Here is a 276,413-nt window from a genome sequence, read left to right as displayed (position 1 = left end):
CAACTCAAATTCTGACTACTTTGTTCCACCGGATTTATATAAGTTCGTAGAAATATTGAAATTTTTGGTACACAACACTTTATAAGGGTAACATAGCTTAGACTTATTTGAAATAGATGTGCAACAGAGATTCAATGAGAACGTTTTAGCGACTGTATAACATTATACTCTAATTCTAAATAATTGACCCCTGCCTTACTTTGATTTGGAACACCAATTTATGAAAGATAGTCACCAATCGAACAGCATTGGTACAACTTTCTTTTTGCAGATGCTAATATTCAGTTTTCCTCCTTGACGAAATCACCATAGATTTTAGATTTAGATAACAATATTTATAGAGCGCCTAGTATCCATCAGGGATGCTCACTGGCGCTTAACATTATTAATCACAATAAGCTAGACGAATATCGTGAAGTCCAAGGCCTATGACGCAGCAAAATGAGAACAACGCATAAAGGCCCTACAGCAGTAATCTTTACCCCAAAAACAATGTCCTATGTTTTTATCAAGACGGTTTAAGATGTGGATATTTGTTGAGTTCATTTAAATACAGATCGTTTCCTCTTTACAGTGATCAATGCCAATGCTAACGACCGTGCACACTTTACAACGTGTGCCATCATTCATACGAAATCGACAGAGAGCGTAATTTTTCCCTTTCGATCACACTGCTTGAATTCAAACTGGAAAAGCACCCTCATACGAGATTTATGTTATCTGAAAATAGCACGTGGCGCAGAATAGCTAGGTCGGTCCGCCTATGTCACCGTATAGGCGTCTCCGAAATACACGGTACTACACAATGTTTATATCATAAATGCTGGCAAAAACGCAGGACATGCTCACAAACATATGCAATATATACGCTGTAGTAAGCAGCGCCACAAGGGAATATGAGGAAATCAGATTTCTCAGTTCGATGATTTCACTACATTAATGAACATATTTTCCTTATGTCTGTTTAACAACTTTTTTTCTTAAGGCATTACAGGATTAAATTATTTTTTCTCCTTCACCTGCCGACAATCCCCGAAAAATCCTCCACTCCCCAGAAATCAAATGGTTTTCTAATGGAAAACACATTCTTCGTAGTTTATCTATAACGAGTAGTCGTCATTTTTAAGGGGGTCATTATTCAATATTTTGTGTTACTGTGAGAAACCGACGAAAATGGCCGCAAAATCAATTGTTAATCACTATACTGCGCCATTGCCTTGTATAAACTAGTAAAGAAAACAGCCACGCCTTGGACAAAGGCCGCAGTTGATCAACTTAAGTTGTCGATCGAGCAGTAGTGTATTTAACGGCCATCAATTAACAGTTTACGTTCTTATCATTCACGCAATCGTTGGACAGAAAAACAGATACATGTTTTCATGTATTTTTAGGTCACAATTCTCATTCGCGTTTTAAGGTAACAATATTCATTAAGGTCACAATTCTCACTCTGCAGTGAATACCTCGACGATGGTTGATTCAAAGGAGAGTTTAGAGAAACTGTCTACGTATTACGTCTCACCAGTGTGTGGTTATCTGTTGTCAAGTCCAAGGGTAGGTGTGACAACTTAAACCTGTTAAACCCCGGCTCGCAAAGGCCCGGGATCGGGATTAACTAAGGTGTAAAGAAGGTTGTGAGGTGTTTTTGTTGTTTTGTTTTCCTTCGAAATTGCAATTGTTATATAAATATGTAGCTAGATTTTTGGATTAAGTCATAACGGGCCGTGTAACCTCCACAAATGTAATAATCTCCACAAATGTAATATCAACCACAATTGTAATAAAATGCACCCATAAATGTAATATCGCCCATAAATGTAACAAAAATCAACCATAAATGTAATAAAAACACCAACCACAAAAGTAATAAATGGTAACCATAAATGTAATAAAAAAATCACCCATAAATGTAATATTTGTCAACCATAAATGTAATAAATCTATTTTGTCGTTGCAATTGAGGAATTAGCCCTTAAATATTGATCAATGTAATAAGGAAAGCAACTCCACACATTATTCATTTCTTAATTGTTTGCGTTTAGTGTGTTTTGCATATTTGAAAGTGTATTTTACGTTTCCCTGTTTTGTGTACAGAACTGATTGGCCATGGCTAGACACAGCTGTAATCTGAACGTCAGTGCAGTCTCTACTGCAGAGTGGGGAAGACTATAACACTACGATCCTTTAACGCCGTTTTTTCGAAAATTGCTGTACTTTCTTAATCAATCGCCTCAAATTCGTCTTCAGTGGATAAATTGTGTGGAATAATCGATAGAATGTCTGTATTCCTATGTTGTCCCACTTGAAGTTTGTTCCTTCACTAGGGATGCCAGGGTGTCTAATTTTGTTCTACTGTGTTCATGGTAGTGTTCGTATTGTTTTTTACTAGATTGAAATATATGTTCTCGTCAACATGTTTCATGTCGTAAGTTTCTGTTATAAGGTTTCATATTTCTCTGTTATTCGTTCTGAGTCATCTGTCATAAACTTTGTGTGGTATCACTGGTTGACCCTTTCTGAGCAAAGGCGCAAAGTTCAGTGGCCAGATTTTTATCATCAGCTGCGACAGCAACACCAAGGACATGTTCGGTCGGAAACACAAACATAAGGGACCGTTCAGTTATTACGGCCGGGGATGGCCGGCAAAATCCACGGGGAGGGGGGGGGGTTGTCACCTTAAATTTGAAAACTGCAAGGGGGTTCATGAATTTTTCAAACAGCACAGAGTATGGTCACCTAATTTTCATAAGTATCCGTTCCATCAAAAAGCAGTTTCCGTTTTCAAAAATATTCTTGGAAATAAAAATGATTCGCCGCATGATTTCATTCTCTGACATCATTTAACAGTAATTCTGAATAAAAGTATAATTATCTATTACATTAACATCTTGCCTTGGCAACTCTGAGGCTTGTCTTATTGTAAATCAAGCTCACTGAAGGCAATGAACAATTAAATTTGAAAACTGCAAGGGGGGGTCATGAATTTTTCAAACAGCACAGAGTATGGTCACCTAATTTTCATAAGTATCCGTTCCGTCAAAAAGCAGGTGTTTGTTTTTGCAGTTTTACTCAAGTATTGTGGGGGTCATGTTTTGTCATCTTAAAAGGGGGGGTCATCAAATTTTTGGTGCTATGGGTAGCAGGGTTCACTTATTTTGACTGGTGCGCAGGAAGAATTTGCCGGCCCACCCCCGGCCATAATAATTGAACGCTCCCTTAGTGCTCATCTGCAGCAACCAGTTGAAGTCTTTAAGGGACTGGTCAGTTTCATTGGCCTGGAGGTGGTGGATTCATGGGCTGGGGTCACCCTGTTTTTGACTTAGGTGATGGGGGCCACCATGTTTTTGAAATGTCCAATAGGGGGTCAGTGTGTTTTTTAATTTTGACACGGGCTCATACTTGCCCAAAATACATCGTGTCAGACACAAATTTCATCATTCAGTTGCATTTTTCCGCCCTATGGCTGGACGTACTGTCAAATCGGAAAGTATCTTTCAAACTCTTGCTGAAATAATTATACAGATACCGTCACGTGACAATTTGGATGCGAATCAATTTGGTAAACTTGTGAAGGGTCGAGAAGACCCTCTTTATCATTAATGTTGAACATCAGCCTGAAAGTACTCGTGAAATTAATAATCTAATGCAAGCTAATTCTAGTGATAAAAGTCGACTTGAATCGCAAATTAAACATTGTTTTAAATAGCGTTATTTGACCCATGGCATTGAAAGGTCAATCTTTTTATGTTGAAATCAACGACAAGAAATCGACCTGAAAATGCTATGGATTTTTTATGGTTCAAAGCGGCACGTCAGTCCAACTACAAATATTGAAGTCTTCAGTGGAAGATGGGAGCACACAAATACAAGGAACATGACAAAAATGGCAGACGATAAAGATATGGTCGATTTGACCATTAGAGTTCCTGTCTTTAAGAAAATTATTGTTATTCATACAAACTAACGTTTTCTCATCGTGTTCTACACACTGTAAATTACTCACCAAAGTGTAATCTGGAGAAGGCGGGTAGTGCACTGCCAAAACGTTGGTTTACATGAATACGAGATGGTCGAACACATTTTTATCACAATCATTTGCCGCGTACCGGTTTGACGACATCAAATATATGTGATGACATGTATGACGACATCCAACACAAATTCTGACCTCTTGGTTCAATCAGATTTATATAATTTGGTAGAAATATTCAACTTTCTTGCACACAAGACTTATGGGTATAAATGTGTCACGGAGATGGGACGAGAACATTTTATCAACTGTATAACATCTACTTTTAAATAATTGACCCCTGCCTTACCTCTGATTTGGAACACTTTCAATTTATGAAAGATAGTCACCAATCGAACAGCATAGGTACAACCTTCTTTTTGCTGATACTGGTATTAACAGTTTTCCTCCTTGACGAAATCGCCGTAGGCGAATATCTTGAAGTCCAAGGACCATGACGCATCGAAATGAGAACAACACATAAGGGCCCTACAGTGGTAATCTAATATAATCTAGTAATAAAGTAATCTAGTATATAAGATGTGGATATTTGTTGGGTTTATTTAAGTACAGATAGTTCCCTCTTTACAGTGATCACTGCCAATGCTAACGACCGTGCACACTTTACTTCGTGTGCCATTATTCTTCCGAAATAGACAGAGAGCGTGATTTTCCCTTTCCAAACTGGGAAAGCGCCCTCATACAAGATTTTTTGTTATCTGATCGTAGCAAGTAGCGTAGAAAAGCTAGGTCTATTCGCCTATGTCACGTAGACGTAGAAATATAGAGTACTATTGTTGCTCTCGTAACCAACCTTCATACGCATTGGGCGCGTGAAGGACGCTTCGAGAAAAAATATTTACAATTGAGGGCGTTACACTACATAATGAACGCAAAGCTATAGGACATATGAAAAAATCAGCCTTGGTCACCAGTTGAACTTCCCCTTGTTTAAAGTAAAGAAAACATAGCCGCACAGGACAAGGGGCAGTGGATGAATTTGAGTGGCCGATCAAACAGTGGTGTATTAAAGGCACATCAATCAATAGATTACGTTTTTATCATTCAACATTCACGAAATCGTTAAACAGAAAAACAGATTCATGTATATATATTTTTCCGTCGTCATCAAAGAATTATGAGCTGACATGTATAGCTCTCCCAACATCCCTTTAGAAATGCGACCATATTATTAACCGGAAGACCTGAATCATAGGAAGAAAATTAAACTGCTTCCTAACTATTTGTAAACGTATGTCTTTTCAATCGAACCCCTATGTGCCCTATGTTAAATGAGAATTCGAAGTGCATCTTGGGTAGGCTTCCGGGCAGGTTTGTTAGAAGGCAAATATTCAATGTCATGATCCCTGCCGTTTTAAGGTCATCATTCCCAATCGCGATGTCGGACCCTGCGGTAAATACCATGATAAAAGTTGATTCACAAGAAAGTTTGGAGGAGAAACTGTCTACATATCACGTCTCACCAGTGTGTGGTTATCTGTTGTCAAGTCCAAGGGTAGGTGTGACCGCTTAAGAGCATTACCATTCTACGATAGCAGGGAGGGTGACAAATGTAAAATGGATGTTTCTGGTATAGTTCTTTTCATAGAGGGTGTGTAGGCCGGCGGGTTTTTATTTTTCTTTCTCGACAGAAAGAGAATAGCCACTTGCCTTAAAGCCTTCGGATTTTGCTGTAGATCTCGGCACGGTGACAATGATGACATTTTTCGTACGTTACGAGAATACTCACGGTCAACATGAAAGTAGCAACTTACGAGCAAGTATAGATAGCATGGCGTTCATGATATTAGTTGGGGTATCTTGACTTTTCCAACATATCACTGAGTTTTGCGGGAGAAAAAGGCGAAATTACTGTCCGCCCATTTTGACCTCGGCAGGTCGGTTTTCCGGAAAAGATTTCTACCCCAGCCTTACCCTCTGCTGACGCTCTGCCTCTCTAACTAGATTTCACTTATCAGTTCAAGCCCAATTAGTTGTATCCTTTTGCATTTTTGACGATTAAAGATGGTTTGAAATCAAATTCAACTTGTGTTAAAATGCTAACAAATGTCGCGGTCACGCCACAGTTAACGTTCTTGACCTTTTGTGAAGCAAGCGTGCCGAAGTGCGACCCCAGACCATTCAAATATAAACGAATGTTTTGTTTTATGAACTTCATACAGGAAACTCTATCTGACGATAGCGTGTATGCGTGAAACTCGAGTAATAGGTACCAAACATACGTGATGTGTTCTCATCTCTCTCTCTCTCTCTCTCTCTCTCTCTCTCTCTCTCTCTCTCTCTCTCTCTCTCTCTCTCTCTCTCTCTATATATATATATATATATATATATATATATATATATATATATATATATATATATATATATATATATAAATCTATATATATATATATATATATATATATATATATATATATATATATATATATATATATATATATATTTTCACAGCCTTCCAAGAAAAGTTTACGCATTTTCTTCTTTGCTAAAATACTTGCTTATCCACAATGAGTGCTTTGTGTCAATTTATCACACAGATTGAGAAAAATATAACACTTTATATAAATATTCAAATATGGCAATTTGCTTTCTTCAATTTTAATATTACATAATGCTTTTTTCATTTGGGGGACACTCACATAACAATTACGACTTTCATACTTTTCTCAATTTTATACAACAGCTTCTCGTTTGTGTTTCATCCAGGATGGTACATTATGAAAGATTGTGGCCCTTCTGCCAACTTTATGATGGATTTGAAGTAATTTTGGATGAAAAATACTGACGTCACATTGTATCATTGGAAATGGGGGGATTTACTCTTCAGTAATACCTAATTGTACAAAGCCAGCAATTATACAGACTATGTAAAACATACTTTGCCATGAGAACAAAATATTAGTTTTATTCCAGAACAAAAAGGCTGCTTGGTGTTTCTACTGACTCTGTATGCCCAAGACATCACGTGATGGCCACACAAAATCATATGTACAAACGTACGAGGAAAATCACACTTTTCTATGCGTGTCTATTTTTTTGGTTTTCTTTGCACCATGGTCTATTCAAATTCATGGCTTCATTTATTTGCTTGATAGTTATACAAAGCGTTTGTGAGATAAAAATTTTAACTTCGTGGGGAGCAATTTCAAACGGTTGAAACTATAAGATTTCTGTTTGCACTAATTTGTGTTGAGCTTTGTATGTATATTGCATTCATGCTGTAAACGAACGCACACATGGTGAGAGATTAAATAGTTGCTTAAATGAAATGAAATGCACATGTGAGAATATGTACATCTAGTGGGCAATGGGGGAATAGGCCAAACCCGGAATTCGAATCGACCACGGTACAAACAAAGCCATGTGCGCAAACGCGCATAGACGTACCTATATTTCCATACGCGTTAGTACACATGTGGGCTTGTTTGTACCGGCATCAAGTGATTATTTAGAGGTTATAAACGGCAAGCGAGGGTTTTTGGTTACGGATATTTCACCCAAATATGCTAATTTTCACCCAAGAGGTCTTATATCCGCAACCAAATACCCGAGCGCACCGTTTATAACCTCATTATAATATGCTTAAGTTAAAAACAAGTGGACAATGTCGTTATTTAGGGCCGAAGTTGGAACGAGAGTTCAGGAGCGCCCAGCCGCATACAAACTCTAAAAAAGAACGTTTCAGAACGCGCGCGCGTGCACAGTTGAATTCATAAAATACGGTTACGCAACGCATCGATATCGCGATTAGACATCGAACTTGAAGAATTTTACTTCAAAAAACGCTCAAAAAAACTTTAAAAATTATGTTGTTGTGTAACATAACCTCCACTGCTTACAGAAACTCTTCATTTGTTGGTTCGTCAAGCTGCACTAGACTAAAATTTAACAATCAAAATCAATCTGAAGCCATAGACTTGTTCGACATTAGGGACTGGACACAAATTACAGGGGGGGGTGAGCCGGTGTTTTTTGGGGGTGGGTCGCCATTTTTCGCGCAAGCATTTTTGAAGGGTCATAAAATTTTGTGCAAGCCTATGGGGGAGGGTCACCTTTTTTCATGCATCAAAGCTGAAATTGCATGTGCACGTTATGGAATACTGAAAAAAGAAAAAATACCTCCTGGCACTTTCATTTTCTGCCATTACCATTTTCGGCGCGCCCCTTCGGGCGCAAATTTCAGGTAGGCCTATAATAAATAATGTATTGATGATCCAAGCAGCCACATTGATTTAAGTTGTCATGATTTCTACTTATTCAACACTATTGTGCATAACTGTCCCCTATAATGACTCTTTCAATAACAATTTGGGAGATTACTTATTTGACATCATTCTCCCATTGACAATACATTGGGTATAGGTCGGTGTCAAATGTTCATGTCGCTGTATGTACATTTTTTAATTTTTTGAGGACATTGACAGAATACAAACTGTTCAGAATAGTGCATAGTGTCATCAATAACAACTGGAAGCTTCAGGTCGAACAACTTTTGAATAAAAATTTAGGATCAGATAACCTATGAGTTATTTGTAGTTTCCTCATAGCCTACAATGTATAGTGAATCAACATTTTGGTGAAATTCCAAAATCAAATTTCTTGCACAACCATGGACTTGAAACCACTCTAGTCTAATCATGAACATTAATACTAATAATTAGGTGTACATAAATGCACAGATTTACCAAGTTTTGTATTTGAAAAAAATTATTCATAGTTTCATCATAGAAGGCCATGTATAGTGAATGGACATTTCAGTGAAATTCCAAAATCAAATTTCTTGCACACCCATTGACTTGAAACTACTCTAGTCTAATCATGAACATTAATACCAATAGTCAAGTGTACATAAATGCACAGATTTTCCTATTTTTGTATTGGAAAAAAAATTATTCATAGTTTCATCATAGACTGCCATGTATAGTAAATCGACATTTAAGTGATATGCCAAAATCAAATTTCTTGCACAACCATTGACTTGAAACCACTCTAGTCTAATCATGAACATTAGTACCAATAATTGAGTGTACATAAATGCACAGATTTACCTATTTTTGTATTGGAAAAAAATTATTCATAGGGTTTCACCATAGACTGCCATGTATAGTGAATCAACATTTCGGTGAAATACCAAAATCAAATTTCTTGCACACACATGGACTTGTAACCACTCTAGTCTAATCAAGAACATAAATATCAATAGTCAAGCATACATAAATACACAGATTTGCCATGTTTTGTATTTAAAAAAAATTATTCATAGTTTCTTCATAGACTACAATGTATAATGGATCCACATTTCATGCGAAATTCCAAAAACAAAGTTATTGTACACAGATGCACGTGTTACCACCCTCTTCTAATCAAGCACAATTATGTCAATTATTCAGGGTCATATATGCACAAATAGTGCATATTTTTAATTCTGAAAATTTTTTTTACAGTTTTGTCATAGACTCCCATGTATAGTGGATCAACATTTTATGCAAAATTCCAAAAACAAAGTTATTGTACACAGATGCACATTTTACCACCCTCTTCTAATCAAGCACAATTATGTCAATTATTCAGGGTCCATATATGCACAAATAGTGCAAATTTTTAATTCTGAAAATTTTTTGACAGTTTTGTCATAGACTCCCATGTATAGTTTTGTCATAGACTCCCATGTATAGTGGATCAACATTTTGACAGAAATTCCAAAATCAAATATCTTGTTCACATGTGCACTTGTAAACAACCCATGCTAATCAACTATATCTATATCAGTTATTAAACATCTGTATATGAACAGATATAGCTAGTTTTATACTGGAAAATACACGTTCGTAGTTTTCTTATAGTCGACTACATGTATAGTGAATCAACATTATCGATAAAATCTAAAAATTACATTTTTTGTACAGGCATGCACTTTTTACCTGCCACTTCAAGCAAAGTACATTTACATGAATAACACACATATGATTTGATATTTTTTGGACAACGCGTTATATCGGCCACATTTTGCCTTCCTTTCGGGAGGGCGACTTAAAAAGTATAGCAAGTCAGAAGGGGGTCTTTAACACATTGTGGGTTTTTTTTTTGGGGGGGGGTATTGAGTAACAGGGGAGGGTCACTTATTTTCATGCACGGATAAGGGGCAGGGTCACTAAGTTTTATGCATGAACTTTTGAAGGGTCACTATTTTTTACGCAGCGGTTTTTCGAAAAACACCGCCCCCCCCCTGTAATTTATGTCCAGTCCCTTACGGCGCGTTGAGCTCTCAAGTTGACGATCGAAATTTGCGCGAGCTCGAAATGTTACGCGGCGCGCAGGTCTTCTTGTTGAGAATATAAACCCCGGCTCCAGCCAATCAGATTGCCGGATTCCAGCAAAGCATATTATAATTGGGCGTACTGAGTCTGTAGAACGCATCGCGTCCTTTTTATTCCGGAGCAGAACCATTCCAGTGGTGGGGAGAGGGCGCGCGTTGGGGAGCTTGAACTGTTGTGGGGAGTGGCGGGTTGACAGACCATAGATACTGGAGGGGAGTTGGCATCATTATTTAGTGGGAGGGCATACTTTCTGCATATGCCAGTGGGAGGGTAGTTACGAACAACTCTACTTTCCCCTCTAAATATTTAGGTCAAGGTCAAGAATAAGGTATAGTCAGTGTATCAGCCTTCGAAAAATGATTTTGTAAAGTTGAAGAAATCTACCAGTTGGTGGCACTTGAAATGTACATTAGTTGGCGAAAAAAGTGCGACAACGGCATAAGGCCCGGTGGCGAGTGTATAGGAAGCGGATGTTTATGTGTAGTATGACAATTTTGAACAAAATACCGCTTTTCTACTCTTAGGTGCAATCTTAAGAAAATAATGGCTGAAAATATTTCCTGTTTTTCAAGACAAGCAAACGAGAGTACTCAATTCCGTACATGTCAAAATTAAAACATTAAAAGTAATTCTGAGAGTCGGTAACTCTGATATGTTCAAACAAAACATTGCTTTTTGGTCAATGTCAAACATTAGGCCACATCAGGCCACAATTCAGACTTATATTTCATAACATAAGAGCCACTCCATTTTGACTTATGCCAAATTTGACAACTCGCCGATACGCAATAGATATCTTTTCCCTGTTATTCTACAGTGATCGCCGTGTCTGTATCAAACATCGTGTATACACTCAAAACAACAACAAGAATGACACAAATTTGCAATGCCAAAAAAAGTCGTATCGTTAATTTTTCATTCATCGGCGACGAAAATGTAGGTCAGAGTGTAACCTGCCATTATAGTATCCTATGAGTAACATACACTGCGTTTACCCTCCGGTTAAAAAGGTCTATGAGTAACGTATGCTTTGTATACCTAGCGCGCACTGCATCATAGAACCGATTAAAGAACTATTGACAACCCAAGAGTCTTTTTTCTTTTTGCTTCGCCGCCAAATTTGACAACTCACCGGTACAGATCCTAACAACACTGCGCATATACAAAGAGATGAACTCTGTTTCCCGATGTTGAGTCTAATTACTGGCCACGCAAAAGTTGAAAAGATACCTTATTATTTTACCAGAGATCGTGTATATTTTGAACAGACGGAAACGCCTATTTTAGGGGCTGCGGGTCGCGTTGCAATGCTTAATAAAAAGCTGAAAATGCATATAGAAATGCCATTACGCAGTATGTACTATTCATGGACGTGTGTAATTTTGCTGACTATGTATTTCGATGACCTTCGCATGTGACGTCAAACTGATTTAGAATCCTATTGAGACACCAAGCTATCGCATGCAAAATTCTTAGCTAATGAAAAACGGCACTCAACAATTTCACAATCTTTCACGACACTGGTACAGCCACCCGTACAGACGTATGGACATTTTCGATCGTTAACTTAGAGGGTTCGGCTTGAGACCAGGCCTGGGTTTTTGAGTTGCCCTACAGCCGTAACATTGTTTCGTAGTTCTTTTCAGCAATTCTCTGTCTAACAACCTCACCCCAACCCCGCCGCAAATAAAAACTTCATTAAGGATTGGACAAAAACCGAGTTCGACCAAAGCTGTATACAAATTTGGATTTGATCCAGGAGTGGATCACTTCCTTTTACGGCGTACAATATCTCTTGTTTGTTTTTTCCATATTTTTATGCATACTTTTTTGTTTTGTATAGTCTATGCTACCAGGCTATTTTGATGATTGGAACGAAATCGCCCTGCACCTTACGGACTTCATCGAAGAGGGAAACATCCGTCAAAAAGTTGAAAAGGTGAACATGAAAAAATAAGAATACTCCAGTCACCCTGTACGTCATGTCAATAAAACGAAGCTTCATTCTAGTAATATTCATGGAGCTCTTAGAAAAGGAAGGTCCACAGGATATGAATGGATTAATTCCAATTCTCTTTTGACTGGATATACACTCATTATCATTATAATCTTGCCTTTGATAACAACATACGTTCCTCATATTTGCAGTGCGGGAAGAAAAATCATTAGACTACAATTAAAACATATTATACTATTATTGTCATAAACCAAATGCGCCAATTATAGATAAGCAGTTTTTTCCTTCGAAATATGGGTCCGTCAATGCGTTTTACTACCGGAGACAGACCACAAGCTCTTAAAGGTCGGTACATAAAAGTTTTTGGTGAGATTTTTCTAATATTAGCACTGCTCTTGACAATCTTCCGTAAACGTTTTCTCACCATGCTGCATCTATTATCTGAAGAGTTTGATTGCCTAATGTGCCAAAGTAAGCAAGGATAAATTACTAATCTGTTGTGTCTTCTCTTATACCTTGCATTCGTTGACTTTGTCCAAGTTAATCCGGTGATAATCTGGTGACAGCGTCCACAGATTAGTAATTTACCCTTGCTTGTTTTGGCGCATTAGGCAATCAAACGCATCAGATAACGACGCAATACACTGTCAAAACTTCGCGTAAGATTGTCAGGGGAGAAATAGTGACACGAAAGAGAAAAAGAAATTGTTACAAAACCAGTGCTAACATAAGACCAAGACACCAACGGTTGGCAGTATTCTTTATTGGCAATACATATCATAGTCAAATGTATTGAAATAAAATAAACCATAGCAAGAAGAACCCTGCGCTGAGCTCGAGTTTTCAGCCATCATGTAGACCCTCGGAAATAAACATGTAACGCATACTAAAACCCTTCTTTTTTATTTTCCGGTGGCGTTCGTGTTTGCAGATGTCTGTACTTGACCATGAACAACTGACGTCACACCGTGAACTTCGCTTGGCGCACCTCATGTTGACAGGAATAGCTGCTGCTTATGTGTGGACCGATGGAGTGAAAGGTATACCTAAGGTAAACAGATATTTTACTCGCCAATGACGATTTTAACCAATGTTATGTTTAATGTAATGAGGAATCTTCCTTGACTGTAGATGTCACGTTACTCCGCTGCATGTATCTATGTAAGGCGTTCATGTATTTTGTGGTGGGCTAGTGGTCAACTTTTCAGATGTTTACTCCCAAGGGGTAATTTTCTTTAGACCCCTTTAAACGGGCTAGACCGATTCTTCAGATTAAAGGTATACAGTCATCTGTAATCTAAATATGCCCATATATGGTCAAAGGGGCGTTCCTTGGTATTCAAAATGCCCATTTGAGGCGCTGTTTTTAAAAGGCGGCCACCCGCTTAAAATCTGTGATTGGTTAGATTTTCTCTTTCCATGGTAACTGTGGCATAATTGGAACAGATGACAGTATATACCTTTAATTAAGCAGCGTCAAATTCACTCTGGGATTTGAGGTTAGAGTGACCCAAGTTTTGGAAGTACTTTGTATGTATTTAAGGTAAAATGCGCCTTGGAGACAGGCATTCGTATTCTCATGTGTTTTCCATTCTTTTCTGATCTACCATTGTAGGGGCTAATTTTAAGGCTCCTTGCGCAAGAAAAGCTTTGAATGTCTTACTTTTCCGAAAATTGAAATATTTATTTTCCCCAATAAAGTTAACACGGGGATGGCGGCCATTTTTAGCTTGAAATGTGTAAGGAAATGACAAGAACTTTCAATGTTTCTCCAGCACCAAACTTTGCACGTGACCCCCGTTTTTTTTTCTTGATTTGATAAGAGCATCGTTGAAAGTTTCATTTTGGAGGAGAATTTCAGTAAATGTTGAAGTATTTCACTTTCGAGGCGCGTACTTCCTTAACAGATCGCATGCATTAAATAATACAAGTCTAGAGTTTAAAATTCAAAAAGATGAAATTACAATGGTGTAAAAAACTTTTATTTTCAATAACAAACGTTAACACCACGATGTAATCTCCTACGCGCGAAATAAACTACAGCAAGGGAAATACTTGATGGTAGATAAGTAGCTAAGTATTGAACAACAACAAGAAAAAATTGATACGCTTTTCAAAACTGTCTCAGTTAAAGTTACTGTATTGGAATCTAGTAAGGAAAAGCAACTCAACATATCGTTCATATCTGAGTTGTTTGCGTTTTGTGTATTGTGTACATGTATATTGTGCATATTGGAAGGTTATATTATGTTTGGCTGTTTTATGTAAAGTATTGCTTAGGCCATGGCGAGAAGTACCCGTAAATCTGCGTGTTTTGATGTTAACCCGCATGTCATCAAGAGCACTATCAGAGAACGATGAGATACCAATCAAACCGTTAGATACAAAGGATGTAAAAATGCAAAGGAAGCGGAACGACATTCTATACACTAATGGTTAAATAAAGGTAACTCGTCAACCAGTGATTTCAAACAAAGATCACAACTGAAAACTCAAAACACAGAAAAAATACAACATTTTGACAGAAACAGAAACATGTTGACGACCACATATATCTATCTCTCAATCTAGTAAACACAATACGAACACGACCTTTAACACAATAGAACAAAATTAGACATACTATATAGCTTCCAGAATGAAAGAACAAACTTCCAGTGAGACAACATAGAAATACATACAATCTGCCAATTACTCCACAAAATTTATCCACTGAAGATAAACTTGTGGCGACTGCTGCAAAAAATCTGGCAAACTTTCGAAACATAGCGTTAGTGTATATACGCAATCTCTCCACTGAGATCTCTTCACTGACGGGCAGATACAAGCTTCAAAATGAACCCTACAAGTGGGAGACAAAAATGAATATTGTAAAAGTTTGAGCTAAATAGCACATCACTTTGAGACTTAAGGGTGTCAGCACACTACATTTGAAACTTAAAGATATATGCACATCCATTCGAAACTAAGAGATATCTGTACATTAGTTTGAAACTAGACGCAGTTCCATCCATCTTTACAGTTTTTGCCCAGCTGTGTCGCAGTTCCGCTGTGGCGAGTGTCGGAAAGATTAGGTGTTCAGCCAATCATGTCACACTGCAGCTGGTCGCTTGCCAACTGGAAAATAATCGACCAATCAAAACCAGCCACTGACTTGAAGTAAGTGATGATTCACAGTTCACGCGATTCTTAGGGTTTATATGAAGTATTCGATACACGTCACTGTTATATATATATATATATATATATATATATATATATATATATATATATATTATATTATATTATATTATATTATATTATATATATATATATATATATATATATATATATGTGTGTGTGTGTGTGTGTGTGTGTGTGAGTGTGTGTGTGTCGGTCTCTGTGTGTGTGTCGGTCTGTTCGTCTGTGTGTATACATACATATACATATATGTGTGTGTGTGTTTGTGTGTGTGTGTGTATATATATGTGTGTGTGTGTATATATATATATTTATATATATATATATATATATATATATATATATATATGTGTGTGTATATACATATATGTATATATACTCTGTATATGTAATGATGGCGCAATCCCCTAACAACGATCACTAATATCAATAGCCATAGGTACTGATACGTATGTATACCATGCTTAGAAACCAATCTCAAGACCAAGTATAGTCTCTGTTGATATTATTTCTGTCTGTTTAAATTCATAGAAATCGGGAACTCATCGTGAATCTCCCTGGTGGTGACACAGCTAAATGGTTCTTTCTCATGCAGCAGCAAACTGATCTCATCAGCGGGCCAGGAATTGCATATGCCATAGGAATGAAAAAGGTAAGAACATTAACACTATCCCTTATTGTTGTGATATTTCCATTGCTTCTACAGATTATTATCGTCGCATTTTCTATGACACTTATACAATCGCAACCATACCAGCTTTGTCCTGAATATAGCCGAAAATGGTGCTTATCAGCCACATTACATCATGGCAGAGGACATGGTAGTTATAACTTTCTATACTTTCTATTTGACTTTTTGTCTTTGTCTCAGCTTTATAGCTATTTTTAGCCATCTTGTCTGTCTACTTTTATTACCATTTCTCTCATTGTCCCTCCCCCCCTCTCTCTCTCTCTCTCTCTCTCTCTCTCTCTCTCTCTCTCTCTCTCTCTCTCTCTCCTCTCTCTCTCTCTCTCTCTCTCTCTCTCTCTCCAAATCCTGACCACGCACACAAGTGAAAACAATAATACCCGAGATTTACCGTCCGCATGCACATCCTATTTACGTTTACAGGCTGTTCTGGATGGCGACGAAGTACGCTTAGTTCAAAATTTAGGCTTACTAAAGTCAACAGTTAAGAAGATGGAAGTGTGCATTAAACAAATCCACGGTGAGGGGAGATTTTGCTAAGTCTTGTTGTATGACATGTGTGAACAAAACAGACACTGGCGATGGCTTTTCTTTATTCATTTTCAACGTGTGTGGTCGCAAAAGATGTGTTGATATCATTTCAATGTTCTTTGACAGTCGCCAACAATGATCGTCTTTGATGTGACCAGAGTAACCAGAATTAAAAACGTCAAGTTCAAGTTTTATAAAGTTATTGTGCTGGATTTAGCGATATTTGAAAGTACATGGAAAGCACTTTGGCGAAAGTCAAATTCATTCGATAAGCTGCTCTTGAATGAAGTGATATTCTAATGAAAACACTTTTTCAGCTTAATTCCACCGACACAGAATTCGTAATTTATGATGATTATTTCATTGCATTTTCCGCTCACGAGAGCAAATCTGCCAGCAGTAGATGTAGTCTTATTGTCAAAACATCTTCCATCTAACAGTCTGCCATGTGGTTGATTACGAAAACAACGTGAACAGATATAAAGCAATATTAGGGAATATCCAAAAATCCACTTCAACACCAGAAGACCTGAAAGACCGACACTTTATTTTGCTTCAAACCCTGTCGTGTACACGACATTGATTACGTTAGTAGGAAGGAAGTTCGACAAGTGAAATTTGTTTTCTAGCAATATTTAGAGACTTACCAAGAACGTCTACCTAACTGGTACGACTTATCCATAGTAACTAATTATACTTTCTCTAGAAGATAAAGATTGTATTTCTTAGTAACGTTAAAATTACTGTAGAGTGGTTTATTCTTAGATTAACGATCCGAATCGCATCAACCATTATCATGTGTCTTGTTTAGGAAATGATTTACATGACGTGCATCTTTGTCACCACCTAAAACTCTGGATTCTCGGATAACACCTTGGGGATTGTAAGCCCTCAACCCCAACCCTACCCTGAAGAGGAAATTCGGACAAATTCGCGGTCTACAGTCACCCATCGTAAAATTCTATCACAAGGTTCCTGATATACTTGATGAAATGCCTTTTGGAAAATGCTTGCAATTTATTTATATTGACGTAGCCAAACCTATTACCATGCGAACAAAATTGTTCCCAGAGAATGTCTCATATTCTTCTATGACACAGCATTCCCGATCATCGTTTCCAAATTCATCTCTACTCGTTTTTCTATCCAGGGCTGTGCGACCCCGATACATTCTTTCACGTACTTCGTCCGTTCATGATGGGGTGAGTATCATCATTTCCTAAAGCGGCAAGATATAACTCGCCAGGGGCACAATATTACCATTGTTCCTGCTTCCCTATCCTAAAAAGTGTACACAAAAAGCCAACGTCCCGTCAGTTAGCCAATGCTAACTGAAAACTTATCTCTTCTGCACAGGTGTTGATTTGTCCATTGACAATAGAGAATCTGTACTGTCTATGATTTGTCGATGTCCTTCTTTAGGTAGTATGCGCCTCGAAAGTGAAAGACTTAAACTTTTGCTCAAACTCTGCTCAATTAAATTTTCAACAGTTCTCTACCAAACCAAGAATACAATTTTTGGAACTAGTGAAACAAATTACCCCATATTTTGCGATATTTGAAATTAAAAATGGCCGCTATTCCTGTGTGGGGATAACTGCAACTTAGGAGTGGATAAATTGCGGATATTCGGAAAACTAAGGCGGTGAAACTTTTTCTTATTCTAAGAGCTTTAAAATGAGCCCCCACAAGTGATAGATAAGTACAGAAACGAATTGTAAAAATTTGAAAGTCCGAATATCTGTCCCCGAGGCGCATTCTACGTTAGCAGTAACTTTGATCATGTTTAAATTCTCGTTGTATGAAACAGGTGTGCTGCCTTTTCACCGACGGTACTATGAAAGAGAAAATAATAAACAATATGCATAACATCCAGTGTGATTTGTAACAAATGAATCAATTGTAGTTTGGTCTGACAATTCAGATTATTGTAAGCGCTTAATGAGGTTAGTGTGATGGATGTCAATCATCAGCTGACCGTTTACTATTCTACTCATTAACTATGACACAAAAACTATCAGCACACGTGGCAGGGTTAGGGAATAACTGCAACTTAGTCTTTCTCTCGAGGAGTATCAAGGAAAACACAGCGCTCTTTTCACGTACTTAACATCGATTTACAGCTTTGGATCGCAACCTTTTACCGCAGCTGGATACGGAGGCTTGGTTTTCCAAGGCATAAGTGATGTGCCACAACAGGTAAATACAAACAGGCACAGACAGACACATACATACAAACAAACAAAAAAACATGCATACATACACATAACACCATATATATAATAGAAACTCACCCACTGAACGCATTTGACGCTTGCAGCAGGGTTGTGTAGGAACCGAAGATTGTGGGGATCCTTACGACTTTGACATTTTAATCTAAACCATCTTGTCTAGCAACGAAGTTGACCCTAAACACTTTTCTACCCTGGTCAAACCTCAGCACGACGGAACACGATATTCTCACGGCAGACAAATGAATATATCACGCTTGAAACCAAATACCGAATGCATATTATCATTTAACTAAAACCACATTTCCGATTCATGTTATACATGGCTACATGCGTACATTGGTGTCAAACAGAAGGAATGAAAAACAATGACCGCTTTATGTAATTTATAGTTAAGGAATGGAATGGTTACAGTTTGTAAAAGTGTGTCGTTGTGACCTAAGGGGAGAACCATTTAATTTCAGAAGGGGGGAGTGAGGGCAGTGGGTATGCCTGCAATGTTTTACCGTCACTGTGACAGCATTTGTTTTCTATCGTCAGTCCTGCATTGAAGCATTTCTTCCACATGCAGAAGTGATGCAATTTTTTCAGTGTTCTGTGTAAGTAGCAATAAAGAGTAGTTTGCGATACATGCTTCTGCTATTTAAACTTTATGTACAAGAGGTAACTAGTAAAAAATCCATTCGTAGTTGACTGACCTGGGAAGTGCTGTAACCCTGAACCCTCTAAGTTCCTTTCCTTCAGGCCGTCACAATAGTATCAGGAGCTTGATGGAAATATGCATGTGTAGTGTGATCAATTCCAATGTGTTGTTGTCCAACACCTGGACGTCGTCTTTTCGGTCAATACTCCGGATGAATGCCGAAAGACAGGTGCTTGACAAACTATGTTGCAGCATTCAGTAGAAATTACTGCCATGACGTTCTTTGTAGATTGACGGTGACTTTTGTAGTCTAGTGGTAGTTAATTTTGATAGTGCAGTAGTCTAATAGAAGTGCGGTTGTAAAACTTCTTGTATAGCTGTTGAGTTTCAGAAATGTGCTCCCTCAAAAATAGAAACGAGTTAGTATCGACCTGCAGACACAGGAGAAAATTTGTCCTGTGCAGTCACTAATATATGCAACTTTTCGCACCAAACAAACAGGTGCCAACAACAAAAACAAAAGAAATTGTTCGCCGCCTAACAACATATGCAATCAGCAGCCCAAACGTTTGGGCTAATGTGCAGCATTGAATAAGCTGTTATCCAATTAGGTAGGTGAATCTTACCAATATAATTAAAACAATACAAATAGACTCCCTAAGTCTCTGTGAATAGTGACAATGGACCAATCAGAGAAAGAGTTTGTTCAATGCTGCACATCAGCAGAAACGTTTCAGTCGAACACGGCCACCCGATGAGTGTAGGCGGCTCTGTCGCCTATACGAAACAAATTTGTAGTGGAAATGTAATTTAGATTATCCTGATCAACTCAGTTGTGTATTTAGCTCTACTCTAATATTGAGCACTCTACTCCAGCTGATCTTGAACTAAATATATATATATATATATATATATATATATATATATATATATATATATATATATATATATATATATATATATATATATATATATATATATAATTTTTCAGGAAGTACTTGTTTGTTTGTCTCTCTGAACATATGCATTGCTTTTAAAACTTTTTTTTTCAATTTTTTTTTATTTCCATATTAAACAAAGCAACAAAAGAAAAACAAAAGAGTGCACACGAATCTAGTGAAGCTTACTTAATTTACAAGAAGTGAGAATCTTTACATATCAATCAATGGGTTTAAGCTATCCCATTTTCTGTAGTGAAAATTGAGTTTGTTTTTCTTTTCAGCAATATAGAACTCTATCTGCCGGTTTTGTTTTACATAGAACTTCATACCGGCAAAGGAGGGTTGTTTATTCTGAACCTTACATATGTAGATATATCGTTTAAATAGCAAAATCAAATGATTCAGTGGCTGATTACAATTATCTAAAAAGCCAATAATGATATTTTTCTCGTTACATGGTACGTCTTTCAATACCTCGCAGTGAGTTTGCAGACTTGTCCAAATATCCTGAGCCTTCACACAATAAACGAAAAGATGAGAAATTGTCTCTTCGTGCTCGCCACATAAAGTACAATTTGGGGAATCTGCTATTTTCCACTTGGAGAGTTTGTCATTTGTGGCCAAATAGTTGTGGAGGATTTTAAACTGGAAAGCACGCAGATTTGAAGAGAGTGAACATCTAAAGGCCAATGAATAGACCAATTTGCAGTCTTCCTCTGTCAAATTATATTTAGCCATAATTTTGGGTTTGGAAGAAGGTGGCCGAGATATTTTATTGACAAGCCTGCAGTACAATTTTTTAGACGTTAAAGAATTCAGAGACACACAAGTGTTATCTATATATACCTTGTCCCTCTCTAATCCCAAGTATTTAGCATTGAACGCAAGATAAAGTGATAGCGCTGATGAATTCCATAAATGTTTTTCCAGTAGTCCCAAGTGTGGAAATTTCCTTGGTTATCTAATAAATCTATAACTCTGTGAATTCCTTTGTCAACAAGTGCTTTACAGTATATGGGTTTTTGACCAATAAGAATGTGCCGGTTGTTCCAAATAACCTGGTTGGCAATTTGTTCAGGAGACGGCTCAAAATTGGTGAGATTTGACCATTGTAGAAAGATCTCCCTGTAAAAAGGGTGTATCTTAAGAGTATTGATACAACACGCATCAAAATTACAATACATTAGGTAATTCCCTCCTACTTCACTCATAAAATGTGACAATATCTCCTTCCAACCGGAAGTTTGAATAGAGCAAAATCTTTTGATCCATTTGAATTTCTGGGCCAAAATAAATGACTCAATGTGGATCATATTTAGTCCACAACTGTCTATGTCTAAGATGAGAGCATCCCGTTTAACCCTATCTTTACCTTTCCAAATAAAATTAAATACAATCTCTTTTATTTCTTTGATAATATTCCTTGGAGTCGGTATCATTGTTGCGATATAAATGAATTGTGACAGACCAAATGTTTTCAAAATTTGAATTTTACCAATGATGGAAAGCCCTCTTTGGGACCAAAGTGTGCAAAGTTGCTTTAGCTAATCTAGAGGTGAAGTTTTCTTGTGTAGCTTTGGTGTAATATATGACATAAATACCCCAAGTATTTTAACACCATCTAAAAAATTTATATCAGCTCTTTCCATCGTAGAATTGCAAATACTACCTATCCAAAGCGCTTCTGTTTTTGCCCGATTCAAAACCAGACTAGAGCATTTGCTGAACCTATCTATTGTATATAGAAGATGATCAACTGAATTCAAAGAACTTAAGACAACTGACATATCGTCAGCAAACATAGCAAGCTTGATAGGTCAACCATGATACCTTATATATCTGGGTTGTTCCGTATTGAGATTGCTAGAAGCTCCAGAGTTATTATAAATAAGTAGGGGGATAGGGGGTCACCCTGTCTGACTCCCCTTGTAACCGGAAAATAACCTGTTGTTGACCCAAAGTTCATGACACTGGCTGAAATATTATTGTAAAACATTTTGACCCAATTTATAATATCAGTACCGAAATTGAATGTTTCTAGGGCCTTAAACATGAAGTTGTGGTCTATAGAATCAAATGCCTTTTGGAAGTCGAGGGCTAAAATAATCCCTGGGATGTTTTTAACTTTAGTATAGTGCATAATATCGGCAATTGTACGGACAGCATCACCAATATAGCGGCCTTTCACAAATGCACATTGGTCTGTGTGAATTATTGACGGCAATACTTTAGAATTGCTTTTAAAACTAGTTCATTGAAACCTGTCATGCTGGCAAAAAGAATTTGCTGGTAAGTCTATTGCAAATATCAACATAACCGTAGAGGGCGCTCTCTACGCTCCCCAAAGGAGGAGGGGGGCGTAGAGCGCGCTCTCGAGCGACGGATCTTTCAGTCTACCGTTGACGGTACACTTTCAGCAGAGAGTTTCAGAATCAGATTTCGCAGTGAGCTGATTTCAGCACTTTGATGAGAAGTCTTTTCAGTTCTGCATGTTGGATCAAGTTTTTTTAACCCATCACCTGCCTGCCATTTTACTCATCCACCTGCCGATATTCCCCAAATATCCTCCACCCTAAAAATCAAATGGTTTTCCCCAACTAGGTAAACAGGAAAATAACCCAATGTTAGCAATCGCTCAATACATATACAGAATATGAGTTTTATCGATGAGAATTAAATTGAAAGATTTGTTGTTTTGATGTTACAAGTCATTTTCCCGATTGATACAGAATGCTTGCAACAGTTCGTAAAATGTGTACCAACATTTTTCGATATTTTTTAACATTGCTTGTTTCTCATAATTATTCAGCATCTTGGAGCTTCTGCAGCACAGAGCCCGGCTATACCAATATTTGATGCTGCTCTTGGTATCATACATGACACCAGTAATGGTATGTGTTACGGACATGATACTTTGACTCTACTGTGAGTCAGCGCACATACATACTCACATTCATACGCCCCCCCCCCCCCACGCACACACACACGGAGTAATATCCATGAATGAACCACATTTCTCTGATTATGATCGATCGTTTACAATGTACATAGTTCAAAACCAACTGTCGTTATAGCTACTACAACATATGTTGAGAATTTCCTGCAGCAATCGATACGATCATTTGCAACTTTTAGTTTCTCATTTTGATTACCTCTTTCATTTCAGAGAACTTTCACGAAACCATGAGACGGTATATGTTGCCGGCTCACAGAAAACTCATCGAAGATCTAAGAAAAGGGCCGTCTACTAAAACATTTGGTAAGCACAGCAATGAAGTGCCCTATTGATGTGACACTTGCAAGCTCAAGTCTTGCAACATTTGGTGTACCTATATTCCGGTTATTTTGACCCTTGCTTGTCTCCGTTGAATTTGATTTCACGCTTTAATTTGCCCTCGTCCACGCTTCAACAATGCGATCTGTGTTACTCTCTTTTTGTGTTTTAGGGAATGTTCAGAATGCTTGCACTTTCCAATTTATATCAAATGTCAGGAGAATTTTTAAATGTGCTCCCTCGTTATGAATATCATTATGTAAAGGCTCCCTAATGAAGCTGAAGCGGCTATTGTTGTTGCATCATATCATGTCTTTTTACTAAATTCTTTGAGTAACAGGGGAGGGTCACTTATTTTCATGCACGGATAAGGGGGAGGATCACTAATTTTTGTGCAAGAACTTTGAAGGGTCACTATTTTTGATGCAGCGGTGTTTCGAAAAACACCGCCCCCCCCCCCCCCCCCCCCCCCGGTAATTTCTGTCCAGTTCATAATCAGATTGAAGTCGTTGCTGTGGTGAGTTACTGACAGTTTTGAAATGCTCCTGGAAAAAAAACACTTGCACTTCTTATGGCCTTCATTACTGACCTAGTGTTCTGACTAAATCCCGAGGATGAATATATAAATTTTGCAGGGAGTCGAAATCTCAATCTCGGATACGTCAAAGGACTTCACCTCAGGCGCAAGCAAAATCATACCATTTTTCGTGAAAACCAACCTGATTATCACGATGAAAACCGGAAAATCGGGATAAAAATTGGGTTAAAAAACACCAGAATCGATGGATTTTCGTGTGACCAGGTTTTTCCGTTATTCCATGACAGCTTCGGGTGGAAGCTGGCGCATTCCAAGAAAGGATTGTGCTCGTAATTTACTGTCGTTCGCATGATACCTGTCGTGACGAAATCTTCCAAAAGCTAGGGTTCAAAATATTATTTCTTTTCTCTTGTCACGTGCAAAGTAAACTCCATGGTACCGAGCCCATGCCAGTCAAAAAACCTCACAGTAATATAGTCGTAGTACATATAGCTTGCGCTTAAACCAAGGAACTACTGGACGCATCACACATAGAACGATCCAAGTTCAAACAAGATCACGTGAATCTTGTCTATTATCACATGACGCATTTTCACATCAGCGGACAAGCCGTCAGCGATGCATTGTACTGGTAGAAAAACATTTGATCAAAAATGTGGAAATTGTCTTGTAGTGCAGCCATCCTGCGCGACAAGACCCCATTTTGTGCAGCAGTTCAATACGGTAGATGTGTGGAACATTGCTGAGAAACTGGATGATCTAGACGAAAATTGCATTTCACGGCAATTTATAAGTTCGTTTTGTTCTCTAGAATAATATATCTTGTTCACATTTGACAGTTGACAAGTGTTCTAACGAGAAAACTACGAAGGCATATGATGACTGTCTACAAGCTGTGGCGGATTTTAGATCCTCTCATCTCAAAATAGTTGCGAGGTAAGTTAAAAGAGTGTTCCAAAATATGCCTTAATTGTCTATTACATTTCGGGCGAAATGCATTGTCTCCCACAAGAATATCAATAACATTTCACCTATCTATACTGCCTGTACAACCTACACCTATCTGCCTGCCTACCCACCAACCTATCTATACTGCCTGTACAACCTATACCTATCTGCCTGCCTACCCACCAATACTTACTAATTCTGACCCACACAATATCTTCACGACTTCTCCGTCCGCCCAACCATTCACTCAAACACCATCCATATATAGCTCCATCCATCACCACATACTGCACCCAATTGTGTATCAGTATCTCTGAATGCATCATTAAACACTGTAACCGTTTAGGGAGCCGTCATTATTTACGGCCTGGGGGGGTCGGAGGAATTGCTTTCGAAACTCCAAAATTTCGAGTAACCCCCCTGCCAACCATGACGTGTTTGAGTAACCCCCCCCCCTCTCTGCTACAGAAAATTTGAGTGACCCCCCTCCCCCCAAAAAAATTGGGAAAGTTAAATATCTATACAGTAAAATGGATTGCTGCTGCGACAGGCCCTGTACAGACCCTGATTAAACCCTGTGGTATAGGTCTTTGTCGGAAGGAGGTTCCAATTGCTGTGGCAGGGGCTGATGTACAGGTCTGTATCCAGTGCTCTGGTGACATGCAGTTATTCTGTAGGATTTTTTTTCAAGAGGGGGAAGATGTGGTGCGAAAGCACCACAAGAGACCGCATAAGCGGTCGCGGGGGAGGTCAGGAGGGGGGTGTCCCCCCTCCTGCCATTGGAGCTTTTGAAAAATAGAGATTAAAATGGTGTTATTTGGTGGCACTTGGGGAGTATTTTTTTCGTGTAAAAAACTCAAAGGAAAATAAATCTGAGACAGTATTCCAAAACTTATATTTCAGTTCACTGATTTCAACTATATTTTTTGAAACCGAAAAAATAGCGACAGACATACATTTATTCACATTTATTTTTTATTATTATTTTCCTGCAATAAAAGATGGGTTTGTTGTCAAGGCATTCAACTGGTTTTAAACTTTATAGCATCAGAATGAGCTTGCTTTACACATTCTCCCCTATCGGTAACCTATATAATGTAGAATATAGAAAGCAGACGTTTCTCATTAATGATCAGGCAAGTATATCAATCTTTAATCAGGAAATACTGAAAAAGGTACTCAGTACTAGCCTCTAACATAAGGCTTGCCACGTCGAATAGCTGATCATTCTCGTCTGAAGATCACAATAACGTGAAACACATAGTGTAATGAGATTTTAGTTTCTACTTGAAACCACCTGTATTATGATATATATATATATATATATATATATATATATATATATATATATTATGTTGTGTGTGTGTGTGTACACAAATACCGGGTATGAATATACATATCTTTACTATTATTGTTGTATTAATTCGTAACTCCACTAAATGCTTCAATACATGTCAACAAAATTGAGTAGCCCCTCCCCCTTTCTTGTTCTCCACTTTTGAGCAACCCCCCCTTGTAGCTTTCGATTTTTTGAGTGACCCCCCCCTTCAGATTCCTCCGACCCCCCAGGCCATAAATAATGACGGCTCCCTTATACGCCACGGATGCTACGTCTATTTGACTATCTTGTTTTCAGATTCATAACGATTCCGTTACGAAAAGACGAAAGGAAAACCGAGGATGCAGTCGCTAAGGGTACTGGCGGCTCAGGTACGACGTATTTTGTAAATCGTCTAACATGCGCATTATCTTGTCATACCTACTCGCTAATATGGGCGTATACAAAATGTATGTACTCTAAGAGTTTTCACTGATGTTGTGCTGTGGTCGGCAGTGTAGCTGCCACAGCCAAATCTTATATTCAGGCACACCAGTCCCAGCGTGTTGCACACCCTGTATCCTCTATAGAATTTCAAAAAAAAAAAACCGGAAAAGACGTGCGTGAGTGTTTTGGACCGTATGTTTAGGTTTAATACCACAGTCTTCGATAAGTCAGTGATATTTATATTGCGTGTCTGTAATACTCATTCACCGGAGAAAACTGAAGACAAATGTTTTACACCATTCTAAAAATCTTCTAAGCTCTGGACGGACAACGTCCATTTATTTCTATGATCAGTATTAGATACTTATCATTCAGATATTAGATACCGATGTTTATGGTTTGTTTCTGCAGATGTTTTAAAATATCTGAAATCGACCAGGTCAGCCACAACAGACACAATGTTTAAGACCAAGACGAACAGTACCTGAGGGAGAGAAGCTGTTTTTGGAATGAAATTAAGTCCAAATTTCAAATGTCGCATTTCAAATGTCAAATATACTTTCGGAGTACGCGAAGCCGGAATATTTTTTCCAAGAATTCCACATTCCAATGTCACTTCATTCGATATTGTTTTGCGTAACAATGGGGAGGCTTCAAATTTGATCACAGTGGTTGCTCAACCAATTTTTGTGACCGCACTTTAGTGATGGACTTTACGGTAATCTTTATCGTCACGACGCCCCTTAATGTTAGCTTTTGCGAATGTAAACATTTATTAGAAATAATGTATCTGAAGCGATCACTATTAATATGCAAGTAATCTTCACGTTCTCTATGACCCGACCTGACTTGACCTGACCTGAAAGACGCATCGTTCTCCATCAGAGTTGAAATCTCAATTACTACATATAAAGCTTACAGTTTCAAAGCGTTAATGACTTCAAGAAGGACTCCCTCTACAATATTCTTGAGTATGATTTCTATGATATACCATTAAAAATTCATTTCATGTATGTTAAAAAACTGTAGAAATAATTCAAGAATAAATAACTACAATCCTACTGTGCTGCCATCAACGTTTCAGTTTGTGAACATAGCTAATGACTGTCATGACCAATATGACAAAGTGGATTTTCGGTAATAAAGTAAATAAAATCTAAGTTGTATTGTTTATATTTTTGTAAGGTGACAAAAAACCAAGGTCAAAGTGCGGCGTGGGAAGGACTACCTATTACTAACAAACCCACTTTCCTCGGACCTCGGCTTCTTACCTGTTGTATTCATTCCGTATATGAACCATCATGCTAGGGGTAAAAATCTTCCTGCGGTGAGAATTCTAGGCTCTCTGCCAAGTTGTAAATTTTGTCATTTCACAGTCAACGCTTCAAAATACTCGCCAGTTCTCGACAGTAGTTTTTAGTAATAAATGTTGAATATTTTCCTGTCGTCCAAGTTGATATTTGTGGTCACTTATACCGATAAATTTCCGAAATCGTACAGACACTAACAAAAACGACTTTTTATCAAAATTTGAATGATAATTGGCAGGCTATGTCGAGTGCTTGATCCCGCCAATCTTTTAACGACCTCATGGAAATAAACACCCCTTTGAAGGTGTCCTAGTACTGCTTTGTTTTCACGGTCCCATGCCCTTAAGCACAACAATAGCGGAACTTAGGGCGTGCCCTGACTTGTTTATTCAAGCTCTAGATGGCGTCCCAAGAGCTTCTAATATCAGACGGAATTATCGAATGAACTCAGTGAGAGCGAGCACTAGGTTTTCCGAAATACTTACACTTATGCATGTGAAGCAATGAATAAACAGTTGCTGACTCCGGCCTTGTTAGTTGCTCCGGACTCACCGTATATATGAACATAACACCGAGCGAAAAACTTAAGTTAGCAACCGCTACTGTTTACTCAGTCAGCAATATTCGTTGACAACAAATCTTGCGCAAACACCAACCCTTCATAACATTTAGACAGAGTGGTTGCATTGTTGAATGTTTTTTTCAGCATTGTCACATCTAGGGCGAATGTCAAACAGCAGTTCTTCAGCTCCGACTTAACATTTTTGTGCCAGTATCATGAAGATTTTCTTTGAGCTGCTAATCGATTGAATGCACCCACAGTGCAGACAGACACTGTATTCTCAGATCTACCGGCACTGATGTTACGTATATTTGTCATTTTGTTTTAAATTGATAATTCGTAATGTGTTTTGTGGCAATGAAATATAAAGTCGAGTTTCATGGCTTTACATTTAGCACCTAGGGCTTGTATATTTTCTTCCCCTTTAACTTTCACTAAGAAATTCACTCTGAAGTACGTCTGGTAAAAAATACCATGTCAACAACGTCAGTGCTTGTTATAAGCTGTGTTGTCGATATTCCAGTCCTTTACAAGTAAAATCATGCACTTAGGACGGGTGCCGGATGGATGGATGGATGAATGAATAAACGAATGAATGAATGAATGAATGAATGATTGAATACATAAGTTTATATTTCCAGGCTCTTTTTGCATGTAAGCATCACGTTGGTCATGTAAAGATGCGTGTACACAGCTGCTCGGGATAGTTTTGCCGTGACTTCTTCAAATTGTGACGAAAAAAGTAATAATAATTCATGATATTAAAGTAATGTTTTGTCACAAATATCGGTAAATGTCAGGTAATTTGCTTTCCTATTACCAAAATCTGCACGATGATCCCCAATTTTTATTATTTATTTGGTATTAGAATGGTTGAAAGTTTCACCGAGGAAAGTTTGAGCAAAAGTTTGAGTCTTTCACTTTTGAGGCGTGTACTACCTTTGTCGGAACCATTTGAAACATTTGAAATATTTATTTATTTCACATTACCCATTTACATGCTCAAATCGAGGTATAATTATCCAATAAGGCTGTAATTTCCCACTGGGTTTTACTTATATACACGAAATTAAAATCAAATAAGATGGTAAAATATCAATGAATTTAAAAGCCAACAAAACATAACAAAATAACAAAGCATAAAAGAATCAAACTTCATATTATCCCTAAATGTCTGTATTATCCGTAATAAAATACTTCAGTCGAGCTTTAAAAATTTCAAGATTATGGCTACAAGGAACATCATTGGGTAGCGAATTACAGAAACTTGAAGCACGCATAGAAAACGTCTTCTGGCCTGTTTGTGTACGGAGTAGAGGGAGTAGCACTTTACGTGTAGAGGCAGAGCGTGTCTGGTATCCATGAACATTATTTAACGGTATACTGTCACCTGTTCCAATTTTGCCACAATTACCATGGAAAGAGAAAATCTAACCAATCACAGATTTTAAGCGGGTGGCCGCTTTTTGAAACAGCACCCTCACATGGGTATTTTGAATACCAAGGAACGCTCCCTTGACCATATATGGGCATATTTAGATTACAGGTGACTGTATACCTTTAATGGTACAATTTTCTCAGAGAGCTACGTTTGCGTAGTATTCAGAAGACATCTGTAGACTAAAATACATGTGAAATAAAAAATGCGGATAACAGAAAAAACACTGGCTGCTTCAATGAGTGAATTGGTCGAGGTAGATCAACATTGAGAAGAACTCATTGCTCCGTCTTGTACTCTCTCATATTTTTTTACAATTGTATTTCCCAAAACTACACAACAGTAATCAATAGCTGACTGAATTAAACCGTAATACAGAACTTTTATGAGGTGACATGGAATGAATCTAAAAAATCTTACTCAAAGTAAGACATAAATTGTCAAAATGTTTGTCCAAACCAATAATATTGCCTCATGTAACACCTAAAATCTACTCAAATGAAACACTACAGATATTACTCAAATCAATGGCAATGTCAAGTCTATAGCCCATAGTGTCAGCATATTTTAGTTTTTGACGACACCCAACCAACATGGCTTTCGATTTGCCTTCATTGATGACCATGCCATTGTTAATTACCCAATCGTTAACTGAAGTGGCGTCGTTTTGGAGCGACTGATTAACATTGACAAGTGAAATACCAGACGTATTAAAGGAGAGTCTCGTCATCAGCATACATGTCATGGTTCAGGCAATTTTAACTCACTTGCACAAAAAGGTATGCACTCTCAACATTTTGATGCTGATTTTGAAGCAAAAATTAAGAGGAGACTATTTAGTAGTTTTGAGTTCTATAGTAATGAACTTCTTGACTCTAAAATTTCTACCAGTGAAGTGTTAACTGCTATTAGATCCTTGAAATCAGACAAATCCTGTGCTGATGATGGAATTTTAAATGAAATGATTAAGAGCGTCTCAGCTATTTTAATCCAAGCTCTACTCATCTTTAATGCTGTTTTGAGTTGTGAGTTATTTCCAACTTTGTGGGCCGAAGGGTATATAGCGCCTGTCTACAAATCTTGACCAGAAGATGACCTCTCATACAAATTACAGAGGTATTACTATCCGTAGCAGCAGTGCAGGAAAACTTTTTTTAACGAGAGCTAACAGTTTTATTCAAAGCAAAATTTGCATCAGCGAATAAATTGGTTGTCAAAAAGGATGTCGTAAATCAGATCACATTTTTGTTTTAAAATCTGTGATTGTTACAAACGTCAAGGTAGCTTCAAGCATTTGTTTACATGCTTTGTAGATTTACAGAAAGCTTTTGACAGTGTCTGGCATTTAGAGTTGTTTTATAAATTATTAAAACAAGGTAAGTTTTTGAATATTGTAAAGTGCATGTATGATAATGTCAAGTCATTTATCAAGTTATCATCTGGTTATACCAATTCATTTCGTTCACATGTTGGTACTAGGCAAGGTTGTAATCTCAGTCCCACTTTATTTAATTTATTTTTTAAATGATTTGCCAACTTTATTTCATAACAAATGTATTGATACTCCTGTTTTGCTTGATAAAAACTGCCAATTCTTATGTTTGTAGATGATATTGTATTGTTATCAATCTCACAGCATGGTTTGCAGCACTCACTCAAGTTGCTTGAATCCGTTTGCAATAAGTGACCTTTATCATTAAGTTTCAAGAAAACAAAAAAGATTATGGTCTTCAATGCAAACTTTAATCCACATAAATATAATGTTTACATTTACGATAAGAGACTAGATATTGTTTCCTCGTATACTTACTTGGGTATCACTTTTATCCCATCTGGAAATTTTAAAAAAGGAAGGCTTTCTGCGTTCTTTATTTGCTTTTATGTAAACCTTTAAACTCTCAAAGTGGGACACCAGTGGCGGTACAACTGCCTCTTTTTGACCCTCTCTAGTCAAACCAGTGTTATTGTATGGATCAGAGGTTTTAGAGGGGGGATGCTTATTTAGAAAGGTAAGTTAAAAAAGGTTTGGTCATTACTTTCTGAACCCTGAAGGTGAATTTTAGATTGTGTAGATGAAGGCATGAAGACACATTCTTAGTGTCAATAAACGTGCATACAGCCATGCCTGTTTAGGAAAACGTGGGCGTCTTCCACTTTTGCTGTGCACTATCGTTAACGTGATTAAATATTGGGTTGTTTAGAAAGCCTTAAAAATAATAGTTTCCTTGCTGCAGCGTTTGAACTTGAAAACACAAATTGCATGAGATGGTCTATCTACATTTTTTGACTTTGTTAAATCAGTGTTTGCATTCTGTGGTCGTTCGCACTTAATGGGAATAAAGAATTATAAATTGTCTACTGAGTTACTAGGGAGTAAAAATCCCTTGAAAGCAAGGTTGTTGATCTCTGGAAGAAAGCCGTAGAAAGTAATGAAAAACTAAATATTTATTGTAAGATTAAAACCGTTTTCAAATATGAGAAGTATCTGTCTCTTGTTAAAAAATCCCTTTGATCGAAGAGTAGCATACAAGAACAAGAATTTCAAATCATATTTTCTTAGTTGAAGTCGATCGTTATAAGAATATTCTTAGACACCATAGACTTCGTACTTTATGCAAAAGTGATGTTGGAGATGAATTTCATTGTATTATGATTTGTCAAAGCACACCAGCACAAGGTCTGATACCTACTGTCATTCTGTTTTTGATATTCAGGCTCATTTAAAACATTTTGACAAGATGTCCTTCTTCAAATACATGTCTTGTTCCGATGATTATTTTGTGCATTTCACTGCAAAGTTCTTTAATGAGCTGTAGAAAGTCTATAAAAAGTAATTTTGAGATGACTTATTTCATCTTTCTTGTGAATTTTTTCAAGCTTTTAATTCAAGTTTGTTCTGTATTCCATTTTATGCCAATGTCATGCATGTGTACACGGCTAAATAAATAAATAAATAAATAAATATATAAATAAATTAATTAATTAATTAATAAATTAATAAATTAATAAATAAATAAATAGTTTCTTGGTTAGAATTACACAAAGTCAGTGGTAAATCATTAATACAGATCCCTGAGGCACACCAACAGTTACTTTTTCAACGTCAGATATATATCTTATTCATATCTTACTTATGTGACAAACGACTTGAGAACGAGAGTAACAATGTATGTGTATCAAAATGAGTGCTTATTGGATTTTAATTTTGTGCTGCCAGTTTAGCTGCTTTATATAAACACTTGGTACTTGAATGAGATTTCCAGTCATTCAAATATCAGTAGTTACATCAATAGTGGACGTGATAATGACAAAGATTATCATGAGTTTCATTCACTTAACGCATCATGCTTGGATTCAATATGAAATCAAATAAATTTTTAGGCTGAATGGGCAATTTGGGAGGACCTTCAATTTTTCTTACCATGCAGGAAGATTTCAAGTTCAGGATGGGGTGCTCGAAGGGGACCCTAAAATTTTTATGTCAGTTTTTTTTATTTTATGAAATGGTACGAAATAATAATACAATAATAATAATAATACAGTCGCCAGTTGTCGTTGTCAACTTTATTTGCGATTTACAAGTGCGCCCTCTATTTCAGAAGAAAGGGGATGTACACGCGTATATTTTTCTCCAAGTTTCGGGTGATTGTAAACACTTCTTTAACAAATCACGAAACTGATAGTTCATCATTAAATTCTCATTATAAACTTCAAAAGTACACCAATGATGTCTGAAGATCGAGGTCAACGGGCACAGGGCTGCATCAATAATGGCTTTCCTAGGGAGTCAAAGGGTCAAAGTTGAGGCACTCGCAGAGCGAACGATCCAAAGATGTCGGAGGTGGAGATCTGCAAGTTAGCGTACGATGGCCATTTCGAAATCTTTAAGCGGAAAATCGAAGCAGACAAGAATCTTGCAACAAAGAAAGATCAGGTAGCGTACATAAAGAGCGAAATTATGCATGCAACGTGTACTTGCATAGTGTGAAACTTCCTTCATAAACACTGAACAAGATGACTCTGCAGAATTTGAACAGTGCACATCAAACACACGTGTCTTTGTTTACAATTATTCTTCGCAATCAGTTTCTCGAAAATATCATCTCTGTAACTTTCTTTGATTCTATTCATCATTTTATATTGTAATTCACACTTTACGTGTTCACAAATGTTTGTACCCCTTTTTCGCTATTGGTTCAGTCACAGGTGCACAGTTCCTCATTGTGAGTAAACTGCCAATGACTGACTGTCTTCGGCAGTGGAATTTTAGCTATTGTCAAAGTTCTGTAAACTTTGTTTGGGGATAAATGTTGGGAAAAGCATGTATCTGTGTTACTGTACATATGGATTCAAAGCAAAGCGGTCTAAACTTGAATAACGATAAAACAAGCAAATGTTTGAACTTAAACTTCAGCAACAAATGTATCCTGAATATAAATGAATATGTAGTGAAAAAATTAATCTCTGAAGTTTCTTGGCGCAAAGGTGTACTTTCATCATTGTTTTATGTCTGTCTGTATTTCAGAGCAGTCGTATGCCATTGCATTGGGCGGCTGCAGCAGGACACAAAGAAATCGTAGACTATCTGCTAAATTTAGGAGTACCTGTGAACGAAGGGGATGATGTAAGTCCATGAAAACTTGTGCATATAGTTGTAATATCAAAGTGCCTACTTAAACTGTAGGCAAGGTATTTGTGATGATGGAAAGTTCTCTTAACTTCCCCGGATTGACTCCAATATGATTTATATATGTAAAGTAGCATGTGTAAAAGAGTAATTTATTCAGATGATGTGGAGGCCTGCATGGACAGATCTGGTTATTGGGTGTTCAGAACAAGCACATGATATTGTTTTCAAAGATTTGATCTATATCCAGGAGTAAGTATACCATTTATTTATTTATTTTTACCCAGAATTATACTTTTTACTGTCTAGTCTTGCACACAGTATCCAACCAAAGCATGTCAAATTTTTTTGAAGAGATTTTTTTTGTATATTCTTTTTTCTGTTTTTGTCTAAATCCCTCCCATGTCATAATGGTCCATCCCTGAGAGGGCGCACCATATGATGTCCAATTTTGCTCATATATACACACAGGCACAGTCCCTGGTTGAAAATAGTCCAGCAGTCTATGGTGACTTATTATTAGAGCAGTTGAATTGATTACAGTAATGGTAAGATATCTTTTTCACAATGTCTCTTTTCACAGTCTGAGTGGACACCCCTCCACATTGCAGCATCAGCAGGGAGACAGGAGATAGTTATAGCTCTGCTCGGCAAGAATGCTCTCGTGAATGTCACCAACCAAACTGGACAGACACCACTGCATTATGCTGCATCAAGGAACAGAATTGAGGTAAGTGAAGAGCGTCATTGACATCATCATGTTTGTCAGTCGTGTATTTGAAGAGTTAGTAAATGGATCAGAATTTAGGATATGATGATATTGCCACTGGTCAACAGCCATAATCTTCAGCAACTGCCATGGATAGAACAGATGACAAAATATGACAGTGCATCTGACAGAATAGAAATACATGCTAATATCTATAGCCGTCAAAAACTGTTCGTCTCATTCTTGGCCCATATGGTAGATGCAGGTATGTGTGCTTGTACAATACACATGATGCTTTTAATGTCAACAACACTATTTAATATTACAAGTACAATGACAGCACTTGGTGTTTTCAAAGGTTGGATCAGGAATAGAATACTTAATATCAAAGCAATTTATGTGATTCTGACAGAGTTTGATGTGTGCTGTAATTGAAGGTGACAGAAACGTTACTGGGACATGGAGCAGACGTCCACTGCTATGACCGGCTGAGTGCCACACCGCTACACAGGGCAGCATCACAGGGCAATCGTAAGATAGTACAGCTGTTGTTAGAGCAACACGCACCAGTGGAGGCACAAGACATTGAGGGAAACACCCCACTGTGAGTCCATTCTTCAAGTTTGATCAGTAATTTTATAGGAACTGCAGTGTAAGCTGTAGGGATTTTGTCAAAACCTGCCAAGTGTCGTTCATAACAACATGAAAAATCACCTTGTTTCAATTTGTTTAATCCCTTCATTACCTTGAACTCTTGGGTGCCAAGAAGGCTTTACCACATTGCAAAGGTCACCTAAAGGAGACAATAATTGTCACTTTGTTTCTCCACTATTTTGAAAGTGAAATCTAAATATGCAATACCTCTTTCGACAAGTCCATGCAAAAAAGAGTTTTTACTCAAAACAGACAAGAAGACAGATTCTGGTTGAGGATCATGCATAGGAAGACTGTGTAAGTCCACAGGTCCACGGAACGTTTCGTAGATCGTCGTCGGATGGAAAGTGACTGACACTGTGAGGCCGAAGGCCGAACCTCGGTACTGTATAAGAATACCAAGGTATGTCAAGGAAAAATCAACCGGTGGCCCGAAACAAACGAAATAAAGCATCTACCTCAAAAAAAATTACATCGACCGGTCGGAAATACCTTCAAACTTTCAAATCTTTACTCTGGTTACAGAATTCTTTCAAATCTGCCAGTTATGGGCGATAATTGACTGTCCGGCGAATACTCGCACTTGCATTGCCACTCCGCCATTTTGAATAGCTTTTTTACTCCCAAAAGCCTTTGCGAGTGGACGAGTGACCCCGTGAAGAGTTTGTTTACAAATGTCAGATGGCGGGATTTGAACATCACGCTGCCGAGGCAATGGTTTGCGTTGATTGCCTTGTTGCCAGATAGCTGAAGTTGTATTCACTGACAGTATGAAATTTACCTAACGGTTAACGGTTGAATTTAGCGGTTGTGGGGTCACGGGGTCACTCGTCCACTCGCAAAGGCTATTCAAAATGGTGGAGTGGCAATGCAAGTGCGAGCCGGACAGTCAATTATCGCTCATAACTGGCAGATTTGAAAGAATTCTGTAACCAGAGTAAAGATTTGAAAGTTTGAAGGTATTTCCGACCGGTCGATGTAATTTTTTTGAGGTAGATGCTTTATTTCGTTTGTTTCGGGCCACCGGTCGATTTTTCCGTGACATACCTTGTATTCTTATACAGTACCGAGGTTCGGCCTTCGGCCTCACAGTGTCAGTCACTTTCCATCCGACGACGATCTACGAAACGTTCCGTGGACCTGTGTATAAGTCGGTTGTAAAATTTTGGTTGGCAGTGTGTACAATCAAGTACCTCTAATTTAACACTGAAATAGTTTAACAGGTACATGCAAGTGAATTAATAGACAGAATCAATTTGAAAAAAAAAATGATTATGAGAAGAAGATACGCTTATCATAAAGTCCACTTCATGTATGTTTTCACTGGTGCAGACATTTGGCGTGTGATGAAAATAGAACAGAGGTTGTCAAACTGCTTCTGGGAGCTGATGCAAGTTTACACACAATGAACAAGGTGAGTTTTCAGTGTTCTAGGTGCTTAGATTCCAATGGTGAGTGCTTGGCCCAATCATTTTCCTGCTCTGCTGCAACAAGAAGCACCCCTTCACATGAGGCGCCCTTCCTGATCAGGTGTGGCTGGCAAATTGCATCTCATTAAAGATTGAATTTTCAGATAGCTTTATGATTTTTAGCACAATGATTTCCATGTACAATACTTTTAAAAAGCAAAGTTATTTTGGCAAATTTCTGTGAGTTTCACTGTTTATTTACAGCAGCAGAATCAGACTGGGCATAGGTACTTTCCTCTGACCAGCAGTGTGATTCCATCAATACCTGGGATTAGTTTTAAATAGCGCCCTCAACGTTCACAGTACACGGTGATCCTACCTATTAAAATTCTTAATAATTTATCAATCTGGATGTTTTATCCAAAACTTTAAATCATTGAATAATATGTCGAATGCCCTTACTGAATTACATTTAACTTTCCAAGGTACAGATTACTTCTGAATCGTGGCTGTACCTTTTCCCCGAAAATTTAATTTTACAGCCGCAGTTACAGGACAAATCATTGATTAGTCCTCAGACATAACATAGCCAGAGTTGGATCATGGTGATGTCTATTTCTGTCTGTTTTCACAGGATGACAAAACACCTCTCGACCTTGCACCTGATGACCTGCGGAAAATGCTGATGAAGTTCATCCAAGGTTGAGAAGACCACTATCAAGGACATGAGTGCAAACCTACGGAAGAGCTATCAATATGGATGTGGAAAAACTGTGTGTGTGAACAACTGTTGCAGAACAATGTAAATTTGTGCTGATATGAAGCATTTTCATTGTAAGGCTATACTGCTGTCAAAGCACAGAAAGAACATAGTGACAGTCATGTGTAAAATTATATCATATTAGAGGATCAATATCTCTGTACTTGCCCATTGATGTCTGCCTGCCATTATTCAGAGTATTTCGTATATTTTCAAGTATTTTTCAAGACATCAAAGTTCAATCCAGACAAATCTCCTGGGTTCATACCTTAGTATCAGTGTCAGCCAAAATTAATTTCCTAGGGTAGAAAGTGTCTGCAGCTACTTGACACAATTAGCAATAGGCACTCTGTGATAGTTTGTATTAATTCACCATAGTTAGGGTTGAGAAGTGAGATGAATTTATACAGTCAAAAAACCAAGTTGCCATGCAAGGAAACTGGAAACACAATCCGATTCTGCTGAACCCTTTTTCAGATTTAGCAAATGTTTCGTTTCAAATAAAAATCTGATTTTGTAAAATATATTGTCATCACCTGCTCAGGATGAAATAGAATTTGTCAGCTACCAAAGTTGATCTGCCCCATATAAGATCAGTGATTCCTGTTCATCCAGCTTGTTTTACAAGATAATGCTGATGTCTGCATGGAACAATGTGATGATGAGTGATAAGCCATATGTGTTGATAACAAATTTCTCTCATACTGCTAGGCTTTTCCAATATAAAATCTTTATTTTTTCACATTTTCTCTTTAAAACATCACTTGTTTACATAATGCAGACATGAAGACATTACTACAGCGTACAGTACATCTACACAAATGCATTTCACACCGTTTATACTGGATATTGTGAACATTGCAGTTTTTCAGTCTCTCTATGTCATGGAGGTTACAGTTACCGGTATAATTCAAACTCTAAAACATATGTGTCAACCTTTTCATCATCAAATATTAGTAAAAACCTATTGTTTTCTGCAGCAAAGTTTGAAACACTGTATTGGGGAATGGGTGTTAGGGAATTCAAGTCGTAGATGTAAGTCGTAGTAGCTACATCGTTACATCATTCCTCTTAAAATATCATTCAAATTTGAGCCTGGTTTTTAAACACCTGCAGACCACCAGCTGTTTCAGTGTTGCTATGTCTTCTCCGAGGGATACATCACCACACACATGATCTTAAATTTGAACTTTAAAGGACCAGAAGCTGTAACTTCGGATAATTTTTTTCACTGGTTCCATTTTGTATGCCCATGACAAATTCTTGTTCTACTCCCAAAGGCATGCTGTAACATCTACTATTTAACTTGTCAACACAGCGTCTGTGCATGTAAAATGCATTGTTATTGTTTACATTTGAATTGTAGTCCAGATCAGAATTCACTTGTTGACAATAACAATTCAGTCTACACATATGTACATGCTGAGTTGACAAGCTGAATACTGTGTATATCAACATGCTTTGGGGAGTCATAGACCCTCAAGAAAAACAAGGGTCTATGGGGGAGTAGAACAAGAAACTGTAGTTGACATTAAAACCAAAAATAGTGAAAAATCTAAGTTAAAGCTACTGGCTCTGTAATTTTGTGACGGCAGAAGCATGTGAGTTAGTTGCTTTGTAACATTCAAAACAGTAAACTTTGCTGCATTGTCGTTTTCACTAAGCATACATGGTACCTGCTTTATAAATGAAACCCTACATTAATAGCCATGATTTGAGATACACACCCACAATAATTGTTCAATGAAATTTATTGCTATAGCTCTTGTATGATTTGAATGACAAGCAGACAAACATCTTTAAAGATGTTTGTCTGCACAATAAAGTTATAAAAGCCAATTTTCTTTTGTTAAAAAACTAAAAATTGAAAACATAATTGTGAAAAAAATACAGCTAAAGAAAATTTTCGGTAAATGGCAGTTGACACAGTTTTAAAAATGTTTCTGAAATAACCTTAAATTTACACTTAGGAAATCATTCTGTCAAATGACAAATCATAAGTAAGCCTGGACTGCCACCTTGTGAAGTTTGTATTGCCAACTCCTTTGTATAGAATAAGTCTTGTTCACACAGAAATAGCTTCATTTTGAAGTGTCAAGGTTCTCATGATATAACACAGACCATTCAGGAATCTTACTCCAGAGTCTATTATATTAAGAGCTAAACCTAAGATTTTTTCATTATCTACACACACAAATATATACATGACAAGTACAATCTTCAGCTTCTCTGTCTCTCTAGAGCACTCCTGATGGTTGATGATGGCAAGAGATGTGAAATTCTATCATTATACAAGTTATGACAAGATTTCTTAAGTACAACTGCTATAAAAGAAACCTATCTTATGAAATTGACAATGCTAATCTTGGAGACCTCCCACCCTCTACCACCCCTACATGTATCTTAATGTTTATATGCAAATGAGTTATACAATGGTATTTGTAACATACTGGAGAAAGAAAGAACATTATTGCAAAACATCTGACACACTGTTGCAATTTTCAATTGCCCTACGATCTAGATACAAACATATGTGTATGCAGCAGCACTCTTGGCTATCAAAGAATCAACACTTCCAACACTGGTATTTCTCTTCGGCCGCCATGTCTATAGAGCTAACTGTAGCGCACACAACTAAACCTAAACACTAACACAGATAGGCACTTAAATTCTGTCCATAGGTACAACTAAAAGTAATGCCATCATATCTAAAACATTGAGTTGGGCTGTAAAAATTAAAAAATATAAAAATTCCTTTTAAACTCTCACATCAAAGTTCTTCATGTCTGGGTTCTTCTGTGTCATTTTCACCTTTCCTGTTCTTCTTCTTAGATTTTGATTTCTTCTTTTTCTTCTTCTCCTCTTCATCGTCTTTATCAGAAGAATTGCCATCAACTCTCTCCATCCCAGTCCACACTTCTAACAGACACTCTGTGTGGGAAGGTGATAAATTATAACAAGGGTTTCTCTGATGTTGTAGAACCTGAGCTGTCAAATTCTTTGTACACTTGCTATAGAGTGACATGTGAAAAAATCAGCAATGTTTCATTGTACTATCTGGTTATGCTGGATGTAGCTACTCTGTGGCCCATCAATGACAGCCATGTTGCATTGTACACAGTGACATCATAGTGTACCACATGCTAGAGACACTCAAGAATTTTCTATGCACCAACAAAGCTATTTTGACACCAGACAACAGCACTTTAAAGAAATAAGAAAACAAAAGAGGTTGATTGGAAAGCTTCCAGGAGGTGTGGACTGACCAGAAAACAACTCTTTATTTTGGCTCTATCTATGGTTATGAGGACAATGGCTACTTTCAACCTAGCTTTCATCACAAAGGTTGTCCAGCTATGCAGGGAGATATTGAATATAGGCAATGAATGAATGCAAAAACACCTCATTATTGCCAAAGCTGCCAAAAATAGATGAATAATTAAGAAAAGGGTTTTCAAACTCAAGAGAATAATCCTTTTAATTAAATAATCTCTTGCCACTGTTTATTGCCATTCTTTAAAGTAACTTGGCAAAATTGTTAACACAGGTGTACAATCCAGTGCAGTATTGCAGCCACTATTGAATCTTCTATTTCATGAGCAAATTTCAAAACAAATGATAGAAAATCCCAAACGGTCAGTTTTTGAAATAACGTTTACAGTTTATAACACAAAAAACAATGAGATACCTTGTTCATCTTTCTTGAGAGCTCGATCTTCACAGATGTATTTCAAGAGAGGAGTGTCGTCTTGGTGATGGTAGTACCACTCCTCCAAGTCCTCTTCATGGTTTTCCATCAGTTGCTCACACTTTGAATGAAAGAGGCAGATAGAGACAACAGGAGATGCAGTGAGATAACAGTGTGCAGGGTGAGAGGAGGTACAATGGAAAAAAGTTGTGGTCTGGAATCAAATCGTGCAATATCATGATACACACAGGGTTCTTAGTTAATTACTTGCGAACTCCAAGCAACAACACAGCAACATTTCATTTTTTATAAGTACATGCCAAACAAGTGGTATAATTCTTGTTATACCACTCTCCGCCTCGTGCCCATTGTTCTAACCATGCTCTCTAATTTCCATAACTGAATATTTTATTATATCCACCTGGCTTTCTTTTGTTTAAAAAGTGTCCGATTTACAAGTTCTTTTGTTTAAAAGTGTCCGATTTACTAGTAAATCGGACAGTTCTTTTGTTAAAAACTGTCCGGTTTACTAGTAAATCGGACACTTTTAGACAAAAGTATTTGTAAAATTGACACTTTTAAACAAAATAAAGTCACGTGGCGACGAGTAAAAAAAAAACAATTGCGAGACATTATACCAGAAGAATTTATTTCACCAATAAGTACAGAGTAAAGACACTTTAAAAGAATCACCGGACTGAATTAATTTGCACGACTGTACATCTCAAAATCAATTCCAGGCAGGTCACCTTGAAATAACGGTATTGATTGCAAATATCACTTCTGTGTTAAGGTTATTGTTATCACGATCATTCGAAGCTGAAATTTAAGACTTCAAAGTCAGTTATCAACACTGAATGTAGAGGTTTCAGTCGCCCTTGGTAAAGTTAAATCTAGCGACAGGCAAACGCACACGCAGTACCACAGTCATTGTGGATCTACACGTATTTTTTGCACTTGCAGTTTCTGTTGCGCCTTTCTCTGACGTGGCTGTGTAGCTGGGTCTTCCAATTGTGGCCGTTAGCACTGGCGTGACAGGGGACTTTTCTTTTCCATCTTTGGCTTTGGTAGTTGAAGTGCACCGGATACAGCTTTCATTTGTACTTCATCCGCCATATCGATATACGTAGAGCGACTCGGCAATTGCGTGTATGCTGCTCAAAGTTTTCGACCCAAATGAGCAAAGCGTGACTCTTACGTCGATCTGCAAACACCTTTTCACTTCATTCAACCAACCAATCAATCAAACACAGTTCATACAATTCAAATCAAACCAGGTGCTCAACAACGTCATCGCACTACAATAGCAACACATGTCAACTTTGTTTTATCCAATCATGGGTTATTTTTTTAAACTTTCGTTCAACAAGGTGTTAAAACGCGTCAATGTTTTCCTGCCAAAGTATCAACTTGCACTGCACTAAAATTACAAATAAAAACTTTCGGCGTGCAAACAAGGCTCTAAAACTCGGCAAATTCGTGGTATAACACGGTCAGCGAACTCGTAGTCGGCGGTTTACGGAATTTAACAGTACAGTTTGCCATAAAACTCCTCGGCACTGCGGGCCTCGGAGTTTTCTGCGGGCCTCGGAGTTTTACTGGCAAACTTTACCGTTATATTCCGTAAACCGCCTCCTACTCGTCCGCTTACCTATAGTAAATGACCTTATCACCGCTGTTTTTTGTACATGGAGGAAGTTTAGAGTGAAGAGAATCTAAAGCAACTGTGTAGAATTGAACTCCTTGGCTTCAACTGGTCAATTTACTGTATCAGTCCTCAGTTTGAAGAAATTAAAATGAGTAATCAACATAATTCTTTTTTACCAATAACAGTAATATTCATACAAAACTTTTTTTTACTTTCCAATATTAAGACCTGAAAAATTTTCAAATCTCAGAAGCGTCTCAAAACTTACATATTTCTTCATGACTGTAATTTCTGCTGAAGGTAAATCCCACATATCGTATGGTATTCCAAGATCCACCTTAACTCCTTTATCAACCAATCCATGCAAAGTCTGGAAAGTTTCACTCATTCCCTTGGCAAATCTGGAAGCAATATTCCATAGAATTCACCCATTAGGATAAATGTGGATAAACCAATAAAATACATCAAGTACAAATGAAATTAATTCTTCAAGGCCAGATTTTTGTTTATGTTTCATATATAAAAGGGCAAGTAGCTGTGTTTTTTGATAATGTTTTTAACTATTTTTGTTTTTAATGTCAACTACAGCTTCTCCTCCTACTCTGTAAAGTATGTCTAAATAAACACCATTCAGCTTTACACCTCAGACTGTTCAAATGTAAATTGCATTGTTACTAGTATTGTTGACAAATGAGTACTGGTCTGGACAAGAATTCAAATATACCATAAACAATAACACTGTATTTTACATGCATAGACACTGACTTGACAAGCTTTAGTTGGTGTCTGGATGTGCTTTAAGGAGTAGAACAAGAACTTGTGATTAACAAAAAACAAAAACCGTGAAAAAATCACCAATGTTACAGCTATAGGATCTTAAGGTAGTATGCCCCTCGAAAGTTAAAAGACTGGAACTTTCACTCTAGGAATCTTTCAACTATTCACTTTCAAAATCAAGAACGGTCACCTTGCAAATGTTGGAACTAGACAAACAAATTACCCAAGATTTAATGAAATTTGAAATTCAAAATGGCTGCCATCCCTATATTAACTATATGGAGAAAAATAAGATTTTCGATTTTCAAAAAACAAAAATGGTGAAAATTTTCCTAGCTCAAAAGGGTTTCAAAATGAACCCCAAACAAGTGATAGATCAGAAAAGAATTGAAAAAGTTTGGGAGTCCAAATATCTATTCCCGAGGTGCGTTATATGATTGCGAATTTTCAAAAATTTTCAAGTTTCTTCCAGAAACACGACTGGATAAATAGTCGTTCCCATCACTAATCCCACTCTATTTACTGAAAGTAATTCCTTTAAAACATTGAGTAGGTTTAACTTTTGCAAACTTAACTTTTATATTTTTGCTCACTGCAGTAACTACAATATGGAAAATTTGGGAAATACCATTTTCAGATATTGCTTATGAATGGTATGATTGATAGCTGTACATGAAGGCAGGCTAGATTCCAAAGAAAACCTTATAATGTCTATGCTAAAGGGCTCAATGAAAATGGATGACCATGGGAAAGTAATGAATTGTCAAAAAAAGGACAAACTTCTAGTTTCATGAAATTTTCTTCATTTGGAGAGAGGGACAAGAACTGTGACTTCTAATAATTGCATCATTAATTTTGTGCTGTATGACAAATACACTTTCTTGTCATTTTCCCTATATATACTGAAAGTATACTGAAATACAAGTACATTTCTATATCAACACATAGCAATCTGTGTGATATGCAGTGTACTATTTGACAAATGAATTCTTATCCAGATTAAAATCCAGTCATCAACAATGACATTCCACATTTACACATAGGAGATTGTATTGAATAGTTGAATACTAGGTAATGTGATGAGCTGGGACAGAACAAAACATGAAGTCATTGAGCAGACAAAAAATAGCCTTGAGGACACTGTCTTGCTACCATTGATAAAAATGATATAAGAATCCATAATGTTCGAACAACAAACGGCACATACTAAAAAACAGGTTGTACATATCAGATTTCAAAAGTATCAGTTTAGTGATTTCACGGTGGATTTTTTACCAAAATTGCTTCAAATATAACACAAGTAATTTCGTGACAAAAATTATCCAAAAATATCATCATACTGCTTAACACGGATATCAAGTTAATAGGTGCAACAGTTATCAAGCTATCAACATTAACAGAGTTCAAAAACTTGAAGCACAACAACTTAATGACAAGCTGATAATGGAGAGTTCATGATATACTTTATGAAGCTGGCTGCTATCTGGTGAGCAATATTTGAGCAGCAGATTTATGTAATTGTTGCATTTTTGAACAACAACTGCATACATTTATGCAAACAAAATATGAAAAGTAAAAATTTCTCCATACTTCTTTACACAAAATATAAAACTAATAGGAACCAACAATTTCCAAGTTATCACAACACATTATATGATAGACAGAATCTCATCCTAATTGCTTCAATTGCCATAAGAAAAGTAAGAGCTCAAAAATTGACTTAGTACAACAATTTATAATAACAGTGACCACGCTGATAATGGAGATTATCCAGTCCCATGGGGGTTTCCATTTACACTGGTATCTCCACTAATGAACTTGATATGGTTTGTATTAAATGTGTCCTTCAGATTGACCGCTTTGCCTCGGTGTAGCACTGGAGCTGGGCCTGGGCTGATGTAAAATAACCAATGTGGACACGCTGCGTCGGCCTAGGGCCGGCGTAGTTTGGTCCCGGCAAGAACGAGGTTCAGGGCTGACACAAATTCAGGTGTGTGGAAACGTTGCATTGGCCCTGGTCCCAGTTGACCAGGCCTCCACCATGGATCGAAGTTGAACTAGTCACCCTATTCACACAAAACAAATGGCATCTGAAGCTAAAGTTTACACTTATGGAAAGTTTTCAATCCAGGCTTTATCATCCCATGTACGCAGAACTATATCTTCCCACCAACGTTTGCATCGCAAGGGACACCATGTCATTTGATTCACAGTGCAGTTTTAAAAGTGACGCATTTAAAGATGCCCATTGGTTATAAATACAGGATTACATGAAAGGACGCTCATTATGCAAAGGACGCCCTACGAGTAGCTTGAACTGAGAGCTCCATACATTGCGCTGTTTTGCGTGTTTTTTATGAAAACTTATGAAATGGGAATGTAGTAAATACCTTATCAATGCATAACGACTCCATATTTTTCGAACCGATAAGTTTTCGGGCCAATTTTAGTGAGTATTGTGTGTGGCCAGTGAGAACGTCGACCAAGGGGACGCCGATGGGGATTTGAATATGACTGCCAATCAAACCTTGTGCAAAGTAAGACACGAGTCAGCTGGATGTGTACCTAATGTCGATTAGCATTCGCCTTATCTGCTAACGGTGACTAAAGTAAAAAATGCCACACACTGGTTATTTCTCCACCGCCGTCGTATATGCCCTACGCTCATCCAATAAATAGTGAAGATCTCACTGATGATTAAAAGGGCAAGTGGTGGTCGGTCATATTTGCCCTTCTTGAGCATAAAAAACGCATGGAAAATCATGAACAGTAGAAACAGCCTGCCATTATTCAAATGCGCCATTTTGAACTTTGACAGGTCAGAGGTCACAAAAGGACGGTAAATTTATATGGGTCCTAATTCTGGTACTGGTAAGTGTGGATAAGTGCGGACGCGACCCAAATCTATTCCAAAAAGAACAATTGTTTTGTGTTGGCCAAAACTTCAGTTGGATTGCAAATGTGAACGAAGTAAAAGTTTGGGTGAATCTAGCCATCTGGTGTTCAGCTTTATTGGAAATCCTTCCTGAACAGATATTTTGATTAGTCCCTGATATACTTTCTAAAGATGGGACGATATGTCAAAAACCCCTGAGATTTGTTTTCTGGACAGATTTTCAAAGAAATTGATACAAAATATAGTACTGTATGGTACATTATGTTCAAAGCCTTTGATACTGTCTTAGCTTACATAGTGTTATAAGTCATTTAAGGTCACAGACAAACAAAATTTGTTCTGAGATTAAAAAATTGCAAGATTCCACAGAAATAATTCACATAGGTCATCCCTAGGGATTTGTGTACCAATTTGGATTTAGTATTAGATGAGCAGTTTTTGAGAAAAAGATTTTTCGACCAGAACTTTTCAAGAAGAAAGACTACGACCAAAAATGACAAAAATGCTTCAAAATTACAAATTTACATATTTCATCACAATTTTAACAAATATCACTAAAGTAATGCCTTTGGACACGTATACCAAATATCAAAGCTTTCTGATCAGCATTTTCAAATAAATGAAATTTTAAAGCCATAACAAAATTTGCATATTTCATCACAATTTCAAGAAATCTAATTGAGGAATTCCTTACGGACATGTGTATTAAATATCAAAGCTTTCTGGCAAACACTTTTGAAGAACATGATGATTAAAGCTCTTTTTGACCAAAAAATGACAAAAATTGCCTTCAAAATACAAACTTGCATACTTAATCATACCAGTAGTTTGAACAATCCTTAGTAAGGGTATCGTTGGGGACTTATGTACCAAAGATTAAAGCTGTCAGACCAGTGGTTATGGAGAAGATTTTTTACCATAAATGTTTTGTGCAACCTAATTTGCATATTTTACATAATTTGCATATTTTGCTCATATGGCAATAAAGTGTTATTATTATATCATACCTTCGACTTCCTCTTCTCTCTGCATGTAAATTATACTTGAGGACTTCTTCACAAATATTTTCAGTTGCTTCAATAAATCTCATTTCTCTGTGGTGGGAAAACAGAAAAACATGAACATGGCTTGGATGGGAAAACTTTTTGTTTGTTGAAAGATTTAAAGGATATTGAGAAGCAGCCTATCTCCAATGCAACCTATATGGAAAGGATACTAGAGCCAATTATTACATGCCTCATATGATGATCAGCGTGTGCTGATTAACACAACAATGATGTTGTGGGCCACATAGTCATCATTTGACTGAAAGTAAACCGGAACTACTTTCAACTTGGCAAGTTTGCGATGAAGAGGTTCATATTAAAATTACATGGTTTACATAGGAAATCCAGTCTTTAGAAATTATGCATGAAAAATCAATGACTGCATAACAGTGACTTAAAATATATCAATACGTCTTTCATCAATGAAATCTACTTGTTAGTGGCTTAGGCTTTTTGTCTGACATGGAATAAAACATTTGATTGTCATTTGCAAAAAAAAACCTAAATATTTTGAGTGAAAACTATAATGAATCATTACAGTCCAAACAAGGGACGATGTCCCTTGAGGCCGTAGACCAATTGCCCTACTGATGTTGGGCAAATGTCACCTACCCTAAGGCACGCTATATCCTTGTTTGGGCTATAATATATATTATTATACACCTGTGTCTGTAACCTATGGAGTTTTGTCGTACAGAAAGTTTCATTAACAGAGGACACGGAGTCCAATCACTTTGACTTGTGGTACAATAACGTTAGGCGTTATTGGACGCCATTTCATTTTTGACCTCATAACACCTTTATGTCAGGGGGAAAATGAGCGATTTTACGCTTTTCACAAAAATATACTTTAACATTCAGTACTTCACGCAGAGACTAACAGTCATATAAACTTGTGAATTGGAGTGAAATTATACTGCTGTCAGCTTCAATTATTACCACCTACACTACACTGCCCTGGTTGAAATTTTGTTCTGTGCACTTGGTGGACGCTGACGGCATTCCCAGTCTGCTCGCAATCGTTCAGTGCAGTGTGTAGTGGGCATACTAAAAATGCCTTACCGTAAAAACCCGATCAATTCGACCAGAAAAAAATAATTACGATTTCAAAATCGTCGATTTATTAGGAATTAAAACTGCCGAAATAATTTAGTGGTCGAATTAATTGGAATGACGAGGATGAAATTTACGCGAGACATGTTTGCCATGTTGAGACTGCTTCAAAGCATGGACTGTGAAATTTTGTGAGGTCGACAAATTAGGTAACAAAAAACCTCAAACGCACCTAGGTGTCACATCAAAATCAAAGTGGCCGCGATTACAGACGGAGCGATCTGTGACACTGCCACCGGCCGCTCGAAGGACGACGCGTAAGTTGACATCGTGTGCCAGCCATTGGAAATATATTGTAACTCCCAGACAGGCAGATGAGATAGTCTAATGGCGTTTGATGCATTGAAAGTTTGTAAAAATAGTAAAAATGACATCACCGATCATAAGAAACGTGGTGTTGAAGATAATATTTTTTAAGAGAAGACTATGACGACCATATTTCTGTAAGTGTAAGTGTTGTCTAACTTTGGAAAACCAACATCTGAAGATTTACTTCAACTAACACTTTTATATTTATTCTACTCTTATTATAAGATTATTCGAATTTCTGGAAAGTAGGTGTACATTTCGATGTCTGTGTATCGTCTATACCGAAATCATATCCGAAACAGTATTAATCAGATCGCGTCAGCGTAAACCTCTCTCTCTCCCTCTCTCTCTCTCCGGCATTTCGATATTTTATATTGTCGACATTTATATATAAGTCTGAAGTTTCAGGTCACTGCTCAGTGCAAGTAGTTGATGTCAATTTTCCATATCGGGCATGGTCTCTATCGTCACTCAAATCGTTAGTTTTTTTCCTGTTATATTCGATATCAGACTCAAAACACAACGTGAACAATGTTGATAATATATTGCATATTTCGTATCGAAAACCGGTAAAGTTCGTAACTGGTGACATGTCGCGGCCTGGAGAAAGTTCATCACCATCGATCGAATGTCCGTGACGCTTTTGCTGCCAAATAGACATATTGACATAAGACATATTGCACAGGGAACTTCGCGGTATGGCAATTATATGAATTTTACCGTGAAGAAAATCTGTGACTTTAAACTGGCTGTACAACAAACAGTAAACATGGCGGAGCAATGATACCGACTTCAGAGACTTTGATTTTTTTTTTCATTGCGATCGCTGGTGAGAGCGAGTCGTCCGGTCGAATTTTTTCCCACTGGCTATTTGGCTTTGAATTTTCAATTGCCCTCATGTGCTAAAAACAAGACGGGCGTTCTCTGTGAATCAATAAGTCTTTTGAATATGAAAAATCGGACATCTGAACCTCAACTCGCAGCTTGAAAGTTTTCTCAGAATCAGGACAGGGACATCGGTGAGGCCGGATTTCACGTAGTAGCTATGGAAACCGACGGCTCGTTCGTTGTGAGAAAGCATGCGATGTACGTCTACGTTATTTTTACTGGTTTTGAGAACTTCTAAAATAACTTGTAATCTGTATATCTTCGCACATCGAGCCGATATTGTATACCTATCACCGTCGAAGTTTATGTCTTTCACTGTAGAGTTCTTTTTATCCAAAACACATATCCAGAAGAGTCCCACAGAGCAGTCAAATGAAAGGATAATTGCTTCAAACGAATGACATTGCACGAAAGAATGAAAATCAACAGCACATCCTGGACGTGATTTAAAACAATAGCGCTTGTGAATAGGACTATTCTATTTGAGTAACGGGGATGGAAAGCACAGAACTGTAAAAGTACTGGAAAAACATGCCGTTTTTCTCGCAATTTTAGCAACTGTAACGACCCTTTATTCTTTACTAATACCTTTCCATAATTGAATTAAACTAGGTTTAGGGCTTATACACACAGTGTACACTGATTTACAGAACTTTAAAAAGTACTCTGCTGGGAACGAGCAGGGTTTACACGCTATGGGCGCAGTAAAACAATGGTCACGTCCATAGGTTCAAGGACATTCATCGATCACGGGGAGACACGGTGGCAAAGAACATACAATATCTGGTCATCGGTGTACTGCTACCTGTGAATCGAAACGACAAGTGTAGGCCTATAGCTTCGAAATTTTATGGGAGAGACACCACGACTGAGACCGGCAGTAGCACAACAAACTATTCCGAATTCTGGTCCGTGTTTAATACAGACATCTCTGTAGGTGATTCTGGTTTCTCAATCGAATCAAAAGTCCGACATTGACAACATTGACATAAAATATGTCCGAAAAATTTTGTTTTATTCAACCAACTGATTCAATTCCTTTGATATCCCCTATGCAACATGTAAACAGTCCGGAAAGACTGACATCGATGTCTCCCGGGCCCTCATGCATACAGTATGGCCGTACGAGTTCAAATATTTCAGTGTTATACATTTTCTTGTCCTTCTCTTTCTTTCTGAGCCGGCCCCGTGTCATTATTGTGAACACGGCTAATAAATAAATAATAATATTTCTTCACCGTTTTGCAAAATATCTCGTCAACCGGGCGCATGGGCAACATCTTTGTACGTTGGTCAAAACTAATGACACTGTCGGTCAGGATAAAACATCGGTCAAAGTAAGATTGAATAAGGAAGCTAGACGAAAATGCTTTCATCGATTGACAAAAATGAGAAGGAAACGAGTCAGTAAATATCGAACCATAAAGGGGAGATCGAGACTGCCATCCCCCATGATTAATCAAATGGGAACAAAATATATATTTCGATCTACAGACTTACACAACCAGAGACAGCATTTTATTCAGCTTTAAAATAAGTCACCGCCTTTCCTATAATAACACCCCGTTTGCGTTTCGATCTACTCTGCTCTGTCCCCAATCGGTATGGCCGTCCGGGTTTCGCCTGCCGTCGGTACTGACTGATACATGGTTGTTTCTCTAGCTATCTTTTCATCGTTTGGCATAAAATACAGCATCTCTTTTGGTGCACAAGGCAAATCAACGTTTAGAAGGAAAGTCACAGGAGGTTAGGATATTATATAGGTGAAATTGAAATGGAATATTGAAGATGAAAAGACTTTTATCGGTCGACAAAAATTGCCACAAAACCGAGAATTGAGATTGTGTATGATTTATTAATTGGGTACAAAAATATTCGATTGAGTCATTAAAACAGCCAGAAAGAGCATTTTCTTCAGCTTGAAAAAATAAGTCGTCGTCTTACTCTTTCCTTGACACTGTCCCCATTTGCGTTTGAAAATATTAGTCTGTTCCCAGTTGGTAAGAACGCACGCTGCGCAGCGGCCGTATTTACCGACATGTAACATCGATTTTTCCTCAGCAATTTTTTCAGCGTTCGCAAAAGATTTCGCAAACTCATTCTTTTAGTGCACGGGGCACATCTGTCTATGTGTTTTAGGAACAAGCAACGTGTGGTTTAGAACATAATATCTGTCAAATTAGGAAGGGATATTGATTCACACACAGAAAGAGTCTGTAAATTTCAATCGACACGGGATTGTAAGAATTCGGAAAAGACAATGAGAAAGGGAGAAAGTAGGTAATTTATTCTTACTTTCTTCGATATTAAGGTGAGAAAATAGTTACAAAACCAGAGACTAGAGGGCTGGTACTTCACACACGCTGAAACTTCACGCATATTTCGAAAGCGGCGACTGAGATCCAGCTCACTAAATCACTGAGGTTTCCCACTCAGCGAAAATAATCATGTGACCCAATGAAAACCAATCTGAAAGCCGTTTACAAAGCCCTTTGTTGTTCTCATTTCTGCCTTTTTGTCTGACCCGCGGTTCATCGTATTCGTAACGGTGGTTTTCGATGTCTTTAAATATCGTTCATTTACCAACTGAAGGAAGTTTTTGAAGGGTATGTAATTCGGTCGAATTAATAGATATCGAGAAAGTCCCAATTTTAGTCGGTGGTCGATTTGAAAGGGCCCAAATAAATTATGTTTTGTGAAAAAAATAGGGTGGTCGAATTAATAGGGTGGTCGAATTGATCGGGTTTTTACGGTATTATAATTTCGACAATTTTTTCTGGTAAAATTGGACTGAAACCGTATATAATAATAAGGTATTTACAAAAGTTCTTGTACATCGTACTCTTTGGTATTGTCCTCAGATCTCAGACAATACTTCCACTGCAAGATGTACTCAGACATGAATCCCGGTATTTTGTGGATAACCTTATATTATATCATACCTGTATATCGATGGCGCAAATACAGCAATCTGATTGGTAGAGATGTGAACAGAGCAGTGCTATATTTTCAAATATCAGTTGGCACATACATGTGAACTCTTGGCAAGAGTAAAAATCCTTTTTTGATGTTTCATGCCGGAAATTCAATATACTTTTATGATTTAATAGCAATAAACCACCCCAGCAATAGTAGTTCACTTAATGTATGCACTGAGCTTGCATATACATCATGAACTGGTCAAAATCTTATGGTACGTATACCATTGCTGTATGTGATTTATTGCTTAAATATCACAGCAATATTAGTCTCCATGATAAACCGCTGCAAAGGTCCTGCTTGTGATTAAATGATCTTTCATTTCCCTAAAATTAAGAGAACATGACCCAAAAATGATCCATGAGCTATGTACTCTGTAAACGACATTTTGTATCTTCCCTGGGTGATACTGGTGTCGTGTGTTGTGCATTTGAATCCTATCTAGAATTACTGACTTGAACAACTTCAAAACAAAAATATATCTGTGGAAAGCACAAGTTTTGAAGTCAAGGTAAAGTGATATTTTCCTCATTAGCATAATAGCAGATACGTGCTACCAAATGCTATTTCACAGATTTCTTATCTGTTCAAAACAGTCAATATGTTCCGTCAACCATTCTTTCAGGATGATCAAAGATTCCATGTAACAACTTCACAAAGTAGAAATAACCATTGAAGAATGTTGTTACATAAACTGACAAGCCATTGATTCACATGTCGCTCATCCTCGTCACTGTCATCGTCACATGGTACATGCTGAGTTTCACTTACACATATTCAGTGTTCCATCCTCGATGGCATCAACGCGGGGATTTCCCCCTTTACCAGAAAATTTAGGGGGGATTTCACCTGAGTTCATGTGTTCTACTGGTATCTCTAAGGTGTGGCTTGCACAATTTTATGGGGGGCTGGTCCCCCCTTGACAATTTACTAGGGGGTGCCAACATGTCCACAGAGGGGGATTCCCCCCGTCCCTCTGTCCAGATGAAACACTGCATATACTGATGACGATGATGACAATGATGATGACAGTGGATGCAAGTTTCATTCACACATGATGACAATAATAATAATGATTCTGATGATAATGATGACTTACGATGTGTGGTAATCGACCCTTTTCAGTCTGTCTCCCTTAGCGTCCAGTTGGTGCCCCACCTCAATCTTGGCTCTTGACTTTTTGGACTTATCAAACTGACCCTGGAGTTCGATTGAAAATATCTTACACACTGGAAAAATAAACGAAATCAATTAATTGGGATTAATGTATGCAGAGCGAAATAAGACAGTTATTTCTCGAGTAAGCTGACTGTTTAACCATCGAAATGAGGATGAATGCCATGGAAAATGGTGTAAAAGTGGAAGTTGAATAAACGGAAATCTGTAGGTTCGAAACCAGAGGCAGCTACTTCAACGTTTAACTCAGTGCCCCAGTGCTGCATGCATCGTATCGAAAGTCATGGTTATGCAGCCTAGTTGCTTTATTTTGTGTATTCGTTTTCCACTCTCCAACTCAGTATCATGGTAATATAATTCTATCATAAATGCAATTTTCAATTTGTTAATGAAATCGTACTTTTCAGGAACACGTGAAATGAATCGATTGTGCGATTTGATCGTTGCCTTTGATGATAACGCTTATACAGACTTCCGCATACGGCGATGCGGTTGTGAAACTGTGCGGACTGAAAGGCGAGGTACATGCACAACATTATGGCGTCACGTAAAAACGCTGGAAAACATACACTATACAATATCAGCATAAAATGAAAAGTAGTACATCGTGATACCCGTGCATTTGGTGCATGCATAATCACAACACGAGAGTGTACATTTGGAATCCATCTCAATCTCATCACTTCCGGGTTTCACAACAGTGCCTCACCATGTGTACGTACCTTCACATCTTGTCGGTTCCCTGTGTGGATCTTCCCTTTCAACTTCATTTTCATTGTCACCGTGTACGCAGAAAAGTAGAAACAGAATAAAGATGACCACCGACCCAACTCTCATTTCGTCGAGCTTGAGCCTCGCAAGGCAGCGCATAGGATGCAGTGCAGACTCCAAACTGCTGGACTGGGACAAGTCGCCGGGTTGTGTTTTGCTACGTAACACGTGTGTTGTCGTGAATGGCTGCTGGTTTGAGACCCCCTAAGTTTACTGAAAATAATATATAACGGAAAAGGTTAGTTCGCTTGTCATGTTTTGTAGTGATTGTATCTCTTTATTAATCAATCGCAATTCGCAACCCTCTTTAACCAGGGACTTACTACAACCCGAACAGGAGCAACAAATTACACAATACACTGATAATAAAATTAAGGTAGAATGTGCCACAGAGATAGATGTTTGGGCTCTCAAATTGTTAAAATTCTTTACATTTGTGGTCTACCGCTTGTTGGGGTTATTATTATTATTAATCTTTATTTAAACTCGATAACTTCATAGGTGAAACACTTCTTTTCATAGAGGTCGAATAGATAAAAGAAAATTATATTACAGTACAAACTTGAAAACACAAAAACACAGAAGTACAAATAGCAGAAAAAAAAACTACGAAGAGGCATCAGACAAGCAAATAGAATACAGAAAGTTATTACAAGATTTCTTGAAACTAGTCAGTGACTCGGAGTCCCTGATGGCTTTGGGGAGATTGTTAAATTCATCCACACCCGCAACAGACAAAGTGTTTTGATCAACAATTGTACGTGCTTTGGGAACTTTAAATTGGAAGAACGCAGTGATCTGGAAGGGATATAATTATTGAACATACTGGTTATATAATCAGGGGTTAGATTGTGAGTTTAAAGTTAATCGGCAGCCAATGAAGCTGAGTATACATTTGATGAGTGGAAAGAGGCGGAAAAGTGTCAAGAATAAGTCTCACTGCACGTCTCTGTAGACGCTCCAATATGCATAGATATTGCTATTTAAAGCTCAAATCATAAGAACAGTTATTGATGTGTGGTGAGATGAAACAGTTACTGTAATAGAATAGCTTGCCTGAGTGGAGAGGGAGAAATGTTTGATGCGTGCCAAAAGAAACAATTTTGAGTTGATTTTGCTTTCAATGGTTGAAATGTGTTCACACCAGTCTTGGTTATCAGAAATGGTGACCCCTTGTAACTTCTCTGATGTGACGTAGTCAATAGTTTTATCAGCCAAAGTGAGGTTGAAGTTTTCATTGTCAATATGCCGTCTCTTCTGGGTTCATTTTGAAGTTCTTGGAGTAAGGAAAAACATGCCTTCTTAGTTTTTTGAAAATCGAAAGTTTTTCCCCATACGGATGGCGGCCATTTCAAATTCCAAATATCGATAAATGTTGGGAAACCAGTTTCTCTAGTATCACGCTTTGCACGGTAACCTTGATTTTGAAGAGAAAAGTTCAAAGTTGTATAGTGGAAAGCTGAGAAAAAGTTTAAGTCTTCCACTTTCGAGACGCCTGTCACTTTAAAAGGCACAGATGACCCCGTCCAAAATCCAGGTACGCCGTTACTGGAAGATCTAAAGATACCTTTAGTATAAAGTGATACTTACTATGCTATGATAAAATAAACAGTTAGTTTACAAGCTTATTTCTATTTTCTGTTTCATTGTTTGAAAAGTGTTTCTATCTGTTTAGATACTTTGATCTTGTATTGGAATCACCAAGGAAAAAACACATTAACTCCTTTGTATTCCTGAAGTCCTTAGGTAAGTTCAGTTTCAATTATTTTCAGCACGTCTTAGGTCTCCTTCATTAATTTTTGTCTTTCTCTTGCAAAATACCCACACTTGAAAAGGAAATGCTCATTGCAAACGTCTCATCTTCTTTTCCACAACAAGGTCAGATACAATCATCATCATCATCATCATCATCATCACCATCATCATCATCATCATCATCATCATCATCATCATCATCATCATCAACAACATCATCATCATCATCATCATCATCATCATCATCATCATCATCATCATCATCACTCTTCCACCTTCTCTTTTCATACCGTAAACCTATATACCCGTATATACAACTACTTAAAACTTTAATCTTGAACCGTTGAATCATTGATAGACTTTAGATAATCTTCACATTGTAGTTTGTTTTTACATCTTTGATAGTTGGCTAGGGCGACATATTGGTCATATTTTCTCTCAATAGATTTTCACTAATAATGTCTGTGATATTGTATGGTTGTCATTATGTCTTAGGTAGATTTTGTCCATTTTAAAAACATTGTTTTTATAATTTTGTTCTTTCTATCATTTATAATATTCACATCATATTGTCGCTCACAAAAGATCTTGATGAGTGGCATGGTGTAAACACACAATACATGGCGGTACGCCTTAAGGGAGCCGTCATTATTTACGGGAGGGGTCGGAGAAATTTCATCGGAAGCTCTGAAATTTCGAGTAAACCGGCCAAACATGATGAATTTGAGTACCCCCTCTCAAACACAAAAATTTTGACTGATAACCCCCCGCCACTTAAAAAGGTTAAATAACAATACTTGTATTGGAAGAGTTTACAAATATACAGCTATACCGGCAGTCAAGACCTTTCAAATCCTGGTGTATCCTGTTAGGTTATCATTGATTATTCCATGACGGTTGAAAAAGGTGAAACCAACAAAATGAAAATCAAAGTCACAACAAAATATAGATGTCAAAGCTCACGCTGTAACCAACATCCAACCATATAGTATTGTTTACTTTGGATGGGTATCATGTCAGAGTTTCACTAAGATCTGTATCTGACAGGGCGGGATTTGTAAGCACAGGGGAAAACACGTGGGAAGCTGACGGGGAAAGTCTCCCCTCTCTTGCGTGGAAATTTATGAGAAAATGATATATGCAATTGTGAATGAAGTCTGGTGCAATCTGAGAGGTTTTATCAATTTGTAGAACGCCCAAGGAGGAGAGCACGAGAGGGTTTTCCGCTCTCTCTGGCATTGAAGATTTTTGAGAAATTGATGTGTAAAATGGTGCAATCTGAGAGGTCTTTTTTTCAATCCATTTTGCACCAAAAATCGAGTTCCCCTTCTTTCTCTCCACATTCTGAGCAACCCCCTTGTAGTTTTCAACTTTTTGAGTAACCCCCTCACATTCCTCCGATCCCAAGACCGTAAATAATGACGGCTCCCTTATTTAACACGTAACAAACACAAAAGAACTTTCTTCGGTTTTATCGGGTTCACCAGGGCCGACCGCTATCAGCTCGTCTGTTTCAAGCGTTAAACGGTGTAAGAAATGAACTCTTTGTCCGGTCTTCTCAGTTTTATTTTAACTAAACAGCTGCTGATAGCCGTTCGGTTTCCGAACTTGAAGGGATTTGATATTTAGAGGCAGTTTAACACACGCTGCCCGTGGCAACGGTAGGGGACGACCGAAAATTTCGTCCGGTATTAATTGAAGTGATCCGGTTTTTTCAGGGTTCGGTTTCGGTGCTTGTACTGTATTTAGGCCACCAATGGTCGTGTTCCATCGTATCTCGCGATCTTTTTGAATTTTCTATTCTCAACGTTTTATATCAAGAGTCAGAAATAACTTTTTACTTGCAGGAAATCAGTGACAAAGTAGATCATTATGAATCTGAACGAATAATCATGCATGGATGGTAAATGATAAAAATGATAATAGTACAAGGGCGATTATAAGTAAGATGAGTAAATGGTGGTGATTTTGGTGGTTTATGGCCAATGGTAGTCCCATAGAAACGTGTGTACGGGTATATGTGTCGCCCGATTTTGCCTTTTTTCACGAAAAGAACCTAAAAATGTCCCCAAATGTCCCCGAGTAGCCTTTCATCGTTGAGTATTCTATCATGCTATATTTAGCCTACGAAGCCAAGAAACGTTAAAACCCCACTAAATATCAAGTTTTTTTCAATATTATTGTTCTATAACGATCAGACAGGTTTGAATTTAATAAGCAACTCATTCCTCGCCTTGAAACTATAACCTAGCGTTCATCACATGCATCCGTTCTGCAAAGCCAAACTACACGCATAGGGTGTACTTATCACACTACAAACAGATTCAATGTATCTACAGAGTCTAACGTAACGTTCCCTTGTTGAATTAAAGCACAATTAAAGTTCCACTTTGTTAATTCATTTCATAATTTCTAGTTGTCTAAGACATATCCCTCGCAATATTTTAGCCCATGCGTTGTCACCCGTTGGATCGTTCTCGTCATCTTCTCTCAGCTATTCATGGTTTGATGTCATCTATGTACTTGTTGTCTTGCTTATCGTTGAAAAGACCTTAAGTGTCAGTGGAAGTGTCCAAATGCATCTCGCGTCCTCGAGCTCTGGGACAGATAACTTATTTGGACTCCCTTAATTTTTTTCCGATGCCCTTCTCATCCACGACCTGTTTCCATTTTGCAGCTGGTGAAGTAAATTAAGTCTCACCGTCTTTTCTTTTCTTTTTTTGTAAAAATAAAATATGTATTTCCCCCATATAGTATATACAAGGTTAGCGGCATTTTTGAATATTTGGACAAATTTCAATTATCATTAAATGTGATGTGATGTGATGTGATGTTAAATTTTTCCATTGGTACCGAAATTTGAAAAGTTTCCGCGGAGTTTCTATCCTTGATTTTCAAACAGGATAGGTTAATGGGATACTGCTGTCGGAACTGTCGATTTGTCCGCCACTGCAACCCAAATACTTGCAGTGGCGGGCATATCGTCTTCGGGATCGATAGATCATGGATGTAACTATTTTTTACATCCATGGATAGATCGAGAAGAAAACCGATCGATCTAGCAGACTACCCAGCCCACTCTGTATCCCAGGTATTATAAAGTTAAAACATGTCTGTCATAATCTATATCGTATAATTTAAATGTTGCAGCTATGATGATGAGGGGAATCTAGATATCGTGCACGAAATACATTGTTTGTAAACAAGAAACTCGCACAGGCGCAGTTCTGATAACCGTCTGAAAAAGTGTGAAGGTCCCCTGGAGGTTCATACTGTGGGAACAGAGGGAATGTTCCCAGCAATCAGAGCGTCCCTTCACGTGTGCGTCACGTCGGGCACGACCATGTGAACCATATGCGTGTGACCAAAAGACAAAAAGTTGTGTGGGTATGTACGCAGATGAAAAGAATTGGCGTCAAATAGAGGTGTATAGAAGTTTCTTTTCTGATATAGAGATGTTTTTAGAAGCTCAACATGTAGAGTTACTTTCGATTGCTCGCCAGATAATCCTTATCAAGAGAAAGCGATATGATGTGTCCCTCTTATCACACCTCCTCGATATAGAGATGGAATCGTCTAGGAAAAGCCCCACAGCTCAGTATCCCGGATGTAAGGTTACCTAAAAATAGATTTACATGTAACGTCACTTTCCTCCCAGCCACCGTATATCGCACCGGCTCGGCGACCATGATGATTCTTGTACGTGATCGTCAATGTCCAACGAGCTGAGCTGGGAGGGCCGAGGTGGTAAAAGTAGAGAATACTATAAAAACAGTGCAGCCATGGCTGCAGACCCGACCGGAGAGGTCCCAAGATTAGAAGATTTCCATGTGTCTGAGAAACTTGGATTTGTCCTGCAATACCCACTGGTAAGAAATTTTACAAATGCTCGCCGCTTGTCGCGTCGCTTCGTTACCCGATCATGAGTAATGAACACAAATATCCAAGCCGTCATAGTAAATTGTGATGACTCGACATTTACAACCCAGTGCTAGAGAGCGGTTACTTTCGCCAAAAACGAAAACACTGGTTTACTTTTGCACAGTGCCGCGATCGATTCACATGTACGTACGCATCTACCCAATCGATCATGCACAGAGCGCATGGCCGTTTAGTTACGCCGGTACTTGCATCGCATAGATCAGCACGGTTAGAAATTATCGTACTTTTAAACTGAGAGTAAATGGTAACCACGGTCCATGTGTAAAGTTGTTTTAACCATGGTACACAGTGTAAATACGATTTGAATCGTGGTAAGCCAGGACACAAAAGACTCATTTACACATACAAATTTTTTAGTAGTATTCTTTTGAATACATACATGTTTTATAACACATGTACATACTGGATCACGATACTTGTACATAACTTACGAGGAAGCGAAGTTTTCAAATTTATGATGGACAAACACTTCCTAACGTAAATGATGGCGTAAGTTACTCGTCTAACCATGTGCTATAGTTACAAGGGTTTCCAAATATTTAGTTGTTCAAATAGATCACAACTTCCCCTGTGTTTGCTTCCTTGTTGTTTCGTTTTCACGGCTCGTTCAGATTGATCAAACGTGTCTATGACCGGGTGTATCATCATTGTTGGGTCATTCGGTCACATCAAGCATCTCGTAATGAATGGACAGTTGTTTAGGAAACACGCTGGTACCCTGCTACTACCTCCAAGCCTGTTCCAACCCATGGCAGGCTGGCAGCTTCAGTACGTCTGATGCGTAGAGATTTACCTTTACACCGCACACTCAGGAACGACCTGCGAATGAGACCTCACGCGACAGAGTAGATATCACTTCAGTTTCTAAAGCGTCAATATCTAGTGTGTTAACCTTGGACGTACCGCCAAAACGTGATATGTTTGATTTGACCCCTACTCATGTTTTACCTTAGCCTTGTGTGGAACATTCCAGAACATAGCATAAAATTCGGTTGTATAACGGTATAGCCTGTAATCGCTGAATTTGAACTGGAAAAGTGCACAGTGGAGAATTGAGCTTACCTTAGGTTTTGTAGTTTTCATCCTTCCTGTACAGTTTTGTTTGGTTGGGATTGAAAATGAACAAGGAAAATAAAAACTTTCATAAACACTATGGTAATATGTTGTACGCGAAATTTCCAAGATATATTTGAAACATCACATATATACAAAGATTGTGATCCTTTGGTGATACATTCCATGTTCAGTACCTTTATAGTAAGTACACTTCAGGTGCCGCCAACTGGTAAATTTCATTAATTTCGCAAAATCATCACAAAACATGTTTTGAAGGCTGATATACTGATTTTTCTTATTTTTGACCCTGACCTAAAATTTGGAGGGGAAAGTGAGAGCTGATCGTATCTGCCCTCCCACTGGCATACACTGAAAATATGCCCTCCCACTGAATTTTGATGCCCACTGCCCTCCGGTATCTACAGTCTGCCCGCTCCCCACTCCCCACAACAATTCAAGCTCCCCGCTGCCCTCTCCCCACTACTGAAATTTTCCATTGCCAACTAGATGCCCACTAGGCACCCCAGAACAACGCAAAACCGTGCGAGCAGTTAGCAGTATACTTGGAACATTGCTCCCCTCTAAGTTAGGCGCTTAATTTCTCCTCAAGTTCTATCAAGCACGCCGCTTTCCCCTCCCTCTACGTATTTTCCGGTGCCCACTGTCAAAAATTTTCTCCCCGCCCGCCCGCTGAAAGTATTGAAATTTCTTCCCCGCCCACAGTAAATATCGATATTTTCTCCCCGCCCGCTGATTAGTTTTAAAATTTGCCCGCCCGCTGAAGAACTTCGCACGAACACCTTTTTGCACGAACAGCTTAGTTGGCGGCACCTGACACTTACCAGTACTTGAATGGTAGGTTTTTATGAAGATCATTTTACAAGTCCATGACATAAGGCTCTGTGCCATGTGTAGTAAAGGTCAAAGGTCAGCACATGCAAAGCGCCATCAGGCATTAGCTAAAACAAAATTGAAAACAAATTATGTCACTAACGTGATGATGATTAATTATGATTATGAATATTGTTGATAAAATGTAATATTTTTGTCATTATTGTATACTTACAAAAGTACCCAAATGCACTCGAATCCTGAATGATGATCAGTATTTATGCCAAATTCACCCAGTAGTAGTATGGACCCTCGGAAATAAGGAAGGGTCTACAGTGGTAGTTGTAGCAATGTACAATTACTGTAGTTGACTGTTGTGTGTTTTTATCAGTTTGCAAAAAGTCAAGTATTTGACAAGGTGATAAGGCGTTTGGGTTACTGATAAGATGGTATTATGTCAAACAATAAATGGCGTTTCTCGTGTGATGCCGCTTTGAATAAATCAAGCTTTGATTGCTTACATGCACCACACTTGCTCGTACTCATGTACTTGTCAACATTTGGGGCGACTTGCAGCGATTTCGAAGCTGTTATCCAATTGGTCGGCAGAATCTTACCGTTACAATTAAATAATACAAATAAACTCCCTAAGTTGCTGTGAATAGTGACAATCGACCAATCAGATATAACCTTGCAAACACGCTGCGAGTCAGCCGCAACATTTTCAAAGAAATTCACGCAGAGGGGGGTGTTGAATTTGGATGGGTTCCGTTTGTCAAGCTCCAAAGCATTTGAAATCTCTCTATCCACTTTCAGCTATTAAAATTTACCATGTTTCAAGTGACAAAAACTTGTCAGGTACAAAAAAAAGTTTGCATAATGTTGTAACTCTCTTCTATAGAGGTAACATTACATTAATTCTGATTCAGATATATCTGATAAAAATGGTCAGGAACACAGATATTTCAAAAAGACATTCTGTAACGATTTCTTAGACTTGAATGGCCGGTTGGCCATCTGTGTCACAAGGGCAAATGTCTCTGAAAGGTTAGTTGTCAATGTCAATACTGAAAACATATTTTCTACCTTTGCAAAATTCATTTCACATTTACTTGTACTAAAATTTCTGCATGAAAATGAAAGTGAAAGTGATGTTAAGTTCACAATACCACTCACCTATGCATACACACTTAAATTGGTTGCATTGCCATGGTAATTTGCAATGGCAGTGCAACCAATTCAAGTTCTGATACATTAATATTTGCTTGATGTTTCGTGTTATCAAACGAAAAGCATCTATACTGTATCAAGAATAATCTGGTGTTCGAAAATCAAATTGTACCTGTTGCGCCATCCTGTTAGTCATTTGTACTATATGTGGTCCATTCTTTAAGATTTTTGCTGTCAGAGTCATTGGAAATTTGATGGTGGTATTTGCATCTTTCAAAAATAAGGCTGTTCACAATTGACGTCATTGTTCTCTGATTGATATGCAAAAATATTTATTTGTTTTCATTTTTTGATCATGTGTTTGCAAATTATGCATGCAAGAATGATGAAAATACATCTTAGTAGGCAACGTGGCAAGTTTGGAAATATTTGATGATTTTTATGAAAATTGCCAGAGACTATTAGTCCAGTTTCTCTGTACAAAGATGTCAGAGTGAAAGTGAAAGTATTCAGTCCTAGGTAGGACATCAGTTCATCTACTTCACAGCAATTCCATGAAACGTGATGTCATTTTCCTGTATAGCGTTGATCGTGATTTCAAGTTTGTTACTAAATATAGCTGCACGCGCGCGACTTTTAGACAACACTGGCTGAAATGTGGACAAATTTCGTTGTTGCATGCATGGCTGTTGTTGCAGCTTGTAGTCTGAGCCATAAATTCATATGAATTAGTGTGACTTTTAGTGGCCATTGTAATACTAGCAGGTTTTATTTTCGTCGTTTATGCAGAAAATGCAGACAAATATTTATTTATGCATATTAATGAGAGAAAAACATTTGCGATCAGTGCTTTTGGTTGCTGATGAACAGTTTGAGTCATTTGAAGCAAAATGGACCTGTCGGGATTTCTCTCGTTGATAATTCCAGTTTATGAAAATATCAAGAATGTTTCATGAGATCAAATATCAGAGAATAAAAATGCTGAAATCCAATCATAAATTTCTTGTCAGCTGACCCTTTGCTTAAGGAAACCAATGAAAATTTTTCCTAGATATTCCATGAAAATTGTTCACACATCATCACATGATGTAATAATTTTCCGTAAATTGTTCACTGTATGGTGTCGTTGTTGTTATGTTTTATCAAAATTTTCAATTTTGTGTGGAAAGGTTTAGACAGATTCATAAACAAGCAAGGCTTCATGAAGTACAAAGTTTCTTAAAAGAGTAAGTGTTCGGAGTTCTTGAAAAAAAATTAGCTCGTCATGAAAGGTAATGACACAATGAAATGTTGGATGTAGACGCTTGGCGTATTTATGATGAAATATTGATGATTGGCATATTTATGATGAACACTTGCCATTCCCCATATTTGCCCACGGTCTCTCCATGGACCATGATTTGCTGATGTTCTGTCATCGGGACGTCAGCATAGGAACTAGTAGAAAGTCCTTTTACAATACTTATGATGAACACTCGCCATGATTCTCCATACTTGCTCATGGTCCCTCCACGGACCATGATTTGCTTAAATCTTTTAAATTTCTTGTCACCAAAATATTTATCATGAGGTCTAGATTTCTTGTAATTTTGAACACATTCTGTCATTTGAAGTTTTCTTATGCAATGATGAAAATTCACAAAATTGAAATAGTCTTTGGTTGTTGAGCATGATTAGTAAGGACAGTGACATTAAAATTCCCCAAAACCATGAAAGCATAGGGGAAGACACAAGAAACTCATTAACATAACAAGTACCTTTTCTTATGCAAATTTCACTTTTTCAGTGAGATTATTGATTGCCTTCAACAAAATCTAAAACTTCCTGCTTACGCTGCACAATTACAAGTCTAAATATATCCCGACTTCAACTTTGTTTGACATAACAGAGGTACAGCCAATTCTTATGATCTATTCAATTGGATCACAAGAAAAACTTCATATCTTTTATAGTGACCTGTTCACTGAACATGTAGTTCCCTGTAAACAAGTTCATACTCACCATTTCGATAACAATTGCTTTTGGCTAAACCATGGAAAGGGTTGAACATTTAAAAGCAGAAAACCTTTATTGATTTGCCGAAGGCATTGAATTCAATGACAGGCATATAGGTCACGTCTTATTTGCCACGTTATTAGCATGAGTGAATTTTACAACAGCATGTCACATGTACATGTTTGAAGAGGTTTTCTGAGTTCGTAAAACTTTGAACTGATGTGAAAAACACACTGTAGCTTAAGCATTGTATCGACAGGGCATTTTGTTTCATGGTGCTTTGTTTGAAACACAATAAACAAGTGATTGTGATCAGGTTAGTCCTCTTGGCAGTGTTGGCCACAGGGTCAATGGCCAAAGTTGGCCATCCATAAAGGTAGATGTAGGTAATTTTAACCCTGTAAGACATAAACTCCTCTGTATACAGTAATTCAGGTATTTTAGCAGAAAGTTAGGCTTGTAAAGGTTAAAGCACCCAGTTTTGTATGACCAAAATTTGCTCCTTTTCATGGTGTATGATCACTGATCAGTGAAACAACATAATTGTTGAATTCAGTTCGGTATTATTTATGTTTTGAAAGGTGATGGGTTAAATGTAACCACTGTTTTGTGACCGTTTATTATGGTACCTCAGTACTCAATAACACAATGCAAACACCTTTTTAAAAGAAAGTGAAAATTCAACATTGAATTCTATCAATCTCGAAAGTATTTCAGTATTTTCCTAAAATCTGTCAAAAAATATTTTCATGCTTTTGGTATTTTGGCAATCAGCTATTTTCAGCAAAAAGACGTACAGCCATCTCTAGGATGTAAGATACAGCTAAATGTTATCCTCAAAGGAAATATTATTATTTTCCTGAACACACGTAGTCATGGCTACACTGCAACAACACATTGTATAGTGTCTGATGTTTGCCCTCTGTGCTACTAAAAAGTCCAAGATACGGAGTAAACTGCTCTCAAACTGGCTTTTAGTAACTGAAGATTGAGAGTGGGACTATTTGTCCCCAGGCACAAATCAATGGACCATTTGGTGTATTTCAGTCCACTGTAAATCAGTCTGAAACTTCTGTATGTATACATGCTGTGTACCTGTGTGTGAAATTCTGCAATTGTTTATCGTTTGCTCTGTTTTTTTCCTTCAGACGGAGTTGCCTCCTTACTTCAATATCTGGAATGAACTTGGGAGAGACCTCACAGACATTGTTTATGATGGAACCATCCGGGAAAAAATTGAAGCGGTAAGTCATTGTAATTGTAAAGAGCAAACAGAAGTCAGGCTATAACGAGGGTATTGAAATAAAATCTTAAAAATTGTAATTTTTAACGGTTTTACATCTGTAGAGCTTGCAATTGAAAGATCGATTAGTGTAAATTCTAGTGTTGCATTGTTGTAAACATCAAGATTCAACAGATTGCTGACAGCTTCTGTATGAAAAACAGTTACTGTAGTTGTTTTATCAGTTGTTGGGTTTTTTTTGAAAAAACTAATACTGGATATGGTGACACCATGATTCTTTGAAAAATGTTAACCTAATGACCTACAGAAATGCAAATAAAGGATTGCATGTTTCTCTACTGTCTGTGTTGTTGTTTCCTTCCTGCAAACACGACACTTACCACTGAGGTACCTATAGGCGCCATCTTGGATAATTTAATCTAAGCTTGCATAACATTGGACAAATCTTTCAGCCTTGTCATATTACTACCACCATAACTTTAAAACACAAATATTGATTATCTTGGAGATCATGTGATTTCTAGAAAACAAGTTAATGTGTTTGGATATTGTACTATTTAGGCAAATACACACGTTTACACTGACATCCACTGCATAGCAGAAGAAAGATTAATCTGAAAGAAATGAAAGCGTCAGGGATTTCACAGAGCACAGCAGTCAGTCCCCTGGGGTGGGGGAGGGGTGGGGTTCTTTTTGCAACGGTTTATCTTATTATATTTTATTCATTTTATTTCATTAATTTTGACTGTGATGTTACAAATAAAGATTTCAACTCCAAACCGTCTGTCTGCTTTCTTTATTGCCTATGAGTAGTAAAATATTATTTTATTATTTGGGACTGCTGTGGTGTTGACTCAATCAATTCATCCGCTGATTAGCAAGTTGGCAATGTTTGCGGAGCAATTAGAGTGGTATGTACACACTGACAGGTTAGAGAGGAGATAAGGACTTGTAGGTAATAAAGAAAGCAGTCAGACACTTATGGAGTCAAAATCTTTATTTGAAATATCACAGTCAAAATTAATAAAATAAAATAAGATAAACCGTTGGACGGTTGCAAAACGAATCCTACCCCTCTCCCACCCCAGGAGGACTAACTGCTGTGCCCTGTGGAGATTTGAGAGATGACGAGATAGAGAAAAATACAGAAGAGGCAGAGAGATAGAATTGATGGACATTTCTGTTGCTTTGCAGCATTTAATCTCTGCAAGACACGCTGAAAATAAACTGTTTTCACTTCTCTCAGTCCCTAGAGACATACTGTAATCTTGCACACTGTATTAGCAAAGCAAGACAGATAACAATCATTTTCCCACCATGAAGATTACATCCCCAACAAAAGCAGTGATGTCAGTTTTTCAACATCAAAAAATCTCAGCAAGAGTTGATGAATTTTTTGAAATGATTGTCATTTCTCATCGTGATATTCAATTTTTTTTATACATACATGTACGTACATACAGTGGCATTATCAGTTGATCGTTTATTTGAAACTGTCTGTATTTGGCTGTTTACTATCTAAGTGTAGCTGAACTAGTATTTCAATTTCATCTTTTTTTTGCTGAAAAAGAAGATTAATCAGTTTGTTTTCATAGGCAACCTTGCACATCATTTTATCTTCAAACATCATTTCTTTTGTGATGACATCCCATCATATCACAACATGTATTGTCAAGTCAATATCTCATTCATTACTTTGCTAGGTTATTGTGTATGCAACCTTGGTTGCAGTGGCCACTGAAAAGATGTTGAATGGCTGTAAAAATGTGATTCTACTGTAAAGTCAAACTCCAATAAGGGAAGATGATGCCAATTTCTGTCCGATTTTAATTTGACCCTAAAATGTTTTATGGAAATTTTAGACCTGCATTTTTACTGGTACACGAATTACACTATATTGTTAAAAAGGAGCAGGTTTTTTAGCAGCTTTCTCTGAGTAAATTGACTGTGTACAACTTTCAAAGGAAAACAAAGGACTAAAATCACACAAAACAGTTTACATCAGCAACCACTAATGTGAGAACCAGGGAGAGGACTGGCACTCTTCTCACCATAAGCACAAGAGATAAAATTTGACTTGAAATTCTCACAACAATACAAAACTTCAAAAATGATAAATTTATGATTTACCTACTGCTAAGTGTAAAATACAAACTGAATGAAAACATACATCGTCAGGTATTGTATCTATTATCCTTCCTCCCCAACTTGCAAAATATACATTATGACTTTTTAATGATTTTTGTCTTGTAGATGCCTCTGCTTGACCATAATCAACTGGAAGGACATCGTCAGCTGAGGCTGGCACACCTCATCCTGTCCTGTCTGGCCAGTGGATATGTTTGGATGGAAGGAGGTCAAAGTGTCCCTGCAGTGAGTATAGTCAGCAATGAGACACCGAGATACACTTTGTTACTGCTAACTCAAGTGTATCAGTAATTCTCTTGATATACTTTCAATATGGAAATGGGAAATATTTACCGGTCTGAGCAAGGGCAGATTTGGAGTGTGATGAATTTGTATCAAATATGAAAATAACAAAATAATATTAAATATTATCAATTAATTTTTTCATATGATATGCCTCTGGAATGGCAGAAATCTCCACAGCGACCATACTTTAGGCACCAATCACCACAACTGCAATGCTGCCATATATATTATGATAATGATTTTAGGGAATATGTGTCCAACTCTCTTATAAAAAATACATAGACACATCATTCAATTTCCCCAATTTTTCATCTATGACGTCACTCTTCTCAGTATTTCCAACCTATTTTCATTCATCAACATACCCACCATCATAAATACATCGTTTGGCCTGCCTAGCCTTCTGCCCATTTGACGCTATAATGACAACTCAAAACTACCAGTACCTGCTCAGATACCACAATAAACAGGCTGTGATACCAATTACCAGGGTCATAGAGTAAGATTCATCCTCATGCTGGACAGTTATATTATAATTAGGCTGATATCACAGTGTCACTAGCCTAGAAACCTATTTCGTCCGCTTGCCTCCGTACCTCCGTCCGAGTGGGACGGAGGTACGGAGGCAAGCGGACGAAATAGGATTCTAGGCTACAGTGTCACTTGATGCAGCAATCTACAAATAAGCGGGGACAGCATTAAAAGATATTGCACTCCTGTCTCCATTGAATGTGAAGGATAAGTAAAAATCACGATGCATCTGATATGCAGGAATTGGCAAAATTATTCCACAAAAGGTGTCAGTCCTTAGTATCACTACCGTCCATTCATAGTAGATATTGCCATATTTGCAATGTTGCTAGGAAAATTGCTGCTACTCTGGAGGCATGTCAAGTGATCATGATAACTGAAAAAAATGTTTTCATTTTTAGCTACTATAGACTATAGTCTATAGAAGCTATTGGGATGGGTATCCGTCCGTCGTCAGTCTGTATGTATGTATGTATGTATGTATGTATGTATGTATGTATGTATGTATGTATGTCCGTTTGTGAGGCGTCCGTCCACTCAAATATCTTGAGAACCGCAGTACTTACTGATTTGATATTTGTTGTGTAGATGAAAAATATGATTTTGAAACACTATTTTTTTAGCTCCCATAGCCATATGTATATATGGCAATGGAAGCTATTCTTATAGGCTAGGGAAATGTCTGTATGTATGTATGTCTGTATGTCTGTATGTCTGTACGTCTGTATGTCTGTATGTCTGTATGTCTGTATGTCTGTCCGTCAACATCAAAAACTCCAAAACCGCTGCACATTTCATCTTGATATTTGGTGTGTACATGGATGATGGGCTGTAGATGAGATTTTGTTCAAATGAAGTTGTCATTGCCAAAAATATGCAAATTAAGTGAAAAAATGTAAAAATAGTCAAAATTGAAAATCTCAATAACCACTGAGCAGATTACATGAAAAATTAGCATGTAAGTACTTTGGGCTGACCTGAAATAATTGTGCTTTTTTTGATTTTTTGGATACTGTTGAAAATATACAAATTAGTGCCAAAAAAGGCGTTTTTGGTAAAAAATCTTCTTCTTCATGAACGCTGGTCAGACAGCTTTGACATTTGGTATACAGGTCCTTAGGGATAACCCAATTGGATTTGTTCAAATTGTGATGAAATATGGAAATCTGTATTTTTAAGGAATTTTTTTGTCATTTTTGGTCAAAAATTTATTTCATCAAAACCGCTCGTCTGACAGTTTTGATATTTGGTATACAGGTTCCTACAGATAAACTAAATATGATATATAGAATATATGATGAAATCTGCAATTTTGTATTTTTGGTGCAATTTTTGACATTTTTGGTCAAAAAAATGTGTTTCTCAAAAACTACGTTTCTGATGCCTTTGATATTTGGTATACAGGTTCCTGGGGGTTCTCCTAGTGTGATATAGTGAAATTTGATGAAATCTTCAATTTTTGTATTTTTGGGTCAATTTTTGCCATTTTTGGTCAAAATATTTGTTTCTCAAAAGTTACTCATGTGATAGCTTTGATATTTTGTATACATTTTTATACATAATTATGATGAAATCATCAATTTTGTATTTTTGCAGCTAATGTTGCCATTTTAGGTCAGGCCATCCTGAAATGAGCTATCAAAGATCTCAACCATCTTCATCAATACATATGTCACAAAAAGTTGCTCTCTACATAACACAGCAGAGCTCTGTCGACTATTGGGTCGCTTGTTTTTTCAAAACCGCTGGTCAGACAGCTTTAATATTTGGTTAACAGGTCCCTAGGATGACCTTAGTGAGATGATTTCATACAGTCAGGCAATACTTAATTTTGTATCCATGTCTATAGTAGCTTCAGGGACATTGGCCCTATGTTTAAGATAATGTTGTGATTCAGTAAGCATTTGAAATGGTAAACTGTATTTGGTGTTGAAATGCGGTAAAAAATAATGAGAAAACATAGCTGAGGTGATTTCAGCAGGTTTGGTTTCCAACAAATATATTCAAAGTTTTTTTCAATGTTAAAGAGTGATGGAGGGGGGGGGGGGGGGGGGGGGTCCTGGCAGATTTTGAAAAAAATCCAAACAAATGTCAATAAAAAAATCGGCCACAGAAGGTTTGTCAAAAAGAAAAGGTGGGATAGTGGGAAAAAAAGAATGTACAGTGTATCGGATAAAAAAGATGTTCCTCATCAATCTTCCAGACAACCCCTTTTATCAAATGGTACACCCCTGATGTATTTTTGTGTGCCATTAACATGCAGTGTATTTAGTTTAGGATGTCAATCAAGTTAGGTAAGGATTTGAAAGGAATAGTCAAGTTCACCACAGTTTAACTTTATCTCTTGTGTCATCATCCTTGTGTAATTGGTTAAGTTTGTAAGTTGCTCCAGATGTGGATGTACCAGCTGTTCTGGAAGAAAACAATGTTTACTTTTCCTATAGGGTTCTGAGTTAATGATTGCATGTTGAAATCTCTCCATGTATCTGGTGCATGGGCAAAATGTAAATATTGGTTGCATGTTATGTATTTCAGTCTATGTCAAATATTGTAAATGAAAAATCAAGAACAGTTTGCTGTGTGCTTGTAAAAGATAATATGTATGTCAATTAAATTATATAAAATAATTAAATATTAAATATTAAATTAAATTATGTCAATTAAATATTAAAACTGCCTTGCAGTTTGATTGTCTTAAAAATTATCACAGAAGTAGAAAATGAAAAGAAACTAATCAAATTGCTGTAACATATTCACCCTCAGTGTCTGTAGGCCTATACTTAACTATTTTATCATTACATTCAGTTTTTTGTTATATCTTTATCACTCTCCATGGGCCAAGGCACACTTGGGGTCAATGTCATCACTCTCATGTGTTTCAAATTGGGAACAACGACATAGACCTATTTGCCCATAGATCTCAACATATACACTCCAGTGATACTTCCTAATGACCACATTTCCCTGCCCCATCAAGACTAATACTCCTATTACAAGTGGGGACTGTCATTGTCAATGACTTGTTTAGTTAATGGTTGTATCACAGTATACGATATTTCTAATTCTGTATTTTTTCCATTTTATATTCTGAATAAATACATTAAACATATTTCACTGTCTCCAGTACATTACATTTAAGTATTTTCACTTCATGCACTTCATCCCTTTCACACATGTTCAAATATCTGACCAGAGAACAAACACTAAATAGTCCAGGATGGGAGCTACAGTGTCATTGACGCTATTTTTTAATTTTTTGATATTGTTGAAAATAGGCAAATTAATGCCAAAAAAGGCGTTTTTGGTAAAAAATCTTCTTCATAACCGCTGGTCAGACAGCTTTGTTATTTGGTATACAGGTCCCTAGGGATAACCCAACTGAGATTTGTTCAAATTGTGATGAAATATGCAAATGTGTATTTTTAAGGAAATTTTTTTGTCATTTTTGGTCAAAGTTTGACTTACATTGTATGTAATTCTTGTACTGTATAAACCCTATCAATTCACCCAGAAAAAAATAATTAATATGATTTTAAATAATTGAATTAATTAGGAAATCATCAAAGCCAAAATAATTTTAGTGTGGAATTATCAGAAAGTTCAACTTTTTTGACAGTTCATAGTGAATTGAGGATTAAAACATGTAAAGGCAACTTTCCTGAATCCCAACTTTGATATATTCTGAACCACCATTTATGTTATCTAAAAGAAATTGCTCATAATAGTTTGTCATGATAGGGTGGTCAAATAAATAGAGATAGAGAAAGTTCTAATTTCCATTTATGGTTGACTTGGTAAGGATAAAATAAGATTACTTTTTGAGGAAAAAAATAGAGTGGTCAATGGTTCTACTCCGGAATAAAAATGACGCGATGCATTCTACAGACTCAGTACGCCCAAGAGATCACGTGGTCGCGGTACAAACAAACCCACATGTGCACAAACGCGTGTGGAAATACACGTTCGTCTATGCGCGTTCACACACGTGGGTTTGTTTGTACCGTGGTCTGTTCGAATTCCGGGTTTGACCTATTAAAACAGTGGTCAAAGTGATACTGTAGGGTTTTTATGGTAAAGCTGGGCTGTAAGATTCCTCATGTGCTATTTATAGCAATTATGCAATCTCTGTAAACAGTGCAATGAAAGTGTAACATGATTCCTTATAATGCTTTTGATGACCTTGTACTTCTTAAGTTTCAAACATTTGTCTCTTCAGTGTGCTTTCTCTGAGTACGTACAGTCTCAACTTATACAACAGAACTTACTTACAATGTTAATTTGAAAGTTAAAATGTGCTTGGTTAATAGGATGAAAATACTGATATTAAAAGATAACCAGCTCAAGATTCTTTACAACCTGACAGATATGCTGTTTTTTTATGACGTAAATCTTGATTTAAGCAAGTCTTGTTTACTTTAATTAGAATGTAATTAACTCTCGTTTATTTGCTATTATAGACTAATATAGTCTGATGAAATATGCAAATCTGTATTTTTACGGAATTTTTTTCCATTTTTGGTTAGGCCATCCTGAAATGAGCTATCAAAGATATCCACCTTCTTCATCAATACATGTGTCACAAAAGGTTATTCTCTACATAACACAGCAGAGCTCTGTCAACTGTTGAGTCGCTTGTTTTTTCAAAACCGCTGGTCAGACAACTTTAATATTTGGTTTACATGTCCCTAGGATGACCTTAGTGAGATAATTTCATACAGTCAGGAAATACTTAATTTCGTATCCATGTCTATTGTAGCTTCAGGGACTTTGGCCCTATGTTTAATATTTCAAAAAAATGAATCAAACTGTGACTGCCTTGGTTAGAGTGAACTAATCATAGTTACTGCAGCTCAGATTTCTAAATGAGCCAGGATTTACAGTTTCCCAGTTAATAGGATGAGCAAAGAAAGAAATGATATGTCACCATTATGTAAGAGTCCTGTCTGCTGTGTTTATATCCTTACAATGCTGCTATCTTATCAGAGATATTTGATTGCAATACAACAGAGCCATTACTAGAGTTCAGAAGAGGGATGATTTAGTGGCAATTGAAATTACATGCCCCTTACAAAGATTCAACAGATATCAGTACAAATTATCTACTGTGTATCTGTACAGCAAATATCAATAGATTAACCATAGATGATAGAAGCAGTTCTACTGTCTATGGATTATCAAACTGGTCATCTCAAGTTGGCGATTGCAAATGTTCAATCACAGAGATTAGTGCATTGCCAGAACAAGATCAATAATCCTCAGATGGATAATCCATCATGACAGTACACAGTAATGATGAGGCTGTTGTGAGGTCTCTCACTCTCGCTGGGATCTATGCACTGTTTACAGCTTTGACCTTACGCCAGCCTCATCATGGTTTTTGGCAAGTTCCACTGGGTCACTTAGTACTTGGTCCCAACAGTGACAAACATGCCCACTACAGCTTTTTGAAATGATGATTTTAATATACATTTGATACCAAAATAGGGAATTGTTAATCTCTTTCTGGCCATTTGTGAATATCTGTGGTACAATCAGAGAGTGTAATGCCATCGTATGTGCTTCTTTTGAGCTGTGGCAGTTTTTTTGTAGGGGCTAGTGACAATGTTCAGTGTATATGCTGTAAAACTTACTGCATGTGCCTTACACTGTGTGAAGACAAACTTGTATTAGAGTTTTCCTGATTCTGTACATGTACCCGGGCAAAAAGTGGAAACAAGTGTGTCTCTTGTCCACATACCTGCTTGATTCAACACTTTACACACACTCTGATGCTTTTTGCTAAACAGGGTATAGTTGTCATTTTTCAGAGACTACCAGAAAGCCTAGCAGTGCCACTATGGGGAGTTTCCCAAAGGTTGGGGATACCAGCGGCAGTCGGAATGCATTATTCCGTGTGTCTTGCAAACTGGAAGCTCCTTGATCCTTCAGGACCAGTTGATATTGAGTAAGTAAACAACGGGAAAAATTGTCCATTCCCAGACTAACTCTTTTAGATAGCTGTTTCGTATATTTTACAATGTGTGCAACTAGCAGTTACTGTTAATATTTATTTCAAGTACAATAAAACCATTGTCTAAACATCAATTATCTGAATTGTTTGGTAATCTGAATTGGCTCTGTGAAAATTTCAATGTTTCATTCATTTACAATGTCCCCAATGATTGTAATCCTGATTGAAGTTCTGACTTCAGTTAAAGGGCCAGTTATGCAAACGTCGATAATTTTTTCACCTTTTTTTTAATGAATGTGAATCATAATTCCATGTTCTACTCCACAAGGCATGTTGATAGACACAGTATTCAGCTTGTCAACTCAGCCTGTACGTGTATAAACTTTGTTGAAAAGTAACTTCTGGTCTGGACTAGAATTCAAATGTAAACAATAACAATGCATTTTACACATATAGGCGCTAAGTTGACAAACTAAGTAGAGGGTGTTTCAACATTTTTGGGGAGTAAAATAAGAAGTTGCAATCGATATACAAAATAAAATATATGAAAAAATCATCAAAAGTTAAGATTACTTGCCCTTTAAGTTATATAGTTTGAATATGCATTACAATAGTCACATTTCTTGAAGGAAACTTGATAAATGAAGTGACAAAAGATTATTTTTTTTGTACTCTCATGGCTTGAGTTTTGATCAAAGGTACAATGTAACACACCTGGATGATCAGTTGCTCAGATCAGAGTTTCGTTTCTACCTCCATGTTGGATAAGGCCCAGGTGGACTGTGACAGAGTCTTTGAACTCTAATCAAGCAGTGTGAATCTAACTTTCCTTTAATGTTGAAACATAACCGTATATTGAACAAAATAATGGCCCACACCTAGTCAAGAAGAGGTGTGAACATTCCGTACATAATTAATTTTTGCATATCAGGTGAAAATCTCAAAGATTTGAAAGTGATCAACCTCTACTTTACATCTCACAGTCCTTACTATTGTGTTTACGTCATTACAAAGTCACAGCGCACCCATTAATTCGGCTGGTCCTCAGCAGATATTCCTCTGACTTGTCAATCATTACCTTGATTGTAGTAACCGTGAACATGTTGAAAATGTCCCGCTGTCAGGTGGTTGGCTGAACACACACATATGATCTCAAATAGAGAAATTCTCAAAATCGGCAGAGAAATGATAGAAGTGGAAGTAGGTTGCAACAAAAAAACCCAAAAAATTAATTTTATATCTGTGCAATATGGCTAAATTGCTCAGAATAAAGTTGTTCACCATGTTTGCCGACAGTGAGACAGTACAGATAATAACACGATGGAAAGCTCCAGTAGCCTGCACTTTGTTGAGTGCACAACAAGGTCTACTGTGATCTTAACCGTCTTGACCAGTATGCGTTTAATTTTTGACCATTTCTCACCACTTCACGGAAGGAATTTAATTGACTGCACAGTATTCTGGGGTCTGTATGCCAGGTCTGTATGTCAATCCTATACTCGGAAACATATATTATTGCCTGAATACATGGGTTTATGAGCCTGAGAGCAGGTGACAATTTGCCCGGCGCTAGGAGGGCAATTGTCTCCTGCTGCGAGGGCACATAATTCCATATATTCAGGCAATAATATTTTTATTACATGCCTCTTCACAGTTATGCTATATGACATTTATTTACATGCAGGGCATTTTCAAACGATTTTACCATTATCGACTAGCATTTTAAAAATAGCAGTGCGTGCATGGATATTTTACATCTAGCGTTATTGACGTCAAAACGTCGAAGGGCTTCAATGGACCTGATAACCATGGAAACTGGTCAGTACATTGGTCACTGGGCCGCTAACATCCCGCATGTTCCTATTCAAATCAATGCACTGATCAAGGCACGTAATAAAGTCCATCGTCTCTTGCATTAGATGATGCAGTTGTCAATAAGCAATGTACTATTCATTACTTTGATAAAGTTTGTGAGCGATGCACAACAGCGGGTGTGTATGTGCGGGGGGTGTTTTATGAACTCTACAGTGTGTGGAGGGGTCGCAGTTAGAAAAATTGTGCTATAGCTCAGTTTATTGAACCACTCTTTTCAAGGGCTGGGATTTAGCAGAGCAGTTTTGACTGTTATGTCTTTGTGAGGTCAAATCACATCAAGAGAGAAAGGGAGGCAGGGACGGACAGTGTCTTTGTCTGTAATGTACTTTGGACTAAATGTGATTTTAGCCCCACAATTGCACTGGCAATTCTTAATGGACACTGTCAGTTCACATCATTGGTATCAATTGTTGCCGAAAAAACGTGTCAATAACAAAACTAAAATTTAATGTGTTCTCAGGAAACTGTATTTAGTATTGTTTTCAAAACAACTGTCAGATTATAATTATTGTTAAACTTATATAATCATGATGCATTGGGGTACCAGTCAACTCGCACCTTTTCCAACCCGTCCAGAACAAACTCGCCCGATAAAAATTAACTCGCCCAATACCAACTTGCCTGATACCAACTCGCCTGATACAAACTCGCCTGATACCAATTCACCTGATACCAACTAACCTGAAATCAATTTGTAATTTTTCATGAGTACCTCGTCCTGACAAATTATTGACTTTACAGTAAAAAACGTCGGGCTACTTAAAAGGAAGGATTCACGACGCAAGATACTTGAAATCGACAACGACAATTGGCCAATACGTGCAGGACCGTGGCTAACGCAGTTGCTCAGGCAATACCCCGTCACCGCGTATGACAGCTTTTGCTACTGCATACAATATGTTGAATGTGTGACGTATTGGAACTTATTTTGTAATTTTCATATGGTAGAACATATTTTGTTCGTCATTCAAGTGGAAGAAGAGTAGTTTATTTAGCTGAAATGTGGTGAATTTTGGTGAAAAAAGCCCTGCTTGTCAATGGCCAAGTTCAGGCTCCCAATTTGTGACAATCGCCTGTCAGTGGACACTCCGTAAATTTTACAATACAAGGTGCGTAGAATCTATCACATATGTCACATTGTCTCAAACAACGGGCAAGTTGGTATCGGGCGAGTTGGTTCTGGGCGGGTTGGAAAAGGTGGGAGTTGACTGTAATTCTAATGCATGCTATATCATCCATAACTACACTGATTCAACTTCTCATTTCTTATGATTCATAATTTCATATTGATACTTGTTTTTTGTGACTTTTTCAGAAAATTGTGTTTATGATGTATGTCAGCCAAAATGATTCATGTGAAGACCATGTAACTTTTCCCTACTTCTGTACCAAAATCCTTTCGTAGTCAACGGAAAAGTGTTATGACTTCATGGAAAATCAGATTACCTTTCCAGATAGTAGATTTTGAGTATGGTGGGAAACATCAGAAAGATTATAGAATTCTTGAGCCGAAAGTTCACCATGACAAAAGCTACTGATGAGTCAAGCAAATTTTTGTCTCTTAGAGATTTTGGCCAAGTAAACGATGTGTACTCATCCAGCAAAATAGTGAAGACATGCTTTATGGTGCTGTCACCAACGATTAATCTAGTTCTGCATTGAAGTTAGATCACTACTAGTACTTGATCAGATAAAGACGAAATTTTTCACCTCTGTAAACCAAAAGAATCGAATAAATGGATTTTGGTTTGGTCTAGATATGAGACAGACCACTGTGACAATAAAATAAAGATGGGTACAGCAATTTTCCACTCTATTTAACTCCACTCTATTTAACTCCTATGATTTCATCCACAAAGAGGTGCGTTTTGCTAAAAGCACCTCTTACAAAACTCTATGGGCTGAAAGAAACAAACAGTCCCATCACGCTGAAGTGGGTATCTGCCCAATGCTTTCTAAGTCAGGATTTGTGATTCACACAATGGTACACTCTGATTGCATAGGAATGTGAAAAGAATTGACATTTTCCAAACTAAAGTGAGACTACCCGGATAAACAGACTCAAGGCAGGTGCCTGTTTTCATGCAATGAGTCATGCCAAGAACTCGTGTGAAAAAGGATTGAATTTATTTGTCGGGATGTGAGTTGATTAACCTGTCTTTTGCCAGAATGAGGATATTGGTACAAACCCATATGAACTTTTGTGGAGCTATACTGTATGAGCTAATTACAACTGTACATGACATCATTGTTCACTGTTCTGATAGCAATAACAGCTCATCTTCCCGTGTGCACAAAAACCCACAACAACACTGAGAAATGCTCAATCACAGACAAGGAGACACTCCTTGTCTGTGGCCGAATGTAGTCTGTTTTTGGTAAGGACAAGGCCGTTCACAGATCCTTGCACCGCACTTTATCAGGAAAAGGGCGTGAAGTGGATGAATGTCACCTTGAACCATAAACTCTTGAGGGAATATTACAACTAGATTACTTTACATATTTGACAAAAGACAAACTCGGAACATCATGAAAAAAGTTATTCAGACAAATTAATTGTTGATTTTTCAAAAAGTTTTACCCCTCGCCAACTCACAATCGATAATTGCTGACAGAGAGCAATAGCAACAGCTTATACTTCCAGACATGATCTGCTAATGACTATATGCCCTTCTTGATAATTTCTAAAGAAAATATTTACAAGAATATCATTCGATCTTCACATTGGACCGTTGTTATATCATGGATGTAAAAATAGTTTGTGACGTCCATGGTCATATAAACAAGCAATATGGCAAGCAGTATTACAAGTTAGTTAATTTTTGTAAAAGTGCTCTTTCTGAAAGACCTAAATGTTACAACGTGATTGGTATTGTTCTATATGTGTTATTACCAAATTTACATGTTAATTACCGTTGTTTTCCATAAAATACATTTTTTCTTAATGTTCTTTCTCATATGGGATGATGTATCCTATAATATAGCATTAATTAACCCTTTGAGTGCCAAAGTTAATTTTTGTCGCCTTTTAAAATGTACCCAGTCAAATTTTTTCAGATTTTTGCCAAAATTTTTATGAAAAACTGTAGCCAATGAAACATAATTTCTGTTTGGTATAAAATAATAAAAAAATTACAGAAAATTCATGAAATTTTAAAAATGTTGGACTAAAATTTTGGTTGAAAAAATTACAGCACTCAAAGGGTTAATTACACAGTATCTAAAGAACAATACATTGAGTTCCATACATACCCACACATATGACCATAAGTCAAACTGTTCATTCACTGCTGCCGACAGATATTGTCCATTGCTACAGCTGGTGCAGCTTGGATGTTTTAACACGTTAGTTTTATAGTTTCCATGACAACATCGATGGTAGCAAAGAACCAATATTGTCATTCCTGTAAGGGTACCTTCCGAAAGTTTTGTCAAAATTTTTGGACAAATCTTCATTTTTGCAAATTAAGTTAGCACTAAATCTGTATTATACATTTTTTTAAATTAAAATATGTGTGAGTGTAATCCTTTTACAAACAATAGAGCACGGACATGTTCATATGTATCATTGTTTAAAAGGACATTAGCCGTAACTTTTGACTAATTTTTCACTACTCTGTTTCAATATATCAACTACAGAATTTTACTATAATCCGATCATCATGACCAATGCCCGGTGTCCTGCTTGCCAATTACACAGCCTATATATGTGAAATGACCATTGTTATTGTTGATAAATGTATTTTAGTCTGGACCTGAATACAAAATTTAAACAATAACAATGCAGATTATACTCGATAAAGGGTATATTTATGAGCTAAATATTCGGAATTTCTCCATGGTTCAGGGATTCAAACGAGAAACTGCAGATGATATACAGAACAAACAAAATTTAAAAAATGACCAAAGTTACAGCTAATAGATCTTTAAGTACGCAGTACACACATTAGTAGATCTTTAAGTACGCAGTACACACATTAGTAAAACTGGTAAATTTTTGTTCTTTTTTATTTCTCAAGCAATATGGACACTATTGTTAAAATTCAGTGTGGTATTCACGAGGCATGGTTTTTCCTGATAGCCGTCCAAGTAGAGTTAGACACAGCTCCTGGTTTGGTCAGCATAGTTAAAGCCCAGCAGGTGAGTTTGTTATTCATAAAAGGTACAAAGTCTCTATCTTTCAATATATTTTGTGTTTCATGTGAGCAACTATTCATGTTGTTCCACCACGGAAACATGCTGAATTGTCAGTCATCTGATTTCTACTCCCTGTTTATAAATATAACAGTAAATGCTTTGATTACATAATTTATGGTATATACCAGAAGTTGTGTCATCAGCTTATTTACAGGTTGTGTGTACAGGTAAGGTGAGCTAGAGTAGAGCCCTTATGATCGTTAATTCATCATGTTTCAGTAACGTCGACTAAATTTCTCTCATGAAACAAAACAAAACAAAATGAATCTGGAGAGATAGCAACTTCATCCCTTTAAATTTGATACTTTTTCTCATACCATATAAAATTTGTACATGTATAAAATTAAATATTACTAGCACAGGTTTTTAAGAAATCAAGTTAAAATCCAAAAGCCTTTGGCTAAAATGAACATTTTTTGCAAAACGTTCATTGTAATGTAAACCTATGTATCAGTTTGCTTTGTTAGTCCCCACGGACATTGTCCGGGGGACTTATAGGTTTGGTCATGTCCGTCCGTGTGTGCGTGCGTGCGTGCGTCCGTCCGTCCGTTCACGCAGATATCTCAGAGATGCCTGGAGCAATTTCGTTCAAACTTGGTACAAGGATAGTACCCTACCTCATACAGATGCACGTCGATTTGTTTCACAATGCGATCAAATTTGGCCGTGTTAGAGGACTTTTTAGTTTTCACCTCCATAGACTCCCATGTATAAGGCAGTCCATAGACTCCTATGTATAAGGCAGTCCATAGACTCCCATGTATAAGGAAATCCATAGACTCCCATGTATAAGGCAGTCCATAGACTCCCATGTATAAGGCAGTCCATAGACTCCATGTATAGGCCAGAAAAATAAAAATTATTTCTGATCGTATTCATATTGCAAAAAGGTTATTAGTCCTGGCTAGAGGGGGTCTACGTGCACCCCCCCCACAGGATAACAAACCTGTATTTTTCAGAACCCTTGGGATCCCTAGAATACGAAATTGAATTTTAACAGAAAAAATATAGGGACGCAATAGCTGTTATGGTCATGTTTTGAAGGGTACCGCAAAATCACGATTTTCCAAGCCAAATGCATTTTCGTAAATCTGTCTTCTTGTAAGTCATGTGCTGAGCTCATTTTTTAACATAACCTCACTTGTTTGGTATCATTAGAAAGGGAATTTATTCCTCTTTAAGATGACATATTGCACTATGCAATATCTTCTACAGTTTTTGTCAAATATAACCAAAACTTACCCCTTACCCCAAAATTTAACATTACAAATTACAGAAAATCTCAAATTCTACCAATTTTTTAGCTAGGCATAATAAAAAATGCAATGATTTGTCTGAAATCTGTTTTATTTGATACAGGGACATGTCAGAAATATGAAATAGACTTTTAACAGAAAAAATATTGAGAATCTACAGCTGTAACAGTCATATTTTGAAGGGTACCACAAAATCATAGTGTTGCAGATTTGCATGCATTTTTGTTAAAACTGTCTTCCTATAAGTTATCTGCTGAGCTTGTTTTTGAATATAACCTGGCTTGTTAGGTATCATTAGAAAGATAATTTACTAATCTTTAGAATGACATATTGTAACATGCAATATCTTCTATAGTTTTATGATATATAACCAAAACTTACCCCATACCCAAAGTTTACTTGAAAATTTCAGTCATAGCTAAAACCAAATTTCTACCATTTTTTTTAGGTGACACAAAAAATCTGGCCGTTTTTGCTATTAAATCTATTTTATTTGATACAAGGACATGTCAGAAATATGAAATAGACTTTTAACAGAAAAAATTAGGGAATCTACAGCTGTAACAGTCATATTTTGAAGGAAACCGCAAAATCATAGTGTAGCAGATTTGCATGCATTTTTGTTAAAACTGTCTTCTTATAAGTTCTCTGCTGAGCTTGTTTTTGAATATAACCTGGCTTGTTAGGTATTATTAGAAAGATAATTTACTAATCTTTAGAATGACATATTGTAACATGCAATATCTTCTATAGTTTTCATGATATATAACCATAACTTACCCCATACCCCAAAGTTTAAATTGAAAATTTCAGTCATAGCTAAAACCAAATTCTACCATTTTTTTAGCTTGACACAAAAAATCTGGCCATTTTTGCCATTAAATCTATTCTATTTGTTACAGGGACATGTCAGAAATATGAAATAGACTTTTAACAGAAAAAATATTGAGAATCTACATCTGTAACAGTCATATTTTGAAGGAAACCGCAAAATCATAGTGTAGCAGATTTGCATGCATTTTTGTTAAAACTGTCTTCTTATAAGTTCTCTGCTGAGCTTGTTTTTGAATATAACCTGGCTTGTTAGGTATCATTAGAAAGATAATTTACTAATCTTTAGAATGACATATTGTAACATGCAATATCTTCTATAGTTGTCATGATATATAACCAAAACTTACCCCATACCCCCAAAGTTTACATTGAAAATTTCAGTCATAGCTAAAACCAAATTCTACCATTTTTTAACCTGACATAAAAATCTGGCCGTTTTTGCTATTAAATCTATTCTATTTGTTACAGGGACATGTCAGAAATATGAAATAGACTTTTAACAGCAAAAATATTGAGAATCTACATCTGTAACAGTCATATTTTGAAGGGTACCGCAAAATCATAGTGTAGCAGATTTGCATGCATTTTTGTTAAAACTGTCTTCTTATAAGTTCTCTGCTGAGCTTGTTTTTGAATATAACCTGGCTTGTTAGGTATCATTAGAAAGATAATTTACTAATCTTTAGAATGACATATTGTAACATGCAATATCTTCTACAGTTGTCATGATATATAACCAAAACTTACCCCATACCCCAAAGTTTACATTGAAAATTTCAGTCATAGCTAAAACCAAATTCTACCATTTTTTAACCTGAACATATAAAATCTGGCCGTTTTTTGCTATTAAATCTATTCTATTTGTTACAGGGACATGTCAGAAATATGAAATAGACTTTTAACAGCAAAAATATTGAGAATCTACATCTGTAACAGTCATATTTGAAGGGTACCGCAAAATCATAGTGTAGCAGATTTGCATGCATTTTGTTAAAACTGTCTTCTTATAAGTTCTCTGCTGAGCTTGTTTTTGAATATAACCTGGCTTGTTAGGTATCATTAGAAAGATAATTTACTAATCTTTAGAATGACATATTGTAACATGCAATATCTTCTATAGATCTTTAGAATGACATATTGTAACATGCAATATCTTCTATAGTTTTCATGATATATAACCAAAACTTACACCATACCCCAAAGTTTACATTGAAAATTGCAGTCATTGCTAAAATCAAATTCTACCATTTTCTTTACCTAGACATATAAATTCCGGCATTTATTTGTATGAAATCTATTTCATTCGGTAATGGGTCATGTCAAAAATATAAAATAGACTTTTAACAGAAAAAAGATTGAATTCTGTAGTTGTAACAGTCAAATTTTGAAGGGTACCGCAAAATCTCAGTATTCCTGACTTGCGTGCATTTTTGTTGAATCTATCGTCTTATAAGTTATCTGCTGAGCTTGTGTTTGATTATAACCTTGCTTGTTAGGTGTCATTAGAAAGATAATTTACTAATCTTTAGAATGACATATTGTTACGTGCAATATCTTGCATAATTTTCATGAAATATGACCAAAACCCACCCCATACCCCAAAATTTACATGGAAAACTACTGTCATAGCTAATGTCAAATTCAAGCAATTTTTTAGGCAGACATATAAAATTAGGCATTTTTTTGTATGAAATCTGTTTTATTTTGTATTTGGCCATATCAGAAATATGAAATGAACTTTTAACAGAAAAAATAATAGGATTCTAAAGCTGTAACAGCTGTATTTTTACGGGTACAGCAAAATCTCAGTATTCCTGATTCGCATGTGTTTTTGTTAAATCTGTCATCTTATAAGTCGTCTAATGAGCTTGTTATTGATTATAACCGGGTTTGTATAGTATCATTGAAAAGGTAATTAAAGAGTCTTTACAATGACATATTGTAACAGGCAATTTCTTGTATAGTTTTCATGAAAAATGACCAAAAATACCCCTACCCCAAGGTTTATATTGAAAGTATTGTCATAGATAACGTGATCAAATTCCGTGAATTTTTAGCTAGACATGATAAAAATAGCTCTTTTTCGGTATTAAATCTGTAGTATATGGTACTGGGTCATGTCAGAAATATGAAATAGACTTTTAACAGAAAAAATATTTGGACTGTATTGTTGTAACAGCCATATTTTGAAGGGAAATGCAAAATCGCAGTACCACAAACTGGCACCTTTTTTGTTAAATTCTTCTTCTTGTAAGTCATCTGCTGAACTTATTTTGTGACACAACCTGGCTTGTGAGGTATCATAAGTAGGGAAATTTATTCTTCTTTAAGATGACATATTGTAATATACAATGTCATTCATAGTTTTCCTGGAATATGGTCAAACTTTACCCCATACCCAAAAGTTCAAATCGCAAATTACAGCTTATCTTAAATTCTACCATTTTTTGCTGCACATAATACAAAAGGCAATTCTTGTTTAAAATCTGATTTATTTGTTACAAAAGTATGTCACAAGTATAAAATTAACTTTTAACGGGAAGATGATACAATTTAGTAGCCATTTGGATCATTTTTGGAGGGGGAACCCATATATTGCAAATGTATGTGTTTCGGCAAATTTGCCCTGATACCTGGGTACCCTTCCAAATATGATCCAAAAGGCTACAAAATCATATTATGTTCCTGTTAAAAGTTAATTTCATATTTTTAACATACTTTATTAACAAAAAACACATATTTCATACATTGCATACAAGCATTGCCTTTGGTATATAAAGTTAATAAATTGTAAAAAATGGTAGAGTTTCAGATTTGCAGTAATTTGCTGTGTAAACCTTGGGGTATGGGGTAAGCTTTGGTCCTATTTCATGAAACCTAAACAAGACATTGCATATTACAATATGTCATTTTAAAAACTAGTAAATTACCTTTCTATTGATGCCTAACAAGCCAGGTTATGTCAACAATCAAGCTCAGCAGATGACTTTAAGAAGACAGATTTAACAAAAAAGCAAGCGAGTTGGCAATACTGTGATTTTGCGAGACCCTTCAAAATATGACTGTTACAGTTGTAGAGTCCCAATATATTTTCTGTTAAAAGTCTATTTCATATTTCTGACATCCCCCATACCAAATAAAAAGATTTCATATAAAGCATTGCCTTATTTGTTATGTCTAGCTAGAAAATTGGTAGAATTTGACGATAGCTACGAAAGTAATTTTCGATATAAACTTTGTGGTATGGGGTAAGTTTTCGTCATATGCCATGAAAACTATATAAGAAATGGAATATAACAATATGTCATTTTAAAACGTAGTAAATTAGCTTTTCAATGGTACCAAATAAACATGGTTATGTGATAAAATAAGCGCAGCAGATGACCTACAATGGGACAAAGTTAACAAAACACATATGAGTCTGCACTGCTGTGATTTTGCAGTACTCCACAGAATATGCCTGTTAAAGCCATAGAATCCCAATATTCTTTCTGTTTAAAGTCTATTTCATATTTCTTACATGTTCCTGTGCCAAATAAAATAGATTAATAGCAAAAAACGGCCAGATTTTATATGTCTAGGTTAAAAAATGGTAGAATTTGGTTTTAGCTATGACTGAAATTTTCAATGTAAACTTTGGGGTATGGGGTAAGTTTTGGTTATATATCATGACAACTGTAGAAGATATTGCATGTTACAATATGTCATTCTAAAGATTAGTAAATTATCTTTCTAATGATACCTAACAAGCCAGGTTATATTCAAAAACAAGCTCAGCAGATAACTTATAGGAAGACAGGTTTAACAAAAATGCATGCAAATTTGCTACACTATGATTTTGTGGTACCCTTCAAAATATGACTGTTACAGATGTAGATTCTCAATATTTTTTCTGTTAAAAGTCTATTTCATATTTCTGACATGTCCCTGTAACAAATAAAATAGATTTAATAGCAAAAATGGCCAGATTTTTTGTGTCAAGCTAAAAAAATGGTAGAATTTGGTTTTAGCTATGACTGAAATTTTCAATGTAAACTTTGGGGTATGGGGTAAGTTTTGGTTATATATCATGACAACTGTAGAAGATATTGCATGTTACAATATGTCATTCTAAAGATTAGTAAATTATCTTTCTAATGATACCTAACAAGCCAGGTTATATTCAAAAACAAGCTCAGCAGATAACTTATAGGAAGACAGGTTTAACAAAAATGCATGCAAATTTGCTACACTATGATTTTGTGGTACCCTTCAAATATGACTGTTACAGATGTAGATTCTCATATTTTTTCTGTTAAAAGTCTATTTCATATTTCTGACATGTCCCTGTAACAAATAGAATAGATTTAATAGCAAAAATGGCCAGATTTTTTGTGTCAAGCTAAAAAAATGGTAGAATTTGGTTTTAGCTATGACTGAAATTTTCAATGTAAACTTTGGGGTATGGGTAAGTTTTGGTTATATATCATGACAACTATAGAAGATATTGCATGTTACAATATGTCATTCTAAAGATTAGTAAATTATCTTTCTAATAATACCTAACAAGCCAGGTTATATTCAAAAACAAGCTCAGCAGAGAACTTATAAGAAGACAGGTTTAACAAAAATGCATGCAAATCTGCTACACTATGATTTTGCGGTTTCCTTCAAAATATGACTGTTACAGCTGTAGATTCCCAATATTTTTTCTGTTAAAAGTCTATTTCATATTTCTGACATGTCCCTGTATCAAATAAAATAGATTTAATAGCAAAAACGGCCAGATTTTTTGTGTCAAGCTAAAAAAATGGTAGAATTTGGTTTTAGCTATGACTGAAATTTTCAATGTAAACTTTGGGGTATGGGGTAAGTTTTGGTTATATATCATGAAAACTATAGAAGATATTGCATGTTACAATATGTCATTCTAAAGATTAGTAAATTATCTTTCTAATGATACCTAACAAGCCAGGTTATATTCAAAAGCAAGCTCAGCAGATAACTTATAGGAAGACAGTTTAACAAAAATGCATGCAAATCTGCAACACTATGATTTTGTCGGTACCCTTCAAAATATGACTGTTACAGCTGTAGATCTCAATATTTTTTCTGTTAAAAGTCTATTTCATATTTCTGACATGTCCCTGTATCAAATAAAACAGATTTCAGACAAATCATTGCATTTTTTATTATGCCTAGCTAAAAAATTGGTAGAATTTGAGATTTTCTGTAATTTGTAATGTTAAATTTGGGGTAAGGGGTAAGTTTTGGTTATATTTGACAAAAACTGTGGAAGATATTGCATAGTGCAATATGTCATCTTAAAGAGGAATAAATTCCCTTTCTAATGATACCAAACAAGTGAGGTTATGTTAAAAATGAGCTCAGCACATGACTTACAAGAAGACAGATTTTACGAAAATGCATTTGGCTTGGAAAATCGTGATTTTGCGGTACCCTTCAAAACATGACCATAACAGCTATTGCGTCCCTATATTTTTCTGTTAAAATTCCATTTCGTATTCTAGGATCCCAAGGGTTTCTGAAAAATACAGGTTTGTTATCCTGTGGGGGGGGGTGCACGTAGACCCCCTCTAGCCCACGGACTGATGCAGTTACACAGTTTTTAGTCCCCACAGATACAGTCCAGGGGGCTTATAGATTGGGTCATGTCCGTCCATGAGTCAATCCATTCACGCAGATATCTCAGACACTTTGACAAAATGTCACGTGACCTTGGTGACCTTTGACCTCAAATATACATATTTGTGCATAACTCAGTAACCACAAGTGCAACACCCTTCATATATGGTATGATGGGACAGCTTATTACGCCACATATTGTACCTCATTAATTATGTGCATATCTAATTTTGAGCGAGCCAATAGAGCTAGAGGTCTGATTTTTGGTATATAGGGATAACTTAGCAATACAATTTTTTTGACAAAATGTCACGTGACGTCGTTGACCTTTGACCTCAAATATACATATTTGTGCATAACTCAGTAACCACAAGTGCTACACCCTTCATATTTGGTATGATGGGACACCTTATGACGCCACATATTGTACCTCATTAATTATGTGCATATCTAATTTTGAGCGAGCCAATAGCGCTAGAGGTCTGATTTTTGGTATATAGGGATAACTTATCAAGACAATTTTTTTGACAAAATGTCACGTGACTTCGGTGACCTTTGACCTCAAATATACATATTTGTCCATAACGCAGGAACCACAAGTGGTACACCCTTCATATTTGGTATGATGGGACACCTTATGACGCCACATATTGTACCTCATTAATTATGTGCATATCTAATTTTGAACAAGCCAATAGAGCTAGATGTATGATTTTTGGTATATAGGGATAGACTATATGAGAGAAATTATTTGACAAAATGTCATGTGACCTCAATGACCTTTTACCTAGAATACACGATTATGTCAATAAATAAGTAACCACAAGTGCTATGTCCTTTATATTTAGTAGGATGGGAGACCTTATGACAACACATGCTTTATCTCATTAATTATGCACATATATAATTGTGGGCAAGCCAATAGAGCTTTAGGTCTGAATTTTGGCATATATGGATTAATTAGCAATACAATTTTTTTTTCAAAATGTCACGTGACCTTTATGACCTTTGACTTGATTGTGCATATATATGCATAACTCAGTAACCACAAGTTCTTTACGCTTCAATTTTGATAGGATAATAGACCTTAAGATGTCACATCTTGTAACTCATTTATTATGCCACTATGTATTTCTTGGCTGGCCAATACAGCTATAGGTCTGATCTTTTTTCCCAATTTAGAACCATAACTTAGACATGCCTCTTGTTTCAAATTGGGAACAATGACATAGACATATGTGTCCATAGATCTGAACATATACACTACAGTGATACTTCTTAATGACCACATTTCCCTGCCCCATCAAGACTAATACTCCTATTACAAGTGGGGACTATGTCATTGTCAATGACTTGTTCTAAGTAGAGCTAACCAGTATTTGATCATTGAAGCTAAAATTACGAATCTGTCATGTGTATCTTCATCTCAAGTTATTTTGTTGCCCTTTGCTTTTACTGGCACATCACATGTGGTAATCACCATGGTTTCAGGCTGTGAAAGACAAGAATCATGGTGACCTGGTCGATGCACTGAAAGTCATGACGCAAACTCTTGCAAAGATGAAATCAACGTTGACAAGGATGCATGGTAAGATACTTAATAATTCAGTTGTTTGTTTGATGCCGTTCTGACTGACAAGTATACATGTATGTTCATATCATTTGATTGTCATCTTTGTATTAATTACATTGATCTTATATTTCCCTCATCTAATCATGGATAGCCAAGGGTAAATTTGTGATTGCTTAGTCTTCCGGAAAAAAACAAACTCCTTAGGACAGTCTGTTAAGACATGATCTGTTGATCCTTGTGTGGAAACTCAGCCCTTGTTTTTTATTTTCATTTTCAGAAAAAAATGACCCTGATGTTTTCTTTAACGTTTTGCGAATATTTTTGTCTGGGTAAGTAGAAAAATATTTTGGTATGTGCAAGTTAAAAATTTTAAGTTTTTTGCCAGGGTTGGTCGAGGAAAGGAATTTTGCCACAGTATCATAGTCAGGGTGAGTTATTGAAAGCATTTGAATGGATTACAGTAAATGAAATTTTCTATCAAAGCAAGTGATTGAAAGTATTTCCGCCAGGGTAAAGTATTTCTGCAATAATAATCCACAAGTGTTTATTAAATATCCAGGAGATATATAATCTACAAGTGTTTATTAAATATCCAGGAGATATATAATCTACAAGTGTCTATTAAATATCCAGGAGATATATAATCTACAAGTGTCTATTAAATATCCAGGAGATATATAATCTACAAGTGTCTATTAAATATCCAGGAGATATATAATCTATAGGTGTCTGTTAAATATCCAGGAGATACATAATTTACAGGTGTCTATTAAATATCCAGGAGATATATAATCTACAGGTATCTATTAAATATCCAGGAGATATATAATCTACAGGTGTCTATTAAATATCCAGGAGATATATAATCTACAAGTGTGTATTAAATATCCAGGAGATATATAATCTACAAGTGTCTATTAAATATCTAGGAGATATATAATCTACAGGTGTCTATTAAATATCCAGGAGATATATAGTCTTCAGAGTCTTTGTAAAATTTATGTCTAGCCGACCTCTCATCAACTTTCACTGCACAGATAAACTGATAAATAATCTAGCACAAGGGAGAATCCATCATCAGCACTTAGTCATGCCCAACAAAGCCACAGAACACTTTTTTGAAAGTTTGTGTTAAGAAATGTGGAAAGCCACTGCCTCAGTGCTGATCAGTAAACTTCCCATGATAGTTATTTCACATAAGTGAAGCAAATCAAGAAATGACCAATCACTTTGTAACTTTGTATAGTCTTGACTTTGGTATTTCAAATAAATATGAGTTTACAACTTACAGTTTATACTATAAGAAAGGTTGTTACCAGCTTTCTTTTACATATAGGTGAATTATGATCAAGACAATATCTTTTTCCAATGTCACTATTTGTCACAAGAAGTTTAAGTATCAAGATTGTAAATGCAATTATGCTATACAGAACGAATGGCATTTCTAGATTTTACATCAGTTTCAGCCGGGTGAGAAAATTTGAAATTAATTTTGTCTCTCTTTGGATTTCAAAATGAGGTGGGACCATGAATCCTTTAAAAGGCTTGGATACAATGGACTTATTTATGATGGAGTCAGTGAAGAGCCAGTATTGGTGAGTCAAGTTGCTTTTGTGTCCACTATCTCTTCTTTAACCCTTATTTCACCGCCATGGTTTAGCCCAAACCCATGGCTGGCAATGGTGATTGTGGACCTGTTTACAGGGAACTGGGGGTGAACAGGTTAAGGTCGCATGTGCCCATGGTTTTAGCAAAGCAAGAATACAAATCAGGGGTAAAAAAAAATAACCTTACATACCATCACTGAAAATTCAAAATGGCTGCCATATCCCTGCTTTAACTCCATGGGACAAAATGCAAGCTTTTATTTTCACAAAACTAAGCATAAAAAAACTTAACGTACTCAAAGAGCTTCAAAATGAGCCTCCACAAACACTTGACCAGAAAAGTATTGTAAAAGTGTGAGAGTCTGAATTTCTGTTCCAGAGGTGCATTCTAGTATAAGATACAACAGACATTTAGACGTACAGTGTGATGTACTTGATTGATCCAGATGATGAAATCCTACATCATTGCTTTCTAGCATGAAACACAAGTTACATGCAAGTACTTGTCTGTTAGTGTTTCATTTTATAGCAGATTTGAAATTTCAGACGTGATGTTTTACGTTAGAAGTAGTGATGTCACGTGACAATGATTTCCAAATCATGATTTTTTCACATTGGTCTTGCAGTACACTGGTGGCAGTGCAGCTCAAGGTGCAACACTTTACAGTTTTGATGAAGCGCTGGGAGTCAAACATGATCCACGCAGAGGTAAATTTAACCCTTCCGTACTGGATCACTGTGATGTTAGCATTCTAAAGCTAAATCTTTCTAACAATATGCTAATTATCAAAGTGAAATATAGGTGTTGTTCACATAATCTGTATGCATCTAAAAGACAGTAGCATTTCAGTTGCATTACATAGGATGAAGAGCCACTAATTGAATCCCATCACATTTCATCATACTTGAGCTTAGAGCGTCACCAGTGTTGCTTTTGTCAGTTGCTTTTGTTTATTTTTTTATCATATTTTGTGGAACTGTTCATGTCTTCTTGAATCCACTGCAACTGACATATTGTCAGTGGGCATGAAACTTTAAACAATCAAGGCTTATTTAAACTGATTCGACCATTTCAAGTACAGTGGTGTTTTTGGCATAAGTATTCAATGACCTTTGAACTCTGGAGTGACATTTGTCTTATGTTCACTTTTGACACAGAGGCGATCATTGCAAAGTTTAAAGAATACATCCCACCTGATCACAGGGCTTTCATCAAGGCAATATCAAGAGGACCTTCGATCAAATCTTTTGGTAAGATAGAGATCAATCTACTTCAAAGTATGCCTTGGACATTTGAACACATCAATTTCTGTCTCACATTCCTTTGAACTGATATGTACAAAAAACGGAAAACCTATCATTTCCTGATTTCATTTCCAGGGATGGAAAATAGGAATGACCATAATTATTGTGGCCAAAGAGTGTCAATGCTTATAGAAGGTTCATGACAATCCTGACATTTGAGAGCTTTCCATTCTGGAAAAGTTAATCAGCTCAATCATTGAAACTCTTAAAATATAGATAAAGAATGTACAATTTTCACAAAAATTGCTGATAGTTTCCTAAAATATTGACTGGCGTGAAATATTTTTGGTGGATCAGGAGTTGTCTTTGACTCCCATCCTGTGAAACTACGAACTGGTAACAATTCCCACAATATTCTAAACTCTGAGAGACTTTCAGTTCACTAATTCTAAGAATTGATGATGTCGTCTCTATGAGTTACTGTTGCCCCAAAGTGTTCTAGTGATGTACTACTGTTGCCCTCTAGGGTTCCAGCATAAATGCATTTTTTAGAAAGTCAATTCCATGAAATCCACATACAGTAGAAACATATGTTGCGAATGTTGAAGTTGCAAAAGATTTTCTTTGTATTGTCTCAAAGTCATGTTGTTGCATGCAGCTAAGTACTTTTGATGAGGACATATTTTGGCATTTTACGGCAATATATAGAGAGTTCAGTTTTGAAATCTCTGGTAATTTATCTCTTTTTGTTTGTCTCATATCAGTTGAATCTATAGAAGACGAAGCGGTATCAGATGCATACAATCAGTGTGTGAAATCATTGGCTGATTTCAGGAGTTATCACCTACAGCTGGCATGCAAGTAAGTTCCCATGCAACAATGCAAATTCAGTACAGATGGTGATTTCATGGCGATGACAATCACAGACTTGATAAGCGGTGACACGAGTGAAGATTGGTTGATGCACAGTCCCTCTATCCACCGGTCTGGAAACGCCTATTGTAAAAGGTGTCAATCACCTAGACCGCACAGCCGAACCGCGATACGAGGGCCAGTCACGTGATAATGCGTAGCTTGGGTTTGTCCTGCATGCCACAGTCCCCGATTGTGTGTACGCTTTTCTCGAATTTTCGCTGTTTTTGGCTCTATTAAGTGTTCTCTGCGTCTATCTACGACACGAAGACAGAAATTATCATATCCTGAAACCGGTGTGTGTTTTTCGTGATCCTTATCTCCCATCGTAAATGATGATAGTGTGCGATAATTTCTGGGGTTGACCGCTGCGAGTGTGTTGACGTACGTAGCACAAGCAACGGCTGGAATCACACCGGAAAATTTGTGGTCCCCTTCTCTTGCAATGCTAGTAGTCAGTGTCTCCAAATATGATCTAATATGTTTTCTGTGTAATATTCTGTGAAATCATGTCTGTTAACTGAACAGAATAGGAAAGACAACTGCAGAAATGCATGTAGATTTTAGTTGTGTGGTCGCACATTTTCCCATGCAGCGTCAATATGGCGAACTCTCGATACGTACGCTCGCTCAGGCACGGCTGGAAACACACCGGAAAATTTGTCGTCCATTTCTCTTGCAATGCTAGTAGTCAGTGCTCCAAATATGATCTAAATATGTTTTTCTGTGTAATATTCTGTGAAATCATGCCTGTTAACTGAACAGAATAGGAAAGACAACTGCAGAAATGCACGTAGATTTTAGTTGTGTGGTCGCACATTTTCCCGGCGAACTCTCGATACGTACGCTCGCTCAGGCACGGCTGGAAACACACCGGAAAATTTGTCGTCCATTTCTCTTGCAATGCTAGTAGTCAGTGCCTCCAAATATGATCTAAATATGTTTTCTGTGTAATATTCTGTGAAATTATGTCTGTTAACTGAGCAGAATAGGAACGACAACTGCAGAAATGCACGTAGATTTTTGATGATTTTAGCATTTTCCCATGTAGCGTCAATATGGCCACAGTCCCTCTATCCGTCTCGATACGTACGCTCGCGCTCAGGCACAGTAAATACCTTTTACAAAAGGCTATCATGTCAACACAATAACAAGTTTGGTAATGAACTACTCAGCTGTCGATGTTAATATTCAGCCGATTTTGCCTGTCTTCTTGATTTCGGGCAATAGTCCATGACACTTGCGAACAGTGCATGGCCATGCCATTTTGTTTTTCGATCGTGATCATAATGCAACCATAATGTGTGGTCCCTTTCAAGCTTTATCTAGAGGGGCAACGTTACCCATTTAATGAAAAAATAAATTGTTTAGTGTTTCTAAAGTGAACAAGTTGTAATGTTTTGTGATATTCTGAAAATAACAACCCACAAACGTCATGTTTTTGAACGATCACATTGCGGCTGTCATAGGATCGTGGGGTAGCGACATCGATATAGCGGCCAGTTGAACATTGTCAGTGTCCTTTGTTTAAGGTGTGAATCGTGTGTTGGTTCATATCACGGAGTGTCACAAAGAAACCACCACGTTTCCAGACCGGTGGATAGAGGGACTGTGGTTGATGCAAACTATTTGACGGCATTGGAAGGGTTTTCTGTTAGGAACTGTGGAAAATTAAACTTGCCCATGGCTAACGGACCTTACTGCCTTTGACCTCAAATACCCTTTCAGAAATGAAAATTTGGAAGTGCAAACATCAGACAACAAAATTATGATTTTAACTTTTGCCTTGCACCATGCAGTGCTGAAACAAGTCATTTAAACTGCCTTCAGGTGTGAACACAAACAGTTGAAAACAAAACCAAAGAAATACACTTGATTATCACGCATACACTGTATAACCATAGCACAATACGTGTATATTTGCAGGCTGTAATCAAAATTTAGGTAAGACCCTCTCCCTTGCACAACACATTTTATTTTGTCAAATGCGTCTTTCAATCGTCCATGGATAAACTATAACCAGAATGATTAGGGCACATCGGTATATGGATAATAACAGTAATGGACAAGGCACATCAATGTATGGATCTTAAACTGGACTGCAAACAAACAAACAACCTTTAAGGCGATACTAAAGAATTCAGAGCGTGCTTGGTTGCCATCGCTGGCAACGTTCCAAATGCACACTTTTGCACGTGCAAAATCTTGCCGTTCCGTTGTTTTCAATGGATTTTCAACTCCTGGTATTTTGAAAATACTCAAAATCTTTCAACTCTCTCAATTGTAAACTAATCTAGCTGACTTATGGTAGGATTATTGAAGTCTGACATGAGAAAATACATAAGCATGCATTTCTATAACTTCTGGGCCGTTAATGAGATATCGCCGTTAAACCCTTCAAAATTTCACCAAATGACACAGTAGATATTTTCCTGTTCAAAAATCGTTTGTACTTAAACAGCTAACCTAATCCATGTTAGGGGCTCTAAACAGGTATCTTGTGTGGAAAATTTGGTGCAAATTTGCAGGAGCTGAAATGTTTTAAAGTAGAGCTGTGAAAATTTGTATATGTGTGACGTCACTGACCAATCGCGCGACAAACCTGCGTCTTTTGGAATCGTATGGTTCTGTAAATCTTTATTATGCAAACCATGAAAACTTTGCATTTTGATTGATTTTGGATATTACCCTTAGCAACCGTTGCTTAGCAATTTGAATCCTTTGGTATCGCCTTAAAGAGTCTTGTTATCAGTCCTCATGAAATGTCACGCTGTATGATGATAGAATGGTACCCTGACAGAGAACTTGAGCTTGTCCACTCATTCAATAACTTTGACCCTCTTTTTGATGTTCAAGAAGAGTTGACAATCTTGCACACCTATTTTGTTACAGGTACATAACAATCCAAGCACACAAAAATGCACAGAACAACAATGAAAATTATGTCAACCAATCTCAGCAAGGCACAGGTGGTACAGGTAAGCAGTTAGACTTATCCAAATCTTAGTTCATTGTTTGTGAAATTCAAGTCTGGTTTGATGACACTTTCAAGCACATCACTATATTTTGGCTGAAAGAAGATCCACAATTTATAATCAGAAACAGTAAACATTGTCTAACCTAGACCTCTGTTATTTTAAATAAAATAAGCTGTGATGTAAAAGGCTAAAACTTGTTGATTTTAAACCAGAACAATTTTTTCATGAAACCAATAGATCACCAAGAAGTTTGTGACAGGTGTAAAGTGAACTATATCAGGACTGTCAAATTAATATAATCTGTCAACAAAAATTAAATGAACATAATGCATGCAATTTTAAGATTTTTGTTGGGCTACACTCATTTTATGAAGGGTACAGTCACAGAAGAGAAATCTCTTTCTCTAGATAATGTTGCCCTCTACATGCAAATGCTTTTAGTGTGGATGAAATTCTCATACCGTATATAATTGGTAAGCGATGTCTTCCAAGTTAATGTGGTCAGTTCAGATTTTCATTTCAAAGTTTTTCCTTTTTTTCCAACATACATAGCCTGAACAAATTCCATGATTCCTTAGCCTGCAAACTTGCTAACTCAATGCGAAACTTGACCACAGTTTCAATTTACAGAGAATATACATCAAGAAACTTAAATAGTGCAAATGTTGATAAGCTAACGTTCGTTTTCTGATTTTCACTGACAGGTTTTATGCAGTACCTTAAGGGACTTCGTAACAACACATCCTCTACAATGGTAAAGGACCCCAATATGTAACATTTACTGAGAAGATCCTGACCATATTTACAAAAGAGTTCCATTGTCATGTGTGAACTTAGCTGAATCTGTGCCTGAGACCACAGCTGTCTTTTTCTCAGACCAATGCTAGACATTTGGTTGTCTTCATTCATTTCTGAAACCTGAGTCATAATCAGCATGTGACAAAACAATATTATTATGCCTATGCATGAATGTTCTGTGAAAGCTGTGACGTGACGAAAGTTTAAGTCTGTCTGTCAGTAGAAATGATTGATGATGGCAATGCAAATGTCTTAGGTGTTGTCGTGATCGATATCTGATATTTCACAATTTTGTGAACATTTAGTTGTTTTAGTTATGAGAAAATCAAGGCACATGTCAATCATAATCACAATACTCTGTAAAAGTATTAAAATACTCTTGATTTGTCGCTGTGTCGGCAAAATATACTTGTTTAGGTAATTTTTGCTATTATACCGACACAGCATAAAGTAAGTGAACATGGATCTCACTTTCTGAGTTCCAGATATTGTATGCAGAAGAAAATGTTTTCATGCCAGATTAATTTTGGTCTCGACTTGGAGAGTCCAATTTGTATGAGAGGACTGACTCTGACCTGCAGGTGAAGATGATGACCAAATATGAATCAACCAGGTGGTGTTGCAATTTTGCAAAACACCAACGAGCATAATGATATACTTTTCAGAAATTTTTAATAGTATTGGGCCAATGAAATGGTCTTCCCCTCCCTGTGTACAAACACATTTGAATAACTGTATAGCAGGTATTCACAATGGCAAAAAAAATTCATGTGGCTGGAAAAAATCGGAGATTTTTGAGTGAAAGTTCAGATCTTGACAGTTTTTGCCCCCCGGCCTACCACCAGGTAAGACAAGGCTGGCGGTTGCGGACCGCGCAGCAGTAGGGAGTGGACCCTATTCTTATTCTTAGTAAGGACAGTGGTCCACAAAAAAATCTGAGTGGCACTTCTTGAAATAAGTTCTCGATATGTAAACCCTGTCTTATATTGTCACCATCAGGGTAAGTTTGAAATACTTTGTATAACACACTTAAAGATCAGGCAATTTTCAAAAGTCAAAAAAACGTTGACTTGTCAAAACTTTTAAGAAGTGCCAATTTCACACCGTATTTGTCTATCAACTGGCAAACGCGTGCAATAAATGACCGCGGAAATGGACATATGCGCCCAGGGGTCACAGGGAGCGATCATAACATTTTCATATAAGACCATTTCATGTGCCCTTTAAATTATGCTGTGATGTTTCATCTCTTTAGTTACTGACTGTGCTGTCAATTTGGACTGTAACAACATATCTTTAATACACGTACTCCGGACTCTGTGCAGTACGCAAAAATTTAGTTACCATGTTTGTCAAGGCAAAGATGTGTCTGTATACTTTACAAAAATTTATTATGATAGCATACCGTATGGTATATATATATGCAGGTGTAAATGGATAATTTCAATGCAGTAGTATGTCTTTTATCATAGACTTTCATTCTGGGCTCTGCTATCATTCATTATCAGAAGATTATCATTTCCATAGCAGATGAAAACTTCATTTTCATAAGCCAGTAGAAATAATAAGAATGATAACAATCCAAAAATCAACACTAGACTGGCTTAAATGCTTTGATAACCTAAAAAGCTCAAACTTCAGCATAACTTGACTTGTCTGAAATGGTTCAGAATCTTTGAGAAGTTATCACAACTGACAATATAGAGTTTGCGTAACCTATACTCCAGTCTATTTATAAGCTCAAACTCTACAAAATGCTACCCACTCAATTTACTGACTCTCTACAACCCACTTTATGCAAAATCAGGCCTTGCACACTAACCTATTTAACCCTGTACAGTTTACCTTCTACAACCCATTTAACCATAAACTGACCATATTGCCCAAGCCATTTATTCCTTAACTGTAAATACAATACGTTACCTATTTTTACCCTATATAAGTATTAAAGCTAAATATAATACAACCTATTTTACAGCTGACACTCTTACCACCCATTTAACCCTATACATAACTAAAATTGTCCCGGTACAACCTACCTGGCACTGATGCACATCCTGTTTGATGCCAAACCTGACACTCCACATGTACAATCTGTTCAACTTGATATATGGCACTCGACTGGACATTACAGCCATGAGCACAACCCTGAATCTTAATCCAACAAACTATTAAACCATAAAATATATACACATGTACTGCTCAATCAATTTAACCCTGAACCTGCAGACATGGTCCAGCACAATTAACCCATTCAGTTCCAAACCCAACATTAAAATTCAGTCAATCCTGAACCTGACCAACCATCTCAACCCTGAGCCTGAAACTGTACAATTAACCCATCCAGCTTGAAACCTAACATTCCACAACAAACTCAAATCTAAACCAGACATTATCTGGCATTTAAGTGAAGTTTAAAGCAAAGAATGAGCAAAGAGCAGAGCATATATAGTTTTAGTCCTGAGCATACATAGTCAATCCAACTGTTTATCTCAAGACCCGGCTGAGAGGTTCGGAAGTGAAAAAAGGAATCAAGTGCGAATTTCAGGTGTAAATTGTTTTGGTTACGGTAATGTTATCCATCATTTTGTACTGTAATGTTATCCATCATTTTGTACTGTAATGTTATTCATCATTTAGTACTGTAATGTTATTCATCATTTTGTACTGTAATGTTATCCATCATTTTGTACTGTAATGTTATCCATCATTTAGTACTGTAATGTTATCCATCATTTAGTACTGTAATGTTATTCATCATTTTGTACTGTAATGTTATCTATCATTTTGTACTGTAATGTTATCCATCATTTTGTACTGTAATGTTATCCATCATTTTGTACTGTAATGTTATCCATCATTTGTACTGTAATGTTATCATCATTTTGTACTGTAATGTTATCCATCATTTTGTACTGTAATGTTATTCATCATTTAGTACTGTAATGTTATTCATCATTTTGTACTGTAATGTTATCCATCATTTTGTACTGTAATGTTATCCATCATTTAGTACTGTAATGTTATCCATCATTTAGTACTGTAATGTTATTCATCATTTTGTACTGTAATGTTATCTATCATTTTGTACTGTAATGTTATCCATCATTTTGTACTGTAATGTTATCCATCATTTTGTACTGTAATGTTATCCATCATTTTGTACTGTAATGTTATCTATCATTTTGTACTGTAATGTTATCCATCATTTTGTACTGTAATGTTATCCATCATTTAGTACTGTAATGTTATCCATCATTTTGTACTGTAATGTTATTCATCATTTTGTACTGTAATGTTATCTATCATTTTGTACTGTAATGTTATCCATCATTTTGTACTGTAATGTTATCCATCATTTTGTACTGTAATGTTATCCATCATTTTGTACTGCACTGCATAGGTTAACTGGCAATCTAGTTTACAATGTATGATTATAAAGGTTGCACAGTGAATGCCTTGGCAAATGATATTGATGTTGCACTGAAATTGTTTTATCATATTCATATTCTGTCTGTTTGTTGTGACTCCAGCTGTTTGGTTTCGGTAGAAAGACACATTTCAGATGTTGAAAAGTCAATTATTGGTAATTTTTGCTCTCAGATTGCCTTTAACACCATACATATTAAACTTGATGACATATCATGTCAGTTCATATTGAGCAATATTGTATGCTTTGTGATACAGGTACCTGTGTAGAGACATTTCTTATGACAGCCATTCAGTGGTATGTTCACTTTTGACAAAACTGCTTGACAAACAGTCTGTTTCAGATTTTAACTCTTTTGATAGAATTTGCACCTGGGTAATGTTGCTTGAGAGATTTTCTTGGTATTTCAAACTTCTGATCCAGTGTACAGCAAGTATCAGCAGCGCCAGTGTATATAGACAGAAGTGTTTGATCACAACCCAGGGTTCTCCACATGGAGATTTTAGGGCTGGGGCAATCTATTTATGTGTTAATAACTAATACACAGGGATAAATTTTTCCAACAAAAGAATATGCAAATTGTGCAGTGTTATGTAAATTAGCTATCCATCTGGTTTTCCTTTGGAGAACGCTGCAACCAGTGTGTTGGTATTTAATAGCATGTTCCATGGTACACAGTAAAAATTCCATTACAATTAAAATGGTAATACAGAACAATGCAACAATTTTATCCCATCACTGTGATAAGCACAGGACAGTGCAATACTTTATCTCACCATTCTCAATCACTTTTTCTCCTTTAAAGAGCACAAAATGGTTATAACACCTTTGTAATAGCCCTGTTGAAAATTTTTCACATCTAGGAAAATGAAGTAGGATGTTTTAGAAAAAAGTGGATGAGTAGACTGGAAAATCTGTCACTCGAGGGCGCTCTCTACACTCTCCCTCTCTAGGAGGAGAGCGTAGGGAGCGTCCTCAAGTGACAGATCTTTCAGTCTAGTGGATGAGTTGACAGTGTAAATGGTTGATTGCTTTTGTTGCCCAACAAACAAACTGCTATCAAAATGGAGGATTTAAACAATCAGTGAAAATTATTTAACTCATTACAGATTACGCTGTCATTCCAATCACGCAAACTCAGAAACTGACTCATCGTGGCCAATTCATGATCATTTCTTGATCTGTAGAGGTTATATGTCATATCAAAATCATCAACAAAACAATACTTGCATATATCAGCAAACAAGCACTTTTATGTGTGAAATAAAAGATTTCCTTTACAGGACGTTGTCCTTGAAAAGATATTGAAAATGTGTTTTGCTATTTATTATAAATCTGACAGGGTTTAATAACAATGCAAATTTTTACTTTATGTCTGGAATTGTTTGTCTTTACTGGATGATTTCACTGACAAGAAGTCATGATACTTGTTGAAGTTTTTATTCTCATGCAGTAATTACAAAATGAATTGTAACCTTGATTTATTTATTAGAACTAAGTTCATGCGGTTGAAAGAAGGCATTTACAAATGTTACTTTGAGAACTTGCAATATGGCTATCTGTATGTAACTTACCAGGACTTAACTATGATCTCATTGATCATGGTACAAATGTAGTAGATAACCATTCATTATGGATCCCATGTACAATTGTGAATTAACTATCCATCGTTTTTATACTTTGCATGCTTCTCTACTTTGTGTTTGAAAGTTTTGGATTTGAGTTCACTGAGGGAGGAGATTTTTACACTCTTCAGAGGATACTTCCTCGATTTCTGTACAGTGATAACAACACCAACGTACTTTCTATTTCGGAATATTTCCTGTGAATCAAAAAGAAAGTATGAAGAAGTACAATGACATATTATTTTAGGAAAGGAACTGGATAATGGTGAATTAAGATTTATAAAATGATTATTAAACGTGACATGCTGTAAACCGATGTAGTTGTATAGGGTAGACAAGTCTTTTACCATAGGAATGAAATGGCCAAAAGTAATTTTCTGGTATGATTCTTTGGGAATAAACTTTTCAAAAAAAAGAAGGGAAGCATTTACTTGTTGTAGTAAATGCATTTAGAAATTAGTAATGAGAGTTCAATGTATTGTGTGTGATAAAGCTCTTCTGACAATGATATTCTTACTACTTGAATATTTTAATTAAAGTAGCGAGAATTATTAGTTTCAGAACTAACCTTTATTCAATTAATACCCATGTAATATGACTTAAGCTTGATTGAGGAAGTGGATGCATAAATTTAAAATTACATAGTGGAAAATATGCATGGATATATTTAAAAGATATGCATTTGTATTATATTACAGTACCATAGTTTTCATTTGCTATGTCAAGTGGTATAGCTGTGTATTGGAGAAAGATTGAAAGAAAAAATTTAAAATTAGTCTGCCAGTATTGGTAAAATAATAACACTGTGGAACTTATAGCTATAGTATTTTATCCATATACTCTGGTGATATGGTTGGCACTCATCATAAATAGACCATTTGACATTTGTGCTCAGATCTGCTCCTTAACCCTTTCACCACCATTGTTTAGCCCAAACCCATAATGTCAGCAATGGTGATTGTGGACCTGTTTACATGGAATTGGGGGAGAACAGGTTAAGGCAAAATGCTCATTGTTACAACTTGCTGATATAAAAACTAATGAATTATATCTGGGAATGTCCCGAAGGAATGTTCTTGAAAAAATTAGGTGATGGCAATTGTTAAAGGAATAGCGCACAGTTAGAAAAATATTTCTAGTGTGAAGTGCAAACTTTAAACACAAGTTTTTACAAGGATGGCTTTCAAAATGCAACCTATGCAGGTGTATTTCTGTTGCGTAACTGTTATTGTGTGAATATATCAGTTTTAAAACTGTACTTAATCAAGATATGAATGTCAAATATGTCACTTTGCCTGGCACATTTATTTATACTGATGAACTTTTGTAAAGCATTAAGAACACACGGTGAAGTCTATAGTGTGGGTTATACATGGTCTACAATGTGCATCAGCATTTTTGAAATAAAGAAATTTTTGTCAAAAATCTTATAACAGAAGTAGTTATATTTTTAACTTGTAAGAACTGCCTGCAGTTTTGTCGTTTGTCAAAGCATGCTGAAGGTTAAGTAATCTTATAAAATTGCATTTTACTGGCATGAAATTTAGAGGTAAGGGTATCAATAAAATTATAGTTTTGGCTCATTGTATAGAACAAACTTTTAGCTATTTTATGATCAGTACAGGTTTGTGTGTACAAAGGAAAGCAGAACTGTACACATGTATACAGAATACAGTAATCAGCTTTTGCAAAAAAAAAAAGTAAAATTCACATAGGTTACAGGTGTTCTTTGAATTCAGTTCCTTGCAAACCAGCAGTCTTTGCAAGCCACAGATTCAGCCAGAATGTAAGGGAATCAAATTTTTTGAACAATTATTCAGTTTAGGTCTTTACGAATAAATAATGTAGCTTAATAATAGAACTATTAAATTTCCATCACTTTTGCCCCAATTAAACCCCGGCTCAAAAAGGCCCGGGATCAGGATTAACTGAGGTGTTAAGAAGATTATGAGGCGTTTCTGTCTTTTGTTTTCCTTTGAAATTGCATTCGTTATATAAATATGTTGTTAGATTTTTGGATTAATCCGCACAGGGGTTTAAGTTCAAGGGTAGCTCATCAATGCAGTGAAATGCTTATATTTTATATTGTACCGAGTTGCAAATTGCAAATTTTGCTTTTCTATTTTTTATTTTTATTTTTATTTTTTTATTTTATTTGATACACAGATCGATGGAGAAACCCACTAACAGATCTGCGAAACAAAAAAGTCACAACATCACAAGATAAATGTACAAGACAACCGTAAAAGTAACACGATACATTAAAATGAAAAAAAATACACGAATCAAGAAAAAAACTATTAAAATGACATGGATAAAATAGTTTTAAAACTACACAGCGTTGAAAAAATATCTATATTACACTTGAAAGAGACATTATTAAAAAAAGACATGCATCTTGGCACTGTTGAGAATTTTCTGCAATTAACAGAAAACAAGTCTGGTTTAAAACGGGGTTTATTGCGTAAATTTCTACTAGGGGCATAATAAAAAGCAGATTTGATTTAAAACATTTGGTGAATCATAATGTGAATGGATTATTTTGCATAAAAAGCACATGTCAAAGGTAAGTCTTCTATTGTATACCTTAGGAATGTTCAGAATTCTGCAATAAAATGGGTAGCTGGATTTGTTGCAGTGAACATTGAGTTTGCGACAAATGTACTTCACAAACTTATTTGTAAACGGTCAGTTTTTTCTGACAGGCCCTGCTAATGAGGGTGACCACACAACAGAGCCGTACTCTAGAATAGATCTTACATAAACAAAATACAGAGAAATAATTGCTGATATGTCATTAAATGGCTGGCAGAGACCTTATACAAAACCCAGAGATTTCAAGGCTCTAGAAACAATGTTATTCAGATGTGAAAAGAATAATTAAAGATTGCAAGTAAAATGCCCAAATCCTTGACAACAGAGACCAGTTGAAGAGGAGTACCATTGATGGAGTAATCAAGAGAGGAAATGACTCTTTTCTAGAGTGTGAAACTGATAAATTTACATTTACTGATATTAGGTGACAGCTTCCAGTTGTTTACACCAATGAGCAAATTTGTCAAGATCTTGCTGTAACAATTACAAAGTCAGCGAGGGATGTGTGATGGTGCGATAGATCTTAGCAACGTCGGCATACAAGCTGAGCTTTGCAGAAATTACTAACAGTAAAATATCGTTTCTATGAGACAAATCACAGTCGTTTGGAGAGCTATTCAGCGCTGGGACTATTCGCCCCATAGACGAGTGTGTAGAAGCGAGAAATACCCCAAGTTGGGGTATTTCTCGCTTCTGCACACTCGTCTATGGGGCGAATAGTCCCAGCGCTGAATAGCTCTCCAAACGACTGTGGACAAATCTCCTGGGATCTCGAAGCTAATATTGTGTCCTTCAATTTCATTAACAAAACATAACATTAACCTAAAATATGACAGCAACAACAAGATACCATGGACGTAAAAAAAGAAATGTTCGGGTGGCCGGTGGTGGCGATACAGTGAAATCCGAAACTAAATCCAATACCGAAAGTAACTTCAGCTTTACTTTCTCGCCAGCTGGCACTCAACGTCGGGCATGGGCAAATTCTCACTAGCACTGAACAAAATCGGTCTGAGTTACAACTTTTCAAGTCTGAGGGGGCGGACACCCGTGAGATTCCTCTGGAAAATGGCTAACATACCACAGTTGAAGGAGAAAGCGCGAACGGCGATCGACGCGGCAAGCGGAGAACTTAATGAACTGAGTCAAAACATCTGGTCCCATCCTGAGCTCAACTATGAGGAACATAACGCTCACAGAATCTTGACAGATTTCCTTGAGAGGTATGGTTTTCAGGTCGAAAGACACTACAAGGTTGACACAGCTTTTCGCGCAACCTTTGATACTGGTAACAAGAATGGCGTAAACGTTTGTTTGATTTCGGAATACGATGCTCTGCCTGAGATTGGCCATGCTTGCGGACACAATTTGATCGCAGAGGTTGGAGTTGGGGCTGGCATCGGGGCGAAGGCTGCACTTGAGACTGCGGGAAAGCAAGTTGGAAAGGTATACAGACCGTTTTACTTGTAATGACCATTGAAGAACTTAGTTACGTGACAGGTAACTGAGTCTATTTGCAATGGTTGATGGGGGCTAGAGAACTTAGTGCAATATAGTTGCACACATATCTTTATGCAAGTTTATATCATGGAGCTACCGATAGTGTAGACTGACGTACTTAGGGGAGAACCATTTGATTTCTTGGGGGGTATGGAGGATTTTGAGAAAAAAAAAATTGTCACCAGGTGAGATAGAAGAGAAAAAAAATTGATTCTGTCATGGCCTGAGAAAAAAAAAATTGTCATAACAGACAGAAGTGAAAAAAAAAATTGTCACAATGCACCAGAAATTAGCAAAATTTGGAAACCTTATTCTGAATCTCATGTATTCTCTGCTGGCGTGCCGCCATAGGCGGTGCAAATGTTTTTACCACAAGCAATTCTGATGTTATTTTCCCAGCACTTATGATATAGGCATGCACTACATAGGTCTACTTAACATCTCAGTATACTCTGTGTTTTCCTTCCCTTTTCTGACCCAAGAAATCATATTTCAGGATTTCTATCGCAATATCTCAATGGCATAGGCACTATCTAAAGGGGACTTTTTGACTTCTGTAAATTGTGAAAATTTAAAACACAAGACAGGAGTCAATAAACTAGTGTTAAACTAGTGTTTATTGAGTGAAAAATAAACTGAAACTCCTCTCAGATTGCACCATTAAACACATCAATTTCTCAAAATTTCCAATACGACAGGGGGAATCCCCCTCCCGTGCTCTTCCCCTTGGGGTGTTCTAACAGTTTCACTTAGTAAAAAATTAAAAGAAACCTCTCAGATTCCACCAGACTGCACCATTGCACACATCAATATCTTAAAAATTTCCATGCAAGATAGGGGAAAGCCCCTGTGACACTTCCCCCTAAAGCCCCTCGTGTGTTCTCCCCTGTACTTTCAAATTCTGCCTGGTCAGATGTCCTAGTGAAAACCCTGTCATAATACCCATCAAAATTAAACAATATACTATATGGTTTGATACTGCATGAGCTTTTATATCTTTATTTTATTGTGACTTTGAATTTCATTTTAATGGGTTCACCTTTTTTGAACCATCATGAGATAACTGATGATAGTCTAGCAGGGTACATCAGGATTCAAAAGGTCTTTACTGTTGCTGCATTTTGTAAATTTTACAATTACATGTATTGGTATTTAACTTTTCTAAATGGGGGGGATCAGTCAAAATTTCAGAGTTAGAGAGGGGGGTTACTCAAATTCATCATGGGTTGGCGAGGGGGGGGGGGGTCACTTGAAATTTTGGAGTTTCAGGCCGTAACTTGAAATTTTGGAGTTTCAGGCCGTAAATAATGATGACTCCCTTATATACAACGCATTATAAACTTGATGACCAATAAAAAAAATTTGCACTGCTACTTCATTTGAAAAAAAAAAATTGATCCAGGTCTGACAGTAGGAAAAAAAATTGCTGTCACTGTGGCAGGAAACAAAAATTTGCTCCCATACCCACTTCCTCCATACCCCCCCAGAAATCAAATGGTTCTCCCCTTATCCGAGGGCTTACATCTTTCTGATATGTGTGTGAATTATGATTAACTGTTCACTACTTATCAGATATTATGGTAGAATTAATTTAATTGTAAACATGCACTTTTAGCATTGACCTTCCTCTATATTGACAGATAAAGGCAACTGTTGTCATGGTGCCCTCAATGTCTGTCCGTGAATATCTGTTTTAAATTTTGTATAACATGTCAAGGTTGTAATAAGACATGTTGAAGATTAGACTGTAAAGGCAATGAACTGGTAATAAATCAATGTGTATAGAATATGCAACTTTAGTATCATTCCAAGGATATTTCCAAGCAGTTGAACAATTAACTTTAAAAGTTGTCTTTCCTGGAAAATGTTCATTTTTTCCCTTTTACAATCTGCTTTTACATAGTGCATTGGTTATGTCAGGCAGTTTTTTTTCTATCCAAGATTTCACTTTTTGCCAGAAATACTGCATACTGAATAATATATTTTAATTGAATACCGCAGCTGATAGTGATGGGAACACCGGCAGAAGAAGGAGGTGGGGGCAAAGTGAAGCTGATAGAAGCTGGAGCCTTTGATGACATTGATGTTGCCATGATGGCCCATCCTACTGACAGGCAAAACAACGTGCCAACACCCACCCAATTAGCTATGGTTGAGTAAGTAACAATAAAAAAGATAACACCTTCGCCAAAATGGTTGACTGATGAAGAAATTTCTATCAACAGACTCAACTGTGTTATTTGCACCTTCTGTACTCCAGCATTTTTTGAAAACGCCAGAAAGAACATACATAATAATAATAATATTTTTATTGCTTGCTTGTAAATATAGGATTTACATCACATTTGTGGCAATAGAAGTGTGATACAAAAATAAGTTCAAATTTCCTTCAATAAAGATAAAGATACATGATTTCCAAACATCATACATGTAATTATGCTGTTTCTGAATATTTCAAGGGTCATTCCTTACAAGGTACATCATGAAAACAAACAAAGGAATGCAAACTTACATGCAACAGTTAAATTCTGACACACAGCAAGATATGAAGAAAGTTCTGAACGCTACATGTGATTGTATAGATTTTGACAGTTTTTGAAATGCCCTTTGAAATGTTCTGTCATTGTTCAAAAATTTGTGTGAAGAAGGCAGATATTGCTTGTCGAGATCGATGCATGTGAGGATGAGAAACAGTCTTTCTTCTGCTTTATTAAACTTTGTCAATATTTGCTTGACAGGATGAATGTTACATTCCATGGCAAAGCATCTCATGCAGCCTATGCACCATGGGAAGGGGTCAACGCCCTGGATGCGGCTGTCATGTTTTATCAGAGTATGTCTGTGATGAGACAGCAGCTGAAACCATCATGGAGAATTCATGGTAAGTATCTGAACATTACTCAATAACGGATAATATGTGTTGCATTGAGCATGTTGTTCTTGCGAATGGAATAATTTTTGCCACCGAAAATGCATGTGAATCACAGTTACCACTTCGTCTGTACTGAAGTTGTAGGGGAGTGCCAACATTCCAACTTTCTCTCATTTGCTGCAACTTGTAAGGCAAAAGGAGATAGTTGGATCTGTATTTGTCGTATGTCTTTGTTTTACGGAGTATAATTATTACTGTTCCTGACAACCTGACTGATTAAAATATTTTCCTACATCCCTATACCAGATACAGAATCAAGCTGGTCTTCAGTTTTCATACTGAGCAATACCTTTTACATGTTTCAGAGTTGACCGTTAATCAGAAATGGGCAGAATTTCCTCACATTTTGATGTCCCAAGGACCCAGATCAAGGTCTATTCAGTGACTCAATTAACCACTTTGTCAATGAGAAAATAATTCAAAACTGCAGACTTTATCTTTGCCGCCATGACAAAGTTTGAGCTCTGTTAGATCTTCAGTGGCCTTCAGCAATGGTGCACTGCTATGTGATTATAAAGTGGTTCTATGGGGAAAATGGATGTCAGTTGTGTCATATTTTAAATATTCAGGTGTTGTGTTTTCTTGCAGTGGTTTATGGAGCAAAGCACAATAGGTCTTGGTAGATCAAGCCTCGAAAGCTTTTTTCTTGCTCTGTTAAGATAAATTATTTTCGAGACTAATCTATTGACATTGACACAACGATTCTCTCCATTTTGAGTAACTGTCATGGTCTTGAAATCTGGGGACACATTGCAGGCCGAAATGTCGAAACTCCATGTAAAATTTTGTAAGAGATTAATTAGACAAAGAAGACATGTCATAGATGCAGCTGCTAGAGGAGAACTTGGGAGATCAACACTCAGATCAATAAGACTGCCATGAATGCTCGCACTCAAAAAAAATATCAAAAAAAGTCAAAAATGTTAGTTTTGTGATACTGTGGTAGTATTGTGGCATGGTTTCTGAGTTTTAAATGGCTGAGGCTTTTAAAAGTGAATTTCGATAGGTACATTTACCATGCATATAATGTACAAGAAGAAATGGCAGAACAGAGTAAAACTGCTGGGCGACAAGTCCTAAAAATATCCTTTTTTGTATGGGTTTGCTGAGTGTTGGTTTAACCCAAGGAGTACAGAATGAAGACATGTTTTTATCCCAATTTAAACAGCGCTGCAGAGATACAGATACACAAAATTAGCATGATCTTATTGGTAATTATAGTAGGCTTTCAACGTACTTTTATTTTAAATTTCACTATTTATGGAAAGTTATTTTCACATCCCAATGAAACCCATCATCAAAACTGTACTCACCTCATTCCGCATATCATCTCATACACTAAATATGGAAAAGGAAAGATGTACTGGTTGTGCAAGAGAACAGAGGATGTGTTCCCATGACAATGCAACAATTGAGGATGAATTTCACTTTCTGCTTGTATGTCCTTTGTACAATGAACTTATAAAAAAGTATATCCCCCAATTTTACCATTATCAACCAAATATGGAGAAATTTGTATGATTATTGAGCACAAGTAAGACAGAAATTACCCGCAATTTCAGTAAATTTCTATTTTATGCTTTCAAATCACGCAATGATGCTCATGCTCATGCTTTGACACATCTTTGACTGTCAATGTATTTTTGCTCTGACTTAAGGATGTACGAGCCGTACGCCCGCGTGGAATTTGTCACTTCCCATAGGATTACATTGAAATTTGCTGGAAAATTAATTTCTACTATTGTCATTTTAATGAAAATTTGCACAAAGCTCAGTCTAGAGAAGTAAATAATACTGATCAAATAAAATGATATGGTCACCGCGCTAAATTTTGAGATAAACAGCATTGAATTATTTCGTCCGTAGAAAATGCATTGGTGAAAAAATGCTGACTCAGCATTTTTTCTCATATATGGCAAAATTCATGGTCATGTATCTCAAAAACGAGCGCGTTGACCCCTATATTTTATCGCACATTTTGATAATACGTACAAAGGAGAATCCAAAAATCGACAATTTACAGAAATGACATTACTTTTAATTTTACCGATCGTACATCCTTAAGGCATGTAGTAATTATTACTATTATTATTATATTATTATTATTATTATTATTATTATTGAATTTTGCATGCATGTTCCTAGGGGTAAACTTCGTTGAGTTTGTTCAAAATGCAGTGAACTTTGCATATTTGCATTTCTAGTCATTTTTTACCTTCTAAAAATCTCTGCAATTACTGGTCTGCTTGAAATTTTATATGAAGGTTCTTAGGGATGTTCTTCATCATTTTTTTTCAAATTGTAACAAAACATCCACTATACCCGATACTGCATTTTGGGGACAATTTTTGCTGTTTTTGATTTCAAAAAACCAGAATATCTCATTCTTGAATTCCCTGATCCAATTGCAGAAACTTGAGATCTGCTGCACATTTCACTTTTGTATTTGGTGTGTAGATTCATGCTAAACTGTAAATAGGACTTTGTTCAAATAACGTTGTCATATACCAAAAGTACCGGTATGAGCTAATGAGAAGCAAAAGTGTAAACTTGGTGAAAATCTCAATAACTGCGAATCAAAATTTTACATGTTGATGATGATTTATTCAGAAGCACAACCCAAGACCTCCAAGCCAATAATAAGTTGTTTTCTAAAATATTACTGCTTGATGAATTACCAAATATTGTTTACATTAATGTAGTACAATATAACAAGAGGACATCTTTACTTTGGTATGGTAGATTGTATCACTAATTTTGCTGTACCAGGCTGCATGGTGTTGTATGTGTGTGTATCCATTGCAACAGTTGTAACCATTACATATTTCACCTTGGTATTTGATGGACGGTGCATCAAACGTTTTCAAATGCATGTATCATTGTGAATATTACAAACTAAGGCCTATGGAAGCTATTAACCCTCTTTCTGCCAAGTTGTAGTTATTTCTGTGGTTTGTTTATGGAGCCTGGTAGAAAGAGGGTTAAATATTGTACATACACTCACTCTAGCCTGTCATGTCTATCCAAATGTTAGCAAAATATCATTAATGCCATTTTGTTTTAATCGTGTAGGTGTGATCAGGAATGGAGGTACAAAGCCAAACATCATCCCAGAAAAGACAGAAGTTGAATATTATCTGAGAACCCCCACTGATGCAGAACTACCTGAGCTGCAACAGAAAGCAATATTGTGTGCAGAAGGAGCAGCCAAGTCAACAGGATGTACAGTGAGTTCCAGTTTTTAAGGTGGCCTGACTCATTACAATTTATTACATGCCTCGATGTGAGTTCAAATCAGTGAAATGGATTAAACTGCTAATTATAGATCACTTTTTTATAATAAAATCTCATGATGAGAGAGTTTTCATCACATTATTTTGTCATATCCATATTTCATTATAATTTATTGCACAAATAAACAAACCGAGGTATTTACAAACTAAAGAATTGAAGAAAATGATATCCAATGCACTGATCAGAGTACGTGTATACAGTCACCTATAATCTAAATATGCCCATATATGGTCAAAGGGCATTCCTTGGTGTTCAAAATGCCCATGTGAGGGCGCTGTTTTTAAAAAGCGGCCACCTGTTAAAATCTGTGATTGGTTAGATTTTCTCTTTCCATGGTAACTGTGTCAAAATTAGAACAGGTGACAGTATACCTTTAAATAATGGCTACTTTCTGCTCCATGATCAATACCAAGGACATGTGAGAAGTGTTGAAAGTCTTCCATTTCAGCTCCATGATCAATGAGAAGGGTACGTCAAAAGTGTGAAAGTCTTCCATTTCGATCTCAATGTTCACTTCAAAAAGAGTGAAAATGATCATCAAGAAGCTTGATTAGCAGGCAATGCTGTGTGTTATATTTTACATGTGCTATGTATGTACATACAATCCGCAACAGACTATTTCAGAAAAAGAACTTGAAATTGTCCTTTGGTTGTGAAGAGCTGAGGTTGTTGTTCAGTGCATCAACCCTTAGTTTTTCCTTATGATGAGTTCACTGTTTCTATTTACAGATGGAGCACAGCTTTAGTAGTCATTATGCAAATGTAATCCACAATCGTCCGCTGATACAACTTTACCGGAATAATGCCGACTTAGTTGGACTTAAACTTTTCACCCCGGAAGAGTGTGACAAGGCATTTGCCGGATCAACAGACATGGGAAATGTCACTCACACAGTACCAGGATTTCATCCCAAATTTGGCATTGGTTGCACGGCAACAACCCATTCCAGAGGATACACAGCTGAAGCAGGTAACATGGTCAATTGATCAGTACCAGGGAGAGTTCTTAGTAGCGTCAAATCTTCATACAAAATTTAACTCTCATCAAGTTTTCATTTGATTTGAGATGTCATACTTTCAAAATGAGGCAGACTGAAAAATGACTAATATGAGGCCATTCACCATAGAAGTGTAGTGGTAGTAAGTGCATAGTTTTTGATCCATCTGTTGATCTTGGCCTACCCTGAAAATACTAGACCTAATACTCCTGTTTATAGTAATCTGCTTGTCTAGAGGATCTTTGATATGTAATGGATAGAATTACCTTTGACAAGACATTCTAGGACATGAATAATACCAGCATATGGAGATTGGACTTGTACTGTTCTGTAAAACTGAATTTAACTTTTACACATTCGAAAAATTCTTAAAAATGTTTACTATCTTGTGAGGCCCAATGTTAAGGTAGTACGCACCTCGGGGACAGATATTCAGACTCTCAAATTTCTACAATTCTACAATCTAGCATTTGTAGGGGCTCATTTTAAAGCTCTTGGAAAAACAAAAACTTTTACTGTCTCAGTTTTTCGAAAATCCAAAATTTTAATTTTCCGCCATAGAGTTAACACAGGATTGTTGGCCATATTGAATTTCAGCTATAACAAAATGTTGGGTAATTTGTTTCAGCAGTTCCAAACTGCATGGTGACCCCTGATTTTATTGTTGATTTGGTAAGAGAATGGTTGTAGTTTCATTTGGGAAAGTTTGGCAAAAGTTCAAGTCATTCACTTTCGAGGCGCATACTACTTAAAAAAATGTTTCTAGCAATAAGTCAATTCAACGTGCCAAATTATTTGAAGCATATCGATGAAACTTAATTTGTGTTTTCTTGTGTAACATAGTAAATTAAAAAGGTCAGCAGTGTACTAGGAAACATTTATTTACTTTTCTTTCTCTTTGTAGGTAAGCCAGAAGCCCAGGAACCAACTCTAAAACAGGCAAAGATTCTGGCAATGACAGCACTGGATGTCTTCTTTCAAGACGGAATTATCACTGAAATCAAGGAAAGATTCAAGCAGGACATGGAAAATGAGCAAGCCCTTGTCGGCTTGTCAGAGTAAAAATGGACTGGTATAGAGTCACTGTTGAATCAAAGTACTTGGTTTAATTAGTATACATTTCAAAAGAGAATGAAGGCCAGGAAAAATCCAAAACTTTTTCACAGAATCACCTCTGCCATGTTTCACCTTTTCAAGAATGCTTCAAAATCTGCTCCAAGTTCTGTTGTATGATAGGATTCCTTGAGACTCTAATTCAAATAGACCACTCTACAGACAAAACATGCACAAACATGCGTAAAAATAAATGTATTTCTATATGCATATGTACAGGTGGGTTTGTTAGTACCACCAATATGTGATCTCTTGGGCGTACTGAGTCTGTACGGCAAGGTGTGTTGCTTTTATGCTGGAGGAGAACCATTGGTGTTCATTTTCTTATTGTCATATTATTTAGTAAACTTATAGAAAATATTTACTCTGTGTTTCTGTTCCAGGACAGGAACAGGGCATTCAGTGTCGTAAATCACTTCGTGAAATTCAGTTGACAAGTTTACAAAAACAGCAGCACTTAACTTGCTAAGGAAATCATAAGCAAAAACATTTTATCTCCTGGGCCCAAAGCATAATTGTGTAAAGTGTAGAATGTGGCGTCAGACAAATTTTGGCCTCGCAAATGGAACAGCTTGATTTTTAATGAACCCAGAGCATATTTTTCTGAGATTTTTAAAGAAAGACATGTACGATGAGAACACATGTGAAATATTTCTACCTTGTGAAATCATATCACAGCAAAGAATGTATCAATAGCTTGGTGCTGAAGGTTGGCTGTAGAAAATTTGCTCTGATGCTTTTCTTCTGTGATGGTTTGTGGTGTGATTACTTAAAACATGAAAAGTGTAATTCTCTTTTTCTATACATTGTTAAAAACAAGGAAGATATATCTGTCTTACTGAGCATTAAATGCTATCTTTGGATATCCAATTCTCAAAGGATATGGAATATATAAATCTCAGATCCGTCACTCGCCAGAAAGAATCATGCTCCTGACAATCGTCTCTTTTGAAAAACTTTACAGTATTACAAACCAATGGAAATTCAGTATTTGAATGTCTCTCAAAGCTCAAAAACATCCTACGGCAAACCATTTGATTTCTCTGAAAAAGTGATCAAGAGACGTTGTGCAATAACTAAACTTTTTGTATTCATCTCAAACTTACTGAAGTTAGCGAAGAAAATAGAATTTTTCTTTTATCAATCACGGTGCATTTCTTTTGACTTCTGCTATTTACAATGTTGATATCAATAATATCAGTGCAATGCAAAGATTGTAGTTTCTTACAAAAAATACATTTAATTTCTCTGTATTTCTTGTTAGTGATGTCACTAATTTTTGAAAAGAGAAGTAGTTTATAGCTTTTGTTGGTTAACAACATTACTCTTATGATACGATAAGTTATGGAAGGTCCAACATATCAACGATGTCATGTATGGTTGTGTAGTTTGTGCTTCTGATGACTTCTTTTTCACCCCAAGTGACAGAAGCAGAGGGTGGAGGAGTTGAAACAGATTTTTTTTGCCAATATGTGCACGTCAGGTTTTGCATCAGTGTGCACCAGCTTTACAGTACCTGCACACTGACCGGGCTACTGTTTACCAATAAGCAGGGTCTGTAAGCTCCTGGAAAGTCTTTGAAAGTCCTTGAGTTCCAAAGCCTTCTTGAAAGTCTAGGAAAAGTCCTTGAAAATGAAATTGAGTCCTGGAAAGTCCTGGGAAACTGAGAAATGTCTACAATTTTCAAAAATTACAAGATGATCAGTCTTGGTACTGTAAAAATTATATGTAAAATGATATATGAAAATTTTATCATATACCCATGCCCATATCGCCCAACCCCGGTGATGTTTATCATAAATAATCAGCCACTATATTTTACAGTAACCGTCGAGGTATGCATGATAAACGTCATCAGTTTTGGAGTGTTCCAGAACTGCATTTGTAATTTGATAGTAACAAAGTAAACAAAGTAAACAAACAATATGGCAGCTGCTCTCTGCCTTCGATGCAATGTTGCCGACATACAAATTGAACGGCTTTGAGTAACTAGCCTTAGGATATTTTGGGTAGCTACAAATACAGGAATAATATAAGGTTATTCCCATGATACCGGGATTTATATCTGAGTACATCATGCAGCAGAAGTATTGTCCAAGACGTGTAGCATCTCGGACAATACCGAAGCATAACGATGTACGAGGACATCAATCCCTGTATTTTGGGAATAACCTTATTATTATACACCTTTTTAGTCTAACTTTACAAGAAAAGAGTCAAAATTAAGGCATCTTTTGGATGCTTATCGCTCACTGTACTGAGCGATTGCAAGCAGACTGGGAACGCGTTGAGCGCGTGCACTAAGCACGCAGAACGAAATTTCAACCCGCACTGCGCAGTGCACATGGTAGAAATTGTACGACAGCAGCATAATTTCACTTGAATTCACATGTTTTGGACTGACCACAATTTGATTTGGGAAGTACTGAATGCTAAGAAGTATACATTTTTGTGAAAAATGTAAAATTTTCTCTTCTTTTTCTCTGTGTTGACGTAAAGGTGTTTTGAGGTCAAACGTCAAACAGCATCCAATAACACCAAAAGTTACTGTACTCGGTGTCAAAGTTATTGGACTCCACACCTTCTGATACCAAAATTTACTGTACCACAAAAGTACATAGGTTACAGGCGCAAGTGTACCCTATAATAATATGTTGAATCCTGTAATGTTTATCCCATGGTTATTCTGTTTTAGTTCTTACAATTTTTTAGACAAGCTCTAGCAAATGTTTCACCTTTTGCATGGCACGGTCAACCTCAGAACAGGTAGTTAGCACATGGCGTGACAGCAGTATTGCACATGCGACACTTGTTGATGTAGCAACCCTCAATGTAAACAAACAAAATGGCCACCTCTCTTCGCTCCGTGTGAAGAGAGAGCACGATCCAAATCAGGAGAAATTCAAAGCAAGGAAAGTTTTTGATAGGTAATGATTATAATAATATACTGCACCATAAAAAGTTCTTCCTGTATGGCTATTTTTGAATCCCAGTATCTTTTCTCTGGTGCTCATTGAGATAATGAAGGATTTTTCTTGCTTGGTGTTGACTTCTTTGTTAAGTTTATGAATGAATCCCGCTTATTTCTATGTTTACTGCGCATGGTAGAGTAAAAGGAAAGCTTTCTGTCATTCGTAAAATTCTAGACATTGGTATATGATAAACCGGTTATTACCGAATATCGCCAGTTCCTGTGTCGTTTCAACATGCTGCGTCAGACATGAGACAAAGTTGAGTGTCTGATGCAGCACAAATGACACACGAATGCTGATACAACGTCAGGAACAGGTGATATTGGGTAATAACAAATATCTTGCTAAATTGATATCCTGAAATTAGCATTTTTGATCTCAGAAAGTCCTTGAAAGTCGTTGAATTTTACATATCTTTGAGTGCATGGACCGTGAATTAGATATTGCAAGTCAGCTTCCCCAAATCGACTACTTCCCCAAATCGACTACAGGCTTCTCTTTGTTTTGAGTGTGGACCCTATGAGTACAGGGTACTGTCTTAGCCTTGGACAACATTTGACTTCAATTTCATCTGCATCCTACTTTTGTATTTTAAGACTGCTTTCAAATCTCCCAGTGAGCCAATCAACTTTACTTTTATTTGAAATAAAAATGAAAGCTCTGTGAATTTCGCCAGTTACAACTACCAAATGTTTTATGATTCCACATTTTTGTATATCTTTTGGTAAAAATCAGAATTTAATGCCAAATTATGCACCTATCAATGTTTTCTACCCAGGGGAGTGTGGCTTTAACAGGGGATTTTGTCCTTTGTTTTCTAAGCAATGTCAAATTTCCCATGTACAGGCTGCAAAAATATGCCAAATGTCCAAGAAAGGGAAAATAGAGTCAACATGTAGATAATTAAGAACTTCGGTCAAGACTACCTTTTTGTGCCATTGTCAAATTGCTCCTTAGCTGGCGATCACATTCCCCTGTCTAGGGATATGATTAGTGATCAATGTCCCATGTGGCCCTGCACCACCTAATACCCCTGTCTGGCTTGATGGCAAGGTACAACTTAATATCTCATGTGCTTAAACTAAGCTGTGTATCACGTTGATATTAAATGTAGATATGCATTGTGTATTTAAGAGTTCCAATTGTCAAAATGAAAATACAAGTCTGAAAATGCACAAATGGGCTTGAAAAACATGAAAATGGATGAATACCCTAAAACTCAGGAACTATTGGTCGAATTGCTCTGATGTGTGTGTGTCATAGCAGTACATACACATTAGCAACATAATATTCTTGAAAATATTTTTATGATTTGTTGTCAAAAATCTTTTCAGAAATCACCTGTGGTTTGCAATGTTACACACAGCTTCCCCACGGTTTAATGGTTCTTAAACTACCAGACATGTAAGTAGACTCCATGAAGCCTGTCCTCACAAGGACGTATGACATTACCCATAAAACAATGGAGTGGTGGATCTTCTGATTCACTCACTGATCAGCTGATAATGCTTTTATCATAAAAACATAGATGATAGAGACATGGTTCAAAACTGCATGCTTTTTTGAAAAATAAACTTATTCCAACATAAACAACTAAGACGTCAGATCTATATAAATGTAAATATGCAAAGTAAACAAAATAATAGTAAAAAGGATTGGCTGAAAAAGTAGCCATTTCACTTGAAAGATGAAAATATTAATTGGAATGTATTTACAACCACCACATAATACTTTCAAATCTAATAAGGCTTGAAAATTTAGCCACAAGTTCATCAACTTTGCTTCTCTTCTGACAAATAAAATAAAACATGTTCATCCATGAAATCACATACTCATAAATAAGACTTGCTTCCTTGACCATAGACCCTTTCTCTGAGGGATATGCCTTGATTCAGCTCTCCAGCTGCATGCTGCAGTGCGCCCTCAAACTTCACTTGGAAACCAATCAGATACCTCAGTGGGCTGAGTCAGATGGCTAGACCTCGGTGGCCGACGACGTGACACCTGGTCCTAATGGCTCAATCTACCATAAAAAATGTCTTTTCTTGTCGCAATATATATTCCTGATATTACCCGGAGTGTGTAATACTACATAACTTGCGTTGAAAATGGCTACCTTGACAGCTCTGAAGGAAAAGGCGCGACAGGCAATCGACAATGCTCGCCTGGAACTGAACCAATTGAGTCAAAACATCTGGTCGCATCCCGAACTTAATTTTGAAGAACACTACGCTCACAAAACGCTGACTGATTTCCTCGAAAAATCAGGTTTCCAGGTGGAAAGGCGGTACAAAGTTGAGACTGCTTTTCGCGCAACCTTTGATACTGGTAACAAGAATGGTTTGAATGTGTGTTTCATTTCGGAATACGATGCTCTGCCTGAGATAGGTCATGCTTGCGGACACAATTTGATAGCAGAGGTTGGAGTTGGGGCTGGAATCGGCGCTAAGGCAGCACTTGAGGCTGCATCAGCTGCATCTGGTACAGAGTCAGCGGGGGACAAGGTGGGCAAGGTATGGTGGTCTATAACAGACTTCTACAAAATATCAGTTTGCATACACAGTACCTGTTCATTGATTTGTCAAAAGGCAAGGGGACCTCCCCTTGTTTTCATATTTTGCTCAGCACTGTAGCCCCTGTAAATAACAAATTTTTAGTCGCCATTCGAAATGGCCACTATCTATTTTAGCTCTTTTAGGAGAAGCAAAGTCAGCGTTATGTTATTATAAAAGTTCACTGTCCAGATCATGAACAGATGTCAGGGCCAGCAAACTTTCATTTCTCCTTCCAGAAAGTTGTCACAATCAGCCAATATAAATTTAGAAAGTGGCTAAGGAATCTTAATTTCTTATTTGCCCCTCAGCTCAGGCTAAAACCCAATCAGAGATCAGTTTACATGTACCCAATGAAATTTTAGCTTTCAAACATACAATAAAAATCTGTTTTGTCGAACTTGCTCTGTGAACTTCAGTTGTAAGGTCATAGGCCAAGTGGCACACAGAGTTCGCCTTCTTCCTCCTCCTACCACTTTCTGGAGGATGTTCTGCTGTCCATGCTCAGATAAAAAGAGTTAGTCAACTTTCGTTGGTAATTTCACAGGGAACAGATGAAAGGACCCTGGGGTGGGAAGGAGGTTTTTTGTGCAACGGTTTACCTTATTTGATTTTATTAATTTTGACTGTGATATTTCAAATAAAGAGTTCAACTCCACACCGCCTGACTGCTTTATATATTACTGACAAGTCCTTATCTCCTCTCCAACTTGTGTGTACACCACTGTAATTGCTCCGAAAACATTGCCAACTTGCTAATCCGCTGTCGGTATCAGCGGATAAGTGATTGAGTCAACACCACAGCCGTCCCACACGCATTAAAATAAGGAAAGGGTTGAAGATCACAGACACAGTGTCACGATGTCGTCCGTAAAACTAGTGGACGCTTAAAATATTCATGAATTCGTAAATAAACAGGAAGGTAAACAACTTAGTATTCATAAATAAACAGTAAAGGAGCTCCCTAGTGACCGGCCATTGAGAGAAATTACTGAAAAAAGTCGAAAACCTGAAAGCCACAACCTCGTGACCGGTCGTGTAGACAAATGTTGGCAAAATTTCACACTTTACAACTTACAGCCACGACCTCACGATCGGTCGTGGAGAAAAATTACCAGGAAAAAAGTCAAAGCCTGAAAGCCATAACCTCATGACTGACCATTGAGAAAATGTTGGGCTAAATTCAACACTTTACAGCTACGACCTCACGGCCGGTCGTTGAGAAAAATTACCGGGAAAAAGGTCAGCCTCAAAGCTTGAAAGCCAATTGTTTAGAAAATGTCGGGAAAAATTCAACACTTTACGGCCATGGACCTCAACCGCCGTGGACAGAAAACTCGAATATCTGAAAGCCACGGTCGTTGAGAAACATGTCATGAAAATTCAACACTTTACAGCCACGACCTGGAGCCATCGGTTATGGAGAGAAAATATTGGGAAAAAATCAGAAACCTGAAATCTACGACTGTGGGTGGACGCTTAAAATATTCTCGTGGAGAGAAATTGAAGCTCCTTGTCTGTGATGAAATCTACTAGGCTACCGTACTATCGATCAGGAGAGAAAATGTAGAAAAGTTAAAATGTCATTAAACAACAGCCATGTGGAGAGAGACAGCTCAGAAAAAATTAAAATAAATCTGGATTGCCTGAAGGAGAACAGCAACGTTACAAAATTTTTGTGACATAGATTAAGTTCCTGACTGCATTTTCCTACCCTAGGACTTAAAAAAGCTAATGCTTTTAGCTCATTCATATTACGTGCTGCCGTCGTTGAGTTGCGTGTTTGAAGAATGATAATGGTTGAAAGTGCATAACAATACAGAGAAAATATATAAAAGTCAGCATGGACCCTCTGTTGTTCCGCGCAACAACCTAAACGCAGCCACTGAAGTTTTAACATACAGAATTCATAGACGATGTATCAAATACCATGAAATCTTTTTTAGCTCATATTTGGTTTTGTTTATAAATACCAAAAGAGCTTTTATGATGAGTCGATGGCGTCTGTATGTCTGTATATTTGTGGGTATGTATGTGCGGATGTATGTCCGTCACACACAAAGGCTCCCATACCGCCAAAGCTACCATCTCAGTATTTGGTGTACAGGTAGATGCAGGGGTTGAGATGTGAATTTATTCAAATGAACAAGTCAGTGTCAAAATGTGCAAATGAGGTAAGAAAAAGCGAAATCCTGCAAATGTGCAGGAGTGATGGCCAGTGTCTGAAACAGGCTTGAGTCATTTCCTAACTGTTACATATTAACAGACCAGATCAAACCATAGACAGTAGAGGGGGGAAGACTGTCTATGGTCCAACTAAGAGGGACTAACTTTTTCTGCTATGCATTTTGCTAAAGTTGAACTCCAGTACCTAAAGTTTCAGACCTTATTTACTTTTGTCATTCTTTTTTTTTCTGGTTTAAATATTTCTTGTTGTTTTTCTGGTTGTTCTGTGCAGAAATCATTGTCATAATATCAGCGTAGAATTTTCCTGCACTGAACAGATAGAAACAACATTTATTGTTGATCTTTGGTATCCATGCTGGTATATACCAATTCTGATCAAATTTGAGCGACACCGAATAATTGTTGTATTTTTATTGAAAAGGCATGCTTGCAGTACCAGCACCTTAACAAACAAAAAACTGAATAAAAAGTTGATGATTTTATCCATCTAGTTCTCGGAAACTGAAGCGAGGGCTGTCCGTCTTTGAGGAAAATACTAAAACTTACGCTTGACATGGACGCGGAAGGGAAAAATACACTAACATTTTAAAACGAGAACAGGCAAGAAAATGTAAGCAAATTCGTAAGCCTAGTAATACCGGGGGTAATACTAGGAAGTCTTAGTCGTGTTCCTTGCCATTCAAGATGTTTTGTTGGTACGATGTGTATATGGTGGAGGTTCTTTTGGAATACCGGTAGGTGAGAACTTCATTGGTATGGATAGTCGCTGATGTATCAGCAGGCAGGCTGGGAAAACGAGTCGGTCACAGTCGATGACGGTGTGCTACGTTTATGATAGCGCTAGATGTACGGTGACGATGCATCGATGGTGGCATCGAATATTACGGATAGTGTATAATACTGGCATACATGATGACATCAATCTATATTGAGTTGCCTGCAGCGGTGTTCGTTCGGTTGATGCTGTCCGAGCCTCGCTAAAAGGAGAAAAAATTCTCCTTTTCTGTGGCTGAAGAAGCTACCACCTCGATTGATCAAGGAGGTTTGTGTAAATTCATGTGCCAAATGCGAGAGGCAAGAAACGTGATACCCGACCCTTCAGCTCTTTCTGTGCAGAATTTTCAGAAGATTTGTTTATGTTCTCAAACTCATCGTTATCAATTTTTTGTGACAAAAAGGATACAAATTGAATCCTTGTTTTGATTTTGTAGGATTGATTAAAACCAGTCGTCAGCGTGCTCATGTAAAACGTTTGCTCATTTTGAGCATGATGTACAAACTTTTACATTTTGCTTTTACATTTACGAATTCCGACCTAGTGTTATTGGACTATGGATTGGTATGATTGCGATTATTATATAACATCAAACACATCATGGGAAATATGTTTATTTCTGGACTGGAAATAAACAGGTTTGAGGTCAAAAGGTTCTACTTTCGACTTCCGCTCTTACAGAGGACATCGGACCATGACTGACTCAAAAATGTAGGTTGGTTTTCTGGCTCAAGATGACCATTTTAGACGACGTACTTCGGCATGTAGCAGTTCATCAGTATAGCGATGCTTTTGATAGTCGTTAAATTTGGATTGACTTCTATATCTGCTCAGATTTGGGGTTTTTTGCGACACTGTGTCTATGATCTTCAACCCTTTCCTTATTTTAGTGCGTGTTGGACGGCTGTGGTGTTGACTCAATCACTTAATCCGCAGATACGGACAGCGGATTAGCAAGTTGGCAATGTTTTCGGAGCAATTACATCGGAGTGTACAGGTTGGAGAGGAGATAAGGACTTGTTGGTAATATATAAAGCAGTCAGACGGTGTGGAGTTGAACTCTTTATTTGAAATATCAAAGACAAAATTAATAAAATCAAATGAGGTAACCCATTGCACAAAAAACCTCCCCACCCAAGGATCCTTTCATCTGTTCCCTGTGGTAATTTATGACTTCGCCATACAAACTTGCCAATTTTCTTATTTTTAATATTTTTTAAGTTCATTTCCTTTTTTGATGATGATACCCATGTATGGCGCCAATTCCTTGTCTAAAATTTGGCAATCTAATCGCATGGAGCTACCGTTTATGCCGTGTACATACGGTATGTTTAGTGTAGCACTGCGGCTGAATCATTCTCATGATGAACATTGACATGACCTCAGTACTTTGGCAAATCGGTCCAGCAAGCTCCTGTTTGATAACTTCGATATTTTTTTTTTGAGTGAAACTGAAACAAACCAGGAAATGAAGTTGAGTCCGAGCGTAAATTTAGGGCAAACAGGTAAGGCAGATAATGCAAAAAATTGCAACTATTAAGCACACTCATTATGCAGAGCCTGGTTATGGCCAAAGTACGCCCACCAAACTCAGCGTTAATCCAAAAACTTGGCCTTTTTGAGCTAGGATTTGACCACTGCATACTATGGCTTTGATATTTAGTGTAGAGATGCACCATGGATTTAAGTGCTCACGTTCAAATGGAAATAAAAACGCAAGTCCCAAAAATATACAAATATGCACATCACAACTCCGGCAAGTCACTCAGGGCAGTAAATCAAAATATATAATCAGGAGACTTGCCAAAAAAGGCCTGTGATTAATGTTTTCATTTTGACAATAACTCTAATAAATTAGACATGATACAGCGCTTTGACTAGTTCATACTTTGACCAAGCTTGGGCCAGTCTCCCTCACCAATAATTTAGGCCTCTTGCAAACTGTTGCTGCAAATTTGCTGCAAATTTTGCAGTAAATTTGATGCAAACTATTTGCTGCATATGAGCCAGTGGTTCATTTTTGAGATGCAAATTAGTTTTCTTGTGAACTTGCTGCAAATATATGGTAAACTCCTTGCCGCAAGTTAATTTGAATTTTATTAAAAATTTGCTGCAAACTCCATGCAGCAAATTAATTTGCATGTTACTGCAAATTTGCTGCTAACTACCAGTACATATGCAAAATTTCTTTCAAAAGTTGGCATAACCACATACATCTTGTAAGTACATGTACATTTACTTCAAAGTGCATGGTACAAACAACTATATATCTAGCATTAAATAGGCTATGTCGATATGATGACAGGGCACCATGGCAGGAAGCAGGGGATTTCAAAATAATTATTGGGGGGGGGGGGGGGGGGGTTGAGGTAACTTGAAGAGTTATGAGTATACCGAGAAAAATTTCCAAATTATCTGTCCCTCCTCAGGTGTCTGTGGCTGAGATGAATTCATAATTCCATATCTCTTTTGTTTGACAGGTGATAGTGATGGGAACACCAGCAGAAGAAGGAGGTGGGGGCAAAGTGAAGCTGATAGAAGCTGGAGCTTTCAACGACATCGATGTTGCCATAATGGCCCATCCGGCAAACACACACAACAATATGCCGTCACCAGTCCAACATGCAATGATTGTGTAAGCACAAGTCTAGCGCCCTCTGTGACAAACTTAACATCTGGAAAATCTAACCAAACTAAGGAGCCTTGGGCTGAATAACAAAATAGTAAACACAAGAACTAACAAACAGACAACATAAGAAAATCAAACAAAATTCAGTTAAACAAACAAACACTGACAAAAAAATTAAATGAATGTAATTTCACATGTATTCAATTGTGTGGTTGCAGCCTTGGTGGCCATTTTGCTGGGTTTTAATTACCACTAACACAACAGTCTGCTAAAGTTTATTCCTTCGATTTGCTCTGTTTTGATATTTATATGTCCACAGACTTGGAGCAAGTCTAACAAGTATCCAACCGTTCAATTTCAGAATGAATGTAACATTTCATGGCAAAGCATCTCATGCAGCCTATGCACCATGGGAAGGGGTCAACGCCCTGGATGCGGCTGTCATGTTTTATCAGAGTATGTCTGTGATGAGACAGCAGCTGAAACCATCATGGAGAATTCATGGTAAGTGTCTGAACATTACTCAATAACAGATAATATGTGGAGAATTGGTGGTTAGTAAATCATACACAAGTACTTTCTCTTGCTTGTAAGTTTTGATGATTTTTTCACTAGTTCTTGTTCTACTTCCCAAAGCATGTTTAAACACCAGCTGTTTAGTTTGCCAACACAGATTCTATATATGTACAATGCACTGTTATTGTTCACATTTGAATTTTAGTCCAGACCAGAATTCGCTGATCAACTATCACCATTATCCGATGATTAGGCTGAGATGACAGGCTGAATAGTGTGTATCTCAACACACTTTGACAAGTAGAACAAGAAACTGTAGTTGACGTTGAAAACCAAAATCGTGAAAAAAATCATAAAAAGTTACAGCTATTGACCCTTTAATCCAGTAGGATGTATTGCTGTATTTTCAGCATCCTGCCATTGGTGTTCAAGTACAACTGCAAGTACGGCCATAGTTTGATTCAATTGTGTGATACCATTGGCAGGTCCTAACCTGCGATGGCATAAAGCTCAATTTAGAAACTCATGTTGCTCACCAAGTTGATGACAAGTCCAGAAATCAGGAAACACTTTGCAGCTTGATATCTCAGAGAGTTGTAAATACTTCTTTGTGAAATTCCGCTTATCCTCAAATATTTGCAGCGGGGACTGTGTAAAGAAAACAAGCTATGGCCACAATGTCATGTTTTGGTGTATTTGAATGGCATTGGAGTCTTTCATAAACCTTAATGTCTGAGATGACTACTTGTGTGGTAGTTGTCTCAGATGATGTAAACCTTCCCATCGTCAAGGTGTGATCAGGAATGGAGGTACAAAGCCAAACATCATCCCAGAAAAGACTCGTGTTGAATATTATCTGAGAACTCCCACTGATGCAGAACTACCTGAGCTGCAACAGAAAGCATTAATGTGTGCAGAAGGGGCAGCCAAGTCAACATTTTGTACAGTGAGTTACAGTTTTTAAGATGGCCTGACTCATTACAATATGCTGTATGTCAATATGTTTGTTACAATGTAGCAAATATATGCTTATTTATCGTGAAATTTACATACTGTACAAAGGCAGATAAAGTGGTTAAATTGATTTATGACAGTGTGGAAAATATATGCATAATTTTATTTTGAAATATTCATACTATACAAAGGCATGTATAATGCTGCATCCAAAAGGATGATGTGTTGTTTAGAGTTTCTGAATGGTAAACAAAGGTGTGTGTTAGTGATACAAGATGTAAAGGGTAAATTAGCGTATTTGGCAGGAAATAAACACTGAGCAGAGCAAGATGATTATACTAATGCTAGTTTAAAGATACTATGCAGATGATAATTGTCATCAAGCCTCTGCAGCCAATCAAATGCTTAGATGTTAGTTGAGTTCTGATTATTCACTGCCCAGCGCCAAATTGTTGATTTGAAAATATAAACTCTGGCATATTATAATTGTATTTACAGATGGAGCACAGTTTCAGCGACCATTATGCAAATGTAATCCATAATGGCCCCCTGATACAACTTTACCGAAATAATGCTGAATCCCTGGGACTCAAAATGTTCACGGCAGAGCAGTGCAGCAATCTCTATGTGGGATCAACTGATATGGGTGATGTCACTCATGTCGTACCAGGCTTCCATCCAAATTATGGTATTGGTTGCACGGTAACAACTCATTCTAGGGGCTTCACTGCTGAAGCAGGTAATTTAGCGTCTTGGAAGCTTGTAACCAAGTGATTGGTTGAAACTCATTGTTCTTATTGAATTATTTCCAAACAGCCAATCAGGTAGAGAGTAGCCCAAGTTTCAGACTCCTTAAGTTGCTGTAAATAATGACAATCAACCAATCACATCACACATTGACAGAGTTTTTTCTGCCAGGGTTCTAGCATAGTTTAGCATGCATCATTGCATCAGTACGGTCAATATTTGTGTAGACATACTGGAATAGTGAAATACCAAAATGGTGAGATGAGAGACCACATGTGAGCAAAGGATATTAGCTAAAACAAGTTCCACAAATATCATTTATTATTTTATTATTTAATGTTCAAAATTGAAATAAAGGAACCAGGTTATGACTGTGTAGAACCACGCCAGTGACTCTTCAAATGCATACATTTCAATTGCAGTTTTTCTCTCAAAAGCAAACACTTTCTTTGTAAATTATTATTTCTGTTGTATCATTATTTTTACAAAAATTTAAACAGTCCTTTAATCTTGACATAGCTTACATGTAGTGATGATGAAGTTACATACCAGTATGAGAAAAATACATTGTATTTTTACTTTGTTCAATTCCATTTTAGTGTGACATCAATTTTGATCAGTTCTGTATTTATGTGTTTTTCCAGGTAAGCCAGAAGCCCAGGAACCAACTCTAAAACAGGCAAAGATTCTGGCAATGACAGCACTGGATGTTTTCTTTCAAGACGGAATTATCAACGAAATCAAGGAAAGATTCAAGCAGGACATGGAAAATGAGCGAGCCCTTGTCAGCTCTACAGCATGAAACAAGTTTCCTTTATGTAATAGATAACCACCACCACCAAGGAATTTCTGGTTTAAAACCAGAAACTCCGAGGGGTTGTGGTTATCCGACTTCAACCACACGATCACAATTATCACATAGCCCACTGGATGTGTCAGCCCATCCCAGTCGCAAAGTACCTAAATAAACAATAGATGTTATCATTAGCGTTTGCAGAAGCAACCAGTCTTTGTTCCATTGTTTGAAGGCAATAGATAAAAGTCTATAGTGATCAATAATGATTTGCATATTGTGAAGGTGCCACCTGGTCATAGCGAGCAAGGTCATGTTTTTGCATGTCTAATATTCATCCTTGACTTCCAATACCACGACGCGAGAAATTGCTTTGTAGATTAGTGGTTGATGTGTAAGGCTCTCAAGTGAACTTGAAGTCTGTAGGTGTAGACACGCATCGCTTAGTGAACAGTGACTGATCAGATGTGAAGTACCATCCCCATTGAAAAATAGAGACAAAACTTTTTATACAACTCAAACCTGAAACACTTATATAAAGTACAAAATATAGTAGAGTCAGAACTGCCTGGTGGGTTCTGACTAAATCACCTGGTAGATTCAGACAGAAACACCACAAAATGAGGAGTTTGTGGAAATACACACTGCTGAGAATAATTCTGTGATGTAGGGAGTGTAGTTGAAAACATGAAGACACACTTTCAGGTCTGAGCCATTTTAGAAATCAGATTGAACACTGGAAGAGTTACTTGTATCAATGTAACGGCATAGACTGTGAAATCATGCCTTTTTCAGTAAAACAAAGATTGCTGAAAAGATGTGTTTAATGCTTACAGTGGTGATAACCCCTTATAAATGAGATGTGTATCAAAAAGGATTGTTAATAAAGAGAAAAAAACAAAACAATGGAAAAGTTACCCGTGATTTTTCCTAGAAACATTAAAAGTGACACTCTTTATACTTTGCTCACGGTTCTTCTTCTATGTCATATATGTTTGAACACAGGGAGGGACTTTGGTTTGAAAATTCCCCAGTATCTGTGATCATTACAGCATTTATTGTTGCTAATCTGTAAACTGACGTTTGAGAGTATTTTATGGTAGTAGTGAGGTTGGCGACTGTCCTGCAATGCTACTGTCTGTGATGATTGTCTATCGGAGCTTTCTTCCATGAATATCCAGAGGTTTATGTCTTTTATTTGGAAATGCTATCTTGGATATTTTTCCAGAGGTTTATAAAATTATTACCCCAACTGTGAAATCTCCACCTCTCCTGGTACATCATCTGACATTGCTGGTTTGTCCTTTTTTCACTTTCATTTCATGTTGTATGATTAGCATATTGTCTTTCTGTCAGAAAAATATGTAAATTGATCATGTGTGTGATGCCTCTGGTTTCAAAGAGATGTGCAAGTGAGCAAAGATACCAATTGTTTGTGTCATGTCTACAATACTCTTGTAGTTGCACCAGCAGCTTACTGGCTACGCATGCGCAGATTCATAATATACTATGCGAGTAATCGGAAATGTACTCGACTTAATTCATGGGCGCCGCCATGCTTTTTTTGAGTGCTCGTAAATAAACAAATACGAAACGTGCAAAGTATTACTTTATAAAATGCCAGTAATAAAACATATCTCTTTTATTAACCAGCATTATTATCCACCTTGTTACTGATACACTATATCGTTACTATCACGCCTAAAAAATGAAAAAAGAGAGAAAAATGTCATGCACACGAACGAGGACATGCAAAGAATGCTGAGATTACATTTTAGAAAAGCGCCCCGTGTCAATAACTAGATGCAAAAATTGCCAGTTTTTAGAAGGAATGCTATAGTTTTCAGCTTGCAAGTGGAAGGTGGGCAGTGTGGTTACCATTGCAATGATAATGATGGCATAATACATCTCTTGTTTAACACAATAGGCTGTTATCATGGTAAAATTTGCCAACTTTTGTCCAACATTTTCACACATTACAGAAAATCTATACCTGCAGGGTCTGACATCGTGTGCCTGAACTGTTTTGATCAAAGGGTAAACTGGGCATAGTTGCCGTACAAATGTATATAGCAAGTAACAATTAATTCTATTTTATCATGAATAAATCCTGGCAAACACCAAGGACTTAGCCCTATATAATATTATAATTGGTCAAACTGGAAACTCGGATGCCTACAGAGTTTTTCTTTGCAGTTGTATGATCAGCATTCAGAGAGCATAGTGGTACATCTCCAAATATGAACAACAGAGAAAAAGTGGAACTGATGAACATATTTCTCAAAGGATCAAAAGCTCTAAGCTTTATTTTTTTTTTTCACAATAAATTATTTTGGTTTCGTGTATCAACTGCAAGTTTTGTTCTCCTCCCCAAAGCATGTAGAATCACCTTCATATACTATTTAGGTCATCAACACAGTGTCAATGTGTTAAATAGTTACAATCTACATCTGAATTCTAATCCGGACCAGAATTCCCATGTCAGCCATTTACAGGCAGAGTTGACAATCTGAATACTGTGTGTTTCAACGTGCTCTGTGGAGTAGAACAAGGTGTAAAAAACATCGCAATTATAAGGTGTCGCTCAAATTTGATCAGAATTGGTATATACCAGTAGGGGTACCAAAGATCAACAATAAATATTGTTTCTATCTGTTCAGTGCAGGAAAATTCTACGCTGATATTATGACAATGATTTCTGCACAGAACAACCAGAAAGACAACAAGAAATATTTAAACCAGAAAAAAAAGAATGACAAAAGTAAATAAGGTCTGAAACTTTAGGTACTGGAGGTCAACTTTAGCAACATGCATTGCAGAAACAGTTATGTCCCTCTTAGTTGGACCATAGACAGTCTTCCCCCCCCTCTACTGTCTATGGTTTGATCTGGTCTGTTAATTTGTAACAGTTCATAAACGATGACAGGAAATGACTCAAGCGTGTTTCAGACACTGGCCATCACTCCTGCACATTTGCAGGATTTCCTTTTCTTACCTCATTTGCACATTTTTGACACTGACGTGTTCATTTGAACAAATTCACATCTCAACCCCTACATCTACCTGTACACCAAATACTGAGACGGTAGCTTTGGCGGTATGGGAGCCTTTGTGTGTGACGGACGTACATCTGCACATACATACCCACAAATATACAGACGCCACTGACTCATCATATAAGCTCTTTTTGGTATTTATATACAAAACCAAATATGAGCTAACAAAAATAGCAAAAAAAATCACCAAGAATTACAGCAGTTGGCCCTGTAAATGATTCAAGATAATGAAATCCAGTCTCCCTAAATCAGGAAGAAATCTATTCCTGAATATCACTTTCATTTTGTATGATTAATAATTTGTATATCATTTGAATCGTGGTCACACTGACTCAGTAGGGGGCATGTCTCATCAAGAAGAATGTCCAATAAAATATTACAGAGTTGATAACATTGTGGATGTGGGGGAAAGGTATCATTCTATCTACAAACATGCCAAGCAGAATCCAGTTTCTCTGATCAGTGCAAATACTAGAACGCATGGTGCACCCATGTGACAAGTCAAATTATCTATACCAATATATATGAACTGGAGACCATCAGAGACTGGGAAGTCAAACAATGACAATACTCTTACAGTTACACATTTATTATTTTATTATATCACATTGTTACATTTATATATGCAAAACAAACATACAATCACTCCAATTTTCATCTTGTGAAATTCAAAATGAAGCGTATAAGCGAACATGAAGATACTCAGCTATACAAGAAAAGGTCTTGATTTGTTGTTCTTGTTATCCATAGTATAATGCTGCTTAAAGGAATTGTCTACTATGTCGATAATTTGTTCAGCAACATTACAATGCTAGTCTAGTAATCAGCAAAGCAAGACTGGAACTGTTCTATCATGTTCTCACACAGCCAAACTGAAAGTACTGGCACGGTTGTTGTTGCCTGGCATTCATGAATACGACATGCACATATGGTATAAAATTGCTACAAGATCACAGCTTCGACATGTTAACATGCAAGTTAACTGTTCTCAATAAGTATGTAGTTTCTTGACCATGGAACACACACTGCTCTTCTTCTGTTGTGAATCTTGAGGTCATTACCAAATCTGACAGCACCTCTGTAATGTAATTGTCTATTTTTAAAATTTGATACAATTTCTTTCCACACCTTTACTTAATCTTTCACAAAGTAATTCACACACTTTCATTTTAAAAACTACATTTCAACATTGCTCCAAACTTGAGTCTCTCATCTTTATCTCATTCAAATATTTATCGAGACTCGAACAAAAGAAAACAATCACAGACTATTTGACTGGAACATGTTACAGAAAAACTAGAGGTGCTATTTACATGGCCATCAAAATATGCTGCAATCTTATAATGACATGAAAAGGTTTCAGACGAGTTCCTGATAAAACAGAAACCTGAAGTACACATTATAACACTGGACTTATTCTACATCTAAAGACCTTTCTCCATAAAAAATTTATCTTGCACATAATGTGATTGGAAAATGCCAATGCAATACTCGATGCATTAGAATAATCCTTACTGCATGTGACCAATGTTATCTTTCTTTGCTTAAAATACTTCCTCAATTTATTTATAGATGCACTAAGTTGTTTGGAACTGAAAGGTTTGTTATGGATTGCCACGTAAGGTCAAACAAGGTTATGGCATTGCATTAAATCACTAACATTGGCCAGAGTTCATAACCTGCTCTGTTTTGAATACAACGTGATGTAGACACACTGTAGAATGCACATCGGGGACAATTGGAAAATTAAATTTTTCCCTGCAATGACAACACAGGGATGGCGTTATTTTGAATTTCAAGTGTCAATCAATGTTAGATAAATGTTTTTCTTTCACCAAAATTTTCATGGTGACCCAAGAGTTTTATTCCTGATTTTGAAAGAGAGCTTTTGATAGTTAGTTTCCCTAAGAAAAGTTTGAGAAAGTTTTAAAGGCACACCCTAGTATACAGTAGCACATGCACCGGCTTGCTGTATCCTGCTCTATTGTTAATCCCTTTCGTACAGCCAGTCATACTGCCTAAGTCTTAGTTCTATTGGGGGCTAATCTGAATTGGCAAAAAAAGGAAGTATCTTTCACGATAGTAGGATTGCTGGCTATTGTGCGGGTCAGTTCTTGCCTTCTATTTAAGTAAACAGAAGGTGAAGATTTTATATTGAAATAGAAATATCCATGACAGTAAAAAAATTACAAACTGATGATACTACCCAGGTTCTATGAAATACTGAGTGGTGCTGAATCTGCTGATTGGTAATTACATATATATGTTAATATCAAAAGAAGTGTAAGTTTTGTTTTCATGAGCTGCTCAACTTGTTTTTCTTTATGACAAAACTCTGTGAAAAGCAACAGCTTAATTTTATCCTCGTAAACATGTAAACGGTAACATGTTTGTTGTCAAGACAATTTCCAGCGTGTTTAAAAACAACCGAACTTGATCAAGAGATAAATGCTGGTTTTATTAGTAGAATGCACCAGTAGATGCTTTTTTACTTGCATTTTTGTTCTGTAACTCAATCACTGGAGGAAAGCTATACTAACTTTGATGTACCATACAGAAAATAAGTGGGCCACAACTTTTATACAAACGCACTAAACTGACTTATTTTAGAATGAAAGAGAGGTCAGAAACACATAAAAGGAAAAAGTTCTCTGCAAGGGGATAAAAGGTAAAACAGTTGTACGACTGCAAAATTGATGTCAATATCATGTAGGAGGATTTCTCATCTTATCATTGTATTGTGTGTTCCCTTTCACTATTTTTGAAGCAATCAATACCGACTGCAAACTCTGATAGAATCATGTGACCAAGGGATCGACTGCTAGGTACCCTGATACATTTCTAACACGCACACAGATTAGATCACTTGTCTTGGTATGTTGGGGCTGATCTGCAAAATAGATGAAACTTACTGAGCTAATCCTGCGTTTTCTTTCCAAAGTGCAAGTCAATTCTCTTTAGGTATCACAGTATATTGGAACAGAGTTACATTCAATCAGGACGGGGGGTTTCTTAGCAGGGGAAGACAAAAATGCTCAAAATAAATGGGAACAACCCGAATGGAATCCCCTCAGCCCCCCTTTTTTTGACAAAAATGTATCATTAGACTACAATGTAAAGATACAAGGACATATTTGAATATCACAATGTCTAATATGAGAATCATTAGACTAGGAGACTGCTTTATTGTTACTATGCCTGCCATGGACAAAGCTTTAGATGCCTAAGAACACCACTGAAAACTGGTTACTAATATAAGATGCCACTTTTAAGATTTGACTGAATAAAATTATTGCTGCTTGAAGTTAGGCGCTAAAAAGAATTACATTTATACAAAGTCTTATCACATCTCTTCGTTTGAAGAGTATGGTAGTTGTATCACTAGCCACACCATGATTCAAATCAAACTTTCATTTTTTTAAATTGACCATCCCTTTGAGGCTTTTAACTAATTTGCTTGTTAGAATTTTTTAAGTACATAGCAAAAATTCATCTTGTTCACTAACAATTTTTGTGTAATGACCATCATAACTTGTTATAATTTGATCTCATTTCAAATAAGCTTTATCCGTATCACACAAAATTTACTGGCATATATTCACTGTTAACACTTTTTGAAGGATAAATATACATAGACTAAATACTATGTAAGAATTATTGTCAAGCATGTCTTTTTTTATAAATCTCTTCTAGCCTGGCCGATCTTGTCCAAAAAATCCTTCCATGCCCAAAATTACTACTAAAAATATTACAATTTCAAAACAACTAAAGATTACGCGTAATTTGGTTTTATATTTCAAAATAGCGTCAATGACACTGTAGCTCCCATCCTGGACTATTTAGTGTTTGTTCTCTGGTCAGATATTTGAACATGTGTGAAAGGGATAAAGTGCATGAAGTGAAAATACTTAAATGAAATGTACTGGAGACAGTGAAATATGTTTAATGTAATTATTCAGAATATAAAATGGAAAAAATACAGAATTAGATATATCGAATACTGTGATACAACCATTAACTCAACAAGTCATTTACAATGACATAGTCCCCACTTGTAATAGGAGTATTAGTCTTGATGGGGCAGGAAAATGTGGTCATTAAGAAGTATCACTGGAGTGTATATGTTGAGATCTATGGCCACATAGGTCTATGTCGTTGTTCCCAATTTGAAACACATGAGGCATGTCTAAGTTATGGTTCTAAATCGGGAAAAAAGATCAGACCTCTAGCAGTATTGGCCAGCCAAGAAATACATATGCGCATTATAAATGAGGTACAAGATGTGACATCTTAAGGTCTAATATCCTATCAAAATTGGAGGGTATAGAACTTGTGGTTACTGAAATATGCATATATATGTATAATCAAGGTCAAAGGTCATCGAGGTCACATGACATTTTGAAAAAAAAAATTATATTGCTAATTAATCCCTATATGCCAAAAAATCAGATCTCTAGCTCTATTCGCTTGCCCAGAATTAGATGTGTACATAATTAATGAGGTAAAGCGTGTGTTGTCATAAGGTCTCCCATCCTACTAAATACAAAGGACATAGCACTTGTGGTTACTTATTTATTGACATAAACATATATTTTAGGTAAAAGGTCATCGAGGTCACATGACATTTGGTCAAAAAATTTCTCTCCTATAGTTATCCCTATATACCAAAAATCAGACATCCAGCTCTATTGGCTCGCTCAGAATGAGATATGCGCATAATTATTGGTACAGTATGTGGCGTCATAAGGTGTCCAATCATACCAAACATGAAGGGTGTAGCACTTGTGGTTACCGAGTTATGGAAAAATATGTATATTTGAGGTCAAAGGTCACCGAGGTCACGTGATATTTTGTCAAAAAAATTGTTTTGCTAAGTTATCCCTATATACCAAAAATCAGACCTCTAGCTCTATTGGCTCGCTCAAAATTAGATATGCATAATTAATGAGGTACAATATGTGGCGTCATAAGCTGTCCCATCATACCATACATGAAGGCTGTAGCACTTGTGGTTACTGAGTTATGGACAAATATGTATATTTGAGGTCAAAGGTCACCGAGGTCACGTGACATTTTGTCAAAAAAATTGTATTGCTAAGTTATCCCTATATACCAAAAATCAGACCTCTAGCTCTATTGGCTCGCTCAAAATAAGATATGCACATAATTAATGAGGTACAATATGTGGCGTCATAAGGTGTCCCATCATACCATACATGAAGGCTGTAGCACTTGTGGTTACTGAGTTATGGACAAATATGTATATTTGAGGTCAAAGGTCACCGAGGTCAAGTGACATTTTGTCAAAAAAATTGTATTGCTAAGTTATCCCTATATACCAAAAATCAGACCTCTAGCTCTATTGGCTCGCTCAAAATTAGATATGCACATAATTAATGAGGTACAATATGTGGCGTCATAAGGTGTCCCATCATACCATACATGAAGGCTGTAGCACTTGTGGTTACTGAGTTATGGACAAATATGTATATTTGAGGTCAAAGGTCACCGAGGTCACGTGACATTTTGTCAAAAAAATTGTTTTGCTAAGTTATCCCTATATACCAAAAATCAGACCTCTAGCTCTATTGGCTCGCTCAAATTAGATATGCACATAATTAATGAGGTACAATATGTGCGTCATAAGGTGTCCCATCATACCATACATGAAGGCTGTAGCACTTATGGTTACTGAGTTATGGACAAATATGTATATTTGAGGTCAAAGGTCACCGAGGTCACGTGACATTTTGTCAAAAAAATTGTTTTGCTAAGTTATTCCTATATACCAAAAATCAGACCTCTAGCTCTATTGACTTGCTCAAAATTAGATATGTGCATAATTAATGAGGTACAATATGTGGCGTCATAAGCTGTCCCATCATACCATATATGAAGGGTGGTAGCACTTGTGGTTACTGAGTTATGGACAAATATGTATATTTGAGATCAAAGGTCATCAAGGTCACATGACATTTTGTCAAAATATCCGAGATATCTGCGTGAACGGATGGACTCACGGATGGACGAACAGACGGACATGACCCAATCTATAAGCTCACTGGACTTCATCCATGGGGACTAAAAATTGTGTCACTGCATCCTTTTTGCAATATGAATACGATGAGAAACTAAATTTTTATTTTTCGTGGCCTTATACATGGGAGTCTATGGAGATCTGCCTTATACATGGGAGTCTATGGACGTGTAAACTAAAAATATGCAAATTTCACCACGATTTGCCCAAATTTGGGAAAGGTCACTCCTATGCACTTCCATACCAAGTTTCAAATCAATCGGACTTGTGGTTTCAGAGCAGGAGATTTTTTGACCAAAATGGGAGAAAATTACAAAAAAATTCATGAAAAATAGCAAGTCCAAGATACTGACCCAAGATGTGCACAATCATTTCATGTCAGCCCAAAGTACTTACATGCTAATTTTTCATGTAATCTGCTCAGTGGTTATTGAGTTTTTTCAATTTTGACTGTTTTTACATTTTTTCACTTAATTTGCATATTTTTGGCAATGACAACTTCATTTGAACAAAATCTCATCTACAGCCCATCATCCATGTACACACCAAATATCAAGATGAAATGTACAGCGGTTTTGGAGTTTTTGATGTTGACGGACAGACATACAGACATACAGACATACAGACACACAGACATACAGACATACAGACATACAGACATACAGACATACATACATACAGACATTTCCCAGCCTATAAGAATAGCTTCCATTGCCATATATACATATGGCTATGGGAGCTAAAAACAGGAATATCTATACTACTGACCATCAGCGGTAGGATTTATCAAATCATATGGACTTTGTGGAGATAGTTTGATTCACAGCTTCATTGACTATGGGCCTACATTCTACAAAATGAAACCTGCACATTCTTGACTTTCACGCCTTGGAAGAAGGGATCACTTTCATAAAATATGCACTTGTCTGTATCCCTCTCTTTAAATACATACGTTTAGAAAAAAAAACTGAAAAGTCACAGTAAAAATTTTGGAGGTTAAATTGTTGCATGCAAGTAGCTTAATACTCTAACGCACCTTTATCTAATCGATTTTTGTTTATGGTACATGTTAATGATCGTAGCTGGGCAAAATGCTGTATCAGAAGAGAGCACGCATTTCATATTCTGTTTGGTTACAAAAGGAAAGGGTTGGTAGATTGTTGAGGTTGGGTGGTTCCTGTTGGGAGGAGGGGTTGTGGGAGGGTACTCATGCCACCATATCCCATGCCATCCGCACCCATGGATTGGGTACCCATGGTTGGTGGTGCCCTCATCTGGTTGAGGGTGGGAGAGGCGGACGCCTGCTGCTGGAATGGATTTGAAGCCTTGGAGGCTGTGTTGACGGCAAACGGATTAGTAGAGCCCTGTGTAATCTGCTGTTGAGGGGTGGGACCAATCAGGGAGTCCAGGTTCACCAAGCTTGAATTCTCTCCGAGGAAATCACTCGCTGATTTCTTCTTGTCGTCTTGTGACATCATGGGGGGTAGGCCCTGTGACATGCCACCCATATCAAACAGGTTATCGTTGGTCGATGGTGGTGGGCCACTTGTCAAATTCATCACATCAGTTTTGCTTTGACCAGCAGCACGCAGGGAGTCAAAGTCTGCATCAAGATCACCTGTTGGCTCAGGTCCCCAAGGAGATGCTGTTGTCTGTGGGGCTGCCATGTTATTTGCTGCTGGTGCTGCTGTTGCTGGGGCGGCATCCCACGGATCACTAGGTGCTGGAGGGGCTGGCCGGCTGGTACTCGGTGAAGACCACGGATCAGGAGCCGGGGTTTGCTGAGGCAGTGGGGCAGCAGGTCGTGGCTGTTGTACAGGCTGGGATGACCATGGATCACTAGCTGGAGGAGCGGGAGCAGCGGCGGGGGCTCCCCACGGATCAGCGGCTACAACAGGTTGGGCAATTGGTTCAGAAGCCCAGGGATCTGCGGTGGGTAGAGATGTTGTCGCGGCAGGGAGAGGATCTGCCAGATCCAGAAGAGCTGAACCTCCCACGGCAGCTGCAGCAGCTGCAGCAGATTCCTGCAATAAAACACACATGAACATTCTAAGGATACTAATTGTACAGTACACATCATTTAAAGTTCCTTGACACCATACGCTCCTTAAAATACTGAGAGAATTGAAACCTTATTCATGAAAGCCTATGGTTGGTATAAGAGGCACCCTGACTTCATTGGCATTCACTATACGGAGTGACTAATAACACATGGAAGCATCATGTATAAACACTCCTGAAAGTCAACATTTATCCTTTATAACCAAATAAATAAAGCTCTGTGCCAACATACACAGTATTTCTTTTATAAATGGTTTTAGCACAGCCTTACGAGTGAAATGCTGTCTGATTTAGTGTTTTAAGTTGGTTTTGAAAAATCTGTTTCAGTACGTAGTCAGTAGCGTCCACGAGGCAGGCATTGTGTATTTCAAACTACCGTCAATCATAAAGTAACATGTGGAGGGTGCTGATGGTCAAACATTTGCTGTGTACACCAGATCATTTATGGTAAACACAATGCAAAGAAATCCTGCAATAGACTAGCATATGGGCAATCCTGGAGGTAGAAAAGTTTGGTTGAAGGTGGCAAAAATAGAAGTACAGGCAGTTACAAGTAGTGAGTGAGCACATTAAATTTGTGTATAATGTCCTGATTTTTTACAAAACTAATAATTTTCACAGCTAGCAAATTTTATCTGACAGCTGGTAATTTTTGCCAGCTGCCTGCTATTTTCTACATCCCTAGCACTCAACAGAAATAAATGTGTCGTACTATACTGCCGAGATTCAAACATGCACATGATCAGCTTTATCACGGAAAATAAACGTGATGAAGACAACATTCACAACCACAAGGGCAATATACCAGTCCATGGTCTGCCACATTGAGCGTGTATGATGTATCTCAGCTTTGGAAACGCAGGATGTGGAAACGCAGCTGTCAGTGGCAGGGTAGGCTGCGTCTATGCCGGTCATCAAAAGGTCAACCCCGCAATGGATAGCTTTGGGCCACCTCGTAGGGAAAGTGGGTAAATTACGACGACACAACTTGGGTCGGGACTTTGAGCAGCAAAATACACCACAGTGAGTGTAATTCAATAAATAAACTGACCTATACCTGCCTTAACTCTGATTATTGCTCATTCCCTAACTCCTTTGGTGAACAAAATCTATGGTCCTTTACATATTTCAGCTGATTTTCCGAGGAATACTCAAGATTTTCACTATTGCAGCGGACCTTGACCCTAACTCTATTAACATTGGTTCCCGTTCGTCGAATGTGTGACGTCCCTACTGGCATATCAATGGAATTTTTTTTGCGTGGAGTGAAAATCTTGAGTACTCTAATGGCTCAAAGTGTGGTAAGCATGTAAATGTTACCAGTTCCCAGTTATTTTATAGGGATTCCACTAGGTAAATCACTATAAATCAGATAAAGAGACTGCAGAAATATTACCAGGATTCAAAATCTTTTACAAATGTCCTTTAAAGGTATACTGTCACGTGTTCCAATTTTGCCACAGTTACCATGGAAAGAGAAAATTTAACCAATCACAGATTTTAAGCGGGTGGCCACTTTTTAAAAACAGCGCCCTCACATGGGCATTTTGAATACCAAGGAACGCCCCTTTGACCATATATGGGCATATTAAGATTACAGGTGACTGTATACCTTTGACCTCGGCAAAAACACTATTCAACCAAACAGACCAGAGGTAGGATGAATGGCCGCTAAAGCAACAAAACTAACCTTTTCTAAACTCTCATTTAACGCCATCTGTAGTCGGACATCATCGCTACGTTTTTGTCTTTCTGCTTCTTCGGCTTCTTCTTTACTCATGGCCAAGGCTAACTGTAGCTGTAATTCTTCTTCTCCAGATGTCTGGGGACGAGCCTGCTCCATTTCTACATTGTCTATACATCAAATGGTAAATAAAATGAGTGAAACAATATCTGATAGGCCAGCATGAACACTTGTCTTTTGTTATGGTCCTGGACCATAAAATACTATGCTGATAATTCAAACAACTGAGTTCATACCTCTGTAAGAAAGTTAGCTTCAGTTCAGAAACGAAGCTTAGGAGTATTTGCTGCCAGCCTTATCAGTCATACTGTACAACACAGATTTACATCTTCACATCAAAATAAGTTTTCACCCTGATAACTAGCATGTTGACATTCGCCATACAAAACTGTAAAGTTCATACAATTTCATGTACATGTACAACCTTGATGTACATTGTACCTCATTTTATGAATGATGTGTTCATTTCCTATGCTTTTGGAAAGAAATGAAAATGCTGCCTTGTTAGATCAAATGTACATGTAAACCCTCAATTGCATTTAGGGCATTAATAAATGACATGTACGATACAATCTCAGTGCTAGCTGCCCTCACAGGTGAAAAATTAAAGATCCTGGATGACTGGTTATCAAGATGGTCAACTGCTACTGGGGTTTTGTTGATTTAACAGAGTACTGCAAATAGATACAGACATGGGGCCAAACTATGAAGAGAAAACAATAAGCGACCAAAGTACACATTCAACATAGGTGTTCGTATGATTGGGAGTGAGCTTTAGCCATCAACATTTTCACTGCTTTCCAAACTCATAGAATGTGTATTTGGCAACAACATTTTAGACTCTTATGAATACATCTAACCTTGTATTATATCCAGGTACACACATACAGCACACAGGCACATGGGAACATGTGCACACACGCACACACATACAAAGATCCTGTTCCAACGTAACCTACAGTGGAAGTGAAGCCTTAGATATAAAGCAGCCTCACCATTAGATCAAGTGCGCAAGCAGTAGAAAAAGATGAAAAAAAGAAAAGGAGGTAATCTTACATTAGGCTCTCTTGCCGGTATCTCCCTCATGAATATATCATATTACATAATTGGGACAGGGGTGTACTGTTAAGTAACATCAAATTCCTTTCCACCCTGTTTAATACTCATCAACAAAACGTCAATGTACCCGCTTTTGTTTTCTCCGTCAATGAGTGTGTGACAGTGATTGTGACTACCATTTGGTGAGAGTGATCATTCATGTATTGTTGTGGTACATGTATGCTGTGACAATGCTAAAGAAAGAGTGTTGAAGGGCATTAGCAGTAAGAATGTGATGCTCTTATCAACCTCATATATCAGACTTCCTGACCTAAAATTGTTTTTATTAACTTTAGTCTGTATCTAGTAGCTAACTATCATAGTATACCTAGATTTAGAGACTTACAATTGTAATCATATAGTGTGAGTACATTTTGTACTTTGTTAGTGGTTTCATCCTGACCATGAGAAACGAACTAAGGAAACCATGTCACAAGGGTGATAGTCAATTCACATTCCTTATGCAACATTCTGCATGGAAATCACAGTTGTATTTTGCTGTCTCTAAACTTATTTAAAAAGTTTGTGCCTACTGGGTAAAATGAAATACTTGAAAATTGATGTAGCAATGATTTGTAAACATGTGCATGTCAGTCATGTTGAGTCAAATGCTCTGCATGCTGTTGAGGAGTGTGGTTGCATTTTAAATTGGTCTAAAGTCCAGAGATATAAGATGCCATGGGTAATGGTTGACTGTGCATGGGGCTATTAACTCAATTTATCTTGTAGTACTATTCCAACAAAAAGACATTAAATTTACCAATATCCAAGCTTCTGACGTTAAAACTTGGTCAGAGGTAGATGAATAAAACAATGTGAATTTTTGTGTGGCTAAATTGGTAAATGACTTTGCACTCTGGAATAGATAGATGCAATCTGCCACTGTCTTGCTTATAATTTATATTATAGACAGCATTTTTTTTTGGGGGGGGGGGGGGGGGTCAGCCAGTATAAAATTTTGTTTTTTTTTTAGATACTGTGCAAACAATAATTTCTAATATGCACTAATCAACTGCTTTGTACCTGGAGTGCAAATATTTACTTAAAACAACTAACCATGGTATATTCAATGAGGTTAATCATGTGGGTCAAAATGCACAATTGCTAGCTGCTTTGGGGTTCCCCACGAATATCAATGTTCATTACTGACAAAATGTCACTGTAATCGTATTAAGATGCTTGTTTTGATGTCAAAAATCAAATCCGTTTTGGCCTACTTGTAAATAAATTGAATTTTGTGCTTTCTTTGATTTACGGTCACATTATTATCAAAATATCATTACTAAACATGCATGGAGACGTACTCATCTTGAACAATCACAGACATTTTTAAAACTGACACCTACAGTCAAAAAAATTTGAAAAGACAAATGAACTTTGGCTGAACTGCCTTCCTATACCAAAGTTGAAAGGCAGCGTCATGCAAAAAAATATTGACAATTCATGAAGTCCCAAAAAAACTGTAATTCATATGATGGAAGGGGATGGTAAGAAATGACAAAGCCAAGGTCTTGATGACATATTTATGGTGGCACATACATGCACACTTCTAACAGCAGACAAATGAAGGCACATATTGCTGTGAGAGTACAAAATATGCAACTTTTGTAAAGACTGCATTTAAATATACTTGTACATGCATTGTTTTGATGTTGAATACATGCATTACTGAGATCCCATCTACAAACTAGATACACCCAGTTACATGCATTAAATCAATGCTACTACAGTGGAAATGGTTACAGGCAGGTGAGACCCCATCTACCAACTAGATATACACCGTTACATGCATTAAATCAATGCTACTACAGTGGAAATGGTTACAGGCAGGTGCTATCTACTCTATGAAATGGAATGGAAAAACTTGACCACAATGATCAGTTTAGCTTTTTTCTCTTGGACATCGAGGGAGGAGGTTGGACAAGAGAATGTAACAATACCTCCACTTCTTGGGGGAGTAGTAGATTGAAGTGAGGATGGATCTGCATGATCAGTTTGAATATCTGTTTCAGATTCAGAACCACCTTTTGGAAAAGAATCCGTTGTCTCGTGGTGAGTAGTCGGGGTACTGCTGCTGGTGGTGAAATTGGTGTCACTGCCAATACCCGATGATGCTTGAGCAAATCTCTCCTTTGCTTTCAAAGCTCTGGCTCTCTCTTGTTTTAGCCTTTCGTCATCCTTCAACAGAGCAACCAGCTGTTTTGACTTCTCCCGCACATTAACTCCTTGGTCCTTCCCGTCGCGATCAACAAACTGAAAGTCTTTCAGGGTCTGTATCGCAAAAATGTTTTCCTTACACTGTTGGGCAACGCGCTCTGATCCAGTCTTTATAATGTAATCGAGGAGTACAAGTGATTTATACACATGTCGCCAATTCTTGCCATGGTCATTCAAACGCTTCCATATCATTGCCATGATTTCTGAGAAGGCAACAACATTGTATGTCAAGTCAGCAATTTCTGTCATAAGGGAGCTGGATGGGCCCCATGGATCATTCGATGTGGCCTCTCTAACTTTGACCTGTGAATCTGAGAAATTGTTGACGACATTTTTCAGTTGTCTCCTGATAGGCATCTTGTATAACTTCTGCACAAGTTCACAAACACCAACAATGAATGGAAATCAGAAGTGGCTCTTCGCACCAGAAAATAAAACAGATGTACAAGTCTGTGGGTAACAAATGTTATTGTCCGGGGAGTGCCACCCGTATATTCTTTGTAAAAACGTTGACGACAAAAAATTATCGGAAAAACTAGCGGTGTGTAAAGCCTAGAGCCGGTCTCTTCTACATCACAACCAAACGATCCAAAATGGCGGCTTCCTGGACACACGATTTAGGAAACGTACGATGGTCTGAGAAGCGTGTAACAGGCCGTGAAAGATCCGCTAAGCCACCTTTCACCAGTAAAATCGTCCTTTCCTGAAACAATAGACGGGGTAGACGTTATGAACTTGACAAAGAATTTCGGTAACAATATTATATTTACGACCTCCCGCGATTTCACGTGTGTCAGTGACACACGATTCCGGGAGCAATGTGCCGGTGATCAAACAGAAACGAAGCCAACAAGAGCATTGGGATATGACAGACTTTACTGGACGTTCGTCTGTTATTATTTGACTATTTGTTAGCGAATCGAAAGACTTTAAGACGGCTGAATAGCAATAACATGCACTGAATTACGGTCTGGTCGTCATGGGATATTTCAGTGAAGCTCGAGCGAGCGGTTAGGCCTTGAATTTCCATACAGTCACACACATACGTACACACTGTGTCACTTTCGTGACGTAGTTTTGTAATCGACCGTTTGTTTTCGCAAGTTTTTCCCTTTCTATCATATTTTCCAGCAAATTAACTTACCTGAAACCCCTGTATTGGGACACGTGAGTTTGGGAACTTTGGAAAAGTAGTAATCCGGTCAAAATGTTACAACCCGTTCACACATTCGTATTCTCGGCTAGAAGATGGCGTCGCCCACAAAATTTGACAGGAAGACACGGTAATTGTTGTAACAGCTTGTTCTAAGAGCCGACCAGAAACAATTCCTCGATATATACCTCCATCAGACTGACTCTGGACTTTGCAGAAATATTTTTATGATAAGAAGCAAAAATAATATTCCCTTGTTAATCGCTAAATACTTTCCCCGACGCTCTATTTTCCTATTGCACGAGGGAGTGTTTCCTTACAGGGAACAGCCCGGAACCCGGATGTAAGGGTCAAAACCTCGCCCGCAAAGTTCACTGCTGACATCATATGGGGCTCGGAGACAGTGGTAGTGCATCGTTAGAGAGCGGAAACGACTGAAATACTCGGCTCCAGTTCTTGATTTGTACCCATAACGTCACTTGGACGTCATCAAGTAAGTAGTTACGTTAGAAATAAACAATGTCTGTTCTAGGTTTGTTTGTCTGTTTTTCGTTGACTGTGATAAAACATGCGAAAGTTATTTAGTAAACAAGAATTTGAAGAAAGTGGGTTACAAAATTCGGTGCATTCGCACTTTAATTGGTGGTCGTTAGGCCCACTGTTTTTTATCAATGACTTTTAACAAATAGCACACACGTACCTGACAAGAAGTAGACGGTCGAATATAATTGAATTAACTCTGTGTGGATTTAAAGCCTCAAAAACTACCAGTGTGATTTCTTGTACGTGCAACCAATAATTTCATTATAACTGATGATTGGTCTAGACCATTCACCAGCTCATCTGCTTTAAATCAACAAAAAGAAAGTAGAAAATGTTTGAATATCTTTAATAATCACAATTTAGGAATCAAGAGATGAATGGAAAATACCTCCCTGTAGATTTATATGTGAACGCAATATTTGTTTGATTTATTCCCGTGTATTTGTTGTTGTTGTTTATTTTTTGAGGTGAAAAAATCGCTTCTCAGTTTTACTTGTAATGGTGCAATCAAACTCTGAATAGTTGTAATTCACCATGTGTGTTGGAAATGATGAGCTTTGCTGTAATGATATTTCACACAGACTAACTCGAGCAAGTCCATGCTTTCCTGCAGACAGTGGTAAACCAATGGCTGTATTATCACAACAGTTGATGACGGTTTCAAAGATAATGTTCAAATGTTTCCTAATTTTATTTGAATGATGAGCTGAAAGAATAAAATTTGCATAATCCCTTATTTTCAGCATTACTGGTAGTTAGAAAACAGCACGGCATTCATGCATGGAATTGTCATGCTTGGTTACATGGTTACATGTATTGTGTCACACAAAACTATATTTCAATAATACTGTCAATCAGAAAAGCTAATATTGCATTGTTTAAGACAGTGTGATGACCTTTGACGTATAAATTGCCTCTAGCAATTCTCACATTATGCATGTATTGAGCATTTACATCAATGACTTATCTGCCCAAATTAAATTTCTGTGAGTACTATTTTATTAATATTATTTCACTTTCTGAACAACTTGATAATTTATCAACAGAGAGAATAGAAGCTGCACACATAAGATAAAGCTATCTTTTTCGTGGTCATTTTGTGCACATCAAGTGAAAAGGGATAATATACCATATGTTTTTGTGCTAGCATAGGAGATTTTTATTTAAGATTCGGTAAAATAAAGATAGAAAAACTAATTTTCATGATCTCACAGTCTGTATGGCTGAATTAGGCACCAGGGTATTTTTGGTCACACCAAGGGTGGGGATGTTGGCGATATATTTATGAAAGAAGGATGGCAGATTCTGGGGGACGTGGGAAGGTTATGGGTGAGTGACTTGGTGTTGATTTATTACCTTTGTTCTCAGCGGCCATGTGGGAACATATATATTATCAAAAACAACACACTGAGTAGAATGAATATAGGTATATTTCTTTTTCAAATATTATTGAAGATTGTTTGTAATTATAGTCAGAATTTACCTTTACTTGAAATTATGCTCAAAATTTGATGGCCGCACAAATTTTTCATGAACTTGCAAATCAAACTACCAACCCTCTTGAAGAAGCAAAGGTTATGATCTCAGTCAGTAGTTTAGCAACAGAACTGTTGAAATTTTGTTCTTACAAAATGCTTGAATGTGAAACAGTTTGGATCAAATTTTGAATAGTTTATCAACCTCTTTATTTCACTCAAACAGTCATACAAATGACACAATACCAATTTCCTATATGTCTTCATGAAGTTTTTGTTTACCATTACAAATCTGTCAAAATACAACAAAATGTGTTGAGAGTATCAGGTTGTCTGAAATTATGGCAATCTTCATGTTCATGTACTTCACTTCATGAGAGCTGATGATGTGGTTACTTATTCCAACTTGAAAAAAAAAAGGCAGTATATTTTCTGAGTGCCAGTGTTTTTCATCTGTTCTGTGATGCTACAGAAAAATCTTTGGTCAACATATTATACTGTTGTCATGAAGAAACTGGCAATTCATAATGACAACACACAGCAAATTGAGATGAAATGAATGATGCATCTTTTCATGGGTGTAGCTGAAAAGTTTTTTCCCCTGTTCAAAAAAATTCCATAAATTGGTAGAAAAACATCCAATACCGCGCAACATCTTATTGATCAATGAGTCCATCCAACCAGATTTGCTTTAAAATGAATTCATCCTATCAGTGAAATTAACTGCTTTGTAAATTGTCCATGTGTCATTTTATAATTTTACAAAGTTCTGTCTCCCCACAGGAGAGAAGTCCAACTGTAAACTGGGTCAACCATGGGGCAGCTTATTAGACTTTCCTTGATTGCTGTAATGGTGTTGACAATCTCATCAGTGCACAGTCAACCAGGTAAGAACAACAATTTCAATCACTAAGAATTGAGTAATGAATTACTCTGCTAAAAATAACCTTTATTTGCTGAAAGCTCTTATTCATATTTACTTAGATTGTTGGTAGCTGCCATGGTAACATTTCCAACGTTTCAAGCCAGTGGCAGGTTCAAGAACAAAATGCTGGATCTGTGGCAAGCATTGCTGTTAGCAAGAGTAGTTGTGGTTCTCTGACCGGATGCTGCAATAGATTGCAGTACTAATGATATATTAAATAAAACTATAGGAAGTGACAGCGTGTAAAGTTAAAGGGCCAGCAGCTTGTAATTGTTCCACAAATTTTGTTTTTTAATGTCAACTACAGCTTCTTATTCTATTCTCCAAAGCATCTTGGGATGCACATTATTCAGCTTGTCAACTCAGCATGTACATGTGTTGACTGCATTGTTATTGCTTATAGGTGAATTCTGGTCTGGACTAGAACTCAAATGTAAATATAATAACCGTGCATTTTACACGTTTAGACACTTTCTGACATACAAAACAAAAACCTTCAATAATATCAGTAATCATGGAAAGTCAAAGCTCCTTTAAGCTTTTACTTTTGCTTTTAGACAGTATATTTATTCTGTCTGTAACATACAGTTTCTTGCTCTTTCCCCAAAATTATGTCAAAAATGCCAAATGTTCCAGTTTGCAATTTATCCTGTGCTTATAAAATTATTTTTGTGAGTACAATGTACATGTAGTAGGGCTGTGGGGACTGTATTTTGAAGGTGATGTAGGATTTGCAACATTTACAGTATTTGTGCTCATATGAATTATTGATGAGATCACATGTCTGATTCTCAAATTGAAGATTTATGAGATGACATCATAGTTACTCTGCGTAATTTGTGGAATGGGAGAAATTAGTGACTTTGTAACCCTGTGCATGCGTTCATAAAACTTGGTTAAGACAGCACATGCTCCTATTGCAGTCATTCTACTCAATGCGTTTCATATATAAAGTAGCATCAACGTGTGATATCATGCCGAAATGACTTTATTTTGCAAAATCATTGGCCAGAACCCTGGCTATAGTATATCCAATGTTATTGATGACACAAGTTTCAGTCACGACTAGAATTAAACTCATAATTCATTGTGCAAAAATAAATATTTTTCCAAAAACTTGAAAAAACTTTCAAGAAAGGCTAAAATATACTGTATTATCACCATAGTTATGATAGATACTCTAAAAATCATAAATACGGTATGATAGCAATGTGGGCAAAGTCTGAATTTCTGTCAACATCTTGCAACATCCAGTGTTGTGCGTATGATGCTATATTTAGTAACAAACCGACAACCTTAATCAGCCATGTTGGTTAGAAAAGAATGTAGCCCTATGGGAACAATGTGTTGTACACTGTACATAATAAAAACCAATACAATTTCATTGTAAGACACATTGTAAATTTGTCCTTCAAAAAAAAGACTACAGTAACTGCAGTGTCAGCTGATTTTTACATCCAAATGCATTGCAAATTTTCAGGAGTAGAATGATTTTGGGTAGATTTAAAAAAAAACAATGCTTGAAGTTCTTATACTCTCCTTGCTTTCTTAGGTCCACCTCCAATGTACTTGCGAGGGAAGGATTGATATACCCCCTCCCTCCCCTCCCCCAGTAAATGTAAGTAAATAGGAGTGAACAATAAAAGGATTATCAATTTCTTTTCATGAAATGCAAAACTCAATTGTATGAGAGGTTCCATTTGTGAGAATGGAAAAAAATATTGATTTTGCTGTTCAATTCAGACATGAAATGGCCAAATTTCATTATAATATCTCATAGAGGAGCAGTGTTCTACTGCATATGTAGTGTTTGCATTAAGTATAAAAATAAACCTCCAAATTTAAGCCATGGGATGTTTTGAACCCCTCTTTGGAACAAGTCCATAAGCCAAATTACGGTTATGTTCATGTGTAAATGCTAGTTGAGCATTGCCTTTGCATGGTAGAAATTAAACGCTATCATGGAGACACTTGAGGGAGAAATGAGATAAAATGCTGCTTATTTTACGATTGATTGAAATTTCATTCCTCAAAAAATGTCAAGAATATTGGTGAAATATGGAGAATAAGACAGAGAATTAAAAAACAAGAGAAAAAAGTGCTGCTGTAAGTTCACAAATGCATACTGAACTGACTGTCAGTCTAGTCCCTCAATGATGAGGCGTCAAGTCATATGCAGTGACCCTACCAGTGACATGATTCATTGAGTTCCCTGAGCTTAAATCCAACAATCTTTGGTAAAATTTTGACCTCTTCATTTAAAATTGTCAGGCTTGCATGAAAAATAACTCATCTTGCAATTGCAGTATAAATGTATAACAGTTTTATCAACGGCTGAGAACAATATTTTGATTGCAATGAATTCTTTCAATGCTTCAGTTTTACCATGCGAACTAGGGTAGGTTTAGTGTTTTGTTGATCTTTTGACAAACTTTATATCCAGTATGAGTACTGAAACAACAATGGCAGAGACAAGGAAACTTGTTCTGTGTCATTTCTGATTTTTGAAAGAGTTGAAATATCTTAACGATTAATCAGTTACTATACAAAATTGATTGTTTTCGTGAATGTTGAAAGAAGGTAAATTGCTCTGACTAAATACTTGAATTGTATTATTATTGTATTTCAGATAATATATTTTCTAAATGCTAAATAAGCTCATCTGTGATATTGATTGATGAGTGCTCTCATTTTATTCCCGTGTTTATTTGTGCAGCACTGGAGTTACATTTACAATGAAAATTACCTCTTTGTTGCATTAAATATTCAATTCACACTTAGAGAAAGAGAGGCTGATGTGGGCAATTGCGAAGGATCCCTTTGTTTATAGATTAAAATGTTTCCTTTGTATATTAAAAGAAAAGTCACAGAGGTTCAGAACATCTGTCACCATAATTCTGTGTGTACTACCTTCTGCTGTCAAGGAAGTTGTTCTAGAGGGTAAAAGTACCTTTATCCATGGGTGTGTTCTGGTACTTTCTGTATGGCATATTGAAACTGTCTGTTCTACAAGCAACTAGAGTAATGAATTCAATTATGTTGGGTAGTTACAAACAATTGGAATTGTAACTTCACTACCCAGACCTAGCTTTATCAATGTCATAAACATTTCACTCCATTGCCCCTAACGTAAGAACAACTTCGTCATGGGAAACAATTGTGTTTACCAAAATTTGGTCACAAAAGGTTAAGAGAGAAGAAGAAGGAAAATGATTTCTGGAACAAAATTAGATTAATGAAATAATATCTACAGTTACTGGTACTGTCCCTAGTGACATTGATGGTGAGCATCCTCAGGAAGTGTGAATTGTTATCATGTTCAGCACAGAGTTTTAATCATCCTTGCTTTCTACTGATGAAAGATACTGATGGCCTTCACTTGTTATTATGTTGAATCCTGGATCTGAATATTAAACTGCAACTGATCACACGTATGGCAATAAATTGTGACCAAAAGTATCCACTTGTGAATATAGAAAGTTTGTAAAGACAGGTCAGTATGTGTGTGTGTGTGTGACAGGCAGAACCAGTCACCTTGCAAAGAGTTGAATGTAAACTTTGCTATGAACAAATACATGAAGAGGTACGTGTTGAATGAATCAAATCAGTGACAGATGGACTGCTGGGGAGCTATCTGCAGCAAATGCTGTGGGCAGTATCCAACAGCCTACTGAAAAAAGTAGCCATTTAAAGCGTCTTCAAATGTTAACTGGCAAGTAGCTGTAACAATGATTTTTTCACTGGATTTATTTTTTATGTTAAGTACACTTTCTTATTACACATCTAATACATATACATGTAGCATTCAGCTTGTCAACTCAACCTGTATATGCATAAACTGCATTGTTATTGTTGACAAGTGAATTCTGCTCTGGATTAAAATTCAAATGTAAACAGTAACTGTGCATTTTACATGTGTAGACACTATGTCGACAGACTCAACAGCATCTGTTTTTATAACATGATCAAAGTTGAACAAGAACTTGCTATTTGATGTATAAACTAAAAATTTATACTGAAAAGAGTAGAAGTTACAGCTACTGTCCATTAAGTCTGTTAAGCCAACTTATGGAGAACTCTGACATAGTGAAAATATTTGGATTTGAACACCTTTTACGTGTAAACAGTGCGCTAGTTCTTGGGAAAATTTAACCATAAGATATGAAGTAATATTGCAATATTATTTTCTAGTTCAGTGCTAAACAGATGACCTCCTGTACAGTTTGTGTACATAAACATTAGACTGAACAAATACAAATCAGTGTCTTTGTGGAAAATACAGTTTATCGTACAAATTTTCACAATCATCAAGTCTCCATCCTTGAAAATGATGACACCTCATCCTCGTAGTTTACTAAATTTTATGGACTGTGGTGTGTAATTCAAATTAGAAGTACAAGCCATAACCTGCTACTTGATGTCAAATTGTATTTTCTGAACACAGATTCATGAGCGGTAATATCATTGATTGGTTTCTGTCTGTGAATGGTTCAAGCTGTCTAATACATCCTGACATTCATCCACAGCAGTTCATACGATGGTTTCGTATTGATTTCAGATCATGGTTTTGAAAGTGATGAGTTGATGGTGCATCTGTCTGGATAGTTTTTATCGATTGATCAATACAAAAAGAATACAACAGCAGTATTACAATATCCCACAATACCACTTACTTCCTGTATTGCGGTCAAACTGTTCTAGAGAAGTAGTGGCGTCATATCAAAGCTTTGTAATTATGCGGTGTAATGCAGTAAATGGTATATAGCTCAGATTCTCATGTCTCCATTCAATTTGTTTTTTATCATCTTTCAAAATGTGCTTCCCAGAGGCAAGACTTCTTAAACACCCCTCTACCAAATAAATTAATTGGGGAGAGGTGGGGGGAATACCTCTCATGAATCACATCCAAGCCGACCTTGAAAGAGATTAGGGTCAGGGTTAGTGTTAGGGATTACAGGGCTCGAACTTAACGGTTGCCCGCTTGCCCGGGGCAACTAAAACCTGACATCGGGCTGGTAAAAATAAATTACACTTGCCCGGTCGGGCAAGTGATAGACTTTGATCAAATTTACATGTTCTGGGAATAAAAAAACTCAAGAAACTTTGTGGAACAATGTTCGCTATTATCGAGTTTCAAGTAACTGAAACGGGTATCACAACCGACAAGCCGGACGTCAACATTCAGCAAGTGATATCCAGTTGTTGTCTTTCCTCCCTCGGGAAGTCTAATTCAGTAACGTATTACTTGCACTTGTTTGTCGCTAGTGACTCCCAGGGGGTGTTGGTCAGTAATATCAACAGCCACTTTGCACGTGGTGACCTGACTGAGACAACGCAGACTGTACGTCATAGCGAAGCAAAGCACCCTGTTTTCATGTATATTTTGAAATCTACGCCAGATAAAGTCACAGATTCCGGAACAGGATCTGTGTCAGGGGATACAGTACAGGTTCAACCGGCTGGCCACTCAGAAATCGTCGGTGATAAAGCTAATGGCGCGATCGAAGCATCGAGTTCAGTGGAAAGTTAAGTGAAGAAGCAGAAGTGCGATATGTAGGCCTATATGAAAGGAAACGACAACGGAAGTTTCAAAACTTCAGGAAAAGAGATTTGCTGATGCGAATATCAATTGATGGGCCACCCCTTCAGCTATATGACCCAATCCCGCACTAGAATATTGGTGGACGAGTGGGCAGAGATCACGAAGACCAACACTAATGGATCGTAAAAAATTAACACGATTATCAATACAGACAAAACAGAACTTGCATTGATATGATGCTGTCGGCCACATTTTGAGATTGCTTGGTCTTCGTGATCTCTGCCCAAACAATGTAAACAGACCCAAAAAAAATCGGGCAAGTAGTTTGTGTCCTCGGGCAAGTAAAATTTCTGGAAATTGCCCCAGGGCAAGTAGGTAAAAAAGTTAAGTTCGAGCCCTGGATAAAGCAAATTTTATTCAGAATTCTATGAAAAAACCAAACTGACGTGCATATGCTGCTGGCACCATTACATTATCCTCATGTGTTTGCTTGAACCAAAATGTTTTAAGACGCAGAGGAGCACTGTTGCGCACTGAATTGAACAGTCTGGATGGGACTCAATTTATGAATCTCAGCTTTGTTGGGACACGGTCTCTCTATGTGATAGAGGGATCGTGGTTGGGACTAGAAAGTGAAGTTATGAAGTGGGCCTAAGGGAAGTCTTTCTTGGTTGACTACCTTGAAATTTTTAAGTCCATAACAAAATGGCAGAGAAGGGATTAAATGGCTCATGTAACATCTGATGTAGGGAGGCATTTTCTCATCACAGATTTGTAAGTCCTCACATGTAACTGATATACTTGCCCGAATGAATAAGTAGGGATTTTATTTGATCAGAGAAAAGTCATTCTCTCAAATTGTTCTTAGAAGTTCATCACCCTCTATGATATCATTAAGTTGGTCAAAATCCAAAGAGAATTTTTAAACAGCTGTTTGGGCATCTTAATACGCTGTAAATGGAATTAATTTTTCTCTCATCTTGATTTCAACCCCATCTTTGTCAAAATAGATATTAGTTGGAGTGAGGACAAACAAGGAAAAAGTATCTGTATACCAACATAAAACATCTCATTTTATGTGCCAATTCTCAGAGGAATACTAAAGAGCTGAAAATCCCCAACCTTGCCATACTATTATAGTACCACTGGGAACATTGCATGCCACAAAACAAGCTGAGACAACACTAACAGTGCAGAACGTCCTCTAGAAAATGTATGGAAAAAATTTTCACTTTAATTTCCCATAGCACAGATCTTGGAATGTTTTGGGATTGAAGTTGTTGTGTTGGCGTCAGTACATGATGGTGTGAAACAAGAAACTAATTTCCTTTTCATAAATCAAGAGTAGGTAGGCTAACTTTGCACTACCCTAGACCTGTGCTTGCATGACATATGTGTGTATTAAGATTATATGAAAGATATTGGGGAAAGGCATTTGTATTTGTTTTGCGTAATGAAACATTTGACACAGAATATCAGTATACTCAATGACTTTTTACATTCAAAACAGACCAGACAATGTCCTTCACAAGTACCGGTACAATAAACCCATGATAACAATGTGATCAATAGAGGACAATAGCACGGACATGGGTGCGTCTCTTACCATTGCCTATTCATGTTTGTTTCACTCTGAACAAGCTGAAGAGTGGAAAATCAGGGCATGTTTTGTGATTGCACTGACCATGTTTACGATCAGTAAAAGCAGTTACCAGGTTTGTCCACAAGCAGGTGCACACTTTCAAGCATTGTGATTTGTCAGGAAATTCTGTAAATTCTATATGTAGAATTTAAAAAGCAAAATTTTGAAGTGAAGCATACCGGTACTTTGTCCAATGTTCACTAGTATATAAAGGGGATTTTTTAATCCTGAATACTAATAGCCATGTTATTTAATCAATGGTAAAAAGTGGATAGAGAGAATACTCTAGGAAGTAAATCTGAAAACCAGATTTTAAAATCACAGCACATTCATAAAGGTTAAATCCTCACCCAGCAGGATTTGTCAAATTTATGGAATGCACAATCGTTTTAGTTCAGTTGCAGAATATTTTCTTACCAGGCAAATATCAGATGTTATGGGCCCTAGCTCCCAGAATTCAGTGCAGTTTGCCCTCTTGGTGTCAGGCAAATGGCAACCTGCTATCAGGCCCAATAACCATGAATTCAAGCAACAATATAATACAAGCTTGCAGTGATAGTCTGGAAGGAGAAGTATATGAAGAAATCCTATCGAATTGTGTTTGGCCTGATACCATGCACATGTTAAAGAAGCTTCAGTTGAGGTTTCAATCCTGAAAGACAAAGCTCAGAATATTTTGTTATGTTTGCTGCTTGTATTTCGAAAAGGCAAAGAGTGATACCTATTTCTTGGCAGTATAAGGGTTAAGGTATTACAAATCAGGCAGTACGTGTATTTGCCCCCTTCCCCCCTCCATTCATATCTTTATTTGTGAGAGAAATGAACAAAGAAGTCTCAGAAGACATCCAAAAAGATGTTATTGTATAACGATCGTGTAAATGTCACAGGGTCATATTCTGCTTCAGTTTTACCAAGGAACATTTTGTAGCTTCAATCAGATTGCCAAGACCTTAACATTTACATGTACATAGTACTACAGTAGTAGACATAATTTTTTTTTCCTGTGTCTCAAGTGTGACTAGTATTATATTCATTCAACACGTTAGCACTGGCAAGGATATCAGAGTTATAATGTATTGAGTGTAAAGAGCTGCCTTCACAAACATCACAATTGCAAAACATGGATAGTATCATCATGAAAAGAATCCTACATGTATCTGAATCTCCTTCCACGCACTACAATGTGTACCGATATGTATGTGGTTTTAGATGATGAACATTAAACAGGCAAACAAAGTTTGATTGAACTGTCTCTGTCCAGTCATGTGTTTTGTATAGTAGCAGTAATTATACCTTACATTAATGCTTTCCTTTTGCTTTGATATCCATATATTGATCTGGAAAAAAACTTCAGATGAAATGCAATATGCACCGGTTATATGAAATATTTATGTGTTGAGGTAACCAATGATTTGGAAAGGCCCTTGGTAAAGTGATTGGTTCAGACCTTCCATATTATTGCAGTGATGCAATTATACTATTTTATATTATCATATACCTTCATTCATGTGCCTGTGTAAAGCCATTGGAGAAAGCGCCCTCAGATCCGTGCATTTTTTTTACGTATCATGCCCCGGGCGGTGCTCAAATATGGGCAATCGCGTGCATTTCTGAACTATATCGATTCTGGTTACTACGCGCATTGCTATCCGCAAACGTTCCATTCATACACAAAGCCAGCGCAAGTAGGGAAACGTCTGCTCGCTTAGATGGTAGTTGCGCGTGGCGACACTGGAGCTACGCAGGTGACATCGGCTTTTATTTCTAAATTCTAGTGAAATCCTGTGTATACTAGGTGTGTGCCTGTTCAGTATAAATTACAAGAAACTGACATCACGCTTTGTCCTTCTTACACCTCGATTTCAGCCCTGATCTCTGTTGGTCCCGTAATAGTACGGATGTTGCTTTGCACGTTCTAGAATTCTGCAGGTAAACAAATGACGTCATTATGTATGTCAATTTGCAATGGGAAGTGGCCATCGTATTTATGAAAAACTGACACAAATGGTCATAGATATTTGATATCACACGCATTTTTATCTCCTAAACAATGTTGAATATTATGTAAACTACATATTTATCATTCCATAAGGTATATGATAAACCTTTACGGCCCTGATACGGCTTTTGCGGCCCTTGGTCGTACAGCGTACGGGCCCTTGCATGTTCGGGCCCTTCCGCCGTATGACCTCAGGCTGCAAAAGCCGTTTAGGGCCGTAGAGATTAATTTGTGTGAAGGAGAGCCTGACTTTCCCATCTTCACAAATGTGTCAAGAAAAGCCATACATGCATGCTACATCTCTGTGGTTAAACTGCATCTAGACCTACAGTTAAAGGGGAATTTGACATTACATATTAACATGGAATGTCCAGGGGCAAGGTCTTACTATTTCAAAACATCAAGTTACATAAAACAAATCACCAGTGGGACAGTGGTTTTCACCCACTTGTGATAACCTGCTAACCTCTCCAATTCCCACTAGGATAACTAGTGACAAGGCATCACTGCATGTAAATCCAAAATATAAGTTGTACGTACTTTGTTTGTATATATCCAGAACACAACAGTTTTTAATGTCTGAAAATAATGGTCACACATGCAGGGCTGATTTATCTACAAAATCTGTTTATTTATGTATTTGTGTTTTCAAGCCTATAATATACCAGTATAAAATTTATTTATATTTAGTTGCATTGTGGAAGTCATTCTCTTAACCCTTTGAGCACCAAAGTCAATTTTTGTTGTATTATTATAAAATTCACCCTGGTCAATTTTTTCCAGATCTTTGCCCAAATTTTCATAAAAAACGGTAGCCAATAAAATATAATGTCAATTTGGTCCAAAATTATCCCCAAAATTACAGAAAAATTCATAAAATTGGCAAAATGTTGCATTAAAATTTTGGTGGGGAAAAATTACAGCACTCAAAGGGTTAATGTTGTGGTATTGCATTAATTTAAAATTAATTTGGAACATTTAAAGATTGTAAGATACCCTTTTGAGGTAGTATGCGCCTCAAAAGTGAAAGGTTTCAACTTTTGCTCAAACTTCCCTCAATGAACCTTTCAACCATTCTCTTTCAAGATCAATAATAAAAATAAGGCATCACTTTGCAAATTTTGGTACTAGAGAAACAAATTACCTAAAATTTATGAATATTTGTGAAAAATATTCACCCCAACAAGTGGTAGACCAGATATGTATTGAAAAAATGTTGAGTGTTCGAATGTCTGTCTCCTTGTGCATTCTACCTTATCCTGCCAAGTTCTTACGTCACCATCTGGTCAAATTGGATAAAACAAGTGGAGCACAGCATGTCTCATATGGTACATTTTAACAAAAACTTGAACATTTTGAAGGCCCCTGAAAACACAGATGCATGGTAAACATGATTTTTCACTCACCAAAGTTTGGATAACAGACCAAGCCATGTGGATGATACATGATTTTATGATTTTGGCTCAATACCTCTATTTACTGAATTGGCCGATGGGAAAGTGATACTGTCTGGCAGGAAAAGGGTTAAAATTAGTGTTTCTTTTCTATCATTTTTCATGAAACTTACCCGCAATCAGCAAACAAAGAATTCTATTAAAGGCACCTAACTGTACCGGTAGTATGCAAAACACCCTCATACTATAAATGTAAAAGATACATATAAGTGTGTATTATACTTAGGCCTGTTTACATATACATGTACATGTACTATGTAGGAATGTGCAGGAGTATCAAAACTTGCTTTATTGTACCATTTGGCTGAAAATTTGCTACTCTACAGCTCAGACTATAAGAACAGAGATGTACATTGTGGTGACAATTTGAACAAACTTTTTAACCCTTTGAACCCGGCTCGGACAGAAATGTCCGATGACGTCATAGAGTACCAGGGGGTCAGGGTGCAAAGGGTTAAAACTTTTTGTACATTTTATGTTTTATTTATTGCTTTATTTTAATAAACGAACATAAATCTTCATGTTGTTGTTTATATTATGTACCGGTATGTATTCGTAAACATACAAAACAATGGTGGTTCAATAGGTCATTTCATGTCGTTGTAGGATACATTATAAAATTTCTACCACTGTACATATAAAATGTACATAAAATATAGTTTATGTGCAATTCTGATGTAGAGATGGGTTGGCCTTTTACGCTATCATATTACAGTCTTTATATTTCTGCAGTCCTCTCCTCATGCTATTGTCTTTAATACTGTCTTTATTTTCCTGTGGTCTTGTCCTCACAGGAGGACCATAGAAATATAAAGGTCATAATATCATGGATTTTAATCAGATTGTGTTTGCATGTTGTGTTTGTCAATGTTTCATTGCATATAATCATTATAATGGCTGGCACTTTACAGTGAAAAGTGTTTATTTCACACACAGCATGATTTATTTTAAAAGTCATGACAGGTCCTCATTTTACGCAAACATTGTGTTTGATTTTGTTCATTACAGTTGAATGTCAAACTGACTCTTCCCTGTGTGGCCGTAACAGCCAATGTGTTGACGGACTGTGTGTGTGTGATGAAGGATACTCCAGTCAAGATGGCTCAGATTGCCTTCATGGTAAGAAAGATGGAAATTCCATACTCATTGTACAGTAAATGTCAAATTCCTAGTTCATAGTGTTACTATCACTTTGGCGCTATTAATTTCTGATAAGTCTGGTGAAACACGCAATATTACAAGTGTATTTGAAATGCCTATCAGAGGTGTCACCATCAACAACTGTCCTTGAACACATTTTCATACATCAGGCATACTGGTACATGCTGCAACAGCAATGTGTTGCAGTATTTCAGTTACTTTACTCTCAAAACAGCTAGCACTCTTTCTGATTAATTTTTAATGCAGACAACTCTGGTAAATTGTTAGCTTGTATAAAGCTAACAATCTGCCGCTGAATTTGGAGAGAAAAATTGCTCCTTTCAGAGGCTATCATTGCCATGGAATCGGAAGCGAAAACTTGCACCATTCACAGGCTATCCTGGATGTTGAATTTAGATATAAAACGCCTCTTCTAAGCTATTCATTTGATTTGTCAGGTGATGCAGATTTCCTGACATTGTTTTGATTCCAATCAATGTGATCACTGGAGTGAAATTATTGCTAACCAGAGTGTGAATATAATCCCCATGGCTACTGATTTGAATTCAGGGACTGTGTGAACATTTCTCAATCTGTGTTTGTCATCTATTCAGAACTCTTTCTAATGACAAAATGTTCACTTACACTACAAAAGAAGAAATTACAAATTAATTTAAAATTGAAATTCAAAAAGATTTCACTACACATATGAATTTGGTCACTTAATAATAGGACACGTTAAAACAGAGGATTTTTTCTGCAATTTGGGAACATATATTCTGAACATGATTTCAAAACTGTATTACAATTCTAATTTTTTCAAATATAAATTTGTTGATGTACCAAAGTGTACCCCTTCAGAATAACAGCTTAAAATCCGCTTTCTACCAGGCTCCATACACAGAACAGAGAAATAAATACCACTTGGGAGAAAGGCTTTCTACCAGGCTCCATACACAGAACATAGAAATAAATACCACTTGGGAGAAAGAGGATTAACACATGGAACATTTCAACCTGCCAGCAACCCAAACGCTCATATGTAACAAGACTTACGCCTGAAAAGCAGTTCTGTTTTCAAAGGTTTTCAAATAATGAATAAAGTATTCTCTAAACATTATTTCAGCTCTCAAAGCCATGGAGAAATAAGTTAGTAAATGCGAAGATTTGCAAATTTCATTCATTTGTTCTTTTATTTGTTTAAGATTTTAAACAGAAAAAATCAACTAAGTCAAGCTTGCAACAAAATGAAATATGTCTGGTGTGACCTTGAATAACAAGTATTTAGGCCAAAAATATTGCTGATTTTATTTTTCATTCTAGGTCTCTCCCAAAATTAATGCAGTGACATGGTTTTTAGTCCCCACGGACACCGTCCGGGGGGACTTATAGGTTTGGTCATGTCCGTGCGTGCGTGCGTCCGTGCGTGCGTCCGTCCGTGCGTGCCTGCGTGCGTCCGTCCGTCCGTTCACGCAAATATCTCTGAGATGCCTGGAGGGATTTCATTCAAACTTGATACAAGGATTACTTCATATGGCATACAGATGCACGTCGATTTGTTTTGTGATACGATCCAATATGGCCGCCAGGCGGCCATTTTATTACGATTTTTTCATGTACAGAGCCATAACTCAGGCATGTTCCAACCGATTTTATTCAAAGTTGGTACAAGGACATTGACCAATGTCATACAGATGCACGTCAATTTGTTTTGTGATACGATCCAATATGGCCGCCAGGCGGCCATTTTATTACGATTTTTTCATGTACAGAGCCATTACTCAGGCATGTTTCGACCGATTTCATTCAGAGTTGGTACAAGGACATTGACCAATGTCATAGATATGCACATCAATTTGTTTTGTGATACGATCCAATATGGCCGCCAGGCGACCATTTTATTACGATTTTTTCATGTACAGAGCCATTACTCAGGCATGTTTTGACCGATTTTATTCAGAGTTGGTACAAGGACATTGACCAATATCATAGATATGCATGTCAATTTGTTTTGTGATACGATCCAATATGGCCGCCAGGCGGCCATTTTATTACGATTTTTTCATGTACAGAGCCATTACTCAGGCATGTTCCAACCGATTTTATTCAAAGTTGGTACAAGGACATTGACCAATGTCATACAGATGCATGTCAATTTGTTTTGTGATACGATCCAATATGGCCGCCAGGCGGCCATTTTATTACGATTTTTTCATGTACAGAGCCATTACTCAGGCATGTTTCGACCGATTTTATTCAGAGTTGGTACAAGGACATTGACCAATGTCATAGATATGCACATCAATTTGTTTTGTGATATGATCCAATATGGCCGCCAGGCGCCATTTTATTACGATTTTTTCATGTACAGAGCCATTACTCAGGCACGTTTCAACAGATTTTATTCAAGTTGGTACAAGGACATTGACCAATGTCATAGATATGCATGTCAATTTGTTTTGTGATACGATCAAAATGGCCGCTGTGCAGCCATTTTATTACGATTTTTTCATGTACAGAGCCATAACTCAGGCATATCTCAACTGATTTTATTCAAAGTTGGTACAAGGACATTGACCTATGTCATACATATGCACATCAATCTGTTTTGTGATACGATCCAATATGGCCACCAGGCGGCCATTTTATTACGATTTTTTCATGTACAGAGCCATTTCTCAGGCATATCCGCATGTTTTGACCAATTTTATTCAAAGTTGGTACAAGGACATCGACCAATGTCATAGCTATGCACATCAATTTGTTTTGTGATGCGATCCAATATGGCCGCTGTGCGACCATTTTGTTACGATTTTTTTCATGTCCTGAACCATAACTCAGACATGTATCAAGCGAATTCATTCAAAAGTATTTTTATCACAGACCTAATGAAGAGGACTCTATCCTCTTTGAGGACCTGTAATCAAAATACTGATTAACAAGTGGGGACTGTGTCATCAACGATGACTTGTTAATTTTATTATATTTTTTAAAACTAAGTTATTTTTCTTGACCTCATATATCAAATAACAACATGAAAATAATAAACACAGGAATACATTATGTGCAGCAGGCATTGTGACATGCAGTAAGACGATGACAAAAAGTTTACCGTTCATATTACTGTACGGTACGTACTTGTGATCCTACCAATATTAATATATGCAGGGTCTGTACGCTCCTTGAAAGTCCTAGAACTTCAAAGCCTCTAGGAAAGTCCTGGAAAAGTCCTTGAAAATGAAATTGAGTTCCGGAAATTTCTGGAAATTTGATAATCCATCCACTGTTTTTCAAAAATCACCGCAAATTGCTGAAAAAGTCCTTGAAAGTCCTTGAATTTGAAGTGACTTTGTGTTTATGGACCCTGTATGATATGATGGTATTTCACCATGGCTAGTGTACTGGCACTCTATATTGAATTTTTCAGAAGAGAACATGAATTAGGCTGTCGCTGCCGTCCAAATCAACATGTGCAAGGATGAAAAATAAAACCTTTGCCTTAATTTTAACCTTATCTTTCTCTGCTTTCCTGCAATTTAACAGTGTATCCTATGGAAACTTCATGGAAAATGAGAAGAACGAAAGTTTTCTCAAAACAAACACACTCTGTTTGATTCCTTTAGATTTTAAGATTCATTTATAATTCCTTTCAATTTTAAGATGCATTTATAATTCCTTTCGATTTTAAGATGCAGTAATCTATTGTTCACCTATAAGTAAAGTGACCATTCTTTCTGCACCAGATTTATCAGAATTTGAGGTGTTTTTTTCTGTTTGCATACTTTTTGACAGTGAGTGGAAGGATAAAGATTGCATCTGCCAGGTTTCCAGAGACTGCATTAATTAATGTACAGCATGTCATCAGATCTTTGATGTTGTTATTCGGAGCATAAATCACAGAATGACCTTGTTTCACCTTGAATGCACTGGTCATCAATCATGAACCAATTGAAAAGCTGCCACAGTGATTTCATATCTACTATTTGGTTTGTTGATTATTTAGTCTTGTTTGTGTGTTTCAGATCTTTGTAACGTGGAGGGATGCTTTGAGTGTCTTGATGTGACAAAGTGCTCCAGGTAAGACAGCTCCATGACCAAACTTTAAAATGAAAATAGTATTTTTTAAACTCAAACATGAATGTATGTACATTGTATAAAATATGTGAAATAGGGGTATCCACAATGGTGGTGTAAAGGTATGAGTAAAAATTGATGTGAAGTGGCATTGTGCACCACAAGAAATCTTTTAAATATTTGCACACAAAAATATCACACCATAAAGTATATTGCAAAGTGACCTGTCTTAATAAAGAAATATAATCGCACAGTTGAATATTTTACAAGTACCATAGACAGTCTCTGTTGACTTGAATATTCTTTTAACCCTTTGAGCACAAAATGCAATTTTCAATGCCTTTAAAAAATGTACCCCGGTCAAATTTTTTCAGATTTTTGCCAAAATTTTGATGAACAACTGAAGCCAATGAAATGTGATGTCCATTTGATCCAAAATTATCCAAAAAAATACATAAAAATTTAAAAAAAAATGGTAAAATGTTGTAGTAAAATTTTGGTGGGAAAAATTACAGCACTCAAAGGGTTAAGCTGTTATTGTGTGTATTTAGAGCAGCATCTGATATTTGTGTTCTTGTAACTACATTGTAATCTGGTTTCTGATTGGAGCACTTATGAGTTTCTATGTCAAAGCTGTACACACACATAATAACAGTGCCTTCCTATGAAATATCAAGCCGTACCTTTCATGTCCAAAAATATTTGACACCCCAGTAAATAAAATACAACCAATGACAGATGTGCTGATGTGGATAAGCCTTACAGTTGCAAAGTACACCAGTGCTCTGAAATCCAAAATCATTTATATTTAACTGCGGTGCATTACTTCAATAAATCTCAGAAGGATTGCAAGTAACTCTCAACAAACAGATATCAGCGACAAGGAGATAACTGAGCCTGTTCCACCATCTTATCAGTAATATTTACACTCTTCAGTAAACTCAATTCAGTCTGCAGATTTCAACTCATCAAGATAAAAGGTGAATTAATATTGTAAAGCTGCAAGATTATGATCTTATTTCAGTACTGTAAATTCATTGCTTGAGAAAGTGGGGCAGGTCACCACCACAATGTGACAGATGCTAAATTATTTTCTTTCCTAAGAAAAAATGAGGCAAAAAAAAAAGTATTTAGTATTCATGTCATAGTACCAATTATACATTCTTGTAGCTTGCAGCTAGCTGAGTCAGTTGTCATTCTCAGTTAGTTTCTGCAGTGCTGCAAAGGTGGCAGGTTTCATAATGAGAACAAGCCTTCCCCTGAAAACAGATATCATGAAGTCTCCAGAGACTTCCCAGTACATGCCCTGACTGCTGATTACACCAACATCATTTGAGCTCCCATCTAACACACAGACTCAGATGATTTGATTTCAGGAAATATGCTTCCTCTCTATACATGCCTTTATAAGTTTAAATTTGACTTTTTTCTGGTATTAGAATTAGAGAACAGATTTAACCCTTTGAGCGCCAAAGTCAATATCTGTCGCCCTTATAAAAATATACCTCAGTCAATTTTTGTCAGATTTTTGCCAAAATTTTGATAGAAAACTGTGGCCAATGAAATGTTGTGCTCATTTGGTCCAAAATTATCAAAAAAATTACAGAAAAGTTCATAAAAATTGGTAAAATGTTGCACTAAAATTTTGATGGGAAAAAACACAGCACTCAAACACATCCCAGTTAAAATTCAGTTGCAAGGGAATGGCAAATACGGTACTGTACAGTAAAGTTGAAGCGACTGAGTCAGAGCTATACAGACACATAAATCTTGCACTTGTCTTTCACAGTGAACTCAATTAACATTGACTGTCTGCTGGCCTGCTGCCCATATAATGGAGTACAGTAGATCCTGGTGCGCTAATGCGTACACAAACCCTGCAATTACAGGAGCATAATTTCCATGTTTGAAAAGCACTTTCTCTTTAAATTTTGCCATTGTCCAGTACAACAGTGAAAGGAGCTTTAATCCGGGGTTTTATTAATCTTAATTGTGACATCACATGTGAGCAATGCCTGACAGTACTGTTGTTCAGGTACATTGCTGTGTTGTGCTGTAGTATTTTGACCATGGCTGAATGGAAAACAGATTTTTTTGGGAGGGGGTGCAGAAAAAGTGACATTGACCTCATTGAAAACCAACCGCCTATGAAACTGTTGACAAGTGCACTACTGTGCAGAAATAATAGAGAATGGAACTAGTGAACAATTGGTCAAGGGAAAATATGCCCAGTGGCTATAGTTCAGCCCCACCCAAATCTGTGTGCATTCATGTCTGGCGTAGGGTTATTTTGATCTTGTTGAATGGTAATTACGTTGTACTCTTAGCCGAAGTAATCATCCATGGCCAGAAGTCGGGATTTTTTCATTTAGACTTTTTTTCATTTTAGTAGTGCATGTTTGACATGTTAGGTCGGAACTAACGTGACCAAAAAAGCCAAACTTGCAAACCTATCGTGTATCGTGCAGACCTAACGTGTAAGAACCTATCGTGTCTAAAATGTCTAACGTGTATGTCATTTTAGACTCTCAACATGGGTCAAAATCTATCATGCCAATCGTGCAAACCTATCGTGTAACGTGCAGACCTAACGTGTACGTGCAGACCTAACGTGTCTAAAATGTCTAACGTGTATATCATGACTGTACCATTCAACTTATCTGGAGTCCCTAAAATGACATGCACGTTAGACATTTTAGACACGTTAGATCCGTACACGTTAGGTATGCACGATACACGATAGGTTTGCATGATTGCCATGATAGCTCTTGACTCATTTTGAGACCCTCATTGGACATACACGTTTGACATTTTAGACACGTTAGGTCAGGTTTGCACGATTGGCATGATAGCTTTTGACTCGTGGACAACCTAAAATTTCATACGCGTTAGACATTTTAGACACGTTAGTTCCGTAAATCTTAGGTCGACACCTTATAAGTTATACGATATGTCTCAAGATTAACGTGATGGCCTACAAACACGGTAAGGTCTAACTCTATCATGCCAATCGTGCAAACCTACCTTGTATCGTGCAGACCTAACGTGTACGGACCTAACGTGTCTAAAATGTCTAACGTGCATGTCATTTTAGGTTCTCAACATGGGTCAAAATCTATCATGCCAATCGTGCAAACCTATCTTGTATCGTGCAGACCTAACGTGTACGGACCTAACGTGTCTAAAATGTCTAACGTGCATGTCATTTTAGGTTCTCCACATAGGTCAAAATCTATCATGCCAATCGTGCAAACCTATTGTGTATCGTGCAGACCTAACGTGTACGGACCTAACGTGTCTAAAATGTCTAACGTGCATGTCATTTTAGGTTCTCAACATGGGTCAAAATCTATCATGCCAATCGTGCAAACCTATCTTGTATCGTGCAGACCTAACGTGTACGGACCTAACGTGTCTAAAATGTCTAACGTGCATGTCATTTTAGGTTCTCAACATGGGTCAAAATCTATTATGCCAATCGTGCAAACCTATCGTGTATCGTGGAAACCTAACGTGTACGGACCTAACGTGTCTAAAATGTCTAACGTGCATGTCATTTTAGGTTCTCAACATGGGTCAAAATCTATTATGCCATGGATGTAAAAAATATTTTTTACATCCATGATTATGCCAATCGTGCAAACCTATCGTGTATCGTGCAAACCTAACCTAACGTGGTCAGCACCTTACACGATAAGTTTGCACGATTGGCATGATAGATTTTGACTCGTGGACAACCTAAAATGACATACACGTTAGACATTTTAGACACGTTAGCTCCGTAAATCTTAGGTCGGCACCTTATACGATATGTCTCAAGATTAACGTGATGGCCTACAAACACGGTAAGGTCTAACTCTATCATGCCAATCGTGCAAACCTATCTTGTATCGTGCAGACCTAACGTGTACGGACCTAACGTGTCTAAAATGTCTAACGTGCATGTCATTTTAGGTTCTCAACATTGGTCAAAATCTATCATGCCAATCGTGCAAACCTATCGTGTATCGTGCACACCTAACGTGTACAGACCTAACGTGTCTAAAATGTCTAACGTGCATGTCATTTTAGGTTCTCAACATGGGTCAAAATCTATCATGCCAATCGTGCAAACCTATCGTGTATCGTGCACACCTAACGTGTACAGACCTAACGTGTCTAAAATGTCTAACGTGTATCGTGCAGACCTAACGTGTACGGACCTAACGTGTCTAAAATGTCTAACGTGCATGTCATACACGTTAGACATTTTAGACACGTTAGCTCCGTAAATCTTAGGTCGGCACCTTATAAGTTATACGATATGTCTCAAGATTAACGTGATGGCCTACAAACACGGTAAGGTCTAACTCTATCATGCCAATCGTGCAAACCTATCTTGTATCGTGCAGACCTAACGTGTACGGACCTAACGTGTCTAAAATGTCTAACGTGCATGTCATTTTAGGTTCTCAACATGGGTCAAAATCTATACAGTATACGGACCTAACGTGTCTAAAATGTCTAACGTGCATGTCATTTTAGGTTCTCAACATGGGTCAAATCTATACAGTATTATGCCAATCGTGCAAACCTATCGTGTAACGTGCCGACCTAACGTGTACGCACCTAACGTGTCTAAAATGTCTAACGTGCAGACTTTTACAGTGTTTAGTCATGCACGTTTGTCCTGCACGTTTGGGTTCTATAATGTACAATGGCATACAAATGCCCATAGCACGATAGCTTCAACAATGTGAAACGTGCATTTTACCAACTACTGGCCATAGCTCGAAGTAATCTGGAAAATACAATTCTGGTTATATGTATAGTGTAGTCTAATGGTACAGAGGGCAAAAGTAATGTTACATGTAGCTAGTAGTTACATTCTAGATATGATACAGTGTTTCCGTTAGCGTACAAACTTGCGTACTGTACGCATATTTTGGCTCTGTACGCAAAATAAAAATCGCTTGCGTACGGATGTACGCAAATTTCTGGCTCTCGACTGAAAATCAAAATTGTTCGCGTATGTGTTCAAAGACGTTCTCAGCACACGCAAGTAAGTGGGGCGTCGACCTGTTGAAACTATAAATAGCACGGAGTGAACGCGTACCAAAGACGTCCCTAGCGAGTTTCAGGTCACGTTCGTTGATGTTCACATACCAGGGCAGACTAAACATAGTTTCTCCTATCTACAAATCAATACTGTAGCTGTCAATCATTTCCACGCACATTGACTTTCGACCAATGACAAGACGTGCCTAATTAACTTAGAAACAAATAACTTTTATCATCACACGATGTTTTTTTTCTTTCCCACGGGCTTGCACAATCATTTCGAGTCGCTTCTCCACGCACGTGTTATTTGCTATTTGACTGTTGATCCTCTATCCACGGACCGGGCTAGACGTAAATAAATATGTCGAAACGTCAAAAGACACTCGATTCTCTGTGGAAGACAACAAAGACTACAGAACCACGCGTTAACGACGATGTTCGTGACACGGAGCCGGGTGATAATAATGAACCTAATAACGCTACCGAAGACGTTGGAATTTCAACTCCGCATGCCTCGGTTTCAAGCACAACAGTTACCGATTTGGACACGCCAAAAACAGACGGATAAAAACATCAAAACGAAGTCGACTAAATGAGAACGTCATCGATGACATCATGATGATAACACTGCAAGGGCCAGAGATCGGAGAGTTTGACTTCCAAGTGCGATGCAAGAGTTTAGACGGCAGAAACAGCGGAGAAAATAGATTTGTTTGACGTCTATTTAGGGAACGATGACGTCACCACTGATACCAGCGGCAGCCTCTGTGTATTAGAGGTACTTCTTTGTTTTGGTTTTATGAGGTCAGTGGTCACCGTACGCGACTTTTTTTACTTTGTACGCAATTTTCCCAGAGCCTATGCGTACATCGTACGCAAGTAGAAAAAACTAACGGAAACACTGATGATAGTAATGTAATGGTTACAATCCCAGATTCTGCGACGGCTGTGAAGATCATGAAACAAGAATGCATTAAATTAATTGAATCAATCTTAGGAAGATGCTATCATTAACAGTATCCCAGATTAATTAATATTAATTAATATCTATATTTGCATATGGACATTGTTAACAGTGAGTATGTTCTTGTCATACGAATGCAAAATCAAACGTGTAGTGAATGGTTACTGTGCAGTGGTCATTTAGGTAACAATATTGAACACCACTGTGAAATGTGCAACTATTTCTCTAAGTGTTTGGTTCAACCCTTATCTTGCCAGACTTGTCACTTCCCCATCTGCCCAATTAGTGAAAAGTGGTATTGAGCCAAAACCTTTTATGTATTTTCACCTACATGTACTTGACAGGGTATGTTAAAGCATATCTGTGTTTTCAGGGGCCTTCAAATGTTCAAATGCAACACAATAAGATGGGTTACACATCACTGCTTTAACTGTACTTGACCTGATGGTGAAATCTGAACTTGGCAGGATAAGGGGTAATAAAAAGTTCACAGTATAGCTGAACAACCTTTTCACCTTTCATTTGACCAACCACAGTCCTTCCAAGTTCCAACCACCTGTGGGTTGGAGGGACTGTGGATCATAACCATCGGCAGAAATCAACTGGACGAATCTAAATAAAGTCCTTGTACTGATAGGATTGGGCACACTTCACTGAACTGCTAATAATGAATTTTGTTGGTCCCTAGGTGTAAAGACATTGTGGTGCAGGGTTCTGGAGAATGCATTACAGAATGTCCCCACCAAGAATCTCTTCAGTTCCATGGTGATTTTGTTGGCAGGGTGTGTACATGTAAGTATCTTGTCTACAATCATCTGTCACCTTTGACCCCTGACATTGAACCCTTCCACTGATTTTCTGTCTCTATCGATCAACTCAACAGTGGATTACTGAAAATTTGTTGTACCGGTAAGTGTACTTACAGGTCATTGAATATGTACTTTAATTACCCTATTAATGGTACTTTTACTGAAGTGGGGTAAACAAAGCGAAGTGATTGGTTTTATAGGATGGAAATTAAGTTGACATAAAATGAAAAATTAAATACCATTACAAACAGATCTGAAACCTGGTAATTTCCAAACTTTCACAAGTTTTCACTTCCTCAACATTCAACCAAGACAGCTACTCTTGAAATCTACATGATTGAAGGACATTAAAAATCTATGTGTCTGCCATTTAAACTCAAGGTCATTTTTGAGCAGGGAATCATCTTTCCATTTTAGAGTTTTCATGAATGAGTGGATAATCTCTAGCAGCTACGTCAGTCAGTGATTTGATTGGACCTATAAATGAATATAAAAAGTTAAGGAAATTGCTGAACCAGAAACTAAATTTCAGTTACAAAAAAAACCAACAACTGAAGAAAGAGAATATAACAGTTTGTATTTCTTGGACAGGACTGTGTAGGAATATTAACAAATTTTCTGCACGTCTTGTATCTTTACAGATCCTGCGCAGACACAGAACCTTCCAACAGTGTACACAGCAATCATTGGTGTAATATGTGCAGGAATTATCATAGCTCTTATCATCGGCCTGGCTTGCTTTATACATCAAAGAAGAACACAGTATGTATACAACTTTCACAGCGGTTTTGAACCAGTCCACATACAGTAATGCTACATTACAACACAATTATATTCACAGATTTATCCGACAAGGTTGCCAATGTTCACAAGTGTGTGTAGATTTGTAGCATTGCAGTTTCGATGTCACTGAGCTCAAGATGACCCCTATCCTTTAATGATTATCAAATGACCTGGCCCAATGATATACCACATGACCTGGTCCACATCACCAAATGTATGACGTAGAAAAATTCCATATTGCCCCTGTACTACATCATCAACCAGAAAGATCTCCCGGTTAACTGTTAGTCTGTAACTATAGCATACAGTGTATCAAAATTTATTATTGGTGCAATTTATGAGTGAAAGGCCTCTTAACTTGATTTGCATATTGTCAGAGTAATGGACAGTTTTACACAGTTCAAAAGAAAGTAATGCTGAGGTCAAAACAGATATTGTAAAATTTTTTGTAATCTACAGGTGGGATTTTTATCCTTCCTGCACCCCACAGAAAGTAAAAAAGACTTCATTTGACAAATATGTACTCCCATGAAATTTGTCTGGGTTTGCCGTCAATATAAACATGCACTTGTATATTTTGCAGATCCACTTAACTTTTGCCTTTGGCTTGGTATACACACAAAGCACAACTATCTAGTGAGCTCAAATGAAAATAAATTTCATTGGATAATATTGACAAATGTCCTCATTCTTCTCAAAAGATTGATTAATTACTTTTATTGATTGAAGACAATTTGTGTAGAGAATTCTAGGTTTGGTAAAGTCAAATGTAAGACAAAACTTTGACCTATTTTGAAATGTTGAAATTAGCAATGATATTAAAATTTGCTCATTAATATACTGCATTCTTTAAGATAGACATTCTTCAGTAGGGTTACATTTGTAATAATGTTAGGTTGCTTTTAATTAAAAGCATTCATTTATTAAATTTGCTGTCAGGGTAGATGACCAAGCCATTAGTAAAAATACTGTCATTTTCTTGATAATCACTCAAAATGATATGCTGAAAGCAGCAGTGAGTAGACAAAGGATCAGAAAACTTGATATTCAATTTTACTTTTTGAAAAATATCACATTGAAATATATTTTACCGGTTTGAGTTTATTACAGTTCACATTGATATATAAGCAGTTTTAGTCCAATACAATGTTTGGAATTCATTAAGACTCCACCACTGTCATTTCCCTCAGCATGAATTTCTAAAATGTTCCTTCGCAAATGACTTTTAGATCTCATGAAGAAATAAATGATATACTAAATCAGCAGTGAAGATATAAAAATGATATGTTAATCAAAAGCACCCAGGAAAAGCTGCATGCCATTTCATCTGAACTACAGTACTGTGATGCTACTTTTGGGAATATGTAATTCAAAGTCCGCTTCTTGTTCCAAGTCTTCAGGGAAGTTTAAGAAAATGACAATATATTATGATTGCATTCTCTTCCATCAAAATGCAATTCAATTGGAGTTGTGATAAAGCTTGCTTGATCCATGGGTAGTGCTCTACTCTAATAGATACATTTGGCAGACAAATAACATGCATACATGACACAATGGTAGCTTTTCTGGTTGCTAATAAGTCAGTTTTTCCCTTGTTATAGCTTGCATGCTGCATGGAACTCAAACAACAAAATCTTTACAAATACTGACTCCCTGCTTTATCTAGCCAATCCTGCAATAACCAACGTACTTCTCTCTCAATTTCCTTCCTGTTCTTTCTTCTAATCTCTTCATAAGAACTATCTGTGAATATTTCCTGTGGCACTTACAACACTCACACTTTGATGAGGTTACTGTACACTCTCTATTCACTCCTTGGTAAGTAGAAGTATCAACAGAGCAATGTTGCTGTACAAGCTCTCATTTTGTTATTAAAGGTATGCAGTCACCTGTAATCTAAATATGCCCATATATGGTCAAAGGGGCGTTCCTTGGTATTCAAAATGCCCATGTGAGGGCGCTTTTTTAAAAAGCGGCCACCTGCTTAAAATCTGTGATTGGTTAGATTTTCTCTTTCCATGATAACTGTGGCAAAATTGGAACAGGTGACAGTATACCTTTAAACCCTGCCTGTGTGTGTGACAGACAAAATGCCTTGAAAGCTAGCAAACATTTTAGAGTGCTTAGTTGGTTGCATTTCACTGAACTAATGCTTCAGTTAACTTTGCCTGGATTTGCTGATACTGACACTTTTAAGTTAACACTCATTCCTTTGCTGTGAAATCTTACTTTCCTGTGTTAGATCATAGACCCTACAGAAACAGTTTTCTCGCGGGTCTATGGTTCGATGTACATTTAATTCACATCTGAATATCATTTGTGTGACACAAATACATTGTAAGTCAGCTGTAACATGGCTGTCTAGACCGCACAGCAATTCAGCATTAGGTCTGTACTTGTGTTTCAAGTTAGTGAATTTATTGATCAGACATTTTTAAAGTTAGATAGCAGAGAAAAAGACAGACAAAAAGGCCAGTGGTAATACAGGTAGATTTCTCATGCAGAGAACCCCTGTGTGATGATGCAGCAAGTACATTGTACTCTCTGAACAGGTTAACAAAAAAGTATAGTGGAATTACCTACCTAATTTGCAAATCCCAACTTTGAAAAGATGATGATCGTTCTGTTTGACGCAGACAGACTGTTTTATATTCATGTATTTTCCTTGGTATGTGAGAACAATTCTTCTCTGAAATGTAAATTTTTAATTTTTTTCACAATAGCAACTCAAACCAGAACACCAAAATTAATCAGTACAATCCTCAATCTATATTAGAATTTTCAAAAAATATTTGCTGTTTGTTTGGTCTAAGTTTTCATCCTAACCACATTTCTGATTGGATCTATCTGATTATTAATTTCAGAGGCAACTTTGATTTTCTGTATGGCAAACCAAACCGCCATAAGGTGAACGTCCCTGCTGACGACAATGTGATCAACCAAAAATACCAAAGGGATCCCGGATCAGTCGACAACACTGGTTCTGCTGGTAAGGCAATCCAGATAGTCTCCAAAAAGAAGTCATCATTTCTGATTTGTAAAAGAATTGTTATCTAATGTATGTATTGAGTATGTCAATTGAAGTTACTTTTTGTAACTTTAAGGTAGTACAAACCTCCAGACTGAAAGACTTTAACTTTTCCTCAAAATATCTTCAAGGAAACTTCAAAACTTCCCCTCTAGAATCAAGAAAGAAAATTAGGGGTCACAGTGCAAAATTTAGTACCAGAGGAACAAATTACCTCATATACTGACATTTGAAATTCAAAATGACTCCCATCCTTGTGTTAACTAATTTAGGAAAAACTAAATTTTGGATTTTCACAAAATAAGACTATGAAAACTTGACATACCATAACTTCAAGAGCTTTAGAATGAGTCCACACAAGGGGTAGACCAGTAAAGTATTGTAAAAATCTGTGAATATATGTCACCAAGCAAGGTACATGGTACCTTAAATAAGTAAATCCAGTGTACATGTAGCTCCTTAAAACAATGTAAACAGATGTTATTAAGATTATGCTAATAAAATGACATGACTGATGTTCATAGACTGCTTTAAGCACAAGTGAAAGTTCACACCAGGTTCATCAAGAAGAGTTATAGGTTTCCAATTTCCTCAAAAGCAGAAGAAATGCAAAAATCATATGAAGTTTGTAACACTTCATGTTTAACCTCTTCCATGTATCGAAGTAGAGAAATAATTCCAATTTCAGGGTAGTTTTCCATTCATTGAAAATTTTATTTCAGCAAGTGGAGAAATGAAATTATAAACTCATTTCATGTTTATTCTGTAGCAAGTGAGCTGCCAATCAAAGTGGATCAACAGAAGACCAATCCTGTTCTTGGAAACAGAATTGAATTCCTACGTCAGGTATCGGAACTCAAACCCCATGCTGAAACCTTCCTGAAAATGCTAAATGACGTCAGAAAGAGATACCGAGGACTGAAGCATGGAAATCCAAGGGCTGGTAGTTACAAGTAAGTATTTGATTGGTAGATGATAACTGCTGTAAAAATGTAAATGACGAATTTGTATTTTTCCCAAATAATTACTGGATCCTATATGCAATCCGGAATTTTAACAATTTTTTTGCATTCATCCAGATCCTTTGCTTGTCATATACTGCCTTGCCAAGGATTTTAAGCTCACAGTTGATCTTCCCAATATTCAAGGAGCTCTTAATTATCATTAATTTTTCTCAGGACATGTCATTCAAAAGGGACATCAGTACACCTATCTATCAAAAGATGTAAAATCGCTTTTGTACTTTTGTACTTTTGTACTTGTACATATCCAACCCATCTTTGTAGTGATTCTTTTACAAACACACCTTCAGCTCAGATTTTTTTTTAACTGTATCATATCTGTGTTGAAGTTCGAAATAAATAAATAGGTTTAATATTATTCTGTCAGAAAGATACAGTTCTCTTCATCCTCCCTCAAAATCAATTCAGTTTTCACAGCACTGTGTAAAGATCATTGATGATTCCTTGTGGTTTGCTTTGTAAACAGGGCAGTGATGCGAGATCTATCCAGAGTCTTGTTTATCCTGAACAAGAAGGAGACTTCCCTGAAAATGCCTCCGGATGGAAATGAACTTCTCAAGTGGGCAGCCAGGATTCTCAAGAATTATGAAAATTGCCAGAGTGTATGTAGACTTCTTCTCAAAATAATATTTGAAACATCTTGTAGTTATATTGTTCTAAATTTGTTGTGTCATTGTCATTATAAATATCCTTGCATTTCTGTCTGTTGTTGCCTTGTATAGCTGTGTGTCCAGACTCCTGATTCTCTCATGATGTGCTGGTTCTCAGCCCTTGACGGAAAAAAAAATAATAAATTACATTTCGTTTGTCAGACAGTCTCCACCCCATCAGTTTCACAAAATTTAATATGAACACTGATAAAAGTAGAAAATTTGACGAAATGATATCTTACAAGTAGATTAAAGTTAAAATCTTCGCAAAGTATAAGTTCAGACTACACAGCCCAAAGTTGACTCCATAATGTAGTGTAGTATGAACATAGCATGTTGCTGCATAGAGCTTCAGGTATTAGAACACAAGATGAATAAGATGATGCACGGGAGAACATTGATCTGATACAAATTAGCCAGTTGATTGAAAGATACTGGACAGTGTACCAATGATCATTGCTTGGAAAACAATGAGAAAATCCACTGTATTGAGAAAAATTAATGTACTATATAGTTTTTTTCTGTTCTCATTTATGCCATTTTCCTCTTGTGTTCTCATCTACTATTATTTGATATCTTTGAATGCTAATGTTTTCTTATTCACTCTGTCTAATGCATTTCTTAGTGGCGGGATTCTTTGCCAGATGAAATTTTGGTGAGCTTCATTAACACATTATCAGCTGTACTTGACATAATGTGATTGCAATAAGCTTTCTGTCTCCCTGTGGTTGTGAGGTCTCTTAGCGATAAATAATGAAACTCATATTTATGGTCACTGCAGTTACAAGGCATGTGTCAGCAGTGATTCATGTTGACCTTTCACCCTTGACCCCTGGTTTTGAGTTCTGTGTGTGATAATAAATGACACTCATGTTTATGGTCACTGCAGTTTCAAGGCATGTGTCAGCAGTGATTCATGTTGACCTTTCACCCTTGACCCCTGATTTTGAGTTCTGTGTGTGATAATAAATGATACTCATTTTTATAGTCAATGCAGTTTCAAGGCATGGGTCACGTCAGCAGTGATTCATGTTGACCTTTCATCCCTATCCCATGACCACTCATTCCTCTGTATGGATTTTGTGTAGATCCAACCTTTATGAATGACTTTGCATACTTCTGGTGAAAAATTATGTCAAATTATGGCACCTATGCATGATAATTACAGTGCATTTTTACAAAAATGATAAACTTTGTGATGATGTGGGCTTGATCTATAATCCTGCAAAGGGAAAATTGTAAATGTTACGTTTCACATTAATTGCTGATCTTTGACAAAAAAAAACCATGTTGTTATGGTAACATGCAGTTGTGATCTGTCAAACAAAGATGTGGTTGTTCACCGGCAGCACCATGTAATTTGGATTGATCCGTCTGTGTGACTCCAAATGAAGAATTAGCCATCATCATTGATGACATAACCATTTATGACTTGTCTGCTTCATTTGCAGGCAATGAAGTCGGAGACAGAAACTGACAACAATCAAAAAGCAGGCAAGAAGACGGTCACGGACATCCCAGGTGGTGTGTGGATTGAGTCAAAGGATGAAACCAGTGCCTTGTACAAGGATTTGGGTTATGTTGAGAGTAAACTCATCTAGAGAATGATTTACAACTCTCAGAGATACATGTCATACGTTATAACTGATGTACTGATCTATTTACTGACAAGTGTCAAGAATTTTAGTTTAGACAAATACCCGGGACAATTGCAACCCTGGTAGCACCCAATAGTGTAGTAAATACCAAGCACAATTGCAACCCAGGTCACCAAATGGGTATAGTGAATACCCAGCAAAATTGCAACCTAGGTTGCACCCAATGGATAGTAAATAGTGAATACCCAGCAAAATTGCAACCCAGGTATATTGTAGCACCCAATGGGTATAGTAAATACCCAACAAAATTGCAACCCGGGGCAGCTTCCAATTAGTCTGGTAAATACTACTGCAACATTAGGAAAGTAAACTGAAACACAATACTAGTTATACTGTCATTTACACTTTGGTATGTAAATTAATGCAAGTTCAAACTAATGACACATTTAGCTAGGTACCCAGAATGCACAGTATTATCAACATGAATTAACTCACAATGATACAAAGACTTATGCTGTCATACAAAGGGCAGAAGCTAGTGCTTGTAGTGAGGAAAATACAAGAAAACCTACTGAATAGATTGTGATATCTGTTTTGATCAGTAGTACAGGTACATGTAGAAAATGGCTTATACAGTGCAGAGTGGGTTAAGCACTCCTCTAACTCACATGCATACACACACAATGTACACACACAACACATATGTTAAATTTGATATCTATTTTAACCAATGTTAGTGCCCTCTAGGAGCAATCTGAGAAAAACACACCCATCTACACACACTAGGCCACAGGAAGGATTGTATCAGTATATGCCAGGCATAAACTCATTGATGTCTTAGCAGTTTTGTACTGGCTTAGTGGTATCATAGCCTTATTTGTATGCAGACTCACATCACATTGCTACAAATATATAGGTTACATCGAAGAAATTTTCATGAATCTCACATCGTGATTGACGGAATTCCCACATTTCACATTGATAAACTGAGTAAAATCTGTGAAGGGAATTCCGAAATTCTGTATTTCACATTCCTAAGTTACAACCTGTGGATTGCCGTACAGTGTCTCTCTGCCCAAAACCATGGTTCCCTAAACAGTGTGGCCAAGCCAACACCCAAGATAGAGGCATTGCAAAACCAGGCTATACCAGTTTGCTAAGCTGCTAGGCTGCAACAAACTCAAAATTGAGGCAGGGGAACGCCACACTGTGAGGTAATGAGGAGCCGAGACAGAATCTGGACTACTAGAGTAGTCATTCTGTGGGGTAAGATTGTAATGAACACGGAAATGAACCCTGTTGAAAGTGCATTTTATCTTCAACCAAGATAAATATTTCAGATGTAGTATCATGAGATCATGATGTTCTTTACCATATCAAAGAATATCCTGATAGATTCACATATCAAATACCTATAAACAGTAAATAATTTGAGAGAAATATATATTTTAGGGACGTTTGAAAGAGAAAGTGTTATTTTTGTGAAAAGACCAAACTAGTCAGTACAAAGGATTGAGATTTTTGGGACCAAGACTGTACTTAGCAATTTTTAAGTAGAAGTATTAAATTATAAGTTGTCAATCTACGTATATAGAAACTTCAGTGTTTTGTATTATTTTTACATTTGTCAGTACTGGTGTAATGGTAAATGAAAGCGTAACTGATGCGAACTGTTGGCAGTCTGCAGAATAATTTTCATAGCTATTAAATTTGCCAAAATTCCATTCCTAATATTTAAATCAAATTTAAGTCAATGATACATCAATCACTCAATCATTTTAATCAGACAAATTAATCAGTGTCAATTTGTAATGGACAGGTTTGGTGATGTTGACTTTCTTCTAAACATGAATTGGTTTTGAAAATGCTTTTTGTAAAGAGTTGTTCATAGGTATTTAAACAAACTTGCAAACAAGTACAGTCATTTCAGACCAGTTCAGAATATGTCCCAGACAAGTATTTTAGCTTTTCATAAAACTCGATCACTGTGTGTGAGGAGACATGCCAGTGTTTACCAAAGGTTTTTAATTTCTGATTTTGTAGAAAATGAAACAGAGATTTGTCTTGTTTTCTCACTGTTGCAGAAGACTTCAATTTATGTTTAGTTGAGTGCATCTTTGAGAAAAACGGAAATATGCAAATTGACAAATAAAAGCTAAAAGTGCAGTGCATTTCTATTGTTCAAAAGCCATGATTGCACATATGACATGACAACATACAAATGGTTCTGTCAAAATTCTGTCAATGAAGCTGACAAGCTACAAATTGTAAAGGAATTGCTTTTGACGATGACATTTAGAATTGAACTCCACTTTGAAATGTTGCGATCTCCTACTGAAAAATTGCCTAGTATTTCAAGTTTGATCATATCTACCAATTCACAAAACACTAGACTGAAAGATCCGTTTTAGGGCGCTATCTACACCCACCCCCAACTCCCACTGGAACGATGGATCTTTCAGTCTTACAAAACACCAGCTCCAGATGATGAAGAGTCACTGGGTTTCATCAACTGGTGAGTCTAAACACAAATATTCAGCAACATATAACATACCATATTTCAGTATTGGCTTTACTCTTTATATTTGAAATCACAGTTTATAGATTGACAGAGTCACACAGCCCCTAGCTGATTTACATTCTATAGACAGTAAGTTATATTTTAATTCAGATGATATTTGAAGTCAATATTAATCAAGATTTAATATCTGGTCAAGGGTATGATGGAATTTTGTATCACTAGTTTGTAAAGAGTCGAAATCTCATCAAAACATCACCATCTCAGTCTAATTAAGTGTTTGTCTTTACAAAGTTGTAAACATTACAGAACAATTGTGTCAAACATGCTAGGGCAACTGTTCAGAGCAGTATGTATGTATGGTTCTACATGTAATAGTAGAAAATGTAATACAGGTTTTATCAGAAGACAACAGTTTCTTTGATGGTAAGAGAGCTGCTCTATCAGCTGTTTTGAATGTGGCAGTTTTCAAATGACTAAACTGCTTTATGATGAGCAAGAAATTAACGTAGGAAAACGGTAAATTATCATCTTTGTCATGTAACAAATGTAATCACTTGATCCAATTATTCATCTCAATATCAGAGCTATCGTTAATTTTTGTTTATTTGAGTATAACTCACCATAGTAGACTGTGGACTTGATGTATTGTGTTTTGATATTTTTTCTATAATTTTGATATTAGAAAGTTTTGCTATGTGTACATTACTATTGCCTACACAAAGGTGTTGGGTTATGTTATAAACAGAATTTCTACTATCGATCTATTTATATCACCAGCAGCTTAACTCTCTTTAGTGAGTGGTTGCTAATATGCAAGCTTTCAAAGTACTATTCAACTATCCAATGCAAATAGCAGTACATCCAGATTTGCACAAAATTCACATTCCAAGCTGATATCAGTACGAGATTTGTAAAAGTTCTATGTGGTGCTGGCATCATGTAAAACCAGACATTCTAATAATATACAATGTCTTTAAGCTGTGCCATCACAAACATTAACATTTGTGTCAAATTCATATTTATTCCCCATTTAAGAAATAATATCCTTATTTCACAAATTATTGAAAATTCTTTGATGTTTGTTTTATCAGTATCTCCCCGCTATCAGTATGCAACTGCTGTCTTAATCCAGCAGTTGTCAAAACCTGATTTTATAGATTTGAAGTGCATGAGTACGCGTGAATTGAAGACTTTAGCCAGCTTTGGACAGATTTGTGAAATCTGTATTGTGAAAAATGAATGCAACAGTAATTGAATATGCAATGTGAAATACACACCGAGGCTCAATTGTAGAAGAGCTTTATTACAGTAATTTCAACATTCTCTTAGTTCTTTTGTAAATATGAGAAGGCAATTCTACTATTTGTATATATTTCTGCATTTTTCATGGAAGTATTTTATTAAAGGTTTTATCAACTTTTGTGCATTTCGCTGTGCAGGTGAAGGTACGGGCTTCTGCTTTTGTATGTAACTATCCTGGTTTTATCAAATAAAAATACTGTGTTCTGACACATTTAAAGAGTTTGTCTTCTTTTATTTGTGGCAGTTGTGGTAGGTTAAAACCCAGCAAAACAGTTTACTGTAATTTTCACTTGACCGTGGTCGTGGTATCAATCACGTAAAGCCATACTATAGAAACAACAGTTTTTGTGAGGTAAGGTGGTGGATAGAGGGACTGTGGTGACAATCTGATGGATGGAATAATCAGGCAGACAAAGGTGAGAAGTTTTTCGAGGTACCGGGCAGTGTTAAATGGATTCATTCATGGATTGGTAAAATAACTGATGTATTAATTGCATCCCCTGTTACTGAATACAGTGGTAAATTTAATTCACTCAGTGGTTATTCTGTGATTTTAAACCATGCATTCAATAGTTTTGAGAGAGTACAGAGATAGTCTGGACAAAGTTACGAGGCGCTACGGTAATTGACATTGTAAAGCAGTACCATGAAGTTGGACCTTCAATACTAGTTTTGAAGTGTCACCAAATATGATTCCAGATGTCAAATGTCGCAAAAAAAAATGGTTCTGTTGTTCAAATGTCACCAAATAATGACAAAAACTTTTGTTGCAATCACTTAAATAATGACACCTCTACACCAACTTGTCACATGTTGGCAGAAGGAACAGGCCTGACCAAAATACCATGATTTTCAGACAATACTCTCTATTGACAATATGTAACTATTAGTGTATTTGCATGGTAAAATGTATAAATGCACTTTACATTTAGGTAGAATGTGTCTCAAGGGATAGATGTTTGGACTCAAACTTTTACAAAACTTCTGATCTAATGCTTGTGTGGACACCTGTCTTTTGAAGATCATGAAGTAGAAGAAGTTTTCACCAACTTATTTTTGTGAAAATTTAATTTTCCCCCAAAGAGTTAACACATGGTGAACTGCCTTTTTGAATTTAATTGTTGTAAATGTTGGGTAGTATGTCTCTAGCACCAAATTTGCTAGGCGACCTCGGATATTTTTCTTGATTTTAGACGAGACTGTTTTGGTGTTTCTGTGAGGAACGAGCAAAGTTTAACTCTTTCAGTTTCAACAGTTAATGCATTTATTAAGCAAATCAAAATTGAACTCAGATACATTTCTGAAAAGAACTCATAATTAAAATGTACTGCAACAAATTTTTGAGCACAAATGTTACTGTGCAACCAAAGATTATTAAGTCAAATGTTTCTCTTGGATAATCTTGTCACAGCAAACCCAATTGTCGCCAAGTTTTTAAAAGGCGGGAGGAATCTAACCATTTACATTTTTCTTCATTTGTTTGAGTACACCAATGTTTAAAATGTGGATGAAAGTAATAAGTTTATGCCAACTGTCATTTGAACAACCAGTTTCAATGGTTCACATAGAGCTGGTATTTGAAGCATAATGCAAGCTAAAAGGCAGCTCATAATGAAAGGTGTAGCTGCCACATAGCTCTGAAGCATTGAATTGTAGCAACTCTAGGGATACTTGCTTCAGATTTTTAGGAAATGAATTTCAAATTTGTCTTATTGTAGTTACTTTAAAATCTCCATTCCGCTGCAGCGTCCAAGCCAGTCCGAGATTGCAGTGCATTGCCACATCGCAACGCAGAAAACAAAAGTAGCCAATACACTGACGCTAGAGGGCGTTGTTTAATATGTTCATGTTTCAATCTTTCGCGTCAGTATGCTGAGCGTCATGAGTCAACTGTGTGTCTTCAATTTCGCAGCCAGACATTTGTCTTGATTGAAATTCATCGAAAACTTATTGAATTCCTCGACCGTGACAGGGAAAGCCTCAGCAGGTATGACATGAATTTTAGGCACCGTATATTTTCTCACAATTTTTGACAATCTCAACTTCTCCTGAAGTTCTTTCACACCCGGGCCCATGGGCCGACATGGCAATCCAAGATGGAGATAATCGAGAAATGCATGAAAACTACACCAACAATATTTGTATTTGGACATCCATGGCGTGTGGCTCGCCATGATTAGCTACTGTAAGAAAATGTCCCCATTTATAAACAACCATTCCGCTTGCATCTATATATAGTGTATAGCATGACTACAGGAACCTATTCGGCTTTAGAAATGCTTGCTTCAATTGTGGAGGGACCGTGCTCAATACACGTCGTTCAACTTCAGATTTCGGTGTTTTTCACATTGCAGCTGGTGTCGGCCGATTCGAGTTGATTTAAGCTAACGTCGTCAGTACAAACCTGCACGAGAAGTTTGCGAGCAAACCTAGTTTGTACCAAATGTATTAATTTGGTTCGCTGCATGTAAAAGCCTGACAATTTTTATATGCGCTTTGTAATAAAGAAATGTTATCACGAGGTGTACGATACAGGAGACTGCAGGTTTTCCTTTTTGATAGTGGCCCAAATTCTGTATGCTAATTTATTCTTTCATTTATTTGCTCCATATTCTTGATATATGTTTTTCTGTGAATCGATGGCCCAATAGCAATCAAATTTGGTTTCTGAGTGCCGAGACTATAACCTCATTCAGTTTTCTTCAAATGATGATGAACTTTGCATATGCAGATTTTCAGAGTTTGTTCTCTCACTTTTCGTCGAAACCTTATTTTCTCTTGTGGCATTCATATTGTCTTGAGGATGCCCTGATTGAGTTTCCTTTTAATTAGCATTCTACCTGCTCATCATACAGTGCTCATGACTAAATGAATTTCATTCCCATCGGATAAAGTGATTATTACATTTTCTGATCAATTTAGACTGTTCAGGCCCAACAATTTTTTAGATCAAATTTATTTTGCTTCTGTCATGAATATTTGCGAAATAATGTTTTTTTTTAATACAATTAATTATTGTTGAAAAATGAATAGAACAGCCATTTGAATGTGATTTTCAGGTGCTGATAGTTTTATGCTTGATTACACTCATTTTTGTTTTCCAACAGTGGAGATATACCAGCTGCTGAATCACTTGTTTTGGTTTGCTGTCTCCAGTGGTTGTTATCAACAATGACTTACTGCATGGACGCAACTATCAAGGCAGTCTCCAAAGAACAGAATAGGTATACCGGTAATTGCAGTGAAATTTTGGACCTTTCGTCGCTTGACCTAGAAGGACTACCAGAGAATGCACTGAGCATGACATTAGGTGAACTCAATCTATCCTACAATAATCTGTCAGAACTACCTGAAACTTTCATCAAGCTTGAAAATCTGAAGATCTTGCATGTGTCAGGGAACCAGCTGAAGAGTCTTCCTATGGCAACCAACAGACTGATCAATCTTCAAGAACTTAACGCAGACGAGAATGCTCTCCGGACGCTACCTGATTCACTGTGTGAGCTCCAGAAATTGACCAAACTACACTTGCTAGGTAATCAATTGACTGAGCTTCCGCAAGATTTCGGTAACCTCAGTGCCTTGGAGGAGTTGCAACTCGATGAGAACAAACTCAAATACCTCCCGGCAGATTTTGGTCTTCTGAAAAATCTCAAGTTACTTGAGCTGTCTGATAACAAACTCAAGCATCTTCCAACAACCTTTGGCAACCTCAACAGGCTCCAAATTTTGAATGTGTCGGACAATAAACTAGAGGACCTTCCGAGTTCATTCAGTTGTTTGCAGTGTTTGAAGAGCTGTGATATTTCATCAAACAACATCAAGATTCTGCCAGAAACGTTCGAATCAGCAAGTGTACTGGAGAAATTTTATGCAGAAACTAATCGTTTGCTGGCTCTTCCTGAATGGATCGGTGCAATGACCAATATTGTTGAACTCAGCTTTAGAAACAATCAGTTGAAGAAATCTCCAATGAGCGATTTTTTTCCTAGCGCCAGTGGAAAATCGCTAACTCACCTAGATTTGGCAGGAAATTCTATTTTATATCTTCCTGAAAACTTTGGTGAACTGAAAAATCTCAAACATCTTGATCTTGGAAGCCCTGTTGATGAGCTTGAACGACGAAATTTCCAAAACGGTAACTGGTTACCGAAACTCCCCAAAACATTTGGTTTACTCCAGATGCTTGTCAAGCTCATTGCCAACGAGAACCAACTGACAGGATTGCCCGATAACTTTGGTCATCTCACAAATTTGGAATACTTAGATCTCAGTCAGAATCAGATTCATAATCTACCAGAATCGTTCTGTAATCTCAAAGCTCTGAAAACCTGCTTGATTTCAAAGAATCACCTCGAGTCGTTGCCGGATGATTTTGGCAACCTGAGCAATCTGGAAGACTTTCGTGCTGATAATAACCTTTTGGAAGAGCTGCCAGACAGCTTCTCACGGCTGACTAATCTTCAAACGTTGGATTTGTTCAACAATAACCTAACTGTCATTCCTGATGCTTTGAACTCACTTACACAGCTTACAAGACTGGATATAGACAGGGTAATTAGTGTTCATTCTATTCTCATGGGGCATTTTTGAGTAAAAAATTACAATATCAGAATTTTTGTGATCTGGATGTCAATGGAAGTGACAATACTGAGGCTAATGTCAGAGGGACAAATAAATTGTAAATGTTGGTGAAATTGATAATATTTTACCACCTTATGCATATTAATTTGTAAATTTCGATTGTCAACAAGGACAAGTTCATAGGTGGTCCAATGTACAATATGTGACATTGGTTGTAAATTGCGTTCAAGCTTTGTCATTTTTTTCAAAACTAAAATTTCCACTGTTCTTAACAGAGTTCGCGTTTACGCAAAAATCGTGCGTATTCAGGGCTCGAACTTAACGGTTGCCCGCTTGCCCGGGGCAAGTAAAACCTGACATCGGGCTGGTAAAAATAAATTGCTCTTGCCCGGTCGGGCAAGTGATAGACTTTGATAAAATTTACATGTTCTGGGAATAAAAATCTCAAGAAATTTTGTTAAACGATGTTCGCTGTTTCAAGTCACTGAAGCGGGTATCACAACCGACAAGCTGGAAGTCAACATTCAGCGAGTGATATTCAGCTGTTGTCTTTCCTCCCTCGGGAAGTCTAATCTCACTTGCTTGTCGCTATTGACTCTAAGGGGGTGTTGGTCAGTAATTTCAACAGCCACTTTGCACGCGGTGACCTGACTGAGACAACGCAGACTGTACGTCATAGCGAAGCAAACTACCCTGTTTTCATGTAATTTTTTCAAATCTACGCCTGACAAAGTCACAGATTCCGGAACAGGATCTGTGTCAGGGGATACAATACACGTTCAACCGGCCGGCCACTCAGAAATCGACGGTGATAAAGCTATAGCGCGGTCGCAGCATCGAGTTCAGTGGAAAGTTAGTGAAGAAGCAGAAGTGCGACATATATGAAACTTTGAAAGGAAATGACAACGGAAGTTTCAAAACTTCTATCGATTGATGGGCCACCCTTCAACTGTATGACCCCAATCCTGCACTAGAATGTTGGTGGACGAGTGGGCAGAGATAACGAAGACCAACAATAATGGATCGTAACAATTAACACGATTATCAATACAGACAAAACGGAAGCTGCATTGATATGATGCCGTCAGCTACATTTTGAGATTGCTTGGTCTTCGTGATCTCTGCCCAAACAATGCAAACAGACAAAAAAATCGGGCAAGTAAGTTTGTTCCTCAGGCAAGTAAAATTTCTTGAAACTTGCCCGCAGGGTAAGTAGGTAAAAAAGTTAAGTTTGAGCCCTGGTATTTACGCATTGAAATTGACTCTCTACGCATTTTTTTCATTGTTATGCGTTTTCTGTACGCAAAGGATTAAACAGTAACATGTTTTCGAAAGCACTCCCCACGACTGACCTAAGGCGACAACCAGACGAAATCTGTTGCAACACATTTCTGTCAATCACTCATTTTGTGTGGAAAGTTTCGGATTCTCTGGGCGTTGTCAGAAAATCGGCATCGTAGTTCACAGGCACGTTATTATGTCAGCTGTGCCTATGAATTACGTTGCTAATTTTCAGGCGAGCGATAGTTTCTGAAACTTATGACACAAAGTGAGTGATTGACAGAAATGTTGCGACAAACCTGCACGATCATCGCGTCTCGCTGTTCCCAAATTTTGATCAAGCACACATGCAGCATGGCATCGAAGCAGACAAATCTGAGTCCGTCAAAAAATGATTCATCGGTAGAGCTCGTCGGAATCCTGATAAATTTTGAACACTGCAGAAGTGTCTCGATAAGCTGCCTTAACTCTAACTTTTGGGTTGCCCGATGTGTTTTGACGGTCGCATGTATACCCTTCGCTGTTACGTTTCAACATTGTTCAAGTTGTTCGTTAAACTGTTTTCATTAAAATAATGCTACATCGTACAATCCGAATATGTAGTGTAGGTTTATTCAACGGCACATTGTATTTTGCAGTCAGTTTTTTCATCAATCGAGTGCGGAAGTGAAATTACGCACTCAAATCCAGCCATTACGCAATTTTAGCAGAGTAATGCGTATGCCGTACGCGAGGAGAAAAAAGTCACCGCGAACACTGTCTTAAGTTATTCAGGAAGCACAAAATGCCAAACTGAGCGATTGCCCACTTCTAAACTTAACTTCAGTGATATTGTTGACATCCTTACAGAACAATCTTCACATACCTATTGCTGAAGTTCCTCACATCGTCAAGGTTGCAAGTTATCCAGAACGGGACCCAGCCCTAAAAAACAATTGGCGAGGGAGGGCTAGACATGATCTAGTCAAAACCAGTATCATCAAGGTAATTATTCCATAGTTATGGGAACTACTACATTTCAAATTTTCTGGAGTGGAACAAATAAGAATTTATATCTTTAAAATCTTTCAATGAATTTTAGTATTTTTGTTTTAAAAATATATTTTTTCCTCATCATCTCTCTACACTATGTTGAAATAAAAAGTATCAGTATTGTTGACACAATGCATTATTTACAATATGAAGACCGTAGAGTTATTTTTCACAAACAAATTGACTGGACAGTGAACATTTTGGCTATTTCAAGTTTTGAAATCGGCAAACACAATCTCATTTACTGTTCACTGTAAATTACCAGCAGCTAACGTGGGTTGACTTAATTTTTTCTGTCATCAATCAGAGGTGTGCAATGTTGGATTGGTTAATTAGTCCCCACGGACACCGTCCGGGGGGACTTATAGGTTTGGTCATGTCCGTGCGTGCGTCCGTCTGTGCGTGCGTGCGTGCGTGCGTGCGTGTGTGCGTCCGTCCGTCCGTTCACACAGATATCTCAGAGATGCAAGAAGCGATTTCATTCAAACTTGGTACAAGGATTACTTCGTATGTCATACAGATGCACGTCGATTTGTTTTGGGATACGATCCAATATGGCCGCCAGGCGGCCATTTTATTACGATTTTTTCATGTACAGAGCCATAACTCAGACATGTTTCAACCAATTTCATTCAAAGTTGGTACAAGGACATTGACCAATGTCATAGGTATGCACGTCAATTTTTTTTGTGATACGATCCAATATGGCCGCCAGGCGGCCATTTTATTACGATTTTTTCATGTACAGAGCCATAACTCAGACATGTTTCAACCAATTTTATTCAAAGTTGGTACAAGGACATTGACCAATGTCATAGATATGCACGTTAATTTGTTTTGTGATACGATCCAATATGGCCGCCAGGCGGCCATTTTATTACGATTTTTTCATGTACAGAGCCACAACTCAGACATGTTTCAACCGATTTTATTCAACGTTGGTACAAGGACATTGACCAATTTCATAGATATGCACGTCGATTTGTTTTGTGATACAATCCAATATGGCCGCTAGGCGGCCATTTTATTACAATTTTTTCATATACAGAGGCATAACTCAGGCATATCTCAACCGATTTTATTCAAAGTTGGTACAAGGACATTGACCAATGTCATAGATATGCACGTCAATTTTTTTTGTGATACGATCCAATATGGCTGCTGTGTGGCCATTTTGTTACGATTTTTTCATATACAGAGGCATAACTCAGGCATATCTCAACCGATTTTATTCAAAGTTGGTACAAGGACATTGACCTATGTCATACATATGTATGTCGATTTTTTATGTGATACGATCCAATATGGTCGCTAGGCAGCCATTTTATTACGATGTTTTCATGTACAGAGCCATAACTCAGACATATTTCCACCAGTATCATTCAAAGTTGACATTGACCTATTTCATACATATGCTCGTTAATTTGTTTCACGTCATGTAGCAGTAACATGTCAATCATTGAAGTTTCGTAAGTAGGCTGATATGTCAAGAAATATGTACTGCATCAAATTCATGAAACTTTATACAGATGTTATCCGATGTTAAGCTCACATTGCTTTAACATTGAAAAAGACATTTATCAGTGTCATTTTAATTAATTTGTAATTGCATAAGTAATGAACTTTCCTAATTAGGGTGATATAGCCACAAATTAATACAACGTCAAATGTGATGAAACTTGATACAGATGTTGATCTCATAGTGTTGTAAATACTGCATCAAACTTTATGAAATATGGTACCAGTGATAATCTGTTAAGTGTTAGAATTGTATGCAAAAATGTTTTGCAACATCCTGTTGATTAATTCCTAGTTGACTCATTTTATGAACTTTAGGATGGTGGCCTACATTGGTTTTATGTTTTCATCACCATGGAACTCATTCTTGGCCATTGAGCGCCATCTGTATCAAAGTATTTTTATCACAGACCTAATTAATGAAGAGGACTCTATCCTCTCTGAGGACATGTAATCAAAGTACCCATTATTAACAAGTGGGGACTGTGTCATCAACGATGACTTGTTATTGCTGAATTCCGCACTACTATCCATCTTCCAATCAGTCAAATCCTCTCTGCATGACGTCTGATCTTGGCTTGGTGATTGTTGTTGCTAAAGGCACCTAGGTGGCAGTCATTTCTAAAGGGCACCTAGGTGGCAGTCATTTCTCAGTGTTTTCATTAGAAGCCGGCAGCCGGCGAAATTGTACGTCTGTGACAGCACTTTTGCCGGCTGTAATTGGGGGGAAAATATTATAAAATGGCACAAACTTTGGTTAATACTTCACAAATTATGACCATCGACTGAGTGACAAAAGTACACGACGTTTGGGCTTGGCGCGACAAACGAGCCAAAAACGGACGAACGTGCACACGTATAGTAGGCCAGGCTCCGTACGCATAGTGTACAACTTGGGCTATGTATACATACAACGTCTTTTTATGCGAGGTCAGACTAGGTCAGTGAACTGTTCTAATATCTTATATCATGGGTGAAAGTACGCCTGTCCTCTGTAAGCGGCAATATCATTGGGTATATTTCCCTGACCTCATTAATATTCTGCTACGAGTCAAAACAATAGCGACCGGCCATAGGAAAGCGTGTAGCTGTCAGCGATCACGTTTTGATGTGGTAATGAGCCGAGTGCAGCCGTCCGATGAATGTATCAATATAATTTTTTTAGTATTTTGGTGAGGTGTTCTTCAGAGAGCGAAATCAAAGTCATGCATCGCCAACATGTTGTATTACGTGCGCTAAGTACGCGTACGCGACTATGACGCCAGAGCAAGGGATTTGTTTATAGAACTGTTCTAGAAAGTAGAATTACGTGATCAACCATCTACGTTAAAATGCTAAAATCCTGAGAGTGGTCAGTTATAAACTCGCGGTTGTGGTTGCAATTCGATATTTTACCCCTGAAAATGGTGATTTGGCGGTGTACAAAATTTTGAGAAATATTGTACGTCTTAGGGCTGGCTTTTCACGTATATTTCTTGTGATTTCAACTCAAAGGAAAGTGGAATGGGCACGCTCTACCGTATCTGCCGCCTGCTCTAAATTTAGCACGCGATCCATGCTTTCATGTACATTTGCAGGTAAATGGCCCGATCATGAAACCTTTCAATGCTGGAAAAAGTGTTTCAATTTTATCGACTAAGTTTTGAATCTACCGGTAGTAATAAATAACGTGTTTTGCCCCGCGTGAACTCTGTTAATTTTCTCGGTAAAAAATATCCAATTTTGTAGCATTTGCAGACGGTAGGCAAATTTATAATTTATGTAAATATTATTCACGTAGTTCATTAGATACATCACAGCCAGCTGGAGATTTCCCCTCATTTGTTTTGGTGGCGATGCAATGTTTTTCTTTTTTGCTATTGATACATGTACTAGTGCGTGACTGCTGGGGGAAAAGAAAGCAACACAATATTTTTCAGGACTTGTGTATTTTCTTTTATACCATATATGCTTATGGAAAAAAGAGACAATATTTTTCTTTCACAAGTTTCAGTGTACTGCACTTAAAAGGTCAGTCATAGAGGTAGGAAGCCCATTATAGTTGTTACTGATACTGCAAACACTTTTCTATTGTCATTTTGTTGCATCTAACTGAAATGTGTATTCACAAACTTTTTAGAGGCCTTTTGTGAACTGCAGGTGAAAAATAAAAAACAAACTCCAATGCCAACCCTGAGGCTGTACGTCAAGTTGTTTTACTGCTAGAGCAGCTAACTTTTTTGTTTCATTGAATTGGTAAATAAAGGGGTTGTATCTCACACTTTTCATCACTTTGAGTTTCTGCATTGACATCATTGTGCATACTGAGTGTAATTATTATGCAAGTATTCCCTGTATTCTTGATATCAAAAAAAGTCAAAACTGACTTTGTCCCTTTAAACTGAAAGAGAAAAGGAACTACTTACCTGGGATTTTCTAATGACTCCTGTATAATTTTAGTGTGACATGTAAATTCGATACTACATTCACTTTGGCATTAATCACAAAAAAGTTTTTCGCCAAATTCATGGAATATCTGCCAGTAGTTGTAGTACTCTTTATTGAATATAACAAAAGTTACTGTTGCTTCCCTGTTGATTCTTAGTACACTGTAATATCAACACATAGGATGATAACTTAAGGGTACTGACCATCTCTGTAACTGTTTGTGTTTTCATGGAAAATGTCATCAGACAGTGACACAGTGAAGAAAGGACAAACAAAACAAATGATATGAGTAAGATGGTACATGTACATTGTTTCGACTTAACACAAAAAACCACAAACAGTTTTTGTTTTTAAAATACAGACTTTTTTACACTGACATTCAACAAAACTGGATAAATTGCTGTTCAAAATACCTTGCCAATGTTATGCTGCCGCCGCCGCGACACGACGTCCCCACCCCAACCTCGGCTTCCTTCTCCACCTATAATTTACATTTCTCCGCCTGGGCAAATTTCTACTGAAAACCCTGTTTCTAAAGGGCACCTAGGTGGCAGTCATTTCTAAAGGGTACGGAGGTGGTGGCCATTTTTAAAGGGCACATAGGTGGCATGCTGTCATTTCTAAAGGACACCTAGGTGGCAGTCATTTCCAAAGGACCCCTAGGTGCAGTCATTTCTAAAGGGAACCTACATGTAGACTGAAAGTTCTGTCGCTCGAGGGCGCTCTCTCTTATGTGAGAGGGGAGCATAGAAAGTAGCCTCAAGCGATGGCTCTTTCAGTCTAATCTAAGTGGTGGTCATTTTTAAAGGGCACCTAATTGGCAGTTATTTCTAAAAGGCATCTAGGTTGCAATCATTCCAAAGGACAACTGGGTGGCAGTTTTGTAAGGTCCAGCGTTTCCGTTACAATTTCAAAACTTGCGTACGATTTTACGCAACTGAGTTTTTATTTGCGTAAAATGTATTCAAAATGCGTACGGTAGGAATCAGTATCTGAAGTGAGCTGGGCAGTCTTTTCTGTAGAACTTGGGGGTTTCCTGTAATGCGCATGCTCTATTAACAAAAAGCAACAACCTGGGGGGCTTCAAGGTGTAGTTGAACGTTTGCAATGCCGTTATGTATGTCCCGTATATGATCGTTGAGCAGCCCAATGAGTTCATGTTCAAAGAAAATACCTTCTGGCTACGAAATTAGTGTTTTCAAAGGGCCAACAAAAAGTAGATACTGTTCAAAGTCCAGCGGGACCTCTCAAGAATGCAACCCGACAGAGTCTAAATGGTCACCCGTAAACACTTTCCAAATAACATGCGAAGTAATGACCATTAACTGTATTGTGTTACCAACAACGTAGACTCGATCGATTCTCGAATTTTTGCATCTGTAGTGCCATTGTCTGTACAGAACTGATTGACATGACGTTTTGTGATGATGAAATACAATGTTGCATAAAGTGCTGCGGTCTGCTAAAGTCTAAAATGTTGCAATATCATGATAAATGTCACTTGCAAGCAGGTGCATATGTTCTATTTTTGTCCTGCATTGAACCATGTTCAGGCAATGTAGTGCGGGCCAAGTACGTCGTGTCATTGGGCGGCATTTCTCAGTGCGTATTTGTTTACGCAGTCATGATTTTTTTTGCGTATTTCCGAACAATTTTGTGTAAAATACGCAGGATTTTGCGTTAACGGAAACACTGTAAGTTGTGATTTCACCCATATTTTTTTAGATGTTTCTTGTATATTTATGTTTGTGTTCTTCACTTTTTATCTTCTAAGTAAACCACAAACCCAACTGGTCTTTAACCCCCGTGTGGACTTAATCCAAAAGTCTAGCAACATACTTATATGATGATTGCAATTTCAAAAGAAGACAAAAGACAGAAACGCCTCATAATCTTCTTAACATATCCGTTAATCCTGATCTCGGGCCTTTTCGAGCAGGGCTTGAAGGGAACATAGTATATTAATGTGTCTATGTAACTGAGTGGAGTGACAACAGTGACCACTTGGTATGAGCTGATTACACAATGTCAACTATTAAATATTTTTTGTAAAATGATTGACAGGTAACGTACAATGATGAAGAGGACCAAGAGAAAGAGAAGGAAGAAGATTCAACAGAATGGAACCATAGCGCCCTCAAAGACGCAATGAGGAATAGCATGTCACTATGGCGATCACACAATGGCCCATGGGAAAGAGAAAGTACCAAAACTGCTCCACAGCCTTCACCACCGGTGCCAAATAAATTATTTGATTTTTCCGTGTATGAAAGTGACGATGATGATGATGATAGTGGTGGTGATGATGGAGAGAATGACAAAGCTGGCAAAGAAAATATTAAGAGTATCTCGGGAGGTATGAAATGTCATGTTTTTCACAACTGAATTATATTTTTGAAAGTGAAAGCAGCTATTGGTTCACATCATTCCTATTCTGCATGTGATATGTGTTGTGCATAATTCCAATTGAGATGTTTTTGTGAGTCTGTTTCTTCACTGAGAACAATGTTTACGTTTTCAAGTTTTCATTTTCTCTTTTGAAGTGAATCGGCAAATAACCTAAGGGGGATAGTTGGCACCCTTATGACGGTGTTGAATATCTCTGTCATAGTTGTCTGCATCACTAAATGTTAAACCAACAGTCACTGTGCTAAACAAAAGCCAATACTTATCACCAGGGCGATGCAATACTTAAATGCTTGATCACCAGTGAAGGTTAATCAGCGTAATCTTCTTCTGAGTGTTTTCAGTTTACCAGAATAACTTGCCTCTTCTCAGGATCTCCTGTATCTACCAGTCCACAACATCAGTCCTCCAATCAAGAAGAGAGCCAATCAAATAGTGACTCAGATGATGAGGCTGTTGGTGAAGAGAATTGGGAAGACGAACTAGAATGCTGTGGTCAGTATGGTCTGTGTCATGTGATTAGAGTGTGAAAACAGTGATGGCATATATTTATTTGCAAATGAAGTACACAATTCAGTTTACTTTTTGCATTGATATGAACGGCTGTGTCTGTCTGCAAGTAGTACCATACAAAACGTATGGCAAATGGAACAGTCAGTTATTGGTTTGATCACAATTAATACAATAGTGGAAGTTTTTCTTTCAGTTTGGAAAAGATCAGCAAGCTATCTTCCTTTTTTATCACAATTGAAGAAAATATACTGGTTTGTGTGAATAGAGAAATAGACAATATTTCAACTTTGGCATAGTTGATTTCTTTGTTATTGACTGATACTGCATTTCCACTGAGACAATAGTTACGCCTGACAGCATTGGCAACTCCTCAATTTAGACAAGATGTCCAGTTCCAACATTGCCAACAATTCAGCACAAACCAGTGTATTAGAATAGAACAACGATAGAATGAAGGCTGATGGGAATGTTTAAACCATTTCGTGACACAAGTCCGTGCAAACCATAACATGTTTCTGAATAATTATTTTGAAGGTCCACCTGACCTTTTGTTAGCTACCGTGATCTCTGATAACCTTTTCTGAAACCAAAATAAGATGTACTTTATCTATCAACAGATTCTGGTTCTGATGCTGTCTATAGACATCCACCACACGGAAAGCAAAGTGCCAGCCCACTGCGTTTCAGCTTTGTACCATCAAAGCAACACACACCAGACATTCCAGATTTCTACATTCCTGTCAAGCCAATAGATGGACAGTTTGATGACGCAGAAAATGACGACAGTCAGTGAGGAGAGTTTGTTAAACCATTTGTTGCCATGGAAACAAGCTAATTGACTGCAAGGCAGTGAAAAGAGATAACTGGTTAGAATTGTGTATTCTAATCAATGAGCAACTCTTGGCCAATCATGTCATTGTATGTAGATGGAAACATGTTTATATAAACAATAGACGTTCAGCAGAGATTTACTGTGAAAGTGACAACTTTTTGCTCAAATGGCATCTTATTGTCTCTCACTGTTTTCTGCTTTTGGCCTGAAGAAGGCAGCCTTCATGAAACCATTATAGTACAGAAAAATGAAATTACCTCCCATCCTTTTTATTGTTGAAAGCAGCAGTCATTTAGATTTGATACAGTATCATTAGCCTCTGTTGCTGTGTGTTGTTCAAACCAAAGCAGTTGCAAATGTATTTTTCCTCTTGGTACTTTTTTGAAATCTTAACCCTTTCACCACCATGGTTTGGTCCAAACTCATTGTTATCAATGGTAAATGTGGAACTGTATACAGGGAATTGGGGTGAAAATCTGAAATGGGATGCTATGCACAAACAGTCAAGACTTTCTCTTGAAGTGCTCATTTTCTTTTCTCCATGAACATTTAGACTTTGTATTTCCTTGGTATGATTTCACATTCAAGAAACTGTTTCAAGATGTGTAGATCACAGCCTAGAAGCCCACGGTGAATTGCAAACATTCCAATGTTATCTTTAGTTCCAGTTCAGTTACTCAAAATATGACTTCTTAGGACCAATAAAATCTTATCACCAAACAAAGTCTCAAAGTGTCATGATTTTCAACTTTGTAAGCAGGTGAAATTTTACACTTTTATAAAGTGTTTATATTTTTGCCTTATAGATGAGATGGTAAAATGTGTTTTGCCATCAATGCTACCTAAATAATTGTGAACATGAGTGACTTGGATGTCACCATTGATTTGTTTAATGTTAAAGGGGAAGTCCTCAATCCCTGGTTCTCGCATTAGTGGTTGTTGACATTGACTGTTTTTGTGTGATTTTCGTCCTTTGAATTCCTTTGAAATTTGTGCACAGTCAATTTGTCAGAGATAAAGCTGATCAAAAATTCTGATCTTTTTTCTGCTTTTGGCCTGAAGAGGGCAGCCTTCATGAAACAATTATAGTACAGAAAAATGAAATTACCTCCCATCCTTTTTATTGTAGAAAGCAGCTCATTTAGATTTGACACAGTATCATTAGCCTCTGTTGCTGTGTGTTGCTGCTTTTAACCCTTTATAGCCAGACTTTCTCATAAGTTGCCAGAGTTGTCTGCCCTATATATTGGGGTTTAGGCCTGAAAGGGTAAAGTTCTGAAATGCCAACTGTTGAAGGTGTAACAACAAGTAATCTTGTTACTTCATCTGACAAACTTCAATCAGCTGAAACTTGTAGAGTGGGTAAATCATGGTAACTGTTTGACTCAAATAGTTCCCATTATTATGTGATATAACTTCAGTGATTTGCAGAAATTATGATATGCAGGAGCAGTTACTATGATTTGGGTTTCCTATGAGCATTAGCTTCAGATTGTGCGCCTTGTGAAATAGACATGAAGGCTTTCATTCGTTCTCTTTTGTGTCCACAGATATGATTTATAACGGTTTTGCATCATTCATGATACAATCCTGCCGAAAGTTTATCACACACACTATGAATTATGAGCTGTAAACTGCAAAAATACCAATAAATGATGATGGAGCTGCCTTGATACAGCACGTTGATATGGTTACATGTACAGTGAATGTTAAACAGTACTTAAGATTGCTTGTTTTAATATTTGAAAATTTTTTTTTACAGAAAAACAATCTGGCTTGTCTTTACTGCTCTGCCTAAACCAGACAATATTTAGCTTCACTAAAACTCTTGGAAAACATTTGCTCATCATAATGCTTAAAACAAATACATTGATCCATTGCTCCATGCACACTACATCCCTACCTCCAGATATCAAATGGTTCTCCACACTGTCTGTGCAAGCAGTGGATGCTTACCATGTTTCTATTTCCAAGCCAGTCTCAGTTTAGTGAGAAAGAGCTCTGAACACTGTCTGTAGTGCAGACACTGCGGGCAAAAACAATGATGATGCTCTGCACAATGACTTTGAACCAAGACGGATGTAGTGTGATTCATAAAAAAGTTACACAAAACTGTACTGTTTAAGAAATGGAAGCTGGCTCAAAGTGAGTACAATAGCTCCCTCTGTATAGGTCCAGCTAATGTTGATCTGAGTGTGGTAGGGTTGGCAGTCAATTGGTCTGTCATTCTGATAGATTGAAGTACAGTACAAGTGCAAATGGGGGCATCGTCCACTTGCACGCATCCATTATTCTGACTACAGTCTGATTTCGGGGAGCATCCAGCTGCCTGGACAAGAGACCTTTGGGCAAGCAAAGATGACATTGAGGGGGTGGGGGTGGAGCACCCAGGCAGAACAATGAGCAAGTAAATGAATGAATGGGCTATATTTTTAATGGACAAGGGCTGGGGAGGAATGAGAATCTACACAGACAAAAAATGACATTGACGCCTACAATAAAAGATTTGATCTCAAGACACTTTTAATAATTCATGGTATGAATCAAACCTGATATTTGATGGAAAAGTGAAAAAATAAATCAAAATTTACAGCTATGGTAGTTCCACTGATGTTGTCATTTTTTGCATTGGCACCAGTTGTTGCACCAGTTGTTGGCTTGGCAGCGTGACGTCACGTGCAGCACCAGTGACTTGGTGACTCTGTGCAAATGAACAAAATGGCCACTACTCTCTGCTCTATACAATGATCTGGCACGATGGAAATCAGGAGATTTTTGAAGCATAGGAGATTTGAGAATTGACATAATGATTGTAATGCCATATATGATCATAAATAGTTCTTGCTGTGGAACTTTTTTGAACCCAGTTATTGTTACTTGTGGTGTTCAGTGATATGTGGAGAAATTGTCTTGAATGGTGGTAACTTCATTGAAAACGTATGTAAGTACTTTAAATGACACCTGTTTACATAAGTATTGCTGTATTTATGGGCATGGTATGATAAAAGCAGAGCCCTAAATATGATATTTTTTCTATCATGTGAAATCTTGGCATTGGTGTTTCATAAATCAGTTATTTAAGCAATAAAGCACACCCAGCCACAGTATACCACAAGATTTTGACCAGTTCACGACATATATGCATGTGTGTTAGCCAGTGCATATATGAAGTGAACTGGTCAAAATCGAGTGGTATACCATCCCTCGGTGTGATTTATTGCTATTATCATAACAGTATATTGAAATTGTGGCATGGAATGTCAGAAAAGGATGTTTGCTCTTGCCGAAAGCTCGCGTGTGTGCCAACCATGGTATATTGCCATTGCACTGTTCTTTTCATGTCTCAACCAATCAGGTCACTGCATTTGCACCATCAATATACTGGTATGATATAATACCCAATATCGCCTGTTCCTTGTAATTAATGAATTACCATTCATTTGTATTGCACTGGACACATTAATTCTCTCTATGAAAGTACATCTCGACAGTGCTCAGCAACAGACCTGAAACTTTTTGCCTGCAAGCAGAAAATTTGTACATGCTCTGCAAGCTGTAAATGGGTCACAGTCCACACTTTTAATTTAATTCTTTTGTTCTATCAGTCAAAAGATGAAAATAAAACAAAAGAAGTCTGCACTGTCAGTAAAAGACATGAACTATAATTAGACATCATTGATCACAATAAACTAAAAACTGATTTTCTATAAAAATGTAAATGCACTATAATGCTTTTTTGTTTTGTATTTTTCAACAGAACGAATTCCAAGTAGAATACCTGATGCCACAAATATGATAACAAATTAACAGATTACAGGCATGAAAATGTTTCAAATCATTGCAAATTTCATAAAGAAATTCTTGAGTAGTGCATTTCACCTCATGTATATGTGACTTGTCGATCAAATGTCCAGTGTCTCTGTTTGGTTCAACACAGAAGACAATACGAAACCAAATACACCCATTTTTAGCTCATATTTGGTTTTATATATAAATACCAAAAAGAGCTTATATGATGAGTCGGTGGCATCTGTATGTCTGTATATTTGTGGGTATGTATGTGCGGATGTATGTCCGTCACACACAAAGGCTCCCATACCGCCAAAGCTACTGTCTCAGTATTTGGTGTACAGGTAGATGTAGGGGTTGAGATGTGAATTTGTTCAAATGAACACGTCATTGTCAAAAATGTGCAAATGAGGTAAGAAAAAGGGAAATCCTGCAAATGTGCAGGAGTGGTGGCAGTGAACTGAATCAGCCCACACATCTGAATAAGAGGATTTTGACCTTTAACCTATTTGTATGCAGGGTACCTATTATGTTTGGGAGTGGTAGCAGTAACTGAAACAGCTAATTGGTCATTTCTTGTCATTGTTTATGAACTGTGACATATTAACAGATCTGCTGAAACCATGGATGTCAATTTTTGTACATCCATGGTTGAAAGATTCTCTGCTATGCATGTTGCTAAAGTTGACCTTCAGTATCTAAAGTTTCAGACCTTATTTACTTTGGTCATTCTTAATTTTCTGGTTTAAATATTTCTTGTCGTTTTTCTGGTTGTACTGTGCAAAAATTGTCATAACATCAACGTATAATTTTCCTGCACTGAACAGATAGAAATAACACTTATTGTTGATCTTTGGTATGTAACAATTCTGATAAAATTTGAGCGACACCATATAATTGCGGTATTTTTCATCCAACTGGTAACTAGGTTCTACTGATGCAAGTAGCATAGATCCTGTTGATGCAAGTAGCAGGTTTGTGTTAAAATACACCATATGGAATATGTTGTGTTTCATTAATTTTAACGATAGTGACCTGATGGTGAAATATGGACTTGGCAGGAAAAGGGTTAATACTGTCAAGTTCTTACATGAGAAATGTCTGGACAGACAGCACAGCCAATGCTTTCTCAGGTTTCTGTATAGATTATCTCAATCTTGACCAATGGTGCATGTCACAAAATGTACTCTAATCGACAAATAGGCTGATTTTGTTCATACAGTCAGCACAATTTCTAATATCACAGAATCGGCTGGGCTCAGTCAAGTTTGGTGGTCACAGACATGGAGCACGCCACTGATGCCATTGGTATCATGGTTAAAAAATGTGCTGTGTATAAAAATACATAAAAACTGATATTTACATCTCTCTTGAATGGACAACTTTTATCATGTCAAGACTTGAGACTGATAAAAACTTACTGGTGAAATTTTCAAATTCAAAATTAAAAAGATTTTTACAATGTAAAATTCATTTGCCTAGTGTTAGCACATTGGCACTCCTCCACACCCTCTTTTGGCTGTAAAATGTTTGATTTAAGACTTAAAAACATTTTTTACAATGTGCTCATACCCGCTCTAGGCTGTAAATTTTCAGTTCTTAGAGTTAAAATCATTTTTACGATGTAAAATACATCTCCCTGGAGTCCACCCTTCCACAACCTCTCAGTACAAGTCTATCAGGAAACACATCCACCGTTGCAAATGCATTGCTGTCTGGTTTCGTTTCAATGATGCCTTCCATAGTGACATGATGAATGCCATGTTCATCCATAGCGTAGCCACCGCAATGATCATGTCCACACATGTAAGCCACCACACAGTCATATCTATGCATAACGTCAAGCAGCTTGTTGTAGTTCCAAAGCAGACACAATGGTTCACTGGAAGGGGCATAAACTGGCGTATGACCTGAAAAAGAGTAGTTTGAGAACGCCATTGACAAACAACTTCCAAAGACTGAAAGAGGACACAATATGAAAACAATCTTCTCATCCTGTCAACCATCAAAGACAGTCTTTTTGCTATGGTTTGGGGTTTTGTGGGAACGCTTGTCAAATTACATGTACATGTATAATGTAATTGTATCAACATTCCCTAGATGGAATCCTACTCTCATACCATGACTAGGGAACACTGATAAAATAAACCAGATTACAAAAGCCTTGAAACATTATCAAAATATGCATGTACATTTTAGTATTATCAGAGAATACTTTCAATATATTAGAAACTTGAGGGCTATGTAATATATTTATTTAATTTTTGGGTTATATAAATGGATAATTATTTTAAGTTTTTTGTGGTGATACACTAGTATGTGTTGCCGATCGATTACTGGAACATAATGGTATGCTGGCATTTCCATTAATGGATGCAGTTCAACAAAGGTAAACAGGAGACATCAATGTGTAAGTCAAATGAATGTGTCCCAAGTTTTTAGAGAGGCTAATTTACTCGTAAATAGTGTTAGACCCAAGAACACACGATTTTGCATGCCTGTGTAAATGTACTACGTTGTGCAGACTACAACCAAATGCCTATGCATTTTAGAGAGAGAGAGCTACAAAAATTTATTTGATATGAGGTACAGCTGTACCTACAGCCTCTGCAGTGTCACTGATCTTTCTGTCAAACAACTCACCAAATATGATAACTTTTTCTCCTCTACCAGCAGCACCTTTCAAAATTCCATCCAACCAGTTCAGCTGGCCGTCTGACATTCCTCCATTGAAGCTGACAAACCTTCGATCCATGCCGACCAATCCCTCTGGTGAATTCAAGTCCTTGTTCCTATTTATGTCCTTCACAATGTCCCTGGCCTGCTTGTATTCCAAGCTGTTTGTCTTACAGCCAAGTACTGATATATCATAGCTGTCCAGCACAATGAATCTGAGGCCATCACAGGGGCTGAAAGCATAAAATGGTTCTCTAGCACCGACAGGGTCTGATCCTGAATACAGTTCGCTGGTCAGCAGTTCACTTTTGTTGAAATTATAGAGTTCATGATTGCCCCAAACATGATAAATTTTCCCAGGGTACCTCTTCATTTCCTCAAGGACGGTGTTGAGGGCGCACTCCGAAATTGTTGTGCTCCCCTCTGAAGAGTTTTTGCCATCAATGATGTCACCGAGCTGAGCCACAAACGATACTTTGTTGACAGTCTCGGTTCCATGTGTCTACAGCATTTCTCAGCAGATCAAGGGAACTTCTGTAGTAACGCCAGGAAGTCTGTGCGAAATTAAGACTGTCTGGTAAATCTGCGTACTGGACATCAGCAATCACACCGAAGGTAAAGATGGGTTTGTTAGCGGTGGCAGCCATGCTGACAACTCGTAATCTTAATGCAGATTGGATGATGATGCTGCTTCTCAGTTACTAAGGCGACTCAATAAACAAGTGAGGTTTTCAATCATGGCATGCCAATTATCACACCGTATCACACTGTTGTGTTGACCAGGATAGATTTACATGTGCCAACCTGAAAAGAAATAGCAGAACACAGTGGGTGAGAATGAGATAGTTCGTTAGCCTATTCATCATCCCTGCACCGGTGGGGGACTGTGGCCTATCACTGCTTAACCCTTTGAGTGCTGTATTGTTCCCACCAAAATTTTAGTGAAACTTTTTTACTAATTTTTATGAACTTTTCTTTAATTTTTTGATAATTTTGGATCAAATGGACATCACATATCATTGGCTACAGTTTGTTATCAAAATTTTGACAAAAATACGGAAAAAGTTGACTGGAGTATGTTTTCTAAAGGTGACAAAAGTTGACTTTAGCGCTCAAAGGGTTAAAAATCACAGGCAAAAAAATGCCTGCTTTTGGGAGATGAAGGTTTAACATCCTTCTGTATTTCGAGTCATTGAGAATATACAATCCTAATAAAGCCTGCAATGCCAAATATGCATCTATTTGAAATTTACAGATCACACCTTGGTATCAGAAACTCACCACGGCTGTCAAATTACCTGCACTGGCTTATTATATGCAGTGCTTGACACATGTGTCTTGTAAGTTAATTCTGCCATCAATTGCAAAACCTGATGTCTCTCTTCACAACACGTCTTGACTTTCTCTTGAGTGAATGTGAAATTAATACTTAGCTTTCCCGGAAGCACTGTCTTCCAAAACTTTGCCTTCGATCAGACGTTGACTGTAGCTACTGGGTCATGAATGAGCAAACCATGAATATGATAGGAGAATATTCATTGTATTTTAATTGAAGTGGGAAAATCCAAGTGATATGACACTGTGATTTGAATTCCCCTCAAAGACCACAACATTGCTGACTGGAGGCAAGTTGTTCAAACGTTAAACTCTTACATATTTTTGAACCACAAACATTTAAAATCAAAATCTAAGTGGTGATTCAGAATGCAATTTTTATATGCTTTCACAGTTGTAACAGTCACATACTTCATTGGTGCGACTTAGTGCACCAGAGCTAAACACCTGCTATAAGCAACAAGATTCATTTTTTTGTATATCAGTTTTAATATTCTACAACCCCTTAAAAGTAAAGTTTACATACATGAGAAGTTTTGAATACAGATAACAAATGTAACATGGACAGAGATGAAATTCAGAGACTATTCTATTTTTAACTTAGTTTTATATACAATAACTTTTCTAAAATACTGAGTGTTTGCCATGAGTTTGTTTTGTTGGGTCAAATGTCAAAGTCATACATCCATGAATTTCAGAAAGCAAGCACTCTTGAGTTCATACCGAATATGTGGTAAAAAGCTATGAATATGCATGAAGTGTCAACCATTCAAACCCAACAAAGGAGCCAGCATCAATGGGCAAGGGGCTATGCATTGATGAATTTAAAAGTTTTGGCTTTCTACTCAGCAGTACTTTCACCAGTGGGTCTAACGCATTTGTGCCACTGTATAGCCCTGAATGAACAGAATTTGGAGCAGAATCTTGTGGCATTTTGAAAAAATATATTTAGTGTAGAATCATTGAAGTGGATGGATGCATACTTGCATGGAGGAAACATGACCATTGCCACAGTTTCTCTGCTCACCTTTGTCCATAATATAATTTATCTAATGTATATGCCTCTATCATTGTTAGATCCTGTTGGCTTGACTTTACATAATTCTTTACTTTTTGCCTTTAATTCTCCTGTAATTGATATTTTACTAGGTTTCTTATTTGTTCTTTTATAAGTTTTACTTTGCAGTGTAATCATTAATCTCCCCCCCCCCTCAAATTATCATGTGTAATTTATGCAGAGAGTAATGTACATCGTTGTTTGTGTACAGTGTGCCTGCCAAATTTACTTCCATTTGAACTTGGAGAGCTAAGTAATCTAAATGTTGTTATAGGTTTCATTGGAGCATACCTTTAGTTTGTCACTTAAATTCGTTACTCCTGTATTATATGTTCACTGTAGATTTACACTAGCCTTGGATCCAGCCCGGGGATCCAGTGATGACGGTGTGTTTGCAGAAGACGTTCTCATAACATGCAATGTTGCGTACTTGTATGGCTTCTCACCATCAGCAGATTATGTACTGATCACGAGCTCGAGCTTCGAATATGGAACACAGCTTCTTATGCAACGCCAATGGACCCCAAGCTCGTACCAGCTGACTAGGTGTCACGATTGATCGTTGACCTTTGATTAAACACAACTCCAGGAAAAAACCTTTGAGGCTTTGTTTCCATGACAAACGGCGCGCCATGTATATGTGTGGTTTTCGAAGGTTCGGCAGTGAGCACATAACCTTAGTTTGCTTACCTCTAAATCAATACAAGAACGGGTTACATCGTCGGATACTGTTCGGTTGACGCAAGATTTTTGCCCAAGTCAAGAGTTAGCTACCTTGATGGCCGTAGTACATAGTGAGCCGCAGCCGCAGTCGTACAGTTGGAACTGGGCGCTCATATGTTCACGCATGCGCAAAGGAGGCGACCGGGGTGCAACACCCAATGCAATACCTGCCTACTTGTAGTTTTAGCTTGTGTGAATGAAGCGTCGCATCTATCTGATCTGTGTCCGTGACATTCGTCAATTACACACAGGTTTCGATGCATTGAGTGTAAAGTTACTTAAAGAAGGAAAGATATAATACTGTTTTGCAATAAGCGCTGCGAAAAACGGCAACAGATTTGAATAGGAGGCTGATACTCATTAAAGTGGCAAAAAACACTCATCTCTGAATTGTTATTAATATTTATTTATTTTTTTTAATTTTAGGCACACAAAAGCCCATATCAAAAAGTAGTGATAAAAGAACATGAGCTTGGAACAGATCCCCTCAGTATGTGCTTCTCAGTCTCCTGAAGCCCTGTTGCTACTATTGATTTCCGAATTACCTCCTCCTCATCTTTCATTTCATGGTAATGCAGCATTACCTCATCACTTTCAGAATCAGAATCTCCATCATCTGATTCTGAAAAATTGTCATATTTTAATTGGAGAAAGTACTATCAGTACTCTATCGTACTTTATATATCCTTTCAAAACAAATAAGAAACTATGACAATATGGTCGGGGAGTGAAAGGTCAACTTAACTGTCTTTAATTGGTCAAAACGTAGCATATGTGCAGCAAAACCAAACCATTACAACACCACAGATGAATCTTCCACTAACCCACAACATATTTTTTGCAGAAGAGTAAAAGCAATGCGTTTGTCCACTCAGCACTTTCCACTGCTTGCAACAAGAAACACCTGACTTCTATTCCCTTTGGAATACCTAAAATACCAAATGTTCACAAGCTGGAGATGAAATTTGAAGACATTTACAATTGAATTTGTTGTTCTTCTCTGACACAGAAATATTGATTCAACACAGTCTACTTAGAAGTAGACTAACTCGCCATGTACCAGTACTTATCAGTTCATGCCTCTATATCAGAATTTTCATACTCTCTTATAAATATAGATTCACTGACCTACAGGTATGAGAGATTGGGTGATGATCTGATGTGATAAACTGAGCTTGAAACTGTATAGATGAGCTTCCAAGTCCAGTTTCAATTCTTGCATTGTACCAGATACCATTCTCTTGCAAGGCTAAACATCTGTTCCCTTATTGGTATCAGAAACTCACCACGGCTGTTAAATTACCTGCACTGGCTTATTATATGCAGTGCTTGACACATGTGTCTTGTAAGTTAATTCTGCCATCAATTGCAAAACCTGATGTCTCTCTTCACGACAACGTCTTGACTTTCTCTTGAGTGAATGTGAAATTAATACTTAGCTTTCCCGGAAGCACTGTCTTCCAAAACTTTGCCTTCGATCAGACGTTGACTGTAGCTACTGGGTCATGAATGAGCAAACCATGAATATGATAGGAGAATATTCATTGTATTTTAATTGAAGTGGGAAAATCCAAGTGATATGACACTGTGATTTGAATTCCCCTCAAAGACCACAACATTGCTGACTGGAGGCAAGTTGTTCAAACGTTAAACTCTTACATATTTTTGAACCACAAACATTTAAAATCAAAATCTAAGTGGTGATTCAGAATGCAATTTTTATATGCTTTCACAGTTGTAACAGTCACATACTTCATTGGTGCGACTTAGTGCACCAGAGCTAAACACCTGCTATAAGCAACAAGATTCATTTTTCGTATATCAGTTTTAATATTCTACAACCCCTTAAAAGTAAAGTTTACATACATGAGAAGTTTTGAATACAGATAACAAATGTAACATGGACAGAGATGAAATTCAGAGACTATTCTATTTTTAACTTAGGTTTATATACAATAAATTTTGTAAAATACTGAGTGTTTGCCATGAGTTTTTTGTGTTGGGTCCAATGTCAAAGTCATACATCCATGAAAGCAAGCACTCTTGAGTTCATACCGAATATGTGGTAAAAAGCTATGAATATGAATGAAGTGTCAACCATTCAAACCCAACACAAAGGAGCCAGCATCAATGGGCAAGGGGCTATGCATTGATGAATCTAAAAGTTTTGGCTTTCTACTCAGCAGTACTTTAACCAATGTGTCTAACGCATTTGTGCCACTGTATAGCCCTGAATGAACAGAATTTGGAGCAGAATCTTGTGGCATTTTGAAAAAAAATATATTTAGTGTAGAATCATTGAAGTGGATGGATGCATACTTGCATGGAGGAAACATGACCATTGCCAGAGTTTCTCTGCTCACCTTTGTCCATAATATAATTTATATAATGTATATGCCTCTATCATTGTTAGATCCTGTTGGCTTGACTTTACATAATTCTTTACTTTTTGCCTTTAATTCTCCTGTAATTGATATTTTACTAGGTTTCTTATTTGTTCTTTTATAAGTTTTACTTTGCAGTGTAATCATTAATCCCCCCCTCGAGGGCCCTCCCCCCTCAAATTATCATGTGTAATTTATGCAGAGAGTAATGTACATCGTTGTTTGTGTACAGTGTGCCTGCCAAATTTACTTCCATTTGAACTTGGAGAGCTAAGTAATCTAAATGTTGTTATAGGTTTCATTTGGAGCATACCTTTAGTTTGTCACTTAAATTCGTTACTCCTGTATCATATGTTCACTGTAGATTTACACTAGCCTTGGATCCAGTCCGGCGATCCAGTGATGACGGTGTGTTTGCAGAAGACGCTCTCATAACATGCATGATGCGTACTTGTATGGCTTCTCACCATCAGCAGATTACATGTACTGATCACGAGCTCGAGCTTCGAATATGGAACACGGCTTCTTATGCAACGCCAATGGACCCCAAGCTCGTACCAGCTGACTAGGTGTCACGATTGATCGTTGACCTTTGATTAAACACAACTCCAGGGAAAAACCTTTGAGGCTTTGTTTCCATGACAAACGGCGCGCCATAATACTGTATGTGTGGTTTTCGAAGGTTCGGCAGTGAGCACATAACCTTAGTTTGCTTACCTCTAAATCAATACAAGAACGGGTTACATCTTCGGATACTGTTCGGCTGACGCAAGATTTTTGCCCAAGTCAAGAGTTAGCTACCTTGATGGCCGTAGTACATAGTGAGCCGAAGCTAAATGGAGCGGGCAGCCGTACAGTTGGAACTGGGCGCTTCTGGGCGCTCATATGTTCACGCACGCGCAAAGGAGGCGACCGGGGTGCAACACCCAATGCAATACCTGCCTACTTGTAGTTTTAGCTTGTGTGAATGAAGCGTCGCATCTATCTGATCTGTGTCCGTGACATTCGTCAATTATACACAGGTTTCGATGCATTGAGTGTAAAGTTACTTAAAGAAGGAAAGCTATAATACTGTTTTGCAATAAGCGCTGCGGAAAACGGCAAGAGATTTGAATAGGAGGCTGAAAGTCATTAAAGTGGCGAAAAACACTCATCTCTGAATTGTTATTAATATTGATTTATTTTTTTTTAATTTTAGGCACACATAAGCCCATATCAAAAAGTAGTGATAAAAGAACATGAGCTTGGAACAGATCCCCTCAGTATGTGCTTCTCAGTCTCCTGAAGCCCTGTTGCTACTATGATTTCCGAATTACCTCCTCCTCATCTTTCATTTCATGGTAATGCAGCATTACCTCATCACTTTCAGAATCAGAATCTCCATCATCTGATTCTGCAAAATTGTCATATTTTAATTGGAGAAAGTACTATCAGTACTCTATCGTACTTTATATATCCTTTCAAACAAATAAGAAACTATGACAATATGGTCGGGAGTGAAAGGTCAACTTAACTGTCTTTAATTGGTCAAAACGTAGCATATGTGCAGCAAAACCAAACCATTACAACACTACAGATGAATCTTCCACTAACCCACAACATATTTTTTGCAGAAGAGTAAAAGCAATGCGTTTGTCCACTCAACACTTTCCACTGCTTGCAACAAAAACACCTGACTTCTATTCCCTTTGGAATACCTAAAATACCAAAGTTCACAAGCTGGAGATGAAATTTGAAGACATTTACAATTGAATTTGTTGTTCTTCTCTGACACAGAAATATTGATTCAACACAGTCTACTTAGAAGTAGACTAACTCGCCATGTACCAGTACTTATCAGTTCATGCCTCTATATCAGAATTTTCATACTCTCTTATAAATATAGATTCACTGACCTACAGGTATGAGAGATTGGGTGATGATCTGATGTGATAAACTGAGCTTGAAACTGTATAGATGAGCTTCCAAGTCCAGTTTCAATTCTTGCATTGTACCAGATACCATTCTCTTGCAAGGCTAAACATCTGTTCCCTTATTGGAGTAAACTGAGGAAGATTGTATTCAGCGTGTTTGTTAAGGGCACTAATCAGGTAAATGTTACCTGGGTTCCCCAGTCATTTTACTGGGGTTCCCCATGGTATATCAGTGAGATCTGATCATGGGACAGTAGAAATGTTATCTGCAGGGTTCCTGAATCATTCATCAATGTTTCCCAGTCGTAGCAGAAATATCTATATTCAAAATGTTTAATATGATAATAAATTGCTTTAGTGCAATGATGACCCTGTTCTTAAAAAGGTATGCAACTTATTTGTCAATGGAAAACTGAAATGTGTTATTCCTCACAACAAATATCTTTTCAGAACATTTAGACATAATTACATGTAGAAACAGAAACTTTCACACAGTTCAAACCTAGTGATCTATTGAAGTTCTTCAGCAATGATGTCATGCATATGATATCTTAATACCACTGATGTGATACCACCTATGTTATATCTTACGACCACTGATGTGATGTCTGAATACCACTGATATGATATCTTAAGACCACTGATTTAATATCTTCAGACCACTGACGCGATGTCTGAATACCACTAATTTGATATCTGTAGACCAATGATGTGATATCTGAATACTATTGATGTAATACTTTAAATACCACTGATGTGATATCTGAATACCACTGATGCAATATCTGAATACCACTGATGTGATATCTGAGTACCACTGATGTAATATCTGAATACCACTTAGATGCAATATCTGAATACCGCTGATGTGATATCTTGGGACAACTGATGTGATGTGATGTCTGAAGACCACTAATGTGATATCTGAATACCACTGATGCAATATCTGAATACCACTGATGTGATATCTGAATACCACTGATGCGATATCTGAATACCACTGATGTGATATCTGAATACCACTGATGTGATATCTGAATACCACTGATGCAATATCTGAATACCACTGATGTGATATCTAAATACCGCTGATGTGATATCTTGGGTCCACTGATGCGATATCTGAATACCACTGATGTGATGCCTAAAGACCACTGATGTGATATCTTAAGACCACTGATTTAATATCTTCAGACCACTGACGTGATGTCTGAATACCACTAATTTGATATCTGTAGACCAATGATGTGATATCTGAATACTATTGATGTAATACTTTAAATACCACTGATGTGATATCTGAATACCACTGATGCAATATCTGAATACCACTGATGTGATATCTGAATACCGCTGATGTGATATCTTGGGACCACTGATGTGATATCTGAATACCACTGATGTGATATCTGAATACCACTGATGTGATATCTGAATACCACTGATGTGATATATGAATACCACTGATGTGATATCTGAATACCACTGATGTGATATATGAATACCACTGACGTGATATCTGAATACCACTGATGTGATATCTTGGGACCACTGATGTGATGTCTGAAGACCACTGATGCGGCTTCAAAATATGCCCTATTCAGATCAAGAAAACAGCTTGGGAAAGAGAGGAGAAATGATAAACCATGGATGACGAATTCCTTACGGATATTAATTAAGAAAAAGCACATTTAATACAGTAAACTTGTCAAAAACAATTTTATGGAGCCATTTCTTAGTTCTTACAGGAAATTAAGAAATACTCTGACAGGTATTCTCCGCAAAGAAAAGAAACGTTACTATTCCGATAAGCTCATGAATTGTCGCAATGATATGAGAGAAACTTGGGCCATAATTAATGAGTTGCTTAGGAAACATAATGCCACTAACATCAAAATTCCAGACCAGCAATGCATTCTATCTGAGGATGAAACTGTGATCCATACTGAGTTACAGGACATAGCAGATGATTTCAACAATTTATTTGTACATGTTGGTGAAAAGCTTCCAAATACATCGAATGTAATCCACTAAGATGTTTATTTTATGTCATACTTGAAACCCCACTTGCGAATTCTTTCCTCTTTCAGCCCGTAACTGAGCGGGAATTTACATTCAATGATTTATTTGTTAGATAATGGGAAGACCTCTGTCCGTAATAACATTAAAATGTGAAACTTTTACAGTACTCTGCCGATGTAATTTCAGAACTTCTTTTTCATATCTTTAATTTATTATTATCAAATGGCGTTTTTCCTGATTATTTGAAAATAGCTTGTGTTGTTCCTATATCTAAGAAGGGAGACACAGAACATATATAATTTCTATATTGCCTTTGATAAGCATATTGTAAACAACCAAATCGATTTCGAAAAGAACACAGCACCAAAATTTCCCTGATAGACCTTGTTCAATACCTTTTACATGAAATGGAACAAGGGAAACTCAATATTTATCAACTTTTCAAAAGCGTTCGACACCATCAACCATGACGTACTTATCACAATACTGAATTATTACGCTGTGAGAGGCGTACCTGTCCAATGGTTCGCAAGCTACCTATCATCCCGTCATCAATTTGTCGGTATGAAGGGCGTTTACTCTTCTAGAAGTTTAATTACTTGTGGTGTTCCACAGGTCTCAATCTTAGGACCTACGTTATTCCTTATTTATATTAACGCTTTCGGAGTGTCATCTGATTTCTTTGACTTTCGGTTATATGCCGATGATTCAAATTTGTTCCACACTTTTGAAAAGAAAGATTTTTTCAGTATCAAATTAAGATAAGCTAAGGTTTCTAAATGGTGTACCGCAAATAGCTAGGCTAACAATGAATTTTACCAAAACAAATTATTTGATTGTAACGGGTAGCAGGAACAAGATTGACACCTCTGGAACACTCGCTATGAATGACACACCAATTTCTGAAGTCATCTGTTCTTCTTTTGTTGGGGTTACTATTGACAAATGTTCATCATGGAAATAGACAATTTCTAATGTCAAGTCCAAAATTAGCAAGTTAACAGGAGTATTTCTACGTTTGCATTCTGTTTACTACAATCTATTCTTGTCACGTTATACAATTCTACAGTTCTTCTACATGTCATTTATGGGCCGGGCATTGGGGAAGTATATATCAGATGCATTTAAATTAGATTTTGAAAATACAAAAAACGTATGGTATAATTAATGCTTTCGGCAATTTGAATTCATCGTCAAAACCACTATTTAAGAAGCGTGGTATTTTAAATATATACCAACAACATAGTCTACAATTGGCGGTTTTTGTCCATGATATTTTACATGAGAGGTTGCCCACAGAACTTTCTGACTTTTATATTCCCATCAACCATCCTTACTCAACCAGATAAAATGTTAGAACTGATCCTATAATCCACCAAATATATCGGGTCAATTTACTTTGAAATTTGCAGGAGCAAAACTATATGGAACAATATTCCATTGAATATTAGAGATACTAATTGCAGGTCACATTTCAAGCGGGAGTACAAACACTTTCTAAAAACTGAAAGATAATCACACAGCTTAGATTAGATTAGATATACTTTATTGTCGATAAAAACATGGAAAATTGTCTTTAAACATCAGGACGTACCGTGAAGACAGTACACGAAAGTACGAAAAAGTCCAATTCATTGAAGTTACTCAACACTGTGTTCAGAAGACGATGAGTATGTCGCCCAGACAACTATTGTAGTCAGCCTTCTGGTGGCCTTTGCCTATGTGAGTTACAGTCAAGTAAGTTATATCTCTTCCCCTTTAAGATGGTAAGATTTTATGTGGATGAAAATTATGCCCTGAAAGATTGGTAAATTTTGCAGATTTATTTATTTCACTGAGGCAGTCTTTATCACAGCCGTTGTCCTGCCGATTAGTTCCCAACCCTAATGTATTTGTGATTTGTCATATTTGTGAAACAAAGTGTCACTCATATACGTGCCTCAAAATGTTCCACCAAAGATGGATAAGAAATGAGACCACAGCAGATTTCGCATTACCATGTTCATCGTATACTTGTTCATCTTAATTAGGCACAAAATATATTGATAAGCCAGACATAAGATCCTAGACTTAAGGGCTGCCGTTTCATTTAATAATTGGTCAGTTAAACACTCAAACCACTCAACTACATCTGAACCTCGAAGAATGGTGGTTCTATAACACAGCTAATAAGTTGTTCCTAATTGGGTGATGACCCAACTGCGTTGCTGTATAGGTGCTTTGCATCTGTGCACAGCAGTGTTGTACATGCATTTAACATTCTACATGAAGTGTTGAAAATACATTTGTCCTGGTTATTTTTTCAGGGCAATAATTTGGACCAGTCTTCCTTGAGAAAACGAGGTAAGTCTGATATTCCATTTTTGAACCAATCCAATGTGGGGTGAAAAGATTATCAGAGGAAACTCGAGTGTAGTATCTGATAAATTATCCGGAGCACAATCATTTCATCACAATGTATCACAGTACCTCACAAATATGTAAGTCAATACTATGGAGGGAAATGTATTTATATATTTGCTTGAGGTCGTTGCTGTTATTGCTCTCGAAAAATGAATTCCGCATTAATGTTTGGATATTGTTACGTAACAAATATCTTCACAATACAAGACTATAACCGGCGAGTAACCAGACTTTCAAATTAATACCAGAAATTGAAATTGAATTATTTTCAATACTTGTAAGGAAATAAGAATATTTATCAGCAAACACTTTTAATGAGTCAGCCGTTTGTTTTTTACCGTGTTTTATTTGTTTCTGACGCCGAAAGATATCATCATATCGAGATAATATCTTGAATGGAAAGAAACAGAGTTGTAGGCAATTGTCAGTTAGTACTTAAAGTTAAAAACGAAGTGAAAGGGGAAGAACAGATACAATCCATTACCTAAAGAATTAACATGCATTCTTTTAAAAAGGTTGCACCAACCGATACAGGTTTATTGTTTTTTTTTTTCGGCAGCGTTTCCAAATGGATCAACATCTTCGCATATGGTTCATAATGATTTTTGAGTTTTGCAGTCTTTGATGATCAAAATAACGCGACATTTGATGTCACGCATGACTTAACTATGTATAAATTGTCAAAAATGCCTAAAGATGTCATGCACAAACCTTATGAAAAAATAATACTTAAATGGCAAATGAAATATTTGAAAAGACTAATTTTGATAAATTAAGGTGTAATTTAAGAAAGAAGAGTTTTGCAACGATGAGGCAAAAGCAGTACGCTGTATAATGATAGACCAACGAGTGTCTATGCGATTAACTTTACGGGAAATGTATTTTCCTTGTGTTATATACTTATAACCCCCATGAATACACAGATATTAATAGTTAAGAATAGCTGGCTACGTTTATTAAGAATGACCGGGGAAGTTATTTGGAAGAATGGTCAAGTTAGTTGATCAAGAGAACAGTCTCAAATGAAAAAAACGCCAGCGAAACTCGAACTTTAAGAATCAATCATAAAATCTTCAATTCAGAGATCCGTACAACACTGTTAATGTCAAGTACATTTCCGTATGTAAATTTTCACCAAAGTAGGCTTTCATAGGGAGCTAAGGAATAAATAGAGAGAGAGAGAGAGAGCTTTGCTTTTGAGTGTCAGGGCTCGAAATTAGCTGTAGTCCCGCGTCCACAGACTACCAACTTTTCCCTGGGGCTACCAAAATCCATGAAATGGTAGCTCAAACGGACTGCCAAAGAGCGGGACATAAAATTTAGTCTGATCAGTACTTGGCGTGCAATGTCCAATATCTGAACTGACGTAGTTGAATGAAAGGCACTGGAAATGATGGTCAATGAAAACGCTTTTATGCCTCCTCACTACAGAAAGCCCATGGTCAATTTTAGCACTGCTACGTAACAGTATGTCTAGTCTCAACGTGCTGAGAAGGTCGAAGGCTATCAAAATTTTCATACAACTCTGAGAATGAAACAAGTTGTCAATAGATCACCAAACTTTTGAGTATCACTGTTGTCCATCAGGCAAAAAAAGATCGTTTCTTTCACCGCGTGCGTCATTTCAGAACCTTCGCGTCACGGCATTTTTTCGGGTTACATACTGATCAGTACAGCTATCCTTGATATCCCTGTTTGCATGTCCAAAATGCTAAAAAGAAAACGGAAGTATTATGCAGCCAGTGATAAAAGACAATAACTGTTGCATCAATAGTGCCAAACCAGCATTGTTAAGAAAATTGCTTTTTATTGTCTGGTTAATGAAAAGCAATATCCCTAAACTAAAATATGCATGGGCTACCAGCCACTGTCACTGGGCTACTAACTTCAGAAAATGGTTGCCCAAGCGGATTACCAGGGGAAAAAGTTAATTTTGAGCCCTGCAGTGTTTTCTACTAGAATTCTGACATTTAGCAGTGAGTTTTAGTTCGTCTGTGTTGGCAAAAGTTTAAGTTATTAATACCCTGAATGCTAACATATCGGACATGCAGTACATAGCCTTCGGACGCAAGCTCATGCTACTTTTACTCGTATTTACCTCTCCAAGTGACTGTTTTGTTCCTGTTTTGATTATGATCATTGTACATGTATTTTTTTTTTCAGCTGCCCTTGAAACGTCGTATGGCTGTTTCAGAAAGCATGACATTTCGACAAGCGACCAGTAACTAATCGACCTGAAAAGTCTACTTGTAACGTTTGTTGAGTGTATGATATCAAAGATTAGTTGTCTGCTAGTCAATGTATATCTTGTCTTCATTCTTCTATTTACCTAGATTACATATTGGAAATCGGGCGTTGTCATTTTGAAACAACTACATATTCGGGGTTTTTAGAATTATCCGATAATAAAGGCATAAAACAGCAATATTGATATACTCTCTCGTCGTACTTATGATATACTGAGTGACTCTTTAGAGGCTGCAAATCCATACAATACGATTTTCTTGACAACGTCGACGGTTGCCTTTCTGTCTTTGATTGTACGATTACGTTGCATGCTGAGTCTGATGCAGTTGTGGTATATCGGTCTCAACCCTGTATGATGTTTAAAAAGTTAAAAGTAGAATTTATATAGCGCCGTAAATCCAGAGAAAAAAACTGATCAGAGGCGCTTCACATAGCTGAAAAAATTAATATATTAGTGTTGCCGGGTTGTGTATGCTTTTTTAAAGAGATGTGTTTTCAGTTTCTTTTGAAAGATGGTAAGTGACTGGCTCTCTTTAATATCGAGTGGTAGGGAATTCCAGAGTTTCGGCGCAGCATTCATGACGTTCTGAAAACGTACTTTTAAGAATACCATTCTTCTCAATCTCATTTTAAATTACTTGGAAAATTATGCATGATGATTGAGAGAGGACATAGCACTTTTTGTATAATTTTCCTCTGATTGTGTTTTCAGCCATACAGAATAATGTGATGGAAATTAGGTAGACTAGTTACACCAGTTTTATGAAACAAAAGAATATTGACTTTTTCCAACGGAAATGACAAAAGAAATTTGTATGCTAAGTTTTCTCAGAGAGTGACCCCTTCATTTCGTCATAACTTGCTGCCTAAAAGTATGGCATTTGTAGTACCTGCAGAATGTGACTTTAATGGTTGTCTAATGGTTATTTGGAAACTTTCACTGAAATATATCTGAAAGTACTTTCACTGGGTATTATTCAACAATTATTCTGATGCTGCACATTATTGCTTATGCGCAGAACTGAAAAAAGTTATGAGAAAAGTAACCTTCAATGAAACAAATCAAAAAGAATTACACATCTTCCTCTGAAACATGGTCTTCTTGCTCCTCAGTAGCTTCCTAAAGTTTCGAAAATTGACTATTTGGTTTCCTGGCTTCCCTTTCTACTGCGTGGTGAAATGCCTACATTCACCCCACCAAACATCATGCATATCTCATGATTTACAATTGATTTTGACAAGCTGAGAAGCTGTTTGCAAAATATAGTGAAATTTGCATATTTGTGTTTTTAGAGCAATTGTTGCCCTTTTTTGATCAAAACATCTATTTCTCTGTAGCAGCATGTCCAAATTGATTGGATGTGTATAGATGTGGTGAAATTTCAATATTTGTCTTTTTAGGGCAATTTATGCCATTCATGGTCAAAAAATCTGTATTCTCTGAAAGGGCTTGTCCAATTTCTTTGAAATTTGCTACATAAGTCCCTTAAGATTTGTTTAAATCATGCTCTTTTTTGTGGTGGAAAAATTCTTCAGATAATTGTCATTTAGCATTTGCTACACACAAACGATTATTCATGCAGATTTATTCAGTATTTGCTATCGAGAAACTTTCAAAGTTCAACCCTTTTGTGTGTTTTTGTGTTGAGATTTGTTGGATAGATGGCATTCTACGTAGTGTATTGTTGAATGTTAAAAATGTGTTGCTGTTGTTTTTTGAGGTTGTTTTTTGAGAAGAATTGAAAATGCCTTTTTAAAAGCAAAATAATACATAATGACTTGATATGTTGTTTTATCATTATTGACGTGTTTCTACTTGTTCACCCATTCTTGCATTCATCATTGCAATGAAATGCTGTGAAAAACATGAACCTGAATGATGTGGCCTGCATCTGTTCACCTTGATCTTAAAAGGCAAATACATGTATAACTTTCTGTCTTGACAACCATACCATAGTTTCAATGTTTTACCTAGTGTACCTGCTTGGTTTGTACGCAGGAAACAAGTAGAAAACAGGCTCTATAATTTTATAATTTTCAAGTGATCAGAATACAAAAGTCCTGAAAAGATAAGATAACCACAACTTCCAGTATAAGGGATACAGTCACTCTAAATGTATAAATTAAAATTAAAAATGTGCCTGGAGGATGTACTAAAAAATACAGAAAGTTGCTTCCTGTCGGTAAAATCTAAAAAAAAATCAAGATTTTAAAGACTTTTGCAAATTTTGTTTTACGCATTTGTCTTCTTATTTTTTTTTATTTTGCAAACTAGATTGAAGATTTTTTTTTCCTAACTTTCTGCTCTGAAAATTTTTTTTCTGTTTTTGACCACCTTCTCCCAAGATCTAATGGTCCGTCCCTTATGGAATTCTTTGCCGCTTGAAATTCGTACTGCTCAAACTATTGACTGTTTTAAACGTGGTTTAAAGACACATTTTTTTACTAAGTACTATTCATAGGTCCATTTATGTTTTTACAGGGACTACTCAATTCTATATTTTATTCTATTGGACTCGGTTTTACTGGACACTATTTTTTAATTAATTACTAACTTTTAATTCATCATTTCAAATTTTAAGTCAAATCTGAGTTGTTTTACTAAGTTGATTTTCTTGATTTATGCCTTTGAATCTTTGCTTTTTTTATGGTCAATTCTGATAACTTTGTCTATTTTTTGTCCTTTATGGTATGTACAATGCAATGAGACGTATGTGTAGTGCGTTTGTTAAGAATTAAATAATAAAAATAATAATAACTCTGTCTTTCCTGCAAATGATTAACAGAAGGTCAGTGCACTTTACTGAGAGGAGAAAATGTCCGCACTGATGATATAGCAAACACATTGAAGCTGCGTGTTTCCGTATACCATGTCATCTTCAGTATCTTGAAAGCCTTTGGATATTTTTCAAAATTAACTTAACTAGATAGCTATAGTATGATAGACGTAAATAAGACAGACGTAAAAAAATATGAACGGAATAATCGGTTTTAGTCAAATGTCAAAGTCGAGGTTGTGCGGCGGAATGGCCCGAGCGTGTCTGAGCCCTACGCGGTGTGACGGAAGTCAGCAAAACCCGTATCAGGGCCGTTAAAGCTTATATGGAATAATAAACATGTCGTTAGAACAATACAACGTTTTGGATGTGCGGCATCTATCGCACTTTGCTTCGATTGCAGAGGGTCACTCATGAAAGATGATGTAAGGGTATATGCCGCCCGAATAGGTCACTTTAAAAAACCCACAAAAAAAACCCAAAAAAAACCCCACAAATAATGGCGCGACTTTTCATCCTACAAACTCTAAATATGTAAAGATAAGAAACTGTCCCAAGGAAAATAATCGATTGTATAAAGGCAAATAAACTCAAAATTTGTTAAGAAAATTCCCAACCGTAGATAAATTTCTAGAATATACATACAATAATAAATAAATGTAATAAAAAAGTTATATTACCGCGCCCTGCCATGGACTCACATGCATGATGGCGTCATTTATTTATCTGAGGACTAGCTAAGCAGCGTAGTTTTACGTACAAATAATGAATGGGATGGTAAGGAAGTATAGGAAGGACAACTGTGTGATATAAATAATACAAAGCACATATTATGCATGGTATTAAACATGCAGCGAGTCCTATCATTGCAAAATACATTTTGGTAAGGTTCTGCAACAGTGACGATTTCGCGATGAAATCACCATATAGGTTGAACGTGAACTGAAAGTGAAGGACATGTGAGGGCGTAGTTTAGCTCACACATGTAGCACCGCATTGCATCCACTCCTCGCGCGGTTGTCGTTGTACTCACGAGGAACCTGGGTACCCATGCTTATTCCTCAAAATTTAAAAGCACGCCATATCTGGGCTTTTACTCTTATCACGAGAAATATAGGAGAAAAATGAACCTGAAAACACTCCCCTTAATTTGTACAATCTAGGAGTGGGTGACATAATTGCAAATACAGTTACGACCATACACAACTCATCATGGATAGAACAATAGATTTAGTGGTTGAAATTTTAGAGAGCATCCTCATTTTGAGTTGATATTTTGGAAGCAATATCAACCTGGTGAACTCTCAGCATGATAGCAATAATGTCACTCGACTTCGTCTTGTGAAATCTCTGCCATCATGCCTTGAAAAAGAATATTTGTCGGCGCGGTCGTGATATTGCTCCATGGTTACTCCTTGAGACAATCGACCTACCTGCGACGAAATTGTAGACATAACTACAAAGTGCAATATTCAGACATGTTTAATTTTATTCAAATCTCTATGACTATTAAAAATACAATTGTTGTAAGCCACAACAGATTTGACATTGCTGGACATTTCACGGTCTTTGACGTCGGTATTTTCAGTTTTAATTGGTGTTGTGACCTACAGGCTGTTTTTTGAACCATACCTTTGATGATCCTTCGTATTTGCACAGGGGCACGTCCTTACGACGCACTTTCCTGTGTTTCAGTACGCCTAGATTGCTCATGACACGTCTTCGACGTATAACAGATAAGGGGTGTCGCTACCAGGTTCATGCAAAGTAATCGGAGGTTGGTCAAAGCGAAGAGCACCGTGTTCCTGTCCACTATTGAGGGCAAATTTTTCCCATTCAAGAATACCATTGTGCGAACAAGAAATCGGGGTTATGGTCACCTGGTAGTTTCATTTTCCACAGTATATCGATTTGCTCATTAGATGCGGCCTCCTAAGGGACTGTGGTCAGTTTCTTCGGCCTGGGGGGGGGGGGCCGGTGGATTATTTTTTGCCGACGTCAAAAAGTGGCTGACCCCCCTATTCCAAATTTTGAAAACAGGGTGACCCCCCCATCCCAAATTTCGAAAACAGGGTGACCCCCCTGCGCACGCGACAACTGTAAAACAAAAGGTGGACATAATATATATATATATATATATATATATATATATATATATATATATATATATATATATATATATATATATTATATTTTACATACATTTATATTTTAACAGTTATTCTGTGTTTTAGTGAAATTGTTGACATGTCAGTTGTAAGATAGGAATTTCAAAGTGTCAATCTTGAAGTTTGAATACAGTAGGGTACATTTTGAATGAGTTGTGAATGTATTTCACATTTTCTATGCTTAACCAGATGTCCTGAACAGAAATGGATGTCAATCATTAATATCAAAGAGGAAAGTGCAGTAAATCAAAAATTTTGATGGGTGTTAAGACTTTCCAGCCATCCAATGAAATCTCCTGAGGAGCCATAGAGAGACATTTTCGCTAAATCTGATGTGTGCAGTGTCTGAGATGACTTTTTCTTGTAACATTGAAGCCATAAAAGCACAGCTAATAATGACAAAAACTGCCTTTTTAACTGTTATTTTGGTCATAAAAAAGTATTATTCTACAGAAAACCTGAGACACAAAGGAAAACAGTTGCATTAATGACAACGAAAGATATCTTGTCATTTTTCTATCTCTAAAATAAGTGACTTTATCAAATATATATTGTGAAATATTTGTGCATGTTGCCTTCTCATACTGAATTCTCATACAGAGAACAGAAAAGTATCAGGAATTTGTCATGCTTTTCATTTTCACTTAGCAAACATCAAGATATCTCTGACATATATCTTTGATTTATTACAGTATGGTGCCCAAAGGGCGCGGAGAAAATATGAAACATCCTGATACCTCTGATATATATTTCTTGTATATTAAAGTCATGCACAGGAAGGGCGTGCTGAAAAATGTCTGATATATTAAAGTAATGTGCTCGAAGAGCACGCTGAAAAATATTGAACATACAGATATCTCTGATATATGTATACCTGATATGTTAAGTTGGGCGTGCTGAAAATATGTCTGATTATTAAAGTTACGCGCCCGAAGGGCGCGCCGAAAAATGCAACTGAATGATGAAATTTATGGCTGACACGATGCATTTTAGGCAATGATGAGCCTGTGTCGAAATTCAAAAACACACTGACCCCCCCTATTGGGCATTTCAAAAACATGGTGACCCCCCCATCACCAAAGTCAAAAACAGGGTGACCCCCCCCCCATGAATCCACCGGCCCCCCCCCCAGGCCGAAGAAACTGACCAGTCCCTAAGCCTGTTCTGTTTGTTTCAATACAAATGCTAGAGTCTCTTCATCTCTGCATCAAGAACCTTACGGAAACCGACGAATTCTTTGTCGGCAAGAAAAATTATCCGGGTTTGTCTTTTGAAACAAACAATGAGAGTAAAGTTTTTGGTGAGTACTGGTACCCGTCGACTTTCCTCACTTCCGGAACGAACTTGCTCATCCAATAATACGAATCGTCTGTTGCCATCGTTTCTATTCTACGAGTTATCATAAGTCCGTAGGGCCCACATATTACGGCGTTGAATATTCCTGGGGATGGAATTTTTGCAACTCCCTGTACACAGAAGTCCGACACTGGGTCAGCAAACCGCCCTCTCGGGATATCCTTCAATGAAATAAAACAAATATTCAATATACATTCTTACTTGCATGTTCAATGACAAGGTACGTTTAAAAAGTGGAAATGGGGTCAGTTGTATATGCAAACGAGGCGGTTGTTCTGGCCAGAACAATTGCCTCGTTTGCATATACACCTGGCCCTATATATAGGTACCAACGAGCCCGCCAACATCACTCCTGACGATTGCCAAGCGCATGAAACAGTCTGTAGAGTAATCACGACAAGTTCCACGTCTAGCAATACCTATGACCCGCATCGAGCACTATACATTGCCTGAATTGACACACAAGCCACTGATCATATATATTATATATATATATATATATATATATATATATATATATATATATATATATATATATATATATATATATATATATATATATATATATATATATATATATATATATATAAATTCGTTTGTAGGATATTACACACGTACCAATCTTCTGGTTCAAATAGTTTATTATAACAGCACAACGTTTCGTCCTAAAAGTAGGACTTCCTCAGGTGCTACAGATCAAAAAGTTTCAACACGGAGTAAGTCACAGTGATATTTAACGTACAAAAGTTACATGTCGGAGAAAATACTAAGTGACAGTATGGTGAAAATACAGGAGTTGTTTCTTACCTATTTGAATGGCTCAGATGTTGAATGGCAATTGGGAGAATGTTTGAATGTGTATTTATAGTGTGGCTGAGAGGGCGCTAGTGTTGGAATTTGAATAAAGACAATGGGAGTAGCTAGCTGTGAATATTTAGGCCGTCAGGTGTTAATGTCTTTAATTTGGAAATCCACAAGGATTTCAGCTTTTTTCGAAGCGGGTCGTCCATTTTATTGGATTTTCACAATGCCAACTATTGAAACGTCTTGGATTGTGAATTTCAATTCAGATCAACAGCTAGCTACTCCCATTGTCTTTATTCAAATTCCAACACTAGCGCCCTCCCAGCCACACTATAAATACACATTCAAACATTCTCCCAATTGCCATTCAACATCTGAGCCATTCAAATAGGTAAGAAACAACTCCTGTATTTTCACCATACTGTCACTTAGTATTTTCTCCGACATGTAACTTTTGTACGTTAAATATCACTGTGACTTACTCCGTGTTGAAATATTTTTGATCTGTAGCACCTGAGGAAGTCCTACTTTTAGGACGAAACGTTGTGCTGTTATAATAAACTATTTGAACCAGAAGATTGGTACGTGTGTAATATCCTACAAACGAATTTATCATAACCACGCCACCGACAACACTGGGGACAACCTGAAAAACCACAGTCGAACATATATATATATATATATATATATATATATATATATATATATATATATATATATATATTATATATATATATATCAGGGTTAAAAACTGTAATAAACAGACTATAAAAGCATGTCAAAAGGAAAATAAGGGAAAACTGAAAATTGAGACGAGGTTGAAAAGCGGAAATCTAAAAAGGATTTTCAGTGATAACTGTACCATGGACTCTACTCGTGGGTCAATGTACTCACTTGTTGACTGTCAAGACTTAAATAACACTGAACCAACCAAAGCAGCGACGGAAGTGCAGTGAGTGCTTAACACCTACAAGCTGATTTACATATACTGAATGCGGTGTACATCAAGTGTGAAACCCTACAAACGTAAAAAATATGCGATAAGCTAATGGCGTATTATAAAAAAAAGCAAGCATTTTCTTCGAATTTGAATCTTTCTTGAGTGAAGAGACGGCTGCAAGAAAACAAAGCACTTGAAGCAGTATTGAAAAAATTGAGACAGGAGAAAATGTAATGAAACTTTAGTGAATCAAAAATTCAACGTCAAAATGTAAAAGGAGAAGGGTAAAATCAAATACCAAAATTGATGAAAACATAGAAACGTATTAAAGAATAAATTTATTAAAAATTATACCACCCGGCAGTGCCGACACCCTATATATATATATATATATATATATATATATATATATATATATATATATATATATATATACTATATATATATATATATATATATATATATACACAACTGAGTTGATCAGGATAATCTAAAATATTACATTTCCACTACAAATTTGTTTCGTATAGGCTGCAGAGCCGCCTACACTCATCGGGTGGCTGTGATCGACTGAAACTTTAGGCGGGAAACGATTTCTTTTGTTTTGTTTTTGTTGGCACCTGTTTGTTGCAAAAGGTTGAATAATTAGTGACTGCACAAGAGAAATTTTCTCCTGTGTCTGCAGGTCGATACTAATTCGTTTCTATTGTTGAGGGAGCACATTTCTGGATATCTGAGGAGTATGAATTTCTCGTGGAGGCTAGAAGCTAGAAACGAATTAGTATCGACCTGCAGACACAGGAGAAAATTTCTCTTGTGGCAGTCACTAATTATTCAACCTTTTGCAACAAACAGGTGCCAACAAAAACAAAACAAAAGAAATCGTTTCCCGCCTAAAGTTTCAGTCGATCACAGCCACCCGATGAGTGTAGGCGGCTCTGCAGCCTATACGAAACAAATTTGTAGTGGAAATGTAATATTTTAGATTATCCTGATCAACTCAGTTGTGTATTTAGCTCTACTCTAGTATTGAGCACTCTACTCCAGCTGATCTTGAACTAAACAAGTATATATATATATATATATATATATATATATATATATATATATATATATATTATATATATATATATATATATATATATATATATATATATATATATATATAAACTTAAACATGCTAAATCTGAACGTATTACCTGGGGTTGCAAACCTTGTAACAGAGAACGATGTGCTTGCTGTTCTATGATACAGGACACAAAGTATTTCATATCTACAGTGTCTGGTAAATCCTTCCAAATAAAGATGACGTTAATTGTAAATCAAACAACGTTATATACGCCTTAACCTGTCGCACATGTAATATTCAATATATAGGGCAGACAACACAACCTTTCCATAAAATAATAAATGGCCATCGTTCTAATATCAAAACAAATCGTAAGGACAGGTCTCCTTATGTAGTGCCTCATTTTAGGCTGCCTAGTCATTCATTGTCAGATAATGCTTTGACAGCCGTAATCCTCTGTCGATTACCAGATCCTAACACACAACTTATGAAACAGCTAAAAGTTTATGGTTACAAAGCGGAAACGATGTATCCTCAGGGTTGAATGATTACGAGCCTACGGGAATTCCAAATTAGTTGCTTTCGTGCTATTAGTCTCCTTTTGGGTCACGTGAAGTTTCCCGCATTGTCTGATCTGGACATGCGCACATTGTTTTTGTTTTAGTAAATAGAGCCTGATGGTGTGCTAGCCACATCGAAACGTTGCTCATCAAATTTACTCTTGGGATTGGAAGTAAGGTCAATCTTAGAACACCTTGCCGTTTCTACAGATCTTTTCGTATATATATATATTATATATATATATATATATATATATATATATATATATATATATATATATATATATATATATATACTACATATAGTCTAGATGTCTATATATATATATATATATATATATATATATATATATATATATATATATATATATATATAATATATACGCTTTCTTACATCCACCTGATAGCTCTAGATATCACATCTTTATATCCTAATATCGACATAGAGGAAGGCATTCTTGCAATCGATGAGGCCCTCCGTAGCTGTACGAATTACAATGACACAGAAATTAATAATATCGTGATACTAGCCCGCTTCGTACTAGAAAACAACTACTTTCAGTTCAACGACAAATATTACAGACAAGTTTCCGGTACAGCCATGGGCACCCCATTTGCAGTCTCTTACGCAAACATCTACATGAGTTGGTGGATGAATAAATTTTATTTCACTACACCGAATTGCCCAGCAGTCACCTATCGTTTCATTGACGACCTGTCGGCACTGTCAACATCATCAGAAGCAGACATAGAAACTTTCATCGCCCGACTCAATACACGCCATCAGAAAATTAAATTCACAGCAGAAGTCAGCAGTTCTTCTGTCCCTTTCTTGGATATAAGAATCTATCTTCTTAACGGCAGGCTAGAAACTGACTTATACACCAAACCAACCGCCTCACACCGCTATCTACCACCTACCAGTTGTCACCCATACCATATATTCAAATCAATCGTCTATTCCGGTGCTCTACGTATACACAGGATATGCAGCAAACCAGAGTGGCGCAATAAGAGACTTGCAGAATTCACAGAACATCTCAAGAAATGCGGTTACTCGAGTCGCTTAATCAATAACCAGATTTCTCGTACATCAACATTCAATCGCACAGATCTTCTACAATACAAGCAACATAAACCATCAAACCGCATACCCTGGACAACTACATTTGACCCACGCCAACCAGATTTAAGGAAAATCAGTCACGAAAACCAAGTCATTTTAAATTCATCACCCCGTATGAAAATGGTCATGCCTCTGCCTCCTGTCATCGCATACCGTAGACCAGCTACCATCGGCGACATCTTACACCAGAATAGACTCAAACACGACCAACTCGACAAAGTGACATGGGGTTGTAAACCTTGCAATAAGCCCAGATGTGCATGTTGCCCCGTAATACAGAACACGAATTTTTTATATCTACATCTACAGGAAAAACCTTTCTCAATTAAACATGACCTTGATTGCAAGTCCAGCAATGTCATCTACTCTTTAACTTGTCGCACATGCAATACCCAATACATCGGTAAAACAACCCAACCCTTCCACAAAAGATTGAATGGTCATCGTTCCAACATTAAAACAAATAGAGCGGACAGATCGCCATATGTTGTTCCGCATTTTTGACTACCAGGACGTACTCTCCAAGATAATGCTCTCTCAGCTATACTTTTATGTCATGTCCCTAACGCGAATTTGTTCAAAGAGCTGGAAAGTCTTTGGATACATAGGGCCGACACAATGTAGTCTAATGGACTGAATGAGTACGAGCCGACTTCAATACACGGCTAGTTTCTTAAATTTTCATGTCTCCACCCCCTATAGTTATTTTTGGTTTCACCCTCTTGTTCATCTTGCGCATGCGTGCCTATTTTAGTCACTGGCTTGATAAAGATATGCAAGTCATATCGAAACGTTGCCAATCAGCCTAAAATTTTACTTTGGGATTGGAGGTGAGATCGACTTGGAACAGAACACAAGTTCAGCAAGTCACTAGAGTTATATATATATATATATATATATATATATATATATATATATATATATATACCTGTATAGGTCGGGAATCTATACGTCGTAAAACAGTGCTCAATACCTGTATGGCAGAGCGATTTACGGTAAAAATATGTATAGGATAACCCCGAGTACGAGGGCTCTTCTGGTATATAAAGTCCAACCCAACGATAAAATGTCGAGGCCGCAGGCCGAGACATTTTATCGTAGGGTTGGACTTTATATACCAGAAGAGCCCGAGTACGAGGATTTTATCCGACTTAAAAAACTATCGCTCCTAACTGATATATTTTCGTTTTCAATGTGTTTACGTCAACCGTCCCCTTTGTCAATTAACATGTTTAGGATATGAATTAAAACTTTTATTATTTGTGAAATAGCCTTCCAATGTAATGGAACATCCTATAAATGCCCTAGGGCACATTATATAAATGCCCTAGGGCACAACAGATTATGTGTTGCAGCTGGTTTCCGCTGTGTTACCAAATTTGATATTAAAGCGTACCAGATGTCTACAGAATATGACATGTTCACTTTTGATTGGACAGTACTTTACTACGGCGCTGTCATTCGTTTCTGGAATTTGGTGAACAAGGCTTTACGAGTAAATAAAACACCCTGAATTGAGCACTCTGATTGGTCAATCAACAGTAGATAGTTTTTAATATAAAGTAATGCCTAAGTTCTGTTTTCATCTATTTTATTTCATCTATTTTTATTATATTATATCGCAGTATATAGATGTCTTCGTGGGAAATTATAATGCCCGATGCGGAAAGTAGAACGATATAAATTAGGGAGCCGTCATTATTTACGGCCTGGGGGTCATTGGGCTGTGAGGGGGATCACTCAAAAAATTGAAAATTTCAAGGGGGTTGCTCAAGATATACGTGATGAGGAAGAAGGGGGGTACTCAATTTTTTGTGCGAAATAAATTGAAACATCTCTCAGATTGCACCATTGCACCCACCAATTTTTCAAAATTTTCGAGCCAGAGGAGGGACATCCCCCTCTCGTGCTCTCCACCTTTAGGTGTTCTAACAGTTTTTCCAAGTTACAGACAAATTGAAAACGCCTCTCACATTGCACCAGACTGCACTATTGCACACATCAAATTTCAAAATTTTTTCACAGGATCTAGGACAAAACTGAACCGTTACCGAATTCATCCATTACAATCACAGAAACATATATTTTTAATTGACTTCAGTTCAATAACCATTTTGACATAAACCATACCAAGTTCAGGCTTGTAATTAGAAGCTGCAGCTGGAGAAATGACACAAGAAGGTAACATATTTTCCATTCCTGCATATTCTTTGTTCTTCAATCGGAATAAAAATATCAGAGTTCAATGTCATTTTCAAACAAGTTTACCGAGTGCAAAATAAATTGAAACACCTCTCAGATTGCACCACTGTACACATCAATTTCTAAAAATGTTTGATACTAGAGGGGGACCCCCTCTCGTGCTCTCCTTTAGGGTGCTCTAACAGTCTAACAGTCCCCTCTAGATCTGACGATTTTCTCTTTAGCCTCTCGCGTGTTCTCCCCGCTGTACTGTCAAATTCTGCCCAATCAGATATCCTCGTGGAAACTCTGTCATAATACCCATCCAAATTAAACAGTACAAAGCTTATATGATGGATACTGGTTATAGCGTCAGCATTTATATGTGTATTTTGTTGAATTTCATTTTGTTGGTTTCACCTTTTCAACCGCCATGAGAATCTCATAGCGACGATAATCTAGCAGGGTACACTGGGATTTGTACTATGTTAATAATATACTTTATTGCTTTTACAGGCCTCAGGCCCAAATTGCAAATCAAATACAATAATACAACTTTATAAACAGAGGAGAAGTACAGAAAATTGGTCAAACACATTCTTCCCTTAGTTTAAATGCTTTATAAACAAAAATTGACAAACTGATAATAACAGTGTCTCTGGAGCTTGACATTAGTGAATAAAATTTTGCTGAGTTGGATGTTCAAAAGACCACTTAGGTAAATATTTCTTTCTCAAATTATGATATAGCGGACATATTAAGGTGAAGTGATATTCATCTTCAATCTCCCCAGACTCGCATATTTTACAAATTCGTTCTTCAAGTTCTAATCCAAGTGACCGACCCTCTTCGACTGCTAGACGGTGGCTAGAGCTTCTTAGACATGCTAGAGCTCTTTTAAATCTAGTATCCATATTGACGGTCAAATAACCTTCAGTGATAAATAATATTTTGAAATTACGATATTGGCGTAGTGTTTTCTTTGGTACACACTTCTGAGAACCAATTTTGCTTAAAAACATCAGTTACTCTAGTCATAAACTGGCAAAGAAATGCATCAAAATCCCCGGGACCCTGCCACATCCAAACCTAACCAAACCCGTGCTCTTGCAATAGATTTCTAATATATGTCGCCCACGTCACTTTATTAGTGTCAAGAGACACGGCTAGTTGATAGGCGTGTTTTGCTACTCTGTTCTGTGACATTTTTAAAAGCTTATACCAATACAAAATAACTTTTTTATATGTATGTACAAAAATTGGAAGTCTGCCGCAATCACCAATTACACATGCATCAGCTGTAGAAGATTTTACCCCAAGGAAATATTTACAATATTTAAGTTGAACACGTTCAGCGACATGGTGTATGCTATACCCCCACACTTCTGATCCGTACGTCAAAATTGGCAGGATCATGGCATCAAATAATCGAAAATATTCCTTGTAAGGTAAACAACCTGTGGTTTTCATCATACGAAATACCACTCCCATGGCCTTTCTAGCTTGATCTGCAAGCATAGCAACGGCTTTGCCCCACACGTTCCTACTCGACATTAACAAACCCAAATATTTATAATAACTAACAGTTTGCATCCTTTCCCCTTTAAATAACCACTTCTCATTTCTTTTCAAAATTCCGCCCCTCCTAAAAACCACAATTTGGGATTTTTTCATATTTACTGAAAGCTTCCACTTTTCACAAAATGTTTCTAATATTCTAAGTAAACGTTGCAAACCAATTTGAGTGTCACTAAAAATCGTTACGTCATCGGATAAAGCAATAGAAATAAGTCATAAAGCTCCTGGGTTATTTGAATCCCACAATTACCTGAGCTTGTTAACATACTTTCCAACTCATTAATAAAAAGTGAAAACAAAAGGGACTCAGCATGCATCCCTGTCGGACGCCAACTGAACACTGAAAGAAATCTGTGATACCATGCTGAGCTTTGACACAGGATTTTAAATCTGCATACATAGCTTTTAAAATATTCAAGATTTTTCCTCCGATACCCTCCAAACATAGCCTATAAATTAAAAGGTTATGGTTAACAGAGTCAAATGCCTTACTAAAATCAATGAAGGCACAGTAGAAACGACCCTTCGGTTTACACAGGTATTTTTGTACCATCACGTGCAATATGAAAATGTTATCTATTGTGCTGAAACCTTTTCTGAATCCAGCTTGACATTCTGTAATAGAGCCAACCAGGTCAGCCCATGTAACTAATCGCTGGTTCAAAATGGAGGTAAAAATTTTCCCAACTGCACTGAGTAAAGTAATTCCCCTAAAGTTATTTGGATCATGACAACTGCCTTTTTTATATATCGGGACTATAGTCCCTTACTCCATTCCTTAGGGAAAATGCCAGCATCAAAAATCGCATTAAACATAAAACTTAACACAGGAAGAAGACTGACTGAAGCACTCCTGTAAAAATCATTAGAAATGCCATCGGGACCTGGTGATTTGCCAACCTTAAGTTTGTTCAAAGCAAAAATAATTTCATTGTCTGTAATTTTACCGTTAAGTATTTCCCCTGCATCCCCACTCTGAACATCCAGGGAAATATTAGCATTTTCTAAAAATTCTTCCACAGAAATATCAAAATTTGTCTTCTGTAAAGTTGGATTGTGCAATGATTCAAAGTGATTCACCCATTCTGTAGCAGTGATATTTGAGGCATGTGGTTTACTTCCTTGAAACGTTTAAGGAATTTCCAAATAATTATTACTCTCTCCCAGATTTCCATAGTTGTTGTAAATTGTCTTACTGTAATTGTTTTTATTGGCTCTGCAGATAGATCTGAAATTTAACTTTGAATCTTTGTAATTTATCAAGCTTTCCTTATCATTATATTTTCTAAATTTACGAAGTGTCTGATACATAAGCCTCTTTGCTGTCTCACATTCATGATTAAACCAATGAGGCTGTGTCTTCTCTTTGAGAATTTTATCTTTCATATTAATCTTTTTGTAATCTCCTGCAGCCCAATTGAACAAAATATAAATTTGTGCTACTAGGTCATCAACACACTCCCACTCTGTTTCTAAAATACTATTGACACGAGTTACCCCCTCTCTTGAACTTAAATTAGTATTAAAACTATTTGAGTTTTCTTCATCCCATTTGAAAAATGAGAAATCATGGAGAATTGAATTTGAAGGTTCGACCTTACGAGGGGCATTTCTATTTATAGAAATTTTAACGTTGCATGATAAGGGGAAATGGTCTGAATCAGTCCTTTCTTCAACTTTACACTCAGATATACTTTGAAAAAGCTCAGTTGAGGCGATTATGTAGTCAACGACACTGTTCCCCCTGTTAGCAATACATGTAAACTCCCCCTTTTATCCTCTCCCCATCGCCCATTTAAAAAGTGTATGGAGTGGTCCTGGCACATTTCCAGCAGCCGTTTACCAAAATAATTCATAACAAGGTCCTTGAATTGCGCTCCATGTCAAAATCGTCAATTTCATAATTATCCATTTCAAGTGGAATATAATTAACTGAATCATTATTATGTAATCATAAGCTTTAGCTGTCCTCGCATTGAAATCTCCCATCAACAGCCAATTACAATTTGGATATTTAACTTTCAGATTTGAAAACTGCTGATCTAATAGCTCAATACCATTTTTTTCTATGTCATAACACTTCGATCCCTCAGGGGGAATGTATACACAACCCAAAATTACACTTTTTGACAACTCGAACTTATTTCCATCAAGCATAAGGAAAACTGAATCAGACAAGTTTGATTCAAGTCTAGTAACCCACTTATCACACCAATTTTTAACAAAAACAGAAACTCCTCCCCCACATCTACCCTTTCGGGATTGTTTAACTCTACATGAGTGATATACATTATACCCTTCTAGTGTAACATGTGGTAGAATGTCCTTATGGAGCCAAGTTTCAATGATACAAATAATATCAAAATTAACAAATAATCACGGATTGACTTTACAGAAAATTTTGCATACAGACCATGAATATCCAAGATACGAAGCTTATGTTCTCAAGGCTAGTTACATTTTTGGGACCTTGGCCATCTCTCTATCTCGGAGAGCCTTGACACACAACACAATTTGTATTTTCATTGTATGTGTACACTCGTTTAACACCATCCTCATATGCAACTAACTTTTTGTAATTAACAAAGGCTCGAAAGCCTTTGCTTGTTAATTCTTTCCGCTTATTGAAAAGTTTCTTTCGAATAAAGTTCGTCTCAGCCGAAGAGTGTTTGTCTACAAAAATAGAAGTTCCACGTAATGATTTCCCTTCCGCCAGTATCCTGTCCTTGTCTTTATATCTACTACTAATAGCGACTATTGGCCTGTTGTTTCCAGTTCCCGACGTAATTCTGTGAACTCTTTCGAACTCAATGTTTTCTTTGATATTCATTTTCTCTGATAATAATGTTTTCACCTTCTGTTCAGTTACTTCCCACGTCTCGTGCTCGTCTTCTTCTACTCCCCGAAAAACTAGGTTATTTCGCTTAGAGCGATCTTCCATTTCTGACTTAGCTGTACGTAGATTTCTCATCTCTGTCTCAACTTTACCAATGATATCTCCCTCTAGACTATCTATCTTTTTAAGTCTCTCTTTATTACCTTCAGCGGTTTTCCTCACGTCTTCAATTGCATCTTCCATGTTACTTAACCATGCTTCCACTTTCGTCTCCATTTTCTTGTTTAATGATTTGGTGTCTTTCTTGAGCTCTTTGACGTTATTTTGTATGTCCTTGAGCATATCCATGACAGATTCTTCAGTACTTGCTGCTGCAGTCGCCGAACGCAATTCTCCCGTACGGGTCAAAGTTGCCTGTCTCGTCTCTGGACAGGGATTCTGTTCTACATCTCCTGATAAAAGCAGCAATTTTCGGACGCAAATTATCTTCACTGGTGTTGGCATAGTGGTCGGTAAACTTTGAGGGAATTCAGTAGAAAAAGTATACGTGTCCAAAAAAGTTTCTTTGTGGGATGTCGCCCATGGCGTGTTCAAGTTGGCCTCTGTTGCGCTCACGAGTTCAAACCGTTCTGCTTGACGTGGCAAAGACATTCCTATTCTACCAGATTCGATGAGCCAATCATGGAACAGATTGTTGCAGTGAAGAATACAATTGGTACCAGTATTATGTAAGAACCTACAATTATGCAACAAGCTATCCGGTATGCCAACTCGTTGGTTGTAGACCATTGTGAAAATGGCGTGTACGTCGGAACCGTTATTCCTCTCCAACTTTTTGGGATGGGTAAATGTCCCAATGGAGGCTCTCCATGCCAAAATTCATATACCCATACTTGGACACTTGCCTGTACTACGCGTTGCCGAAGAATTATAGCAAGAAGGTCTTCTTGTAGACTCAAAATGACAAATTTATCGGAGCTGTTGAATGTGCGTGTCTACTGTACTCTGCCTCACTTTGGTCTCTTGGATTTGTACTATTCTTGACCGCGGACATCCGGGAACTTGCGATTTTTCACGTCATTTTTGCGTCATACTGCCGTGAGAACAAAATATTGAAGTGTGGATTTTTCAACCTTTACACCAGTATTCAAAGTTTCAACATTATATCAATGATAAACACTAAGTTCTGTCCTTTGTCACATAATTTCTGCATTGTTCACTGTCCTGTAAACTTATAGTCAAATCCCAATTCACCTCACTCGCGTGCGTGAGGTGAAAGTGACGTCACTCCGCGGTCAAGAATTGCCGCACATGTATTTTGTAAATTTTACAATATTTGCATTTAACTTTTCTAAGGAGTGGGGGTCAATCAAAATTTCTGATGGCGGGGGGGGGGGGGCTGTTTGAAATTTCGGACTTTCTGATGAAATTCCTTCGATCACCTGTCCGATCCGGGCCCCCGGCCGTAAATAAACTTAATGACGACTCCTTAATAATAAGACAACTTATATCTGTAAATCACGCGTTCAATGTTAGGATAGACAGAGAATGTGGCCGTTGTTTGTAGCAATGTGAAAATAAGGCGTACTTTGAACTGTTTTTTTGAAATATAAATAAATTTCTTGCAACAAAGCTGACAAATGAAACAAATCTACTTCGAACTGTTTGATGAGGCAACCTTATCAAAATATGACCTGTCTGTTTCTCGAATGATGAATGACAGCATACGAAATTTTGACTCACAAAAGTAATTTGGTGAATTCACCAAATAAGCTTAACAATCATGAATGGGTTTGTCGCTTTGGGTCAATCTTGACGGGTGCAGCTAGCAGGCAGGGTACGCTTACCCATTCCGGACACCTGGTATCACCACTATTTCGTGGTTCAAGATGACCCCATTGCCTTTGTCATTTTCGATATGTTCCTTGGACCTGGTAGATTTCATAGTATACCTTGAATGATAATGATTATTGGACCTGATTTGATGCACAGTCGTTGGGGAGCTGTTCAGCGCTGGGACTATTCGCCCATAGACGAGTAGCAAGAAATACCCCTCGTCTATGGGGCGAATAGTCCCAGCGCTGAACAGCTCCCCAAACGACTGTGTTTGATGTCTATTGAATCGCGCCCTCGTTTGGCAAACTTTTGGGTCAAAGGTTACGGGGCCGTCGACGGAGACCGTGTTTACGTTTACGTTCACACCTGTCCACTGTAATTGCATTTTCAACTCTTTCCCCACTCATCGTTCCGTTTTTAGTCGAATTAATTTAAAGGTTGGTACGTTTTTAGCTGTTTACCATCATCTCTTTTTCTTGAAGAAGACAGTTGAACATTACATGTAACACCGTCCAGCTGAACATGCTCCAGTGCCCGATACGATAGTGTAGCACTGTAGTCGCTAACGCTGAGCAGAAGAAGCGCTGGCTGGCGAACGGCTTTAACGCTAAAATTATTGCAGCTAAGCTTGTTTATACGTATACCTCCATGCCATTACCATAATAGACCCTTACCATACAGTCTGCTGCCTCCATGCATGGAGGTATCAGAGAGTCTCCGCTAATACCTTCATGCTTGGTTGTATGCATTGCGTTGGGAAAGTTAGAGCTTCGATTTAAAACCGCTAAACCATGGGGTTACCAACCATGGCATGCGAACATGGACGTAAAAAGTCCGTGCATACAAGAAGTCTCCCATCTACCTTCATTGATTTAGCAACTCGATCAAAAATTCATCTGTGAAAACTATGGAATTGTCGTACCAATACGCATAACAAAGGATTCGTTTGAAACCCAAGTATTTTAAAGGGATGGCGTTGTAACCTTCAACTCTGTTCTGTCAAATCTGTGTTTACTGTGTTGAGCCATGGATGTTAAAAAGCCATTTTCACATACATGGTTGAACGCTGATGCTAGACCCAGGGTTCAACTATTGGTACACCAGTATTTGTTTACTGACCCCTATCTCAGTTCAGAGATACTGTCTAAGCAGGAAGGTATGCTTACAAACACCTCTAGTTCTAAAGTGGCGTATTTAGGCTCTCTGCTAGACCCCTGGTCACTATTTTTTTTTACATAAATCTCCTGTAGAACTACAGGAAGAACAGAGCAGCCAGGCCAGGACTGATGAATCACCGTAAATGTGTCTATGTCCTGCAGTCATGGAGGTTACAGGCTTAGTACTTCCGTGATCTATTAGCTTATCTGCAGTTACGTATAGGTGGCGGTAAAGGCTAGAGCGTCAGTTATAAACTTCAATAAAACTATTAAAATATAAAAGTAGTCAACATTCTCTGTGGGATAAAAAAAATAGCGCCAATGGCACTTGATCACAACTGGCACATTGTGAAACTACTCTATCTCTGGGTACACCTGTACATGAAATACTGAATGGGTAGGTGCTGCGGGTTTGGAGTTTGTCAGTAAATGCACACACAAAACAAAGTCCCGAAGTAGCGAATTCCGGCCATTTTCAAACCACACTGTTTGTCAGTGGGGTAAGCAATATTCGCAAAAATCACATTTCCAGGCTAATAGACTATGTTTTACGAAATCACACGTCCTTATCACAAAATAAAACGATCTTTGTCTTTAAATCAATGCGCCAGTAAACAGGTCCAGCAGCTAGTTATGTCATCAAGTCTGTAATGTTAAGGGTCATAACAAATGTGAGAAATCTAAAACATTAAATATGTTGTTTTTTATCAATTTTATTACCAAAAGCGCATGAAATCTCTGATACTTTGAATCAGCCATCCTGCATATTTCTAACATTCATCAAAACCTCATTTCTGTTCCACAACTCATTAAATAGTCCATAATGCAGGATTGGTGTACATTCCAAAACTACATATATGAAAGACCCCTAAAATCAATTAGTTAAAGGGGGGTTAGAAATTTCCCAAAACTATCTAACCGCTGCTCCGTTTGGCTCCATTTTTCGGAATCGGAACCTTGGAACCAGTCTGAATATCTGTACCAAATATCAATGCAGTCTGTTCAGCGGTTTTTGACTTTTTGTCGTTTACGGAAAATGGACACTGAGTCTGTCTGACACCGGTTGAAGCCGGTCCCTCAGGGACTGTGGTTGAAGCTAACCTATATCACAACTTCCTGATGTGATAATGACCTATGGTCATTATGTTAAAAAATACCGCCAATGGCGCTTGGACATAATGACCGCCTAGTATTATCGGCATTTATCAACAACCACACTCACTGTGAATTAGACAGACCACGAAGTCAATGAGCAACATACAGCTGAAAGACTATTTTTCACATTGCGATTTTAAGCTCATTTTTATGAGAAAAGAGACATGTATATGTATATGGAGAAATAGCAGAAGACATATTTATAAATTGTTTGTTAAGTGACGATCATATATGCATCTCTTGAAATTTTGTGGTTATAAGGTATAACACTAGTGTAAGAATAATGAGGTTAGAATAAGTTAGTAAAGCTAAGTTGACAGTAATTAAGATTACAAAATTAGACACTAAGGGGAGAACCATTTGATTTTTGGGGGAGGGTATGGAGGAAATGGGTATGGGAGCAAATTTTTTTTTCCTATCACAGTGACAGCAATTTCTTTTTTCTACAGTCAGAGCTGCATCAATTTTTTTTTTCAAATGGAGTAGCAATGCAAATTTTTTTTTTCTTTGTCATCAAGTTTGTGATGCGTTGTATATAAGGGAGCCGTCATTATTTACGGCCTGAAACTCAGAAATTTCGAGTGACACCCCCCCCCCCCCCCCCATCAACCATGATGAATTTGAGTAACTCCCCTCTCTAACTCTGAAATTTTGACTGATCCCCCCACTTAGAAAAGTTAAATACAAATACATGTATTTGTAAAATTTACAAAATACAGCAACAGTAAAGACCTTTGAAATCCTGATGTACTCTGCTAGACTATCATCAGTTATCTCATGATGGTTCAAAAAAGGTGAACCCATCAAAATGAAATTGCAAGTCACAATAAAATAAAGATATAAAAGCTCACGCAGTATCTAACCATATAGTATATTGTTTAATTTGGATGGGTATTATGACAGGGTTTTCACTAGGATATCTGACCGGGCAGAATTTGAAAGTACAGGGGAAGAACACGCGAGAGGTTTAGGGGGAAAGTGTCACAGGGGCTTAATTTGCATGGAAATTTTTAAAATATTGATGTGTGCAATGGTGCAGTCTAGTGCAATCTGAGAGGTGTTTTTCAATTTTTTTACTTAGTGAAACTGTTAGAACACCCCAAGGGGGAGAGAGCACGAGAGGGGGTTTCCCCTCTCGTAGTTGGAAATTTTAGGAAATTGATGCTGTTTAATGGTGCAATCTGAGAGGAGTTTCAGGTTATTTTGCACTCGGTAAAACTGTTTGAAAATGACATTGAACACTGCTATATTTTTTACATTTTATGCATGATCAGTGTTTGTGTCACAATATTCAACAACCAAACAATGACAATACAATTTGTGAAAAACAGTTCTGTTTGCCCAAGACTGAAGATAAATAAATATACAGAACGGAGAAATCTGTGACCTTCTTGTGTCATTTCTCCAGCTGCCAGCTTCTAATGAAAAGCATGAATATGGTATGTTTAACTGTCAAAATGGTCATTGAACTGAGGTAAATGAAAACATGTTTCTGTGATAATAAAGGATGAATTCACAACAGTTCAGTTTTGTCCTAGATCCTGTGAAAATTTGAGAAATTGATGTGCGCCAAGCTGCAGTGTAGTGCAATCCGATAGGTATTTTAAATTGTCTTTTACCAGTAAAACTGTTAGAAGACCCAAGGGGGGGGAAAGCATGAGAGGGGGTGCCCCCTCTTGCATTGAAAATTTTGAGAAATGGATGTGTGCAATGGTGCAATGTGAGATGTGTTTCAATTTATTTCGCCAAAAAAATTGAGTAACCCCGCCCCCCTTCTTCCTCTCCACATTTTGAGTAACGCCCCCCTGAAGTTTTCAATTTTTGAGTGACCCCTCCCTTGTATTTCATTATATTTGTTGTTCCTCAATTTTTCATTGTCAACTTGTACATCTTCCTAATATATTTATATTGAGAGAATAATATATTGATTTTAACACTAGTTTATCGACTCCTGTCTTGTGTTTTAACACAATTTACAGAAGTCAAAAAGTCCCCTTCTCGATAGTGCCTATGCCATTGAGATATTGCAACAGAAATCCTGAAATATGATTTCTTGGGTCAGAAAGGGAAGGAAAACATTGAGTGGACTGAGGTGTAAAGTAGACCTATGTACTGCATGCTTATATCATAAGTGCTGGGAAAAAAACATAAGAATTGCTTGTGGTAAAAACATTTGCGCCGCCTATGGCGGCGCGCCGGCAAAGAATACATGAGAATAGGGTTTCCAAATTTTGCTAATTTCTGGTGCATTGTGACAATTTTTTTTTTCACTTCTGTCTGTTATGACAATTTTTTTTTCTCAGGCCATGACAGGATCAATTTTTTTTTCTTCTATCTCACCTGGCGACAATTTTTTTTTCTCAAAATCCTCCATACCCCCCCCCCCCCCAGAAATCAAATGGTGTTCCCTAAGCTGGGGAAATCTGATTGAAATAAATGTTGAAAAGTAGCAAAGTCATGGTCATCTTTTGTCTAATACCTTGTGTAAGTTCATGAACTTTACATAAATCTTGCTGTAGATTTTTTGCTAATGGGCAATAACTGTGTTTCAGATCATTTGAGAGCAATCCATCCATGACAGCTTTAAATTGTAATATACTTCTATTTAAAGGAGAGAAACTTCTCAAATAATTTTTTTCCCTGTAATTTGCTGTGAGAACACATGGACAGATGCTCAGGACTCTATGCTGGTGCTACCTTGATAACTAACCTACAACTTGTAACGTCATTGTCTAACCTGTTCACCCCAATTTCCTGTAGACAGATCCACACTCTCCATTGATAAAAATGGGTTTGGGCCATACCATTGTAGTGAAAGACTGTAACATGTGAGGTTGTGGATACTTAATCTCTGGAATGTCAAAGTCTGTATATTGACTCAAGGATTTACTTAACAAATGCCTAGGGTCATCTCAAAAGTGAGATCTAAACTATGAAATATGTTTTTTTTAATGCTTTTGATGCCCAAAAGAGCATAGAAATCTCTTATACTTCGAATCAGTCATCCTGCATATTTCTAACATTCATCAAAACCTCATTTCTGTTCAACAACTCATAAAACAGTCCACAATGCAGGATTGGTGTACATTCCAAAACTACATATATGAAAGACCCCTAAAATCAATTAGTTAAAAAGGGGGGTTAGAATTTCCCAAAACTATCTAACCGCCGCTCCGTTTGGCTCCATTTTTCGGAATTGGAACCTTGGAACCAGTCTATGTATCGGTATCAAATATCAACGCAGTCTGTTCAGCAGTTTTTGACTTTTTGTCGTTTACGGAAATGGACGACATCAAACACCGGTTGAAACCACCTCTATATCACAACTTCCAGTTGTGATAAAAACTAGACATTTGGGCCAAAGGCATTGCAGAGTTATAGCCTGTTGAAACTTCTGAAAAACTGACCAAATAAGAGGAAGTTGGGGAGTCCTTAATGTATTAACTATGGTAGAGGTCCCCTAGCTTTTAAAAAAATGTTTGAAAAGGGAAAGTCATTTTTTGCTGTTTTTCAGGAAAGTTTGACAAGGCAGTGCTTGCATTCAGAATGCGTGACTGCTATTGTAAATGCATTTTTAGATTCTTTGAGTGTCAAAGAGGTGTCAAAAAAGAGATTAACCAAAAAGACTGCTCTGTGACTTCAAAAGAGGGGTGCAAATATGGCTTGTTTTCAACATTTTTGACAGAATAACAGTTTTCCTACATAATTTTATGCCAATTTAATCCAACCTTTGAAATGAGATATGGACATGGAATTTTTACAGCCTCTTTACAAGGTTACAGACAAGATGACTATGGCACACTTTTCCTGTATTTGAAGTACTTTTTGAAAAATCACATTTTGAAATTTGAAAGAATTTTTAATAATTTTTTGATATGTAAACCCATGTAAAATCATAAAAACAAATTTTATTTACAAATCCTGCCGTACACATCTTACAATTAATAGTGTCAATATATTTATAACTAATTTGGTAGTATTAAGTACTATCCAATTATTATTAAATTCAAATATGTAAAACAATGTGAAAACTTAAAATTTTAATATTTACTGGTGTCATATTTCAAAACCATGGCTGCAAATATACAATTTTTATATTCTTTGGAGAAAGTATTAAGTAAGGGAGTTATCCTGAAAATTTGAACTAAATATCTTGATTCTAACACTTGAAACTTGACATTAACTCTGAGAAAAGAATTCATGCAAAAATAGCCTTTACCGCTACCTTAAAGAGCTTGTTGGGTGATTCAGCCAATTGCAGCAAGGCAAGGTTTGACCCCACTTCACTGATTACCTGATTTGCATGTAATTTGCATGCACTACCTGACTGGTCAAAGAGTTTGACATAGTGCACCAAATTAGCAATGTACTGTATACTGGTATTTACGATTTGAAGTTTCACTCGACAAAATATCTTGTTGTATTCCCTCAGTGAAATGTGACATACCATCAAAATCGTGTTAATTTCTGTAAACATACCATGTGAATAATTCAAAAGGTGAAATGATCATAGAATGATCATAGGTGCAATGATGATAGAACCCACGAACTGGGAGAAGTGTATCATAGATGGCAAAATTAATGGCTGAAAACAATATGATGCCCCATAGGGACATCTCGTTTGCAATAGAGTTGATAATGAATGTAAGCTGTGTTACTGGTAATACACATACAGTGACAGAGAAAAGAAATTGTCCACTGCTGATAAAAGTGTGACCCAATTTTGTGTTTGTGCTAATGCTAAATGCTGCATCATGGGGGGGGTTTTTTTTAGCTCATATTTGGTTTGAGTCTGAGTCTGTATATTTGTGGGTATGTGCGGATGTATGTCCGTCACACACAAAGGCTCCCATACCGCCAAAGCTACCATCTCAGTATTTTGTGTACAGGTAGATGCAGGGGTTGAGATGTGAATTTGTTCAAATGAACTTGTCAGTGTCAAAAATGTGCATATGAGGTAAGAAAAAGCGAAATCCTGCAAATGTGCAGGAGTGATGGCCAGTGTCTGAAACAGGCTTGAGTCATTTCCTGTCATTGTTTATGAACTGTTACATATTAACAGACCAGATCAAACCATAGACAGTAGAGGGGGGGGGGGGGAAGACTTCTATGGTCCAACTAATAAGAGGGACTAACGTTTTCTGCTATGCATGTTGCTAAAGTTGAACTCCAGTACCTAAAGTTTCAGACCTTATTTACTTTTGCCATTCTTTTTTTGCTGGTTTAAATATTTCTTGTTGTTTTTCTGGTTGTACTGTGCAGAAGTCATTGTCATAACATCAGCGTAGAATTTTCCTGCACTGAACAGATAGAAACAATATGTATTGTTGATCTTTGGTACCCATACTGGTATATACCAATTCTGATCAAATTTGAGCGACACCTAATAATTGCGGTATTTTTATAATAATTGTGACTTTCACAAAGATCAAACATATTTTCCTGTAGGTGTTATTTTTGAATGTCAATGCAAAACTCTGGATAAATATTTACTGTTCCATATCAATGACAGAACTCTGATGTCAGTGTAGGAATCAAGCCTGCTGTGTGTACGTGTATCGTACCACTGCCAGTACTAGTATTACTGATTGTTCAGCCCAGTTTGCTTGTTGGTCTTTGTGATTGAAGTATAGACTCCGGAAAAAGATGTCTACGCCACAATGATCACTTATATATTGAAGGAGTAAATCACTCACATGATCAGCATTATCAGATAGTTTTACCATTCTTACTGTCTTTACTTCAGCTCTAGAATTGGCTGTCATTACATCATGCCATCATGTGAGGCAGTGCTCAATTGATTATCAATAATAATTTCACAACTGCAAATATATAAAGGCAGTTGAGATATCAATTTATATGTCACATCACAGATTAAGGTCTTGTAGAAGTTTTCTGATTATGCAGTTGCATATTTTATGAATTTTCCTACGAAGATATCTACACATGTATCTGGATTGACCGGACCAGTTGACTGGACCAAAGTCAATGAAACGTTACTTGCTATGTACATTTCAGAGACTGTGATTCATAAAGGTCATTTCGCAATTCTACTTGAGCTAGCTACTGATTTACAGTTTAATAGCTGTATAAAATTTTGATGATATTTTTGTTCTGCATCATCAATTGCAAGTTCTTGTCTAACTCCTCAAAGCATGTGAAAACACCGGCTATTTAGCTTGTCAATACAGCGTCTACCGTATACGAGTAGATTGCATTGTCTAGTCTAGACCAGCATTATCTTGTCAACAACAACGCAACAATGAATTTACATATGTACAGGCCAGTTAACAAGCTGAGTAATGTGTTTCTCACATTCCTTGCCGCTGGGAGTGCGGGATCGACAGAGTGGGAAAAATCGATCCCACACTCTCAGAAACCGTCCCACACTCTGCAGTAAATATTACACGAGCTCTGATTGGATGATATACACTCAGTCTGTTTGTTCCACGCGCAAAATGTTATCCAATGGCACGACGAGAACACACGGACCAGAACTACAAAGTAAGCAGGTCAAAGTACAGTGGCAGACGACAGACTTGTCACGATTTTGGATAATGTTGTACGTGTTCAATGTGAATTTAAAGCATTTTGTGGTCATGTGAGAAAAAGAATCTCACACACCAAGGACCTGGGATCAGATTTCTACACGAGTTGGGGATATTTTGTCTCACACTCGCCTGCGGCTCGTGTGAGACAAAATATCCCCAACTCGTGTGAGAAATCTGATCCCAGGTCCTTGGGGTGTGAGATTCTATTAATCTCAACATACTTTGGGGAGCTGTGTATCAAGTAGGAGGACAGCATTATTTGCATATGTTTGTTGCTGTCGAGACATATTGTTCATGGTTAACTTGTATTTATCACCATAAGCTCCAATTAACTGTAAAATTTACAAATTGCAAAGAAATGTTAAAATATAGAATATATTCCATTTACACATCACAAATACCAGAAGTATTTATACATTTGGTCTTGCACAAAAAATGTTTGCAATGTTTTGCTTCTTTGTTTGTGTGTTTGTTTGTTGTTACAGCAGAATCCTTAATGTGATTTTTACACACACAAAAGAAATATGGGTTTTGCGCTTTTCTCCTAAACTAAGGAAATAAGTTCTTTTGGCGTCAGCTCTCTCATGATCAACTGCCCTTTAGAGAACAGTATATGTAATTGCTCTGCTCTTGCAATTCATTGATTGACTCTTTTGTATGAATGTTTTGTTTTCTCTCCGTTAACATTAACAGTCAAAATGGCAACGCTAAGGGTTATATGCCGAAGATCTATTGGAGTCGGTCACCAACTATCAGTGACATTTGGATCAAGTCCATACCTTGGCCAGCTAGCCTTGATTAAGTCAAATATTGCCAAACTCACATCCCGATTCATTAGCATTTCAGCCAACAGACACGGTGAGACATGTTTTTGAATTTTGTTTTTATGTGCAGGGATTTTGTTATACATTCATACCAGTAGATTTGAATACAAAGTTTTGTTGTCAAAGCAGTGCATAGACTAGCTGTAAGTCTTTGTAAGGCCAGAGTAATTAAACTCTTTGTTTCATGTGTACTCAAAATTGGAAATGGTGAGTTGGTATAAGTAGGTTAAAGCACAAACAGAAAAATTTACACAAATGACTTGTTTATTTACTTGATTGTTTTCATGTTATGTGAGTCTCCATTCAAGAATTAACTTTGTAAGCAAAGATTTGTAGTCACAAAACCTATGCAGTAAAGTGCTCTTGAAATACAAGTGTATGGGTTATCAAGGTTACAAAAACCTACGTGAACGGGGATGCAAAACAAAGAATTCAGTTACTTTGGCCTGATTTTGATCATGCTTTATCACAAAGAACAAAAAGAATTGTTGATATAATTTCCTGAAATTACCTTCTGTACAACGCCTTGATATTTCAAATAATTTTACTGTTAAAATAAATATGAAATCATGATATGCTTTGTAAAATTTCTTGTGACATAAATGAACAAAGTATTCCAGTAGGATCATGAAAATGAAATGATATGACAGCCGAGCAGAGTTTGGTCGATTGCTGTCAGGTCAATTTGGTGATAAAACCACTGCAAATAAATTCATCGCATTTGTTATGCACTTTTTCACTCTCAGGAATTATTAAAAGCAAGATTGCGGACGTACAAATACCAACTGATGTCTCATTTCCACAATATGTGATGTCAGACTTTGATAAGTATGGGGATCGAGTGGCTCTGGTGAGTACAGAAAAAAACCGTCCAATAGGGAATATTTTTATTCTTCATGAATAACCTTCATTACTATAGCAAAAAGCAATTCAACAAAATAAAAAATATGAAAGATATCAAAGTGATTACACAGGTACATTCAAATAAAATTAACCCTTTTCAAATCTCACAATTCACACACACAGTTGTGATTTCCACATAAAATCAGTACCAGCTTTAATATCTAGAATGGTATTAAAAAATCACCCTGTTTACTGATGTTTCATCATGTAGCTGGTCAAATCTTGATCAAGAAATCAACTTTATCCAGTATGGTGTCAAAGAAACCATATTTCACTGGGTAAAACCCAGAACAAAATTGGACACTGGCAGATATACCGTACCACATAGCCTTGTCTAGTCATGTGACTTGTGACTTATGTCAATTGTCCAGCTTTAGTATGATGAAGAGCAACCGGATGGACCTGAAAGCTACACCGTTATTTTTGTGCCATTTGAGTGCAACAGTTTAATTTTTTCCTCCAATTGTCCTCCATAGCAACAAACAAACCTGTTAAAACAGAATGAAGGAAGAGAAAGGAAAGACAATTGATTCTAAGTATCAGCTGGGTGAAACTTGCATTCAGTGTTCAAAAATCTTATCGTAAATCGCAATACCCAACAACTAATTGATGCCATTTCTGGTAACTTTGGTTTGCACTGATTGCTTTGTACTTTAGGAGTGGATTTCAAAAATGAGGTAGATAATTGAAGTAGTAGTTTGATTTGAAACACATCTTTTTAAGGGATAAGTTTCTGAAGTCTGTGTATTGCTTTATTTGTGATCTTTGGAATGAATATGAAAATGCTTGCGATTTCTTCATCCCTGAAACAATCATTCTAAAAGTCTTTTTTTCCAAAGTATTGCCAGACGAGAAAAGCTGAGTAACACTTTATCTTAATATAACAAAGGGAAACAGTAATTACTGGCAATTCTTATACCATAATGCTAGTGCCTCTTTAAATCTTAATGGACTGTATGTCCCTATTTATTTTGACATGTACAGATTTTTCAGGAACCTTTCTGAACAATGATCACAGCAATATCATGGTTCAAAACAAATTTTGAGACTTTTTGTTCACCTTGTATGGTACATGTCAATTTGTAGGTTGAAGGGCTATCCAATCAGAGTTATACATACAGGCAGCTTAAAGACCTGGTTCGTCGTTGCGGTAGTGGACTGGTCAGAGCAGGGTTTCAACCAGGAGATGTGTGTGCACTTTACAAACCCAATTCCCCGGAATACTTCATTTCATTCTATTCAGTGGCCTCCATCGGCGGGACTGTGACCACTGTCAATCCATTGTATACAGCAGGTTAGTGACACTCTGTGAATAGCCACTTACAAAAAGTGTTCTTGAGACTTGTATAGAATTCTATGGAACCATGTTTTTCTATAGAATTCTACAGTAAATGGGGTAAACACTCTTTAAACTTCAATAGAACTTCTATAGATATTGATAGCGTATCTATCAGCTATAGACTCTATAGAATTCTGTTGAGTCGTCTTCATATCATTGCAATTCACGGTACAGTACCCACAATTCTCTTTGATTTGTGCCAATGAAGGTCATTTTTTGTAACTTGAGTTTTGCATATAAGTAATAATGTTAAACATTTAAATAATTGTGTAATAATATCTAGTAAAAGTGCATTTAGGTATTTCAGTGAAAATTTCTAAATAATCATTAAAGAACCATAAATGTCACACTTTGTAGGTATTACAAATGCCATACTTTTTGGAAGCAAGTTTATGACAAACTTGAGGTTCATTCTCTGAGAAAAATTGCCATGTAAATTTCTTTTGACATTTTCATTTGAAAAAATCAGTATCCTTTCATTTCATAAAACAGGTTCAAATAGTCTCCCTATTCTCCATCACATTTTTCTTTATGGCTGAAGACACATTGAATGAAAAATTTTACAAAAAACGGCAAGCAAGGTTGTGCAATGCAGACTACAGCAGTGCATCCTGGGAGCAACTGATCCATGATGTAATTATTATGAGACAAAAGTCACAGATTATATAAATTCAAGGTTACACAGAAGTGACCTTCAAAGTCCCTCTTTTGTAATCAGTGTTAACCACGACTTTTATGTCATGGATCGATCAACGTCAGTTTATGGACAAATGTGATACAACTGACCTAAGATATACAAGTCATAGTTCACACTCATTAATAAGGCAGGACCTTGAAAGCTACTTCTACTTAACCTTGAAAATGTTGAAGCTACATTTTCTGTGACTTTTTCTCAAAATATAGTAGTCGTTTCCAGGATGCATCGCTCTTGTCTCTGTTGTGCTATCTTGCTGGGAGACTTTTGAAAGATATCCCCAGACGGGCCCAACAGAGCAGTCTTGGTAACCAAGACTAGCAATGATGCATTGCTGGACAGTTAGCAGAATGTGTGTGAATGTGTGGTGTTGTTTTTACTAAGTATGACTGTCTTCCAGAGTTGATATCTTTGTTATTGACAGATATTACATCCTAGATGATAATCACACCTGACGGTGTTGGCAACTCCTCAATTTAGACATTATGTCTGTATGTATAGTTCCCATATTGCCAACGATTCAATGCAAACTACAGTTACTGTAAAACATCTTCAGATTTGCCACTTAAGTCTAAAAGGCTAAAATTGGTATCTTGAAAGATGTCGTAAGAGTATTGAACTGAATGTGCAATTACCAGTTTTTCATCTGCGCTGTGAGATTGTGCATCCATTGGCAATGTGGCAAGCTGACCAGCTGACAGACACTGAAAGTGTGGATTATGCAATTAGGTGTTACTTGCTAAAGAAACACTTAGTGAGTAACTCTTGCTGGTACCCATCAGCTGACAGCCAGGAAAATACTTAGTTTGCCACAGATTTTAAACAATGCCACATTTCAAGGAAATTAGTCTGTTTTTCATGTCAATTTTCTCATGATAGACATTTTGTGACGGTGCCATTTACCCCAAGCTACATGTACTATAATGTAGGCAATCATTGTTTGTGGAAGTGAAGAGGGGTGCTGAATAATCAGACTCAAGACTGCTGTGGGCAGCTTTTGCATGAAAATTAGAAAATGATTACTGATATCCAGCAATTTTATGTTAGCTATTACAAAATCTTCATCTTTCATGGTAAGGTAATCACTTAGTAGTCCTGTAAATTTATCTGTTTATTGTAGTGTCTCTTTGCTATGCTCCTTTTCAAGTGAGAGGTACCAGTTCTTAATAAGTAGCTAGAAGAGGACCATGAAGTATTTGCAGTGCTTTAAAATGTGCAGTGAAATCTTTGTGCATGTCTTTGAACACAATCACAGTTTGTCATATCCATGTGTGTTCTTTCCATTCATTGCTGTGGCATCAACTGTTGTGGGCGTATTGTTTGGACTCTTGGCCAAAATGACATGAATTATGGATGGCATGCATCAAGATAGGTGAACACAGACCCATTTGAGAGGGTTTTTAACAGATTTATACTGCTCAAAATCTCATTGAATATATGACGATAATTAATTTAAGTGCATAAATGTTATGTTTTTCTTAGCTATACCCAAGTTCTTTCAACTTTTTCTCAATGAAAGAGGTAATCGATGTAAGATTGGTTCCAAGCTTCTTTTCAGCTCACCTGTTGACTGACAGGTAGTGTAGACCTTCAATACATACCAAGCCATGCTGCAATCCCTGCACACAGTATGTGTACACTGGTACATATAGGTAGTAGTTAGCTATTCAATCACTACCGTTACCTTTATCTGTTCAAAGGACTTTGCTGCATCTGATTGGTCCCATAGCACGTTTTCGCCACATATTGCCTTGTCCATTGCCCAGTCTCTTCTGTGTAATTTATTCTACTATTTCTCACACACTTCACAGTGAAGGGGCAGCAAGGTATAATAGTTGTTCTTACCTTCAGCACTTGGTTGTGGATTTAAGCATTGAATTTCATCTACATGTATGTAGGGCACTACTTAACTTACCTGTGACACTGACTTCATCAGTAGTTCAGACAAAAGATTACTGATTGGTATCATATTTGTCCATAAATTTGATATAAGTTCTGATCAAACAGAAGCTTAGTGTCATTACACTACTTTTTAATAATTTCTCAATTCACAATATACAGATGAGCTGGCTAATCAACTAAACCATTCCAACGCTCATTGGCTGGTCACCATTCCTGCTTTTGCTGATAAATGCATAGAGGCTGCGGAAAAAGTTTCCCACATCAAGGTGAGTTTTCCATCAGTCAGAGTTATTCACATGTGTATCTCTTCTTCCTTAAAGCCCCAGTATTTGTAACTTTTAACAATTTTTTTCATATTTTTGATTAAAATGACATCCTCAGTATGTGAAAGTAGACCATAATTAATACTGAATCGCATGGTTTGCATACCCAGCCCGCCTCACGATTAACAGTACAAGAAGTGAAAAATGACTTCTTGTCCGGACCAGAAGTCAGCTTTGTTGACACACGAAATGAAACGTAATCACACCTCAGCGCATGCTCAACCACATCTACGCAAGTTTTACTGTGGCGTCCGTAGAAACTATACGCTCTTCGAAAAAGTCTGGTCCATCGAAACTTGAGACTCTGCTAAAAATGTGCAAAAGTTAGGTGAAATCCCGGAAAGATATAAATTTGTAAGTGTTTACAGATTGTTCCGACTATAATGAGCCATGCAAACAAACGTCTTGAACAGCTAAACTAACGACGAAGGCAGTCAATTGTAAGCTTCATGCAAGGCATGGCATGTTGTGAACGACGGTACAGAGATCAAGTTTGCTGAATGAATTGAGAGAGAAAAACATATATGAATAAAAATTCAACACTTCACCATTGTAATCATTGAACTAGTCGTTTCTTCCCTTATGGAGTATAATGAAAATAAATGACGGGACTAATTTTGCTCCATCTACTCAAACGAAGTTTTGTGTACGGCCAGGCTACGCTGCAGGCAACACAGCCTATCAACTTTGCATATCGTTGCCGTAATTGAAAACGCTCAGAAAGGAAAAATTATATCTTGAATGCAGTACAAAAGTCTTACTTATTAAATTTAAAAGTATTTCCAAATAATATCGATCGTAACGGGTATCTAATCCTCACAAGGACTACAGTAGTACAATTATCGGCTAGCTGCGATGCGATGGAGCTCCAGGCATGGTAGAAGTTCGAACACAAGAGAGATCTGGGCCTCACTGCAAAGTTGTCCCCTGCGCACCCGGCCCGACAGCAAACTAACCTCTTGGTTTGATTCTGTTGTTTACATATTTTTGTATAAAATTCATGATACATATATCTGACTTCCCAACTGTACAATTTGCTTAGGACTGTGATTTTTGCTGTACTCTACAGGTGATCGGAGGAAGCGAAGGCAGGCCCCAAATTTGCATGGACAATGTCCGGGACAATTATAGACGCAGCTCGATGAGAAAGTCATTCACATAAACCTATTAAAATGAAGCGATCAATACAAAACTTGTAAACATCACTGTTCTGAAACTTTATGATCAATGGTTCTGACCTACGGATTTTACACTGCGGCGTTGTTTTTTGTGTGTGTTTGGCTGGCTACTAGTCCTGTAAGGCTGTACTTCATGGAGGTAGTAGACTGTACAAGTGCAGCGGGGTCGGGCCGAGTCGATTGGTGTGGGGCCTGCAGCAAGGAAAGTTGACAGCAGCCATTGCAGAATGCCCGCGTGTTATCCTTTCACGTTTGGGAGGAAATTTACCGCTATATTCAGAATGTCTTTTTACCAGTATAAAAGCTCAAAAACTGATGCATCAAGCGCCAAGAGTCTGTAAATTTCTTAGCAGTAGGTCCATTGTTTTTTTCTAAATTTTCTCTGAGATACAGCCGTGCGTATACTGGGGGTAAGCCTAATTCACGTGCCATGTGCCACGTGCCAGAAGTAGATGCATTTTCACTCAAATTTAATTCATTGATTCATTTTCATGAATAAATCAACATTCGGGCTTCAACGTCGCCTTCTAAATGCATGAACTGGGGACCAGCGAATGACCAGCGAATTCTGTCCATATGCAGAAAGGGACTCAAGAGAAATTATAGGGAGGGAGGGACATTTGTTGTTCCGCATTACTTCAATTTACTTTCTGGTAATGAAAACAATGACTGACACCCTTTCCCAAATATCACTGTGATTCACCATCAGTTTGTCTCAAAGATCGCGAAGGTTTTGCAACAAAATGCACAATTGTGTCGGTCTTTACATGCCAATAAGTTTGAATACAATGAGAACATGGCCGGTCGCAAACTTCTTCGCTCTGCGACAACTCGGCTCCAAGACGAAGTCGGCCTCTCTGTGTGTAGAAGTGTCGAAATTGGTCAAACTCTAAAGACTTTATTCCATCTAATTAATTTCTATCCCCGACTTTTGTGAGTTTTGCGTAACAAAGGTAGTGTTGAGATGGATATAGGGTTGTTCACAGTTTACATGACTGTTCTCAAATTAATATACAAAAATAAATATTTGTCCGCATTTTTAGATTACGCTTTTGAAAATTACGCATGTAAAACTGACAAAAACACATCTTAGTACACGACTACTAGTGTAACAATGAATACTAAAAGGAATATTCACAACTCAAAGTACAAGCTGCAAAACCGGCTATGTATGCAACATTGATAAAATTTGTCCGCATTTCAAGCTGCGTGTCCGATGTCGTGCGCGTACAGCTATATTTAGTAACAAACCTGTAACTGTAAACAGCGCTATTGTGGTGTTGCCTGAATATACTCTGGGCATTTATAAACTAACGCAATTCCTACATTCCGTTGTGTGCTTGTGTCAGATTCCGTCAAATACTCTTTTTAATTAGGCCCTCCCTCCGTATAATTTCTCACGAGTCCCTGGCACGCGGCACGTGGCATGTGAATTAGGCTTACCCGTATACTGGCCCCTATCGTTCTGACTCGGGCGTTCACAGCTGTTTAGGGAGACGTCATTATTTACCACGCGGGGTCGGAGGAATTACATTAGAAACTCCGAAATTTTGAGTTACACCCCAGCCAACCATGATGACTTTGAGTAACCCCCTCTCTAACAGAAATTTTGGCTTACCTGAGCCCATGTAAAAATATGTAGATATAAAAGCTCACCTAATAACCAGTCTCCGACCATATAGTATTGTTAAATTTGGATGGGTTGCATGTCATTATGGTATGGTTAAATGTCCAAATGGTTGTTGAACTCAAGTCAACTAAAATATACATTTCTATGATAATATAAAGGATGAATTCACAACAGTTCAGTTTTGTCCTAGATCCTGTGCACTTATAGTGATATCTGTCGAGAACTTTTCTCCATGACCCAGCCTCTCCTTTCACCTCTGGTAACTACTGCAGAAAACTACTGTGTGACATCATCATCACCACTGTCGATCCTCATCTTCACTGGTGCCGTTGAGTACATGAACAACGATAGCATTCTCATCGTCACTATCTTCTCTTTCATAATAAGTATTGCTAGTAGTAGCAGCTACTTGTAGTTTTTTGCCTTGCTTCATCTAGTTGATATTTATTTGTTCAGTGAAAGTATCTATTTTCTTTTTATTTAATATGTATCAGAGTAAAATATATATTGTCAACTAATCATTATGTCATTGAGGACAGAGTAAGACAAAGAAAAACCATTTTGAGCACCCCCTTATAGCTTTCAAGTTTTGGATGACCCCCAGGTCGTAAATACTGACGGTTCCCTTACTTGCTGCCAAAGGCCATCACGTTCACTGCATTCGACAGCCTACCATACATTGCCAAACTATGTTGCTTCGATTTCGAAATCACCTTGCCACTAAAGCAACAATCAGCTGAAATTTATTACTTCAAGTTACTCAATTTTGATAGCTATTTGCCTACAGAAGTGAGCCAAGTAGTGTCGTCTTGATTTTACTTCGGCATCCGGAGTTCTGAGTGACCAACTGCACGGTGCGCATCGGTGCACTGCAGACTGCAGTTTGAATAATCCGTATATAACGCACACTGTACCAGAATAGAATGTCAGCCTCCTCTGCCAAAGTTCTGTATCCTCTAAAACACAGTACTGAGCAGTACGTATTTGAACAGAGAAGAACAAAATAAAACCATTCGCAGGTCATTCAGCCGGCGACCATGGGCGATTACCCAGGCAGTGTAGCGTGGCATGGCAAGGCCCCAGGAATGTTGCAGGCTCGATGATGTCATCAGTATCGGCGTTCTCGGTCACGTGCACAGCCTACAAGTTGTCAACAAACCCGCGCGGCAATCAAACTCGATCGGGCAATATGTAGCGTTTGTATGTCACTACAGGAGCACAAATTTGGCTTATTTCTTTACTGAACAACATTTCACGATGGATGTAAGAGAATAACATGTAATTTCGAACATAAAAAAGGTTAAAAGTTACAAATACTGGGGCTTTAAATAAGTGATTATGAACACAAATTGATCCAAAGGTTAACTTTCTAAATTACTCAGACACGCTCTGCAATGATGAAGTGAGGATTACAAATCAACCACTGACTGTATGCTGATGACCTGACACTGATTTGTCCATCAGTCAAGTCACTTGCAGAATTCATTACAGTATGTGAACTATATGTAAATGATCATCGTATTTTATACTGGCAAAACTTCACGTGTGTTTCCTACCCAAGTCTTGGAAATTTGAAAAATCTGTAAAGGTGTATCTATTCATTGAACAGCTTAAATTTGTGACAACAAAAAGATATTTTACATTTACTGTGTCATTATCTAGAGAGGATGATGCGGACATCCAGCGACATCTAGCTGTAAAATGTATATGCCAAGGCAAATTTTAGTATTTGTTATTTTAGCCATTGTTCCCATATAGTAAGACATGTTCGCTTTAGATCTTTCATCTACATGTATAGTGTTTACTGTTTAAACATTTGGTGTTAGTAGATTGGAAAGCAAATGAATGACTTGAGGTTGGCCCAAAACAACGCAAGGTCTTTCAACTTTAATGTGCCAGTAAATATTAGTAAGACTTGGGCACAATGAAATATTTAAATCACTTCGTTCTCCGGAGAGACATTTTGGATACTTGTTATTAAGCCATATTTTTGTGAAAATTTTTTACTATTCAATGCTTGGTGACAGATTGAGGCCCATACAGGTGTATTTGCAACAGCCACATTCAAGTTGCAACTTGAAGATTGTTTAGTTTTTAAAATCTAAGTTGCACAACAGTCACTAACGTTTGAAAAACATTCTGTGGTCACAATCGATAGTCATTGCATTTGATTTCAAACTATCATATGGAAGAAAATGCATCCAGCGAGCCCGAGCACACAATGATCAGCCTGACGACATACATTTGTATGATGGCGGTGGTGTCCGATCAACACTACTTTGAGTGAGCACAGTTTTACACAGAAACCACGCTCATAATGAATGCTGATAATTCAAACTTTCTAATCAAAAATAAAAAATCTCAAAACATAATAATAAAAACAAATTGTACTTGTAGAACTTCCAACCTACCAACCAGCCTAAAATGATGTGACCTGACTTGAAAATGAAAGTATGTGCACAAAAGTATTGGTCTGATGTATGATGGTTGATCTTCAGACAGTTGATCAGAATAACGTGGCCAAGTCTGGGGTGTCTGTAATGTAACGGTGTGATTGATGGATGTACATGCGTTATAGCCGGGGTTATCTCATACAGGTATATTGATGGCACAAATGCAGCAGTCTGATTTGTGGAGACATGAAAAGAACGTGGTATATTTGTGATATCTATATTCATATATAAGATTGAGGTTGCAGCATACACCATGATATACCACGGTTGGCACACACACAACCTTTCAGCAGGAGCAAAAATCCCTCTTTGACATTCCATGCCAGAATTTCAATATACTGTTATGATATACATGTAATAGCAATTAATCACACCCAGCGATGGTATATATACCACTCAGCTTTGACCAGTTTATTTCATATATGCATGCGCTATTGCTCGTGCATATATGTCGTGAACTGGTCAAAATCTCGAGGTATATCATCGCTAGGTGTGCTTTAGCCTGTCATTTGAAAGTCACCAGGCAGTAAAAAATCTTGACTGTTGAAATAACAACCTGATAACTGCTATAATCCAAGAGTTGCAAACACCCTAAACATCATCAAGCTTTTACTAATTTGAGGTTGTCTTTCACATCATACAGGGTATCTATGTGGTTGGCGACGAAAACATTTCTGGATGCACTCCTTTCTCAACACTAATGAAAGATGATGGGTCTGCATTTCCAACTAATGTGACAGTGAACCCTATGGAAGATGTGGTTGCCCTACCTTATTCCAGTGGTACCACTGGGCTTCCTAAAGGAGTTATGCTCACCCATTACAATCTTATAGCCAACGTTCAGCAGCTAATGTAAGTGTCAATGTGCTTTTCCTTCTTTTTAAATTTACAAAAACATTCTACCATTAAGTAGCTTTATTTTGAATATGTACAGTAAATACTTAATGTCTTGAGATTTGTTTGTTGTTAGCATTATTTGAATTGGTCAACTACATCGCAACTATTGCGTGGTGACCCCCTTGATTTCAAAAGGCAATGGTTTCAAGTTTCCTCACGGAAAGTTTGTGCAAAAGTTTAAATCTTTCAAGTTTTTGGCACGTTAAGGTAGTATGCGCTTTGAAAGTGAAGGACTTAAACTTTTGGTCAAACTTTCCATGAGGAATCTTTCAACCATTCACTTTTGATATCAAGAATACAAATCGGGGGTCACTGTGCAAATTTGGAAATAGGCAAACAAATATCTCATGATTTACCCATATTTAAAATTAAAAATGGTCGCTTTCCCTATGTTAATTTTATGGAGAAAAAAAAAATTTTTCTCATTTCGAAAAAACTAAGCTAGTGAAAAGTTTACTTACACCAAGAGCTTTAAAATAATCCCCCACAAGTGGTGTATCAGAAAAAATTGTAAAAGTTTGACAGTCCAAATTTTTGTTACTGAGGCACATTCTATCTTGAGAAGCAGGATGATAGTTCTTGGCTGTTATAATGATCAAGAAACAGTTAAATTTTGTCAAGGGTTAATGATATAGTCATTTGTATGGTGATCCAACTGCATTTAACCCTTTCACCAACCTGGTTAGAACTAAACACATTGTTATCTACGGGTATGGTGAAGTGGGACCTCTAGAGAGGGAAATGGGGTGAAAGGTCAAACAACAAGGGAGGAGAGTTTACATCTAGCATGTATGAATTTCAACAGAGCTCCTGGATTACTGGACTTGGGAGAGCGTGATGTTCTTTTAGGAGTTTTGCCATTCTTCCACATCTATGGATTGGTTGTAGTTCTTGCTCTTGGACTTAGGCAGGGTACCAAACTAGTCACCTTACCCCAATTTGAACCAGAGGCTTTCCTTCGGACCATGCAAGACCATAAAGTAAGAACAGAAGTCTGTGAAAATCACTCATTTTTCTTTTGTTCAACCCCAACACTGCCAGTTTGCCGCATATCTGAAAAGATCAAAGATGCTGATTGATGTTGAAGTCATAGACCCTCCAAAAAACGGAGGGTTTATGGTGAAGTCATTCTTTGATTGTCCAATCCTTTGATTTTGCTTAAATTCACAGATAAATCATTTGTGTTAAGCTTAAATCCACCAATTTATGTTTTTTTGCAAAGCTTAAATCCACTGATTTATGCATTTGTGCTAAGCTTAAATCCACCAATTTATACATTTGTGCTAAGCTTAAATCCACCGATTTATGCATTTGTGCTGAGCTTAAATCTACCGATTTATGCATTTGTGCTAAGCTTAAATCCACCGATTTATGCATTTGTTTGCACAGATTGTACCTAGTCCTTGCCAAAGTGTCGCACGTAATGGAATAACTTCATTCTGGTTTCCCCATTTCTAAAATCATCATACTTCAAACATTACATCAAATACCGAAAACAGCCAGGAAATAATGATAAAAGCGAAGAAATCAATATCATGTACCGTATAATTCATGCAGTACTGGTAGACATATAGAGTATTTTTGAGCAAGACAAATTATTCATTTACATTTAGGTATAGAAATAACATCCATTCCTTTTTAATTAGAGACTGTCATTTCCAGATATTGTTTATAAGGGACAAAGTCTGCCATTTTTCATGAATTTTGTTTGATATGAGACACTATTTATATTGTTTGACATGTTGGAAAATACTAAATGAATGGCGGGTGACCATTCATATATTTGACTTCTCGGTTTCAGACTTAATAAATGAAACAATCACGAGAAAGAATAAATAGTCTGTACTGTTAATGTGGCTGTACACCGCAGCGAGCATCTGCATGTGAAAAAAAACACACACGGTGACACATCATGCATATAATTATATTACTCCAGATTGAGAACGCAGTGTTCTGTATTCCCCTAATATCGATGCCATTTGAAGTTACATTTTGACGGTCAGCTTTGCATGCAAAACTTGACAACCAATTTGTTCTTTTGTATACTGTTCTTTGCTGCAAAAGTGCACCTCTTTCGAAAGGGCATTTCAAATGCCTACAAGCTGCAACAATTGCTGAACTGTTAGCCGACGACAATACCTATTCACAGTCTCTCTCACTGTGACCATGGAGCTAGAAACTTCTTTAACCTATTGCCTAAATGGCAGAATTGTTTTCATCTCGTTTGTACCTCCATGTCGACTTGCCTATGGACTGTGGGCATAGAAATGTCAAAACAGAGTAAAATGAAAGATTAAACTTCAGCAGACTGTCACGTTGATATTGAGGTGATCGCGAGATTGAAGCAATATACTTTGGCAACTGATGCGTACATTGTCGAGTGAACGCCAGTACTGCTGTGCATGCCCAGTCCTCTGGTCATGACTGCGTGAGTACACTCTACGATACTATTTCAATACTGAGAGACATACTTCTACTATTTTCTGATCACTTCTAAATGAAACAACGATGAGACAAAGAACTTCACCCACTAGAAGTCTGATTCACTCTTGGGTGTATGTTTCAATCCAGGCTTCGTCCATACAAAATGTTCTGCAGTAGTTACTAAGCTCTGCATGGCAGGGCTGTGTGTTCCTGTATAAGCCTCCAGTAGCTAGTTGAGTGCACTTTGTGTAGGGGAATCAGTCTTGTGGTTTCAGCTGTACCGGCTGCTCATGCACTCTTCCAAGCGATGATGTGAAGAAGTGTGCATAGTAATTCGTTATGTGATGGCATTCAAACACTATGGTTAATTCAAATCACCTGGACGCCCAGACAAACATTGAACATCGCTGTAAAAATTAAGAAGGCGGATTTATATATCCTTGAAACCTGATCTACGGTCACTATTTGGGTCGCCTATTGATTTGACTTGGGATTTTTGCCATCGAAAAATTGGTAGAAAATGGCTGACTTTGTCCCTTTCAAAGTCACTGGCATGACATTATCACCACAAATATATTGCTTTTTATTAATTTTTGTTATATCTATTTACGTGAATGAAGAGGAAATTAAAGTGTAATAGTATATTGTAATTATATATAAAAAATTCATTTCCGTTTTGTTGCTAGGTATCCATGGCTTTCATTGTGCCGCCATTGGCTGTCTTCCTTTCCAAACATCCAATGGTAGATCAGTATGACCTGTCAAGCATCTCACAGTTTCTATGTGGTGCTGCTCCTTTGGGTGCAGGCACTGCTGAAAATGTCAGAAACAGATTTGGACATGGAGACCTGATTATCAGACAAGGTATGTTTCTTATGCTACATTCACAAACACCTCAGGAGGGGCAGTGGAGATTTAAGAGAGAAAGGGAGAAAAAAAAAGTTTACTTCAAATGGATTTATCCGTTGTCTTCAATCACTTCTGGCAATGCTATCAATATATCACAGCCATTTTTAGCTCATATTTGGTATGTATATAAATACCAAAAAGAGCATATATATGGTGACCTGCTCAAACTAAGAGGGACTAGCTGTTTCTGCTTTGCATATTGCTAAAGTTTACCTCCAGTACCTAAAGTTTCAGACCTTATTAACTTTTTTCATTCTTGTTTTTCTGGTTTAAATATTTCTTGTTGTTTTTCTGGTTGTACTGTGCAGAAATCATTGTCATAACATCAACGTAGAATTTTCCTGCACTGAACAGATAGAAACAACATTTATTATTGATCTTTGGTACCCATACTGGTATGTACCAATTCTGATCAAATGTGAGCGACACCGTATCATTGCGGTATTTTTGGTTTTGTCACAGGCTATGGTCTTACAGAAACATCACCTGTTTTAACACTGTCATCTGTTCATGAAGATTTTCATGTCGGATCTGCCGGAATGTTGTTACCTAACACAGAAGGCAAGGTGAAGTAGAGCCTCTCATGTTTATTTGACGTGACCCTATTCTCGACAGTCTGCTGGAGACCTAAACAGTGTCCAATGTCACCACATTATTTGTCTATGCATGTGACTGTAGCAATTGTCTGTTTGTCCATCCATATACATGTCTGTCTGTATGCCCATACGTAGACATATTTTGTTTAACCTCCAACTTAAAGTTCATCAGTCAAAATGCCATTAATCAAAACTGAATGCACTTATTTTTCATAATCAGTTCAAATTTTTCTGAAAGCCTGATGAGCAAGGAATACTTTTTTATTAGCTCATTTTATTGGCTACATAAATACAAAATAACTTTCCATAGGAATGTTTCAATGAATTAAATCTTACTGCCGTCCAATTTTATGTGTAATATAACACTGATATTTATGCGTCATCATTTCAGATAATTGACGTTGAAACTGGAGAAACACTTGGACTACGACAAGACGGAGAATTTGTTGTTCGGGGACCACAGGTCATGAAAGGTTACCTGAATAATATTAAAGCAACAAGTGACATTATTGATGCCGATGGCTGGTTTCATACAGGTTGGTATATTTTGTTTCTCACAAAAGACCATAATTCAACTTGTCAACTCAGACTTAACAAGGTGATGCTCCATTCCGTACATACAATAGGTGATAGCTAGGATGCAAAGTTTTAAAAGGTTCACAAACTATTACAGTAACATGCGGGTAAGCATACAGTTTAATCGCAGTTAGGTTTGAAATGAGAAACTTTATTTTTAAATGTTTAATGTAAAGAAACAATGATGTTAAGCGCAATGCTATCAAGAGAGATTCAACTGTATTGTAAGAAATCTAAAAGCCCAGTTATTGTAAAGATTAATGATTTTTGTTTACTCTGTCTTATTGTCGATGATTGAATTCTAGTCCGGACCAGAATTCAATTTAAATGTAAACAAAAACAGTGCATTTTATGTGTAACATTGGATGCTGTTTTGAAAAGCTGAATAACAGGCATTTCAGCATGCTTTGGGGAGTACAACAAGAACTTGCAGTGGACACAAAAAACAGAAAATTATCAAAAGTTGCAGCGCCCAGCCCTTTAAATTTCTCTTGGCAAATGTTCACACATCTTGTTGGTTTTCTTTTTAAGGTGATATTGGTCACTACGATGAAACTGAACAGTTCTTCATTGTTGACCGTGTCAAAGAACTCATTAAATACAAAGGCTTCCAGGTAAATATGTGATACATACCTAATCTACGTAGTACTATATATTATTGCCTGAATACATGGGTTTATGTGCTGGAGAGCAGGTGAAAATTTGCCTGATGCCAGTAGGACACATAAACCCATGTATTCAGGTAATAATATTTTTATTACATGCCTCTTCACAGTAAACAATATATGACATTCTTTTACTTGCAGGGCATTCTCAAACAATTTTATCATTATCGACCGGCATCAAACAGATTTTAACAAAAGTCAAAATAGCACTGCGTGCATGGTTGTTTTACATCTAGCATAAGCATCTACTTTGACGTCGAAAATGTCGTACATCCTTCACACGCCCGCTAACTCCCCGGATGTTCCTATTCAAATCAATTCAACGATATGCACTTACATCAAGGCATGTAATAATCTGAACATGAAGTCATAGTAGCAATTTTTTATATTACTGTGCAATATGTACAAATGGGTTCATGGCCAATAAAATTTGTTGAAAGTTACATTTACATCAGGTTTACACTAATTTAAAGTTATTATGATAATACCGCAAAGGATGCACGAGGACATTGGTGCTGCGTATTGTCCAACGCACAGCAAAGGGTCTGTGGTTTGGGACAACAAATTTGACCATTAATAGGGTTTAAATGTAGTTTGACAGCCAAAGAACATCAAATACACTTTGCCTTTACAGTAGTTTGGATTGTTGATGGAAAACAGCTCAAATGTTTCTGACCAAATGTGGTCAGCCGATAGTTTGTTGTCATTAAGAGTTAGAAAAATATTAACTATTGTAAATCAACTCCAAAAGTCATGTATCTGCAGCAGTATTAGTAAGGTCGTCTTTTCAAAAAGTTTTTCTTTTGAAATCCCAGAGCCTTTATGGCTAGGTCAAGCTAATGGGACAATACAGTAAGGATTTGCTATGAATCAGAGAACTGACTCCAATGAAGACATTTTGATACATGGTCATTGCAGCTTGATATTGTATTTTTTTAAACTCAATGAAAAGCCATCTACCATGGTGATGTATACGGTGTATGTCCATGCTGTATTTCCCTCTATCATGTATCCTCACTAGGTTGCACCAGCTGAGTTAGAAGAACTGCTTCTTAACATGCCAGATGTTCAAGATGTTGCTGTGATTGGCTTACCAGATGAAGAGGCGGGAGAATTACCAAAGGCATACATTGTGCCCAAGTCAGACAAGGTCACAGAGGAAGACATCATGAAGTTTGTCGAAGGTGATAATGACAGTTGTACATCTTTAATTGATGGAGTTAGCCAGTAATGAGACAGAATGCACTTTGAGAACAGATATTCAGACTTACAGTTTTACAATATTTTTCTGGTCTTATGCCTGTGTGGCATCACGTTGAAGATTGTGGAGTATGTGAACTTCATCCTCCTGTTTTTGTGAAAATTGAAAATTTAATTGCCCTCCACACAGTTAACATAGGCATTTTTAAGCGATATCAGTAAATGTTAGGTACTCTGTCTCTCTAGTACCACAGTATGTTCTGGGACCCCTGATTTTTATTATCGATTTTTAAATGGTATTGTTTCAAGTTTCTTCGAGGCAAGTTTCAGGAAAAGTTTTTGTGTTTGTTTTGGAAATTTTTCATTCAGCATCGTGAAGAATAAAAAAAGGTATCGTTGCATGATTATGCCACAATGACTCGTAATAAATGACCTAATGTCAGTAAATAATAACATTGCTTGAACCAAGGGTGATGTGTTTCTTGATCCAAAATTATTTGTATAGGCATTCTTTCACTTATCATGGCCAATGATAACTCAAATAGGATAACATAGGAACTATGTATCTGACTCAAAGCCTTACAATGTGGTAATGTGTAGGTTTATGCTATGATATTATATTCACATGTGTACAGATGATGATAAAAAGACTTCATATATTTCATAGATTTGGTCAAAAGCTAATAGCAGAGTTAAATCGCCCACAAGGTCACTCGTCTATATATGACTGTGTATGCTTTAAAATTACTATACGAGTTATCTTTAATACACAACAATAAACTAAGCGGATATATCTGCTTTGTCCTTCCTTTGTTGGTCTGCTACACGATGGCAAAGGCATTTCATTGTTTATGAAAAGTTTACAATGCCATGTTATTATATATGGAACGACAAATATACTTTGGAATGGAAAGAACATGTACATTGTGCACTTATTTACATATTTTCGGTGTTTTGGTGACAGGTAAAGTTGCACCTCACAAGAAACTGAGGGGAGGAGTAGAGTTTATTGACCAGATCCCGAAATCTCCAAGTGGTAAGATTTTGAGAAGAGTTCTGAAGGTAAAAGAACTTCAAAGGATGGAAAAAATATAGACATGCAGAGACATTCTAGAAGTAAATTTGTAACCCAATAATTTTAAAGTTAGTGTATAAAGTACATTTGTACATGCAGAGGGAGCTATCACAGGCAAAATCAAAGAGATGGACACACAAAGGCTTGTGTCTGATCTTGAGGGGAGAGATACAGTTGTTTATGATTAACCGTTGGCACTTGATGGAAGGACTCAACGTACCATCTAAATTGAGAAGTTGCCAACACTATCAGTATTAATTATCGTCTAGTAATATAATAAAATGAAATTCAATGGCAGCAAGCAAAAAATAGTACAACAAACAAAAGAGTATTGTAGTTGTTTTCTGTTTTTATACCCCAAGCGGTCAGAAGGGGTTTGATTCCATCATTACATAGATAAACAAATCAGGGAAATCCATCTAATCTTTTATATATCTCATTATGATAATCTAGCAATTGATGGTATAAATCATCCTCTTAAGATATTACGTAGGATTGTCATTTTTAGTTTACAAGTGTATAGATGGTCACAGTACCACGACACGTACCACTCACAAATACAGGGTGAAATGTATGTAATATTCATACACAGTACTCTAAACTTGACTTTGATCACAGGGTCTTTATCACAAATGATGTTTGAAGTAGGTGCTCATGAGTCATGGATATTTGACGTGATTCAAACACGAAACAAACATCAAAACAAACTTCATGTATTGTTGTGATTTTCTGTTGATATATATGCCCTATCAATGGGACATGATGACTTCACAGCTCTTTGAAGTAGTTATGTCAATCATTCTTATCGTTGCATTTTTTAAATATTTCTTTGACCTTGTGATTTACCTTTAATATTTTACCTGTTTTGATGTCACATCACCATGTTGTGAGTAGAATCTCTTCATTGAAAGTCTCAAGTTACACATATTAAGTTACTCAGAGGATTTTGAATACAAATATTGTTTGTCATGATCTTTTCAAAGATTGCCTAATCACAGAGATTATTGAATATGCAGGTGCCTACCTGACTTGTGCAAATATTACACTCCTCAGTGTTTTGCTTGTTAATTTCGGATTCTTTTTGTCTGTCATAGCTACCTCAGCACAGTCCTAAATGATGCCATATCATTGATTCAGCCAGATCAACTGGCTTTTTAGCTCTGCTGTCAGCGATGTGGAGCTTATCAAATAGGTTGATTTTCCGTCGTCGTCCGTCGTGTCCGTCGTCGTCGTCCGTCAACAATTGCCTTCTCCTCTGAAACCGCAAGTCCAATTGCTTTGAAATTTTATATGCAGTTCACTTGGGATGACCTCACTTAAGTTTATTCAAATCGTGGTGAAATTTGCATATTGTATTTTTGGGGCATTTTTTGCTGTTTTTGGTAAAATCTTCTTCTCTGAAACCGCTTGTCTGATTGCTTTTAAATTCGATATGCAGTTGACTTCAGTCAGATTTGTTCAAATCGTGGTGAAATTTGCATATTGTATTTTTAAGGCAATTTTTATCATTTTTGGTAAAAAAATCTTTAAAAATCTTCTTCTTCAAAACTATCAGTCAGATAGCTTTGATATTTGGTACATATGTCCCTAGGGATGATCTATTTCAGATTTGTTCTAATTGTGCAGAAATATGCAAATTTGCATTTTTAAGGCAATTTTTGCCATTTTTGGTCAAAACATGTATTTCTCAAAAAGTACTCAACTGATAGTTTTGAAATTTGGGAAACAGGTTTCTATAGATGAACTAAGTAATATATATTGAATTTCTGATGAAATCTGTAATTTTGTATTTTTGGGGCAATTTTTGCCACTTTTGGTCAAAAAATGTGTATTTCCAAAACTACTCATCTGATAGCTTTGCAATTTGGTATACAGGTTCCTACAGATCACCTTAATGATATTTATTGAAATTATGATAAAATCTGCAATTTTGTAATTTTGGGGCATATTTTGCCATTTTTGGTCAAAAAATTGTTTTTTTCAAAACTACTCATCTGATAGCTTTGAAACTTGGTATACAGGTTCCTACAGATGAACTAAGTAATATATATTGAATTTCTGATGAAATCTGCAATTTGTATTTTTGGGGCAATTTTTGCCACTGTTGGTCAAAAAATGTGTATTTCCAAAACTACTCATCTGATAGCTTTGCAATTTGGTATACAGGTTCCTACAGATCACCTTAATGATATTATTGAAATTATGATAAAATCTGCAATTTTGTATTTTTGGGGCAATTTTTGCCATTTTTGGTCAAAAAATGTGTTTCTCAAAAAAGTACTGGTCTGATAGCTTTGAAATTTGGTATACAGGTTTCTACAGATGAGCTAAGTAATATATATTGAATTTCTGATGAAATCTGTAATTTTGTATTTTTGGGGCAATTTTTGCCATTTTTGGTCAAAAAATGTGTATTTCCAAAACTACTCATCTGATAGCTTTGAAATTTGGTATATAGATTTCTATAGATGAACTAAATAATATTTATTGAAATTATGATGAAATCTGCAATTTTGAATTTTTGGGTCAATTTTTTCCATTTTTGGTTTAAAAATGTGTTTCTCAAAAAGTACTGGTCTAACAGCTTTGAAATTTGGTATACAGGTTTCTATAGATGAACTAAATTTGATCATTTGAAATTATGATGAAATCTGCAAATTTTATTTTTTGGGGCAATTGTTGCCTTTTTTGGTCAGAAAAAATTTTATTCTCCAAAAAACTACTCATCAGATAGTTTTGGTTGACATGTTCTTAGGGATGATCCAATGTGATATATTCAAAGTATGATGAAATCTTCGATTGTGTATTTTTGCAGCTATTTAAGCCACTTTTTTCTGGCCACTGCATTGAGCTATCAAAGATTTCCACCTTATTCATCAACATGTGTCAAAAATAGTTATTTTCTACATAAACACAGCGGAGCTATATCGGCCGCTAGGTCGCTTGTTGATATTTGTAAACTTATTTCATTGCTTGAGGATGATACCTATTCAGTAAATCCAGGTTTTGATCATTACTCTTATTACACTATAATTTAAACATTCGTTCTTCATTTGGTTATGTCTGCTGATAATATTTTCCTAAAGAAAGGTGAAACATGAATTAATTTAATCACATTGCATTGCCATTTTTTACGATTTCAAATATCATTTGTGTCAAATTATGTATTGGTTTTGGTTGAGAGGACAGATAGTTTCCAATTTCTGTTGTCAATAACCAACAAAACCAGAAGTAATTGAAATTTTTAAGATGACACTAAGGGGTTCTATACACTCATGTGCAACATTCCAAACGTATGCATATTAGATTAGACATCATGGCATAGTGGATAGGGCAGCCTGTTCATTATCATAGGATGGTTGTTTTTAGCATAATGTTGTGTGCTTGGATCAAAACTTCTATTCTCATTGCTTCATTAGGTTCAGTGAGGGCTTTGAGGGAAATCGGTACTTTTCCTCAGATTTGGTTGTGACCCACTCGGTAGAGGGTACTGTATACTTTATTGTATCATTGGATGTTGACCAACTTTGTAGAGGGTACTGTATACTTTATTGTATCATTGGATGTTGACCAACTTTGTAGAGGGTACTGGGTACTTTATTGTATCATTGGATGTTGACCAACTTGGTAGAGGGTACTGGGTACTTTATTGTATCATTGGATGTTGACCAACTTGGTAGAGGGTACTGGGTACTTTACTGTATCATTGGATGTTATCCAACTTGGTAGAGGGTACTAGGTACTTAATTGTATCATTGGATGTTGACCCACTTGGTAGAGGGTAGTGGGTACTTTATTGTATCATTGGATGTTGACCAACTTGGTAGAGAGTACTGAGTACCTTATTGTATCATTGGATGTTGACTAACTTGGTAGAGAGTACTAGGTACTTTATTGTATCATTGGATGTTGACCCACTTGGTAGAGGGTAATGGGTACTTTATTGTATCATTGGATGTTGACCAACTTGGTAGAGGGTACTGTATACATGTACTTTACTGTATCATTGGATGTTGACCAACTTGGTAGAGGGTACTAGGTACTTTATTGTATCATTGGATGTTGACCAACTTGGTAGAGAGTACTAGGTACTTTACTGTATCATTGGATGTTGACCAACTTGGTAGAGGGTAGTGGGTACTTTATTGTATCATTGGATGTTGACTGACTTGGTAGAGGGTAGTGGGTACTTTATTGTATCATTGGATGTTGACCAACTTGGTAGAGGGTAGTGGGTACTTTATTGTATCATTGGATGTTGACCAACTTGGTAGAGGGTAGTGGGTACTTTATTGTATCATTGGATGTTGACTAACTTGGTAGAGAGTACTGGGTACTTTATTGTATCATTGGATGTTGACCAACTTGGTAGAGGGTAGTGGGTACTTTATTGTATCATTGGATGTTGACCAACTTGGTAGAGGGTAGTGGGTACTTTATTGTATCATTGGATGTTGACCAACTTGGTAGAGGGTAGTGGGTACTTTATTGTATCATTGGATGTTGACCAACTTGGTAGAGAGTACTAGGTACTTTATTGTATCATTGGATGTTGACCAACTTGGTAGAGAGTACTAGGTACTTTATTGTATCATTGGATGTTGACCAACTTGGTAGAGGGTAGGGGTACTTTACTGTATCATTGGATGTTGACTGACTTGGTAGAGAGTACTGGGTACTTTATTGTATCATTGGATGTTGACTGACTTGGTAGAGAGTACTGGGTACTTTATTGTATCATTGGATGTTGACCAACTTGGTAGAGGGTACTAGGTACTTTATTGTATCATTGGATGTTGACCAACTTGGTAGAGGGTAGTGGGTACTTTACTGTATCATTGGATGTTGACTGACTTGGTAGAGGGTACTAGGTACTTTATTGTATCATTGGATGTTGACTGACTTGGTAGAGGGTACTAGGTACTTTATTGTATCATTGGATGTTGACTAACTTGGTAGAGAGTACTAGGTACTTTATTGTATCATTGGATGTTGACCAACTTGGTAGAGGGTAGTGGGTACTTTATTGTATCATTGGATGTTGACTGACTTGGTAGAGGGTAGTGGGTACTTTATTGTATCATTGGATGTTGACTGACTTGGTAGAGGGTAGTGGGTACTTTATTGTATCATTGGATGTTGACCAACTTGGTAGAGGGTAATGGGTACTTTATTGTATCATTGGATGTTGACTGACTAGGTAGAGTACTAGGTACTTTATTGTATCATTGGATGTTGACTGACTTGGTAGAGTACTAGCTACTTTACTCTACAATTGGATGTTGACCAACTTGGTACAGGGTAGTGGGTACTTTATTGTATCATTGGATGTTGACCAACTTGGTAGAGGGTACTAGGTACTTTACTGTATCATTAGATGTTGACCAACTTGGTAGAGAGTGCTAGGTACTTTATTGTATCATTGGATTTTGAATGACTTGGTAGAGGGTAATGGGTACTTTATTGTATCATTGGATGTTGACTGACTTGGTAGAGAGTACTTGGTACTTTATTGTATCATTGGATGTTGACTGACTTTGTAGAGGGTAGTGGGTACTTTATTGTATCATTGGATGTTGACCGACTTGGTAGAGGGTAGTGGGTACTTTATTGTATCATTGGATGTTGACTGACTGGGTAGAGGGTAATGGTACTTTATTGTATCATTGGATGTTGACTGACTTGGTAGAGTACTAGCTACTTTACTCTACATGGATGTTGACCAACTTGGTACAGGGTAGTGGGTACTTTATTGTATCATTGCATGTTGACCAACTTGGTAGAGGGTAGTGGGTACTTTATTGTATCATTGGATGTTGACTAACTTGGTAGAGAGTAGTGGTACTTTATTGTATCATTGGATGTTGACCAACTTGGTACAGGGTAGTGGGTACTTTATTGTATCATTGGATGTTGACCAACTTGGTAGAGGGTACTAGGTACTTTACTGTATCATTAGATGTCGACCAACTTGGTAGAGAGTGCTAGGTACTTTATTGTATCATTGGATGTTGACTGACTTGGTAGAGGGTAGTGGGTACTTTATTGTATCATTGGATGTTGACCAACTTGGTAGAGGGTAGTGGGTACTTTATTGTATCATTGGATGTTGACTGACTTGGTAGAGGGTACTAGGTACTTTATTGTATCATTGGATGTTGACTGACTTGGTAGAGAGTACTGGGTACTTTATTGTATCATTGGATGTTGACCAACTTGGTAGAGGGTACTAGGTACTTTATTGTATCATTGGATGTTGACCAACTTGGTAGAGAGTACTAGGTACTTTATTGTATCATTGGATGTTGACTGACTTGGTAGAGAGTACTTGGTACTTTATTGTATCATTGGATGGTGACCAACTTGGTAAAGAGTACTAGGTACTTTATTGTATCATTGGTGTTGACCAACTTGGTAGAGAGTACTAGGTACTTTATTGTGTCATTGGATGTTGACTGACTTGGTAGAGAGTACTAGGTACTTTATTGTATCATTGGATGTTGACCAACTTGGTAGAGAGTACTAGGTACTTTATTGTATCATTGGATGTTGACCGACTGGCAGAGGGTATTGGGTTCCTCATACTCTTATTTGACATTTCGCTTTTTGCAGTCTGTTCATACAAACACTTTCAATCCTAAATAAGTGGTCAATTTTGATTCTCTTGGCAGGAATTTTAGTAGATGTTTGAATTACTGACTTGTTCTGAAAATGCTATGCTTCTTTCATTGTAAAGAATTGCCAATACATGTTTCAAGTGTCAAGCACATACTCGAAAGACCCACCTCAAACCATTCTGCAACTTTCTAACCTCATATCATCCTGGCAAATTTCGAAACTCAAAACATCTTGGCAAAAGTCCAACCTCAAACCATCCTGGGGTCATCAAATAGCTAATTTTGGTAATTATATCCAGGTGAAAACATGCAGAGAAGATGCTTTTAGTTTGGAATAGAAGTCCACATAAGAAATATTTCATCTTCGCTAGTTTCTGCATAGGAAAAAAGTTAAGGTGCTGCATTTTTTAAAGTTTCTCCTCATAACAAAGATAGTCACATATGCAAACTTGCGTAGGTATGCACATATGTGTGCTGTTCCATGACAAAAGCTGTACGATTACATTCAAAGTTATTGTAATATTTGAACATTCATACAGTGTTGGTTGTATAGTAATGATTTTCAGATATTTGACATGAAACAATTCTTTGCATTGATGGCTGAAAAAATGCAATTCTCAGGGTGGTATATTTGGTAACTATCAAAACTTTCATAGATAATATAACTTTTATACATAACATTTTAGCAATGTGTACAGAAATTTCATTCCTAGATGGTCATGATAATTTATCTACTTTACCTATACAGTGTGTGAATGTGGCATATTGGCTTTGATTGACGTCTTCTTTGCTAGGTAAGCAGATACCATAGCTTGAGAGTGTGAATCCGATCAAGAAATTACTGAATTAAAAATTAAGTGTAAAGAACTTCTTTAAATGCTTATGAAATGAAATCAGTGTGTGTTGTTCTATTAAGCAGCAATACAGGCAGTGTGATCATGATGTGAATAATTTATGCAATATTTATAACACTGGTCTGACAAGTATGGAAGCGTCTTACATTTGCTGTAAACAAAATTATGGTTTAGTGTTTTACCACTGTGCATTTCTTTTCTGTACCACTATTCAGCGACAAGGTATTGTCATTAGCCATAATTCTACTTTTTACACTCGTGCCTTTCAGTGTATTTCAGATGCTATGAACACACACTTTTTAACACAATCTTTCAGTAACTTACCATGTCACCATACCTTCAAGTTTGTAATTAAGTCTGCCGTAACTTAACTCTGTAGACATAAACCAGATGTCCTTCTTTTTTGAAATAATAAAACAATAAAACATTAAACATTTTGAACTTCAGTTGTGTCAATGTGTATTGCACCTTCAACGAATATAATGTATACATGCTATCAAATAAAATACACATCACACTATAGATATACAACACTTGCACAAATATACTATATATATATATACTATAATATATATATATATATATATATATATATATATATATATATATATATATATATATATATATATATATATATATATATATATATATATATATATATATATATGAGTGGCCCTCTTGATAATCCTAATTACATGTAGTTTATTTTTGCATATTTGTTGTGAGCGTGTGTGTGTGTGTGTGTGTGTATATATATATATATATATATATATATATATATATATATATATATATATATATATATATATATATATATATATATATATATATATATATATATATATATATATATATATATATATATACAATATGCAAAAATAAAGGGTCAACAGGTTCAAAGGCCCAATAACAGACTTGGAGAAAATAAATACAAACAAGCAAACAGTACAATATCAACAAACTTAATCAAAATTAAAAATAAATTATGTACAGAATGAATATAGAAAATGGACCATAAGA

The 276,413-nt window shown here is 37.0% G+C and overlaps 11 protein-coding genes across 14 annotated transcripts; 8 read left to right on the top strand and 3 right to left on the bottom strand.

Moving 5' to 3' along the window:
* The first annotated feature begins 5,168 nt into the window (after positions 1-5,168).
* On the top strand, positions 5,169-28,493 carry LOC139150929 (myoglobin-like). Its single transcript, XM_070723412.1, has 13 exons — positions 5,169-5,525; positions 12,191-12,286; positions 13,236-13,355; positions 15,327-15,463; positions 16,016-16,136; positions 16,596-16,692; positions 17,854-17,905; positions 18,827-18,902; positions 23,328-23,409; positions 23,685-23,777; positions 25,170-25,266; positions 26,915-26,988; positions 27,455-28,493. The coding sequence occupies exons 1-13, from the start codon at positions 5,286-5,288 to the stop codon at positions 27,529-27,531; spliced, it is 1,362 nt and encodes a 453-aa protein (XP_070579513.1). The 5' UTR covers positions 5,169-5,285; the 3' UTR covers positions 27,532-28,493.
* Positions 28,494-34,128: 5,635 nt separating this feature from the next.
* Positions 34,129-39,034, top strand: LOC139150928 (26S proteasome non-ATPase regulatory subunit 10-like). The gene is made up of 6 exons (XM_070723411.1): positions 34,129-34,287; positions 34,879-34,977; positions 35,564-35,710; positions 36,127-36,293; positions 37,676-37,757; positions 38,387-39,034. The coding sequence occupies exons 1-6, from the start codon at positions 34,186-34,188 to the stop codon at positions 38,456-38,458; spliced, it is 669 nt and encodes a 222-aa protein (XP_070579512.1). The 5' UTR covers positions 34,129-34,185; the 3' UTR covers positions 38,459-39,034.
* Positions 39,035-39,222: 188 nt separating this feature from the next.
* Positions 39,223-55,994, bottom strand: LOC139150927 (protein canopy 4-like). The gene is made up of 6 exons (XM_070723410.1): positions 55,755-55,994; positions 54,956-55,085; positions 48,529-48,615; positions 44,117-44,249; positions 42,201-42,321; positions 39,223-41,443 (listed from the first exon to the last, which is right to left on the bottom strand). Exons 1-6 carry the CDS (start codon positions 55,900-55,902, stop codon positions 41,283-41,285), a joined length of 780 nt encoding a protein of 259 aa, XP_070579511.1. The 5' UTR covers positions 55,903-55,994; the 3' UTR covers positions 39,223-41,282.
* Positions 55,995-61,181: 5,187 nt separating this feature from the next.
* On the top strand, positions 61,182-103,259 carry LOC139150924 (indoleamine 2,3-dioxygenase 2-like). The gene is made up of 13 exons (XM_070723407.1): positions 61,182-61,427; positions 67,701-67,796; positions 70,049-70,168; positions 76,567-76,703; positions 82,604-82,724; positions 91,988-92,084; positions 92,347-92,398; positions 93,589-93,664; positions 94,303-94,384; positions 94,835-94,927; positions 95,686-95,782; positions 98,726-98,811; positions 99,516-103,259. The coding sequence occupies exons 1-13, from the start codon at positions 61,272-61,274 to the stop codon at positions 99,584-99,586; spliced, it is 1,284 nt and encodes a 427-aa protein (XP_070579508.1). The 5' UTR covers positions 61,182-61,271; the 3' UTR covers positions 99,587-103,259.
* Positions 103,260-108,172: 4,913 nt separating this feature from the next.
* Positions 108,173-118,240, top strand: LOC139150926 (xaa-Arg dipeptidase-like). Its single transcript, XM_070723409.1, has 6 exons — positions 108,173-108,705; positions 110,761-110,915; positions 111,498-111,640; positions 114,764-114,918; positions 115,715-115,955; positions 116,888-118,240. Exons 1-6 carry the CDS (start codon positions 108,235-108,237, stop codon positions 117,043-117,045), a joined length of 1,323 nt encoding a protein of 440 aa, XP_070579510.1. The 5' UTR covers positions 108,173-108,234; the 3' UTR covers positions 117,046-118,240.
* A 3,771-nt stretch (positions 118,241-122,011) lies between these two features.
* LOC139150925 (xaa-Arg dipeptidase-like) lies at positions 122,012-133,785 on the top strand. Its single transcript, XM_070723408.1, has 6 exons — positions 122,012-122,581; positions 128,063-128,217; positions 128,573-128,715; positions 129,519-129,673; positions 130,180-130,420; positions 131,073-133,785. The coding sequence occupies exons 1-6, from the start codon at positions 122,177-122,179 to the stop codon at positions 131,228-131,230; spliced, it is 1,257 nt and encodes a 418-aa protein (XP_070579509.1). The 5' UTR covers positions 122,012-122,176; the 3' UTR covers positions 131,231-133,785.
* A 1,071-nt stretch (positions 133,786-134,856) lies between these two features.
* LOC139150922 (epsin-1-like) lies at positions 134,857-148,714 on the bottom strand. 2 transcript variants are annotated; one of them, XM_070723401.1, is made up of 4 exons: positions 148,579-148,714; positions 147,158-148,137; positions 144,066-144,229; positions 134,857-142,338 (listed from the first exon to the last, which is right to left on the bottom strand). In XM_070723401.1, the coding sequence occupies exons 2-4, from the start codon at positions 147,789-147,791 to the stop codon at positions 141,448-141,450; spliced, it is 1,689 nt and encodes a 562-aa protein (XP_070579502.1). In that variant the 5' UTR covers positions 147,792-148,137; positions 148,579-148,714; the 3' UTR covers positions 134,857-141,447. The 2 variants fall into 2 exon arrangements, with proteins under 2 accessions (XP_070579502.1, XP_070579503.1); XM_070723402.1 differs by having other exon boundaries at positions 147,242-148,137; positions 148,579-148,712.
* A 227-nt stretch (positions 148,715-148,941) lies between these two features.
* On the top strand, positions 148,942-185,315 carry LOC139150923 (uncharacterized). Of its 3 annotated transcripts, none has more exons than XM_070723403.1 (10): positions 148,942-149,080; positions 151,389-151,492; positions 163,176-163,286; positions 167,330-167,384; positions 174,074-174,177; positions 174,836-174,956; positions 177,842-177,966; positions 178,775-178,958; positions 179,494-179,629; positions 181,129-185,315. In XM_070723403.1, exons 2-10 carry the CDS (start codon positions 151,420-151,422, stop codon positions 181,276-181,278), a joined length of 1,059 nt encoding a protein of 352 aa, XP_070579504.1. In that variant the 5' UTR covers positions 148,942-149,080; positions 151,389-151,419; the 3' UTR covers positions 181,279-185,315. The 3 variants fall into 3 exon arrangements, with proteins under 3 accessions (XP_070579504.1, XP_070579507.1, XP_070579505.1); XM_070723406.1 differs by having other exon boundaries at positions 148,961-149,080; positions 181,138-185,315; XM_070723404.1 differs by having other exon boundaries at positions 148,974-149,080; positions 151,373-151,492.
* Positions 185,316-186,949: 1,634 nt separating this feature from the next.
* LOC139150920 (leucine-rich repeat protein lrrA-like) lies at positions 186,950-200,411 on the top strand. The gene is made up of 6 exons (XM_070723400.1): positions 186,950-187,085; positions 188,206-189,652; positions 191,813-191,947; positions 198,005-198,296; positions 198,719-198,841; positions 199,477-200,411. Exons 2-6 carry the CDS (start codon positions 188,270-188,272, stop codon positions 199,650-199,652), a joined length of 2,109 nt encoding a protein of 702 aa, XP_070579501.1. The 5' UTR covers positions 186,950-187,085; positions 188,206-188,269; the 3' UTR covers positions 199,653-200,411.
* Positions 200,412-202,196: 1,785 nt separating this feature from the next.
* LOC139150915 (manganese-dependent ADP-ribose/CDP-alcohol diphosphatase-like) lies at positions 202,197-209,184 on the bottom strand. Its single transcript, XM_070723381.1, is given in 4 exon segments — positions 202,197-205,390; positions 206,124-206,647; positions 206,649-206,960; positions 208,840-209,184. Coding segments are annotated over 3 exon segments (972 nt in total). The 5' UTR covers positions 206,804-206,960; positions 208,840-209,184; the 3' UTR covers positions 202,197-205,097.
* Positions 209,185-239,783: 30,599 nt separating this feature from the next.
* On the top strand, positions 239,784-275,825 carry LOC139150914 (uncharacterized). The gene is made up of 16 exons (XM_070723380.1): positions 239,784-239,908; positions 249,028-249,192; positions 249,905-250,008; positions 251,148-251,355; positions 254,156-254,262; positions 260,224-260,432; positions 261,283-261,457; positions 263,588-263,765; positions 264,273-264,376; positions 264,798-264,942; positions 265,514-265,596; positions 266,669-266,831; positions 267,812-269,079; positions 270,861-272,451; positions 272,696-272,842; positions 274,449-275,825. The coding sequence occupies exons 2-13, from the start codon at positions 249,033-249,035 to the stop codon at positions 267,940-267,942; spliced, it is 1,767 nt and encodes a 588-aa protein (XP_070579481.1). The 5' UTR covers positions 239,784-239,908; positions 249,028-249,032; the 3' UTR covers positions 267,943-269,079; positions 270,861-272,451; positions 272,696-272,842; positions 274,449-275,825.
* Positions 275,826-276,413: the final 588 nt, after the last annotated feature.

The sequence above is a fragment of the Ptychodera flava genome, chromosome 15 (genome assembly GCF_041260155.1).
Source record: "Ptychodera flava strain L36383 chromosome 15, AS_Pfla_20210202, whole genome shotgun sequence".
In the NCBI taxonomy this organism is placed as follows: domain Eukaryota; kingdom Metazoa; phylum Hemichordata; class Enteropneusta; family Ptychoderidae; genus Ptychodera; species Ptychodera flava.
The sequence above is the reverse complement of the archived record's forward strand: the minus strand, read 5'-3'. Positions and strand labels throughout refer to the sequence as shown.

Coding starts and splice junctions, on each gene's coding strand:
- LOC139150929 (XM_070723412.1), top strand. CDS start 5,286: ATGTGCCCTATGTTAAATGAGAATTCGAAGTGCATCTTGGGTAGGCTT. Junction 17,906..18,826: donor CTTCGTCCGTTCATGATGGG/GTGAGTATCATC, acceptor ATCGATTTACAG/CTTTGGATCGCAACCTTTTA. Junction 26,989..27,454: donor TAAGGGTACTGGCGGCTCAG/GTACGACGTATT, acceptor TTGTTTCTGCAG/ATGTTTTAAAATATCTGAAA.
- LOC139150928 (XM_070723411.1), top strand. CDS start 34,186: ATGTCGGAGGTGGAGATCTGCAAGTTAGCGTACGATGGCCATTTCGAA. Junction 35,711..36,126: donor CATCAAGGAACAGAATTGAG/GTAAGTGAAGAG, acceptor CTGTAATTGAAG/GTGACAGAAACGTTACTGGG. Junction 37,758..38,386: donor GTTTACACACAATGAACAAG/GTGAGTTTTCAG, acceptor CTGTTTTCACAG/GATGACAAAACACCTCTCGA.
- LOC139150927 (XM_070723410.1), bottom strand. CDS start 55,902: ATGCGCTGCCTTGCGAGGCTCAAGCTCGACGAAATGAGAGTTGGGTCG. Junction 48,616..54,955: donor AGGGTCGATTACCACACATC/GTAAGTCATCAT, acceptor TTCCCACCACAG/AGAAATGAGATTTATTGAAG. Junction 42,322..44,116: donor TTACAGTCATGAAGAAATAT/GTAAGTTTTGAG, acceptor TTTCATTCAAAG/TGTGAGCAACTGATGGAAAA.
- LOC139150924 (XM_070723407.1), top strand. CDS start 61,272: ATGTCCAACGAGCTGAGCTGGGAGGGCCGAGGTGGTAAAAGTAGAGAA. Junction 94,385..94,834: donor CAAACATGATCCACGCAGAG/GTAAATTTAACC, acceptor CTTTTGACACAG/AGGCGATCATTGCAAAGTTT. Junction 94,928..95,685: donor ACCTTCGATCAAATCTTTTG/GTAAGATAGAGA, acceptor GTCTCATATCAG/TTGAATCTATAGAAGACGAA.
- LOC139150926 (XM_070723409.1), top strand. CDS start 108,235: ATGGGCAAATTCTCACTAGCACTGAACAAAATCGGTCTGAGTTACAAC. Junction 108,706..110,760: donor CGGGAAAGCAAGTTGGAAAG/GTATACAGACCG, acceptor TGAATACCGCAG/CTGATAGTGATGGGAACACC. Junction 111,641..114,763: donor ACCATCATGGAGAATTCATG/GTAAGTATCTGA, acceptor TTAATCGTGTAG/GTGTGATCAGGAATGGAGGT.
- LOC139150925 (XM_070723408.1), top strand. CDS start 122,177: ATGGCTACCTTGACAGCTCTGAAGGAAAAGGCGCGACAGGCAATCGAC. Junction 129,674..130,179: donor CCAAGTCAACATTTTGTACA/GTGAGTTACAGT, acceptor TTGTATTTACAG/ATGGAGCACAGTTTCAGCGA. Junction 130,421..131,072: donor GGGCTTCACTGCTGAAGCAG/GTAATTTAGCGT, acceptor GTGTTTTTCCAG/GTAAGCCAGAAGCCCAGGAA.
- LOC139150922 (XM_070723401.1), bottom strand. CDS start 147,791: ATGCCTATCAGGAGACAACTGAAAAATGTCGTCAACAATTTCTCAGAT. Junction 144,230..147,157: donor TACTCCCCCAAGAAGTGGAG/GTATTGTTACAT, acceptor TTTGATGTATAG/ACAATGTAGAAATGGAGCAG. Junction 142,339..144,065: donor TAAATGAGAGTTTAGAAAAG/GTTAGTTTTGTT, acceptor GTTTTATTGCAG/GAATCTGCTGCAGCTGCTGC.
- LOC139150923 (XM_070723403.1), top strand. CDS start 151,420: ATGGGGCAGCTTATTAGACTTTCCTTGATTGCTGTAATGGTGTTGACA. Junction 163,287..167,329: donor TGGCTCAGATTGCCTTCATG/GTAAGAAAGATG, acceptor TGTGTGTTTCAG/ATCTTTGTAACGTGGAGGGA. Junction 178,959..179,493: donor CCAAGGGCTGGTAGTTACAA/GTAAGTATTTGA, acceptor CTTTGTAAACAG/GGCAGTGATGCGAGATCTAT.
- LOC139150920 (XM_070723400.1), top strand. CDS start 188,270: ATGACTTACTGCATGGACGCAACTATCAAGGCAGTCTCCAAAGAACAG. Junction 198,297..198,718: donor TATTAAGAGTATCTCGGGAG/GTATGAAATGTC, acceptor GCCTCTTCTCAG/GATCTCCTGTATCTACCAGT. Junction 198,842..199,476: donor AGACGAACTAGAATGCTGTG/GTCAGTATGGTC, acceptor ATCTATCAACAG/ATTCTGGTTCTGATGCTGTC.
- LOC139150914 (XM_070723380.1), top strand. CDS start 249,033: ATGGCAACGCTAAGGGTTATATGCCGAAGATCTATTGGAGTCGGTCAC. Junction 260,433..261,282: donor GCCAACGTTCAGCAGCTAAT/GTAAGTGTCAAT, acceptor GAATTTCAACAG/AGCTCCTGGATTACTGGACT. Junction 264,377..264,797: donor TACCTAACACAGAAGGCAAG/GTGAAGTAGAGC, acceptor TCATCATTTCAG/ATAATTGACGTTGAAACTGG.